Consider the following 288,358-nt stretch of genomic DNA (forward strand, 5'->3'; position numbering starts at 1 on the left):
TTACAAAGTACTTTAATGAAATAAAGACACAGGGTGTTTTAATATTTTATTAGACTCTTAATCCACCTGAAGATCCTCGTTCTGTAAAAAATGAAAAATTTAAAAACAACAATATCCCATACCTTCCGTTGTTCAGGTCACGTCCCACGATGTAATTCCATCTGAAGGGGTTAAATCATTTTACACCCAGGAGCTCTGCTAATGCAGTGCTCTTGGCTGTAAAACCCCGGGGAATGAATGGAAAGCAGGGGAATGTCCTGTAGTTACCTTAAGTCGCGGTGGTGATGCACCCTCTGCTGGATGTCCTCATATGAACTCGAGTGTGGGAAAAATTCCCAGGCTCGAGTTCATATGAGGACATCCAGCAGAGGGCGCATCACCGCGACTCAAGGTAACTACAGGACATTCCCCTGCACTCCATTCATTCCCCGTATTTTTACAACCATGAGCACAGCTGCTTTAGCAGAGCTCCTGGGTGTAAAATGATTTAACCCCTTCAGATGGATTTACATTGTGGGACGTGACCAGAACAACGGAAGGTATGGGATATTGTTGATTTTTTATTTTTCCTTTTTTACAGAACGAGGGTCTTCAGGTGGACTAAGAGTCTAATAAAATATTACAACACCCTTTGTCTTTATTTCATTAACCCCTTTCTGACATCTGACGTACTATCCCGTCGAGGTGGGGTGGGCCCGTATGACCACCGACGGGATAGTACGTCATATGCGATCGGCCGCGCTCACGGGGGAAGCGCGGCCGGGTGTCAGCTGACTATCGCAGCTGACATCCGGCACTATGTGCCAGGAGCGGTCACGGACCGCCCCCGGCACATTGACCCCCGGCACACTGCAATCAAACATGATTGCAGTGTTCCGGCGGTATAGGGAAGCATCGCGCAGGGAGGGGGCTCTGTGCGTGCTTCCCTGAGACCCCTGGAGCAACGCGATGTGATCGCGTTGCTCCGAGGGTCTATTACCTCCTCCTCCCTGCAGCAGGCCCAGATCCAAGATGGCCACAGCATCCGGGTCCTGCAGGGAGGTGGCTTCACTGCGCCTGCTCAGAGCAGGCGCCGGGAAGCCTGGATCTGTGCACTTCAGATCGCCGATCTGACACAGTGCACAGCAAAGTGTCAGATCGGCGATCTTACACTATACCATGATGCGCCCCCCCCCCCCCCCCCCGGGGCAATGTTATAGCTGAAAAAAAAAAAAATATTCACATGTGTAAAAAAAAAAAAAAAAATCCCAAAAAAATCCCCCCCCCAAAAAAATATATTGTTCCTATAAATACATTTCTTTATCTAAATAAAAAACTAACAATAAAACGACTCAACCTATAAAACTGTCCCACTAGTTAACCCCTTCAGTGAACACCGCAAGAAAAAAAAGAAAAAAAAAAATCGAGGCAAAAAACAACGCTTTATTATCATACCGCCAAACAAAAAGTGGAATAACACGCAATCAAAAAGACGGATATAAATAACCATGGTACCGCTGAAAACGTCATCTTGTCCCGCAAAAAACGAGCCGCCATACAGCATCATCAAAGAAAAGATAAAAAAGTTATAGTCCTCATAATAAAAAAAAAAATTTTTTTTTCTCTAAAATAGTTTTTAGCGTATAAAAGCGCCAAAATATAAAAAAATGATATGAATGAGGTATCGCTGTAATCGTACTGACCCGAAGAATAAAACTGCTTTATCCATTTTACCAAACGCGGAACGGTATAAACGCCTCCCCCAAAAGAAATTCATGAATAGCTGGTTTTTGGTCATTCTGCCTCACAAAAATCGGAATAAAAAGCGATCAAAAAATGTCACGTGCCCGAAAATGTTAGCAATAAAAACATCAACTCGTCCCGCAAAAAACAAGACCTCACGTGACTCTGAACCAAAATATGGGAAAATTATAGCTCTCAAAATGTGGTAACGCAAAAAATATTTTTTGCAATAAAAAGCGTCTTTCAGTGTGTGACGGCTGCCAATCATAAAAATCCGCTAAAAAACCCGCTATAAAAGTAAATCAAACCCCCCTTCATCACCCCCTTAGTTAGCGAAAAATTAAAAAATTTAAAAAATGTATTTATTTCTATTTTCCCATTAGAGTTAGGGTTAGGGCTAGGGTTAGGGCTAGGGTTAGAGCAAGGGTTAGGGTTGGGGCTAGGGTTAAGGCTACAGTTAAGGTTGGGGCTAAAGTTAGGGTTTGGATTACATTTACGGTTGGGAATAAAGTTGGGATTAGGCTTAGGGGTGTGTCAGGGTTAGGGGTGTGGTTAGGGTTACCATTGGGATTAGGGTTAGGGATGTGTTTGGATTAGGGTTTCAGTTATAATTGGGGGGTTTCCACTGTTTAGGCACATCAGGGGCTCTCCTAACGCGACATGGCGTCCGATCTCAATTCCAGCCAATTCTGCGTTGAAAAAGTAAAACACTGTTCCTTCCATTCCGAGCTCTCCCGTGCGCCCAAACGGGTTTACCCCAACATATGGGGTATCAACGTACTCAGGACACATTGGACAACAACTTTTGGGGTCCAATTTCTCCTGTTACCCTTGGGAAAATACAAAACTGGGGGCGAAAAAATAATTTTTGTGGAAAAAAAAAGATTTTTTATTTTTACGGCTCTGTGTTATAAACTGTAGTGAAACACTTGGGGGTTCAAAGTTCTCAACACATCTAGATAAGTTCCTTGGGGGGTCTAGTTTCCAAAATGGTGTCACTTGTGGGGGGGTTTTCAATGTTTAGGCACATCAGTGGCTCTCCAAACGCAACATGGCGTCCCATCTCAATTCCAGTCAATTTTGCATTGAAATGTAAAATGGCGCTCCTTCGATTCCGAGCTCTGCCATGCGCCCAAATAGTGGTTTACCCCCACATATGGGGTATCGGCGTACTCAGGACAAATTGTACAACAAGTTTTGGGGTCCTTTTTCTCCTATTACCCTTGGTAAAATAAAACAAATTGGAGCTGAAGTAAATTTTTTGTGAAAAAAAGTTAAATGTTCATTTTTATTTAAACATTCCAAAAATTCCTGTGAAACACCTGAAGGGTTAATAAACTTCTTGAATGTGGTTTTGAGAACCTTGCGGGGTGCAGTTTTTAGAATGGTGTCACACTTGGTTATTTTCTATCATATAGACCCCTCAAAATGACTTCAAATGAGATGTGGTCCCTAAAAAAAAATGGTGTTGTAAAAATGAGAAATTGCTGGTCAACTTTTAACCCTTATAACTCCCTAACAAAAAAAATTTTGGTTCCAAAATTGTGCTGATGTAAAGTAGACATGTGGGAAATGTTACTTATTAAGTATTTTGTGTGACATATCGCTGTGATTTAATTGCATAAAAATTAAAAGTTGGAAAATTGCGAAATTTTCAAACTTTTTGCCAAATTTCAGTTTTTTTTCACAAATAAACGCAGGTAATATCAAAGAAATTTTACCACTATCATGAAGTACAATATGTCACGAGAAAACAATGTCAGAATCATCAGGATCCGTTGAAGCGTTCCAGAGTTATAACCTCAAAGGGACAGTGGTCAGAATTGTAAAAATTGGCCTGGTCATTAAAGGGAACCTATCACCCCGTTTTTTTCGGTATGAGATAAAAATACTGTTAAATATGGCCTGAGCTGTGCATTACAATAGTGTAGTTTGTGGACCCCGATTCCCCACCTATGCTGCCGAAATACGTTACCAAAGTAGTCATTTTCGCCTGTCAATCAGGCTGGTCAGGTCGGATGGGCGTGGCTTCTTCCCCCAGATATTGCGTAGTTTTCCGTTGGTGGCGTAGTGGTGTGCGCATGTCCAAGGTCCCCAATCCTGCACGGGGGGGTGAAAATAGCAGCGATGTCCGTTATTCCATTGGTGGTCGGTGGGCGCGGCCATCTTCCTTTGGCCGCGCGTGCGCAGAAGCGGCGCTCTGCTGGCCGCGGCTTCAGGAAAATGGCCGCGGGATGCCGCGCGTGCGCAGATGGAGATCGCGGCGGCCATTTTCCTGAAGCCGCGGCCAGCAGAGCGCCGCTTCTGCGCACGCGCGGCCAAAGGAAGATGGCCGCGCCCACCGACCACCAATGGAATAACGGACATCGCTGCTATTTTCACCCCCCCGTGCAGGATTGGGGACCTTGGACATGCGCACACCACTACGCCACCAACGGAAAACTACGCAATATCTGGGGGAAGAAGCCACGCCCATCCGACCTGACCAGCCTGATTGACAGGCGAAAATGACTACTTTGGTAACGTATTTCGGCAGCATAGGTGGGGAATCGGGGTCCACAAACTACACTATTGTAATGCACAGCTCAGGCCATATTTAACAGTATTTTTATCTCATACCGAAAAAAACGGGGTGATAGGTTCCCTTTAACGTGCAAACCTCCCTTGGGGGTAAAGGGGTTAAAGTACTTTGTAATAATGTGTGTTTTATTAACCATTTCGTACTATTGGATTAATAATGGATAGGTGTCATAATTGACGCCTCTCCATTATTAATCTGGCTTAATGTCACCTTACAATAGCAAGGTGACATTAACCCTTCATTACCCCATATCCCACCGCTACACGGGAGTGGGAAGAGAGTGGCCAAGTGCCAGAATAGGCGCATCTTCCGGGGGGCCAATAACCATGGTCCCTCTCTAGGCTATTAATATCTGCCCTCAGTCACTGGCTTTACCACTCTGGCGGAGAAAATTGCGCGGGAGCCCACGCCAACTTTTTCTGCAATTTAACCCTTTAATTTAATAGCTAGAGCGCCCAAATTTTGCACATACACACTACTAACAATAATGTGTGGAATATGCCAAAAAAAAGGGATATGAGATGGTTTACTGTATGTAAACCATGTCTCATATCCTGTCGGGTTTGTGAAGGAGATAGCAAAAGCCGGCAATTGAGTTACCGGCTTTTATGATATCCAGCGCTGTATGAAATATAAATATATATATATATATGTGTGTCTCACTGATATATATATATATATACCTATTCCATGTGTAGACATTTATTCTACCTATTCTATTCTGTCAGTGTGATGTTACTGTACACCGCACTGAATTTCCGGCTTTTCTCTATAACACCGGTACGTATTTCTCGCAAGTCACACGCATGGTCCGTGTAATCCGTATTATTCTCGCCCCCATAGACTTTCATTGGCGATTTTTTTTGCGCAATACGGTGACAAACGCAGCATGCTGCGATTTTCTACGGACGTACAAGACCGTATAATAAGGATCAGTAAAATACGGCAGATAGGAGCAGGGCCATAGAAAATCATTGTACCGTATGCAATCCGTATTTTCTGCACCTCTCATACGTCCGTAAAACTCGCTAGTGTGACGCCGGCCTAATAGTTACCTGCACAAACAGATATCCTCCTAAGATAGCCAAATCTGAAAAAAAAACACTCCAACTTCCAAAAATATTAAGCTTTGATATTTGAGTCTTTTGGGTTGATTGAGAACATAGTTGTTGATCAATAATAAAAATAATCCTCTAAAATACAACTTGCCTAACAATTCTGAACAGTGTAAAGAAGCATTTTTGGTGAGCCAATCACCAAATTCATTAGATCGCATGCTCCTTCTAATGAATTAGGCACATCTTATCCCATCATGCTCCTTCATTAAGACTAATATTTATAGCATCTTCATGTATCGGTCACTATTATGTTCCAAGTGTGATGTCTGATGGGTAAGGTGGAACAGTTATGTGATTCTGGACGGAACAGAACTGTCCCTGCCCTCAAACCCAGTGCATTTCTATTATTTTTAGAAAACTTGTAAATCAGTGTTACCGCAGCTGCTCCTCACTGCTCACCCCTCCCGTCTAGGGCAATACATCACACAGCAGTGCAACAGCCAGTCCGAGAAGAGGGGGCATGCCTAAGTGTTGCCTGCTCCTGGCTTTTAGTAGCAGCAAGATAATTAGTTCAACATGTCTTTTCTGATCCCAGGGCACTTCACAACAACATGCCAACTAATCCCACATAATTATATGCAAGAAGACGAAGAGATCACAACTATTAAAACCAATATTTATTGATCAATATTAAAAATAACAAAAAAAAAAGCAAAAAATACCGTAGGGGACACCACCATACAAGGATATCTGTATATATACACTAAATATGATATATTGCAAATACTGGGAAGTAACTCTGCTGCATAACAGATAAATGTGAACCCAATTCCAAAAGGTAATGTCCACAAAAGGGTGGTTATAACATCACATAGTCAAATAATATGGCCAGCATATAAAGCCCGAACAATGCATTACTAACCTATAAACAGGTAATCATAACCAGCACGGTGGCCTCTTTACCCAGGCAACAACGCTGATAAAGGTGTATCTAAGACCAGAAACAACCACCTAAAGTGGACCAGTGTGGAGGCAAAATATCGTACAATGCAGTAGGAGAGTATATTACTTTGTGCTTACCTCACCACGACGCGCGTTTCGCCTCTTGCTTCCGGGGGCGTGCCGATGTGAGGGGCAACCGTGCTTATATAGGAGAGGTGATTGCTCAGCATATCTGTAATACCGACGCATCGCGTGTGGCTCCGCCCCTTCTCCATGACGCGCTTTCCTACTACTCCTACTGGGACCTCTCCTAGAAAAGAGCAATACCGCTTCCAGATCTTGTTATAGATCGCTGAAGTCACCGGATTCCTGCTTGCCTGGAGTGTGGTGATAACCTCTTCTGACAGACCTCTGGATCTTAGCGTCAGGATCCAGGCAGACAGCTGTAGTGGATCTGGATTGCTGTGGAACACCGGACCTTGGCACAGAAGGTCCTGCCTCTACGGCAGGCGAATAGGTCTTTCTGTCGACATTCTGGATAGAAGAGAAAACCAGCTCCTCTTGGGCCAAAACGGAACCACCAGGATTACTGTTGGTCTTTCGTACCGCATCTTCCTGAGTGTTCTCGGGATCAGTGGAAGGGGTGGAAAAGCGTACAGAAGACCTTCTCCCCAATGTTGAGACAGCGCGTCGACTCACTTCTGCTCCCTCTAGAGGATTGAGAGAGAAAAATGCTCTGGCCTTTGCATTTGACCTGGTGGCTAGGAGATCCACTCGAGGCATCCCCCACTGCTGGCACAGACTGCTGAACACTTCTGGATTAAATTCCCATTCTCTGGGATCTACTGTCGTTCTGCTTAAAAAATCTGCTACCTGGTTTTTGGCACCCTCCAGGTGAACTGCTGAGATGGACCTGACTGATTTCTCTGCCCATCTGAAATTCTGGTCTGCCAAGTGCTGTAGAGATGGGTGTCTTGGGCCTCCTTGGTGCCTTAGAAATGCCACCGCTGTCACATTGTCGGACAGAATCCTTACGTGTCTGTCTCTGACTTGAGACTGGGCCTGGTAGAGCACTTTCCAAATTGCATAAAGTTCTCTGAAGTTTGATAACTTGGCCGACACTTCTGGACTCCACTTCCCTTGGTAGTATGTCCTTCCTATGTGCCCGCCCCATACGTACTGGCGTCTGTGGTAACAGTGACACAGGGATAGAGAATCAATGGAGCTCCCACTTTCAGGTTTTCCGGGACGGCCTTCTGTCCCAAGATTTCAGAATCTGCTTCTGTAACCCCCGTGAGTGAAATTGGCTCCATTTCACACAGGGAATCCAGGCCGTCATTAAGCCTAGGACCCTCATTGCTTCCCTTATAGAGGAAGTGCTTTTCCTGAACCGGTATATGTTCGCGATTAAAGTCCTGCCCTCCTTACTGCATCCCACGCGGTCTGACCGTGCTGGAACGCCTCTCCTGAGGCCGGCGCTGCCGCTGGCGTCCCGCTCTCCGGCGCTTGTCGCGATCGGAAGTGACGCGGCCGCTAGACCCGGAGGCTGGAAGCGGCTGCCGCGCTTGAGAGCGGCCACCGCAAATGGTAGCGGCCGCATGCTGAGATCGGCCGTCGTGTTGGAGATGGCCGCCGCATACACCCCCCAGCAGACAGGCGCCCGGACCGAGAGCCCCCAGTATGGAAGAAACTGACCCGACCCCAGGAGCAGTGCTACACTGGGGAGGCTGAGGGACCCCCCATGGCAGGTATCAGCAACAGGTGTCTTGCGGTGGGGAAGGAAAAGGCTGGGCCCACCGATCTCCACCATCTGTACAGCACCATCGGAGGATAAGCTTGCCGTTCCTATTCACAGTGGGACAGGAAAAACACTGGTGGGTGGAGTGGGGAGGGTCCTTTTAACCGCTTGTTGTTCCTGTCCCACTGAGGGTAAAAAGGACGTCCTCCAATGGTGCTGTCCGGTGGTGAACTGGAAAAAATCATTTTGTGATGGAATGAACATTTTTCCATAACCACTTGACAAAAATTTAGCGTCAGAAAAGAGCACCTTATTTAATATATCACAATAGAAACTGTATAAAACTGATGTTTTTCTATGAATTTTTTAATTAAAATAACCTCTTATAGAACTGAACAGGAAGAAAAAAAATTAGGCCTCGTTCACAAGCCACGTGATGTCTTATTTGCAGCACTTTATTAGGGGTTATTCAAGTATATCCACTCGAACTATTGAGGCAAACTGTAAAAACAAAACTATGGATTTCGGCAGTGTTGCTGATAGATTACACTATTGTGTCCAAAGCAGGTCAAATGGAATCTAAAGATTCATCTTGTGGACTCCGCTTACCTCCTTAAAATGAATGGCTATGCCGACGGTAACATGTGAACATTGTTATCAGTTATTCAAACGTAACCGATTGATTACACAGCATACAACATTATAAGGTTGCTCTGTAGATAGGTCATCAATATCAAATTGGTGGGGGGTCGGAAACAGGGATCCCTCATCAACCAGCTGTGATCTGCCCCAGCGATAACCGGATGTAAACAATGTATGAGCTGGAAAAGCACAGCTCTGTATGTACATTGTTTATCAGTCGCTCCCGGGTACTTCACCTTATCTGCCAATCACTTGAATAGTTAATAAGGTGAATTACCTGGGAGTTGTCCATTTAAAAAAAAATAACAGAGCCTGGCTGTTAGGGTACCGTCACACAGTGCCATTTTCATCGCTACGACGGCACGATTCGTGACGTTGCAGCGTCGTATGATTATCGCTCCAGCGTCGTAGACTGCGGTCACACGTTGCAATACACGGCGCTGGAGCGATAATTTCATGACGTATTTGCGATGTAGAAGCCGTTGGTTACTGTGCGCACATCGTATACAACCTGTGTCACACAATGCAATCATGCCGCCACAGCGGGACACTAGACAACGAAAGAAAGTTTCAAACGATCTGCTACGACGTACGATTCTCAGCGGGGTTCCGGATCGCAGTAGCGTGTCAGACACAGCAATATCGTAAATGCATCGCTGGAACGTCACGAATCGTGCCGTTGTAGCGATCAAAATTGCACTGTGTGACGGTACCCTTAGAGTGCTCTGCATTATTTACATCCAACCAATACCAATGGAGATAACAGCTGATCGGTGAAAGTCCAATATGTAGAACCCACACCTATGTGATATTGATGAGGTATCCTACGCATGGGTTATCATGACGTTAGACATGGACCACCCTGTTATCAACCATGTGAATGAGCCCCAAGTTCTAGCTTGTGGAGGAAACTGTGTCAGCAACCTTATAAAAAATGTTTAATATACTCACAGATTAAGGCCTCACTCAGACGTCTGAGTTGTACATACTGCTATTTACATGTCCCTGGTTTTTCACGGACAGTGTGCCATGCAAAACATGGAGACATGACCATTTCTTTCCCAGCAGCATGGATGGAGTTAGAAAAAAATACATAGAGCACAAGAATGGCATTGGTGTTTTGTCAGTATTTAACATTGCAAACGATAAGCAAAGCTTTGTTATTTACATCTTTATCCATCCGTGAAAATCGGTGAAGAGAAGAAACGGACCCATGGACCGTACACTGATGACATCGATACAGGTTTTTTTTTCACAGATGTTTAAGTCCGAAAGGAGAACTGCCACATTTCTATTTTTGACAGTTTTGTACCTCACGTACCTTTTCAAGAAATCCACCCAACTAAATTTCTTAACCACTGTCATTATTTCCCTGCTAATCAGAACCTCATGAATGTAAAGGTGACCTGTATCAGGGGCAAACATACAAATTCTTCTCACAAAATTAGAATATCATCAAAAGATAATGTATTTTGGTTCTTCAATACAAAAAGTGAAACTCATATTATATGGAGTCATTACAGAGCTCTATTTCAAGCTTTTATTTCTGTTAATGTTGATTATGGCTTACATCCAACGAAAACCCCAAAGTCATTCTCATTAAATTAGAATAATTAACAAAAAAACACCTGCAAAGGCTTCCTAAGTGTTTTAAAAAGGACCTTCGTCTGTTTCAGTAGGCTCCACAATCATGGGCAAGACTGCTGACTTGACAGATGTCCAGAAGGCAGTCATTGACACACTCCACAAGGAGGGCAAGCCACAAAAGGTCATTGCAAAAGAAGCTGGTTGTTCACGGAGTGCTGTTTCCAAGAATATTAATGGAAATTTGAGTGGAAGGAAAAAGTGCACAAGCAACTGGGATAATCACAGCCTTGAAAGGATTATTAAGAAAAGGCCATTCAAAAATTTGGGGGAGATTCACAAGGAGTGGACTGCTGTTGGAGTAATTGCTTCAAGAGCCACCACACACAGACGTAGCCAGGACATGGGCTACAAGTATCGCATTCCTTGTGTCAAGCCACTCATGAGTAATAGAAAACGCCACAAGAGTCTTAGGCTACTTTCACACTAGCGTTAACTGCATTACGTTTCAAAACGTCTTTTTTCAGAAAAAACGCATCCAGCAAAACTTTTTGCTGGATGCGTTTTTTTCCCATAGACTTGTATTGGCGACGTATGGCGACGGATTGGCATACGTCGTGTACGTTTTACGACGGATGCGTCGAAATTTGGCGACACGTCGTCTCAAAAAAACGTAGATTGTAACGTTTTTTGTCTCCGCCTAAAAAACGTGTCGCGACGCATCCTGCGGCATACGTCGTTGGCTGCAATGGAAGCCTATGAGCGACGGATGCGTCGGGACACGTCGTACGACGCAATGCAGCGCTGCAATACGTTTTTTTTACACTGAGCATGCTCAGAAGAAGTATTTTGTTGCCAATTGGTCAGACACCCCCAAATCTATATAAACCTGGCCTGGGCCTTGAACCCCACATATGCCAGCAAGACACAGAGAAGCAAAGAAGCCTGCCAGCAAGAGCCAGCCTGCCACAAGACCCCAGCCAAGCACAAGACCCCAGCCAGCCTGTCACAAGACTGCAGCCAGCCTGCCACAAGACTCCAGCCATCCTGCCACAAGACTCCAGCCATCCTGCCACAAGACTCCAGACATCCTGCTACAAGACTCCAGCCACCATAGCCAGTGTGAGTATTGCAATTTTAGTGTGCATCTGTGTGCCTGTGCATTTCTGTGTGTATGAGGTACTACTGACTACAGCAAGAGCTTAAAACCTGAAGAGAACCTGAGGCCTGCCATCGTCCTGCACCAGCCAGTGCCATGCTAGAGTCCAGATCCACCATGATGCCAGCCACTGTGAAGACCTGCTGCTTCAGCCAAAGGATTGTCAGCCTTTTGTATGTGTGTGTGTGTATGCGTCTTCTGATTGGTTTCACCTTTCTGCCTTTGTTGTACATATGTGTATTTGCATAAAGCTATGTGCGTGCATGTGTATGTGTGCATTTTTGGACGGCTGTGTGCTTTTGTACCATGTGCCTGCACCATATTATGCCTTTGCCAATTTTATGCCTGTTCATGTGGGAGGGTATGTGTCCATGTGCAGGATTGCATCAGGATGTGGTCAGGATTTTCCATCAGTATTTGTACGCCAAAACCAGGAGTGGGTGATAAAAGCAAAAGTGTGCCTGTTTTCGTATTATACTTTACCTAATTTTTACACTCCTGGTTTTGGCTTACAAATACTGATGGGAAATCCTGCCCAAATTCTGATGCGATCCTGAATGTGGACACATACCATGCATGTTTTTTGGGTACGTCTTGTTGATGGCATGTGCATTTGTCCATGCTGTATAATTGGTTATTTGCCTTTTTCTGATGTATTGACTGTATAGTGGTCTGTGCAGCATGTGGTTTAAATTTTTTTTTTTTTTTTTTTTTTTTTTTTTTTAAATCTGATGTGTTTTTTAAAAAAGTCTAGCGGTGTGCAGCTTGTGGTTTGAATGTGTGAGTGTGGGGTTTTTCTATTTAATAAAAGTGTTGAATTTTTTTTTATTACAGTTATAACCATTTGCAGTTGAAGTACTTGTATTTAAAATAAAGAGCATGTCAGCTCCTTGTGATTTTTAAAAAAAAAAGTGCAAAAAAAAAATTATAATAAAATGTTTATTAAAAAAATGTCCGTAGTATTATTTCATAAAGGTAAATTTAAAACTGGTGTATGTACCAATGGTTACACATGCAATACAGGGTTGGTTGAGGGCTCATTTTTTTTAATAAAGGTTAACCTGTAAAGTATTTTTTTTTTTTTTTTGGGGGGGGGGAGAGGTTATTTATTTTAAATAAAATGTGTCAAATATATTTTTTCATGGTGTTAACATTAAAAAATTTTGTTTTTTGGGACATGGAAATGAATGGTATAACGTGCAACTTTTTGGGGGGGTTTTGGTGTTCACCTGTATGAACATTTCTGACATCATTTTAGTAGGGTGTTTATCATTGAACATTACCTAGTTCAGGGGGTGGTCTAACTATAGATCCATTATACATATAACAGATAAACCAGGACCGCAGCCGCTGCCCACCAGGACACAGCCGCTGCCCACCAGGACCACAGCTAAAGAGCTAGAAGTAAGTTTTGAAGACCCCAATCTGCTACTTCAATGTGTCGAGCAGATTGCAAGTGTGTCTTTAACTTACAGAACCACCAGGACACAGCCGCTGCCCACCAGGACACAGCCGCTGCCCACCAGGACACAGCCACTGCCCACCAGGACACAGCCGCTGCCCACCAGGACCACAGCTAAAGAGCTAGAAGTAAGTTTTGAAGACCCCAATCTGCTACTTCAATGTGTCGAGCAGATTGCAAGTGTGTCTTTAACTTACAGAACCACCAGGACACAGCCGCTGCCCACCAGGACACAGCCGCTGCCCACCAGGACACAGCCGCTGCCCACCAGGACACAGCCACTGCCCACCAGGACACAGCCGCTGCCCACCAGGACCACAGCTAAAGAGCTAGAAGTAAGTTTTGAAGACCCCAATCTGCTACTTCAATGTGTCGAGCAGATTGCAAGTGTGTCTTTAACTTACAGAACCACCAGGACACAGCCGCTGCCCACCAGGACACAGCCGCTGCCCACCAGGACACAGCCGCTGCCCACCAGGACACAGCCACTGCCCACCAGGACACAGCCGCTGCCCACCAGGACCACAGCTAAAGAGCTAGAAGTAAGTTTTGAAGACCCCAATCTGCTACTTCAATGTGTCGAGCAGATTGCAAGTGTGTCTTTAACTTACAGAACCACCAGGACACAGCCGCTGCCCACCAGGACACAGCCGCTGCCCACCAGGACACAGCCACTGCCCACCAGGACACAGCCGCTGCCCACCAGGACCACAGCTAAAGAGCTAGAAGTTTTGAAGACCCCAATCTGCTACTTCAATGTGTCGAGCAGATTGCAAGTGTGTCTTTAACTTACAGAACCACCAGGACACAGCCGCTGCCCACCAGGACACAGCCGCTGCCCACCAGGACACAGCCGCTGCCCACCAGGACACAGCCACTGCCCACCAGGACACAGCCGCTGCCCACCAGGACCACAGCTAAAGAGCTAGAAGTAAGTTTTGAAGACCCCAATCTGCTACTTCAATGTGTCGAGCAGATTGCAAGTGTGTCTTTAACTTACAGAACCACCAGGACACAGCCGCTGCCCACCAGGACACAGCCGCTGCCCACCAGGACACAGCCGCTGCCCACCAGGACCACAGCTAAAGAGCTAGAAGTAAGTTTTGAAGACCCCAATCTGCTACTTCAATGTGTCGAGCAGATTGCAAGTGTGTCTTTAACTTACAGAACCACCAGGACACAGCCGCTGCCCACCAGGACACAGCCGCTGCCCACCAGGACACAGCCGCTGCCCACCAGGACACAGCCGCTGCCCACCAGGACCACAGCTAAAGAGCTAGAAGTAAGTTTTGAAGACCCCAATCTGCTACTTCAATGTGTCGAGCAGATTGCAAGTGTGTCTTTAACTTACAGAACCACCAGGACACAGCCGCTGCCCACCAGGACACAGCCGCTGCCCACCAGGACACAGCCGCTGCCCACCAGGACACAGCCACTGCCCACCAGGACCACAAAACGATGTCCTCTTCTGACAGCCCTCCTCCACAGCAACAGCGTGTATCGGTAAGTTAACACAAAATTTTTTTTTTTTTTTAAATTTCTTTAAATTAAATTTTTATGGATAACTACATGCATACATTATGTTTCAACAGGAAGCTGAATCAGATGAGGAGCTGTCAGAAGGGGGCGAGACGGGTGGAGAGATGCAAGTGGAGGAGGAACCAAGTGTAAGTAGTGGTGAAACAGTTGCTTCGCACATCACACTGCACCATACACAAAACAGATTACTAAACACCTGCCTACCTTAACTGAGAATTTGTTTCCTTCATTTCAGGCTGCTGCTGCTGCTCCTGCTGCTGCCGCTGAAGGCTCTCCCAGACAGTCCCAGAGTCGGCGGACTCGTCGCCACGGTCGGCCATCAGTGAGTTTTTTTTTTGGGGGGGAGGGGGATTCTATTGGTACTTTAGTATTTCAGTGTACTAATTTGTTTGTTTTCCTTTTTTTTTTTTTTTTGACACAGGCTTCACAGCGTGCTCCCGCAGAAGAGGAGGATGATGATGATGACATTGACATCGATTGTCTCATCGAGGAGGTTCGCGAGCGGGAGCCGCTGTGGAACATGGCTGACCGCAGGCATGCTGATACCGGTGTCACCCGTCGGCTCTGGGACGAAGTGTGTCGCAACCTGTTTCCAAGGCGGGAGAGCCTTCATCCTCAGCAGCAGAGCAAACTAGGTAAGTATTCACTTTCCAGTGATGTTTTGAGCTGACTGTAATGTATTGCATTTACCAATTTTTTGTATTTTCTTTTGATTCTTGTCTTCACAGTTGGAAAGGTTAGGAAGCGGTGGCGGTCACTGAGGGATCGCTTTAAGAGGGAATTCAATGATGAGATGAAGGCCCCGAGTGGCTCTGCAGGAAGGAAGAGGAGCAGATATAAATATGGCCAGGCCCTCTCCTTCCTGAGGCGAACCATGCTAAGCAGAGTGTAAGTATTCTACAGCCCAATTATAACCATGTTAACCTGTCTACTTAGTTTGCTTTCAGTCAGGGCTTTTTCATTCCAATGTATTAATTTCTTTTGTTTTTTCTTTCACAGCACCTTCTCCAGCCACCGGGCGCCTGCATCTTCCTCTGCGCCCTCTGAAGCGATCCCTCCTGAGTCCGCCACTGAGGGCCACGTCGGTAGGCCCCACACCTCTGTCCCCTCCTCTGACCCCTCTGTCCTCTCCTCTGACCCCTCTGTCCCCTCCACTTCATCCGCCCCAAGCAGTGGAGCATTATTGCAGGCTTCATTGCTCGCATCTGATGCTGAACAGTTAGCGTTCCCTTTACCCCACCCCTCTGATCCTGCCACCTCGACACCACCATTAGGTTCGTGGCGGCAGCGCCAGAGGGGTCAGGAAAGGAGCTATGCTCCTGAGTTCTTACACCTGAATGCATCCTTCCAAGGCTCTTTCAAAATTTTGGGAGAGCAAGTGACTGCTGGTTTCAACATGGTGCAATCACGCATCAGTGAAACAAGCCAGGAAACCAGCAGTCGCTTGGATAGGCTGCATTCAGCTGTAAGTCCCGATCCGGCCAACCTTTTTTTCCAATCCATGCTCATGAGCATGGAGAAGCTTTCTTTTGAGCAACAGATGCGGGTAATGAATACCTGCCATAATGCTGCACTGCAGGCCATTAATGAATCGACCCACACACCTCACCGCACCTCCACTCCAATTCCACACCAGGCCCCATTTCCACACCATACCCCCCATTACCAAACCCAGCCCCAATACCCACACCAGCAGCATTACCAAACCCAGCTCCAATCCCCACACCAGCACCATTACCAAACCCCACGCCACTCCCACTACCCTACCCAGTCACAATACCCGACCCAGTCCCCACAACAATCCCGGCCCCTAGACCAAATTACTTCCCCAATGTTTTCCTTACTGAACTTTTCTCTTCCACCTACCCCAACACCACCCCCCTCTGGTCAGCCTCTTGGTTTAACCCCCACTTCCACTGCACCCCAAACAAGTAGGGTTTCCCCACCTATCGACGTGGTCCAACCTTCCGGCACATCCTCCTCTCATATCTCCACCCAACACTTTGAAAATTTGTAAAGTGTGTAAATAAGATTCTAAAAAATGTTCTAATTTTTCTATAAAAATGTTGGAAAATATATATATATTTTTTTTGCAAAACAAAAAAAAAAAAAAAAAAAAAGAGTTAAAATAAAATTCGGATTACAATTCTACTCTTTGTGTGTGTGTGGATTTATTAAGGTAATATAATAAAAAAAGGTTTAATAAAAACAAACACCAGACATGTAAAGGGTATAACATAATGGTTTTACTAGCAAGAAAACCACGCTTTTGGGCCTTTTTTTTGGGGGGGGGGGCAGAAACACTTTTTTTACATAACCAAAACACATGGGAAACAGGTTACACATGGGAAACAGGTTACACAATCATGTCTTGCCACGGGATCCGCCCGACAGGTGAGACAAAATAATCGGCAAACTGGTCCCTCATCCTTGTAACTGAACTTGTAGAGCGAACCGAGCTGCTGCGGTAGTCCCACAAGGTGGTCTCCAACTCTTCATCATCCAAAGAAACGGGCTCCTTTGACAGGACAAAGTTGTGGAGCACCACACAGGCTTTAACTACCTCGTCTATAGTTGTTGTTTTCAGCTTGATAGCCGTCAGCAGAACTCGCCACTTCGCCGTCAATATGCCAAAGGAACACTCCACTACTCTTCGTGCTCTAGTAAGCCGGTAATTAAAGACCCGCTTGGTATGGTTTAAGTTCCGGCTACTGTACGGTTTCAGTAGGTGCAGCGACAGTTGAAAGGCTTCATCACCTACAAAGACATATTCCAGGGCTGGGTCATTTGTTCCTGGCAGTGGTCTGGCTGGCGGGAAATCGTAGCTCTCTCCATAAAGGCAACGACCCATCGGAGAGTTTTTAAACACTTGCGAATCATTGGACCGTCCATACGCTCCAATGTCCACGGCAAGGAACCTGCAGTTGGCGTCTGCAATAGCCATAAGGACGATGGAGAAATACTTCTTATAATTATAATACTCCGATCCTGTTCCTGCCGGTTTCGCAATCCTTATGTGTTTCCCGTCAACTGCACCCACACAATTAGGGAAATTGCAAATTTGCTGAAACTCTTCAGCACTTCGCAACCAGATTTCCGTGGATGGTTGGGGGATATACTCTGGTTGCAAAGTGGTCCAAACAGCCCGACATGTGTCCTTCACTATTCCAGAGATAGTTGAAATGCCCAGCCTGAACTGATAATGGAGCGAAGTCATAGATTCACCCGTAGCTAGGAAACTTTATAAAAAAAAAAAAAAAAAAAATGTTAAAAATTGTTTGTCTGTGCAATTTTTTATAATATGGCACTGTTAATTTTTTTTAAAATGACAGGAGACCCAATAAAACCAGCATGAATCCGGTGTAAAAAAACAGTGGAATGTCCGCCAAGAAAACCCAAATTACATGCTGCAGAAAATAGTGCGCAATATGTCAGCGCAGTATTGTCTGCAGCATGTAATATAACATTCAAAATGACCAATGACAGGAAAAAAGCAGTTGCATGTCATCAAACCCAAAAAACCCAAAAAAAAAAAAACTGCAGAAAATGCAACGCAATATTTCAGCACAGTATTTTCTGCAGTCTGTTATCTAACATTCAATATGAGCAATGACATTTAAATAAAGCAGTTGAATGTCCGCCAAGAAAACACAAACTACATGCTGCAGAAAATAGTGCGCAATATGTCAGCGCAGTATTGTCTGCAGCATGTAATATAACATTCAAAATGACCAATGACAGGAAAAAAGCAGTTGCATGTCATCAAACCCAAAAAAACCAAAAAAAAAAAAAACTGCAGAAAATGCAACGCAATATTTCAGCACAGTATTTTCTGCAGTCTGTTAACATTCAATATCAGCAATGACATTTAAATAAAGCAGTTGAATGTCCGCCAAGAAAACCAAAACTACATGCTGCAGAAAATAGTGCGCAATATGCCAGCGCAGTATTTTCTGCAGCATGTAATATAACATTCAATATCAGCAATGAAATAAAAAAAAGAGGCTTACCGCAGGGTCACCATCAGCCGCTCCGCCGGTGTGATGGCAAGCCTCATCCTTGTATCCTGTCTTCGGATGACATCCTCCAGTTTTGCAAGCAAAAAATCAAAATGTTCAATCCTCATCCGCACGTAGTTGTGGAATTTGTGTGGATTGTGCCGCAACTCCAGGTAGAGAGTGGACTGGACACCCCGGGTCATCCGTAGTTGATTAATCGGATGAATCCACATTCGTCTTCGTCTCCGTTGCTGCAGAAGCATCCTACGCCTTTCCGCTGCCGCCTCCTTCTCCCGCACTATGATATCCAGGCGATTTGTCTCAAAGATAACGTCGGTAACCAAACTAGCAATCCTCCCAAGAACACCTTCCATCGCTGCCACAAAACTAAAACCCACAAAGATGGGCTGTAAATACAGTACTATATAGTTTTTCAAATTTTCCAGTAGCCAATCAAATTTTGGGAGCCTCCCCTTTTAAAAACGGATCCGTCGGAAAAACGGATACAACGGATGGTAAAACGGATACAACGTATGCAACGCATCCAGTATTTTCGACGGAAACGTTTAGCGGATTTGCGACGGATCCGTCGAAATGCTGGATGCGTGGCATACGTTTGTCACCGTTTTTCAATTTTTTGACGCATCCGTTTTTTCGGCAAAAAAACGGATTTGCGACGTAATGCAGTAAACGCTAGTGTGAAACTAGCCTTACCTGGGCCAAGGAGAAAAAGAACTGGACTGTTGCTCAGTGGTCCAAGGTATTGTTTTCAGATGAAAGTAAATTTTGCATTTCATTTGGAAATCAAGGTCCCAGAGTCTGGAGGAAGAGTGGAGAGGCACCCAATCCAAGCTGCTTGAGGTCTAGTCTGAAGTTTCCACAATCAGTGATGGTTTGGGAGCCATGTCATCTGCTGGTGTAGGTCCACTGTGTTTTATCAAGACCAAAGTCAGTACAGCTGTCTACGAATAAATTTTTAGAGCACTTCATGCTTCCCTCTGCTGACAAGCTTTTTGGAGATGGCAATTTCATTCTCCAGCAGGACTTGGCACCTGTCCACACTGCCAAAAGTACCAATACCGGTTTTAAAAACAACAGTATCACTGTGCTTGATTGGCCAGCAAACTCACCTGACCTTGACCACATAGAGAATCTATGGGGTATTGTCAAGAGGAAGATGAGAGACACCAGACCCAACAATGCAGACGAGCTGAAGGTTGCTATCAAAGTAACATGGGCTTCCATAACACCTCAGCAGTGCCATAGGCCGATTGCCTCCATGCCACGCCGCACTAATGCAGTAATTGTTGCAAAAGGAGCCCCGACCAAGTATTGAGTGTATTTACTGTACATACATACATTTCAGTAGTAGGCCAACATTTTGGATTTTAAAATCATTTTTCAAGCTGGTGTTATAAAGTATTCTAATTTGCTGAGATAATGACTTTTGGGTTTTTATTGGCTGTAAGCCATAATCATCAACATTAACAGAAACACTTGAAATAGATCACTCTGTTTGTAATGACTATATAATATACAAGTTTCATTTTCTGCATTGAATACCTGAAATAAATTAACTTTTTGATATTCTAATTTTGTGAAAAGCACCTGAACCATTGGGGCAACCTGTGCAGCCACACAGGGGCTCCAAGAGGTAAATGGCCCCCATTTTGACTTCTAAATCATTAGGAATTGTTCACTATTATGACATATTGGACTGCAAAGGGCCCATACAGTTTTGTTGCACTGGAGCCCTTTTCATTCTATGTCTGACATTCACCTGTACAGTAGAATTGTTTATTCCTTTTTCCTTCCTAGTGTAAAAACTGAGTGGCTAATATAGGTGCCCGGATCATAGTGCATAAAAAGTGGAACAATGGGAGGACTATAATACTGTGTGGGGTAGGGGGATGTGTGGGTATTATACTGAGACAGGTGATCATAGTCAGAGGAGGCATAATACTGAGGGGCTAATATACTGTGTGGGGAATTACACTTGTGGGGGTTGATCATACTGAGTGGAGACATAATATTGAGGAGATATACTGTGTGGGGGCTGTGGGGAATTATACTGAGGGGGGTGTTCATACTGAGTGAAAGCATAATACTGAGGGGCTTTCATGCTGTGTGGGGAATTAACAGAGGGGGGTGATCATACTGAATGGGGGCATAATACTAATGCACCATGATACTGTGTGGAGCAATGACATTGTGTGGGGTTATCATACTGACAGGTGTGGGGCATTTTTGAGAGCATCAAACTCTATAGTGGCAATGAAAGGAGTATTGTGGGTGAGAAAACTAAGGGGCTTCAATAGGGACATAATTTCTATGTCTCTCCTCCCCGTTTATAATGCTGGGAGGCTAGATGAGATACGAGCCTGCCAAATATGGATTTCTTTATCCTTGGGGGGGGGGGGGGGGGATGAGGTAATTAGAACGATTGCTATGTGGCTCAATTAATTTTATGTACATCTTTAACTGTAGCAGATAAAGAAAAAATCAGAAATAGATGCACTCTACAATGAGAAGTGAGCAAATAATATTTAGCAGAAATTTACAAATACTGGTAGCTGACAAAAAGAATGGTTTGGAGGCAGTAGTTTCTGTCAGAGAATTAATGTAAAAATGGTGATATGTCTACACACAATATACAATAAGCACAAATTCCTATACCTGTACACACACACTAATGTAGTTATGAACATATTTTAGAAACTAGAAAAGTCAAGATTAGTTAATACAAACTGGCAAATATTAAAAGAACGTACAAAAGAGTGTTGTGTTTGTTTAAGCTGTAAACATTTTAATAAAGTAATATGCAGAAAACAGTGTAAATCTTTGAGGAAAAAAGCAAAAAACAATGTATATGAGGATTATTCATAAAATAGAATAATGAAACCGATTTGCCTTAGTGAAGTTGTGATTGTTATTGTGTAAATATTGAGTATTCAAAGACTTCTACACCATCAGAATAGAAGAATTTCTCTCTTTGGCTTTTGAAAGTGATAAACTATGACACTTTGGAAAAAAAAGGATTTAAAAAAATAAATAAATAAAATCCTTGCCTACATTATATTGTGGTTAAAACTAACAGACTTCTCCTAATGTATTTGCAGTGTACTTTGTTGTGGAGCATTGTCAGTGTGTATGTTCAATGGATCCATAGGTCTCCAATCACTAAATGCCCTTTTGGCCTGCATCTGGCCTTACACATCGAGGTTACTGTTTCTGTGCAGTTTGGACTAGCGCAGTAGACTGATTTTCAATAGAGAGGCATTCAGTAAAAACCTAGAACTTGCAATATACTTTTAATACGTGAACCTATTGTACATGTAAATGTAGACATCTGGGGTCTCAATAGGGAAATCTTGGATGGGCACTGCAGAACATATTGTGAAAAAAGCCTGTTAATTGCTAAATCTAATATTAATGCAAAAAAAACTATAAAAAAATACAACAAAGAACTGTTAAATAGCACCACATAAAACAAAAAAAAACCCTACCTGGTTTTCCTTTGATATGCAGCTGTAAAATATTCCAATCAGCCATTTCTAAATTACCATGGTCTAGCAGATGACCTGATGAGGACAGGCAGTAGTGACGACGACCACTACAGTGTCCATAGATATTCTCAGACCCTGACAGGCTTTTAAGTCTGATCACAACAGCAAATGTGCTTTGCTACAGTGTAATGCAAGGTACACACAAAAACAAAATGACAACGCTGATTTCATTCATTATTATTTGATTTTAAAGGGGTTATATTGCTTATTTTTCCCTATGCAGCTAAGAACTTACATTCAGGAAGTTGCCAACTAGCTACCTGTGCTGCCCAGCGGTCATGGAGCTCCTGCCAGCGATTCTGTGGCTTCCACAGAGGTCACATTTACAGAGCACTGTGGCAAGCTGGCTGTCAACTGAGCAGAGCGGAAGAGCTGCTCTGTTAGAACGGCACAGCGCAGAACAGGCAGCTAGCTAGCAATTACCTGCCTGTAAGTTCTAGGCCCCAATGAGCAAAAAGTCCCAGATTACCCTTGAAATATCATAATTATGTGAGAATTTCTTTGCACTTGTAATTTGGGCAGTATAATCAGTGCACAGTTAGCTTTATAATGCCACGTGCAAAACTGCTTAATGATTTATAAAAAAAAAAAACTGTCCACAATACACGATGGACAGGCTTCAAAAGTAACATTTAGTAAGAGAACAGAACAGGGTCCTGTCCACATTTTAAGTACATTAGGGCGCTGTCATACTGATGTAATAAAGCCACATTTTGTCTTTTACAGCTTCTAGGCAAACTGTGGTTCTGCTAAACTAAAACTGTGAGCACTACTTGGGTCTAGATGCAGATTACCCTCAGGAGATATGGGGGTAATATCAGCACAAAGTCCATCTCGGCTTGATCATGTCTATGTGAAACTATCTTCATTACATATAGAGAGACAATAAGTCAGACAGATTGAGGGAAAATTACTTTTTTGTGTGTGTTGCTTAAAATAAAAAGTTTGTCAGAAAAAGAACTGGCACTATACAACCACCTTAAAGGGCACCTGTCACCTCGTTTTTTCAGTATGAGATAAAAATACTGTTAAATAGGGCCTGAGCTGTGCATTACAACAGTGTATTTTGTGGACCCCGATTCCCCACCTATGCTGCCAAAATACGTTACCAAAGTAGCCATTTTCGCCTGTCAATCAGGCTGGTCTGGTCAAAAGGGCGTGGTATCTTCCCCCAGATCTTGCTTAGTTTTCCGTTGGTGGCGTAGTGGTTTGCGCATGCCCAAGGTCCCGAATCCACTGCACAGGGGAGTTAAAAGAGCACGATGTGCACTATTTCATTGGTGATCGGTGGGGGCGGCCATCTTCCTTTGGCCACGCGTGCGCAGAAGCGGCGCTCTGCTGGCCGCGGCTTCAGGAAAATGGCCGCGGGATGCCGCGCGTGCGCAGATGGAGATCACGGCGGCCATTTTCCTGAAGCAGAGTTCGCATCTCGGCTTCAGGAAAATGGCCGCCGCGATCACCATCTGCGCACGCGCGGCATCCCGCGGCCATTTTCCTGAAGCCGCGGCCAGCAGAGCGCCGCTTCTGCGCACGCGCGGCCAAAGGAAGATGGCCGCCCCCACCGATCACCAATGAAATAGTGCACATCGTGCTCTTTTAACTCCCCTGTGCAGTGGATTCGGGACCTTGGGCATGCGCACACCACTACGCCACCAACGGAAAACTAAGCAAGATCTGGGGGAAGACACCACGCCCTTTTGACCAGACCAGCCTGATTGACAGGCGAAAACGGCTACTTTGGTAACGTATTTTGGCAGCATAGGTGGGGAATCGGGGTCCACAAAATACACTGTTGTAATGCACAGCTCAGGCCCTATTGAACAGTATTTTTATCTCATACTGAAAAAACGGGGTGACAGGTGCCCTTTAATGAATTTTGGGCTGTGGAATAACAGTACATTTGGCTTTAAAAATAAAGTAACAACGATTTCAGAAAACCTAGGTCAATAAATATGCCTGCATACAGCATGGCCACAGATATTGCACATAAATGATATGATAGCTCACCACGTAGAAATATAACACAAAAATAGTCTTCTTGATCAGATGGAAACATGTTGCTGTGGATAGATTGTTGAATGCCTGAAATTAGCAATATATGGCTCTCTCTTCATCAAAGTGCAAAAGATATACATAAATGGAAACCCCTATTCCGAGGTCACAAGCACTAATGGTGTTCCTTATAATAGAGGTACGTGGTATTTCATATTTGCTCATAGTTCAGTTGTAATAAATATAAGGCGGGTATTTACAGGACTGGCAAGACATTAATACCAATAAGATCTGCCCTTTAGCATGTAGTCGAATCCACGGCCGAAAGAGTCAAGATGCTTCTGTCATTTGAATAGTAGGGATCCAATTCACTCCAAGATCTAAAGCAACAAAAAGAAACAAATGGGCAATCTAGAAACCTGTGAATTAAAATCAATTTATTTGTCGTCTTCTTCTTTGGAGAAGGACTCTTTGAATTAAGTGCTGGAAAACTTTTGAACCATATAAATATTATTCTAATAAGGAAACATAAATCAAGGCTATATTACAGTGAATATACACAGTTTAGCATTTTTTTTTATAATCTGGTAGAGAATAGCCAAACTTTAAACATTCAATGTTTTCTACAGAAAAGCACAACTTCAGTTTCTAAAAAGAAAAAGTTGAGCAACTTTGTAAGTGTATAGCTGCATATGCTATTCGTCTAGCATTGCTTTTGCATTTCAGCCTGTATTACGATCTATAGTTCTGTCTGCAGAGCTAGCTCTATGTGATCACTGCATTATCTGAGCCAGGAATGATAATGATGCCAGCTTATAGTTCTGATTAGCAGAGTTGTGGGACCTACTGTATATACGACTATCAGAACTAGAGAAACGCTGACAATGCAGTGCGTAAAAAGGAGCTCAAGCTTGTAAGTTCTTAAGACATTGTTGTGACATCATCTCTACCCATTAGACAAAACAGGCTTCCATACATTTCGCTATCCGCAGAGTGGAGCTGTAAGGGGTTAAACACTAGGTTAGGCTAAAAAAAGTCATAAGGAGGCCTCCATGTTCTATACCTAAAGAAAAGGTCTATGGAGTCAATTTAGATTTCTGTATCAGAACAACTTGTTAGTGCCAGGTGTTCTAATGCACTGACAACCAAATGGAATAGTAAAGGACAACTGTAATGCATGGAAAAAGTCCACTTAGAGGTGTAGGTTCTGATCCCAGAAATAGCCTCCTCTTTTGTATAGTCTCAAAAAGGTTAATGCAAGCACTGAAAATGAGAAGACACATGTGGTGTGAACCAGCGTGGAGAATACAGACTCATCCAGCTCGAATTTAAAGAGGACCTGTCACTTGCCCATAAAAATGTACATTTTCTTTCTTTTTTTAACATGGTCTACAATTGTTTTATTCCTGTGCAGTCTTCTTTTTGTGTCCTGTATGTTAAACTCACCCTGATAATAGGGAGTAGTGATGGGTGAAGTATGCTCGTTCCCCCAGTTTTCCGAGCATGCTCGGGTGGTGTCCGAGTATTTTGGGCGTGCTTGGAGATTATGTTTGTGTCCCCGCAGCTGCATGATTTGCGGCTGTTAGACAACCTGAATACATGCAGGGATTGCCTGTTTGTTAGGGAATGCTCACATGTATTCAGGCTGTTCTAGTAGCCGCAAATCATGCAGCTGCGGGGACTCAAACAATCTCCGAGCATGCCCAAGATACTCGGAGAACACCCGAGCATGCTCGGAAAACTCGAGTAACAAGTATACTCGCTCATCACTAATAGGGAGCCATCAGAAAGAAGATTTGCATAAAAGGAAGAGGATGACAAACAAACAAAAAAAAAACCACTGCAACTGACCGTGGCATGTAGGCCAGGTAAAAAAATAAAACAATTACGGTAAGTGACAAGTTCTTTTTAAAACATCAGAGTAAGGCTGGTTTCACATTTGCGTGTGCGAAGCGTTTGATCTGCCTACATCCACAAGCATACATATATTTAACATGGTGTACGCATGGACATGCGTTTGCATGCACTCGCCTGCAGATGCGTATGCATGAGTCTTTTCGTGGTGTGTGGCGGGGCTCAGCGCGAATGCATCATGTTGCATTCTTGGAGGCGTCAAAAAGCCATCAAATATGCGCAGGCATGCGCATGAGTGCGTTAAAAAACGCATTACTGTCTATGGGAACGCATGTGTACGCATGTCCTTGTGTAAGCATGTGTTCGATACGCTTGCATACTTCGGACTGAACATGTCCAGGAACTGCTTTGAGACACGCCCTCCTGGAAATATCAAAAACATGCGCATAAAAACGCAGGCAAAAAACACATACAAACGCATGCACCATCAGAGTTATTTTTGCAGTCATGTGTAAGCTGATGAGGATAAAAAAAGCTGCGTAAACATGCGTTTGCAGATGATGCGCTGTGCACATATACGCAAATGTGAACTTAGCCTTAGATATTTTTAAGTTTTGCTACCAGCCAGTATGTTCAATGGAATGAAACAGCAGACTGGAGAAAAGCACAATCCTCCCCATTTTTGTATGGGGCAAGTGTTCCGATAAAAATCATAAACCAGAACAGCTGAATGTCTAGAGTAGAATTCTTCTAACAAATAAAAGGGTTGGTAGGATGTTCTCTCTCGTTTCAGTTTCTACACATCGTATTCTGTAAGTGGACTGTTTATAAAGCACTAGAATTGTCCTTTAAAAACAGGCTGGAATCCATGCAACCAAAGAGAAAGTTACCCCTCCATTGCATACTATATAACAGATCATTTGTGGATGGAAGGTAGAAATGTGGCAGCTGCTCCAGTTCCAAGTAGTGTTTTATACTAGATTTAACCTTATTATGTGGCATGCAATAAAAGAATTTGACCAATATCAGACAGGAAAAAATTGGTATAAATTACTTGAACCCCATCATTAATTATAGCAGGAGATTCCCAACACCAATTCTGCAAAAGCAAGCAGTGCAAATTAAAGATCAAATTGATTCATTCACGTGGCTGAAAAAGCACACATGCCGTTTTGAGCCAAGGTCAGGAATAGTTATAAAGGGAATGGGAAGCAATGTATATAAAGGACAGACTTCTCTTTCTGCTTCCGCTCTTGGCATTGGCTCAAAAATCTATTCCATACTGCACGTATATTTCCAGCCTATACACCCTAAATCAATCAGCCCCCTAGATAATTGAGTCTTAGTCGCACATCACTCTATAAAAGAATGATCCCAGTAAAATCTCAGCCTGTGAAAGCCATGCAGCTATTTGACATTCTTTGCGCTGCTATTTTAGACAGGTGGACCCAAGACTGTAGTGTAAAGACACTATTCAGAAAATAGTTTCCAGTTTTGATGATCCATTTCAATTTAAAGCTACAGTACCCACAAAGTAGTTATGAAACGCCAGTCTGCTTAAGACAAATTTTATACAGAAAGAGCAGCAGGGCCAAATATTTATTATGGAATTGTAGTTACTTTTACTACAAATTCTTTTGTTTAGGTTTGTCTATATCCATATAGTCTTTTTATACCAAGCCCTATTCTGTATATTAGATTAAGGATTACCAATGTACCACTGGGGTGCCTGCAGTGAAGAATCAAGCCAAATTTGAAGTGTTATCACAGGAGAAGGCAAATGAGCTCAGAATAACAACTCTGTGGGAACCATAGTTAAAGATGTGGAAAACTTCATCAGAGAGAATCAGAAGCCACAGGTGAAAGATTGAGATGTTGCAAGCAAATGTAGACAAACCACCAGAAACCGCTTTTCCATTTGGCCAAACAAAACAGCATTTGCGACTTTTTAAAGATGAATTTATTTATGAAAATGGAGATATTGGATAAGAATACTAAAAAATTACACTTTGTTTTTAACATGTTCTTTATAAATATTTCTTCTTGCTGATGCTGAGCTAAACAATCATGTAAAATAAAAATATGCATTTTATAACTTGTCATGTTCTAAATATAAAACAAACAAAAAAAGACATTTGCATATTGCTTATTGGAAACATACAATCGACATAAAATTACATGATAGTGCTGTCTACACACGGGCTGAACATAGAAACTTAAAACTGATGTCACCTACTAACCCCGCTAAAAATGGTCTTCATGTCATTAAAGAAGTATTACCAGCAACATTTTCATCCTCTTAATATATTGCAGCCATCATATTGTATAGCACTGTGTACTTACAATTTCTCATTTTACCTTTCTACCCAGCTAATTCTTCTCTTTTCTATTAGGTCTATGACATCACGTGATTAAAAACAAACTATCTGAATCCTTCAAAGTGCTATGTATAAACAGGAGGTCAAGTTTCTCTTCTCATCAGTCACTGCAAAAGTCCCTGGCGGGGAGGGGAACGATAAATGTAAGGACAAGAGACTTGCTGTTTCTACATAGAGCAAAGAGAATAATTAGCTAGGTAGAAAGGAAAAATGGGCAATTGTAAGTACACAGTGTCATCTAATGTGATGATTGTAATGTATTAAAAGGATAAACGCTTTGGTGGGAGACAGTGCTTCTTTAAGAACCCATCGGGGTTCCACTTGCAAGTGTAGCTTGATTTGTTGCTAAGGGCAACAAGACCATTAACTTGTTCACCATCTCAATAAGGTAAGGGCAGCATTATAGGCTGTGTTCACACAGATTTCAGCAAAAATTGAGCATAAGAGAGGTGAAATCCATAGTCTATGCATGGCAATGGGATTTCCACAACTCTGTTCACAGGACACTAAAAAATTTCCATGCGGAGTTCCGACTGCAGATTTTTTTCTTTGTTTCTCAGAGACTCTTAAGTCAGAAATGCAGAGAATTAACTATTTCAGTGATAACAGGATTAATCCGCAGCAGATCTGAGACAAAAATCCAATGGTCAGCCTCAAAGTTGGGCCATTGTAATACATGTCAGACATTAAGCCGTGTGAACATAGCCTTACTGTATGCATGTGCTGACACCATCCCCGGGGCACATATATTGAGCAAAGTGCATTATATGGCAACACTGACTAAATGAACTATAGTATAGCCCCACAGTAACTTACAATGTGAAGGTCACTTACCGTAAAGGATCTAACCAATATTTTCTTGAATTACAAACATCATATTTAAGCAGTGAATGAGATGTGGACTATACACAAAGAAGGTTGATACACAAAAGACTGTTCATAATATGTCATTCCAGCTACCAATCATATGCTAGTCTATGTATTTTGCGCTTTTTGAACAAATCAAAACAAGATCTTTTCATATTAACAGAAGATATACTGTAAATCTTTGTGTGTATCAATAGCCAAAGCCACGAATGTTCCATTAAGAATCCCAGGAATGAGAAACAAACAGAGATGTTGCCCATTGCAGAAATATGCCAAGGTGCCAGCAAAACAGAAAGAAAAGGTCAGACAATGAAAGACACACAGCACAGATGTCTTATATATAAAAATGTACAGAAGACATCAGAAATTAAATAAGAGTAAGAACAGTCCATCAACTCATGTTGCTCCACCTCGCTATCAACACCTCAGAGCATTGTATTTCTCATTACACCCCCAAGAGAGAGTTCCCTCAGTCATCTAAAGCTGCAGGTTCATCAGTTTCCAGTTTATAGGAGAAGCGTTGGCAGCAAAGGCTATTTAGAGAGGTTCCACACCTGGTGACCCGTGGCACAGTGCATCGCCCCATCACTCCGTCCAGCAGTCTTCTAAAAGACACGCACGCCGTCTCCCCGCCTGTGTAGCAGCACATTGAGTCCAAGCAGCTGATACCTGATCCTGTCTCAGTAAGCTGAGGAGGAGATAGAAATGTGACAGCAGTGGGCCATTACAAGTGTTCTTATACTGGTAGCAGCTAGAGAAACATTTAAGAAATCGTGTGTCTAAGGGAAACAACAAGATGTTCAAAATTCGAGCTTCAGAACACGAACAGGTTAGCATCACATTGGCATAGTTAATACTGACGTAAATGCCTACGAGGAAAATATACTTTTAGATAAGTTTTACATGTTGCAAAGAACACACACAAGGGGAAAATAAAACAAGCATACAATTAGAGCACCAGCAACCATGCTGCCAGGCAAGGGGTCATTCACTAGTCAGCTGAGGGGACAAGGCGCCAAAACCGTTTAAAGATATCATCTTATTTTAGAAAGTCGCGACTAAGCAAATTCACAGGAAATGTCAATGAGTCTGCGGGCTTCACTAGACTAAACGGTCTTAGGGTACCGTCACACAGTGCCATTTTCATCGCTACGACGGCACGATTCGTGACGTTGCAGCGTCGTATAAGTATCGCTCCAGCGTCGTATACTGCGGTCACACGTTGCAATACACGGCGCTGGAGCGATAATTTCATGACGTATTTGCGATGTAGAAGCCGTTGGTTACTGTGCGCACATCGTATACAACCTGTGTCACACAATGCAATCATGCCGCCACAGCGGGACACTAGACGACGAAAGAAAGTTTCAAACGATCTGCTACGACGTACGATTCTCAGCGGGGATCCGGATCGCAGTAGCGTGTCAGACACAGCGATATCGTAAATGCATCGCTGGAACGTCACGAATCGTGCCGTCGTAGCGATCAAAATTTCACTGTGTGACGGTACCCTTAGACATTTTATACAATGCAAAATCCTGATCACCATAAGCCAAGCACCACATGACCTGGGATGTAACCTTGTGTGTTGGCATTTAGTAGGTACACAATATAGAGAACGTTCATACATAAACCTGAACACTTTACAGCAATGAGACCATCCCTTCCTTAGTATCAACAAAACCATATCCAGAAGACATCAAAGTCAAATCTGAGCAAAACTGGGAATATTCATTGATCAGCCAAAGATCATTCCATTAGGCTAAATGTGTTCATGAAAAAAAAAATAATAATTACATAAAACTTCAATTCAACCATTACTGGGAACCTTTTTGAATGAAGACTTCTCATACCTCCTCAGTAAAAAGAATTCCCTTGCTTCATGATTTCACCTTTTTCCCTCCATTTCATAGCCGTTTCTTACATTGTATATATATATTAATGTTCATGTAGAGGTTGTATACACGTATAAAGTCAGACGAATCTGACAGATGATGGAGGGGCAGAGAAGGAGTTGGCATTGTAAATATAAACGTTTGATAATATTATTCTCTGGCAGATTTGCTCTTATCCAACATGCAAGTATATAAAAGCTCAGATGAGCATGTGTGCGTAATGGGTGTTCAGGAGATTAGGAGATATGGCGGTTGTCCATACAAGACTATTATATATGGCCAACTTAAAGGGAATCTGTCAGCAGGTATTTGCTACCCCATCTGAGAGCAACATAATGTAGGAAAAGAGAAGCTGAATCCAACGATGTATCACTTAGATTAGTGGGTGCAGTTATTCTGACAAAGGTTTTTAGATTTAGCAATGCAGCAGAGCTGAGGAAGCTAACCCTGCCCACACCAGGCTCTGTATATAGAATGTTCATAGACAGTGAGGTGCCTATTACAGGAGGGGACATGTCAGACTAGCATGCAGGAGCTGCTGTGTCTCAGCAATGATAAGCTCCTGGTGCTACAACAATCATTGCAAGCAAGAAAACCATGGAGCTTGATAAGAGGCATTACTGAAATTGGAGATTTAAACCCTACCTCATGCGGTCTTCAGATGACGTACCTGCTGACAGATTCCCTTTAAAAGAGTCAACCAGAACTCACATTGTGAGGACATATCCGTAGGATAAGTTGTCTACATAAGACTGGTACCTGCTCCAGCAACGGCCCAAAGTTATGTACAGAGCTGAACACCGTAGTTCCACACATTGATTTGTGGCCGCTGCCAGGTAATGTACTTTATCTCCCAAATACTTGGAAAGGAAATATGGTGCCCCAGCACTCAGTAGTGACCAGTTAATAATGTACAGCACTGCAATATTCAGCTCTGTAAGCTGCTTAATGTACCTGACCTCTGCTGGAGCAGATATCTGCTGATCGGTGGGGCTGCAGGGTGTCGGGCTCCCATCAGTCTCATATTGATGACCTATACTTCCTACCTAACTTCATGAAATGTTAGACAGCTAGTTGTAAGCCAACTTCTGTTGTAAAGCAGCTGTGCTGAAGTAATGATCCGAGGGATAAAAATAATGACATCAATTGATAGTAATTGTGGCTTTATAAGGGACGAGCCAACAATCTGTGCACTGTATATACACATGCTACATAAACGTATCCACAATGTCATCTAACAGGAAACTACACACTCCTTTGTGTACTCTCTAGATGGTAGCTGGAGACTTACTGCAATAACGCGAATGATACTGTACAGGCTGTGGGGTTGGTGACATTTTTAGACAACTTTAGAAAATGTTAGAAAATATCTTAAAACAATCCACAAAACCCCCATAAATAACCAACAGCATACAATACATTTCAGTATTTACAGAGAAAACTGTTAGTCCGTCATGCTGTCTAGATGTTAAAGCACACAATGTGGTTAGGGTGCACAAGTCCACCAATGAATGAATTCACAAATATGGAAACAATGTTCTCTATAATGACTAGATGTGGCTGGAACACAATGTTTCTATCATGACAAATGCATGCCAGCACTGAATCAAGTGCATGTCACACAGGACCACGGGTGGCTAGAGATCACAGTTGGAGTACTACCTAGTCTGCTCAAGTGCTGGTTTGATGCATCAGCTAGCAATTGCCTATTGTCCGACTCTCTGTGCTGGTTTTCAGCAAAGTCAAATGCTGAGCTGACTGAACCCTTATCCTCTTCCATCTAAAGGGACAGAAAAGTAACATTCTGGTAAAATGACTGCTGTAATGCTTTAGATTCTTATTACACAGCTTAAAATGGATACAACAGTGTAAATTAAATCGTTCACTTAAGTACAAACACAAGCAGAGTTCAGTTTCTAACTGGATGACATGTTTAAAAAACAAAGGGAAAAAAAGGGGAAATGGAGAAAGGGTACACACATCCACAGGTAAAAATAAGAGAACACACGAATCTACAACTCAGTAAGGCCTAAATATCAGTGATCGTGTGTGATAGAAAAAGATAAAAGACTACAAATGACATTAACTATTGCCAGATAAGTAAGGTGACATGGAAACAAGACTATGATTGCAGGAGTGCATAGTGTCATCTATTACAAGTAGGACAGAAGTACAACGAACAGTATCCGGAATGTTCATGCATTACACAGAGGACCAAATTACGCCAATGGGCATCTTGTAATGATGAAGTCCCCATGGTGGGGCTGTAGGACAATCAAACATAGGCTACAAAGTGCCCCACAGAAATCACTGGGGTTTTGGCAGCCGGGCATTCTTTGATCAGCATATTTTTAGTGACCCGTCAAATGAAAAGGGATAAGAAGTGGACAACATATTTTAGTTGGATAAGGTGCTTGAAGGAATAAGAAAAGCTCTAAAGCACCACTCGGGCGTTTTTTTGCAGCACTAGAGTGGTGCTTCTAATGTAAAGTCCCTGTACCTAGTCTGATACTAACTCCTGTATCAGCGCTGCTCCTGCCGGTCAGTTTCCTGTCCTGTCCGTTTTGTGATGTTACGGATCGCTCCAGTGTTTGCTGCAGTGAGTCGGAGGTCACAACTCAATGCAGGTCTAATAGAGCCTTGTTCTGGCTCGCAGACTTACACTGAGAGCTTGTAACATAGATTCGGACTTCCGGCCAGTCAAAAGCTGTGGTCACAGGATGGCGCCATGGGACAGAAGAAGCACCGAAAAAAGGTGAAACCAGCGCTGGGCAGTAGGTAGAGACCTTAGTTTAGTAGCAACACCCAGATCTAACAAAAAAAAAAAAAACACTGCTGGAGCGGTGCTTTAAAAGGTTTTTGTCACTTTATCTGACAGCAACATGATGATGTAGGTGTGTCACGTACTGAGCTGCTTGCCGTAGTTTTGATAATTTCCTGATGGTAAAAAAATAATATTGTCTGGCTGTCAAGTCCAAAACAAGTTCTCTGCAGCCTACCCCTGCCCCGATCCCGTTCACGGTCAGGTCTCAACTTATGTACATACTGATGAAAAGACATGTCAGTCACTAAAGTGGATTGATACTTATGGTAAAGAACATGGCTGTCTGAAAAGTGCAAGATTTTTTCCAGGTACCTCCCATTTTTTCTTTTCATATGTTTAGCACAGTGTATGGTTTTAATTATTCTAAATAAATAACTTGAATTTTTTTATCCTTTGGGGCTGAATTTTCTTATTGGTGTTATTTTTGCATTTGCAGTTGGGGATACGGCCATGTTATATCTGTGCACCGTCCATGGAAGTCTCGTAAGCATTTGCTTTTACATTACGATGGCTTTTTTCTTTTTTCCACTAAAGTGGTGCACCTTACTCCAGAAATGTACACCAGGCACATCATTTCTGACGGCGGCGTACGTGGTGTGTCAGACGCACCTGATTCATTATGCTGCGCATGCCACGTCATGAATCAGGACAGTGTATTCCAGTGAACGCTTCACTAAGGCCTCTTCCACACTTCCGTCTTTTCTCTCCCGTTGAAATCCGTCGATTTTTGAAAAAAACAGGATCCTGCTAATTTTTCTGCAGGATCCTGTATTTTCTCATAGACTTGTACTAGCGACGGATTGTGACGGATGGCCATCCGTTTCATCCGTGATGCACTGGATCCGTCGGTAAATTGCTGTCCATCGGGCAGAGAAACCATTCAGAGGAACGTTTTTTTCTGCACGTCGGAAAATCGCTCAGCAACAGGCCCTGCGCTGCCCGTCGTTGGCTATAATGGAAGCCTATGGACGCAGGATCCGTAGCTGACCGTCAAAAACAGGAATCCAGCGACTTATCCAGTTTTTGAATTCTGAGCATGTGTGGAAGGGGAATCAATCAATCTCTCTCTATAATTTTAGACATTCAAATTCAGGCAGCGCCTAATTCGATGCATCTGTCAGGAAACTGGATGCGTTGCAGCCGTTTTTCACTATTTTTAAGACATCCGTTGATACGTCGCATCGATGAATTTTGACGGCCGCCTGCCGACGGAAGTGTGAAAGAAGCCTAAGACTGGCATGCACTACGCCAGTCTTCATGCATCTCTCCCTGAATGTCTGATTCATGCTGCCCATAGTCCGGACAGCAGGAATCAGGTGTTAGGTTCCCTTTAAAGTGAAGAGCACTTTTATTTGTCTGTGATGGAAAACCTTCACTGCAATAGATAATATTGAACTCTGCTCATTTTTATTGCCAATTAATGACCCTATAGTTTTGTAGTGTTTTTGTTTGTATCCAAAACCATTAATAGGGGTGACCACATTAATGTGGATTATTTGACCAGTTTAGAATTTGTAACGGGTGTCAATACGAGCTTAAACATGGGCAGAACATTTCTAGGTCCCTTGGGTACCTCATTAATCCAGCCATTATTATCAGTGAGCATACACTGACAACTAGATCACCGGCAAGGACAGCAAAATAAGCTTTCCGGTGAACAGATTAAACCAAATTATGGGGAATATTGCTAGTCACATTACATTTTTTATTTGATCCCCACTTGAACATAAAGTGCTGCACTAAAGTTGATTTGAAAAAATGCAGAGTAAAAGGTCAGCTAAATATCAAGTAAAGCTTATGCTATTCACAAATATTTAGTGCCTAGCACAGGTTATGGATTTATTCTGGAATAATACACTAACATAAGGGGGAACTTTAAATCCAACATCTCCCTCCTGCAAAACCAGAGCTGTCAATCAAGAGGGGGCAAAGATAAATGCAAATCAAGTAGGTGGGAAGGTGCACTCAACTATTTGGCCATGCCAATCGGGAATCAAGCGCCTGTGACTCCCTTTTTAAGAGGGACTGTCCATACAGCATGATTGTTCAAACCAAGTACCGGCGCTCTGTGCTGCATCACATGGCCAGACATTTAACTACACTTTCCTACCTGCTCGGTTTCTATCTCCACCCTTATTCCTGGGTCTAGCAAGCCAGAGCTGTCAATCATAGAAGAAGGGAGGAAGGTGGAGATAGAGGAAAACCAAGCAGGTGGGAAGGTGCAAGTAAATGATTGGCTCAGCAATGAGGCATCAGGCGCCTGTACTTGGTGTGAACAGTAGTCTTCTGTGCCGACAGAGTCCCTTTAAAGTGATGAAGAACAGAAGCACTCCATTAGCGACTGTGTATATTACGTCTGACTAAAGAAATGCTGCTCAATGATGGGTATTAGGACCTTATAAGAATTGAACACCTTTCTAGTGGCATAAGGTAAATTTAATAGTCTGATACAATTGGAATCTCTAAACTAACAAACTCTCCAAGACCTAAATGCAGCTGTGTACTTTGTCAGAGGGCAGAGAGATTATTTAGACAGAAGGATTTCTTCCAGTCTTACTCTGCATTTCGCTACAACGCCGCGAGTGAAAACCTGTCTGAAAAGAGAGCTCTTATTTTCCAGATGGATTCGTGTTGTCATTTCCATTTTCTAATAGCCAAGTAAATGGCTGTATTGCAGAACATTGTAAACCTCGCAATGGAGCTACTGAGCGCTGCAGAGCAGCATCACTGTGTGCTCACTGTTGTAATACAGAAACATGTATACATGTACAGATGTATACACACGAGCATAAAGCCTGCAACAGTTCACATCCTTTCAGAAAGATAGACATGGACAGAGTGGCCACAGTATCAATCAAGAGGAACATGTGACTTCCTACCCCTGAATCTAATCCTTTTATGCTCACTGCTGAGAAGTGGACAGTTTCAGGAGGATATTATGGTTTTGGCAGCTGAAATCTTAAAGGGAATCTATCAGTTGATTCATGTCACCAAACCATAGAGCGCACAAATCAAAGCTGCCTGCACGGTTCCAGCCAGGCTTGCTCTTCCCTGAAATGTTTCAGAGTTTGAGAGAAAACAGTTTAAAGATCCACCAAGAGAAGCAAAGGGAGAAACGAGACGAGTCCTGTATCCCCCGACCAGTTTCTCCCTGCTCCACTCCTTGTGAATGACAGGTGTCTCACCTGGAGATATGCTGGGAAAAACCAGCCAGTGGTGAATCAGACTCATGTCTTCTCTGGCCGTGGTCCCCGGCCAGAACTTCTAACAATATTTTCTTTTCAGCATTTTAGAGAAAGGCATACCTGGCTGCAGTTGGTAACCAGGCTTTGATTCATGCTGCCCATGGTTTAGGCACCATAAATCCAGTGACCGTGAAAGGAGTTGGCCATCTATAACTGGAGGTAAAACCTCAGAAGGACCCTCAGGCTTGCATTTTCATGTTAAGTTTTGCTAAAAATAAAATAAAAAAATTATTTAAAAGGGATTTTGCCACAAACCAAATTTGCGACAGTGGCATGGTTACCCAGTACAATACAATTATTATTATCAGCATTTCTATGTTCTCATGTAATCTCTACATTTCTGGGTTTCCCAGTAATTGTGAGTGGGATTTTATGTGGCGAGATTCTGCTTTCCTACCAATTTCCAGCTGTGCGTCATGTGGGCAATGACACTACTGCTACAGCACATGAGCAATAACAGCATCATGGCAAAACTAGGAGGAAAACTCCGATTTACTAAGCAAAACTATTACATGGGTCACCAGTAAGCGAGTGCCAGACTTACTCAGTGTAACAATACTTTAAAAAATATAATGCAGCTGAGTAGTCTCAGGCAGGTCTCCGGTGGCTTCTCCACACATTGAGCCTTCTGACTTGTCGGGAGAGACCTGTCCGACAACTGGAGCAGGGCAGAGAGAAGCAGCGGGGACCGCTCTCATATTAGGGGACACAGTCGGCTTTACAACATATGTTTTTTTTCTGACATGCCACAGCTTTTCAGAGTAAGCTTACACAGCTGGAATAGTGAAGCCAAGGTCTCGATTCATGCCGACTGAGGGTCGGGCAGCATGAATCTGATGACAAGTTCCCTTTAAACAGTGACAATTACTAGATCGCCTCTGTACACCAGTACAATAAATTGAAACAAAGCCATAAAGAGCCAACTACAAGGTAGACTTTCAACAGATATATTGTATTAAGTGTTTGAAAAAATAAGCTAAATTAATAGAACCAAAAAGAAACATATATATATAAAACTGGATTTTCAGTCCAGTGGAGACTGTCCTATCAGTGACTGATGGCTATCGTTGAATGTGAATGCAAACTTCTACACTCCCTGACAGAAGTTATGTCGCTTATCCACGTTATGTAAATAAAAGCTTATAACCTGACGTTAAATTCATCCATTGGTTATATAAATTATTATTTTGAAAGCTGAAACCCTCTGAAATGTGGTTTAGGTTAAGAAAATAAATTGGCATCAATGCAGAAATATTGATCAGTTAATGGACACAGAATGGTCAGATTTTGGAAAGACAAAAGTTGTATCGCCTGGTCATATAATGCACCCAATCCTAGTTTATATCCTCACCTGTGCTCAGTAAATGATCGGATAATTAGTGTGTGTGTATAAAAAGAAACCCAGCACCCCAGACCTTCAAATGAACTGCAACTTGAGCTCTGACAACATGCCAAAAATCCACCCTGTGACCAAAGCCTGGATTATCAAGAGGCTGAAGACCAGATACACTGCAGAGGTGGCTGGCACATTTAATGTGTCTCGGCGTCAAGTACAAAGAATTAAAAAAAGATTTTGAAGAGACTGGAGATGTGTTTGACAAGCCCAGGTCCGGCAGACCCCGCAAGACAGCTGCTCAAGAGGAACGTTTGTTGATTAGAAAATCCAAAGCAAGCCCCTCTCCCACTGCAGCAGAGGTCCAACAGGCCTGGTCAGCTCAGTCCCTGTGTCAACTAGAACAGTTTGTAGGATCCGGTCTCGAAATGGGCTCCTTGGTTGAATCAGTGCCCAGAAGCCAGCACTAAACAAAAGGCAAATAAAAAACCGTGTGGCATTTGCAAAATCCCACAGCCTGCTAAACAGATGGACGCTGGAAAAGTGGCAGAAGGTGGATTTCTCTGATGAATCTTCAGTAGAATTACACCACAGCCGCTGCAAATACTGCAGGAGACCTACTGGAGCCCGTATGGATCCAAAATACACCCAGAAACGTTACATTTGGTGGTGGAAAGATCATGGTCTGGAGTTACATTCAGTACGGGGGTGTGCGAAACATGTGGAAGGCAATATCAATAGCCTAAAATATCAAGAAGGATTAGCTACCTCTTATATTCCAAATCATAAAAGGGGTCAAATTGTGCAGCAGGATGGTGCTCCATCTCATACATCCATCTCTACAACCAAGTTCCTGCAGGCAAAAAAGATCAAGGTGCTCAAGGACTGGCCAGCCCAGTCACCAGACATGAACATCATGGAGCATGTTTGAGGTAGGATGAAAGAGGAAGCTTGGAAGACAAAACCAAAGAATCTAGATGAACTCTGGGAGGCATGTAAGACTGAATTCTATGCTATTCCTGATGACTTCATTAATAAATTGTATGAATCATTGTTGAACCGCATGGATGCAGTCTTCAAGCTCATAGAAGTCACACAATATTAAATATGACTGTAATAGCACCACAACTTCATTCACCAATGTTATGCAACATATATTTGTATTTTAAGGTAATTAATTGTTTGAATATCACATTACCTTTCTGTGAGCGACAAAACTTTTGTCTTGCCAAAATCTGACCATTCTGTGTCCATTAACTGATCAATATTTCTGCATTGATGCAATTTATTTTCTTAACCTAAACCACATTTCAGAAGGTTTCAGCTTTCAAAAGAATAATTTATACAACCAATGGATGAATGTAACGTCAGGATATAAGCTTTTATTTACATAACATGGATAAGCGACATAACTTCTGTCAGGGAGTGTACATAGAAAGCTGTCATTCACAGATAGGACCACCCACTGGATCAAAAATCTCAGATAAAGCAGAGGTATAAATGATTAAAACACATGATGTAGTGAATCTTTTCTTCTAAAATGATATATAAACCTGCTCTGCTCCTGCTTCCGTAGTATATTGTGCCTGCAGATTGCTGCATTTTCACGGTGACAGGTTTCTTTTTAAGTGCTTAATAAAAATTAAAAATAGACTAAAAACTAGTTTAAAGGACACCTAACAGGAGATACATGCTGCCCAAATTGGCCAGTGGTTGATACATGCTGCCCACGGTTTGGGCAGCATGTATCACCTGTCAGGTATAGTCCTCTTCCTCTCTGAAGAGACAATTTGCATCATCTCCAATCAAATCCCTGCCGACAGCGCTCAGACAGTCCATGCACTAATTAGCTGCAGAGATCTAAATCTCACTGACTCACACCTGACTGTCCCTACTGATAAGTGACTAGTGTAATTCTAGGAGCTGCACCTTCTCACAGATAAAAGCCGACAGGTATGAGGATGGAGACAGGTTGATGCACCAGAGAACCGTAATTGTAGGTCACTGATCTATCACCGGCAACCATTAGACAAAAGCACTTTGCTGCGACTCTACCCAAAGAATGAAGCATCATGGGAAATCTAAACTGCAATCGGGGAACCATTTCGAAGAGGAACAAGATATGATAACGGCAAAATGGATCATGAAATAACAGGTGTGCACAAGGCACACATAAAAACCTCAACAGGAGGAAAATAAACTCCACTATACTGGAAAAAACACAGAAAAACAGGCAAAGGTGCTTACCTGTCTAGGCCTCAAAACAAATGCACTATCATGGTGCAGAGGGCCCAAGTAAAGATGGTGACCCCGCCTCATCCGCTGCCCCCGTTGTGCGGTGCTTTCACTGCTTGCGTCGGTACGTCACAACGACGCAATTCGTCGTGCGTCGTACGACGCTAGTGTGAAAGTAGCCTTAGTAAAAGCTTGTGCTGCACTACAAAAAATAAAATCGCGAGAGAGTAATGACATCTTGATGGTGTTGGTTCCCATGTATTGTATTGGTGTACAGAGGCATAATAATGACAAGTTCATCCTCACCAAATACTACTTTTTAAAGGGAAATTTAAGGTAATTTAGTCACACATGGTAGATTTCTCACAGAGACACCTAAGTGTGAGAAAACACGGTCAAAGTATTTTTATTGGTTTAAAAAAAAAAAATAAAACAAGCAATATTAAAAAAAAGAAAACTGGTTTCCAAGCACATCGTTCTGCTGTTTGCAGCCTGTAATCATCTAGCATGCTCTATATATAGTAGGAGGTTTAATTGTATGGTTCTCTTTCCACAAGAAGCAGTCAAACCATGCTGAGGGACATAACAAAACAAGAGCACAGTGGGTCTGTTATCAGAGTGTCATGCTAGGGATCGTAATGCACCACACATGCACTCCTATGGCAGGCACCGTGACCTGCTAAAATAAGGGGGGAAAAAAAGCTAAAAGCGCAAAATGAACAGCTGGCAGCTCTGGCTGCTAACATAATCATACCCATGCCTCGCGCCATCTAAGTGCTGGTTAGTTGAGCCTCAACATGCAAAAAAATAAAAAAGTGGATGAGGAGCCTCCCCTCCTACTCTACCTAATTTTGCTCAGCTGATTCCTTGCCCGTGACAGAGGCTGCAGGGCGATGAATTCGTCACTTAACGTAACTCTGTTGGGATACATCTACAGGTGGACAGAAAAGGTATGTAACACAGCACGTCAGTAAGGAAAAAGTCATTCTGAAACATGGAAGAGGAATTGCGTTAAATGGAAAAGTCATCATTACACAGAAAATAACACAAACATACCAGCTCCTGCCTACAGGAAATACAACAGCAAGCTTGTCACTCTGTGATCCAACGCAACCCAATGTACCACATAGAGAAACATAAAAGAAGAGATTCCCAGGTAATCCAGTGCTTCCGATCAGTTGAAACCTTTCTAAACTGTTTCTCTAAGACTTGCAGAAAACGAAAACCAGCCCATGTGTATACATAGAAAAATGACACTTGTACACTTAAAACGTTTATTCGGTTTAATTACCAACACTTATAGGGTCGTTATGAACTAAAATCAATGCGAAATGAACACGTAACAGACTGTGAATACAAATTGGAAACTGATTTCAGGTCATGCTGGACATTCACATTTACAGGCATCGGTATAAGAAGCTTCGCTAGCTAAATGCTGGGGAATAAAACCCAGCAGGATGCAGCTCTACCAAGACAGAGCTCATTGTCTATCACTATCAAGCTGCCCAATTATAGTGCAATTACAATATAAAAATATGGAAGTCAATTTGTAACCGGAGCAAACTCAGGCACTTACAGAAGTATATGGTTAATTTAGCAGTAGCAGCAAATGTGGACACTTAGGCCTTGTTTCCATTTATCCAGTCTCTCTGCTTTTTTTGATTGGTACCTCAGTTGTTGGGCTGGACTTGTCAAAGAGTAGGATCTAAAAATGCTCAGTGTTGCATTGTTTGGGGGGAATGATGTGGAAATGGTTATAATAAAGGCAGACGACAATGGATGCAGTTTTGACATAAGCTGTGATCAGTGGAGGCACAGGAAAACTGATCCTGACGAAACTGATAAGTGGAAACGGGGCCTTACAAATTATTCGACTATATTTATTCCTATGCACAATCTCTACCCATTTTGGTACTGACATTTTTTTGGATAATCTCTGTACACGATATATTATGGATTCAGATCTGCAATAGAAGTGTTAACACTAACATCCATTAATAAAACCTCTCTGAAAAGAAAGTCTGATGGCCATGTACAGCTCTCGATACCTGTGCCTTCTCTGTACTTGTAGGATAAAGGTGTCTAAAGACCACTTTCTTTAGGACGTCAAGAAACAAACAAGCTGTGGTGATGATGATAATGGCAAACCACGCAGACCCACTGGAAAGCAGCTGGACAAATACAAAGTACATGTCTTGGGTGTGTAAAAATGGCCTGCGGAGAGAAAAAAAGGGAACATATTACGGGTTACTATTAAAAGCCTAACTCCATATCCATCCAACAAAAACTGCTGAACTGAAATGTTATGCAAGTTTGTACTGTGATCCGCAATATATAACATGATATATGATAGAAGTTACACTACAGCACATTATTAGGACCCAGAGGAACCCAGAAACACCGAGTGATTGGCTTCTATATAGCAGCGCTTAATCCCCAAGCCATGCTGCTGAGAAGAATGGAGAATAAGGAGAGCCTTCCCATCCTCACTTTCCCAAAAAGGATTCTAGAGTGGAAGAAGGGGGCCAAGAGTGAAACATCATACTCTAAAAGCTGACCGAACCACAAACAAATTGTATATAGGGGCATAACCCTACACAGCACAACCGACCTAGAAATGAACTAAAGAATTATTTGGAATACTCAACTGCTAAAACGTATGGCTAAAATTGAATCGTATACTACGTGAACTGTAGTAATTCTATGCTGTCCCCAAGCCAACATTTAGGCAAAATCTGCCACATGTGATATGGGGGTGAGCATCATGTCATCATGTATGAGTGATAAACTGATTACCAGGAACATGCACAAAAATTGGGAGTCTAGTACAACTACAATTTAATGTAAATTCTTGTTTTAGCCATACTACAATGTATATGCTTGAAAGTCTCGTTATGAAATACTATACCTCTACGAGACATACAGTCTGCAGTGCACAAGTAAAAGTCAGCATTACACAGCGTCCATTCAAGCAATGGTTCGACTGTGTAATTCAGGAGAGGACAGGTTCTCCATTGTGAGACCGTCTTACCAAAACACAAGGGCCCTGAGCAGAGGATCCCAATCTGTAATCTCAATTTCTATACAGGGCATCTAATTAATTTCCCAAGCCAGAAAACTACATCAAGCTTAACCCCTTTACCCCCAAGGGTAGTTTGCAAGTTAATGACCAGGCTAATTTTTACAATTCTGACCACTGTCCCTTTATGAGGTTATAACTCTGGAACGCTTCAACGGATCCTGGTGATTCTGACACTGTTTTCTCGTGACATATTGTACTTCATGATAGTGGTAAAATTTCTTCGATATAACTTGTGTTTATTTGTGAAAAAAATGGAAATTTGGCGAAAATTTTGAAAATGTCGCAATTTTCCAACTTTGAATTTTTATGCCCTTAAATCACAGAGATATGTCACGCAAAAAACTTAATAAGTAACATTTCCCACATGTCTACTTTACATCAGCACAATTTTGGAACCAAAATGTTTTTTTGTTAGGGAGTTATAAGGGTTAAAAGTTGACCAGCAATTTCTCATTTTTACACCACCATTTTTTTTTTTAGGGACCACATCTCATTTGAAGTCATTTTGAGGGGTCTATATGATAGAAAATACCCAAGTGTGACACCATTCTAAAAACTGCACCCCTCAAGGTTCTCAAAACCACATTCAAGAAGTTTATTAACCCTTCAGGTGTTTCACAGGAATTTTTGGAATGTTTAAATAAAAATAAAAATTTAACTTTTTTTCACAAAAAAATTACTTCAGCTCCAATTTGTTTTATTTTACCAAGGGTAACAGGAGAAAATGGACCCCAAAAGTTGTTGTACAATTTGTCCTGAGTATGCTGATACCCCATATGTGGGTGTAAAGCACTGTTTGGGCGCATGGCAGAGCTCGGAAGGAAAGGAGCGCCATTTGACTTTTCAAAGCAAAATTGACAGGAATTGAGATGGGACGCCATGTTGCGTTTGGAGAGCCTCTGATGTGCCTAAACATTGAAACCCCCCACAAGTGACACCATTTTGGAAAGTAAACCCCCTAAGGAACTTATCTAGATGTGTGGTGAGCACTTTGAGCCATTAAGTGATTCACAGGAGTTTATAACGCAGAGCCGTAAAAATAAAAAGTCATATTTTTTCACAAAAATGATCTTTTCGCCCCCCATTTTTTATTTTCCCAAGGGTAAGAGAAGAAATTGGACCCCAAACGTTGTTGTACAATTTGTCCTGAGTACGCTGATACCCCATATGTGGGGGTAAACCACTGTTTGGGCGCATGGCAGAGCTCGGAAGCGAAGGAGCGCCATTTGACTTTTCAATGCAAAATTGACAGGAATTGAGATGGGACGCCATGTTGCGTTTGGAGAGCCACTGATGTGCCTAAACATTGAAACCCCCCCACCACCACACCATTTTGGAAAGTAGACCCCCTAAGGAACTCATCTAGATGTGTTGTGAGAGCTTTGAAACCCCAAGTGTCTCACTACAGTTTATAACGCAGAGCCGTGAAAATAAATTTTTTTTTTTTTTTTCACAAAAATTATTTTTTAGCCCCCAGTTTTGTATTTTTCCAAGGGTAACAGTTGAAATTAGACCCCAAAAGTTGATGTCCAATTTGTCCTGAGTACTTTGATACCCCATATGTGGGGGGGGGGGGGGGGGGGGACCACCGTTTGAGCGCATGGCAGAGCTCGGAAGGGAAGGAACGTCATTTGGAATACAGACTTAGATGGATTGGTCTGCAGGCGTCACATTGCGTTTGCAGAGCCCCTAATGTACCTAAACAGTAGAAACCCCCCACAAGTGACCCCATATTGGAAACTAGACCCCCCAAGGAACTTATCTAGATGTGTTGTGAGAACTTTGAACCCTCCAGTGATTCACTACAGTTTATAACGCAGAGCCGTGAAAATAAAAAATCCTTTCTTTTTTCCACAAAAATTATTTTTTAGCCCCCAGTTTTGTATTTTCCCAAGGGTAACAGGAGAAATTGGACCCCAAAAGTTGTTGTCCAATGTGTCCTGAGTACGCTGATACCCCATATGTTGGGGTAAACCCCTGTTTGGGCGCACGGGAAAGCTCGGAAGGGAAGGAGCAATGTTTTACTTTTTCAACACAGAATTGGCTGGAATTGAGATCGGACGCCATGTCGAGTTTGGAGAGCCCCTGATGTGCCTAAACAGTGGAAACCCCCCAATTATAACTGAAACCCTAATCCAAACACATCCCTAACCCTAATCCCAACGGTAACCCTAACGACACCCCTAGCCCTAATCCCAACCCTATTCTCAACCATAAATGTAATCCAAACCCTAACCCTAACTTTAGCCCCAACCCTAACCCTAGCCCCAAACCTAACTTTAGCCCCAATCCTAACTGTAGCCTTAACCCTAACCCTAATGGGAAAATGGAAATAAATAAATTTTTTTAATTTTTCTGTAACTAAGGGGGTGATGAAGGGGGGTTTGATTTACTTTTATAGCGGGTTTTTTAGCGGATTTTTATGATTGGCAGCCGTCACACACTGAAAGACGCTTTTTATTGCAAAAAATATTTTTTGCGTTACATCATTCTGAGAGCTATAATTTTTCCATATTTTGGTCCACAGAGTCATGTGAGGTCTTGTTTTTACAGGACGAGGTAAACTTTTTGTTGGTAACATTTTCGGACACGTGACATTTTTTGATTGCTTTTTATTCTGATTTTTGTGAGGCAGAATGACCAAAAACCAGCTATTCATGAATTTATTTTGGGGGAGGCGTTTATACCGTTCCGCGTTTGGTAAAATGGATAAAGCAGTTTTATTCTTCGGGTCAGTACGATTACAGCGATATCTCATTTATATAAGTTTTTTATGTTTTGGCGCTTTTATACGATAAAAACTATTTTATAGAAAAAATAATTATTTTGGCATCGCTTTATTCTGAGGACTATAACTTTTTTATTTTTTCTTTGATGAAGCTGTATGGCGGATCGTTTTTTGCGGGACAAGATGATGTTTTCAGCGGTACCATGGTTATTTATATCCGTCTTTTTGATCGCGTGTTATTCCACTTTTTGTTTGGCGGTATGATAATAAAGCGTTTTTTGCCTCGGTTTTTTTTTTTTTTTTTTTTTTACGGTGTTCACTGAAGGGGTTAACTATTGGGACAGTTTTATAGGTCGGGTCGTTACGGACGTGGCGATACTAAATATGTGTACTTTTATTGTTTTTTTATTTAGATAAAGAAATGTATTTATAGGAACAATATATATTGTTTTTTTGGGGGGGATTCTTTTTTTTACACATTGAATATATATATTTTTTTTTACACTATAACATTGCTCCAGGGGGGCATCATGTTATAGTGTAAGATCGCTGATATGACACTTTGCTGTGCACTGTGTCAGATCGGCAATCTGACGTGCACAGCTCCAGGCTTCCCGACACCTGCTCTGAGCAGGCGCTGTGAAGCCACCTCCCGGCAGGACCCGGATGCCGCAGCCATTTTGGATCCGAGCCTGCTGCAGCGAGGAGGAGGTAAGAGACCCTCGGAGCAACGCGATCACATCGCGTTGCTCCGGGGGTCTCAGGGAAGCACGCAGGGAGCCCCCTCCCTGCGCGATGCTTCCCTATACCGCCGGAACACTGCAATCATGTTTGATCGCAGTGTGCCGGGGGTTAATGTGCTGGGGGCGGTCCGTGACCGCTCCTGGCACATAGTGCCGGATGTCAGCTACGATAGTCAGCTGACACCCGGCCGCGCTCCCCCCGTGAGCGCGGCCGATCGCATATGACGTACTATCCCGTCGGTGGTCATACAGGCCCACCTCGACGGGATAGTACGTCTAATGTCAGAAAGGGGTTAAAGCGTCACCGTCGTTTTCATTTCATAAATCAATAGCACACACAAAAATAAGAAACTGTGTAATATATCTTATCAGAGAACTCTGCTTTCTTATCTGCCAGAACGTATCAATTATTATCAAAATTCCCAAAGTCTGTATTCAGTGAGGGCTTTCCCATTACTGAGAGAGGGGATGACACCAGCTACTGATGAGTCTATGTAGAGGAGAGGAGGCGTTAAAGACAGAGCTCACTCTCCTGTCTACCTAGACTCATCAGTAGCTGGTGTCATCTCCTCTCTCAGTAATGGGAAAGTCCTCACTGAATACAGATTTTACCTCAGAATTGAGAATTTTGATAATTGATACATTCTAGCAGAGAAAGGAGCACATTTGTCCAATAAGAAATATCACACAGTGTCTTATTTTCATGTGTGCTATTGATTTATGAAATAAAAATTAAAACAATGGTTACTCTTTGAATAATGTTTTTTCAGTTACCATTGTCACACTTCGGACCATGAAGTGTGCCTTCTATAGGAAACCTGCTACTTACATAATTTTTTTCTAGCAGGATTACTGGATTGTGAAATGTGTAATAATAAATGCCATTTGCAGTTCAACAGAGATGCTGCTCTTACCAGATAATTCCACCATAAAACAGTGAAAAGATGAAATAAAATGCAATGGAACCCCAAGTGACAAAATGATTTATCCAGGTCCAGAACTGGGTTTCTAGGGCCATCTGTAGAGAAACAAAAGCAATCTGTTGGTGTTTCCTCATTAATATTAGGCTTTCACATAACAAGAAGCACAGTTGGAAATTTTCTGTTTTACTTCTGTATTGTTCTTAAAAGGGAACCTGTCATGTCCACAAATGCTATTAACCTAAAAGACATTGGGGTAAAAATGCAGATTATTAGGGTTTAAATGTTGTCTGACCAGCTTACTGAAAAAGTGGCTCGGGGGGGGGAAACTAACTTGGCTCTTCCCAGGAGCCGCTGGTTCTGAGCCAGAGACTGCCGCAGCAGCTTCAGTCACCGCTCACTATCCTACGTGCGGTGGCCATAAACACACCTGGCACTCTGACCACTTGCTCAGTTCTGAGTGAGCTGTCAATTAAAGTGCCAGGATGTCTTTACAGAGACAGCACACAGTATAGTGAGCGGTGACAGTGGCCACTCTGGCACACCTCTATTAGGGCTCCTGGGAGGAATAAAGTTAATTTCCTCCCAGTAGATGCCCTTTCAGAGAGTTGGCCGGCCAACAATGCAACGCCATTAACCAGCTGATTAACCCTATGTCTGCAGGTTAATAGCATTTGGGGGACATGACAGGTTCCCTTTCATTACTTGAAGCAAATCTGTTGCTAGATTTTACAATTCAAACTGTAAACATTATTGAATAGATTTTAGATCTGGTGAGGCTGGTGTACTTGCTCACTGAACAGCATAAAAACAGGATACCTTTATCGTATGAGACTGTATGATTTTAGTGCCAAAAGACATATAAGGGCTCGCTTGTGTGTGGCCAATTTTCATTGGTACTGTTTCGGAGTACAAATATTTATTAAAATTATTGAGAGGCGAGATGCGAAAAAAAAAAAAAAGCAATGCATTAATCTAGTAACATGTGCCTCCATCAGGAGCCATTTTTGCACAAAAGTACTAGTCAGTTTAGGTGGAAACATGCACTAACAAGACAAATTGACAAACCCCTTTAATCTAAGCTGCTAAATGATATGTATGGCTTTTCAACCATTTTTATTGTTCCAATAAGTCTAAAGCTTAAAAAAAAGTGCAAATATTTTGAGAAAAAAAATATATGACTGTGTGTCTATAGCTAACAAATATATTTGTATGTCCTATATGTATCCATGGTCACAGACTACAAAAAAAACATGGATAGTCTGATTAGAATCAATACCAATTTTTTCCCTAGGGATATAGTAAAGCAGTAAGAAAATAATATAAGCAAAAGGGATTTGCAAATTTAATTCATAGAAATGTCTGGAGTACAGATAAAACACATGCAGACTGCAAAAAAAACAAACAACTAATTTGTATATCCTCTGCTTCAGTTTGAAAGTCACTACAAATAAAATGATCTGGTCAATATAGGTGTAAGTAAAGGATCTCAAATGTTGCTCAGCATTTTAAGCATATTTATACTGTGAAATCTGATTCAGTGGGTCTGTCATAGTTGTAAAAAACTGAAGTTTGTGAACTCACCTTCATTGTAACTGTTAAAACCATAACTGTAAACACCAAAGTGCCAAATGTCCAGTTTCCAAACATCTAAACAGGAACATAACATAGTATTACATTAGTATTCATGCGCGTCTATGCAAATAGCAGCTCACTGACCAAATTCTTTTAATGGGAACCTGTCATGTCATTTTTAGCACTTAAACTGTCCCTAGTATGTTTTTAGTGATGCAATGTGCATAACTAACATGATTTTTTCATTAAAAATGGCGCAATAATCATGTACAAAAAGCACTTTATATACTTAGATCATACCTGCTGATTTAGTTATAGGGGGGTGTGCTTCATTTTGTTCAGTCATGGTTATTGCCGACCACGCAATGTGAATGATGTTCACTGGGTTGTGCCGACGTCATTCGAATCCGCCTTGAAATCTTGTGCTTACGCAGTATCAATAGGGGAGCCGCACTTGCGCTGTGATGAGCGGCTCCGGCTGCACACAGTCAGTGAAGCTGTGTACTACAGTCCGTGTGCATGCACGGGAAGCCGCTCGTCACGGCGCATGCACGGCTCCCCGATCAACACTGCGGAAGCGTGGCTCCACGACACACTGCACAAGCGTGGGATTTTAAAGCCGATTCAAGTGAACCCCAGGAACATCATTCAAATTACATGGTCGGTGACATCCGTGACTGAATGAAATGAAGCACACCCCTATGACTAAATGAGCAGGTATGATCTGACTACATAAAGTGCTTTTTGCACATGATTACAGCGCCGTTCTTAATGAAAAAAACGTGTTCGTGATGCACATTGCATCACCACAATACACTGGGGACAGTTTAGATGCTAAAAATGATACAGCAGGTTCCCTTTAATTATTTTAAAAAGTTGTCCACTACTAGGACAACCCTTTCTTGATCTAAATGTTTGGCCCTGATAAAATGAAAAAAGCTGATGCTCTCCTACCATGCCGGCACCTTTCCAGCAGCACCCAATCAGTGCTGGCATCACTGTCCCCGCCTTTGGACAAACTGAACATGAAGAGGCCGTCAGAGATCAGCTGTAGCCCGGATTTCCTCTTCAGGATCAATTCGACTGAAGGCAGGGACAGTGACGGCAGCGCTGATTGGGGGCCAGGCTCACGTGTCACAATAACTGCATGGGAGCCCTGGGGAGAGCGAATGGGGACATCACTGAAACCGCACCGGTACGGGAGGAGAGTAGTTGTTTTTTTTTTTGCTTTAATTGGGACCAAGCGTGGGGTGCGAGAATGAGTTGTCCTAGTAGTGGACATCCCCTTTAAACATAAACAATAAAAAATAAATTTTTGACCAATGTTTAGGGATAAAACAAACAAATCTGAAATTACAATCTAGTTCTCTCACATCGCATGTTACTTTACCTATTGAAATTATTGAAATTGCAACACTAAGAAGAAAACGTAGTAGAATTATGAAAATCACAGGATCAAAACACATGTCAGGGATCTGCCAATGATAAAAAATGGAAGCAAAATTTTCAAAACATCTTGATTTATTCAATATTGATATGAGGATTACACGCAGAAACAACTGCACTTACAAGTCTTGTCTGCTATAAATAAGGTGATTACTGATTGTAGGAGGAAAGTTCCGCCACACTGAATGCACTTGGGCAAATCATTAAGAGCAGATGCTAGCATCTACCTTTGTAATTGCGACCACTGATGTCCCAAATGTGCTTGATGGCAGACAAGTCCGCAGATGCTGCAGGCCATGGTAGCATTTTAGGCCATGCAGGCTGATGACAATATAAAGTGCAACATATGGTCTGGCATTGCGCTGAGTAACGACTTCTGGGACACTTTGGAGAAATCGCTGTAACACTGGTGGTTCCATCACCAAATAGATGTAATGTTGAGCTGTTAGTGTAACTGGCATGAAGACTAATGAGGTCCGGCTACAGTAAATCATGCCACCCCACATCATAAACTCAGGATTAAGAATGGTGTGACGCTGCTCACGTGGTCTCCAAATGGAGACCGGAGTCTGGAATAGAGCAACGAGTCCTGCTTTTGTCTTGGGCACAATGACAACTGCAGATTGGTCTGGAGACCACGTTGGCAACCCCAAGTAGAGTACTCCAAGAGGGAATATCAACTAGTCGTCATTCCAGGTGTTTAATGAGTAACTGGTCCATGTAACTTTGTCAAGGGAAATTTGAGTTATCTACATCACAGTACTTTAAATGTTAGAAATTTATAGAGGATGTCCAGGACTTAAAAAAAAAAAAAAACATGTAGTTGCTAACATAGGCAGCTCCCATCTACCCAATTGGGTGATGCTGATTGACAGCCAGCTCTCCCTGGCCTAATTGGGGGAAGCTGGCTGTCAATCAGCATGACATCAGTAGTCCCGCCTTGTCAACAGGTAGAGAAACCGCTGCTCTGTGGGCAGGGAGTAGCTGAATCTCCGGCAGGAGTGGTCAATGACCAGCTCCGAGGAACAACAGACAGGTAGTTTTTTTTGTTTTAAGTCCAGGATACCCTCTTTATAGAATAATGGTTGTCCACCACCCGATGCTAATAGCATATAATGATCTATAACACCATTACTGCTAAGCTATTCCTCCTACAATGATCCGCTTACCAGTTGCCTGTTAGGCTTCAGTATCTGATGACATGCATAGCATGGAAAGGAGGAAAAAGGAAGAGAAGTAGAGCCAAGAGGTAAAGCATGAGAACAGCATAGAGGTGAACAATTGAGTGGAGGCTTTCTAGTTGATATTGTCACTTTCCAGAAGCGGGACATTCACTCGAGAAGTTATTACATCTTTCTAGCACAAAGTAATATCACAGAATAGCAAATGGCTAATGCTTAAATGTCTACCTCTGTAAACGCTCTTTTGCTAAATTATTATTTTTGCACGATACAACTTTGCAAATAGCCTTGATTAAAAAACCTATTAACGGTTGTCTGTAACTCCCACACAGAGCTGTTCCACGGTAACATACTACAAAAGTCACCATGAGAAGTCTGCCTCGTGTTACTTTCCTCCTCTGCAGGTAAGCCAGGAGCTATGGGGTTAGGGCCTTATACTGTAACAACTGCTGACTGACAATGTGGCATGTCAGTTGGCACGCAATACACTTCCATTTTCATGTGGCGATTATAGTGAATGTGCAAGTTGCATGGAGAGGAGTAGTTTGTCTCCATACAGATAGCATTACAATTGCAGTTTACAAGGTGGAATGGGCTTCTGACAAAATGATAATTTTTATGCCCACATGAAGGATGAGATCAATGAGAAATGAGCTATGATCACTGGAAACAAAGTTCTCATGAAAGTTTGTCCAGCTGATAACTGGTCCATGTAAAATGGCCTTTAGATGCAAAAAAGTAACCTCAACAATAAGTGTGACCAACAATAAGTGCAAAGAGATTTTTTTTTAACAAAAGTAACCTGCACCAGAGAAATAAAACTTGCTTGAAACAACTACATTTGCTTTGAAAAAAAAAAAAGGAAATGGATCAGCAAACTGAATTTCAATAAAAAAATTCTTCTTTATTTCATGCTTTTAAAAAAATTAGTCCATGTAGCATTCGTACACGTTTCTGGCTGTAGCCTTTAGTCATAGAATATAGACATTTACTTTGGTCTGCTGTTTTACGAGAAATAGTACAACACTTCTCTGACGTCTTTGTTTAGGATTGCAACTCGTTCCTCTTCAAGTAAATGGAGCGGAGCTGCAATACTAAACAAAGGAAAGTGGCAGTGTTTCTGGTGGAAAATAAAAGACCATCGTAGCCAATCCTGGACAACTATATATATGTTATGTCCATATATAAAGTATATATATTGCACCAGGAGTGAAAACCATACAAAAAAACCATGATGCACACCCAAAAAAATAGAGAAAACCTTACACTGACTACAGTTAGCGGTACCTCCCATGAGAAGGCAAATCTAATGGTGTAGAAAGCCAGGTGGGATGTACCTAAATTCCGGTATCCACTGTCTTAACATTTTTAATCCTCTAATTTATACAGATGGTAAAGAGGATATCTAACCAGAGTTTTTAATCTATACTAAGAACCTTCTCCAATTCCTGATGCTTCACTGATTCTGGAACAGTTTTTCTTTTTTTTGAGCCCTTCTGTTCCAAAGTTATGCCCCTGTTGATAAAAGATACAAATTGTACCTTCAAACAACTAGGAGTAAACCACAGAACGTCTGTCAAAAGAAGAGAAAATTGACCACAAAGAAGTTCTCTCGGTGTATGTCCAGCTGGCTCAAAGCATAATGTGCATCTTTATTAAACTACAACATTAATAGGTGCTGGATAGCGTTAATTAATACAGCTACAGGTGGGAGCAGCGAGGTACGCCGAACATTACCATTCTTATCTAAATCTCCTGCTCATCAACAGACCACACTGGATCCGGACAAGGGTTGGTCTCTCAAACCAGTATAGATGTTGTGTTCTCAACACCAGTAGGCAAGAAGAAGCACTTCCCAAAATAGGATCACCTAAAATGTGATTGGATGCTTGCCCTATGTAGCGTCATTTTCTATTTTTTAATTCAGAACAAGCTGTAGTAAGTCACCAACATTGAATTTCATCAGCGTATCTAACTGTACATTCCATTAGCTTGTCAAATGTTTATGTTATTAAAAATACTACCTTGCTTTTTGTTCTATCAAAAACCTCTAACGTGTGAGAGCTTACAAATAATGTTTGTTCTTAATCCAGTTATTCAAACACTATTACTACTATTATTACTATAACTATTATTAACTATTCACAATCTAATACATACCTGACCATTTCCAAGGAGAGATGCATCTTTACCCATAAGAAAGTATGACCCAAAAAAGAAAATAAAGGCATGCCCAAAGCCTAGAAAGGTCCAGTAAAGGAACGGTTTAAAACCGAGAAGGGCATTTTTGCTAATGTCTCTGTAGAAACAATGAACATATGCATTATAAATAGATTTAGTACCTTGAAAACACAAAATGTATCACACCAACGATGTCACCATCATCTAATAAACGCTGTACACATTATCAATTAAAATATTATTTCAGTATTGTCTTTTTACCTACTAATGCTCTCCACATGTATCTTACCCATTGGAATGACGACACTGCTCTGTGTTCACTGACTAGCACTTCCTACATTACATGGAGTATCACCTATAGCCAGCTGGTGCTTTTCCTCTTTCATGTTTCGAGTTTTCACTATGGACACTATTTTTTATTCTTTTTTTTTTTACTCTCTGTGTACTTTGGATTTTCTTTGTTAAATAAATTATTTTTTATTTTACTTGTGGGGTTCATGACCTCATGTGTTTGTAGGATTTGGACATCTTTGGGAGTCTTCTACATGTATTTTCATGATTTGTAGAGAGCTATGATTAATTTGTGTTTGGTTAGTCTAAAAAGGTGGACATTTTCAATTAAGATATAAAATGGCATTCTTCTGCCATGTATGTGATGAACACTACACATGCATTGGGCGATGCTTATTCATATAGGCCATTTTTAAATAATGCAGATTTCTCCTTGCTGGTCTTAAAATATGCCAGATTTACTATATTGGTTCATGCGTGATAATCTTGGCCTTTATTTATTAAGAGTGTTCTTTATTATTTAGGTCATAGGTCACCTCCTTCCCTTTGATGTGGGCTCCTGTGCTGAGCCGGCAACTTTTCATGCACGTGACATCTGATTTGATCACAGCTGACTAACAACAGACGGAGAAATACTCTCAGATGTTGTAAATCACCTGCACTATGTAAAACTCATCCAGCACTCCCCTGCAGACAGACAAACAGCAGAAATGCTATATTTGAGAATAGGACAGGCCTTGGGTCCCACAGATCAGTTTTTAAAAATGATGTGTGTATGGATGACAGCACACGGATGGTGAATGGAGCCTTAATTATATAACGAGCACATTTCCATTAAAGGGAACCTGACACTAGGTTTGGCTGATAAGAGATACGGCCATCACCTTTCAGGGCTGATATAGAGCATTCGATAATGCTGTATATAAGCCCCAACCCGCCCTGTAAGAGAAGAAAAATAACTTTTACTATACTCACCTGTGGGTTAGTCTGGTCCGATAGGCGTCGCTGGTCTTGGTCCGGCGCTTCCCTTCTTCTTGCGATGCCGTCCTCCTGCTTGCTTCATGTGGATGACGCGTCTCCTCGGCACCGCGCTCCTGCGCAGTCGTACTTCTCTGCTCCGTCGAGGGCAGAGCAAACTACTGCAGTGCGCAGGAGCCGGGAAAGGTCAAAGAGCCCCTGCACATGCGCACTGCAGTACCATTGCTCTGCCCTCGACAGGGCAGAGAAGTACGCCTGCGCAGGAGCGCTGTGCCGAGGACACTGTGTGGATGATGCAGGGACGCGCCATCCACATGAAGCAAGCAGGAGGACGGGGATCGTAAGAAGATGGGAGGTGCCGGGCCAAGACCAGCGACGCCCAACGGACCGGACCGCTCCGCAGGCGAGTATAATAAAAGTTATTTTTCTTCTCTTACAGGTCTGGTTGGGGGAAGATATACAGCATTATAGAATGCTGTATATCAGCCATGAAAGGTGATGACCGTATCTTATATTGGCCAAACCTAGTGACAGGGTCACTTTAAATAGCCTTTAAACTGTAAAGCATTCTTCAATATGTTTTTATTATTAAGCTACTCACCTATAGAGACCAGGTTTGGTGTGTAACACATGTGGATGCACATGTTGTTCAAACAGACTGTACATCAGAATAGGTAAAGAAGTGAAACAAATATTGTACAAAGTCAGATACACACTGTCATACAGTGTCTGTAAAGGAAACAAGAAATTAGAACTGTGCTAGTAACGTGCATGGATTAGAAAAGGCTACCAAAAAGCGACATCAGATTACATAGTACCTCTCATGTTAAAAAAACTCAGCGTTTTGAAGCTGCCCGGCGCTGAGCGCCCTGATGTTGTGAGAGAAAGAACTTTATTCCTGCAGGCAGCCTTGGGCCTTCAGACAAGGGTCGTCTGAGGCTGCCGGTTCCCAGCAAAGAAGCTCTCAGTGCGAGTGCCGGGCAGCTTCAGAATGCTAGTAACCTGAAGATTAACTTCATACCTGCAGGTTAATAACCGTTAATTGTTTTCCCTTTAAAAGGGAATCTGTCAGTAGGTTCAACTCTTCTAAGAATAAAATGATACAGTACCTTGATATCCATGATCTGATATTTTCTGAAGAAATTAATATTTTTGGTACTCCCTATAAAATCAGTTTCTCGATAGTCTTCATCGGAGGACACAGAGAACCATGGGATGTCGAAAGCTGTCCCTTATATTGTTACCACCAAATTCTCTACTCTTGCTCCAGCCGAAAACTGTTGCCTGAAAAATCTTCCTGCTAAGACTTGCATCTAAAGAAGCAAAGGTGTGGACCCTAAAATAGCTGCTTTACAGAGTTGCAGGACCGATGCATGGCGACAAACCGCCTAGAAAGCCCCCACCACTCTCATAGAGTGCGCTCTAACCATAAAAGGAGGCACCCTGGCCTTCGCCTTATATGCCTGAACGATGGTTGTTATAATCTATCGAGCAATAGTTGCCTTAGAGGTGGCCAGGCCCCTGCAAGGGCAGTGTGGTATGACAAACAAGGAATCAGATCGTTTACATGGAGCGGTGGTTGATAAATAACACTGTACAGCCATGATAACATTTAATTTGTGCCGAGCCTTCTTGATTGGATGAAAAGGTAAAGGACAAAAAAAGAAGGCAAGACAATGTTCTTGTTAAGGTGGAAAGGCTAAAACACCGTGGGGAGGAAGGACAGAACAGGTCACAACACTAACTTATCCTGGTGCAGGATAAGGTAAGGAGCTCGACAAGAAACAGCAGCAAGCACCGATAATCTCCTAATAGAGGTGATAGCTGTAAGGAAAGCTACCTTATAATTATGATGAAGAGCAGAAATATCTCTGAGGGGCTCAAATGTTGGAGACTAAAGAGCCTCAAAGACTAGATTAAGGTCCCACGGATCAAGGCAGATAGCGTGGCCTAGTGTGCACTTCCCCAGAAGAAAGGTCCTAACCGGAGGTCTAGAGGCCACATCTCTCTGAAATAAAACAGCCAAGGTGGACACCTGTCTCTTGAGAGAACTAAGCACCAACCTGGACTCTAACCCCGACTACAAGAAGGAGAGCAGTCCAGGCAGAGAAAAGGAAATTGGCGAATTTGAAGAAGACTCACCCTAGCAAAAGTAGGTCTTTCAAGAGCGGTGATAAATGCGCAGCGAGGAAGGCTTCCGTGCCCAGATCATGGTTTGGACGACCGATTCTGACAAACCCTCTGCTCTAAGAATCGCAGCAGGGAGATCTTTATCAGGCCGAAAGATCTTAAAAGCTCATTTACATATTAGGAAAACATGAATTCCTCTGGAATAAGATATCGGATGACAGATATCAAGGTATCAGCTTATTCAACTTGCTATGACCTTTATGTCCATATAGACGGCTTAGGAAAGTTTATCCTACTAACGAATACCCTTAAATATTAAACTGTAATAATTAGCTGAAAAAGTATTTAGGCTGTGTAATATTTTGTTATAACCTAAGGGAGTGACAACTGAAAATTAGAATAATTTTAACAGGGAACTTACTTGCTGAGAAAATAAACAAAAGAACTGATACAAAAATTGTGGCGTGATAAAACACACATTCTGAAAGAGAAAAAGGACACTGTTAACTGAAAGTAATACAAACTGAATTCAATTAGGAAAAACACATATAGTACCCCAAAAAACACATAGTGCAAATGTTTGAGAAGGTTATTGAGTCAGTGCAGAGAGACCATTTACAGCAATTAACAACGGACCACTGTGACTGGTCCTTTCTCTGCTTGCTAAGGTGCCACCCGCAGCAGTTGGTACAGATACAACTAGAAACACACTGGCAACTCAAGAAGGAATGTTTCAGCAGAAAATAACTGAGTAAATCAGGTTTTTTATGACAAATCTATTTCCTTTTTTTTTTTATTTTAAAAAGAGTAACCGTCATTTTAATTATTTCATAAATCATAAAAACTACACATGAAAATAACAAATATTGTAATAAATCTACTGCTCCTTTCTCCTCCTGCACGGATGGCTCATTTCAGAAATTTGATATTTTTAAATTTTCTTTCACTTGCTTATATAGCGCCAATAATGTCCACAGCACTTTACAGACACCACCACCACCAGGGGAATTTGCATTGTGAGCCACGTCTGTCTTTGGAGTGTGGGAGGAAACCAGAGAACCTGGAGGAAACACATAGATACAAACTCCTTGCTGTTGTTGTCCTTGGTGGGTTTTGAACCCAGGGATCAAGTGCTGCAAAGCTGCAGTGCTAACCACTGAGCCACCGTGCTGCCCCTAATTCACAAAGTAATATCTGTATTGAATGAAGACAGATGCTTACGTTACTGAGAATACAGATGCCAGTTGGTACTAATCAGACTTTACAAACAATTTTATAAGCAGCAATCACCATCTCCTATTTCAATAATGTAAAAATCTGTCTTCACTCAACACATATTTTACCCGTGAATTGTCTCGTCAGAGAAGAATAGGACTCTAGCGTCAAGAATTAGAAGTAACAATCCTACAAGTCAATATCGACCCTTTAACCCCTTCACGACCTTGGGGTTTTCTGCTTTTGTGTTTTTTGCTCCCCTATTTTATTTTTTGGTCAATGTGGCCGTGTGAGGGCTTTTTTTTGCGGGACGAGTTGTACTTTATGAACTACATCATTGGTTTTACCATATCGTGTACTGGAAAACGGGCAAAAAATTCAAAGTGCGGTGAAATTGAAAAAAAAAAAAAAAAAAAGTGCAATTCCACAATTTTTGTTTTTTTAACCATGCTCAATAAATGCTAAAACTGACCTGCCATTATGATTCTCCAGGTCTTTATACGTACACCGATACCAAACATGTATAGGTTCTGTTTTATTTAAGTGGTGAAAAAAAATCCAAGCGCCATTTTTCAAAACTTGTAGCATCTTCATTTTTTGGGATCTGGGGTCGGGCGAGAGCTTATTTTTTGTGTGCTGAGCTGACTGTTTTATCGATACCATTTTGATGTAGATATGATGTTTTGATCGCCCGTTATTGCACTTTATTGCAATGTTGCGGCAGCAAAAAAATATATAATTCTGGCATTTTGATTTTTTCTCTCATTACGCTGTTTACCGATCTGATTAATTCCATTTATATTTTGATAGATCGGGCGTTTATGAAAGCGACGATACCAAATATGTGTATTTTTTATGGTTTTATTTTGAATAGGGCAAATTTTTTTTTTTTTTACTTTTTCACTGGCTTCAATAATCTCTATGGGAGACTAGAATAGGCGATCATCTGAGAGCCTGTGCTACACAGGCCCTGCTATGTGTAGCTAAAATGCTCATAGCAATCCGGCAATAGCCACAGAGGTCTCCTGCAGACCCCGGGTTGTAATGCCAACCCATTGGTGACCTACGGTCTTTTTACACGGGCGCAGTTGGGCGGGCTTCGACACGCTTTCGAGGTGGACAGCAGCATTTAACATGTTAACAGCGCTGGAACCTGCATGGAGTGCGGAGACACGACCTCCTGTGACGTGTATATATAGGTCATAGGTTGTGAAGGGGTCAACGAGCCTTGCATTATGACTTAGGATAAGTTTCCTCATACCGGAAAGTCAGACCTGGCTTGTCACTCTCCACAAGGAGAAACTTTACTCATTAGACCCCTAAACTGAAAATTTTGAAAATGAAATTATCAGTCCTTGTAGAGAAAGAAGCAGATTGCTGTGATAAGTGATATTACAAAGTTGCCTGTTTTCATGTGTACTATTGATGTATGAAATAAAAATTAAAACCACGGTTACTCTTTAATTCAGTGGCTACTAAAAACAAAAATCTTGCAATTTTCACTCTGGCCAATCAGCCCAGTGTTAGAGTGCCAATTCCTGTACTCCTAATGGACATCAACAGAAACAGATGGACTAAGACCTAATTTATTTGTATAGAAATGCTATCTGAACATGTTTTAGGTATGCCAAAAGTTGTAAAGGGCGTTAGCTGGGACAGTGCCCATTGTCAATGTTTGAACCTGTGCTATTTAAACAAGAAAGGTTATAGCCCAAGGCAGGGTAAATATCATATTTTCACAAAGTAGAAATGAAAACCAAAAGAAGAAATTGTGCTGGGAAGCAATTCAATAAAAATAGTATAAGGTAAATCTTTATTAGTTACAATAAATACAGATATTTGGAAAGTGGGTGAGCAAAAAATGTTAAGAAATACCTATTCAAAACATGGTATTCAGAAAATGAAGTGAACAGTACCCGAATACCTAATCATGTTTCACTAATGCTTCATCATCCTTATAACTAATAAAGATTTATACTACTTATATTGAATTGCTCCCCAGCACAAATTCTTCATTGATTTTCCTGTGCTATTTACTATACACAAAAATGTCATAGTAATCCTGCCTTTAAATAAAATTGAGAATCATGAAAAGTGTAAGTTTTTTTTTTTTTTTTAAATATATGGAGACCCGAAGACCCCTTCGCTGCCACATTGGTAATCTCTTATGAGGCACATGTTGAGCTTTAGGCTATGTGAACACGATGCGGATTAGCAGTGCATTTTTCCACGCAGAAACGCTGCAGATCCGCACTGTGAATTACAGTACAATGTAAATCAATGGGAAAAAAAAAAGCTGTGCAGATGGTGCGGAAAAATCAGCGCGGAAACGCTGCGGATTTAAAACAAGTGCATGTCACTTCTTTTGTGCCGATCTACAGCATTTCTGTACCCTTCCATTCTAGAAATCCACAGTGGTAAAAACCGCAGAAAATCCAAATCAATTCCGCATAAAAACCGCACAAAATCCACGGCAAATCTGCACCTGCGGTTTCTGCAAGGAGATGCGGAAAATTCTGCACCCCATTCCGCAATGTGTGCACATAGCCTTAAGGCCATGTTCACACTTTGCGGTTTTTACCGCGGAACCACCGCGATTTTGATGCTGCAGGTCCGCAGCAGTTTCCATAGCGTTTCCATTTACATGTAAACCCTATGGAAACCGCAAACCACTGTGCACATGCTGCGGGAAAAACCGCGCAGAAACGCAGCGATTTAAAACCCGCAGCATGTCACTTCTTTGTGCAGAATCGCTGCGATTCTGCACCCATAGGAATGCATTGAACCGCTTACTTCCCGCATGGGGCTGTGCCCACGTTGCGGGAAGTAAGCGGATAATGTGCGGGTGGTACCCGGGGTGGAGGAGAGGAGACTCTCCTCCAGGCCCTGGGAACCATATTTGGGGTAAAAAAAGAATAAAAATAAAAAATCATGTTATACTCACCTCTCAGCGCTGCACGCGGCCGGCCGGTCAGAGTTTCTGTGCGAACAGGACCTGCGGTGACGTCGCTGGCACATGACTGACGTCACGAAGGGTCCTTCTCGCACATCATCTTTGGAACCGGACCGCCGGGTGCAGCGCCGAGGAGATCCGGACATCAGAGGGTGAGTATAACCAATTTTTATTATTTTTAACATTACTATTGATGCTGCATATTGCTGCATATGCAGCATCAATAGTATAGGCGGAAACCAGCAGCGGAAACCGCGGAACAAACCGCGATAAATCTGCAGGGAGAACCCGCAGAGGTCACCCGCAAAGTGTGAACATGGCCTAAAGGAGTCAAGATTTTCACTATATACTACAATGTGGTATTGCAACAAAGTAAAAGCGATCAGACCGCTGCATGTTCATATCCCTTAAGGTGACTAAAAAAAAAAAAAATAAAGCGCAGAAAATAAAAATGAAATCTAAAAAAATAATAAAAATAAAATAAATAAAATACAAAATATATATGAGTCACCCTTTTTTACCATTTTTTTTTAATTACATAAAAAGGAATAACCATATTTGGTATCGCTGTGTCCTTAAAAGTTTGGTCCATTGAAATATAAATTTAAATGACCCATACAGTAAATGTAGTAAAAACAAAAAAATCTCAACTATAGAATTTAGCTTTTTGGGGCACCACAAATTAAAAAACAAAAAAAACAAGAAGAAGAAGAAGAAGAAGAAGAAGAAGAAATTAAAACCTTGTGTTTACCGCAAAATGATATTAATAAAATAGTCAGCTCTGTTCAAACAAACAAACAAAAAAAGCCCTCGCACAACTCCATTGACGGGAAAATAAATCATTATGGGTCTTGGAAAGTGACTACACAAATCAATCTTTTTTAACTTAAGTTTGCTAGTGTCATAATCGGACTGACCTGAAGAATTATGTATCCAGGTCATTTTTACCTCGCAATGAACACCAGAAAAACAAAACCGCCAAAAACTATGCCAGAGTTGCAGTTTTTTCACCATTTCATCCTACTTAGAATTTTATTCCCTGCTTTTCAGTACATTGTATGGTAAAATGAATGTTGTCTTTGAAAGCTACAAACTTGCCCTGCAAAAAGCTGTCAAATGGCAGAAAAATAAAAAAGTTAAGAAGACTCCTGAAAAAGGGAAAAAAAAAAAATCAAAAGAGCAAAAATGAAAAATCGCCTGGTCGTTAAGAGGTTAAAGGGGATGACAGGGCAAATAGCAAAGTTCCCCAGTGGCTTGAAGTTGTGGAAAAAAAAATTATAAACTGATACTCGCCTAATGGCACCCATCTATATACAGCACAGACGACTCTATGGACGTTTCAACTGGTATGGTCTTTTCCTAGTGATGAGCGAGTGTGCTCGGAGATTATGTTTGTGTCCCCGCAGTTGCATGATTTGCGGCTGTTAGACAACCTGAACACATGCAGGGATTGCCTGTTTGTTAGGGAATCCCCACAGGTATTCAGGCTGTCTAGCAGCTGTGGATCATGCAGCTGCAGGGACACAAACAATCTACGAGCACGCCCAAAATACTTGGAGACCACCCGAGCATGCTCGGAAAATGAAACCTCGAGTAACAAGCATACTCACTCATCACTATCTTTTTACAAACAGGTTGAAACATTGCAGCTGCTATACTTACATGGAGGAATAAAGGATTTCTCTATGAAACTTCTTGATAAGCGCTGTCTCCAGTTGGTTTGGCTGATACTACATTGAGTGGGTTCCTCAGCTTTTCTTTGACTCTGATGCTCTCTGACGCCCAACGTGTGCTGCAGCCATGCTATTAGCAAATATAGAAGGAGATGCCATTGTTCCACCAATAGCAGGACCACTGTGACCTGGGATTGGCTGCAGTGGTCAGTTGACTTTTGGCCTCTGATGTTTTTCTGAGGATGTGCTGCCCAAATCACCTGACCACTGCAGCCAGTCACATATTTTAGCAGTCCTAATGCTGGTGGAAGGGTCAGGTATCCTCTTCCTGTGCACAACAGAGCAGCCTGCACTGGATCCAGGTGGGTACCTATAGGTATCACTTATTTTATAATTTTTTTCTAAGCACATGAGGAACATTTCTCTTTGCAAGAACAATTTCTTTGACATAAAAACCTGATTTAAACAATAGGCAATTTAAAGGGAACCTGACACATTTGTCTCTGTTCGCGTACATCGGACTGCACTTGGACAACATCAGAGTGCAGTCTGATATTTAGGGTGAGTGCGATCAGATTATCGGATGCACTTGCAGCATGCTGTGATTGTCTTCTTATGCTGAATATAAAATATAAAAAAATGGCAGATGTGCACCGCCCCATAATATAACAATGGTCTGAGTGCTATCCTATAAAACATCGGAGAGCACTGAACCTTGTTACACGCTGGTGTGAGCGAGCGCTTACAATGCTTCTTGGTCATCTTACTGAACGTGCGGCTACCAGGAGATAATTACCTTATTTTCCCCCGGGAGCACCTGCTTTCAGTGCTGGGGCATGCATACAGCCGCCACTCGAACCACACTGTATACTCAGTTCATTTTCTCCAGGCTGATGTACTTTCAGTAAAGCAGCCAGGAAGTACTGTAATGCTAGTTACCTGCAGATTAACCTTATATCTACAGATAAATAGTGTTTTTCGAGGTGACAGATTCCATTTAAAAGCATTTATGCTAGCCACATACCCCCAACCACCATAAATGCGGAAATGTGGGCAGGAGTTCAGATTTATCACACCTTTTCTAAAACATGCACATACCTTATAAAAAAAGTACTGTACAAGAGTTGCTATTCTAATGTAGTAATAGTGGCCATGCACCAAAAGGAGCTTTGAGAGGAATTTAAATCTTGCAATTGCATAGTCGCTGTTCCTTACAGCTTGTCTTCCTTCCTTACCCATAATACCTGGGGGAAAAAACAAAACAAAATGAATGACGATTGATCCATTTGTACAGGTAGCATATATATTTGAGCTAACAAAGTATTTCAGGCATCAAATCTGCTAATTGCAAATTCTGAAACTGTAATTATATCATTCCCAATTGAAAAGGACACAAAATTCAGATGGAACTGTACAACACACAAAAGAAATCAAACTCACCTATGCCAACGTGAGCTTCTTGTATCATGCTTACATCATTTGCACCATCACCAACAGCAAGTGTGATGGGCTTCTCAGGAGAGATCTTTAATAACCTTACTACCTAAAATTGGAAAAATATGTGATCAAGAGTGTATACTACAAAGTGCCTTACATCATTTAGGAGAAAACTGAAAAGTTACCTTTGCTTTTTGTAATGGTGCCATTCGACAGCATAGCACTGCAGAACAGTTTTTAGATACTTCCATGAATAGTTTTTCATGTTCCCTGAGCGCAAGAGAAAGGCTAGCGCCATCAACAACTAGCCCGTGTTGAATCACATGATCTTCTTTCAGTCTAAATAAGGGAAGAAAACACATTAGAATGGTCTATGAAAGCTTAAATTGAAATAAAAAAACAAGGTGTAACTGCACTTTCTGTAAATTTTTGACATGTCATAGGGACATGTCAGATGTTTTGATTCACTGGTAGTGGTGGTGCCAAGTCCCCCACTGGTCACTAAAACAGAGGAGCAGAAGTTCTGAGAAGCCTTTTAGAAGAGCAGCGCTTCCCAGCACTTCTGCTCTAAACTAATCCAGTTTACCTATGCGCAGGATTTCTTTATAATTTTAGACAACCAAACGGACAGAGTAACAGTATAAAAAGTGCTGTTTTTTCACTTACCGCCTGTCAAGCTGTCGTAGCTGCTCAGCACATTCATGGTCTGATTTTTGTTGAACAAGTTCTAAAATATTCATAGTTCTGTGAAAATGTCCACAGGATAAGCTGACACTGACGGCTGTCTCATGTTTGTCTCCTGTCAGCACCCACACTTTTATTCCTGCCAACCGCAGGGCCTCAATTGTTTCCTGGACCTTATCCTGGAGCCTAGAAGCAGATTTCAAAGAGAAATTTCACTTGCAAAAAAAGAAAAAAAAGAAAAACCAAGAAAAAAGAAAACCACGTAGAGAAAAGGACTTTTGCTACTTACAGTATATTAACTACTTCTGTTCCTGACCGGTCTATTTTACAATTCTGTGATCACACAACATACTGCATATGCCAAACCTTTCGATCAATAAGAGGGAGGTGCTTGCTATAAGCACATCCTTGATATAATTGCCACATATAAGTGTTCTTACTTGTCTTCAACACCAGTTGCGCCCAGCACCTCCAGGTCTTTTTCAATTAGGTCAAATACATCGCTCAGACGTTCTTCTCTTTGATGTAATGCTGTACGGGCTGAATGAAGATTTTGGTTTATTTCTTGATACTCTTCTGGAGTGAATTTTCTATAGGCCATACACAATGTACGAAGTCCTTTCTAGAACAAGAATGCACAAACCCGATCAGAATAAAAAGTTAAGTTTGTCTGCAAAACACAAAAACATGTAATATTACATATGTCAATGTGCAAAAGTTTTAAGCAGGTGTGGAAAAGGAAAAAAAATGCGGTGAAGTCAAAATGCTTTAAAAAAATGTAAGTGTTAATTTTTTATTTTTTTTTTACAAATGTGTACACTTGTACACAGAGGTCAGCAGTGAGATTGTTTCAAACATCTTGAACACTGTCCGCAGATGATCTGTGGACCCTTCATGTAATCCCAGACAGACTTGATGTTGCGATAAGGGCTCTGAAGATAGTTCTTAACCAGAGACCGGCAAACCCAAACAGTAAAATTCGGGGGTCCGTACCGAACACCTACTGATCTGGACAGACCCCAAACACGGATTTCTCCAGGAAGTCCATGTTACTGTTCGGGTTTGACACCCAGAACATCGGGTGTTTCCCAAGTTGTCATCTGCATGACAGCACGAGAAACAATGGCAGCAAGATTATTACACTGGTCAGAGAGCTGCGGCTCCCAATGCTGTCAGATGATAGCGCGAGCGAGCACAGTGTCAGCCGCCGTCGTCAGGTTCCTGCAGTTGCCGGGCTTTCATGTGTGCCGCTACTAAAGGGAAGGAATATTCATTGCATTCCACGCCTATTGGAGTGGAATGCAGTGAATATTCATTGCCTTAAGTAGCTGACACACTCAAACCGCAGGCAGCTGCAAGAAGCCGGCTGCTGCGGATAACACTGTGCTCGCTATTAAAGAGAAATGAATATTCACTCCTTTCCTCGCCCACGGGCCCACGTGGAATGGAGTGAATATTTATTTATCTTTACCAGCAGGCACAGAAGTTAGCCGCAGCAGCCGGCTCCTGCTTCCTGGGACCCGCTGCTACTCCCCCACCTCCAGATTAGGGACATCTGGACTATAAGACGCACCCCCCCATTTTCCTTCACCTTTTTGAAGGAAAAAAAAATGCGTTTTATAGTACGAAAAATACGGTATGCGTTGAATTCAAAGTCATTTTTAAGCATAAAATAGCATTGGAATTTAACAGTTATCAATTTACATACAAATATAAATGCATAGTAGCAGGAAAGAATAAATGCAAAGTGCCATCTAATATGAAAGCAACTAACCTTTTTTTCACTAGTTTTCATAATATCACCTGCACACACTATTTATTTATTTTTAAGTCAAAGGTTCAATACACAAAATAAAAGAGACATGGACTGGTCTCTTATTAGGGAACAAACTAGTTTGTGTGCTAATGGCCATATTTTATCTAACATAATAAATCATCAGCGAACAATTCTCTCTACCCCATTAACAAAGCTGTTCCAAAGATTTATTCTAGCGCACTTAACAGAACAAAAAAAAAAAACATTTTGCAGAAATAATGTAATTCATAGATTTAACTTGGTGCTATAGGGATGTTTATAATTAGTTGTTCATTCTTACACGAATTAGTACATTGAAAGCAAGAATGAAGAGTCTACTCTGCTCTTGGCTGGGTAGAGATATCAAAAGTATCCAAAAGAAATCTGGTAACCATTTTCCATAATTCTTGCACACCAGAACATTTTCACAATGGAAAATATCTACCGGTGACATTTAGAACAGTAACTATGTGAAGGATTGATCTTAGCTTGTCTCTCAGGTGTATTATATGTAGCTCTAGAGTTATAATTATCATATTGGAATATTCTGTTGATTTTTTTCGTAGTTTTTAGTATATCTTGAATTGATAAAGTGGGTGGTTGTCCTGCATACTGTAAAGTGGCTGTTGGACACCTAGTGGATGGGACAAACATGGAGTAATGCTTTAGCACATATAGGACTAAAAGGGATTAACAGGCCATGACTACTTGAGAGCAGCTGAAGAGTTGGGAGAGATGGCTGCTCACCATACCTGCACCCTTAGGTGTGGTTCACGCTGTAAACTGAGAGCGGTTTGTCTCACACATAGCTGTGTATATGGAGGTGTGCAGATCTCCTGGATTGAGTGCCTTTGCTAAAGGATTAAGAAGCTGGACTCTGTGCACACATTGAGTAAAATTTCTGCACCATTTATGCAGCTCTTGGCAGGAAAACGGCGTTGCAAAAATGCACATTTTTGCCGGATTTCAGTGAAGTCAAAAGCGAAAAATGCAGAGAATTTACTTGCTTCAGATTACTTTCTGCATCAAATCTGAAAGTCAAAAATGCTCAAGGTGTGCATGACACTTCAGGATTCTCATGCACTTTGCTGGCTTCAGGTTCTGTTAAGGCTACGTTCACATTTGCGTTGCGTCGGGCACAGGTTCGGTGACGCATAGCGGCGCATGCGTCCCTATATTTAACATGGGGGCGCATGGACATGCGTTGTCTTGCGTTTTGTGACGCATGCGTCATTTTTGGCGCAAGCGTCAGGGCGCACAGGACGCTGCATGTTGCATTTTTTTTGCGCCGAAAATCAGGCCAAAATTGGACGCATGCGTCACAAAGCGCTGCGTTTTGCATGCGTTTTTGCATGCGTTGTGCGTCGCGTCGCCGACGCTGCACCGCACAACGCAAATGTGAACGTAGCCTAACAAATCCTCAGGGAAAAAAGAAATCAACGTGTGCACACAGCCTAAGCCAGGTGGGCTAACCAGCACTATTGCCTGAACTTGCAGCTTTATGGTTTACTTTATACTGGACAAGAGCTGTATTTGAGCTTCCTGTGATGTGGTTTATGAGGACTGAAATAAATCAGTCAGATTTTGAACAGAAATGTTTCTGTGATACTTCAGATAGCTCCCAAGAGAGTAGCATTGCTACAATATATTAAAAATCTCTACGGGACGTGTGTTTACGTTGAAAATCCACATCAGAATGCCAGTATAAGGCCACTTTGTCCTTTGGGTCAGTACTATTAGAGCAATACCAGATTTGTATAGGTATTTTCATTATTTGGCACTTTCGCACACTAAAAATTAAGATTTTTGGTACTCACTGTAAAATCTCTAGCTCGTAATTTTTGTTGGAAGACGCAGGAACCATGGATTAGTCTGCTGCCACCTGGAGTCTGATACCAACAATACATCTTATTCTTAACATTAAAAGAAGACTCCTCCCCAGCAGACTATGCTAGCACCAGGCCTCCTCAGTAAGTGAGTAAACAGTAGGAAAAGCAAAAACAACTAAAGCATGAAAAGATTAAACCCTTCATGACCCAGCCTATTTTGACCTTAATGACCTGGCCGTTTTTTGCAATTCTGACCAGTGTCCCTTTATGAGGTAATAACTCATGAACGCTTCAACGGATCCTAACTGTTCTGAGATTGTTTTTTCGTGACATATTGGGCTTCATGTTAGTGGTATATTTAGGTCGATAATTTTTGCGTTTATTTGTGAAAAAAATGCACATTTGGCTAAAATTTAGAAAATTTTGAAATTTTCAAATTTTGAATTTTTATTCTGTTAAACAAGAGAGTTATGTGACACAAAATAGTTAATAAATAACATTACCCACATGTCTTACTTTACATCAGCACAATTTTGGAAACCAAATTTTTTTTTGCTAGGAAGTTATAAGGGTTAAAATTTGACCAGCAATTTCTCATTTTTACAACGAAATTTACAAAACCATTTTTTTTAGGGACCACCTCACATTTGAAGTCAGTTTGAGGGGTCTATATGGCCGAAAATACCCAAAAGTGACACCATTTTAAAAACTGCACCCCTCAAGGTGCTCAAAACCACATTCAAGAAGTTTATTAACCCTTCAGGGGCTTCACATCAGCAGAAGCAACATGGAAGGAAAAAATGAACATTTAACTTTTTAGTCACAAAAATGATCTTTTAGCAACAATTCTTTTATTTTGCCAAGGGTAAAAAGAGAAACTGGACCCCAAAAGTTATTGCACAATTTGTCCTGAGTACGCCGATACCCGATATGTGCGAACCACTGTTTGGGCGAACGACAGGGCTCGGAAGGGAAGGAGCGCCATTTGACTTTTTCAATGAAAACTTGGCTCCAATCTTTAGCGGACACCATGTCGCGTTTGGAGAGCCCCTGTGTGCCTAAACATTGGAGCTCCCCCACATGTGACCCCATTTTGGAAACTAGAGCCCCCAAGGAGCTCATCTAGATGCATAGTGAGCACTTTGAACCCCCAGGTGCTTCACAAATTGATCCGTAAAAATGAAAAAGTCTTTTTTTTCGCAAAAAAAAATCTTTTATCCTCAATTTTTTCATTTTCACATGGGCAACAGGATAAAATGGATCCTAAAATGTGTTGGGCAATTGCTCCTGAGTAAACCGATACCTCATATGTAGTCACAAACCACTGTTTGTGCACACGGCAAGGCTCGGAAGGGAAGGAGCGCCATTTTACTTTTGAATGAAAAATTTGCTCCAATCGCTAGCGGACACCATGTCGCGTTTGGAGAGCCCCTGAGTGCCTAAACATTGGAGCTCCCCCACATGTGACCCCATTTTGGAAACTAGACCCCCCAAGGAACTTATCTAGATGCATAGTGAGCACTTTGAACCCCCAGGTGCTTCACAAATTGATCCGTAAAAATGAAAAAGTACTTTTTTTTCACAAAAAATTTCTTTTAGCCTCAATTTGTTCATTTCCACATGGGCAACAGGATAAAATGGATCCTAAAATTTATTGGGCAATTTCTCCTGACTACACTGATACATGTGGGGGTAAACCACTGTTTGGGCACACGGCAGGGCTTGGAAGGGAAGGAGCTCCATTTGACTTTTTGAATGAAAAATTAGCTCCAATCGTTAGCGGACACCATGTCGCGTTTGGAGAGCCCCTGTGTGCCTAAACATTGGAGCTCCCCCACATGTGACCCCATTTTGGAAACTAAACCTCCCATGGAACTAATCTAGATGTGCGGTGACCACTTTAAACCCCCAAGTGCTTCACAGAAGTTTATAACGCAGAGCCATGAAAATAAAAAATCATTTTTCTTTACTCAAAAATTATTTTTTAGCCCGCAATATTTTATTTTCACAAGAGTAACAGGAGAAATTGGACCCCAAAAGTTATTGTCCAGTTTGTCCTGAGTACACTAATACCCCATATGTGGGGGTAAACCACTGCTTGGGCACACGTCGAGGCTCGGAAGGGAAGTAGTGACTTTTGAAATGCAGACTTTGATGGAATGGTCCGCGGGCGTCACGTTGCGTTTGTAGAGCCCCTGATGTACCTAAACAGTAGAAACCCCCCACAAGTGACCCCATTTTGGAAAATAGATCCCCCAAGGAACTTATCTAGATATGTGGTGAGCACTTTGACCCCCAAAGTGCTTCGCAAAAGTTTACAACGCAGAGCTGTGAAAATAAAAAATCATTTTTCTTTCCTCTAAAATTATGTTTTAGCAAGCAATTTTTTAGTTTCACAAGGGTAGCAGGAGAAATTGGACCCCAAAAGTTGTTGTCCAGTTTGTCGTGAGTACACTGATACCCCATATGTGGGGGGGAACCACTGTTTGGGCACACGTCGGGGCTCGGAAGGGAAGTAGTGACGTTTTGGAATGCAGACTTTGATGGAATGGTCTGCGGGCGTCACGTTGCATTTGCAGAGCCCCTAATGTACCTAAACAGTAGAAACACCCCACAAGTGACCCCATTTTGGAAACTAGACCCCCAAGGAACTTATCTAGATGTGTGGTGAGCACTTTGAACCCCCAAGTGCTTCACAGAAGTTTATGACGCAGAGCCGTGAAAATAAAAAAATAATTTTTAATTCCTCTAAAATTATGTTTTAGCAAGCAATTTTTTATTTTTGCAAGGGTAACAGGAGAAATTGGACCCCAATAATTGTTGCCCAGTTTGTCCTGAGTATGCTGTTACCCCATATGTGGGGGTAAACCACTGATTGGGTGCATGTCGGGGCTCGGAAGGGAGGGAGCACCATTTGACTTTTTGAACGCAAGATTGTCTGGAATCAATGGTGGCGCCATGTTGCGTTTGGAGACCCCTGATGTGCCTAAAAAGTGGAAGCCCCTCAATTCTAACTCCAACACTCACCCCAACACACCCCTAACCCTAATCCCAACTCTAGCCATGACCCTAATCACAACCCTAACCCCAACACACCCCTAACCACAACCCTAACCACGACACACCCATAACCCTAATCCCAACCCTAATCCTAACCCTAATCCCAACCCTAACCCCAACACACCCCTAACCCTAACCATAACCCTAACCACAGGCCTAATCTTAACCCTATTTCCAATCCTAGCCCTAATTCCAACCCTAACTCTAATTCCAACCCTAAGGCTATGTGCCCACGCTGCGGATTCGTGTGAGATTTTTCTGCCCCATTTTTGAAAAATCCGCAGGTAAAAAGGCACTGCGTTTTACCTGCGGATTTACCGCGGATTTCCAGTGTTTTTTGTGCGGATTTTAGCTGCGGATTCCTATTGAAGAATAGGTGTAAAACGCTGCGGAATCCGCACAAAGAATTGACATGCTGCGGAAAATACAACACAGCGTTTCCGCGCAGTATTTTCCGCACCATGGGCACAGCGGATTTGGTTATCCATAGGTTTACATGGTACTGTAAACCTGATGGAAAACTGCTACGAATCCGCAGCCAACTCCGCACCGTGTGCACATAGCCTAATTCTAACCCTAACCCTAGTTCTAACCCTAGCCCTAACCCTAGCCCTAACCCTAATGCTAACCCTAGCCCTAACCCTAATCCTAGTGCAGAAAAAAAAAATATATATTTTCTTTATTTTATTATTGTCCCTACCTATGGGGGTGATAGAGGGGGGGGTTCATTTACAATTTTTTTTATTTTGATCACTGTGATAAGTCTATCACAGAGATCAAAATATACCTGGAACGAATCTGCCGGCCGATTCGGCGGGCGCACTGCGCATGCGCCCGCCATTTTGGAAGATGGCGGTGCCCATGGAGAAGACGGACGGACTCCGGGAGGCTCGGTAAGTATGAGGGGGGGGGATCGAAGCATGGGGGGGTGGATCGGAGCACGGGGGGAGCGGGCAGGCGGACGGAGGGGACTACGGGACAGATCGGAGGACTGGGGAGGCGATCGGTGGCTGTGGGGGGGGGGGGGGGGCACATCAGGGTTTCCAGCCATGGCCGATGACATTGCAGCATCGGCCATGGCTGGATTGTAATATTTCACCACTTTTTATAGGTGAAATATTACAAATTGCTCTGATTGGCTGTTGAAAGTGCAACAGCCAATCAGAGCGATCGTAGCCACGAGGGGGTGAAGCCACCCCCCCTGGGCTGAAGCACCACTCCCCCTGTCCCTGCAGATCGGGTGAAATTGGAGTTAACCCTTTCACCCGATCTGCAGGGACGCGATCATTCCATGACGCCACATAGGCGTCACAGGTCGGATTGGCACCGACTTTCATGACGCCTACGTGGCGTCACAGGTTGGGAAGGGGTTAAATACAAAGCATAACCACCCCAAAAGAAAAAAAAAAAACAACTAATATGCATGCCTGAACAACGGTGGATGCAGTGTTCCCCAATGAAGACTACGAGAAAGATTTTAATGGGGAGTACCAAAAATATGTAATTTCTTGGTCGCTTCATTGGGGAATACAAGAACCATGGGTCGTCCTAAAGCTGTCCCTGGGATGGGAATAGCAAACAGATATTATACTGTTACAAAGGGAGTATTTGCTCTTGCTTAGGTTGCTGTCCGCAGCACCTTCCTGCCAAGACTTGCATATGATACAGCAAAAGTATGGACCCCTTAAAACTTAGAAAAGGTATGAACGGATGACCAAGTAACTGCTTTACAAAGTTACAAGATAGATGCCTGGTGACAGATAGCCCAAGAGGCCACCACATCTGAATGGTTGAATGGTGGATATCTGGCCCCTACTCAATATGCTTTGATAATGGGCGATCGAATTCGGCGAGCAATGGTCGCCTTAGAGATGGCTAGGCCTTTGTGAGAACATACCGAAATGACAAACAAGGAATGTTAATGTTGGAATTAAATATCGCTACATAGCTCTGAAGACTTTCAGCTAGTGCTAAGCTCTCCCAGTAGGATGAGAGGGTGAAGGGCAGAAGGAAGGCAAAGACAATGTCATTGTTATAAGGTGGAAAGCCGAGATCACGTTAAGAAGAAAGGATGGAACCCAGTGCAGGATGAAGTAAGGAATGCGATAAAAGAAGGCAGTCAGCTTCAAAACCCACCTGAGGTAAAATCTATAAAGAACAGTCGAGTTTACAGGAGGACAGAACTGCAAGATGTCTCTAATTGGCTTAAAAAGGGTGGGGACTGAAGCGTATCCATACAAGATCGAGATTCCAAGGATCAATGGGTAGCCAATATGGCGGCCTAGCGTGTGCCACTTCCTGGAGAAAAGTCTTGACCTGTGGCTTAGAAGTTGCTAAGGCGGACACCCGACCCATGAGGGAGACAAGTGCCAGTCCTGACTCCGGGCCAGATTACAAAAAGGACAGAAGCGCAGGGAAGGAGAAAGAAATTGGAGCAATGCTGCTGAATTCACACCAATGAAAAGTAGGCTTTCCAAGTGCGATAGTAGATACACAACGAGGAGGGCTTTCGTGCCTTAATCATAGTCTGACCAACAGGCCGCTCTGACCTTTCCCGCAGCGTGAAGACAAGGAGAGGACCGCAACTCCCATCGGACCCGAACAGAACTGGGACCGCCCCTGGGTCAGTAAAATCTAACCTCTTTTGCCTACCTTTCAGGTTACATCGGGGGCTTATCTACAGCATTACAGAATGCTGTAGATAAGCCCCTGATGCTGGTGGGCTTAGCTCATCTTCCATTTTGGGGGTGACCGGTTCCCTTTAATGAGAATATAGTCCAAGTAAGGGATCATTACAATTCCTCCGGTCAAAAGCAGCGCAATAACTGGGGCCAAGACCTTTGTAAAAACCCTGGGCACTGTGGCCTATCCGAAGTGAAGGGCCACAAACTGAAAATGATCTTGGTTGACTGCAAAAGCAGGGAAACCTCTGGTGAGCTAAAAAGATGTGAATATGAACATAAGTAACTTGAAAGTAGAGTAAAAACAAAAACTCCCAGGGTTCCATTGAGGTGATGAGCGAGCAGACTCAATACTGAAAGAGGTTGTCCACTACTAGGACAACCCCTTCTCATACGCCAAGCTTGGCCCTGTTAAATTTAAAAAGTTTATACTCCCCTCCTGTACCGACACCGTTCCCGCAGTGTCGGCACTTGCTCTCCCCGGGGCTCCCGTGCGATTATTGCGACCCGTGACCCCGACGCCCAATCAGCGCTGGTGTCGCTGTCCCCGCCTGTTGAATTGAACATTTATTTACTTTACTCACTTATATAGCGCCATTAAAGGGAACCTGTCACCAGAATTTGGCGGGCCCTTTTTTCGGTCTGATGGGCGGTGTTTTCGGGTCTTTTATTCACCCCTTCCTTTCCCGCTGCCCGCAATATTGTCTTGAAGTTGATTCGCTTTCCTTGCGCACGCGTGTTCTACGGAGGAAAGCAAATCAACTTCAAGACAATATTGCGGCCAGCGGGAAAGGAAGGGGTGAATAAAAGACCCAAAACCACCGCCCATCGGACCGAAAAAAGGGCCCGCCAAATTCAGGTGACAGGTTCCCTTTAATTTCACAGCTCTTTACAAACATTATTGAGACTGCCCCATTGGGGCTCACAATCTAGAATCCCTATCAGTATGTCTTTGAAAATGTGGGAAGAAACCAGAGTACCAGGAAGAAACCCACGCAAATACAGGGAAAATATACAAACTCCTTGCAGATGTTGTCCTTGGTGGGATTTGAACCCAGGACCCCAGTACTGCAAGGCTGCAGTGCTGTCCAGTGTGCTGACCATGAAGACGAAGTCCGGACTGCAGCTTATCTCTGACTTTCTCTTCCTGCTCAATTCCGGTGCTGATTGGGCACCGGGGTCATGTGTCAAAACAACCGAACTGGAGCCCCGGGGAGTGCCAACACCGCAGGAACAGCGCTAGCACGGGAGGCAAATATTAGCTTTTTTATTTTATCAGGGCCAACTGTGGAGTATGATAAGGAGTTGTCCAGGTAGTGCCAACTTCTTGAAGTGGCGCAGGCAAACATTTTAATTTATTAGCCTTAGGTCCAGGACACTATGCCCTGAGCGGTCCTTCTTAGGCAAGACTAAAAGAATAGAGTAGAACCCCTTGAAAAGTTCTAGAGGTAGGGCAGGCACAATGACCCCTGCCTGAAAAAAAGGCAATATGGCTCGGCTAAAACTCGACCATATGGTTAAGCTCCTATGGGGAAAAAATCTGCAAAAATGACCCTGAAAAGGGAGATTAATTGACTGGGTGTACGATGTCCAGACTCTATCTTCTGTTCCATGCAAACATGCCGTAATATGGTGGGTGGGCAAAAGTCAAAAAGAACCTATTGCTCTAGGTACCTGATGACCGACAGCGTCAAGGTACATATTCTTGCCAACACGACGAGATAGGATACAGGCATAATAGTACAAGCTGTACTCATCATCGCTTTGTGGGGTGATGTGGGGTGAGCATCAAAAAAAAAAAAAAGGGAAGGCCAAGACTGGTCTGACACTAATCTTAATTAAGGAGGCCTGATGATAACAAGTGAGGTAAAGTCTGCTGGAGAAGATACAATTTTTTTTTTTTTTTAAAGATGTATTGGTAGTGTCATCCTCTAGGTGCCAGCAGACTAAGCCAATGAAGGGCACGAGAAACAATATTTTACAAAATATATTTTGCACATGATTCGCCATATTCTGAGAGCTGTAACTGTTGTATTTTTCTACCAACAGAACAGTATGAGGGCTATTTTTTGCTAAATGAATTGACATTTCATTGATACCATTTTTTTTCTTTACATAGTACTTTATTGATCACTTTGTATTCCATCGTTTGCATATTAGCACGGTGAAAAGGTACATTAGCATTTTTTGTTATTTTCTTTACGATGTTCAAATAATGTTTACATTTCATAGCTTGATCGTTCTTGGTGCACCAATACCAATTATGTGTATGTTTTGGTTTTGCTTATTTTTGTTTTTTTTTTAAATCCAAAAAGGGGGGAACTTTACAACAAAGCCAAAATATGTTTTTAAAAAATATATAAGTTTATTGAAAACATTAAAATCACATTCTCACGGATCCCCACTCCGTGTAATTCGTCACGTATCCGCTCTCAGCAGGTGACTTGGGGTTGTGCCTGCAAGGGTTGATATATCTCCCCACTCTCAGTCCAGCATTCAACCTCTGTCCTATGCTATAATGGGAGCATAAATCACACACCGACCCAGGCCACACACCACCCGCTCACACGCTGCCACCACTCATCGAACACATGGGCGATGAGTATTAATATTAATAATAATATTGTCTACCACTCATAAGGCTGACACACCTTAGGCTATGGATTCGTTAGAACATTCAAGGTTCAACTTGTTAAAGATTATACTTTAATACAAAAAGGTTCAGTACTTACAGTAAGAAAAAGGTATAAAAATATAATAAAAAGACATACAACTTATGTAAAACAGTATAACAAACAGGAGAAAACTTACAGAAATCATCTAACTTGGTAGTCTGCTTTCTGCTCCCTGAGGGGGGGGTGAATATGGAGTTGGTGGAACACATCAGCTTCTCAGGCTGCACTCACATGTGAACACGATTCTAGGTATACAGGTCTAATTTATAGCTTTGGTCTGGAGGTCAGATTTCTAGACCAACCCCTCAGGTTAATATCACAATTGCTTGTTTTTGACTGGACCATAGCCGCGCTACCAATGAATATATTATTTTCTCTTGAGATACTTTGTGTAAACGTTCTCACAGAAATACTATCAGGAGGTAATTGACATCTCTCTTCCAAGAGCTAGGATGTGTCAAGTGTTACCCTTTCTTTTTGGGCCTAGCTAGACAGAAGTCTGCTTGTCTCAGGAAAATACATATTGACACCTGGGTGAGACATGCAGCCTTCAGGACAGATGCTACTAGTCACATAATACCTATACATAGGTCAGTGCAAATATATACTATATATATATATATATATATATATATATATATATATATATATATATATATATATATATATATATATATATATATATATATATGTACATATACACACACACATACATACATATATATATATATATATATATATATATATATATATATATATATATATATATATATATATACACACACACACACACACATTATATATATATTATATACTAGCTGTACTACCCGGCTTCGCCCGGGTTAATGACTGCTGTTAGCAAAATAGAATGTGTTAACAAAAATTTATTCTGCACACAAAAAACACAAAACAAATAGATAGAAATGTAATTATTAAAAGGCAAAAACTAAGCTAATAGAAGAATTTCACAACATATATTAGCTTTGTTATACTGAGAATGTCTTTGTTGCCTATATTAACCAATCAGAGCTCAGGTTAATTAACTGTAGCAAAATAGAAGCTGAGCTGTGATTGGTTGCTATTGGCAGCCTGATAAATCCCCAGCCAACAGGAAGCCCTCCCCCTGGCAGTATATATTAGCTCACACATACACATAATAGACTGGTCATGTGACTGACAGCTGCCGGATTCCTATATGGTACATTTGTTGCTCTTGTAGTTTGTCTGCTTATTAATCAGATTTTTATTTTTGAAGGACAATACCAGAATTGTGTGTGTTTTAGGGCGAGTTTCATGTGTCAAGTTGTGTGTGTTGAGTTGCGTGTGGCGACATGCGTGTAGCGACTTTTGTGAGATGAGTTTTGTGTGGCGACATGCGTGTAGCAACATTTTGTGTGTCGAGTTGCATGTGACAGGTTAGTGTAGCAAGTTGTGTGCAGCAAGATTTGTGCATGGCGAGTTTTGCGCGTGGCGAGTTTTATGTGTGGTGCGTTTTGAGTATGTGCAAGTTTTGTGTGAGGCAACTTTTGCATGTGGTGCAACTTTTGTACATGTGGCAATTTTTCTGTGTGTGCAAGTTTTGCATGAGGCGAGTTTTCCATGAGGTGAGTTTTGCACGTGTGGTGAGTTTTGCGTGAGCCTAGTTTTGCATATGGCGAGTTTTGCATGTAGCGAGTTTTGCGCGTTGCGAGTTTTGAGTGGTGACTTTTGTGTTTCGACTTTTATGTGGCGAGGTTGGTGTGTGTGTGGAGAAATGTGTGCTGAGGGTCGTATATGTGTTCAAGCACGTGGTAGTGTGTGGCGCATTTTGTGTTTGTGTTCATATCCCCGTGTGTGGTGAGTATCCCATGTCGGGGCCCCACCTTAGCAACTGTACGGTATATACTCTTTGTCGCCATCGCTCTCATTCTTTAAGTCCTCATTGTTCACATTTGGCAGCTGTCAATTTTCCTCCAACACTTTTCCCTTCACTTTTTCCCCATTATGTAGATAGGGGCAAAATTGTTTGGTGAATTGGAACGCGCGGGGTTAAAATTTCACCTCACAACATAGCCTATGACGCTCTCGGGGTCCAGACGTGTGACTGTGCAAAATTTTGTGGCTGTAGCTGCGACGGTGCAGATGCCAATCCCGGACATACACACATACATACATACACACATTCAGCTTTATATATTAGATATACCTGTATGTAATCTCCTGTATATAGTATATACCTGTGTGTCATCTCACCTATATATAGTATATATCTGTGTCATCTCCTCCTGTATATAGTATATACCTGTATGTCATCTCCTCCTATACATAGCATATACCTGTATGTCATCTCCTCCTGTATATACTATATACCTGTATGTCATCTCCTCCTGTATGTAGTATGTACCTGTATGTCATCTCCTCCTCTATATAGTATATACCTGTGTGTCATCTCTCCTGTATATAGTATATATCTGTGTGTCATCTCCTCCTGTATATAGTATATACCTGTGTGTCATCTCCCCTGTAAATAGTATATACCTGTGTGTCATCTCCTCCTGTATATAGTATATAGCTGTATGTCATCTCCTCCTGTATTAGCCCTCGTTCACACGTTATTTGGTCAGTATTTTTACCTCAGTATTTGTAAGCTAAAATGGCAGCCTGATAAATCCCCAGCCAACAGTAAGCCCACCCCCTGGCAGTATATATTAGCTCACACATACACATAATAGACTGGTCATGTGACTGACAGCTGCCGGATTCCTATATGGTACATTTGTTGCTCTTGTAGTTTGTCTGCTTATTAATCAGATTTTTATTTTTGAAGGATAATACCAGACGTGTATGTTTTAGGGCGAGTTTCGTGTGTCAAGTTGTGTGTGTTGAGTTGCGTGTGGCGACATGCATGTAGGGACTTTTGTGAGATGAGTTTTGTGTGGCGACATGCGTGTAGCAACTTTTTGTGTGTCGAGTTGCATGTGACAGGTTAGTGTAGCAAGTTGTGTGCAGCAAGTTTTGCGCATGGCGAGTTTTATGTGTGGTGCCTTTTGAGTATGTGCAAGTTTTGTGTGAGGCAACTTTTGCATGTGTTGCAACTTTTGTGCATGTGGCAATTTTTCTGCGTGTGGCAATTTTTCTGCGTGTGCAAGTTTTGCGTGTGGCGAGTTTTCCATGAGGTGAGTTTTGCACGTGTGGCGAGTTTTGCATGTGGAGAGTTTTGCGCGTGGCGAGTTTTGAGCGGCGACTTTTGTATTTCTACTTTTATGTGGCGAGGTTGGTGTATGTGTGGTGAAATGTGCGCTGAGGGTGGTATATGTGTTCGAGCACGTGGTGGTGTGTGGCGCATTTTGTGTGTGTGTTCATATCCCCGTGGTGGTGTGGTGATTATCCCATGTTGGGGCCCCACCTTAGCAACTGTACAGTATATACTCTTTGGCGCCATCGCTGTCATTCTTTAAGTCCCCCTTGTTCACATCTGGCAGCTGTTAATTTGCCTCCAACACTTTTCCTTTCATTTTTTCCCCATTATGTAGATAGGGGCAAAGTTGTTTTGTGAATTGGAAAGTGCGGGGTTAAAATTTCACCTCACAACATAGCTTTGACGCTCTCAGGGTCCAGACGTGTGACTGTGCAAAATTGTGCGCCTGTAGCTGCGACGCCTCCAACACTTTTCCTTTCACTTTTTCCCCATTATGTAGATAGGGGCAAAATTGTTTGGTGAATTGGAAAGCGCGGGGTTAAAATTTCATCTCACAACATAGCCTATGACGCTCTCGGGGTCCAGACGTGTGACTGTGCAAAATTTTGTGGCTGTAGCTGCGACGGTTCAGATGCCAATCCCGGACACACACACATACACACATTCAGCTTTATATATTAGATTAACAGTCTAAAACTAAACACATGATATAAAGTGTGCTGAATAATGATTATATATATATACTAGCTGTACTACCCGGCTTCGCCCGGGTTAATGACTGCTGTTAGCAAAATAGAATGTGTTAACAAAAATTTATTCTGCACACAAAAACCACAAAACAAATAGATAGAAATGTAATTATTAAAAGGCAAAAACTAAGCAAATAGAAGCATTTCACAACATATATTAGCTTTGTTATACTGAGAATGTCTTTGTTGCCTATATTAACCAATCAGAGCTCAGGTTAATTAACTGTAGCAAAATAGAAGCTGAGCTGTGATTGGTTGCTATTGGCAGCCTGATAAATCCCCAGCCAACAGGAAGCCCTCCCCCCTGGCAGTATATATTAGCTCACACATACACATAATAGACAGGTCATGTGACTGACAGCTGCCGTATTTCCTATATGGTACATTTGTTGCTCTTGTAGTTTGCTTATTAATCAGATTTTTATTTTTGAAGGACAATACCAGACTTGTGTGTGTTTTAGGGCGAGTTTTATGTGTCAAGTTGTGTGTGTTGAGTTGCGTGTGGCGACATGCATGTAGCGACTTTTGTGAGATGAGTTTTGTGTGGCGACATGCGTGTAGCAACATTTTGTGTGTTGAGTTGCATGTGACAGGTTAGTGTAGCAAGTTGTGTGCAGCAAGATTTGTGCATGGCGAGTTTTGCGCGTGGCGAGTTTTATGTGTGGTGCATTTTGAGTATGTGCAAGTTTTGTGTGAGGCAACTTTTGCATGTGGTGCAACTTTTGTACATGTGGCAATTTTTCTGTGTGTGCAAGTTTTGCATGAGGTGAGTTTTCCATGAGGTGAGTTTTGCACGTGTGGCGAGTTTTGCGTGAGCCTAGTTTTGCATATGGCGAGTTTTGCATGTAGCGAGTTTTGAGTGGTGACTTTTGTGTTTCGACTTTTATGTGGCGAGGTTGGTGTGTGTGTGTGGTGAAATGTGTGCTGAGGGTGGTATATGTGTTCAAGCACGTGGTAGTGTGTGGCGCATTTTGTGTTTGTGTTCATATCCCCGTGTGTGGTGAGTATCCCATGTCGGGGCCCCACCTTAGCAACTGTACGGTATATACTCTTTGTCGCCATCGCTCTCATTGTTTAAGTCCTCATTGTTCACATCTGGCAGCTGTCAATTTTCCTCCAACACTTTTCCCTTCACTTTTTCCCCATTATGTAGATAGGAGCAAAATTGTTTGGTGAATTGGAACGCGCGGGGTTAAAATTTCACCTCACAACATAGCCTATGACGCTCTCGGGGTCCAGACGTGTGACTGTGCAAAATTTTGTGGCTGTAGCTGCGACGGTACAGATGCCAATCCCGGACATACACACATACATACATACACACATTCAGCTTTATATATTAGATATACCTGTATGTAATCTCCTGTATATAGTATATACCTGTGTGTCATCTCACCTATATATAGTATATATCTGTGTGTCATCTCCTGTATATAGTATATACCTGTATGTCATCTCCTCCTATACATAGCATATACCTGTGTCATCTCCTCCTGTATATACTATATACCTGTAGGTAATCTGCTCCTGTATATAGTATATACCTGTGTGTCATCTCCTCCTGTATATAGTATATACCTGTATGTCATCTCCTCCTGTATGTAGTATGTACCTGTATGTCATCTCCTCCTCTATATAGTATATACCTGTGTGTCATCTCTCCTGTATATAGTATATATCTGTGTGTCATCTCCTCCTGTATATAGTATATACCTGTGTGTCATCTCCCCTGTAAATAGTATATACCTGTGTGTCATCTCCTGTATATAGTATATAGCTGTATGCCATCTCCTCCTGTATTAGCCCTCGTTCACACGTTATTTGGTCAGTATTTTTACCTCAGTATTTGTAAGCTAAAATGGCAGCCTGATAAATCCCCAGCCAACAGTAAGCCCACCCCCTGGCAGTATATATTAGCTCACACATACACATAATAGACTGGTCATGTGACTGACAGCTGCCGGATTCCTATATGGTACATTTGTTGCTCTTGTAGTTTGTCTGCTTATTAATCAGATTTTTATTTTTGAAGGATACCAGACTTGTGTGTGTTTTAGGGCGAGTTTCGTGTGTCAAGTTGTGTGTGTTGAGTTGCGTGTGGCGACATGCATGTAGGGACTTTTGTGAGATGAGTTTTGTGTGGCGACATGCGTGTAGCAACTTTTTGTGTGTCGAGTTGCATGTGACAGGTTAGTGTAGCAAGTTGTGTGCAGCAAGTTTTGCGCATGGCGAGTTTTGCGCGTGGCGAGTTTTATGTGTGGTGCCTTTTGAGTATGTGCAAGTTTTGTGTGAGGCAACTTTTGCATGTGTTGCAACTTTTGTGCATGTGGCAATTTTTCTGCGTGTGGCAATTTTTCTGCGTGTGCAAGTTTTGCGTGTGGCGAGTTTTGCACGTGTGGCGAGTTTTGCATGTGGAGAGTTTTGCGCGTGGCGAGTTTTGAGCGGCGACTTTTGTGTTTCTACTTTTATGTGGCGAGGTTGGTGTATGTGTGGTGAAATGTGCACTGAGGGTGGTATATGTGTTCGAGCACGTGGTAGTGTGTGGCGCATTTTGTGTGTGTGTTCATATCCCCGTGGTGGTGTGATTATCCCATGTTGGGGCCCCACCTTAGCAACTGTACAGTATATACTCTTTGGTGCCATCGCTGTCATTCTTTAAGTCCCCCTTGTTCACATCTGGCAGCTGTTAATTTGCCTCCAACACTTTTCCTTTCATTTTTTCCCCATTATGTAGATAGGGGCAAAATTGTTTGGTGACTTGGAAAGCGCGGGGTTAAAATTTCACCTCACAATATAGCTTTGACGCTCTCAGGGTCCAGACGTGTGACTGTGCAAAATTTTGTGCCTGTAGCTGCGACGCCTCCAACACTTTTCCTTTCACTTTTTCCCCATTATGTAGATAGGGGCAAAATTGTTTGGTGAATTGGAAAGCGCGGGGTTAAAATTTCACCTCACAACATAGCCTATGACGCTCTCGGGGTCCAGACGTGTGACTGTGCAAAATTTTGTGGCTGTAGCTGCTACGGTTCAGATGCCAATCCCGGACATACATACATACATACATACATACACACACACACACATTCAGCTTTATATATTAGATATATATATATATATATATATATATATATATATATATATATATATATATATATATATATATATATATATATATATATATATATATATATATATATTACACACAGTGGGTACAGAAAGTATTCAGACCCCTTTATATTCTTCACTCTGCTTCATTGCAGCCATTTGGTAAATTAAAAAAAAATTATTTTTTCTCATTAATGTACACTCTGCACCACATTTTGACTGAAAAATAACAGAAATGTAATTTTTGCAAATTTATTAACCCCTTCCCGACCTTTGACGCATACGCTGTGTCATGAAAGTCTGTGCCAATCCGACCTATGACGCAGCGTATGCGTCGTGGAATGATCGCGTCCCTGCAGATCGGGTGAAAGGGTTAACTCCAATCTCCCCGGATCTGCAGAGACAGGGGGAGTGGTGCTTCAGCCCAGGGGGAGTGGCTTCACCCCCCCCCCCCCCGTGGCTACGATCGCTCTGATAGGCTGTTGAAAGTGAAACTGCCAATCAGAGCGATTTGTAATATTTCACCTAAAAAACTGGTGAAATATTACAATCCAGCCATGGCCGATGCTGCAATATCATCGGCCATGGCTGGAAATACTCAAGTGACCCCCCCACACCCACCGATCGCCCCCCCAGTCCTCCGTTATGGGGTCCGGTCCCCTCAGTCCGCCTGCCGGCTCCCCCGTCCGCTCCCTCCTTGTTTGTATTCACCCCCCCTGTGCTCCGATTACCCCCCCTGTGCTCCCATCCACCCCCCCACCACCCCTTCATACTTACCGATCCTCCCGGTGTCCGTACGTCTCCTCGCTGGGCGCCGCCATCTTCCAAAATGGCGGGCGCATGCTCAGTGCGCCCGCCGAATCTGCCAGCCGGCAGATTCCTTACAGGTACATTTTGATCGCTGTGGTAGGTTCTATCACAGCGATCAAAATAAAAAAAATAATAAATAAACCCCCCCCCCCTTTATCACCCCCATAGGGACAATAATAAAATAAAGAAATTTTTTTTTTTTTTTTTCATTTTCCACTAGGGTTAGAACTAGGGTTAGAACTAGGGGTAGGGTTAGGGGTAGGGTTACGGGTAGGGTTAGGGGTAGGGTTAGGGTTATGGCATGTGCACACAGTGCGGATTTGGCTGCGGATCCGCAGCGGATTGCCGCGGATCCGCAGCGGATTGGCCGCGGATCCGCAGCGGATTGGCCGCGGATCCGCAGCGGATTGGCCGCGGATCCGCAGCGGATTGGCCGCGGATCCGCAGCGGATTGGCCGCGGATCCGCAGCGGATTGGCCGCGGATCCGCAGCGGACTAGCCGCTGCGAATTCGTAGCAGTTTTCCATCAGGTTTACAGTACCATGTACACCTATGGAAAACCAAATCCACTGTGCCCATGGTGCGGAAAACCAAATCCACTGTGCCCATGGTGCGGAAAATTCCGTGCAGAAACGCTGCGTTGTATTTTCCGCAGCATGTCAATTCTTTGTGCGGATTCCGCAGCGTTTTACACCTGTTCCTCAATAGGAATCCGCAGGTGAAATCCGCACAAAAAAACACTGGAAATCTGCTGTAAATCTGCAGGTAAAACGCAGAGCCTTTTACCTGCAGATTTTTCAAAAATCGTGCGGAAAAATCTCACACGAATCCGCAACGTGGGCACATAGCCTTAGGGTTAGGGTTGGAATTAGAGTTCGGGTTGGAAATAGGGCTAGGGTTGGAAATAGGGTTAAGATTAGGCTTGTGGTTAGGGTTACGGATAGGGTTAGGGGTGTGTTGGGGTTACAGTTGTGGTTAGGGTTGGGATTAGGGTTAGGGTTGGAATTAGGGTTACGGGTGTGTTGCGGTTAGGGTTGTGGTTAGGGGTGTGTTGGGGATAGGGTTGTGATTAGGGTTATGGCTACAGTTGGGATTAGGATTAGGGGTGTGTTGGGGTTAGTGTTGAAGTTAGAATTGAGGGGTTTCCACTGTTTAGGCACATCAGGGGTCTCCAAACGCAACATGGCGCCACCATTGATTCCAGCCAATCTTGCGTTCAAAAAGTCAAATGGTGCTCCCTCCCTTCCAAGCCCCAACGTGCGCCCAAACAGTGGTTTACCCCCACATTTGGGGTACCAGCGTACTCAGGACAAACTGGGCAACAACTGTTGGGGTCCAATTTCTCCTGTTACCCTTGCAAAAATAAAAAATTACTTGCTAAAACATAATTTTTGAGGAAAGAACAATTATTTTTTATTTTCACGGCTCTGCGTTATAAACTTCTGTGAAGCACTTGGGGGTTGAAAGTGCTCACCACACAACTAGATAAGTTCCTTGGGGGGTCTAGTTTCCAAAATGGGGTCACTTGTGGGGTGTTTCTACTGTTTAGGCATATCAGGGGCTCTGCAAATGCAACGTGACGCCCGCAGACCATTCCATCAAAGTCTGCATTTCAAATGCCACTCCTTCCCTTCCGAGCCCCGGCATATGCCCAAACAGTGGTCTACCCCCACATATGGGGTATCAGCGTACTCACAACAAACTGGGCAACAAATATTGGGGTCCAATTTCTCCTGTTACCCTTGTGAAAATAAAAAATTGCTTGCTAAACCATCTTTTTTGAGGAAAGAAAAATGATTTTTTTATTTTCACGGCTCTGCGTTGTAAACTTCTGTGAAGCACTTGGTGGTTGAACGTGCTCACCACACATCTAGATAAGTTCCTTGGGGGGTCTAGTTTCCAAAATGGGGTCAATTGTGGGGGGTTTCTACTGTTTAGGCATATCAGGGGCTCTGCACACGTAACATGATGCCCGCAGACCATTCCATCAAAGTCTGCATTCCAAAACGTCACTACTTCCCTTCCGAACCCCGACGTGTGCCAAAACAGTGGTTTACCCCCACATATGGGGTATCAGCATACTCAGGAGAAACTGGACAACAACTTTTGGGGTCCAATTTCTCCTGTTACCCTTGGGAAAATAAAAAATTGTGGGCTAAAAAATCATTTTTGAGAAAAGAAAAATTATTTTTTATTTTCATGGCTCTGCATTATAAACTTCTGTGAAGCACTTGGGGGTTCAAAGTGCTCACCACACATCTAGATTAGTTCCTTGGGAGGTCTAGTTTCCAAAATGGGGTCACTTGTGCGGGAGCTCCAATGTTTAGGCACACAGGGGCTCTCCAAACGCGACATGGTGTCCGCTAATGATTGGAGCTAATTTTCCATTCAAAAAGCCAAATGGCGTGCCTTCCCTTCCGAGCCCTGCCGTGCGCCCAAACAGTGGTTTACCCCCACATATGGGGTATCATCGTACTCAGGACAAACTGGACAACAACATTTGGGGTCCAATTTCTCCTATTACCCTTGGGAAAATAAAAAATTCTGGGCTAAAAATCATTTTTGAGGAAAGAAAAATTATTTTTTATTTTCACGGCTCTGCGTTATAAACTTCTGTGAAGCACCTGGGGGTTATAAGTGCTCACTATGCATCTAGATAAGTTCCTTGGGGGGTCTAGTTTCCAAAATGGGGTCACTTGTAGGGGAGCTCCAATGTTTAGGCACACAGGGGCTCTCCAAACGCGACATGGTGTCCGCTAACGATTGGAGCTAATTTTCCATTCAAAAAGTCAAATGGCACGCCTCCCCTTCCGAGCCTTGCCGTGCACCCAAACAGTGGTTTACCCCCACATATGAGGTATCGGCGTACTCAGGAGAAATTGCCCAACAAATTTTAGGATCCATTTTATCCTGTTGCCCATGTGAAAATGAAAGAATTGAGGTTAAAAGAAATTTTGTGTGAAAAAAAAGTACTTTTTCATTTTTGCGGATCAATTTGTGAAGTACCTGGGGGTTTAAAGTGCTCACTATGCCTCTAGATAAGTTCCTTGGGGGGTCTAGTTTCCAAAATGGGGTCACTTGCGGAGGAGCTCCAATGTTTAGGCACACGGGGGCTTTCCAAACGCGACATGGTGTCCGCTAACGATGGAGATAATTTTTCATTCAAAAAGTCAAATGGCGCTCCTTCCCTTCCGAGCCTTACCATGTGCCCAAACAGTGGTTTACCCCCACATGTGAGGTATTGGTGTACTCAGGAGAAATTGTCCAACAAATTTTAGGATCCATTTTATCCTGTTGCCCATGTGAAAATGAAAAAATTGAGGCTAAAATAATTTTTTTGTGAAAAAAAAAGTACTTTTTCATTTTTACGGAACAATTTGTGAAGCACCTGGGGGTTTAAAGTGCTCACTATGCTTCTAGATAAGTTCCTTGGGGGGTCTAGTTTCCAAAATGGGGTCACTTGTGGGGGAGCTCCAATGTTTAGGCACACGGGGGCTCTCCAAACGCGACATGGTGTCCGCTAAAGATTGGAGCCAATTTTTCATTCAAAAAGTCAAATGGCGCTCCTTCCCTTCCGAGCCCTGCCGTGCGCCCAAACAGTGGTTTACCCCCACATATGAGGTATCAGCGTACTCAGGACAAATTGTACAACAACGTACATGGTCCAGTTTCTCCTTTTACCCTTGGGAAAATAAAAAAATTGTTGCTAAAAGATCATTTTTGTGACTAAAAAGTTAAATGTTCATTTTTTACTTCCATGTTGCTTCTGCTGCTGTGAAGCACCTGAAGGGTTAATAAACTTCTTGAATGTGGTTTTGAGCACCTTGAGGGGTGCAGTTTTTAGAATGGTGTCACTTTTGGGTATTTTCAGCCATATAGAACCCTCAAACTGACTTCAAATGTGAGGTGGTCCCTAAAAAAAATGGTTTTGTAAATTTTGTTGTAAAAATGAGAAATCACTGGTCAAATTTTAACCCTTATAACTTCCTAGCAAAAAAAAAATTTGTTTCCAAAATTGTGCTGATGTAAAGTAGACATGTGGGAAATGTTATTTATTAACTATTTTGTGTCACATAACTCTCTGGTTTAACAGAATAAAAATTCAAAATGTGAAAATTGCGAAATTTTCAAAATTTTCGCCAAATTTCCGTTTTTTTTTCACAAATAAACTCAGAAATTATCGACCTAAATTTACCACTAACATGAAGCCCAATATGTCACGAAAAAACAATCTCAGAATCGCTAGGATCCGTTGAAGCGTTCCGGAGTTATTACCTCATAAAGGGACACTGGTCAGAATTGCAAAAACCGGCAAGGTCATTAAGGCCAAAATAGGCTGGGTCATGAAGGGGTTAAAAAAGAAAAACTGAAATATCACAGAGTCATAAGTATTGAGACCCTTTTCTCAGACACTCATATTTAAGTCACATGCTGTCCATTTCCTTGTGATCCTCCTTGAGATGGTTCTACTCCATCATTGGAAGCCAGCTGTGTTAAATTAAACCAATAGGACTTGATTTGGAAAGGTACACACCTGTCTATATAAGGCTGGGTTCACATTGCGTTAGTGCAGTCCGTTCAACGCATGCGTTAAACGGATTGCGTTAACGCAAGATCGCGTTATGCGATAGCGCTAGTGCAGATGCTCTATCTGCGCTAGCAGCGACAGACCCGCGACGCTGCAGACCGCGTCCGAGGGTCCTTGATAGAAGGACGGCACATCGCTAGAGCATGCCTATTATGGCATGCGTTGGCGATGTGCCCGATAATAGGGGTTAATGGCAGCTTTAACGGACTGCGTTACACCGCGTTATGCCGCAATGTAACGCAGTCCGTCTAATGGACTGCCATAACGCAGTGTGACCCCAGCCTATGACCTCACAGCTCACAGTGTATTTCAGACCAAATGAGAATCATCAGGTCAAAGAGACTAGCCAAGGAGCTTTGAGACAGAATTGTGGCAAAGCACAGATCTGGCCAAGGTTACAACAGAATTTCTGCAGTACTCAAGGTTCCTAAGAGCATAGTGGCCTCCATAATCTTTAAATGAAAGAAGTTTGGGAACACTAGAAGTCTTCCTAGACCTGGCTGCACAGCCAAACTGAGCAATCGTGTGAGACGAGACTTGGTGAGAGAGGTAAAGAAGAACCCCAAGATCACTGTGGCTGAGCTACACAGTTGCAGTAGGGAGATGGGAGAAACATCCACAAAGTCAACTATCACTGCAGCTCTCCACCAGTCGGGCCTTTATGGCAGAGTGGCCCGATGGAAGCCTCTCCTCAGTGCAAGACATATGAAAGCCCACAAAGAGTTTGCTATAAAAAAAAAAAAAAAAAAAAAAAAAAAAAACAACACATGAAGGACTCCCAGACTATGAGAAATAAGATTCTCTGGTCTGATGAGACGAATATAGACCTTTTTGGCGATAATTCTAAGCGGTATGTGTGGAGAAAACCTGGCTCTGCTCATCACCTGCCAAATACAATCCCAACAGTGAAACATGGTGGTGGCAGAATCATGCTATGGGGGTGTTTTTCAGATACAGGGACAAGATGACTGGTTGCAATTGAAGGAAACATGAATGCGGCCAAGTACACGGATATACTGGATGAAAACCTCTTCCAGAGAGACCTGAAAATGGCTGTGCACCAACATTCATCATCCAACCTGACGGAACTGGAGAGGATCTGCAAGGAAAAATGGCAGAGGATCCCCAAATCCAGGTGTGAAAAACTTGTGGCATCATTCCCAAGAAGACTCATGGCTGTACTAGCTCAAAAGGGTGCTTCTACTCAGTACTGGGCAAAGGGTCTGAATACTTATGACCATGCGATACTTCAGTTTTTATTTTTTAATACATTTGCAAAAATTTCTACATTTGTTTTTTTTTTCAGTCAAGATAGGATGCAGAATGTACATTAATGAGAACAAAAATGAACTTTTTTGAATTTACCAAATGGCTGCAATGAAACAAAGTGAAAAATTTAAACCGGTGTGAATACTTTCCGTACCCATTGTATACTTGAGGAAAACTGGCAGCACTGCATTTGCCTCTTGCACCTTTCCAAATCTTTCTGCAGTGCTGCCAGTTTTCCACGTGAATATATATATATATATATATATATCCACACTGACACAGCCTGTTAGACCCTGCTTATGGCAGGATCCAACATATCACAGTGCACTGAGGCAATTATGGTCGTAGGGTCTCGACAAGTTTAAGGAGGAGGCCTTCGCCCTCTATTAAACATCTAAATGCTGAAGTTGCGATTGACAGAGGAATCTAGGGGCTTAAACTGCCACAATCGATGCCAAACCCGATTGTGGCTGATGGTCTGCTATAATATAAAGTTAACACCCACTATATTCTTACCTGTCGGGCGGCATTATTTACTAAAATTTCCAGCACCGTCAGGATAAGTAAATAAAGGATTAAGGACCTTAATGACAACCTGTAAAAAGGCATATCAGTGGTTGTTAAGGGTTAAATATCAAATTGTCTAATATACTTGGGCTAGTTCACTTGCAATAGATTAACGGATCTGCAAACCGGAAATGAGCATGCAGCACTAAAAGACATCTTTTAGTGCAGGGCCAAAACTAATTTGCAGTAGCGATGAGCTCTTGCACCGAATCATGAATAGAAGTAGCTGGATGCCATCACTGATACTTTTAGATGTGTGTTATCTAACTGCATCTTTGTGCCAACTAAGGAAGGGATGGGCTAACACCAATTAGTATAAATAGGGGGAGCTGTTGTAGCAGTTAGGTAGCTGGGGAGCTGCTGTGGAAAAGGAGAGCTTTACTCTGATGCATCAGGGGCTTTGTCCCCCCAGTTAGTAAGTGTCTATGCCAGAAAACTGGTATAAATAAATAAATTGAAAAAAATCACTAAATTTTTGTGCAATGCAAAGGTGAGAAAACATTTTGCAACTTTTGGCATTTCCATTCCAGTTTGGGGCAGTTCTGCCAAAATGGTGTAAACTATGAAGCACTCGGAAGGAAGGGGCTGACTGCACCAACTTATCAAATTCTTCAAAAGAGGTCACGATTTGTATTCCAAAAATATTACTCCAGTAACTCACTGGAGTAACAAGTCTGGTGGGGCGCATGGAAGCCAGTGATAAAATGCATTGAATTCATTAAGTGGCGTGCGTTTCTTAATGAATTAGGTGCATCTTATTTCTGCCCCTCATTAGGACTCTGACTTAGAATGTTCACTGCAAGAGAAGAGGGTGACAAAAAGGCGAGCTCAAATCATGAGAAATGGTTCATACAGTTTGCTGGACATTTTTGGACAACCCGTTACAAGTGGTTGAATTATATTTTCAGACAAAAATGTCACATGGAAGTATTAAAGACATGAAAAAAAATATATGTCATAAATAAAACTTACTAAAGCAAATTCATCTACATGCAGTCTCGTTCTATCTATTTCCCCATTTTTGGCATTTGGAAGGATGGCAGACTCCGCTCCTTTGGTGAAAAGTATCTTTTCCCCTGGAAGGAATTAATGACATTTAAACTCATTAAAAAATGCTATTCTTAAAAGCGATAGACACATTTGCACAGATTTGTTCTAATTGTTTGATTATTTCACAAATGCAAATGGTCACAATTCAAATTTTCCTACTATTTTGCTGCTGTGGAGTCTGTGTGACTCCTGCAAATGGCCAGAGGTGCAAGCAGGACACTACACCTGGTTGCTCTTGGCAAGGGCTGAGGTCCTGTTCTCTCTGCCCTATTTCATCCTTCTCTAACTATTAGAGATAGTAGCAAGAGAGAGGACAGAGATTGCATACAACAGAGAAGACTGCATTAAAGGGGTAAAGGACCCAGATCCTGCTGCTGGATAGATCATACAGGCAGTGCAAACAGAAAATGAATCCTCAGCAGAACCTTCAGTAATGGGGGAGAGTAGTGAAGAACACATAAAGCATTAGTGTGAAGGAAAGATCACACAGAGCAAGCATTAGTGTAGAGCAGAGGTCCCCAACCTGTAGCTCGGGAGCCACATGTGGCACGCGGTCCCTTGAATTGTGGCTCGCGGCTGCCTTCCAGCTTGGTGCATTAGCTCCAGATTTAGTATACTGGTATGAGGAGCACATCTCAAAATGGTGAACTTTGTGAGTAGCCCTGCACAGAAGAGCAGATTTGGGTACACTTCTACTGGTCTTGGGGGTTTAGAGATAATTTAAGTATGGTACGCTGGAGACAGGATGATACTGTCGGTCAGAGGAGGTACTTGAAGCTGGATGTGACGGTTGGGAGTGCGTGATGGAAGAATGCTGAATGGGGATGTGGTGGGAACCCCTGGATCTTGGTATACTGCTTTTGGATGATTTGTGTGGAAAAGCATTGGTTATCATTATACCCGTAATGGGGGCTTTGGTTGCCACTACTGTGAGGGGGGGGGGGGGGGGGGGGGGGCAGTAGCTGGATGTGGCTCTCAACCCTCTTGCAGACCTGAATGTGGCTCTCAAGGTCAGAAAGGTTGGGGACCACTGGTGTAGAGGACAGAACTCACACCATGGCACAGGGTAGGTGAAATTATTTTGGAGCCGTAAAAAGGATAAATCAGAATAGTGATGAAGTTGTGCGGATACATGAAGACAACAGCATCCTGTACATGGACCTTACATGTATCATGAAATGTGAGGAACATTGCCCATATGTGTCATATCTGAAGCTAGAAGCAGTTTGAAACTGCATATGAGGGGGCTGAATATGAATGAAGATGGCAGACGAAACACAAAACAAGAAAAAAGAAAAAGAGTAACAACTCTGCATCACTACTAACATTAGTAAAAATCAATTTCCCCATAGCCCTTATGTAAACTTACCAGAAGGACTCTCAACAATGACACTCATCCGGCGCCGATTTGCATCAAACTCCAACACATGAAGAAGCTTGTACCTATTTAAAAAAAAAAAAAAAAAAAGAAGAGAAAAGGTGATTTTTGTTTACTTACCGTAAAATCTTTTTCTCCGAGCCACTCATTGGGGGACACAGGACCATGGGTGTATGCTTGCTGCCACTAGGAGGACACTAAGTAGACAGAAAGATTAACTCCTCCTCTGCAGTATACACCCCTTCACTGGATACAATTTCAACCAGTTCGGTAGTAAAGCAGTAGGAGCATGAACAAAGACAACTATGTCAAAACCAAAGAAGTAACAACAAGCCAAAACAGGCTAACAGGGTGGGTGCTGTGTCCCCCAATGAGTGGCTCGGAGAAAAAGATTTTACGGTAAGTAAACAAAAATCTCCTTTTCTCCTACGCCTCATTGGGGGACACAGGACCATGGGACGTACAAAAGCAGTCCCTGGGTGGGGAGCAATATGCTAATACCCCATGTACCACTGGCTTACGGCTTAAGGAACTGCCGCTCGCAGAATGCGCCTGCCAAGGGCGGCGTCTGCAGAAGAGATAGAATGAATGTGGTAATGCTTGGTAAAAGTGTGCAAACTGGACCACGTCGCAGCCTTGCAGACCTGCTGTGCCGACGCCTGATGCCGAATGGCCCACGAGGCGCCCACCGACCGAGTGGAATGAGCCTTGATCCCAGCTGGGATAGGCACACCTTTGACACGATAGGATTCTTGAATGGCTGACCGAATCCATTTTGCCAGAGTGGCTTTTGAAGCAGGAGAACCCCTCCTGGGCCCCTCTGGAAGTACGAACAGGACGTCTGACGCGCGAAAAGAAGCCGTCCTCGAGACGTACCGACGAAGAGCCCTCACCACATCAAGAGTGTGTAGAGCCTTTTCGATGCGATGGACAGGTGTCGGGCAGAACGAAGGTAGGACAATCTCCTCATTGAGGTGGAAAGAGGAGACGACCTTGGGCAAAAAGGTGGGAGAGGTCCTCAATACCGCCTTGTCCGGATGAAAAATTAGAAAGGGAGGGCGGCAGGAGAGCGCAGCCAACTCCGAGACCCGTCTGATGGACGTGACGGCTACCAGGAAGATTACCTTCCAAGAAAGGAAGGTTAAGGAAACGTCCTGCAGCGGTTCGAAGGGAGCCTCCTGAAGAGCTCCGAGAACTAAGTTGAGATCCCACGGATCCAAGGGTGACTTGTAGGGAGGGGCCACACGGGAGACTCCCTGGAAAAAAGTTTTCACCGGCAACCTATTGGCAATCTTCCGCTGGAAAAGAACTGACAATGCCGAAACCTGACCCTTTAGGGAGCTAAGGGCAAGTCCCGACTCTAGTCCGGACTGAAGAAACTCCAGTATGGAAGGAATAGAAAATACTAGAGGAGACCGTCCCTGTGCCTCGCACCATGAGAAAAAAATTCGCCAGGTACGGTGGTAACTACGCATGGAAACAGGTTTCCTAGCTCTGATCATGGTGGAGGACACCCTGGGAGAGAAACCCGCTTGGCCTAGAATCCAGGACTCAACAGCCAAGCCGTCAAAGACAGGGCCCCTGAGTTCTGGTGGTAAATTGGGCCCTGTGAAAGAAGATCCGCGCGATCCGGGAGACGCCAGGGGACGTCGGTTACCAGCTGAACCATTTCGGCGTACCATGCCCGACGCGGCCAGTCTGGCGCGACGAGAATCACTGGTACCCCCTCTGCCCTGATCTTTTTGATGACCCTCGGTAGTAGGGGAAGAGGAGGAAAAATGTACGGGAGGCGGAATTGGCGCCAAGGCAGGACCAGAGCGTCTACTCCGAGGGCCCGTGGGTCGAGGGACCGAGCAAGGAACTGAGGAACCTTGTTGTTCATCCTGGAAGCCATGAGATCCACATCCGGGGTCCCCCAGCGATGGCAAATCTGCTGGAAGACCTCCGGGTGGAGGGACCACTCTCCGGAGGCGATGCCCTGGCGGCTGAGGAAGTCCGCCGCCCAATTTTCCACACCTGGAATGTGGATCGCCGAAATGGGCGAATGGTTCGACTCCGCCCAATGGAGGATGTGAGACACCTCGAGCATGGCCGTTCTGCTGCGGGTTCCGCCCTGACGGTTGATATATGCCACGGCCGTGGCGTTGTCGGACTGGATTCTGACTGGATGACCTGCCAGAAGTCGGTGAAACTGGTACAATGCTAGCCTGATAGCTCGAATCTCGAGGATATTGATGGCAAGGCGAGACTCTTGAGCGGACCACCGCCCCTGGGCTGTGTGATGGTTGAAGACCGCTCCCCAGCCCATGAGACTGGCATCGGTGGTCACCACCAGCCACCGTACTGGGAGAAAGGACCTTCCCTGAGTTAGGGAGGACTTCAGCGTCCACCATTTGAGGGCCTTCCTGACCCGAGGGGACAGGATGAATCGGCGGTCGAGGGAGGACGGATTGCCGTCCCAAGCCGACAATAGTGCATGCTGCAGGGGACGGAGGTGAAACTGCGCAAAAGGGACCGCTTCCATGGCCGCTACCATCTGCCCGAGAACTCGCATGCTGGCGCGAATGGAGTGGGATACTGGACGAGAAAAACGCTGGGCTCCCTGCTGCAAGGCCAAAACCTTGTCTTGAGGGAGTATGACCAGACCGCGGGAAGTGTCCAGTATCATCCCCAGGAAGGAAATCTGTTGAGCCGGAATTGGAGAAGATTTTTCGAAGTTTATCTTCCATCCCAGACGAGAAAGAGTATCCACCGTGAGAACGACGGACTCTTCGCACGCTGGGTAGGAAGGACCCTTTATCAGTAGGTCGTCCAAGTACGGAATTACCACCACTCCCCTGGAATGAAGAATGGCCATGGCAGCCGCCATGACCTTCGTGAAAACTCTGGGAGCGGTGGCGAGACCGAAGGGCAAGGCCACAAATTGGAAGTGTTCCCCGCAAAAGGCGAAGCGAAGGAACTGCTGATGCGGAGGGAAAATCGGTATGTGCAGGTAGGCATCCTTGATGTCTATGGATGCCAGGAATTCTCCCTTTTCCATAGACGCGACCACAGAACGGAGGGATTCCATCCTGAAGTGTCTGATTTTTATGAATCTGTTTAGTAGCTTCAGGTCTAGGATCGGACGAAGAGATCCGTCCTTCTTTGGGACCACGAACAGATTCGAATAGAAACCCTTGAATCTTTGTTCTAGGGGGACCGGAATGATGACTCCGTCCCTTTGTAGTGCCCGTATTGCCTGGAGAAACGCTGTGGCCTTTGACCTTTGAGGGCAAGATTGGAAGAAGCGTGTAGGGGGGGGGGGAGGAAAATTCTATTTTGTATCCGGTGGACACCAGTTCTCTGACCCACTCGTCGGAAACGACTGAAAGCCAGGTTTGATGGAACAAGAGTAGACGTCCGCCTACTTTGTCGGAGTCCACCGGATGATGCAAGGAGTCATTGGGCGGAGGATCCCTGGGATGCGGATCCCTTAGATCCGGGAGGTTTAGGCCTGGGTCTCCAGTTACGATTAGGTCTGTAAGAGACCTGGGTGCCTCGGCCACCACGTGAACCTCGTCCTGATGCGGGGGTAGAAGATGAGGAAGACCAGTTGGTATTGGGCCGAAAAGGCCGAAATGGAGGTTGCTGCTGGTATCGAAAGGGCCGGGTAGGCTTTTGCTGGGGGAGAAATTTACTTTTCCCTCCGGTAGCATCCGAGATCATTTGGTCCAATTTTTCTCCAAATAACCGACCAGCCTGGTAAGGCAGGGCAGTTAGAGAACGTTTAGAAGCCGAATCTGCACGCCAATCCCTGAGCCACAGGGCTCTCCTGATGGAGATTGCATTGGCGGCTGCCTGTGCAGCGCAATTAGCTGCGTCCATAGAGGCGTTGACTATGAAGTCTCCAGCCTGCACTATCTGGTTAACCAGAATGCTGGCTTCTGGAGGTAAATCACTGGCTTGGATATTAGAGGAAAGAGTCTCAGTCCAAGAGACCATAGCCTTAGCCACCCAGGAGGCGGCGAAGGATGGGAAGAGAGACGCTCCTGTGGCCTCGAAGGCGGAACGGGCCAGATAATCAATCTGACGATCGGAGGGATTCTTAACGGAGGAACCGTCCGAAAGAGACAGGATGGTCTTGGACGCGAGGTGTGACACAGCCGGGTCCACCGAGGGAGACTGTAGCCAGTCTTTGACTAATTCCCGAGAAAAAGGGTATTTGGCCTCTATGAATTTTTGTCCTATGAAGCGTTTATCTGGGCGATCCCTATGTTTTTGTACAACCTCCTTGAAGTGGGGGTGAGTGACAAAAACATTTTTAACCCGTTTAGTTTTTTTGAAAGACACCGCGTGTTCGGGTTCCGATGCGGAGTCCTCGGTCACCTTCAGGGTCTGGTTTACCGCCTCAATGAGAGAGTCGAGAGACTCCTGGGAGGAGGGGGGGTCCTGAACGTAGGAAATGTCGGACTCATATTCAGAGCCATCCGATTTAGGAGAAGGGGACCGGGAAGCAGAGCTTGCGGGTACTGAAGGGCCCGCTAGCTGATGGTCAGGGGATGAAACGTGAACACGTTTTCTAGAGCCCCGGGTGGAAAGTGACCGGGTACGCCCCCTGCTGGTAGACGAATCCATATCGTCGTCTGAATCCTCCGTGGTCCGACCTGGAGGGGGGCCCCGGAGGGAGTCAATTGCCCTGGCTAGGGAAGCCACAGATCGTGACAGAGAGGTTGCCCACTCAGGGGGACTAGGCTCTACCGGGTCGACGGCTGCGGCATCGGCGACGGTACCGGCGTCGGCAGGGGGCGGCTGCACAGAGGGCGAAACGCAATCTGCACACAAAGGGCTAGTGTGGGCTCGGGGCAGGGCCGCATTGCAAGTGGCACATACAGTAAAAAATACTGTGTGCTTCTTGTTACCCTTTTTTGTCTCCTTGGATTGAGACATAGTGCCTTAGGGACAGAGCGGGCAGTTATGCAGAGAAAGGGTTAAGCTTTTTTGAAGCAGCTTACCCACGGTCCTATCTGTGTCCCCAGAGAGATAAGGCGTTCTCTTCTCCTTGGGCTCCGTGCAGGGAGAGAGGAAATATGGCCCCCGAGATTTGGAGGGCGCCTCTCGTCCCAGACGAGAAGCGCTGATGTAGGGGGGCGGAGCTACGGCCAGGGGAGGAGATTCTTCCACTGCGGCCTACTCCGGCTGAAGAAGCCGGGGATTAAATTTCTGGGCCCTGCCGACGATGAGCGGCGGCGGCCGCGACGGAGCGCCGCCTAGCACCACCGACCCCCGGTCGGCGGTGCCTCTCCCTGGGGACCCGGACCGCATCGCTGCCGCTAAGGGGGAGCAGGGGGGAGTCCCCTGAAAGTACTTACAGCCGCCATGTCCCGGTTCTCACAGGTCTGTTGCTTCTGTGAGGAAGTGAACTCGATCCATGCACCCTGGATGGGGATGGAGAGGCCCCTGAATGTATCACGCTGCTGCAGCAGATGGGGGCTGCGGCACAACATCCCCTCCGGACTGCATTCTTCTCCAGAATTACATTGCTGTAATGCAGGGTCCTGGAGGGGGTTGGGGGAAATCGGAACCGAGAGGAACCGTTGCCCTGGCGCAACCCTTTCGTGCGCCATACGTCGCAGGAGAGGAACGGGGAGGTATACTCGCCGTGCTCGCCTGTTGTTGATTCGGGGGAGAGCGGACCTTATGAAAAAAAGGACCCGTCGCCCCCTTCACTCCGTTAAATAAAAAATTAAAAATTTACATAAAATTAAAATTAAAATAAAATTGGGGTCTGGGAAAAAAGACCCAAGTGCCTCCTAAGACACTAAGCAAGAACTGGTTGAAATTGTATCCAGTGAAGGGGTGTATACTGCAGAGGAGGAGTTAATCTTTCTGTCTACTTAGTGTCCTCCTAGTGGCAGCAAGCATACACCCATGGTCCTGTGTCCCCCAATGAGGCGTAGGAGAAATTACCATTTTTATACAAACAGGACAAGAGAATATAACATTTCCTGCTGATCGCTTCATTTGATTTAACTTCTTTTTAAACTGGGTTGATATATGAAAAGGGGGTACACGTTTGCGCTACAATTAACAGATATCCTCAGGAGAAATCCAGGAGTTTCTATAAACTCAAATAAGGGTATGTTCACACCGGGCTTTTTTTGACGCTTTTTTTTATGCTAATTTTTAGCTGTTTTTTTACAGTACCAGCAAAGCCTAAGATTTCAGAAATCTCATGCACACACTGTTTTTTTTGTCATCAAGATTTTTTTCTTTGCTCCTTTTTTTTGGACATAGAGCATGTCACTTTCAGCATTTTTGCAGTGTTTTTCACCCATTGGCTTGAATGGGTGTTGAAAAAACACTGCAAAATCGCAGCAAAGGCGCAGGTATCATTACTTGCAGCTTTTTTCTGCAGAAGAGTCATGGACATTAGCATGGACAAAGACGCAATTTAGCCCAAAGACGAACCAAAAACACACAAAAAAACGCACCAAAACCGCAACAAATCCGCAACAAAAATGCACCTAAGGCTATGTGCACACGTTACGGATTTCCTGCAGATCCGCAGCGGTTTTTGCGGTGCAAGTGATTTACAGTACAATGTAAATCAATGTAAAACAAAACAAAACACTGTGCTAATGGTGCGGAAAATTCCGGGCGGAAACGCTGCGGATTAAAAGAAGGAACTTCTTTTGTGCGGATCTGCAGCATTTTTGTACCCAATCCATTATAGAAATCCACAGGGGTAAAAAACGCAAGAAATCCGCACAAAATCTGCAGCCAATCCACACAAAATCTGCATAAAAACGCAGCAAATCTGCACCTGCGTTTTCTGCCAAGAGATGCAGAATCCGCCCAAAAATTTCCAGAGGCTAATCCACAACGTGTGCACATAGCCTAAACCTGCGTTTTTGCCGCAGTTTCTTTCCTGCCAAGAAATCAGGACAAGAAAGCAGCAAAAAAAAGTGTGAACATGCGGATGGCATAGACAAATCACTAGGATCCCAGTGCCGCAAAGGCTTCATTCAAGGAGTAGGCATTAAAATACGTTTACAGGATATGGAACAAAGTCCAAAGCAATGTTTACATTTTTTCCAGAGTAATACAATTTATAGTTATAGAGAAGATATAATTTAGTTAACACCTACAGTGTTAAAGCAACACAAGACAGCATTACACTAGGCAAGGGGGGAAAGAAAAAGGACCCAAAACAACCATATATACCGTATATACTCTAGTATAAGCTGAGATTTTCAGCCCAAATTTTTGGGCTGAAAGTGCCCCTCTCGGCTTATACTCGAGTCATGATCGGCGGTGGGGTCGGCGGGTGAGGGGGAGAGAGGACTGTCGCATACTCACCTAGTCCCGGCGCTCCTGGCGCTCCCCCTGCCCGTCCCACGGTGGTCTTCGGTGCCGCAGCTCTTCCCCTATTCAGCGGTCACGTGAGACCGCTCATTAAAGTTATGAATATGGACTCCACTCCCATAGGGGTGGAGCCGCATATTCATTCCTCTAATCAGCGGTAACGGTGACCGCTGACGGAGTAAGAGGCTGCGGCACCCGGAGACCAGCTGTCCGGGATAAGGAGCCAGGGACGCCGGGAGCAGGTAAGTATGTCATAGTTACCTGTCCACGTTCCACCCGCCGGGCGCCGCTCCGTCTTCCCGTCCTCTTGCTCTGACTGTTCAGGTCAGAGGGCGCGATGACGTACTAGTGTGCGCGCCGCCCTCTCTGCCTGAACAGTCAGTGCGGAGAGACGCCGAGACGGGACACTGAGGAGCTGCGGGCAGCAAGAGAGATGAGTATGTCATTTTTTTTTTTTATGGCAGCAGCAGAATTATATATTGCACAGCTTTCTATGGAGCATCTATGGGACCATAATGAACGGTGCAGAGCATTATATATGGCACAGCTTTATGTGCAGCATCTATGGGGCCATACTGAATGGTGCAGAGCATTATATATGGCACAGCTTTATGTGGAGCATTTATGGGGCCATAATGAACGGTGCAGAGCATTATATGTGGCACAGCTTTATATGGATCATCTATGGGACCATAATGAACGGTGCAGAGCATTATATATGGCACAGCTTTATGTGGAGCATCTATGGGGCCATAATGAATGGTGCAGAGCATTATATGTGGCACAGCTTTATGTGGAGCATCTATGGGACCATAATGAACGGTGCAGAGCATTATATGTGGCACAGCTTTATGTGGAGCATCTATCGGGCCATAATGAACGGTGCAGAGCATTATATGTGGCACAGCTTTATGTGGAGCATCTATCGGGCCATAATGAACGGTGCAGAGCATTATATGTGGCACAGCTTTATATGGAGCATCTATGGGGCCATAATGAACGGTGCAGAGCATTATATGTGGCACAGCTTTATATGGAGCATCTATGGGGCCATAATGAACGGTATGGAGCATCTATTTTTATTTTTGAAATTCACCGGTAGCTGCTGCATTTTCCACCCTAGGCTTATACTCGAGTCAATAAGTTTTCCCAGTTTTTGTGGCAAAATTAGGGGGGTCGGCTTATACTCGGGTCGGCTTATACTCGAGTATATACGGTAACTAAAATGATAACCCCTTCTCAATCACTATATTCCGCCAAGTAAAACAACAACAGCCTACACTGACATCTGATGCTGACATCATTCCAGCAGTATCGGCTCCAGGTCCCGGGGTTCATCTGACACTGCTCCTAATGAGACGCTCAGTTCTCGCTTACTTTGGACAAAAAGGACATGGGAGGAAGTGATAACTGCCGCTCTCTCACCTCCGCCAGATGTCAGTTTCATAAGTAGGAAAAGAGAGTGATGTGACGGATTAGCAGAGCTCACATGATGTGACAAGACATAAGGTCATGCGAACCCCGGCACTGTTCCAGGGATGTTGCACTGGAGGCAAGTATAGGCTATTATTTTACTTGAGATGTTGTTGTCAGCGTAGTACCTAACCACATTAAATATTTTTCCTCCTATTTATATAAAGTGTTACCTCTCCAGTTTGCCAAGGATTTTGATTTCCATAGTTTCTCCAGTATTACCAAAAAATGCAACACCCATCCTGTGATCAAAAGAAAATTAAGTTATTACCTTGAATAGGAGTTAATCATCATTATCTTATCTAAAGCTCAGTAATTTAAAAAAAAAAAAAAAAAAGTAAGAATTGTCTGTGAAAGTCCCTGAAAATAAACGTATAATAACTTCTTAATGACCGCAAATACGTCTTTTTACTGACCTGCGATATAAGAGAATAGTATCCTCTGACATGTGACAATCCAGCAGCTGTCGGCTGTACACTATAGCTGACAACATGCTGCATCAGCCACGGTCAGTGTTAGCAACGACCATGGCCATTTAACCACTTAGATGCTGCTGTCAAGTGACTACAGCATCTAAATGGTTAACAGAGCGTGGGGCTCCCTCTTCAACCCCATTGGCACCCTGAGATCATGACTGTGTGGTCCTGATGTTTGTCATAGCAGTTCATGGCCAAATAACGGTCTTAAAGTTTGCCGGCTATAGCGATCTGTTCAGAAGTTAGCGACATTTAGGTGGTAAAAATCAACTTTTTCATTCCTGTTATACCACTTTGTATTAATTCCTGAAAATCACCTGAAGGGTTAATAAACTACCTGAAAGCAATTTTGAATACATTGAAGGTGTGTTTTTAAAATGGTATTACATTTGGAGGTTCCCAATATATAGGAGTCACTTCAAAACTGAACAGGTCTCTTAAAAAAGTTTTGCAAATTTCCTTGAAAAAGTAAAAAATGAGTGCCACATTATTAAACCCCCTAAAATGATAATAAAATAAGACAACAACATATAAAAAATGGTGCTGATGTAAAGCAGACATGTGGGAAATGTTATCTTTTAATGTTTTTGTGTGATTTGACCATCTGGATTAACCCCTTCATGACCTTGCCGTTTTTTGCAATTCTGACCAGTGTCCCTTTATGAGGTAATAACTCAGGAACGCTTCAACGGATCCTAGCGATTCTGAGATTGTTTTTTCGTGACATATTGGGCTTCATGTTAGTGGTAAATTAAGGTCGATAATTTCTGAGTTTATTTGTGAAAAAAATGGAAATTTGGCAAAAATTTTGAAAATTTTGCAATTTTCACATTTTGAATTTTTATTCTGTTAAACCAGAGAGTTATGTGACACAAAATAGTTAATAAGTAACATTTCCCACATGTCTACTTTACATCAGCACAATTTTGGAAACAAATTTTTTTTTTGCTAGGAAGTTATAAGGGTTAAAATTTGACCAGTGATTTCTCATTTTTACAACAAAATTTACAAAACCATTTTTTTTAGGGACCACCTCACATTTGAAGTCAGTTTGAGGGTTCTATATGGCTGAAAATACCCAAAAGTGACACCATTCTAAAAACTGCACCCCTCATGGTGCTCAAAACCACATTCAAGAAGTTTATTAACCCTTCAGGTGTTTCACAGCAGCAGAAGCAACATGGAAGTAAAAAATGAACATTTAACTTTTTAGTCAAAAAAATGACCTTTTAGCAACAATTTTTTATTTTCCCAAGGGTAAAAGGAGAAACTGGACCACGAACGTTGTTGTCCAATTTGTCCTGAGTACGCTGGTACCTCATATGTGGGGGTAAACCACTGTTTGGGCGCACGGCAGGGCTCGGAAGGGAAGGAGCGCCATTTGACTTTTTGAATGAAAAATTGGCTCCAATCTTTAGCGGACACCATGTCGCGTTTGGAGAGCCCCCGTGTGCCTAAACATTGGAGCTCCCCCACAAGTGACCACATTTTGGAAACTAGACCCCCCAAGGAACTTATCTAGAAGCACAGTGAGCACTTTAAACCCCCAGGTGCTTCACAAATTGATCCGTAAAAATGAAAAAGTACTTTTTTTTCACAAAAAAATTATTTTAGCCTCAATTTTTTCATTTTCACATGGGCAACAGGATAAAATGGATCCTAAATTTTGTTGGGCAATTTCTCCTGAGTACACCGATACCTCACATGTGGGGGTAAACCACTGTTTGGGCACATGGTAAGGCTCGGAAGGGAAGGAGCGCCATTTGACTTTTTGAATGAAAAATTATCTCCATCGTTAGCGGACACCATGTCGCGTTTGGAAAGCCCCTGTGTGCCTAAACATTGAAGCTCCTCCACAAGTGACCCCATTTTGGAAACTAGACCCCCCAAGGAACTCATCTAGAGGCATAGTGAGCACTTTAAACCCCCAGGTGCTTCACAAATTGATCCGCAAAAATGAAAAAGTACTTTTTTTTCACACAAAATTTCTTTTAGCCTCAATTCTTTCATTTTCACATGGGCAACAGGATAAAATGGATCCTAAAATTTGTGGGGCAATTTCTCCTGAGTATGCCGATACCTCATATGTGGGTGTAAACCACTGTTTGGGTGCACGGCAAGGCTAGGAAGGGGAGGCGTGCCATTTGACTTTTTGAATGGAAAATTAGCTCCAATCATTAGCGGACACCATGTCGCGTTTGGAGAGCCCCTGTGTGCCTAAACATTGGAGCTCCCACACAAGTGACCCCATTTTGGAAACTAGACCTCCCAAGGAACTAATCTAGATGTGTGGTGAGCACTTTGAACCCCCAAGTGCTTCACAGAAGTTTATAACGCAGAGCCATGAAAATAAAAAATAATTTTTCTTTTCTCAAAAATGATTTTTTAGCCCACAATTTTTTATTTTCCCAAGGGTAATAGGAGAAATTGGACCCCAAAAGTTGTTGTCCAGTTTCTCCTGAGTACGATGATACCCCATATGTGGGGGTAAACCACTGTTTTGGCACACGTCGGGGTTCGGAAGGGAAGTAGTGACGTTTTGAAATGCAGACTTTGATGGAATGCTCTGCGGGCGTCAGGTTGCGTTTGCAGAGCCCCTGATGTGCCTAAACAGTAGGAACTCCCCACAATTGACTCCATTTTGGAAACTAGACCCCCAAGGGAACTTATCTAGATGTGTAGTGAGCACTTTGAACCCCCAAGTGCTTCACAGAAGTTTATAACGCAGAGCCGTGAAAATAAAAAATGTGTTTCCTTTCCTCAAAAATATTTTTTTAGCCCAGAATTTTTTATTTTTGCAAGAGTAACAGGAGAAATTGGACCCCAAAAGTTGTTGTCCAGTTTCTCCTGAGTACGCTGATACCCCATATGTGGGGGTAAACCACTGTTTGGGCACATGCCGGGGCTTGGAAGGGAAGTAGTGACGTTTTGGAATGCAGACTTTGATGGAATGGTCTGCGGGCATCATGTTACGTTTGCAGAGCCCCTGATATGCCTAAACAGTAGAAACCCCCCACAAGTGACCCCATTTTGGAAACTAGACCCCCCAAGGAACTTATCTAGATGTGTGGTGAGCACGTTCAACCCCCAAGTGCTTCACAGAAGTTTACAACGCAGAGCCGTGAAAATAAAAAATCATTTTTCTTTCCTCAAAAAAGATGTTTTAGCAAGCAATTTTTTATTTTCACAAGGGTAACAGGAGAATTTGGACCCCAATATTTGTTGCCCAGTTTGTTGTGAGTACGCTGATACCCCATATGTGGGGGTAAACCACTGTTTGGGCACACGTCAGGGCTCGGAAGGGAAGTAGTGACATTTGAAATGCAGACTTTGATGGAATGGTCTGCGGGCGTCACATTGCATTTGCAGAGCCCCTGATGTGCCTAAACAGTAGAAACACCCCACAAGTGACCCCATTTTGGAAACTAGACCCCCGAAGGAACTTATCTAGATGTGTGGTGAGCACTTTCAACCCCCAAGTGCTTCACAGAAGTTTATAACGCAGAGCCGTGAAAATAAAAAATAATTGTTCTTTCCTCAAAAATTATGTTTTAGCAAGTAATTTTTTATTTTTGCAAGGGTAACAGGAGAAATTGGACGCCAACAGTTGTTGCCCAGTTTGTCCTGAGTACGCTGGTACCCCAAATGTGGGGGTAAACCACTGTTTGGGCGCACGTCGGGGCTTGGAAGGGCGGGAGCACCATTTGACTTTTTGAACGCAAGATTGGCTGGAAACAATGGTGGCGCCATGTTGCGTTTGGAGACCCCTGATGTGCCTAAACAGTGGAATCCCCTCAATTCTAACTTCAACACTAACCCCAACACACCCCTAATCCTAATCCCAACTGTAGCCATAACCCTAATCACAACCCTAACCCCAACACACCCCTAACCACAACCCTAAACGCAACACAACCGTAACCCTAATTCCAACCCTAATCCTAACCCTAATCCCAACCATAACCCTAATCCCAACCCTAACCACAACTGTAACCCCAACACACCCCTAACCCTATCCGTAACCCTAACCACAAGCCTAATCTTAACCCTATTTCAAACCCTAGCCCTAATTCCAACCCTAACTCTAATTCCAACCCTAACCCTAAGGCTATGTGCCCACGTTGCGGATTCGTGTGAGATTTTTCCGCACAATTTTTGAAAAATCTGCAGGTAAAAGGCACTGCGTTTTGCCTGCGGATTTACAGCAGATTTCCAGTGTTTTTTGTGCGGATTTCACCTGCGGATTCCTATTGAGGAACAGGTGTAAAACGCTGCGGAATCCGCACAAAGAATTGACATGCTGCGGAAAATACAATGCAGCGTTTCTGCACGGAATTTTCCGCACCATGGGCACAGCGGATTTGGTTTTCCTTAGGTGTACATGGTACTGTAAACCTGATGTAAAACTGCTACGAATTCGCAGCGGCCAATCCGCTGCGGATCCGCGGCCAATCCGCTGCGGATCCGCGGCCGATCCGCTGCGGATCCGCGGCCGATCCGCTGCCGATCTGCTGCGGATCCGCTGCCGATCCGCTGCGGATCCGCGGCCGATCCGCTGCGGATCCGCGGCCGATCCGCTGCGGATCCGCGGCCGATCCGCTGCGGATCCGCGGCCGATTCGCTGCGGATCCGCGGCCGATCCGCTCTGTGTGCACATGCCATAACCCTACCCCTAACCCTAACCCTACCCGTAACCCTAACCCTACCCCTAACCCTACCCATAGTTCTAACCCTAGTTCTAATCCTAACCCTAGTGGAAAAAGAAAAAAAAATATTTTCTTTATATTATTATTGTCCCTACCTATGGGGGTGATAAAGGGGGGGGTTTATTTATTATTTTTTTATTTTGATCGCTGTGGTAGAACCTACCACAGCGATCAAAATGTACCTGTAATGAATCAGCCAGCCGGCAGATTCGGCGGGCGCACTGAGCATGCGCCCGCCATCTTGGAAGATGGCGGCGCCCAGGGAGAAGACGGACCGACTTCGGGAGGCTCGGTAAGTATGAGGGGGTGGTGGGGGGGTGGATCGGAGCACAGGGGGGGGGATCGGAGGACGGGGGAGCGGACAGGAGCACGGGGGAGCGGACAGGAGCACGGGGGAGCGAACAGGAGCACGGGGGAGCGAACAGGGGGACGGAGGGGGGTACCGGACAGAACGGAGGACTGGGGAGGAGATCGGGGGCGGTGGGGGGGGCCAGAACATGATTTCCAGCCATGGCAGATGCTATTGCAGCATCGGCCATGGCTGGATTGCAATATTTCACCATTTTCATAGGTGAAATATTGCAAATTGCTCTGATTGGCTGTTGCACTTTCAACAGCCAATCAGAGCGATCGTAGCCACGTGGGGGCAAAGCCACCCCCCCTAGGCTGAAGTACAACTCCCCCTCTCCCTGCAGATCGGGTAAAATAGGAATTAACCCTTTCACCCGATCTGCAGGGATGCGATCATTCCATGACGCCACATAGGCGTCATGGGTCGGGAAGGGGTTAAAGGGAGAATCAAAGTTTGAAAATTTGTAAAATTTCTGATATTTTTATTACAACAAGTAAAACATAACTTAAATTTATCATTATCATAAAGCATAATGTGTCACGAAAAAACAATCTCAAAATCAATGGATATGTTGGAGCATTCCAGAGTTATTACTACATAAAGTGACATGTCAGATTTTAAAAAATTGGCCCGTCACTAATGGGTTAAATACATACCAAACAGAGCTTGTGTGGCCGCATGGGGAGTGTCTACAGTACTGTGGTATGGGGTTGTAATGTTGGCACATGTGCTTCTCTACTGCGTGACATGTGAAATGGGTTCAAGGGGGTATTCAGATTTATTTCTCCTATTCATAGGAGGGGATTTTCAATTATCACTTGTTAAAGCAAATGTCACTTCATAAAGACTGGACAGATCCTCACCTTCTGGAGGCTTCAACCAAGGCTTTTTCGTCAGGGGAGGATGCATAATATTCCAGTTGTGAGGAGATCCCATTGGAAAATCGGAGCCCATCACCACAACCATCAGGCTGGTCATGACTTATTTGTACCGTGTGGCAGAGGGAAACCGCTTTAAAGAAAAGTTCTTCTTCTATAGTCTAATAAATGGAAATATATTTTGAACATACATTTGTTTTTAGGAGCATAGTTACATAAAAGGCAGCACAATACAGCAGACCGCAAACGGGTGTTCATAAGTGATTGCAGTCTCACAATATCTGGCTGTGGTACAGCCACGCGTTTGGCTGCAGGCACCAGGGAACACACTAGGAATAGGTCTCTGCAGAAACAAGCAAGGAGGGCAGAGCATGGCCAGCCACAGCACTGACCACTTGCATCTCTCATACATAGTGCATCACCGGAGACTATGAACCCGATTCATTAAGAAAAGCATTGTATACACGCCAGTCCTAATGAAGAGGCGTGCATGAGTAGGATGAGCCAAGTTCATTAACTAGGTGCTGTGCGCCTCTGGCAGAGAGGTATTCAATCTCTGGCCGAAGTAATATTTCTAGCCAAAGATGCACTGCTAAAGTGGCATATCTCTTCATATAGTAGACAGGCAGGTGTAGCCATACCCCATCTCGCCTATGCTCCCCCCATTTTCGCAAACCTGTATGATGTTGGTCTGAAAACACCAAGTGTACAAACATTTTTGAACAATTCCTAAGTTGTGCTAAAATGTTACGACTTATTGTGGTGTATGACGCCAAAAACCTAGTGAAAACACCAAAATTAATCGGGGCCTCTGTCTTCAACAGCATTTAAACGCCAAGATACAGGCAGGGCAGAGATCACGAGATGCATTAGGCTTAGAGGATCTATCGCCATCATATATCACAGTATTCAGCACATATAACTAAACATGGAATTAGCTTTGGACATGTAATGACTGAGAATATAGCCATTATTATTTTTATTATTATTATTTATTATTATAGCGCCATTTATTCCATGGCGCTTCACATGTGAAGAGGGGTATACATAATAAAAACAGGTACAATAATCTTGAACAATACAAGTCATAACTGGTACAGGAGGAGAGAGGACCCTGCCCGCGAGGGCTCACCATCTACAAGGGATGAGTGAGCATACAGTAGGTGAGGATAGAGCTGGTCGTGCAGTGGTTTGGTCGATCGGTGGTTACTGCAGGTTGTAGGCTTGTCGGAAGAGGTGGGTCTTCAGGTTCTTTTTGAATGTTTCGATGGTAGATGAGAGTCTGGTATGTTGTGGTAGAGAGTTCCAGAGTAGGGGTGATGCACGAGAGAAATCTTGTATACGATTGTGGGAAGAGGAGATAAGAGGGGAGTAGAGAAGGAGATCTTGTGAGGATCGGAGGTTGCGTGTAGGTAAGTACTGGGAGACGAGGTCACAGAAGTATGGAGGAGACAGGTTGTGGATGGCTTTGTATGTCATGGTTAGGCTTTTGTACTGGAGTCTCTGGGTAATGGGGAGCCAGTGAAGAGATTGACAGAGCGGAGAGGCTGGGGAATAGCGGGGGGACAGGTGGATTAGTCGGGCAGCTGAGTTTAGAATAGATTGGAGGGGTACGAGAGTGCTCGAGGGGAGGCCACAGAGCAGGAGGTTACAGTAGTCGAGGCGGGAGATGATGAGGGCATGGACTAGGGTTTTTGCAGATTCTTGGTTTAGGAATGTACAGATCCGTAAAATATTTTTGAGTTGAAGGCGGCAGGAAGTGGAAAGGGCTTGGATATGCGGTTTGAAGGAGAGATCAGCGTCAAGGATTACCCCGAGACAGCGAGCTTGTGGGACTGGGGAGAGTAGCCATTTTCTGTAATGGATAGGTTCATTGGGGGGGTCGTGTGAGATGGGGGAAAGACAATGAATTCGGTTTTGTCCATGTTAAGTTTTAGAAATCTAGCGGAGAAGAAGGATGAAATAGCGGATAGACATTGAGGGATTCTGGTTAGTAGGGGGGTGATATCTGGTCCAGAGATGTAGATCTGTGTGTCGTCAGCATAGAGATGATACTGAAAACCGTGAGATTCTATGAGCTGTCCCAGGCCAAAAGTGTAAATGAAGAAGAGAAGGGGCCCTAGAACTGAACCTTGCGGGACTCCGACAGGTGGTGGTGTGTGAATGGGAGACGCTGAATGTTCAGTCAGTGAGGTATGAAGAGATCCAGGATAGGGCCAAGTCTGTAATGCCAAGGGATGAGAGGGTATGTAGTAATAGGGAATGGTCCACTGTGTCAAAGGCAGAGGACAGGTCCAGGAGGAGGAGGATACAGTAGTGTCGCTTGCTCTTGGCGGTTAATAGGTCATTGGTGACCTTAGTTAGGGCAGTTTCAGTGGAGTGGTGTGACCGGAAGCCTGATTGTAAGCGGTCGAAAAGGGAGCAGGAAGATAGATGGGAGGACAGTTCAAGATGGACGTGAGGTTCCAGTAGTTTTGAGGCATAGGGGAGAAGTGATATAGGGCGATAGCTAGATACAGAGGATGGGTCAAGAGAGGGCTTTTTGGGGATAGGTGTGATTGAGGCATGTTTAAAGCTTGAGGGGAAAACACCAGTTAAGCCATTATAATTATGAGAAAGCCATCCGCAGCTCATGGGAGAAACCATAATGGGATTGGCACATAATCCTGCTGTGTTCTAATAGGGCCCAGATTAAAGTCTCGCTGACATCAGCAGAGATGTGGCTCACAGTGTAGCTGCCATCAGCAGAGACGTGGCTCACAGTGTCGCTGCCATCAGCAGAGGCGTGGCTCACAGTGTCGCTGCCATCAGCAGAGACGTGGCTCACAGTGTCCCTGCCATCAGCAGAGACGTGGCTCACAGTGTCCCTGCCATCAGCAGAGACGTGGCTCACAGTGTCCCTGCCATCAGCAGAGACGTGGCTCACAGTGTCCCTGCCATCAGCAAAGACGTGGCTCACAGTGTCCCTGCCATCAGCAGAGACGTGGCTCACAGTGTCCCTGCCATCAGCAGAGACGTGGCTCACAGTGTCGCTGACATCAGTAGTGACATTATTAGCCTTGTTATGAGCAGTGTGATGAGCAGTGTCATGGCACACACATTTTTTACTATTGCTGTGTCCATGTGTCTAATGCTTAATAACTCAGTAATGCTTATCAGTTATATCTAAAGCTTGCCATACACATTAGATTGTCGACAACTATTTTTCAGACAAATCGTTTGTCCGGCAGCCATTTCCGTTGATTCTCCCATACTAATGAATGCTCGCACTGCCAAAGGTTCTTTACGAAAGACAGGTCTGGTGATCACTTATCTCCAGGAGACTAGAAGTATGGAAGTCCTAAATCAATAGCCCAGGGCCCTCACACGTTAGTTTTGCAGACATTAGTCCAATGTATATATGAAGCTTAAGCCTACTATGTTCAATACCAGATTGGTAAGCAAGAATACCTGAGCCAATGTTATTTTAGACATTACTAATTGACAAGTGTATCTAAGGCTAGGTTCACAGACATATTATGCTTTATGTGGAGCACTGTGTTGGGGTTGCCATGTAAATCTCTAGAAATCGTGATTTATTTGAAAACCCTCGATGGATGCAGTCACCTTAATGAGACAGTCACTTTGTACTCCAACTGATAAGACTATGCTTTTGTGACCGCCTACAAAAAAAACGGACACTGCCATAAAAGTCAGAAGGTGTACAAAGTGACTTCCTGCCTTTTTGTAGTGATTGCCTATGTTGGGGTTCCATCTAAATAACAATTTTCGGGTATTGTTGGCAATGCGCCAATTACAGTTTGACAGTATTGCACTAACATAAGTATTAACCCCTTCACGCAATCCGTCATACATGTCAGGGGTGTGCTCAGGATCCAACCTACACCATACCTGACAGCAGCAATTAACACAAGAACCGATCAAAGCTGTTAACTCATGCTACCTTTGTCCCTTAATGATGCAAGCCTAACAGGACACTGTTTCTGGCAGACCAGCCCACATGACAAACTTTTGGCAGCCCACAATAGCATCGTATAGGATGTGGGTCTGGTGGAGGAGGGTTGTTGAGGGGTAATTTGGAGTCAATTTCCTCACACAACAGTCTAAATGTCATGGCTGCCGTTGACTGAAGCAAGTAGAGGGTTTAACAGCCAAAGATAGTGCTGGCACCAGCTATGGCTGTTACAGCTGGAGTGGACAGCTAAGCCGTCCATTTGCAGGAACTACTTCCCGGATAAGGAGTACTATTATGTCTTATAACAGGAAGGGGTTAAGTGATTTTGCTACCATACAGAACTCATGGCTGTTTTGACTTTATATTACAGAACAAGAGCTGGCACTGCTTTACAAATTACTTGTAATGATTGTACAATGCATACTTTAATCCACTTTTGCCTTACCAAGCTTGTAGAGGCTCCATCAACATAATCTATGGTCACTCCTTCTGGAACAAGTTTTCCATTGATCTCTTGGTATTTCAGTCCATTTACTGAACATTCTCTAAACTGCATTTCATTTTCGGTCAATGTGCCGGTTTTATCTGTAAATACATATTCTACCTGTGAGAAGAAGAAAATCCTTTACTAACCGTAATTAGCTTTTGTCTTTCTAACAAAATGCAAGTGTAAAATATTTATAACCTAAAAGTTTACAAAAAAATAATTAAGCACTGACACATAAGTATTATGGTGAGTGACAGATACGGGCATCTAAATGGTTTGATGTGTGACTAGTAGAAGCTTTGCATTTTCTCATGTCATGGATTCTGGATTCCTTTGGATCTGGACCTGGCAATGCTTTGCACACTGACATTGTATTGGTAAAGAAGTGTCTTATCGAAAACTAATATAGGCTACTCATAGGCGTTATGGCACTTCTGGCTGCGGTACAGGCATAAGCCTCCAGGTGTACGAGCCGCAGCATGTCAATTATCTCCGCTACGTAATTACACCCTTAGCCATTCATTAGATGTGGTAAATCTGAACACAAAAAATGAACACATGCAAATTTATCTGCACGATTAGAATGAGTTCTGGATGCAGCGAAAATACGCCGTGTGCACACAGCCAAAGGGAACTAACAGTCGCTCTTAAACGCTCCTTACTAGTGATGAGCGAGTATACTCATTACTCGAGATTTCCCGAACACGCTCGGGTGGTCTCCGAGTACTTCAGCATGCTCAGGGATTTAGTTTATGTTGCCGTAGCTGCATGATTTGCGGCTGCTAGACAGCTTGAATACATGTGGAGATTCTCTAACAACCAAGCAACCCCCACATGTATTCAGGCTGGCTAGCAGTAGTAAATCATGAGGCTGTAGGGACAAACTAAATCCCTGAGCAGTCACAAATACTCGGACACCACCCAAGCGTGCTCAGGAAATCTCGAGTAACGAGTACACTCGCTCATCACTACTCCTTACTTTATAAAAATGGACACCATGTAATATTGCATTTTCCCTTTTAGCAGTCGCTGCAGGTCAAATCCCTGGCTTCCCTTCCCTTGGCAAAATCATCTATTCAACAGGTTGCAGGAAATGTCACATTGGCAATCAGTAGATGACCCCTAGGGAGGCATTCTGAAATGGGTTGTCTCCTCTAGATCTTAATTAGCTATATCCCAAGATCAGAAACAATGATGTCAACACTCCTCTTACAAGCAACAAGCAAGACATTTCCATCCAGAGAAAAATGTAATTGAAAACTTTTCATGTAAAAAAGGAGAAAACTAAAATAACATGGCCGCGTGCATATACATATTATATATATATATATATACACACACATATATATACATATATATATATATGTATGTGTGTGTGTCTGTCTGTCTGTCTGTCTGTCTGTCTGTCTGTCTGTCTATCTATCTATCTATGTATGTATGTATGTATATATATATATATATATATATATATATATAGATATATATATATATATATATATATATAGATATATATATATATATATACATACATACACAAACATACACATACATAAAGTACAGACCAAAGGTTTGGACACACCTTCTCATTTAAAGATTTTTCTGTATTTTCATGACTATGAAAATTGTACATTCACACTGAAGGCATCAAAACTATGAATTAACACATGTGGAATTATATACTTCACAAAAAAGTGTGAAACAAATGAAAATATGTCTAATATTCTAGGTTCTTCAAAGTAGCCACCTTTTCCTTTGATGACTGCTTTGCACACTCTTGGCATTCTCTTGATGAGCTTCAAGAGGTAGTCACCGGGAATGGTCTTCCAGCAATCTTGAAGGAGTTCCCAGAGATGCTTAGCACTTGTTGGCCCTTTTGCCTTCACTCTGTGGTTCAGCTCACCCCAAACCATCTCGATTGGGTTCAGGTCTGGTGACTGTGAAGGCCAGGTCATCTGGCGTAGCACCCCATCACTCTCCTTCTTGGTCAAATAGCCCTTACACAGCCAGGAGGTATGTTTGGGGTCATTGTCCTGTTGAAAAATAATTGATGGTCCAACTAAAAGCAAACCGGATTGAATAGCATGCCGCTGCCAGATGCTGTGGTAGCCATGCTGGTTCAGTATGCCTTCAATTTTGAATAAATCCCCAACAGTGTCACCAGCAAAGCACCCCCACACCATCACACCTCCTCCTCCATGCTTCACGGTGGGAACCAGCGATGTAGAGTCCAACCGTTCACCTTTTCTGCGTTGCACAAAGACACGGTGGTTGGAACCAAAGATCTCAAATTTGGACTCATCAGACGAAAGTACAGATTTCCACTGGTCTTATGTCCATTCCTTGTGTCTCTTCTGCTTGTTGCCTGTCCTTAGCAGTGGTTTCCTAGCAGCTATTTTACCATGAAGGCCTGCTGCACAAAGTCTCCTCTTAACAGTTGTTGTAGAGATGTGTCTGCTGCTAGAAGTCTGTGTGGCATTGACCTGGTCTCTAATCTGAGCTGCTGTTAACCTGCGATTTCTGAGGCTGGTGACTCGGATAAACTTATCCTCAGAAGCAGAGGTGACTCTTGGTCTTCCTTTCCTGGGGCGGTCCTCATGTGTGTCAGCGCTTGATGGTTTTTGCCACTGCACTTAGGGACACTTTCAAAAGTTTTCCCAATTTTTCGGACTGACTGACCTTCATTTCTTAAAGTAATGGTGGCCACTCGTTTTTCTTTACTTAGCTGCTTTTTTCTTGCCATAATACAAATTCTTACAGTCTATTCAGTAGGACTATCAGCTGTGTATCGCCGACTTCTGCACAGCACAACTGATGGTCCCAACCCCATTTATAAGGCAATAAATCCCACTTATTAAACCTGACAGGGCACACATGTGAAGTGAAAACCATTCCCGATGACTACCTCTTGAATCTCATCAAGAGAATGCCAAGAGTGTGCAATGCAGTCATCAAAGCAAAAGGTGGCCACTTTGAAGAACCTAGAATATAAGACATATTTTCATTTGTTTCACAGTTTTTTGTTAAGTATATAATTCCACATGTGTTAATTCATAGTTTTCATGCCTTCAGTGTGGCTTTACAATTTTCATAGCCATGAAAATACAGAAAAATCTTTAAATGAGAAGGAGTGTCCAAACTTTTGGTCTGTACTGTACATACACACAACCTTAAACTAATGCTTTGTTGAAGTACCCTTTGAATTTATGACTTTAGGCTTTTTATAGCCACTATACATACTAGTATATTTGTTCTATGAAGTAAAACTTCCTTTAGGTCTAGTCAACAGTAGCTTATTGAGCAACATAAATTCTCTCAGACTGCAAAATATTAACTAGAAAGATGCACGCATGGGACACATAAAAGAGAAAAATGTGGATCTCCCAAACAAAGCCTCAAGGAAAAACAGAATCTCCCGCAATCATCTGCTCCGCATGACAAAATTGCTACAAAGAGCAAGCAGCAAAGTGCAAGTATACACAGTGCGCATATCAATAAATTGGATTTAACTAGAAACAGAGAAAATCGCTTTTTTTTGTACCAAATGACAGAAATATATTATATGCTGCACATACAATCAGCTGATCGTCACCTCAAGACACTGTTTGTGCGCAGGAACCCTTCTTACACAAAACAAGCAGCTCAGGCTAAGGTGTGGCTGACAAATGGAAAGCAATGTGAAAGTCACATCTACAATTCCTGGAGACAAAACAAGGAAGGCTTTTGCATCAGGAGATCTCATTCAGCTAATGGGAACAGTGCCATGACAGATTAATCCTCTGACAGCGCTTTGAGGCTAGAGGGTGGCGAGCTTGAGATATCATCATCTACTTCACAGAAGAGTCAGCGTATTTATAGAGTATGGCTTCACAGATTAAAAATAAAAAAGTGAGAAAAATACAAGCCTTAAACAAAGCATTCAGAAGAAAAAAAACTAAAAAAGAAAGGAAATAAAAGTGGATGTACACGCTATTTAATAGCCGGCAAAACATTACCTGTCCAAGCTCTTCGTTCAGGTCAGATGTATTAACCTGGGCCCTTTGATTGCTTTCTTCGTGATACAGATCAAGGTCCCAACCAATGAAAAATGACCCAAGGAATTTCTGCATCTCCACCGTCACATACAGGGATATAGGGATGATAAAATTATACAGTACTAGAAATGCCAAAAAATCTGAAATGAATTTAAGAATCTAGAAAAAAAAATATCTACGTTAGTGAAGCATTTAATAGCCAATCAGGAAAATAACTCATTATTAAATTATATAAATGAGGGTGGACCAAAAGTAGGTGGACAGAAAATTTATTTTGATTTATATATAAAGTTATATTTACTAACACAAGCATGACATTGACAATTACATTTTATTCTGAACAATAATACAAAAGCCCTTAAATTTTACCAACGCAGGCGCTCAGACTGTTTTCCATCACAATTTGCACAGCTTTGAAGTCTGCCTCTTACGCTTCGACAAACATTTTTGCACAAGTCTCTTTGGGTATTAATTTCTTGAAATGCATCTCTAATGTAATTTTTCAAATCACTGACACTTTTTGGTTTTCGACTATAAACTTTGTCCTTGAGTACTCCCCAAAACAAAAAATCCATTGGGGTCAAATCATGGTGAACGTTCCGGCCAATCAAGTGGGCCTCTTCGGCCAATCCATTTATTAGGAAATGTTTCATCGAGATACTCGCGGACTACTCGTGAATAATGTGGAGGGGCCCCATCTTGTTGGAAATAAAGGTCATTTGAATTCGGCTGTTGCTGTAACTGGGGAACAACTTGATTCATTAGAATTTCGAGATACTTATCTCCTGTGACTGCTCCATCAAGAAAATAAAAATGGTCCAAAAACACCAAAACTTGAAATACCGCCCCAAACATGGACACCAGGCTCATTTAGTTGTTGCTCTAATGTTAAATGCATGTTCTCATTATACCAGTAAATACAATTATGCCTGTTAATATGGCCAGATAATCACCCCACATAATGTTATCTGAAATTACTGGATTTTCTTCAATTTCGTTAAGCATAATCTCACTAAATTGCAGCCGCCTGTCTGGATCATCCTCCAGTAAACTATGAATTAGACGTGGACGATAAGCTTTCCACCCAATAGATTTCAGGATTCGCATGATGGAAGCTCGTGAAATTCCCAATTCTAAAGAGACTCTTCTGGTGGACTTTTTTGGACTCTGAACAAATGTTTCAGCAACAAGTTGTTTGTTATTTTCTGTACAGGCTGTTTTGGGTCGACCAGTTTTTGGAGCATTAAATATTGAGCCAATGGCCTCGAATTTGTCAGGAATGCGGTAAATGGTTTGTCTCTTTGGGGCTTGAGTACCAAATGTTTCAACCCAATTTGCTGTAACTGTTTCAGCATTTGGAGATTTCCATGACGCTTTTAAAATCCATTTTCTTTGATCTGTATTTAAATTATTTGCCATTATGGGTTATATGAATTATCTGAAAAGAAAACAGATTTGGGGGAGATTTATCTGTGAAAACTGGATCTGTGAAACGGACTCAGTTGCCCTTAGCAACCAATCAGATTCCACCTTTCATTGTCCAAAGAGTTTGTGAAGAATGAAAAGAGGAATCTGATTGGCTGCTAAGGGCAACTGAGTCAGTTTCACTTTACATCATGTTTGATAAATCTCCCCCTTCATATCCCTTTTACACATACTGTCCACCTACTTTTGGACCACCCTGTATAATATAAAGGACCTGGGCAGGGTTAGTATTATTGAATTGTATTATTTTATTTGCCAAAAAATTTTAGGAAACCACATTTCTATAATTGAAAAGCTCCTGTAAAGAATCTGTCACCAGGTTTTTGCTATATTATCTGAGAGCAGAGTGATGTAGGGGAAGAAACTCAGATTCTAGAGATGTGTAATTTACTGGGCTGCTTGCTGTAGTTTTTATAAAATGACTTTCATCAGCAACAGATGACTAGAGGACTACTTGGCCTGCTGCCACACATTCCAACCATGTCCCCATGACGGACAGGCAGCTTTCTCTGTACGCTAGGAATAGGCAGAAAGTTGCCAATCAGTGGTGTGTGTGGAGGGGGCTTTACACAGTGCACAGCTTTCAGAGGACTGCTAGATCTGCAGCAGATTAAAGGGAACCTGTCACTCCCAACACTCCCAAAATCAATGGTGAGGTAAGGTCACCGTCATCAGCGGCTTATCTACAGAATTCTGTAGAATGCTCCGGACCGGACCGCGACGCCCATCGGACCCGGACCGCAGCTGGACCGCCCCTGGGTGAGTATAATCTAACCTCTTTTTCTCCTCTTTCAGGTAACATCGGGGGCTTATCTATGGCATTACAGAATGCTGTAGATAAGCCCCTGATGACTGTGAGCTTACCTCACCATCCATTTTGAGGGTGACAGGTTCCCTTTAACAACTAAAACCAGTAAATTGTACGTTGCTGGAATCAGGGACTCTGCCTCTAAATCATGCTGCTCTCAGATGGGGTAGCAAAAAGCTGGTGACAGATTCCCTTTAAATATCTTGAGCTTTTACGATGACCTCTATATACATACACACAATTTATTTGAGTATCACCAGTGCATGCTGGGATCGGGGGAGGAGGGTCTGTCACTACCTCTGCCCCTATCCTTGAAACGAAGCGCCATCAGTGACACTTGTTCATAATGTACGGTAATTAAAACAATGATTTATTGGAACACAACAGAAGATATAGAAGAGTCAATTCATTTAGCTTTTAAAGACTTGCATGCTCATATTCGCTGTTTCAGGGGATCGATCTCCGTAACAGATTCCCTCTAACCCAATAAAGGACCTTGCAATTTTCTATTTATTCCTCCCCTTCATCCAGGAGCCATAGCTTTTTTATTTTTCTGTCAGCATAGCCTTTTGAGAGCTTGTGGGAACAAGTAGAACTTTTGAATGACATAATTCAATTTATTATGTGATGCACTGGAAAGTGGGAAAAAAATTCCAATTGCACTGAAATTGGAAAAAAAAGGGCAATTACACAATTTTCTTTTTTTTCTTTACTATGCTCATTACATGTTAAAACTGATGGGGCAATAAGATTGTCCAGGTCAGTACGATTATGCAGATACCAAAAGATGTAGGGTTTTTTTTGTTTTGTTTTTTTTTTTTTTTTAATTTAAATGCTAAAAAAAAAAAGTTTGGAAATTTGAAACAAAAAAAAATTTTGTGGTATATTTGTGGGTGTGGTTTTTTTTACCTGTTTTGTATAAATTGCTGCATTTTAAAACGCAGCTCTGACAAAGAACACGGCCAGTGTTCGAAATGCGTTGCTGCAATATCCTTATGTCATGTCCATTTTACCAATTTAGTTTTTTTAAAATCCAAGAAGTATCGTTTCTCCTTGCAGAGAGTGACAGGTTAAGCATGTCGAGATGAGGAGACTTAAAGCCGCAATGCTCCTCTGGGAAATATGCAAATTGTCTCTTCAGAGAGGAAGAGGACTAGAACTCTAGTGCCACCTATTGGAAATAGCAATCCTAACAGTCAATGTCGACTCTTTAACGAGCCTTGTCACATGACTTAGGATAATAGCCAAACCAGAATCTCAATTTGCAGACACTGTGTTTAGGGGTACTGCCCCTCGTCAGTGCAAAGCGGAGATCTGGTTTGGCTGAGGGAGAGGCGTCAGACCGGGATCCAAGAGTCGACATTACTGTTAGGATTGCTACTTCCAATAGGTGGCACTAGAATTCTAGTCCTCGTCCTCTCTGAAGAGACAATTTGCATATTTCCCAGAGGAGCATTGCGGCTTTAAGTCTCCTCATCTCGACATGGTTAATATGTCACTCTCCGCAAGGAGAAACGATACTTCTTGGATCCCGGTCTGACGCCTCTCACACAGCCAAACCAGATCTCCACTTTGCACTGATGAAGGGCAGTACCCCTAAACACAGTGTCTGCAAATTGAGATTCTGGTTTGGCTATTATCCCAAGTCATGTGACAAGGCTCGTTAAAGAGTCGACATTGACTGTTAGGATTGCTACTTCCAATAGGTGGCACTAGAGTTCTAGTCCTCTTCCTCTCTGAAGAGACAATTTGAGTTTTTTATTAAAAAAAAAAAAATTGTGCTTGTGGCACCAAATTCCGAGACCCATAACCTTTTAATTTTTCCGAGATATGGGATGTTTACAGATTGGAATAATTTATTTTAGATTTTGCTAGATTGGACTTTTATGAACACATCGATTTCAAATATGCATATATTTTAATTCTTTTTTGATCGTTTTATTTTTAATGGGTCAAAAGGGGGGTGATTTTAACATTTATGGGGGGGAGCGGTTGGTTCAGTGGACTTGAAGTGGAGATCGCTTGTACTATAAATAGCCGTGCATCAGAGAAAATCACAATCTCCTATGAACACCGGATTTCACAGGAGGATCATAATGACTCGCACGGGGTCTTCAGCAGACCCTCAACTATCCTGGCAAGCCACCGACGCTCTGCGATCATGTCACTGGTGCACAGATGGGAGCATGGAATGATGCATCTCCCTGCCTGCACGTTACATGCGGGATTGAGAGCGGGATTTAACAGGTTAACAGCAGAGGGTGGAGCTCCACTTAAATTCTTTTGCTTTCTAATTGGCATGCAGAAAGAATTAGGTTCTCCAAATGCCACCTAGGTTAATCCCTTATTAATCCCACAGATAGTGACAATATAAAAGTCAACTGTCCTATAAACGCACGTTAACATATCACTCAAGCATTTTTATAACTTTTATTTTTTACCTTGCTGCTATTTCGGTCATGTTCTGTTTTTTGGTTGTACGATGGTTCATCCCATTTTTCCTCTGCTTGCCATGCATATTTTAAGATTGTACTGAGAATAGCTTCAAATAGGAGAATCATTAGGTAGACAAGCAAGAAGGTGTTCATGGACCTATGAAAATAAATGGACTGATGAAATATCGATTATAAATCAGAATATCACCCATCTTCTAGCTCTAGTAGGGTCCCACCACTTAAGCAGCAAACAAGGAACTTGGCACTCGTAGTAGATAAAAAGATAAATTATCACTATTTCACCAAAATTGCCTCACAGAACATGCATGAGATTTCAGTCATCTAGAAGACCTTCCTGAGATGCACATAAATTCTGTAAAGAGAGACATCAAAAGTGCTGTGGTATAACGGATCCCCGCAGAATGAGGGCGCCAGTGAAAAGCAGACGCCTTCTACTTTAATTTACTACTTATGCCAAGTTCCTTGTTTGCTGTTGAAACATTAAGACTGACAGCTACTAACAAAGTGCAAAATGTTAACAATAGGGCAATAAAAACTTAAGCCATTCCCACAAAAGGGTATTGTCAGACTGTTGTATTTACTAGCACACATTTTTGTGAAAGTGCACCGTGGGAAAATGCCGGGGAAGAGGATACCGCAGGTAATGTATCAATCTATTCCATCTATCCTATCAATCTACCTATCCTATCAATCTATCTATTCATTCTATATATCTACAGAAGTTTTTTTTTTGGGTGCACTCAACTTTATTGGCATGCACAAAGAGAAAAACACATTAAAAAACGCACCAAAAAACCCACAAAAAACGCAACTAAAACTTTCCTTCCAAGATGATCAGGTTTTGCTGCAGAAAAAAAAAGTAGCAAAAATGCCCTGTGTGAACTTACCCTTATACATCATGGTCTAATTACTGGATAGAATGGTACAAAGAAAAATGGGCTGTACAGTTTCATCATTTTGCTGAAAATGTTTCAGAGCAACACACCAGTGTTTTTTTTTCTACAACGCTGGAGTTGTGTCACTAATGTAAGTTCACTGCCCGGATCTCATACATACTAGCCGTTTTTTGTTACCCGCACCGCTCTGGTCATTCTCTAGCAGTTTGTGACCCGCTGGAGTGATCCGAAAGTCACAACTCAAGTAAGTCAGAACGAATCCTTAATGAGGCAATCAGAACCAAGAGCTTGTGACTTCTGGTCAGTCAGAAGCTGCAGTCACAATATGGCGGGGGGGAACTAGAGTGGCGCCAGGAAGCGCTAAAGACAGCATTTGGTAAGTATAAGACTAGGGTCAGGGAACTTAGATTAGTAGCACCTCTCCAGCACTGCAATAACAAATTATGGAGTGGTGCTTTAATATAACTTGTATTTTATTCGTTCAATCCCATGCTGAATTCACTGGACATTATACAAAAAACCGTGTGCACTACTGGAAAAATTTGGTGCTAAGGATAGGTTCCCACACCTTCATAGACTATGAAAAAGAACCTAGCACTCAACTTGATGCTTAGAAGTGAGTTTTATTGTAGTGGTACTCAAAAAACGTTTCGGTCCTACACATGGACCTTCGTCAGTAACGTACTAGAGAGTAATAGGAGGACCATAGGGTCAAAAAGGCACAAAAGCAGCGTCTTACAAGTGCGTCAGATAGGAGCGGTACTGCGGAGACCGTGACTGCTGGAAAACGTGGACAGACGCGGGCTAGCGGTGGAATCCGCGTCTGTCCACGTTTTCCAGCAGTCACGGTCTCCGCAGTACCGCTCCTATCTGACGCACTTGTAAGACGCTGCTTTTGTGCCTTTTTGACCCTATGGTCCTCCTATTACTCTCTAGTACGTTACTGACGAAGGTCCATGTGTAGGACCGAAACGTTTTTTGAGTACCACTACAATAAAACTCACTTCTAAGCATCAAGTTGAGTGCTAGGTTCTTTTTCAGAATTCACTGGACAGTCCTATGCGCTGATCGACATCTTCACTGTATGACTCTACATGCTGCATGTAGAGCAGACACCACTGTTCAATGTGACAGGCTTCTTTTAGCAAGATACTTTATATACAATAATTATAGTAACGCTATAGCACTGGGCTTGCTCTGGTTTACTGAAAACTAAAATGTCATACTTTTCCACTGCAGATCGCTTCTGTGATTTACTCTTGTAATTCAGAGCCATTTTTGCCTCCATCCCAGTATACACAGCAACTCCTATCAAATAAAAGTAGAATTAAATGTAATTATATAGAAAAGAGAAGTTACTGTGTCAGGGCTATCAACTTAACATTTCATAAATGTTAACTACCAAGTGGTTAATTGGAAAAATATTATTAAAGTAAAAAAAAAAATTATATATATTTTTCTACTCTTGTGGATTAGAAATACCAAATTGACATAATGAAAAATGGTCAGGCGCCAACAACGCCAGAGGAGCTCCCTATTTAATGCGTTTGTCATTCAGAAGGCATTTACATTCTCTTGGTGCTACTGGCTGTAGCAAGAGATTGGCATTTCTAAGTATGTCATGGGCATATACACAACTCAATGACCCTCAGTGTGATGGAGTCATCAAGTATAGGTCTACTGCTGAGCTCGGGCACACATGAATAAGCAATCATCAAGCAGCGAGTGAGGAAGACACACAGGATACTTCAGAGGCAAGGCTTCAAAATAGCAAGAGAGAGTCTTACTGTACAGATAACATTTTCAGATTAACCTCTTCCTAATAGTTGATTTTTGTCTTTGGACATTGTTTTTTTTTATGCTGCTCACTCCAAGAGCTAAAAGTTATTTTTCATTTGTTTGGGTTTTTTTTGTTATTTTTTTTAATACTTTTCAATCTCCACAGGGTAATTGAACACGCAATTGTACAAAACACTGCAATATATAAGTATTCTAAAATAATGTCAAGAACTATGAACTTTGGGTAATAAAGTGATTTTACATTGTGTGACTTTCTCCTTCGGCAGCTTGCAGAATTCAGTGGAGTCATCTTGTGATGACGGACTCTCGGTAAATCTACATACATCATGCCCAAAGCTTCTTCTAACTCTAGGTCTGTATCTTTTCATAAATTTTAGCAAAAGTCTTTCTCTGCCACTCGAAACATTGTATAAGACATCAGACAACCCCATATTATATTTTCATATGAAGTTGATTCTGTATGTGGTACAAAATGGTTTATACATTAAGAAATTGTGTTAGCTCCTCTTCCATCAAACCTCAATATATTTATTAAAAGGGGTAGAGGTAGTACATCTATCTGATTTACATTTGAATGCTTGTCCATGTGCTAGGTAAGTAGAGCCAAAAATAAGGCACAATAAATAAAGCTTAAATATTGTATAACAATGCGGGGATCCACAGAAGCAGCGGGAGCTCTATAGCAAGGTTTAAAGGGAACCTATCACCCCGTTTTTTTCGGTATGAGATAAAAATACTGTTAAATATGGCCTGAGCTGTGCATTACAATAGTGTAGTTTGTGGACCCCGATTCCCCACCTATGCTGCCGAAATACGTTACCAAAGTAGTCATTTTCGCCTGTCAATCAGGCTGGTCAGGTCGGATGGGCGTGGCTTCTTCCCCCAGATATTGCGTAGTTTTCCGTTGGTGGCGTAGTGGTGTGCGCATGTCCAACGTCCCCAATCCTGCACGGGGGGGTGAAAATAGCAGCGATGTCCGTTATTCCATTGGTGGTCGGTGGGCGCGGCCATCTTCCTTTGGCCGCGCGTGCGCAGAAGCGGCGCTCTGCTGGCCGCGGCTTCAGGAAAATGGCCGCCGCGATCTCCATCTGCGCACGCGCGGCATCCCGCGGCCATTTTCCTGAAGCCGCGGCCAGCAGAGCGCCGCTTCTGCGCACGCGCGGCCAAAGGAAGATGGCCGCGCCCACCGACCACCAATGGAATAACGGACATCGCTGCTATTTTCACCCCCCCCGTGCAGGATTGGGGATCTTGGACATGCGCACACCACTACGCCACCAACGGAAAACTACGCAATATCTGGGGGAAGAAGCCACGCCCATCCGACCTGACCAGCCTGATTGACAGGCGAAAATGACTACTTTGGTAACGTATTTCGGCAGCATAGGTGGGGAATCGGGGTCCACAAACTACACTATTGTAATGCACAGCTCAGGCCCTATTTAACAGTATTTTTATCTCATACCGAAAAAAACGGGGTGATAGGTTCCCTTTAAAGCCAAAAGTAAGGGTACCGTCACACAGTACCATTTACATCGCTACGACGGCACGATTCGTGACGTCGCAGCGATCGTATGATTATCGCTCCAGCGTCGTAGACTGCGGTCACACGTTGCAATCACGGCGCTGGAGCGATGCCGAAGTCCCCGGGTAACCAGGGTAAACATCGGGTAACTAAGCGCAGGGCCGCGCTTAGTAACCCGATGTTTACCGTGGTTACCAGCGTAAAAGTAAAAAAAAACAAACCGTACATGCTCACCATCTGATGCCCGTCAGGTCCCTTGCCGTCTGCTTTCCTCTCTGACTGTCTGCCGGCCGGAAAGTGAGAGCAGATCACAGCGGTGACGTCGCCGCTGCACTCTGCTCTCACTGTACGGCCGGATTCAGTCAGAGTAGGAAGCAGACGGCAAGGGACCTGACGGGCATCAGATGGTGAGCATGTACGGTTTTTTTTTTTTTACTTCTACGCTGGTAACCACGGTAAACATCGGGTTACTAAGCGCGGCCCTGCGCTTAGTTACCCGATGTTTACCCTGGTTACCAGCGAACGCATCGCTGGATCGCTGTCACACACAACGATCCAGCGATGTCAGCGGGTGATCAAGCGACGAAAGAAAGTTTGAAACGATCTGCTACGACGTACGATTCTCAGCAGGGTGCCTGATCGCAGTAGCGTGTCAGACACTGCGAGATCGTAACGATATCGCTACAACGTCACAAATCGTGCCGTCGTAGCGATAAAAATGCCACTGTGTGACGGTACCCTAAGGCAAAAAAAAAAAAAAAAGTCAGTGTAAATCAACATAGATCAAGCCCAGCTGGAGATCCGCAGAGTAAAGGGATTGTATCATAAATTAAGGGCAAAACTGTCCCGGTCGGACAGTTTCTGAGGATGAGGCGGATCTGCTCCACCAATGACCGATTTGAGAAACAAGCCCTCGACCTGAAAACTCGCTTTCAAGATAGGGGGTACAGTAACAGGTGTATAAAGAAAGGATACGACAGAGCAAGGAATACTATTCTGTATTTTTTACAGTTTACCCCAGTCCATACATGGATTTCAGGGCGCGCGATCATACCTGGCGTACCCAGATAAATGATGCCTTTCAGGACAGCGTTGGCACGGGTACCAGTGGGTGTAATAAGGATTTAGAGAGCATATATCACTTTAAAGATTTACTTAAAAAGAGAACTCGTATCTGGTGGAATCATGCTTTCCTAGACAAATATATTCAGAAGGAGCCGATTCCCCGTGGATTGCGTATTCAGGTTTTCCCAGCCTTTCCCATACAAGATGACGTCTTTAAAGACAAATGGGAGGAACTGGCAAATACCTGCTCTAAAGGATTTTTAGATCTCCTTAAGAATATGAATCAATGCTCATTAGACTCATTAGAAGTGGAAATTGAAGCCCTCCAGACTGCACTCCAAAAGGATATGACAGGTGACGCTTTGAAAAAAACTTAACGAGGAGGTTGATGCTGAACTGCAGAAATTAGCTAATGAAATTCAAACAACGAAAACAAAAAAATTCAAGAGAGATGTTCAAGATAAAATATCATGTAAAGTATATAGGTGGCGTAATCCGAACGATCGTTCTCGCCAACAACAAAGGAACTACTCGTGGTCCAGATCAAGGTCAGCCTCAACGAAGTCACATTTTTCATATGACAAGGAAATTCCATCTCAAACCCCTCAACCAAACAATTCTCTTCCTCCTGACCTGTCAAATAAGAGGATAATCACACGACAATCTACTAAAAATAAGAACAAAGGCATTGGCGGGGGGTCTGCCGCTGGCGGCACCCGGGGAGGACTTCAGGTACTTAACTTGTCAACACACGTTCTTTCTGACATACAACTGCAGGTTTTGGAAAAGGGTCTGACGTTTTCCCCCACTAACTCCTTTGATTATTTTTCAGCCTTAAGAGATCTTCATTTATTTTCCCGTAAGCTCCTATTAAGAAAACTTCACAACAAAAATCAATCAACCGAACCGTTGGATGACACCGAGAGGGAGGTACTTCACAATCTAGAGAGCCTCCTTGACGAACAGGCCTCTTCGTGTCAAGGTAGGTTTCCACGTGCTATTCTACCCAGATCGACAAGGTTCCCTCCCTTGTCCATTAGCCCAGCTACTGAAATTTTCACTAAACTTGTTGCTGAGGATTTCAAGAAATTGTCTACAAGACGCAGATTTGATAATTTAACAGCTGTACAGCGTCGGGCTATTGCTGAATTACAATCATCTGATGTGGTATTCAAACGGGCGGACAAGGGAGGGAACATTGTCGTCTGGCCTACCACTCTATATGAACGTGAGGCCTTTCACCAATTGAGAAATCCTCTCACATATTCAAAATTATCTTATAACCCTGTTACCTCCTTCTCGTGTGAACTCCAACGTATATTAATTTCTGCCTTAGAAAACGACGTAATTACAAAGTAAGTTCTTGAGAGTTTAACAGTCAGATCACCAAAAATACCTACCTTCTATCTTTTGCCGAAAGTCCACAAGGACGCCCTCAACCCACCCGGACGTCCCATTGTGTCCGGAATAGAGGGTCTCTGTGATCCAATCTGTAAGTTTATTGACTTCTACCTGAAACCATTAGTTGGAGTCCTTACCATCATATATCCGTGACACAACGGACGTCCTGACACGGGTTGACGGCATCCTTGTGGATGATAATGTTCTTCTAGTCACTGCAGATGTTGAGTCCTTGTACACCTGTATTGATCATAAGCACGGTCTGGATGTGGTCCGCCTTTTCCTCGGGACCTCCGACCTGGACGGCCCGATGTGCAACTTGATCATCGAGCTGATGCACTTTGTCCTAACCCACAACTTCTTCGTATTTAAGGACAACTACTATCTACAGAGGCGTGGCACAGCCATGGGCGCAGCCTGTGCGCCTTCGTATGCTAATCTCTTCCTGGGAGCCTGGGAGAGATCTTTATTTGGCGGCGAAGGCGCACAGGCCGCCTCCCATGTGCTGTGCTGGCTACGATTTATAGATGATGTACTGTTGTTGTGGGACGGGACGGTGGATCAGCTCGAGGAATATATGACATCTTTGAACAACAATACACTTAATATTAAATTAAGTTATAAATATAGTTCGGCTACTATTGACTTTCTGTACATCTCTCTACTGATCGATACTAATCGATCGGTTCAGACAGATGTCTACAGAAAGCCAACATCAGTAAACTCTCTTATACATGTCGACTCATCACATAACCCTGCTACTATTCGGGCTGTCCCAGTCGGACAGTTTCTGAGGATGAGGCGGATCTGCTCCACCAATGACCGATTTGAGAAATAAGCCCTCGACCTGAAAACTCGCTTTCAAGATAGAGGGTACAGTAACAGGTGTATAAAGAAAGGATACGACAGAGCAAGGAAGACCCCCGGGGTGATTTGTTATATCCACGTAAAAAGGAAACATTAACCGGCAGTGACTGTCAGAAAATTAGTTTTATCTCTACATTTAACCACGAATGGTATAAAATGAGAGACATTCTAGCCAAACATTGGGCCGTTCTTGGGGCTGAGTCCTCCCTGGGTCCCGCCATTGGCGACTTCCCACTGATGACATCAAGGAGATCTAAAAATTTGAATGATCTCCTCGTTAATAGCCATTATGTACCTAAAATGGCTAATCCTTTTTGTACTAAGGGCCCTATTCCGGGCTGCTTTCCCTGGGGCCACTGTCTTGCCTGCGCAAATGTCCTGCGCTGCTCTTTTTTTCAATCTTCAGATGGGTCACAACAATTTCAGATAAGACAACGAATATCCTGCGGTAGCAGTAATGTTATATACTACGCTACTTGCGGATGTTCTAAAATATATATAGGTTTGACCTCCAGAGAATTACGCATCCGCGTACGTGAGCACGTGCGGGACATTTGCGCGGCCAAGACAGTGGTCGACCCCCTCCAATTAAAAACTATCCCCCGCCACTTTAGGGCATATCACAATTGTGATGCCAAAACGTTGAAAATTAGGGGGATAGACATTATTCATCTAGGTATTAGAGGGGGTAATTACAGGAAAATCCTGGCCCAAAGAGAGGCAAAGTGGATTGTTAAGCTGGATACTGTGGCCCCCATGGGCCTTAATGAGTCTTTGAGCTTTGCTTCATTTCTATGAATAATTAGTCTCTCTTTTCCTGATTTATGCTCATATATTCACCCATTGATGGTTCTTTTGTGTGTGGTTTTATTATTATTGTTTTAACTCTTTCTATGTATTCTCTTTATTTTTAGTTATATTTTTATGTGGTTATTCGTCTCTGTTTTGGACCCTATTATGAACATTCTGCCGTGCAACCCATCACTGAAAAACAAGCGGAGAAATATATTGTGCCATTATTTTATTATATTTATATAGTATACTGTCCTCTCTTTATATCAGAATTTGTATGCCACCTTATTATATTGATAATATGTATGGATTTTATGTGTACCAACATGATTTGATATTCTGGCACATCTTGTAAGTTCAGATACCTCCCCTTTGTTCATATGCGGCCGTGCGCGCTGTTGTCCCCCGCTTCCGGCATTCAGTCGGGTGTCTATCAGCCTCCTGTGTGTGACCTAGGTGAATTTTTCACTGGCGAATGCGCAGTGATGCCTGACGCTCTGTCTGGATGCTAGGACCTGCGGGGACGCACTGCACACGCGCCGACAGCGACGCTTCTCATAGGGTGATCACAACCATGTGATACACCCTGTGACCCATTGTCATGGCAATATAAGGTCCTTCTATTCACCACTTACATCAGACCCCCTGAGGAAGTGTCTGGTATAGACACGAAACGTACGTCTGGGTCACCCGCCATCATTTGGGGCTCATTACCATCTGAGTAGTGTTATGCGCTGGGCTTGGTAAGTTTTGCCCTTAATTTATGATACAGTCCCTTTTCTCTGCGGATCTCCAGCTGGGCTTGATCTATGTTGATTTACCCTGACTTTTTTTTTTTGCCTTACTTTTGCCTTACTTTTGGCTTTAAACCTTGCTATAGAGCTCCCGCTGCTTCTGTGGATCCCAGCATTGTTATACAATATTTGGGCTTTATTTATTGTGCCTTATTTTTGGCTCTACTTACCTATCACATGGACAAGCATTCAAATGTAAATCAGATAGATGTACTACCTCTGAACTCCCATGTGCACCTCACTGCTGTATGTACTTCCGTGTCCTTGTCCTGATTGACAATTTTATTATGTGTTTTTCTTTGATTTTTTGAAATAAATTTTGTACTTTCTTACTTATTTATTGGTTACTCCAGTTTTTCTCCTATTTATATACCTAATATTTAGTTGTATACCCAGTTTTTCAGTACTCCTTCACATCTATGTTGCATAGAGTCAACCAACTTCTGGCACCTGACACCTGTTATTCCAGCCCAGAATGCTTGGATTACATCCCATAATTTTTTGGAATTTGTTGGCTTTGCTTCAGAAACGGCATTTTTAATGTCCCCCCACAAGTGTTCTATGAGATTAAGGAACGGGGATTGGGCTGGCCACTCCATAACCACAATTTTGTTGGACTGGAACCAAGATTTTGCTCGCTTACTGGTGTATTTAGGGTCATTGTCTTGTTGAACGCACATTTCAAAGGCATATCCTCTTCAGCGTAAGGCAACATGACCTCTTCAAGTATTTTAAAATATGCAAACTGGTCCATGATCCCTTGTATGCAATAAATAGATCCGACACCATAGTAAGGGAAACATGCCCATATCATGATTGCACCACCATGCTTCACTGTCTAGACAGAGTGTACTGCGGCCCTTAGACCCAAAAAGAACACTTTTACTTTCATCACTTCACAAAATGTTTCTCCATTTCTCTTTTGGCCAGTTGATGTGTGATTTGGCAAATTGTATCTGCTTCAGTACATGTCTTTATTAACAGTGGGACTTTGCGGGGACTTCTTGCTAAGAGATTAGCGTCACACAGACGTTTTCTGTCACAGTACTCACTTGAGACGGTCTTTGATCATCCTGGAGCTGATCACTGGCTGAGCCTTTGCCATTCTGGCTATTCTTCCATCCATTTGAATGGTAGTCTTCCATTTTCTTCCACGTATCTCTGTTTTTTCTTTACATTTTAAAGCATTGGAGTTCATTTTAGCTGAACCGACTATCATTGTCTGCACTTCTTTATAAGTTTTACCCTTTCCAATCAACTTTTTAATCAAAGTACGCTGTTCTCTGAACAATGTCACAAACTAACCATATTTCTCAGGCTTTCAAGGAGAAATGCATGTACAACATATCCTTGCTGCACCCTTAAATAATGCTCACACATTTCTTCACAGAATGATTGACCTCACTAATTGATCTGCACACTGCTATAATTTTTAACTCCCCCTTTCAATTAATTATTCTAATACACAGATTCAAAAACATGCAGATCATGAATGCGGAGTCTGTTGGTTTTCTTAGAATCTACTGCACCAATTGTTTCACTTGATAATATAATTTATACCAAAAACAGTCATTAATCTGGTTAGTCATATTGGTTGGCTATTATTTTGAACACTACTGTATAGCGCACCCACCGCACACTGTCAGGATTCTCAGTTATTGCTAGTGAGAGCAGGCAGTCTAGAAGTATGAAATCACCTGCCAACTAGATGTGCTCGGCCTCGCTCAATAAAAGTGAATACAAGTGCAAATCGTATACTTGAAGTCACATGATGGCTTGTTCTTGCTTGCAAAACCAGTGAAAGCTTGCAGTGTGCACAGAAGTCTGCAGTCAGAGTAGCTGCAGACTTTCACAAGAACACCAGACAACCCATTTAATGAAAGTCTATGAGAGCTTTGTTCTGCGTCTCAAAGACTTACATTGAAAAGTGATTACCGGTCACACAGAAGATGCTGTAATGAACCAGCTAATGAAACCTATGGTCACTTGATCCAGGAGAAATCAGGCTTGAAAATGACAGAAGGCAGTAATAAGTATAAGTTTTTATGTTATTTATAAGCTGAGATATTAACGAAAATTGGTTTTACGTCAGCCATTTTGTAAAATCCAATATGGCGGTCACGTGGGACTCGGGGCAAATGGAAACATTGTTTTTCGTATTGCTTATACTATAACCTTTCCAAAAATGTATAGTTTTCAGACTCTCCAAAAAATTCCGGCGAAGGCCTAAATCAATACATAGTGAACCGGGCTATAACTGCTAAGCACTTTAATGAACACACTTAACATAGTTTACCAATAGCTAACAAATGGTGAATATAATAAATAAATATATATATATATATATATATATATATATATATATATACACATACACACACACACACACACATACGTGTGCCGTAGTGAGACTTCAAGCATCCATGTAATGTACGCAAAAGACATTTACAAACAGTTTGCACATTTTATTTCCATTTACAACATACCAAAAATTTCCTTTGTGTTTTTCAACCTTGTCCCACGAAGCAAAAGATTTTCAGTACCAAGAGGCCTTTATCGAAAGAAACAAAGTTAGATAAATATGTAACATTTGCTTCCAACAACCAGGAAAACCTGAAAAACCTAGCTAGACAGTCTTTAAGAGAATAAAATGTGGATTACATGTTATAGGTTGTAAGTTAAGTGGAGGCCAAAAGTGTCATGTGAACAGAGCCCAAGTGTAAAGAGTGACATACTGTGCCATTTGTCGGGTAAAATTTCACTGTAAAAATTAAGGAAAAAAAAAAAAGAATATATTTAAAACGTATGCAATTTTTTTCTGAGACCATTAAATACAGATGTATGCTAGCCTGCTGATGAAATCTTATGGACAAAGTCTGCATGTTGCAAGCTTTTCTGGCATACAAGCTGAACGTCAATCACAAGCCCAATTTGAATGTAGTCTTATCCAAAACACAATCAGCGGCTACTATATTTCATTACTGGATAAAACTGGATTACTTAAAATGAATCTCCTAGTGTGTCTGCTTTTATTAAAGGTGTTGTCCCATAAACAAAGTACATTTTAATTATCAGATCTTGGAATAATATAATAACAATTGGAAGTGTGAAACATTTTTTCCTGTGACGAGATGATCTTATAAATGTTCATGGAACAAACATGTATATCTCCATATCATAACAAATCAAGAGCATCTTTTTGCACAACTTAGTTCTGTGCTATCTATTTTTATTTTTTAAATTTACCGGTAGCTGCTGTATTTTCCACCCTAGGCTTATACTCCAGTCATTAAGTTTTCCCAGTTTTTTGTGGCAAAGTTAGGTGTCTCGGCTTATACTCGGGTCAGCTTATACTCGAGTATATACGGTAGTTGTCAAAATGTGATCATCCATAGACGGATACTTTCAGTGCAGATTGGACAGTGTCAGTGTACCGAATTCACCCCAACTGATTCTACTGACAACAGTGCGGATTTTATAATCTGCACCGCATGTCAACTCTTTGTGCAGAATTCACTGCAGATGTATCACTTTAATGCCAAAATATGAGCATCCAATTAGAAGCATAAATGCAGCGTTTCAGTGTGAGCTTTTTCTTGTATGCAGAAATTCTTCTGTGTTTAACAGTTCAACCACATGGATGATTTCATGAAAACTCATGAGGAGAATCATAAAAACGCATTTGCATTTGCACTCTTAAGTGCAGCCATCCAATATTTCTACATGGCATAATTTGCACCAAAAACATAAAAAAAGGAGAAACAAAGCCAAAAAAAACCCCGCAATAATCACAGCAGATTGTTATTGTATTATGAAGACACCTCATGGAAAAAAATTCATATCCACAAGTGAGAGCTTGGCCCTAACTTTTATTTCAATGACATGCCCTATTTTACTCTGCCTTACTGCCCCTAAATATCTACAAGAAAACCTACATCTCCATTTCAGCATCAGCTGAGGTAGCTGCATTTAAAGGGAATCTGTCACCCCCTTGGAGGTACTTAAGCTATTAATACGGGCATACAGATTATAGAATACTTAAAATAGTCATACTACTTGTATGCTTCATATTTGTGGTCTTGTTCCTCAGAAATCATCTTTTAATCCTTTATGTAAAAGCGATCTTCCAGGCTCTGGGGTGTGCGGTGTCTGGAAGAAAACTCCTGCCTCCGGTCTTCAACTGCGAGCCCGTCACCTCCCGTCAGTGTCACAAGACCCTGAGACACCTAGTGGTTGTCCCGTGCCTGCACCCTACAATTGCGATATTCCACCCTTCTATGGGCATTGGCATCTTGTTTCTTCTACGCAGACACACGGATGCTGATGGGAGGCAACAGGCACGCAAATGAAGACGGGAGGCAGGAGTGTTCTTCCCGGCACTGTACACCCCAGAGCCTGGAAGAACACATTAACACAGGATTAAAAGAGGATTTCTGAGAAACAAGACTGCAGACATGAGGCATACAGGTAATGACATTTTAATAGGTTTTCCCAACTGGACAACAATAAAAAAAAAACAAAAAAAACCCACACCACCACAGTTTAGGTAATAAGGAAGCCTAGAGCCTAGGACGACTTCTTTACTCTGCTCAGACTACAGGCTACAAACAAGGCTGAGAATTACAGTTTGGTGTCCAGTGTGAACGGGAAACAAGAAACATGAACCAGAATTACCTTACAATATCCTCTGAATGTTCCTGCACGGTCATTCTTCCAACAAACCTAAGCAAACATTTACATTGCATCAGTACATACTGTAAATATGATTTATTTTAAGTTACATTTTTCACCATTTCTGCAGTAGGTATTTTTAGCCAGATAAAAACGATGTCAGCAAACAGTTATATACCGTAAATTTTACAACTTTCCAAAATATTCCCTGCATCAATTCCCAATGGTATTCAAGATCTCTGCTTGCAGTCATTCACTAGGAACCTTGAGGTTTTACTCTTGGGATAACCACCTGCCCATGACCTTGCGAGGCTCACACAGGTGCAGGGATCGGTACAGGGGAGCTCCCCTAACTGTATAGTAAATGCACTAATTCTTGCACAGGCTGGTCCATCTGACGCCCAGGACAGGTTTTCGTCCCATACAAGCAGAAATCTTGAAATGTGTGAGGAACAGATAAAGAGAAAATAGACTGGATAATTGTATAATTTTTCATTATACAAAAGTTAACAATTATGAAGCTGAAAATCTCTTTAATGAGAAACTAAATATTTACAAATGTTTTATATAGTCTTGGTCTTTAACAGCAGATTGGTGGAAGTCCAGGTCCTGAGACCTCTCTGATCGCTCTAAAAGCCACAGGCCAGCTTCTGTCTGACCGTGCACTCAGGAGTAAGGAGTACGAATTCAATAGAAAAACAAAGCACAGAGACCCCGTCAAAGCTTTTACACCAGGACAGAGCTCGTAATTGGCCCCAAATTGTGCGACTTTTGGCATTTTCTCAGATGGGGAAGGACAGAGGATTTCCCTGACTGGAGTAAGTTTTCTGGCAAGCCACTCATCAATTGCTCCACAGTCATTACCTCTTCATGAATCAGGAGTGCCCGACTCCAACACAACCCCTAATCAACATAGACGAGAAGAATCACCGGCCTTGATGAATCGGTGCCACAGACTTTCTGTTTATTCTGAATACTGAAGTCTGCTGCATTCATATTTTAACTTCCATCTTTTAAATTACATCTTTTTAATTATGAATTTGAATTAGACTGAATTGGACTGGAAGGTAACAGAATACCAAACCACTACAATGTTCCGATTTCTTTTCTCTTTCACCCCCATACTACTTTCCTTCTTACAATCTCCTGCAATCCCTGCACCTTGTAAGGGACTAGTCATTTCTTCCTCCATCCTCCCCAGCCATCTCACCTTCTCCTCAGAACTGTTCCTCCACATACAATCCTTTTTCTCAAGACACACACCGCCGCATCATGTCCTATCCTGCTCCCACCTTCTAATGCTCTGTCTGCTACTCCTCATTGCTGGTGACATATCCCCAAATCCCAGCCCTCCCCAACACACCCCCACACTCATTTCTAACCCCCTGCCACGATCCTCTGCATGTTTTCCCAACCATGATAACCTCATACCCATTCATCCAGCCCCCACTCCCCCGGTCCCCTTACCTGGAGCACTATGGAACTCACGCTCCGTCCGCAACAAACTGCCATTTATCCATGACCTCTTCATCACCAACAAATTCTCCTTCCTCGGCCTCACTGAAACCTGGTTCACTCCCTCTGACTCGGCCTCTCCAGCTGCGCTCTCCTATGGCGGATTCCACCTCTCTCACAGCCCTCGCCCCAGCAACAAACGTGGTGGACGAGTTGGCTTGCTCCTCTCAGAGACCTGCTCCTTCACTCCAATCCCGTTACCACCCTCCGCTACTCTTCCCTCGTTTGAGGTGCACTCTGTCCGCATCTATTCCCCCTACAACCTCCAGCTGGCTGTCATCTACCGCCCCCCAGAACTAGCCATCTCCACCTTTCTCGACCACTTCACCACCTGGCTACTTCATTTCCTCTCTGTTGACATCCCCACTATCATCATGGGTGATTTCAATATCCCCATTGACACTTCCACCTCAGCTGCCTCTAAACTTTTATCACTGACTGCCTCCTTTGGCCTCACTCAATGGTCCTCTGAGGCCACTCACAAAGATGGCCACACTCTGGACCTCATCTTCACCCGCCTCTGCTCCCTTACTAATCTCATTAACACACCCCTCCCCCTGTCTGACCACAACCTACTGACATTCTTTTCCCTCTCCTCTCCTAGTGTGCAACCCCCGCTCCACAAACTCCCTCGCAGAAATCTCAAACATCTCAACTTACAATCACTCTCGGAGTCCCTTCTCCCTCTTACAGACATAGCCTCCCTTCATGACACAGATGATGCTGCCACTTTTTATAACACCACAATAACAGCAACACTCAATTTGGCCGCCCCGCTCATGCATAGCAAAACTCGTACACTCAACAGGCAGCCCTGGCTGACCAGCCTGACCAAAGAATTGAGACGGGCTTCCAGGATCACTGAGCGGACATGGAAGCAATCCCGCTCTGCCAATCACTTCAATGCATACAAGCAGTCCCTCGCCAGCTTCAAGTCCGCGCTCACTGCCGCAAAACAAACTTACTCCTCATCTCTCATATCCTCCCTGTCTCACAACCCTAAACAGCTTTTCAACACTTTCAATTCTCTACTCCTTCCCCCAGCACCTCCTCCCTCCCCCCTCATTTCTGCTGAAGACTTCGCCTCTTTCTTTAAACAGAAGATCAATACGATCAGAGAAAGCTTTGGCCCACAGCGCCCACTGCCCCTCTTAGCAGCTCAACCCTGCTCCTCCAAAACCAGCTTCTCCACCATGACAGAAGATCAGCTCTCCACCCTCCTGTCAAGATCACACATCACCACCTGCAAGCTCGACCCGCTCCCATCCCACCTCATCCCTAACCTTTCCACGGTCTTCATCCCAACCCTAAAACATCTCTTCAACCTCTCACTCACAACAGGTGTCTTCCCCTCATCCTTCAAGCATGCCAAGTTCACACCCATCCTCAAAAAGCCCTCCCTCGACCCATCCTCTGTGTCTAGCTATCGCCCGATATCTCTTCTCCCTTATGCCTCCAAATTGCTGGAGCAACACGTCCATCTTGAACTGTCCTCCCACCTCTCCTCCTGCTCCCTCTTTGATCGGTTACAATCTGGCTTCCGTTCCCATCACTCAACTGAAACTGCCCTAACTAAAGTCACCAATGACCTACTAACTGCCAGGAGCAAGCGACACTACTCTGCCCTCCTTCTCCTGGACCTGTCTTCTGCCTTCGACACTGTGGACCACTCCCTTCCGCTACAAATCCTCAAATCTCTTGGCATCACAGACTTGGCCCTTTCCTGGATCTCTTCATATCTGACAGACCGAACATTCAGTGTCTCCCTCCCCCACACCACCTTCTCACTTCGCCCCTTGTCAGTTGGTGTTCCTCAAGGCTCTGTTCTAGGACCCCTACTCTTCTCCATCTACACTTTCGGCCTGGGACAGCTCGTAGAATCCCACGGTATGCAGTACCATCTCTACGCTGATGACACACAGATCAACCTATCCGGACCTGACCTCACCGCCTTACTTACCAAAATCCCGCACTGTCTGTCTGCTATTTCAGCCTTCTTTTCTGCTCGCTTTCTACAACTGAACATGGACAAAACAGAATTCATCATCTTTCCCCCATCTCACTCTACCCCTCCACCAGACCTATCCATCAATGTCAATGGCTGCTCACTTTCCGCAGTCCCACACGCCCGGTGCCTCGGGGTGATCCTCGACTCTGCCCTCTCTTTCAAGCCACATATCCAAGCCCTTGCCTCCTCCTGCCATCTCAAACTCAAAAATATTTCCCGGATCCGCTCATTCCTTGACCGCGACACCGCAAAAACGCTAGTGCATGCCCTTATCTCCCGCTTCGACTACTGCAACCTCCTACTCTATGGACTCCCCTCTAGCACTCCTGTACCACTCCAATCCATCCTACACTCTGCTGCCAGACTAATCTACCTGTCTCCCCGCTATTCCCCAGCCTCTCCCCTATGTCAAGCCCTTCACTGGCTTCCTATCACCCAGAGACTCCAATTCAAAACCCTCACAATGACATACAAAGCCATCCACAACCTGTCTCCTCCATACATCTGTGACATGGTTTCCCGGTACCTACCTACACGCAATCTCCGATCCACTCAAGACCTCCTTCTCTACTCCCCTCTCATCTCTTCTTCCCACAACCGCATCCAAGACATCTCCCGTGCTTCCCCCATACTCTGGAACTCTCTATCCCAACACATCAGACTCTCGCCTACCATAGAAACCTTCAAAAAGAACCTGAAGACTCACCTCTTCTGACAAGCCTACAGCCTGCAGTGATCCTGAACTTACTGAACTGCCGCACAACCTGCCCTACCCTCTCCTAGTGTTTCATCACCCATCCCCTGCAGACTGTGAGCCCTCGCGGGCAGGGTCCTCACTCCTTATGTACCCGTGTGCCTTGTTTTTTGCTCATGTTTAATGTATTTGTCTATATTTGCACCGTATTCACATGTAAAGCGCCATGGAATAAATGGTGCTATAAAAATGTATAATAATAATAATACCAATTTGCACAGCTATGTGCTTTTCCCTCCTGAGCTGCAAAATTCTGAGGAATATCTTGAGCAATTAGTGGAGATCTCCCTTTCTATACATAATTTGGCAATTAGAGATGAGCGAACTTGTTCGGAAACGTTCGCCAATTAAAATTTGGTATGACTGTTGCACAACCGGATTTGTGTTTGGATTCCCGAGCATTTTCCTCAAAATCGGAAAAATTTGGCCAAAGTTCAGTATATGATCGAGTTTCCACTAATGCTTTGGCTAGGACAGTGATGCTGTATGATGTGGGGAAGGGACAAGTTTGATGGGGAGGGTGTGGGGAGAGGTCAGAGTAGCATTGGACTGTATTTTCTTTTATTTTATTAACTTAATGTGTGGAGATTCCGGCAGCCAATCAGGATGCAGAAACCATCCACAATGTCCAGACACAAGGGCTTCTGTCATTGGCTGCCGAAGTCACATGCCACTCTCCAGAGACAAAGAAGACATGTTTATGCGCCCTTTTGTCAGTGGAACAGTGCAGACAAGCTGCTCCAGCAAACAGTCAGACAGTTCTGATAGATAGGATCCTGTGTGAAATCGACCTTCCAGCATTTAGTTTGTGCTAATAGTGTGGTCCAGACACCAGCCCACATTTCAGAATCTGAATCCATTTTGCTAATAGTTTGGTCCAGACATACTGTCTCAGCAAATAAAAACTGAATATTAATTTAGCGACAGGTGACTGACAGGTCTGGGACGGACTAGAGTTGTGAAATAGCTGGCTGAAAGAGGGAAAAGGTACATCCAACATGAGTGGGGAAAAAGCTAGGTTGTGTTGGAAGGGGGAATAGGCTTGGTGTTCAAGGTGTACGTGGGTTAAGTGGTAATGTTACTGAAAGCTCTACTGAACAAACGTCGTCTATTCCTATCCAAAGATAACGGACAACATAAACAACATCTGTTACTGGACAGGCTACTCTACTCCCTTTCCTTGGCAGCCGCAGAGGGGTATGCCTTGTAGATAAAGGCCAGAAAGGGCATGTGCTCCTCTGGATGGCAGCACGGTGGCGCAGTGGTTAGCACAGCAGCCTTGCAGCGCTGGAGTCCTGGGTTCAAACCCCACCAAGGACAACATCTGCGAAGAGTTTGTATGTTCTCTCCGTGTTTGCGTGGGTTTTCTCCGGTTTCCTCCCACATTCCAAAGACATACTGATAGGAAATTTAGATTGTGAGCCCCAACGGGGACAGTGATGATAATGTGTGCAACCTGTAAAGCGCTGCGGAATATGTTAGCGCTATATAAAAAAAAAGAAAGAAAGAAAGATGGCAAGCGCCGCATCAACTAGCCTCTCCTCCACCTTATCACACACAGTACAATCCTCAGATGTGGCACCCCAATTACACTCATTTCCCCCTGCATCACAACTCTCCAACCGCCCAACTGATTGTGGGAAACCACAGATGGGAGAGTCTGTAGTGCTGTCCACACATACTATTCCATGGGAATCAGATTTGCTCCAAAGATTAATATAATCAAGAAAGGAAAGCAACTGCACCGATGTCTGTAGTGCTGTTCACACATTCTATTCCATGGGAATCAGATTTGCTCCAAAGATTAATATAATCAAGAAAGGAAAGCAACTGCACCGATGCCCCAAGTTTTTTTCAGTTGAATCTGAGCAGAATCCAGACTCTTGTCACCAGACGTTAACCCCCGGGGGTGGAGGCGATCCTGATAAGACTAAGATACCTAAGGCGCACGCAGACTGTACTGCACTGTCAGGGCAGAAAGAGGAGGAGGGTGACTCTTGGGGTGAAGAGTGGGAGAACAGAGAGGATGACGATGAGATTGTAGATCCCCTTGGTGTGAACCCAGAAGCACGCAGCTGAATAGCTCAGCAGAGGAGGTGGAGGAGGAGGAAGACGAGGAGGTTATGTTGAGGCTTGCTGCACAGACACTGAGTGATGCAACCACGACAAGCACTGCATCCTCAGCCACATCTATATTTTTTATTTATGTACTCATATGCAAAGTCTGATGTATTTATTATTTCTTGATATATGATAAACAATCCTTTATCGAGACCTGAACCTAGCATAGATGTGATATGCTTCTGTTCATTTGAATTTTTCTTTCTTTTTCTATGGATTTGTTAATAGACATATGTCGGCTGTGAATAAAGATTCTTTATATCATACGGATATTCTACAGAAGCATCATTTTGAGCGCTGAAGGTCTTACTATAAATTTGTTGCCAGCAGTCACTGGTCTGCAGTTTGCAGAGACGGCAAGGGTTGCCTAGACTGAGACTTTTTTGAGAACGCAAAGGATGACCCACCTCACGTTATCGTTTGCAAAAAAAACCAAAAAACAATCCAGTAGTTGCAAATATTTCAATAATTTGACTAAAACAAGTATGAACCGGCACATGCGCGATCAACATGCGTTAGTTTTGGAATCTTACTGCGCTAAAATGCAGACTAGCAGGCCTCGCCAACCACCGGCCATCCCATTAACCACATCTGCTTCTTTCTCCTCAGTCACCGTGAAAAGTGTTCTCACACAGGTCTCCGGCAGCAGAACCTCCACTTGTTTACCCCCTACAGTCAAAGTGAGTGAAAGCCCATAAGCTGAGAGGACTGCAGTTTTTGTTTCACCAAGCAGATCACATCTTTCTCAATCCACCATAACATCTCCGCCTGCACCTCACTCACAGTCCAGCCGTTTGTCGTGTTCTCCCTACTCCACCCTCTCTCAGCACAGCAGCCAGCCCTCGGTCCCGTAGTTGTGGTCACGTAAAACAATGCTTCCTCCTACACATGCCAAAGCGAAGAGCTTGAACTCCATCTCCAAGCTGTTGGCCACGGAAATTATGACTTTCCATCTGGTGGATACAGACAGTTTCCGAAAGTTGATAGCCGGTGTAGTCCCCCAGTCGTCATTAGTTCTCTTAAGAAAGCGGTGCCTGCGCTACACCAGCGAAACAACATTACCCGTTCCTTGTAAAAATGTATGCCTCAGGGGTGCATTTCACCACTGCCACCTGGACGCGCAAACATGGCCAGGGGAATTACATTTTGCTGACTGGAGAATGGTGACTGTGGGGGCAGGCAGGAAAGGGGCTGCTCCACAAATCTTGGAATCCGCAAAGCTTGCAAGACAAACCTCTGTATGTTCCTCCACCGCTTCTGCCTCATCCACATCCTATAGGGCCTCCACCGGCCCCATCAACCTCTCCGTTAATGAGACATGCATTCCAACAGTGCAGAGACAACTCCCCCCACAGCACTGCGCAACCAGGGAACACCACAATCAGGCAGTGATTAATCCCTTAGCGACTGCCGATACACCTTTTAACGGTCCGATTTCCTATTTATTTCCCTCTCCTCTGATATGATCTAGCACATCAGAGGAGAGATAAATGGGGTCCCTGAGCCCCCCCAGTAGCTCCGATGTCCCCCAGTCGCTCCGGCTGTGTCCCCCGGCCCTCTGCGCCTTCTTCCGGGAAGGAAATGGCGGGCGCATGGGCAGTGCGCCTGCCGAGGTCTGCCAGCTGGCACCCGGCAACAATAGATTTTTCTTATTGGTTCTTTTTAATCACTGTGATAGACCCTATCACATACAGTCATGGCTAAAAGTATTCACACCCCTGCAATTCTGTCAGATAATACTCAGTTTCTTCCTGAAAATGATTGCAAACACAAATTCTTTGGTATTATTATCTTCATTTAATTTGTCTTAAATGAAAAAACACAAAAGAGAATGAAGCAAAAAGCAAATCATAGATCATTTCACACAAAACTCCAAAAATGGGCCAGACAAAAGTATTGGCACCCTCAGCCTAATACTTGGTTGCACAACCTTTAGCCAAAATAACTGCGACCGACCGCTTCCGGTAACCATCAATGAGTTTCTTACAATGCTCTGCTGGAATTTTAGACCATTCTTCTTTGGCAAACTGCTCCAGGTCCCTGATATTTGAAGGGTGCCTTCTCCAAATTGCCATTTTTAGATCTCTTCACAGGTTTTCTATGGGATTCAGGTCTGGACACATTGCTGGCCACCTTAGAAGTCTCCAGTGCTTTCTCTCAAACCATTTTCTAGTGCTTTTTGAAGTGTGTTTTGGGTCATTGTCCTGCTGGAAGACCCATGACCTCTGAGGGAGACCCAGCTTTCTCACACTGGGCCCTACATTATGCTGCAAAATTTGTTGGTAGTCTTCAGACTTCATAATGCCATGCACACGGTCAAGCAGTCCAGTGCCAGAGGCAGCAAAGCAACCCCAAAACATCAGGGAACCTCCGCCATGTTTGACTGTAGGGACCGTGTTCTTTTCTTTGAATGCCTCATTTTTTCTCCTGTAAACTCTATGTTGATGCCTTTGCCCAAAAAGCTCTACTTTTGTCTCATCTGACCAGAGAACATTCTTCCAAAACGTTTTAGGCTTTTTCAGGTAAGTTTTGGCAAACTCCAGCCTGGCTTTTTTATGTCTCGGGGTAAGAAGTGGGGTCTTCCTGGGTCTCCTACCATACAGTCCCTTTTCATTCAGACGCTGACGGATAGCACGGGTTGACACTGTTGTACCCTCGGACTGCAGGGCAGCTTGAACTTGTTTGGATGTTAGTCGAGGTTCTTTATCCAACATCCGCACAATCTTGCGTTGAAATCTCGTGTCAATTTTTCTTTTCCGTCCACATCTAGGGAGGTTAGCCACAGTGCCATGGGCTTTAAACTTCTTGATGACACTGTGCTCGGTAGACACAGGAACATTCAGGTCTTTGGAGATGGACTTGTAGCCTTGAGATTGCTCATGCTTCCTCACAATTTGGTTTCTCAAGTCCTTAGACAGTTCTTTGGTCTTCTTTCTTTTCTCCATGCTCAATGTGGCACATACAAGGACACAGGACAGAGGTTGAGTCAACTTTAATCCATGTCAACTGGCTGCAAGTGTGATTAAGTTATTGCCAACACCTGTTAGGTGCCACAGGTAAGTTACAGGTGCTGTTAATTACACTAATTAGAGAAGCATCACATGATTTTTCGAACAGTGCCATTACTTTTGTCCACCCCCTTTTTTATGTTTGGTGTGGAATTATATCCAATTTGGCTTTAGGACAATTATTTTTGTGTTTTTTTCATTTAAGACAAATTAAATGAAGATAATAATACCAAAGAATTTGTGTTTGCAATCATTTTCAGGAAGAAACTGAGTATTATCTGACAGAATTGCAGGGGTGTGAATACTTTTGGCCATGACTGTATATACTGCTGTACTTGCGTTTTTCCTTTTCTCAGCATTTCTTTCACCATTTGCCTTTCTCTTTGGATACAATAGCAGAGTAGACTGCTGTTATCTGCTGTTTCTGCAGATTTATCCCAGTGGTTTAATCCCTTTAGATGCCGCAGTCAGTACTCTACCGACCACCTACATGCTTTTACATAGTGTGGCAGCTCACCCTGTATGTCCATCGGCTCATCCTGCAAGGATTGCAAATTATTTAAGTGATCAAATGATTAAATTGGTCAAGTCCCCTATTGAGACTAAAAATGGTCATCTTCCCTGAAGAAAATGGCAGACGCATCAGTAGGAGATTTTTCCTACTGGTTCATTTTGATCACTGTGATAAACCCTATCACAGTGATCAAAATATAAAAAAATAGTAAATCAAACCGCCTTTATCAACCCCTTAGATAAAAATAAAAAAATAAATATTTATTTCTATTTTTCCCGTTAGGGTTGGGGCTAAGGTTAGAGTTAGGCTATGTGCACACGTTAAGGAAAGTGTGCAGAATTTTCCTGAGCAAATCCGGACTACTTTCGCAGGAAATCCACATGCTTTATTTTCGTGGTTTTTTTGTGCAGATTTTTCAAGTTTTTTTCCGGAGCTTCCCAATGCAATTATATAGCGGGAAATCCACGAAAAATCCCCAAAATTAATTAACATGCTGCGTTTTTTCCGCGATGCGTTTTTATCACGGAAAAAAACGCAACATGTGCACAAAAATTGCAGAATGCATTAAAAATGATAGGATGCTTAATGCAAGCGTTTTTTAAGCGTTTTTGCAGCGGAAATCCGCCGAAGAAACACAAAAAATTTGCAACGTGTGCACATAGCCTTAAGGTTGGAGCTAGGGTTAGAGCTAGAGTTGGGGCTAGAGTTAGAGCTAGGGTTGGGACTAAGGTTGTGGTGTTGGGGTTAAGGTTGTTGTGTATGGTTGGGGGTGTGTTGGGGTTAGGGCTGTGTTAGGGTTCGAGTTAGAATGGGGGGTTTCCACTGTTCAGGAACATCAGGGGGGTCTCCAAACGCGACATGGTGCCCGCAATTGATTCCACACAATTTTGCGTTCAAAAAGTCAAAAGGTGCTCCCTCCCTTCTGAGCCCTGCCATGCACCGAAACCGAGGCTTTCCCCCACATACGGGGTATCGGCATACTCAGGAGAAAATGAGCAACAAATTTTGTGGTCCATTTTCTCCTGATACCCTTGTGAAAATTAAAAAAAAAGTTCGGTTTTAAAGTAAATTTTTTGTGAAAAAAGTAAAACGTTTATTTTTTCCTTCCATATTTCTTTGGTTCTCGTGAAACACCTGAAGGGTTAATAAACATCTTGAATGTGGTTTTGCGCATCTTGAGGGGTTCAGTTTTTAGAATGTTGTAACTTTTGGGTATTTTCTGTTATATTGACCCCCCAAACTCGCTTCAACTGTGAGGTAGTCCCTAAAAAGAATTGTTTTGTAAATTTTGTTGGAAAAATTAGAAATTGGTGGTCAACTTTTAACCTTTACAACGTCCTAATAAAAAAAAATATTTATGTTTCCAAAATTGTGCTTATGTAAAGCAAACATGTGGGAAATGTTATTTATTATCTTTTTGTGAGATATGACTCTTTGATTTAAAGGCACAAAAATTAAAAGTTGCCGTGCTGACGCTTTTATTGATACCATTTTGGTGCAGATACGATCTTTTGATTGCCCGTTATTGCATTTTAATGCAATGTCGCGGCGACCAAAAAAAATTAATTCTGGCGTTTTGATTTTTTTCCAGCTACGCCGTTTAGCGACCAGGTTAATCCTCATTTTTATTGATCGATCAGGCGATTCTGAACGTGACGATACCAAATATGTGTATTTTTATTTTTTTTATTGTTTTATTTTGAATGTGGTGAAAGGGGGGGTGATTTAAACTTTTATGTTTTATTTTTTTTTTATATTTTTATAAACTTTTTTTTTTCTTACTTGTGGCATGGTTCAATAGTCTCCATGGAAGACTAGAAGCTGCCATAACCCGATTGGCTCTGCTACATACAGACCATGATCAGATTGCCTGTATGTAGCAGAAACAGGGGTCACTGATGGGCAGATTTCCGGCCCAATGGCCGGAAGAGCACGTTAAATGCAGCTGTCAGAGTTTGACAGTGGCATTTAAGGGATTAATAGCCACGGGTGGATCGTAATTTCACCCGCGGCTGTACTGGGCACATGTCAGCTGTTCAAAATAGCTGACATGTGCCGGGAAAGATGTGGGCTCACCGCCGGAGCCCACATCAAAGGGGAAAACACGACATGCACAGTATACTGTATGTACAGCGCATGTCGTGAAGGGGTTAAGTATTGTAAAATGCTGCTGGTCAAAGTACACATTCTGAAAAGTTTTGCTAATAATTACACACAAGTACAAATAAAAATAGAAGAAAAAAAAAGCCCACATGACATTTTAAATGTCTAAAAAACATAATACTCATAACTTCAGGGCTTAAGAAAATGTCCTGTAAATGAGCCAATTTAAATTCATTGACTTTGACCTTCTGAAATGTTTTACCTGTATAGATCTGCTTCAGGCTGCTGACACTCTATCACAGCTTTTAACGTGTCCAGCTCAGCAACAGACTGTAAAACTGCAGTTTCCGGTATAGCCAAATGTGTCTGAAAAATCGGCATAAGAGCATAGAAGCAGATAAAACTTCAGGTTAAGGATTTCATTTGTAAAGTTGTTCTATCAAAGTGTCAGCAACTAATTACAACATGTTTTACATTTTTATAGAGTAGCTTGGAAAGATACCCATGTCAGAAAAGGACTTATTGCTGAAATCAGATTTTTGTGATATATGCATGTTTAACCCCTTACCGACATTGCCATACATGGATGCTGCAAGTCCATAGCAGGTGTATAAAGTGGGCTCACGGGGTGAACATACCCCACATCTGGTAGGTAATGGCTGTGTGTTACAGCCAGGACCTGCCTCTGCGAGCAGAGATGCTTTTTTTTTTTATCCTCCAGGATTGGTAAAATCTATATTCAAGAGAAGAGGAGCGTTGCTACTGATAATATTCTATGTGGATAGAATGGGAAGAAGAAGTGAGGAGCCAGAGACAGAGCTCCTCCTTGCTCCTATCCCTCCGTCGACATAGAATCTTATCAATAGCAACGGTCATCTCCTCTCTCAGTAATGTAATGTCTTTACTGAATACAGATTTTACCAATAAATTGAAAATTTTGAAAATAATCAATCCTGGAGGAGAAAAAAGGCATATTACAAAGGTATTATTTTCACATGTATCACTGATTTCTGAAATAAAACTTATAATGTTGGTTACACTTGTAACTTACAAATGCGTTTGCAATACTTCTATGAAGCCCAGCTCTGGGAAGACAGAGGGGCCTTCAGAAGACCCCCACATGAAGGTCCACAGGTACCAAGGCAACTGATCTGTACCCCACAGTTCCATCATGTGCGGTGACGATGGATGTCAGACGTGAGAGCTGAAATGTTGAAGCCTATTAGATGCTGAAGTCACGCTTGACAACAGCATTTATGAGATTAAAGATGCAATGCCAACATGGAAAATAAAATACAACCTGCAAAATCATTGACTACTTTTAGCCCCATAGCTCTGTTCACACCTATTATTTCTGATGTTCTGTTCAGACGTAGAAATATATCCATGAAAATATCAGTGCTGAATCTCTGATTTGACTCATACCATCGGCGCCTGAAAACCCCCACTGCTCCTTTGAGTTTATCATAGGGCCCGGCATTTTACCATACAATACAGCATAGCTTATTTTTAAGGAATTGTCTAACGCTGACTCCACTGCTGATGCTCTTGTACACATATACTGATTTTGTACACGAGGAAGCCTGCATCTATGCTACTGCCAGGTGATAACACTTTCTGTCCCATCAGCTTTTGAAGAGTACACTTTTCTATATATGTGTTAGGCTACTTTCACACTAGCGTCGGTACGGGGCCGTCGCCATGCGTCGGCCCGACGTACCGACGCATGCTGTGAAATAAAAGCACAAAGGGGGGCAGCGGATGCAGTTTTTCAAAGCATCCGCTGCCCATTGTAATGTCCGGGGAGGAGGGGGCGCGGTCGGAAATGGCGGACACGATGCACAAAAAAACGTTGCATGTAACTTTTTTTGTGTCGACAGTCCGCCAAAACAAGGATGCGACGTGTGGCCATACGTCGCAATGCAAGCCTATGGAGAAAAAACGCATCCTGCGGGCAACTTTGCAGGATGCGGTTTTTTCTCCAAAACGACGCATTGCCACGTACAGCAAGAGACGCTAGTGTGAAAGTAGCCTAACAAATCATTGTAGAAACATACAAAGATAACAACAACTCACCTTGAGATTTGTCTCTCCATCCAGACTGGCAGTGGTTACATGACAGGAGCCATCAACCCTATCTGAGGATAACAGTACAAGATCAGCAGGAAAGGTTTCATCTTTGGCTACACGGACAATGTCACCAACCTTATAAAAAAAAAAAAAAAGTCAGAAGAGAGAGTTTTATTATCTACAAGTCTATCTCTTTATACAGATAAAAGATAGATGTAAACAATGCCCGTACATACCCTGATGTTTTTGGACCTAGTCTTAACAAGGCCGCCGCTTCTGACAACGTAAACTGGAGCTCCATTGACTTCATTGTCTGCTTTGTGCCGCAGCCAGTCCTCATAGCCCTGGAAGCCCAGCAGAATCGTCAGCTAACAAGAAGTTTCTCACTACAAGCTATTATGCATCACATAAGACTTTCTCCTGTGGTTTCAGAGATGAGTAATAGAGGGAATTATCAACATGACAAAATACAAATGATATTAGAAGGCTTGTTAACCAGAAAATCGTCCAACTATTTTGTGTGATCTAAAATATAAAGGAAAAAAAACACGCTGCTGGCGGCATGCTTCACCCCTTCACAATATCCTGCGGCAGGTAAAAGCCTTCACGATATTGTTAACCTGTTAAATGTAGTGTCAAATTGGCACAGATCTGCATGAGAATCTGCCCCAGAGATTATTTTAAATAAACGGGGCGTCATCAGTGTAAGACAAATAACTAACACAGAAGAGGAGAACTGAACCTTGTCTTCTTGCAAACACATTTTTTGCTGCTCTCTGAACTCTGCTGTTTTGTCACCATACTACAAACCTGTCTGCCTGTGAGATGGAGCTGAAGCGGAGAGGAACCTGCAGAGGTGTCAGTAAGGCTGGGTTCACATTGCGTTGGTGCAGTCCGTTCAACGCATGCGTTAAACGGACTGCAGCAACGCTAGTGCCTCTTAAAGACCGCGTTATGCAATCGGGATAAAGCAGATGCTCCACCTACACTATCGGTGACAGACGCGGAAACGCTGCAGCCCGCATCCGAGGGTCCGTCACAGAATGTCAGCACATCGCTAAGGCATGCCGATTATGACATACGTTAGCGATGTGCTACATAATGGCAGTCAATGGGTGCGCTGACGCATCCGTTACATAGCGTTAGTGCTGCTGTGTAACGGATGCCGTCAGAGCATTGCCACTGACACAATGTGAACCCTGCCTATAGTTACACAAAGCTCGGCAGTGAGATCAGGAGAGCAGAGACCGGCCATGACACATCACACTGGTAATGCCCCTTTCATATAAAATAATCTCTGCAGGTAGAGTCTAATGTGAGTAGCTGCTCTTTGGCTGGTAAATAATATTCTGTGTTTGATAAAGTTCAGGCTCTTTCCAGGGACTGAACGTTTTGGCAGATTTAAGCAGTGTATACTTTGCTGTCCACTGGGATGCAATAGTGATCTGCTAATATTGAATGTATGTCAAAAATCGCTGGACCAATTTTCCTGCAGTACTCTATGTGCCAGCGACGAGTCAAAATTATGTTGGATCTAAGCGCAAAACTACTTGAGATCCTCTTCCGCAGAAGACAGATAATCTAATCTTGTCGTGGTCACTCTGCTAATACCAAACCAACTTGGTAATACGTATTTTAGAAAAGTCTTGGGTTTGCTGATCTGCAATTGTATAAGAGGCTGTTAACACGTCCACCTCTACTGATGAGAGCTAAACGATTTCCAATAGATTGTTCAGTGCGCATAGGCTGCCATTGCTCTCGGCAGCACGAGTCCACAGGACGTAAACATTGATCAGCAGCACAAAATATCATTTCACCTAACGAACAAGCGTTTTGCCATTTCATCAGGCAACTGGCAGTCTGTTTACACTGCAATATTATCGATAATTTTACAGTGTATAAATTAACCTTTAGTTTCATCAACTTTTGCAATAGGATCTTTAAGGTTGAAGGTTGAATACTAGAATGGTGGTTACTACATACGGTATATTCTTTGGAAAAATACTGAACTGTCGGTGCACCTGGATAGTAATGTGACAAAGGAAAATAGGTGCAGAACAAACATTAACGTGTACTTCCACTTAAGCTCCAGATTCAGCATCAGGTATTGGGTGAAGCTACTGTACACTAAATTTACCGAGGCGTCATATCAAAGAAGGCAGTGCAAACTTTGTTCATGGAAGTGAAATGGAACAAACATGGGAATATAGATTTACCTGTTTGATGGCTGTTACTGTTATGACAAAAAATAGGGGAAGGCCACTTGTTACTGGGCTTGTTGGAGTATCAATCATAAGCTGAAAAAAACAAACCAAAATTGTGACCTGCATTGCAATTTATCTTTCTATTAACTTACATCTATGCAGAGACCTAACTTCTTAAAGCTGTAGGCCAACTCATGAGGCTGCACCACTGGAAAAAAAATAATGACCGTTCCCTTGCATTGTCAGGCAGGTCACAACAGCTGCCATCCCCCTTCTACATGGACCCAGCCTGTGAGCTGACAACTTGGACTAGGACCATGGAAGACGGAATTATTTGGGAACTACAGCCAGAGGTTTAAAGTGGGTTTAAGGGAACAGAACACGGATAGCCACTCACTAGCATAGGACCTGCAGCTGCTTGAAGGGACCATAATCATGTTAGGAGTCCCTGACATTATGTACATTGTATTGTAAGATCACAGGGTCACAGAGATAAATGTCTTACCTGGACCAGAAATATGATGAGAAAATAGAAATTGGCTATTCTTCTGAATTGTTCAAATAAGTTTTTAGGAATGAAGTTCAACACTGTGTACTACAAAGAGAAAATACATGAAAATACATTCAATATGCAGAAATAACACAATAGCAAAAGTTGCATATATATATATATATTGTAAGGCAGTGACCGGTGTCATATGCGAGGGTCGCTATGTATCCCCCAGGATGTGCTTAGAAGCATATTAGGTCCGCTGGAGTGCCCTGTGCTCACAGCAGGTTTGCCTGTGAGACACAGGGAAGAATAAAAGTGAGAGTGAGCTGGATCAAGTTATTTGACCCAAAAATTATTCAGGAAAACCCGGTATGGGCTTTTATTTTTTAAACGGACTGCAGGAAGGTAGTGGGGCCGGTCCGTTTCCTCCAGCCCAGATCTTATAGTGGCCCATGGCCATAGAATCTGGAGGAAAGTAAAAAAAACCCTGCAAGAGAGTTTGGGTGTGTCAGTATTGGTCTGGGAGTCAGACCTAGCAGGAGACCTATGAGGAGCTCTTTCCGTGTGGAGCAACACGGGCCAGGCAGAGCCTGAAAAGCCTGACACCCCAGCGTACACGGTGGTGTAATACGTTCACTGCAACGGATTGTGGATTGTCGTTACTTTTCCCGGCTGCATACCAAATGACTTGTTTGCTTATTTTTCGGTTTGTGAGTATGCTATGAAATAAACAAGACTTTATTTGAACTTTATATAGGTCACTGCCTACTCACTGCACAGCAAGGACATCGCTGCATCACATTTTGTGGAGAATGCGGGCAGTGTGAATTAAGGCAAACCCCAACACCATTTGCATGTCTGTTATTAAGCCTGCTATATTACAATTCAGGCCTACAGACAAAATGGAGGAGATCCTGAGGCAGCTGGTCCTCACACAGCAACAACAGCAACAAACTAATAACCTGTTGCTGCAGCAAATTACAGCCCTGCGTGAGGCACCTCCAGCACCGACCCCGGAACGTCGCGATGCCCGAGACAAGGTCCGCTCCGCTTTGAGGAAATGGAGTCCGGAAGATGACGTGGAAGCTTTCCTCACCGTCTATGAGCGCACGGCAGAGCGGGAGAATCTGCCAGCAGCACAGTGGGCTGAAGTTGTGGCTCCGTTCCTGAGGGGTGATGCGCTAAAGGCCTACTTTGACCTCAGTCGGGAGGATGCCCAGGACTATTCCAAGCTAAAAGGTGAGATCCTTGCCCGACTGGGGGTTAATACTTATGTGAGAGCTCAACGGGTGTTTTCTTGGACTTTTGTGGAAGCCCAGCCTGCCCGGTCTCAGATTTTTGACTTACTGCAGCTTGTGAAACGGTGGCTCCAACCTGAGACTTTAACCACAAGTCAGATAGTGGAGAGGGTGGTGGTCGACCGACTGGTGAGGGCTCTGCCAGCAGCCATACAGCGTTGGGTGGGTCAAGGGGACCCGGGTACCCTAGACCAGGTTGTAGGTCTGATAGAACGTTATAAGGCCACCCAGGACTTTATACGGGACACTGCTCCGCTTCGGCTGTCACGTAAGGCTCCGCCAGCTCAGGAGTCTGAGAAAAGTCCACGACCCTCCACTGGGACAAAGCCGGACCGAGTCCGTGCTGAGGGGTTGTCTCGGAAAGAGAGTGACCACAGACCTGTGTCCCCTAAACTGGCCCCAAGGTTACCTCGTGCCACAGTCATTACGTGTTGGCGATGCCAAGAACCTGGACATGTGGTTGCTAATTGCCCCCTAACAACAGAACCCATGGACTGCGGGTATACCCGTCGGGTGTCTATGTATGCCCAGCCAGTCTGCATTGCCACTACAGACCCTGCCGGTACCGAACCTTAGCTGTGTAGAGTACTCGTTAACGGGTACCAGACGGATGCTCTCTTGGACTCAGGGAGCTTGGTGACCCTGGTACATGGGTCCCTGGTTGCTGGGGACAGTCCTAATGGACGAAAGGTGGGGGTAGTGTGCATACATGGGGACCTCCGAGAGTACCCGACTGCGGAGGTCACTTTCTCCACCCCATGTGGAGAGATAAAACATGTGGTGGGCGTGGTAAAGACTCTTCCGTATGGGACTGTGATCGGTAGAGACTTGCCCCTGTTCTGGTCCCTCTGGGAGAACAGAGTTAACCCTCTCAGGGTAAAAAGCATTCCAGGTGCAGAACCTGAAGATCCCGAGTCAGGGATACCTGCCATAGGGGTCGCCACCATAGGGACAGTGTGTAATCCCGATAGGTTTCCCCTAGAGGTATTGGCAGGAGAGGTGGCGGAGAATCCACCAATTCCTGAGCTGGAGGTGTCACCTGGTAAGTTCGGGACTGCCCAGCTCCAGGATCCCACTCTGACCCGGGCAAGAGAAAGAGTAATCGAGGTGAATGGGGTGGCACAACAACCTGGTGCAGAAAAGGAGTTTCCCCGGATGATGATCAACCAGGAGTTACTGTACAGGGTTGATAAAATCCGGGATGAGGTGGTGGAACAACTGGTAGTGCCCCAACCCTATCGTCGGGTGGTGCTCGACATGGCTCACACTCACATGTTGGGGGGGCACTTGGGGGCCAAAAAGACATTAGAGCGCATATTACAGAGGTTTTTTTGGCCTGGTGTCTGCGCTGAGGTTACAAAGTACTGTGACACATGTCCTGAGTGTCAACTAACCTCACCCACCACGAACTACCGGAGCCCATTAGTGCCTCTGCCTATCATCGAAGTACCTTTTGAGCGGATAGCGATGGATCTGGTAGGACCCATAGTAAAATCCGCCCGGGGCCACCAGCACATATTAGTAGTCGTAGACTACGCTACCCGGTATCCAGAGGCGATACCGCTCCGGCACACTTCGGCTAAACTAATAGCCCGTGAACTGTTTACCATGTTTTGTCGCCTTGGGCTTCCCAAGGAGATCCTTACAGATCAGGGAACCCCTTTTATGTCTAAAGTGACTAGGGAGCTATGTAAATTGCTCCAAATTAAACAGTTACGTACGTCAGTGTACCATCCACAAACCGATGGGTTGGTCGAGAGGTTTAATAAGACCCTCAAAGCCATGCTCAAAAAGGTGGTCGCCAAGGATGGGAAGGATTGGGATATGTTATTGCCATATTTAATGTTCGCCATACGCGAAGTACCGCAGGCGTCCTTGGGGTTCTCCCCATTTGAGCTATTGTATGGCAGACACCCGAGGGGACTGCTGGATGTAGCCAAAGAGACGTGGGAACAGGAGCCCACTCCACATAAAAGTGTTATCGAGTATGTGGCAAGTATGCAGGATCGGATTGCAGTCGTGCAACCCATAGTAAAGGAGCATCTGTTGGATGCCCAGGCCACTCAGAGCCATACATAAAATAAAAGGGCCACGGTCAGGACCTTTAAAGAAGGAGACCGGGTGTTGGTACTAGTACCCACCCCAGAGAGTAAACTCATGGCCAAGTGGCAAGGGCCTTATGAGGTTCGGGGGAAGGTGGGGGAAGTGAATTACAAAGTGTACCAACCCGGGAAAAGAAAACCCGAGCAGCTGTACCATGTAAACCTGCTAAAGGCCTGGAAGGACCAAGAATGTTTGGTCACAGAAGCAACTACGGTCATACAATCGGAGGTCCCTCTGGCACTGGCCAAGGACACAGCCAGGTGTGAGGTAAGAGTCAATGATGCCCTCACAAAACAGCAGCGGCGGGAGGCTCGAGCTTTGGTACAGCAGAATATGGATGTATTCTCAGAGCTGACGGGGCGAACCTCAGTGATTCAGCATGACATTGTCACTGAGCCCTGGGTAAAGGTGCGAATGAAACCATACCGAGTGCCAGAAGCCCGAAGGCAAGCCATCGCAGCCGAGGTAAAGCAAATGCTTCAGTTGGGAGTCATTGAGGAGTCCCGAAGTGAGTGGGCTAGCCCCATTGTACTAATACCAAAGCCTGATGGGTCATTACGCTTCTGTAATGACTTTAGGAAGTTAAATGAAGTGTCAAAATTTGACCTGTATCCCATGCCACGGGTGGACGAGCTAATTGAGAGACTGGGGAAGGCCCAGTACTTCACCACGCTGGATCTCACGAAAGGTTACTGGCAGGTTTCCCTTAACAGAGTCAGCGAAAGAAAAGACTGCTTTTATAACCCCAGAGGGTCTCTTTCAATACGTTGTCTTACCTTTTGGGTTACATGGGGCTCCGGCCACATTCCAGAGGCTGATGGACATTGTGTTAGCGCCACATAGAGATTACGCGTCGGCCTATTTGGATGACATAGTCATCTTAAGTACCGACTGGGATACCCACCTGTCCCAGGTACAAGCAGTGCTGGAGTCTCTTAGAGTCGCAGGGTTAACAGCAAACCCAAAGAAATGCGCCATAGGTCTCAGGGAAGCCCGGTACTTAGGGTACGTGATCGGCCGAGGGGTTATCAAACCTCAAGTGAACAAAATTGAGGCCATTCAAAACTGGCCCAAGCCCTTAAGTACCAAACAAGTGAGGGCATTCCTTGGCATCATTGGGTATTACCGTCAATTTATACCCAATTTTGCTGGTAAATCGGCTTCCCTAACGGACCTGTTAAAAGGGAAGAAAACGGTGATGGTCAAGTGGAATCCTCAAGCAGAGGAAGCTTTCCAGTCTCTGAAGTCGGCGTTGTGTGGACAGCCGGTCCTCCTCAGCCCCGACCAATAAAACCTTTATTGTGCAAACCGATGCCTCAGAGGTAGGCTTAAGAGCGGTGCTGTCGCAAGAGGTGAACGGGGATGAGCATCCAGTCACCTATTTAAGCAGGAAACTGACCCCGGCAGAGAAAAATTATAGCGTAGTGGAGAAGGAGTGCTTGGCGATTAAATGGGCCTTGGAGTCCCTACGCTACTATTTGCTCGGGCGTCAGTTTCGGTTGGTAACGGACCATTCACCCCTTGTCTGGATGAGAAATGCAAAAGAGAGGAATGCCCGAGTCACCAGAGGTTTCTTGTCCCTACAAAACTTCAGCTTCTCTGTGGAACATCGGGCGGGGAAAGGGAAATGCGGATGCCCTATCACGGGCACCATGTATGCTGACGAATGTTCAACCCCACAAGTCTGAACAGAGGGGGGGTATGTAAGGCAGTGACCGGTGTCATATGCGAGGGTCGCTATGTATCCCCCAGGATGTGCTTAGAAGCATATTAGGTCCGCTGGAGTGCCCTGTGCTCACAGCAGGTTTGCCTGTGAGAGACAGGGAAGAATAAAAGTGAGTGTGAACTGGATCAAGTTATTTGACCCAAAAATTATTCAGGAAAACTCGGTATGGGCTTTTATTTTTGAAACGGACTGCAGGAAGGTAGTGGGACCGGTCCGTTTCCTCCAGCCCAGATCTTATAGTGGCCCATGGCCATAGAATCTGGAGGAAAGAAAAAAAAACCCTGCAAGAGAGTTTGGGTGTGTCAGTATTGGTCTGGGAGTCAGACCTAGCAGGAGACCTATGAGGAGCTCTTTCCGTGTGGAGCAACACGGGCCAGGCAGAGCCTGAAAAGCCTGACACCCCAGCGTACACGGTGGTGTAATACGTTCACTGCAACGGATTGTGGACTGTCGTTACTTTTCCCGGCTGCATACCAAAATGACTTGTTTGCTTATTTTTCGGTTTGTGAGTATGCTATGAAATAAACAAGACTTTATTTGAACTTTATATGGGTCACTGCCTACTCACTGCACAGCAAGGACATCGCTGCATCACAATATATATATATATATATATATATATATATATATATATATATATATATATATATATATATATAAATATATATATAATTGTTATAAAGTTATAGTAGTTATAAAGTTTCACTTATAGCTGTACCTAATCCTTCTTCTTAACCACTTCCGGAACACCCAGAGATTTCTAAAATGTCACTATATAGTTGAGCAGCTGCATGTGATCATGCAGGGCTGTGGCGTCGGTGTCCATTTTGATGGAGTCAGAATAAAATGAACAGTACGGTATATATTTTCGGACTGTAAGACGCACCGGACAATAAGACGCACAGGTAGAAAATAGGGAAAAATATATTTGAAGCCAAAAATGTGGTAAAATATTTAACAACATAAATAACATACTATTATATGTGTTGTTATTATATATACGGTAATAGTATGTTATGTTGGAAGCTACGGGTAGAAGATGGTGCTGCGGGACCAGTGTGGTGTCTGTAAAGCACTATATGAAGACGCTGGAGGGTGAGTATAAGAATGGGGGCACAGGGATTATATTTAAAGCACCACTCCAGCACTGAAAAATAACACTGGAGTGCTGCTTTAAGAACCCATGGGAGAACTATAACTCCCAGCATGTCCTGTAGATGCTATGGCATGCTGGGAGTTATAGTTCACCACAGAAGTGGTAGAGAGCTTTTTATGTTCTGTAATCACTAACCTTTTAACCCTAGAACGCATACCTGGGGCCTCGCAGGCCTGCCAGGTTACTTGTTTTCTATTTTCTGTAAAAGAACTTTAGTTAGAATTTTGAAAATCTAGGTAATCCTCAGGTATATAGTTGTTAGTAATTTCCAGTTATTCATATATTTTTACGTTACAGACATTTCGGTATAACAACCTTTTTTTGGGACTACCCCATATTCACGCACCTGGGGCCTTTTAGGCCTGTACTAGGTTTACATGTGATACTCAGTCTTTTTGTCTGTATTGTTGCTGGGCAAGAACTTTTATGACTCTGCTATTGCTGGGAAGAGTGTGGATTCTGCATTCCCTTTTTTCCAATATCCTTGATGTGTCAGCCCTCAATAGCTACATTGTTTATTGTCAAACTAATCCAGAATTCCATGCCAACAGGAAAGACAAGAGATGTCTATTTTTGACAGAACTTTGTTATGAACTTTTGAAGCCTACTATGATGGAGAGAAGCAGCATGATATGCTTATCAAGGCAAATTACGGAGGCAATGATCCGATGTGGAATACGCTTTCTGGAACATCCAGAGCAAAGAGAAAAAAAAAAGAAAGCGCTGCTATATTTGTCCAGCAAAGAAGGAAAGAAAATCAGAGCGTTTCTGTTCTACTTGCGGACAAAATTCATGCAAGGAACAATCAGACGAAAAAATAATATGCGAGAATTGTCGGGGGAATATGTAAAGTTACAAATAAATATTCCTGCACCAAGTTTGCTACAACCAAAAAATGTTTTCATAAAAAAATTGCATATAGAATGCCTATATTTGGCGTTTACTTACTTTTTTGTTGTTTTATGCACATAATTATGTTTTGAAATATACACATCTTAGGCTGTGTTCCCAGTAGCGCTGGGGTTCGCCAGAAGGGGATCCATAATGGATCTGACCTCCTGGTAACTCCAGCTAAGGCTGCCAGAATAGCGGGATTCTGCCAGCCTTAGCTGGGGTCACCAGGAGGTCAGATCCATTACGGATCCCCTCCTGGCGGACCCCAGAGCTAGTTGGAATGCATCCTTACCTTGCAATTGTAAAATAAATTTTGAAAAGTATTTTTATTTGAGTTATTCAGTGTTATTTGCACACAGGCCTAAAAGGCCCCAGGTGCGTGAATATGGGGTAGTCCCAAAAAAAGGTTGTTATACCGAAATGCCTATAACATAAAAATATATGAACAACTGGAAATTACTAACAACTATATACCTGAGGAATACCTAGAGTTTCAAAATTCTAACTAAAGTAATTTTACAGAAAATACAAAACAAGTAACCTGGCAGGCCTGCGAGGCCCCAGGTATGCGTCCGCCAGCCTTAGCTGGGGTCACCAGGAGGTCAGATCCATTACGGAATCCCGTCCTGGCGGACCCCTGCGCTAGTGGGAATGCATCCTTACTTGGCAATAAACTTTGAAAAGTATTTTTATTTGAGTTATTCCATGATAATTGTAAACAGGCCTAAAAGGCCCCAGGTGCATGAATGTGTAGATTCCTATGGGTATGCGCTCTAGGGTTAATTACCGTAATTCTTTCTTGTACAGGCTGTGCTCAGTGCAGGTCCTGCAGCCAGCCATGACCGCACAGTGCCCTCCCTCTTATGACCTCACCACAGATCATGTAAGACGAAGCTGCACTGTTTGTAGTGAGGTGTCTGCAGGACCTGTGATGACATCATGAAGAGGCAGGGCTTTGTGCGGTCATGCCCGTCCTCTTCATGACCTCAGCACAGGTCCTCCACAGAGCATTCAGCACTACATCAGCGCTGTCAGGCATGCGGGCATCCCTTCCTCCTGTGCCACCGTGCTCCTGCACCCTCCTCCACCGGACACAGATCTCCCCAGCTGCTGCAGTCATCCGGCGCTGGGGAAACCATGTGGGTCCGTAGTTTTTGTGAAGGAATATTCATTTGCTGCTCCCTGCTCGGCAATGACAGGTGGGCAGGGAAGTGGCTAATGAAGTATTTAAGTATTTGGACCACATGGTTTCCCCAGCGCCGGATTCCTGCAGTGGCGATGTTTTCCTGCCTCCTGCGATCCCACATGCTACATTCCAACCATAAGACGCACCCCATACTTTACTCCCACATTTGAAGGAAAAAAGTGCGTCTAATAAAAGTGAAAAATACGGTAATGAATTGGGAAGTAGTTCAATGCAGAATGTGCTGTAAATGTTGTCATAATCTGGGAAAGTTATGAAATGTCATGTAAATGTCTGTTCTGCTCCTGATCTGGGGATCTCGACTTTTAATTGAGATGAATCTGTGCTGCACTTTATGCACATGATCAGTAGTGACCAGTGCTGGGGGAGTCGGAGTCAGGGAAATGGAGGAGTCAGAAGTTTGGCTTACCACCTCCACAGCCCTGCGTGCAGCTGCGAGACAGTGTAGCCGTCTGTCCCCATAAGGAAGGCATAGATCCTTTATTACGGTCTCTGCCTTCCATATCGCTGTATACACAGCACTGAACTAGCACTGGATACAGATAAATAGGAAGCGCCACTAGCGCAGCCTCGTAAGGACTGGTGCAGGGTGGGAGCAGGAGCTGCTAGGTCCCAGTCCTAATATACCAGTCCCAGTTATAGGGAAATCAAATTATAAAGAAAATAGTACTCAAACACTGTAATGCACTAAAAGGCTTTTTATAACTTTATGGGAGTCCAAAATATAAAATAAATGTAAAATAAAAAGCAGATAAAAAATAAAATAAAGCCACATCCAATCCAAATCACTGTCAAAAACAAAACATTGTGTCCAATATACAAAATTAATTTGTACAGAAAGGGAAAAGAGTTTTAAATGCACAGTATTTCTGTGGCCTTGAACTAATGATTTAGCATTTTTTCAGACCAATAAACAATTAGTAGCTTGTCCTTTTCTTCAAGCTAGTATAAGCAGAATCATTTTCTGCAAAAATGATGTAGATTGTAAAGCCTTAACAAAAAAGGCATACATCTTAAAACCCATCACTAGATTCATGTGTCCTGATCTTCAAGCTGGGAATCTGTGAATTTGAGAGAAGTTTTACTTGGAAACCGAGCAGCATTTCAGAGAAAACTGTTTAAAAAGCTGGTCTGGGGTGTCACAGATAGAAACCCGACTAGTCCGTCGTGATAGAGACCCGACTAGTCCGTCGTAGCCCCCTTACGGCTTTCTCCATGCCTCGCGACAGTTGGTAGGTCTCCGGTATATGTAACATAGAGAGCGGTTAGTCAATCGGAGTGGGACATGGAGATGCCGGATGGGGGCTGAGCCAGACTAGTCAGGTATCTGCCTATAATCCCAGGCTGGCTTTTCAAACGATGTTTTCTCTGAAATGCTGGGTTTGTTTCAGAGTAAAACATATCTGGTTACAATTGCGCAGCTAGTGTAACTAATGTCACCCATGGTTCAGGCAGCATGAATCTAGTGACAGGTTTCCTTTAAACATCAGCTTCTTTGTTTTAGCCACACAGACCCCCCTTTTTAATTTGCCTCCACTTGTACTCCGTGCTACCTACAGAGAAAGCAAGTAAAGCACATTAAAGGGAGCCTGTCACGGCATTCCCTGTGGCTTCGCTTATACTCCATGTGCCACCCTGCAACGCTCCGCTGTTGCAGTTAAAACAGATTTTAAAACAGGTAAAGTAACAAGATGACTAGTAACCGAGGCGAGCCCCACCAAGCTCTCCCTGCCAGGCTATGCATGACTGACAGGTCTCTCCCTATGCACACACACATATAGGGACACTCCATAGTTGCTGCACTCTTCTATGTATGACATTTATGCAAGCAATTTGATAAAGGCCAAGTAACTACAGTTGTGGCCAAAAGTATTGACACCCCTGCAATTCTGTCAGATAATACTCAGTTTCTTCCTGAAAATGATTGCAAACACAAATTCTTTGCTATTATTATCCTTATTTAATTTGTCTTAAATGAAAAAACACAAAAAGAATTGTCCTAAAGCCAAATTGGATATAATTCCACACCAAACATAAAAAAGGGGGTGGACAAAAGTATTGGCAATGTTCGAAAAATCATGTGATGCTTCTCTAATTTGTGTAATTAACAGCACCTGTAACTTACCTGTGGCACCTAACAGGTGTTGGCAATAACTAAAATCACACTTGCAGCCAGTTGACATGGATTAAAGTTGACTCAACCTCTGTCCTGTGTGTACCACATTGAGCATGGAGAAAAGAAAGAAGACCAAAGAACTGTCTGAGGACTTGAGAAACCAAATTGTGAGGAAGCATGAGCAATCTCAAGGCTACAAGTCCATCTCCAAAGACCTGAATGTTCCTGTGTCTACCGTGCGCAGTCATCAAGAAGTTTAAAGCCCATGGCACTGTGGCTAACCTCCCTAGATGTGGACGGAAAAGAAAAATTGACAAGAGATTTCAACGCAAGATTGTGCGCATGTTAGATAAAGAACCTCGACTAACATCCAAACAAGTTCAAGCTGCCCTGCAGTCCGAGGGTACAACAGTGTCAACCCTTACTATCCGTCGGCATCTGAATGAAAAGGGACTGCATGGTAGGAGACCCAGGAAGACCCCACTTCTTACCCCGAGACATAAAAAAGCCAGGCTGGAGTTTGCCAAAACTTACCTGAAAAAGCCTAAAACGTTTTGGAAGAATGTTCTCTGGTCAGATGAGATAAAAGTAGAGCTTTTTGGGCAAAGGCATCAACATAGAGTTTACAGGAGAAAAAAAAGAGGCATTCAAAGAAAAGAACACGGTCCCTACAGTCAAACATGGCGGAGGTTCCCTGATGTTTTGGGGTTGCTTTGCTGCCTCTGGCACTGGACTGCTTGACCGTGTGCATGGCATTATGAAGTCTGAAGACTACCAACAAATTTTGCAACATAATGTAGGGCCCAGTGTGAGAAAGCTGGGTCTCCCTCAGAGGTCATGGGTCTTCCAGCAGGACAATGACCCAAAACACTTCAAAAAGCACTAGAAAATGGTTTGAGAGAAAGCACTGGAGACTTCTAAGGTGGCCAGCAATAAGTCCAGACCTGAATCCCATAGAACACCCGTGGAGAGATCTAAAAATGGCAGTTTGGAGAAGGCACCCTTCAAATATCAGGGACCTGGAGCAGTTTGCCAAAGAAGATTGGTCTAAAATTCCAGCAGAGCATTGTAAAAAACTCATTGATGGTTACCGGAAGCGGTTGGTCGCAGTTATTTTGGCTAAAAGTTGTGCAACCAAGTATTAGGCTGAGGGTTTTGTCTGGCCCATTTTTGGAGTTTTGTGTGAAATGATCAATGTTTTGGTTTTTGCTTCATTCTCTTTTGTGTTTTTTCATTTAAGACAAATTAAATGAAGATAATAATACCAAAGAATTTGTGATTGCAATCATTTTCAGGAAGAACTGCGTATTATCTGACAGAATTGCAGGGGTGTCAATACTTTTGACCACAACTGTATGGGGGAGAGAGCAGCATTGGTCATAACTGCTCTGGACGACAAGCCAACAATGGTAGGTGAGCTGCAGTGTAGAACTGGACACGGGAAAGTAAGAAGAAAAATTGTAGGACAAACATCAGTAACTAACCCAAGGTTGGTTTGATCCGTTATAATATCCTAGTGACTGCAATTAATCTGGAACACTTGCTGTTAGTTCTATGGAGAGGTTAGTTCTCCATAGAAGTCCATGCTAAGTTAGCGTCACACGTCCAAGTTTCAATTGTTTGTGCATGGACCATAATTTTCAGATTAGCTATAGGTCTCCTGACCCAATCGTAACCGATTCATATAAGCCTACAAAGCTGATGAGTTTGGGTCAGGAGGACCACAGCCAGTGTGGAAAACTGGCCTAAACAGAATTTCAGCTGGGTGTGAGGAAGGGTAAGATTCCAGATGCTGAATGTGATAGGGGACCAAAAAAATACATTAGGTTTGTTTTTTCTCCAAAGGGCGATTTGGATATTTATACTATTCTTCGTGGGTGGTACAAATCAGGCGCCAACTCCTCCCACAATGTAAATCCTGACACTGGCACTGACGCTGCCACTGGTATCAGGGTTTAATCTTTCACAGCACGTACCTCAGTGTTCAGTAGAAAATGCTACGCGTACGCGCTCTCAGAGCAGAAGAAATTAAAAGGTTGACGAACGTCAAAACACATTTGATAGCCCAAGCACTGCGGTTTCCGGTAATCTGCCAGGGAAAGGTCATCGAGAGCCGTAAATATCCCACGCGGGCTTGAGGTTCCCCATAGCTGGTGTAGCAGAATACATTTTCCACCAGTCATGTCTCCTCCACTCAGGGCAGACATAAAGGTAGGGTTTGCCTCTTGGTACTACTGACAGTGTGCTACATTCTAGTATATAATGTTACTGAAATAAACACAGCACAGTATATGGCCACTTTTACCACAGAGACTATGAAACCACAGCAACAGGTAGGCCTAAAAATAGATAATGATGGCCTGCACTGAACCTTCACACACTGACAACTCATCATTCCTTTACCTAAGCTACACAGATTTTTCTTAAGTCTCACGTCTAGGAGATTAACATACAATCTGTGCACAGGCTTACATCATGCACTCAGCACTGGCACACAGGGCAGTGGGCACCAGTCTATAATGGAAAACTTACCTTAGAGGAAATGATTCTGTTGTCTGCAAATTTTTGAGGAACGTAATGGCCATGTTGAGGGAATCTATTGGCCACATAAACCGTTCGGGTTTCGCTATGATTTGGTGGGTCACATCCCTGGGGAAAAGCATAGTAAAAGTTACTTAACCGAGAGAGAAAGCCACAGATAGCTCAGTAGTAAGTGTCAGCTTTGTGACCAACAGCCCCAAATGCAATGCAGAATAGACAATTACACAAGAGAGGATGCTCATAAACTGGAAATATACACGCTTCTTACACAAGCAGGTGAAATACTGAGGGATGATGCAAGCAGGTTGCAGAGGTGGATTACAGAACAGAGGAAATGGCAAGAGCAAAGGCAGTGTTCTTCTACATAAAGATATAGTGAATAATGAAGTCAGAGAGCGGCTGGCTCTGATACAAAGCATACCCAATATCCAAAACCCTGGAAAGACTAGCACGAGATGTGTCCTTCTGAATGTCATTCCCCAAACAGGAGGCCTCAGCATTGAGCAGTCAGATTTCTGTGCTACCTTTTGCTTATTTACCTGCCACATTGCTGCAGCCATGTGACATTTTTAAAGGCGAATCCCTACATAACAGTGATACGACGCACTCTGTTTTCTTTTTACAATATGCCAATGAAACGGAGCACCAGGATAACCCAGGAAAAAGTGCAGTTACACTGTATGATTATGGTTCCTATGCACGCTCATCCATGATAATCTGGCAGTGCAAACTGGCTGCCGAGCTCCCGATGAAAGAGCCAAACTTGTTCTTTGGGCTTGCCAAAAAGAAAATCATTCCGGATTGTCAGCAGCATATCATCCAGTATAAACAGGTCAAGAAAACCAGCAGGCTATAGCACCCTCATCGATCTATTACTGATAGGTCAGTGCGCCTCTGAAGTGCGGTCTGCCTGTGTAAACGGGATATTAAACAGAAGCCCACCAACAAACATGTGGCCAATCAACGATGCGCATCAGCAGCTGTAAATGCAGCTCAAAGGGAACCTGTCACCAGAAAAACACTAACCCCATATCTGCAGGTTAATAGCATTACTAACCAGCTCGGTGCCCGCATGTAGCCGAACACTGCCAGGAGAAAATGATCTCTATTCTCCCCAGCAGCATTCTGGTTTCAGTCACGGCTTTGAGTATACAGAGCAGCGGTTATAACTGGGCCTCCGGCACTGACTGACAGCCGACACTAATGCCGAGTCCATGCTGGTCAGCTGCCGCTAATGGGCTGACTGAAAGCAGAAGCACCAGGCAAGTTAGTAAGGCTATTATCTGAAAAAAAAACACCATTAACCTGGAAATATGGGGTTTATCCGCAGGTTAATAGTGGTTTTTTTGGTTCCCTTTAAGAATCCGGATTTATGAACCAAATAAAAACAAAATTGTATAATTGCAGCCAGTTTTCAAAGTAAATTGCAAAAAAAGGCAAAAAATTGTACAAAAACTTCCAAGGAATAAAGCATTGCTTTAAAAGAAAAATTCAGCTTCTGGACCATGTATGGAAAAAGTTTAAAAAAACCTGTGTGTGGTAAACCAGGGAAGAGCGAGTGGATTGTGACTGTTAGGGGATGGAGTGATTCTTAAAATCTCATTCACATGGTGCATTTTATTTTCATTTTTTTTGGACCTGTGGAACGATTTATTAAAAAAAAATAAAAAAAGACTGGGGCATGTTAATGTTATTCGCCATTTTTACTGCAGGCTTTCTTCATTGTAGACAATATAAGTTAGCAGAAGAAAAACAAAACATATAAACCCCCTTAAAAACGAGTTATTTCTACTACAGTTATTCATGCAGGTAGAAACCCAGACTAGCTCTAAATGCATAACGGACAGCTCATTCTCATCTTTACTATTTCTGGGTTTTTTAAATTTGTTTATAAAAACTGAAGCAGGTACACTGTCTGAACTTAATTTATCCAGTGAATCTTAGTAATGGACCAGTGTAAAATGGATGGAAATCTGAACAGATTACCATGGATTTTAATGGCAGAGTCCGATTTACATTGACGAACATGGTCTGATCATACCACATCTCCTGGGCAGTGGCGGATGCAAAAGAGTATACAGACCGGACAGGAGGGATCACAGCCGATTCTTTCTTTGAAACATTGTGTAACAGGCAGTGAAATGTTTTAACTTACAAAAAGAATCAGCTGTGATCCCCTCCTGTCCTGTCTGTATACTTTTTTGCTTCCTCCCCTGCCCAGGAGCTGCGATATGATCAGACCATGTTCCTGCACGGTCAGACACCGCCATTACACAGTACATAGCAGGGGCCCATGTGTAAAACACATATCCAATTGTGGAAATTATTATTACTCAAAGATCTATCGATTAAAATGTACTTGATCATGGGTAAACTCCTTTTATTTCCAGGAAGGGGTGGAGAGGGAAGCATTTTGGAAGTTCAATTCTAAAAGCCTCAATAGTCATGAAAGCATAAACCTAACAACAGATAAATGTCAATCCTTATTTAGTAGAAACCACAGAGCCGGATTCACTTAGCCATGCTGTCAGTCATGCCTAGCCCACATTCATCCCTGCATACAGGCTACCAACAATGCCTCCTGCTGCTATCATGTTCTTGGCTTGCAATGCAGGTCATGGCAAATTTGTAAAGTCATCAATTTCACTATTTTTCCCACACACACTAGATTAGCAGAAATGTAAGCTCAATGAGCTTGATATTACAGAGGATTTAAGGGGAATCTCTCAGCAGGAGGCATCACTGGGCAGGGAATAGAGCTGGAGTGACAGAGGATTTAGATCTACAAATAGTTCTGCAGCCTCATTAGTCTATCGATTCAAACACTGATTTCTCACTAATGGACTGGACGGGTCATGTAAAGTTATTACTGGACTTGTCATTGAAAGAAATACACAGTCAAATAGTTTGTTGGGTGAAATCCTGCTGACAGATTCCCTTGACAATGTAAGAAACCGTTACATAACTGACAGTTCATTACAGCCCACAGCTTGTGCAAATAGGAACAGAACCCAAGTATTGGCTGTGCAATACTTTGCTGGCTGGCTTGTAACATCTCCAGTTGAGGCAGGGTATTGCGTGGAAATGCTCTTTTACAGTATTTCAAGCAGAGAATGATGACTAAACACAGATCTGAATAATACAATTAACAAATATATTCAATGACATGCTTTCTGCTGACAAAATATTGATGCACTATCTGCAGCGACTAGAACACCATTTGACATGTCCAAACTTCAATTTTAGGTGCTCTGAAAGCAAACAAATAAAATATGGTAACTCACATTTGCCATTATGCTTACATGGGTTGCCCTGTTAAAACATGTTATCCCCTAAGTGATAACTCGCTCATCTGCACTGATCTGCAGATCTGGAATTTTTGATCACCGACCAGGAGCTTTTATTCCTGTTACAATATGGAGCAGCAGGTCGAATACCCGTCCACTGCTCCATTCATTCATTTTCCGGGCTGCCGGAAAAAAATACAAGCACAGCGCTCAGCAGCCACATAGGGAATGAATGGAAGGGGGAACACGGACACTGCCGCTCTATTAACAGGTGGTTTCCGGCTCTGCAGTGCGACGCAGGTTTTAGCAGCTGACCACTCACCGATTAACATATCTCCTATCCTGGGGATTGCTGATAAAGGGGTTGTTAAGTTTAAACAATGTTAATTTTTCAGATGTGACCTGCCATTTGCAGCCCTGGCTACTGCTCAGCTGTACTACACACTATGAGAAGACCACTGGTCAATGAATGCTGCTGTTACACACCACTAGACATTGGTGAACTACTATGACCTGTTCCAATTGCTTTTTTCCTTTAAATGAAACATAGTTTGGCGTTCAACAGGTTACAAATCTAGTAAGGTCCAAGGAATCTCCAAACATAGGGAAAAACTAAAAAAAAATCCTTGAAATCCTCCGGTCCCATGGAACCATCTTGTGACTACAACTTCTAATGGCTGGAAATCAGAAGTAATGGTCACACGCTCCCAATGCAAGTCTATGGGAGCCAGAACGAAGCTCTCATAGACTTGCAATGAAGTGTGACCTCTGCGTCACCCAGCAAACTCTGGAGCAATCCAGCAGGACACAAACTGTGGAGACTGAAGAGAGAAACGACAAGTATGACAGTACGTGCAGACCTTAGGTTGTAAGCACCACTTTAGTGGTAAAATAAGAAAAAACAATGCTGGCGTGGTGCTTTAAAGGGCTTTTACATGTTACTCCACACATTTATAGATCAGTAGCTTAGCTAAGATAGATGGCTCAAGCTGCAGAGCTCAGTAATTTGCTGCAGAAGTGATGTGAGCGGTCGATACAACGTCACCAATGTAGTCAAAACAAAGACTGGGCAACCGCAGAGAGACGGTGCTGGACCTGAGGAGGGCGAACACCTGCTCTGTTTGTTATGCTGAGTAAATAAACATTTTGGATGTCCAGTTTTCTTTAAAAAGAAAAAAAAAAATGGGGAAAAAGTTTCCACGTGGGGTGAAATGGTGGGAAAAACCTGCAGTTCCACCATTTTTGTTATTACTTCATTAAGGTGAGAATGACCGGGGAAAGGTTTCCCAAGCTTGTACATTTACGGTGATTTTTTTTTTTTTTTTTTTTTAGTTAAAGGGAACCTGTCTACCCCAAAATCGATGGTGAGGTAAGCTCACCGTCATCAGGGGCTTATCTACAGCATTCTGGAATGCTGTAGATAAGCCCCCGATGTTACCTGATAGAGGAGAAAAAGACGTTAGATTATACTCACCCAGGGGCGGTCCGGGTCCGATGGGAGGCTCCGGACCGGACCTGAGACACCCATCGGACCCGGACCGCAGCTGGACCGCCCCTGGGAGAGTATAATCTAACCTCTTTTTCTCCTCTTTTACGTAACATCTGGGGCTTATCTACAGCATTACAGAATGCTGTAGAGAAGCCCCTGATGACGGTGAGCTTACCTCACCATCGATTTTGGGGGTGACAGGTTCCCTTTAAAAAAAAAAAAAATGTAAAGCTCAACTTCAGCATTTTTTTATTGCTGCGAGTTGTGCCACTAATGCAAGTTCCCTGCACTTTGTCTTATACTTACCAGACGCCCAGTCTTCATCTGCTCGGCAATCAAAAATCAGGCCAAGACAAGGCTCTCATAGACTTGTATTGAGAGCTTGTAGCCATTTACCTCTGGCTTCCGATCAGTCAGAAGTTGCGGTCACAAGATTTGCGGCTTGGGACCACAGCGGCACTAGGAAGAGAAGATGGCAGGTGGCAAGTATAATACTAAGTGCATGGACCTTACGTTAGTAGCACCATTCACGTGGTGAAAGGCCTAGTGACCAGTGTGAAAATTGTAAGATTACGGATGTTTGACATAGCAATAGGATATAAAATAATTTTTTGATACAAATTCTTAACTTAACATCAAAATTGGAGTTAAACAAAAAGCCGTTTTCTGATGACCCATTCCCTTTAAAGGGCTTGACCACTACTCTGACAACCCCTAAGTTTTTCCTTTCCAGTAAAAAGGAACCACCTAAACTCACCTTTGGTGCCAGTGTCATTCCAGCGGTGTTGGCACTGGCTCTCCCAGGGATTGCGTGACATTCTTATGTCATGCGATCCTTATGTCATGCGATGAGGCCAATCAGGTCTGGCCTCACTCTGCTCTCCTATGGACACTGTTTACATCTGGAGAAAGCGAGAGCAGACGTAGCTCTCACTTCCTTTGGATGTCTGATTTGTCAAAAGGTAAGGAGAGTGAAGCTGGTTTTGACTGGCAGCAGGGCTACAACATCACACAATCCCCAGGCGAGCCAATGCCAACACCGCAGGAACCAGGACTGTGCAGTCAAAGTGAGTCAGTGTCCATTTTGCTGGAGTCAGAGTCGGTATAAAATGGACCAACTCCTAGAATACAATTATATAATAAATTGGGTACATCAGCGCAATGCACAATATGATACAATTTTTTTCATAAGAATCTGGGAAAGTTCTGAAATGTCCTATAAATGTCTGTTCTGTTCCAGATCTAATCTTTTAGTTAAGATGAATCTGTGCTGCACTTTATGTACAGGCTCAGTATTGAGGCATGGAGCCGGAGTCAGGGAAATTGAGGAGCTGGAGGATTGGATTACGGACTCCACAAACCTGGCCTGGAATGGCACCGGCAATGAGTATAATATTTTGTTATTTTATAAAAGGTGAACACAGTGATTAGGAAAAGGTTGACCGAGTAGTGGACAACCCCTATAAAAAAAAAAAAAAAAAAAAAAAAAGCCTTTTTTCCCCATCAATTCTAATAGGGCAGAACTACATGCACTTTAACACACGTAATGAGCAATGCAAGAGGGAGACACTTTTTTTCGTTAGTGATTTGTCATTTTGTTTTCTTCATTGATTCTAAAAATAACGCAGAGAAAAATAGGTCTAGACATAACGACAAAATTAATTTACAGAAATTGGCATTATGTTGTAAACAAAATAGATTTCATGAATCAAAGCAAAAGTGACAGCTATAAAAAGACAATTTATCTTCCCAGCGAAGCTGACCAATTTACACAAAAGTAGTCTCATTACAACGAACTAGTCTACAGGTTGTATTTTAGGCTTCTACTCTCAAACACAATGCAAAAAAGTGTTAGGCAACAATTTGCTAGTTAGGGTATGTGCACACGTTGTGGATTTCCTGCGGATCCGCAGCGGTTTTTGCGGTGCTGAAACGCTGCAGATCCGCCAGTGATTTACAGTACAATGTAAATCAATGGAAAAAAAAAATGCTGTGCTAATGGTGCGGAAAACTCCGTGAGGAAACGCTGCGGATTAAAAGAAGTAGCATGTCACTTCTTTTTTTGCGGATCTGCAGGGTTTTTGTACCCATTCCACTATAGAAATCCGCAGGGGTACAAAACGCAGTAAATCTGCAAAAAAATCTGCAGTAAATCCGCAGCAAATCCGCACAAAAAACGTGTCAAATCCGCACCTGCTTTTTCTGCGTGTCAAATCCGCACCTGCTTTTTCTGCCAAGAGATGCAGAATCTGCACCAAAAATTCCTAAGCCTAATCCGCAACATGTGCACATAGCCTAAAGAGAACCTGTCAGCAGGATCAACCCTCCTTAGCCATCTATATGGGCATGTAGGTAATAGGAAGCTGAATAAAATGATGCTAATAAATTCCCATTAAACACTGAGAAAATTGAAGGGTTTGGAGGAGGGAATATAATGCATATATATAGTAATTTCATTTGTAGGCACGTGTAGAAAAAGCCGACACTGCTGGTAGAGAATGTCGTGCTTGAGGAAAGGACAAATAGTCATAGGGTATGTGGACACGTTGCGGATTTGCCTGTGGAACTTTCTGCGCAGATTCTGCATCTCTTGGCAGAAAACACAATTAAAAATCTGCGCGTTTTTATGCGAATTTTCATGCGTTTTTGTAAGCCAAATAAAGATATATTATTTAACAAAAAAAATTGTGATGTCATTTCTTGTTCAACCTCTTCATTTACATACTCCATTGAAGAATAATGTTTACACCCACAGATAGATGATTGATAGATCTATAGATAGACAGATCTGTAGTTAGATATACATAGAGATAGATAATACCAAGCCCAATGTTTAGTAATAAACATAATAAAATGGTACATAAAGAGTTAAATAAACACAGACACACACAAAATCTGCATTAGGCCGGGATCACACTTGTGAGAAACTCGCATGAGTATCGCACCTCAATACCCAGCACTGCCGCCGGCACTCGGACCGGAGCTTTCAGCTGCATAGAAATACATGCAGCCGCACACTCCGCTCCCAAGTGCCGGTGGCAGTGTCGGGTATTGAAGTGCGAGACTCGTGCGAGTTTCTCACAAGTGTGACCACGGCCTTAAACGCAATATCTAATTAAAAAAAAAAAAAAATGAAAAAAAAATGTTGTGGGCTCCAGATGTGACAGCTCTCCACGGGAAATCGTTGTGGGACACTCGTCATTAAATGGATTACATCGGAACAGGGATTATACTGTTGGTTTATTTTTTACAGGCGATCGAGGGCGTCTGGGATTAGCTGTATGGCGAGTATGTTTACTGTATATGAGAGTATGTGTTTTTTTTTTGTTTTTTTACACAGTAGCCAGATGAGGGGACTACTAATGTCCCATCATCGGCTAGCTGTCACTGTAGCAGGCATAGCCGGATGGGACTAGTAGTCCCATGAGACGATGCCTGCCTACATACAGCACTGCACACACACATACACACATCTCCGCACACACACAGTCTCCGCCCCCACACACTCTTCCTCCTCCCGATCTGCAGAGTTTCTCGCACGCAACCCCGCAGCAAAACCGCAGATCTTTTTAAACCTGCGGGTTTGCTGCGGAATTGCCTGACTCAATGGTAGTCAGTGGGTGCAGAAACGCTGCAGAGCTGCAAAAAGAATTGACATGCTGCGGAAAATAAAACGCTGCAAATCCGTGCGGATTTTTCCGCAGCATCTGCACACCAATTGACTAACATTGCTTGTGCACTACATTGCAGATTTGATGCAATTCCGTGCGTCCAAAAACGCTGCGCAAACGCATCAAAATCCGCAACGTGTGCACATACCCTTATAACAATACTGTGAAAGCCTAAATAATGAGGACGAAGCCACCTCAGGAAAACGGCCGCCGCTATTTTCCTGAAGCGGCTACACTGGGGAAAACTCGGAGGGTCTGCTAGTGTCTAAATGACACTGTGGTCAGTGCACTTCTTTTAATGGCTTTGCGACTCTCAAAACCTGAAGCAGTTAATTAATAGGTTAAAAAAAAAAATGAACATATATACTGCAAGTTGTTCTGACATTGCAGTTCATATGTTCAGTCTTTTAATGTTTTAGAGATTTTTCAGGAAAGTTTTGAAGCTGACCCTCCTGGCCAAGAAGATGTGTGCACATTCCTTTATGGTATGTTTACATGAGTTTTACTTCAGGAGTTTTTAGAGAAAAAATTCTCCAAAACTACAAAGAATTCAAAAACCACAAGTTTTGGTTAGAGTCTCCTCTTAAAAAACTGAGAAAAATGTGCACATTCCCTTATAGATTCAGCCAGCCTTAACCCATTAGTGACCACTAATACGTCTTTTTACTGACCTGAGATATGAGAAAATTGCCGACCCATACAGTTGACAATCCAGCAGCTGTCGGCTGTACATTATAGCTGACAACTTTTTGCATCAGCCACTATCTGTGTTGGCACCGACCATTGCTGTTTAACCCCTTAAATGCTGCTGTCAATTGTGACTATGGTATCTAAATGGTGAAGACAGTGCGGGGGCTCCCTCTTTAACCCCATCGGCACCTTGAGATCTTGATCGTGTGGTCCTGATGTTTGCCATGGCAATTCATGGCCAAATATCTGTCTTCGAGTCTGCCGACTATAGAAGTCTGTTCAGAAGTTATAAAAATTTAAGTAGTAAAAATACATTTTTTCATTCCTGTAATGCCATTTTGCATTAATTCCTGAAAAGTACCTGAAGGGTTAATGAAGTACCTTAAAGCAATTTTTAATACATTGAGGGGCGCTGTTTTTAAAACGGTATCACATTTGGGGGTTTCCAATATGTTGGACCCCCAAAGTCAGTTCAAAACGAAACAGATTTCTAAAAATATCAGTTTTGTAAATTTCCTTGAAAAAAAAAAAAAAAGGAAAAATTACTAGTGATGAGCAAGTATACTCGTTGCTCGGGTTTTCCCAAGCACGCTCAGGTGACCTCCGAGTATTTTTTAGTGCTCGGAGATTTAGTTTTCATCGTGACAGCTGAATGATTTACAGCTACTAGCCAGCTTGATAACATGTGGGGATTCCCTAGCAACCAGGCAACCCCCACATGTACAGTTATATGAAAAAGTTTGGGCACCCCTATTAATCTTAAGCTTAATGTTTTATAAAAATTGGTTTGTTTTTTTGCAACAGCTATTTCAGTTTCATATATCTAATAACTGTTGGACACAGTAATGTTTCTGCCTTGAAAAGAGGTTTATTGCACTAACAGAAAATGTGCAATCTGCATTCAAACAAAATTTGACAGGTGCATAAGTATGGGCACCTCACCAGAAAAGTGACATTAATATTTAGTAGATCCTCCTTTTGCAAAAATAACAGCCTATAGTCGCTTCCTGTAGCTAAAATTTTAATGAGTTCCTGGATCCTGGATGAAGGTATTTTTGACCATTCCTCTTTACAAAACAATTCCAGTTCAGTTAAGTTTGATGGTCGCCGAGCATGGACGGCCCTCTTCAAATGATCCCACAGATGTTCAATGATATTCAGGTCTGGGGACTGGGATGGCCATTCCAGAACAGTGTAATTGTTCCTCTGCATGAATGCCTGAGTAGATTTGGAGCGGTGTTTTGGATCATTGTCTTGCTGAAAGATCCATCCCCTGCGTAACTTCAACTTTGTCACTGATTCATGAACATTATTGTCAAGAATCTGCTGATACTGAGAGGAATTCATGCGTCCCTCAACTTTAACAAGATTCCCAGTGCTGGCATTGGCCACACAGCCCCAAAGCATGATGGAACCTCCAACAAATTTTACTGTGAGTAGCAAGTGTTTTTCTTGGAATGCTGTGTTTTTTTGCGGCCATGCATAACGCCTTTTTGTATGACCAAACAACTCAATCTTGGTTTCATCAGTCCACAGGACCTTCTTCCAAAAAGAAATTGGCTTCTCCAAATGTGCTTTTGCATACCTCAGCCGACTGTTTGTGGCGTGCTTGCAGAAACGGCTTCTTTCACATCACTCTCCCATACAGCTTCTCCTTGTGCAAAGCGCGTTGTATAGTTGACCGATGCACAGTGACACCATCTGCAGCAAGTTGATGCTGCAGCTCTCTGTAGGTGGTCTGAGGATTGTCCTTGACTGATCTCACCATTCTTCTTCTCTGCCTTTCTGATGTTTTTCTTGGCCGGCCACTTCTGGCCTTAACAAGAACTGTACCTGTGTTCTTCCATTTCCTTACTATGTTCCTCACAGTGGAACTATGTAGGTTAAATCTCTGAGACAGCTTTTTGTATCCTTCCCCTGAACAACTATGTTGAATAATCTTTGTTTTCAGATCATTTGACAGTTGTTTTGAGGAGCCCATGATGCCACTCTTCAGAGGAGATTCAAACAGGAGAACAACTTGCAAGTGGCCACTTTAAGTAGCTTTTCTCATGATTGCATACACCTGGCTATGAAGTTCAAAGCTCAATGAGGTTACAAAACCAAAAAAAGTGCTTTAGTAAGTCAGTAAAAAGTAGGTAGGGGAGTATTTAAAACAAGAAAATGATAAGGGTGCACATACTTATGCACCTGTCAAATTTTGTTTGAATGCAGATTGAACATTTTCTGTTAGTACAATAAACCTCATTTCAAGGCAGAAACATTACTGTGTCCAACAGTTATTAGATATATGAAACTGAAATAGCTGTTGCAAAAAAAACAATTTTTATAAAACATTAAGCTTAAGATTAATAGGGGTGCCCAAACTTTTTCATATAACTGTACTCAGCCTGGCTAATAGCTGTATATCATTCAGCTGCCACGATGAAAACTAAATCTCCGAGCCCTAAAAATTACTCGGAGGACACCTGAGCAACGAGTACACTCGCTCATCACCAAAAATGACTGCTACATTATTAAACTTTCTAAAATGCTAACAAAACAAAGCAACATTTTGCAAATGGTGCTGATGTAAAGCAGAAATGATGGAAATGTTATTAAGGTTTCTGTGTGGTATGACTATCTGGATTAAAGGGATAATCAGTCTAAGTTTGAAAATTGCTATTTTAAAAAAAAAAAGTCATATTTCTGAAATTTTTATAAATTTATGCAAAACATATCAATCTGAATTCACCATTATCATAAAGTATAATGTGTCATGAAAAAAAGCTGTCAAAATTAATGGGATTTGTTGAAGCATTTCAGAGTTATTACTACATAATGTGACACTGGTCAGATTAAAAAAAAAAATAGCCTAGTCACTAAGGGGTTAAACCTTTTAACTGTCAGCACAGAGTTGAAGAAGTACTGTAAGTGCAAAGAGCCGCAGGTACTGAGCGCTCAAGCTAAAAAAAAACAAAAAAAAACGGCTTTAACAGAACCAACTCAGAAGTGTTTAATTTGCTATAATAGAAAAGGAGAATTAAGCCAATTTACCCACCAAAACTTTGAGACCTATGGTCCATTAAATATTTCCCCTCAAAGAGCAGACTAGGGGCCTGGAGCTGACCTACTTAATAGTACATTCAACTGTGTGCCACTACAAGGGACCAAAATAATAAAACCTCATAAAACAATGACAGGAACATGATGCTACATATATTTTTAGCTTACCAGTTGTGTAAAAATGAAACCAGCCATAATAAAGATCTCCCAAGAATAGTAGACATTTCTGATGCAAAACGAAACCTGAGAGATCTGGTCATGAATTTTGCAAGTGAACCACAGCTAGCGACACATCACACGAACTGTACGGTACAAACTCACTGCCCGTAAACACACAGGTTTTAAGAACCCTTCTGAATTCAGGGGGGCATCCCATAAATCAATTTCCTAAAAGCCTGTTAAAAGTCGTGCCGTTCACCACATGGCATAAATATTTTTATATTTTAATAGAAAAATTGTGCATGCAGTGATACCAAGTAAGATATTCTTTTAGATTTCACCATTTAGATATTGGGAAAACGTGTGAGGGGGGTGTGGTGGTAAGAAAACGACTGGCGTGTGATTTTGTGTGCCACTTTGAAATGGAAATTGCTGTGATTACGAAACGATTATGATTATATAATAATAAATGTATAATATTTAATTTAGTTGCAGAACATTTCTCAGTATTTCTTACTGTAGCACTGTTGGAGTTTTTTTAATTCCAGCAGTAGCAGCATCTTTTTCTTTGAGAGCTGCAGGAATGACCTGTGTTGTCTGCAGTCGTATCCACTTGCTCTTTTGGCTCCAACAAGCCTACGCCATATGCACTCAGTCATCATCTCATTGTCATTTATTACACTGCTATTTGGAGGTATTAAAGCTAGTCTGCTGAACGTACATGTGGGGAAACACTAAATATGCTTATTAAAAGTATCCATCTCCCCATTCTTACTAGATTATGAACACAATGTACAAATAGCAATTACAAGATAAAATTGCATCAGTCATCTGACATGATTACCACAAGCCAGAAGCTACAGCACTGTAAATAAACAGATATCCAAAAGCCACATCACAAGGAGCCATGTGTAGTGAGAGCACCTTGGGGCGGACTTACCATTCCTGACAGACAGCTTGAACTTACACCAGACAATATACGGATGCACCAAATTTACATGTTCATTTAATTTACTATGCATTAAAGAGAATTGATTTGCAGAACCACGGCCAAATCCGTATTCTATGGCTGCCTGCCGATAGCCCAGCAAACTACCTCCTACCATTTGTACAGCTGACTTGACACAAAGTGCATAATGATGAAATGATGGTGACATGCCAGGAACCAGGGATGCCTGTGCGACTGCACCGGAGCCCGGAGGTGGAGGGGGGCCCCTGCAGGGTGGCTAATAATGGCTAATCATGTGCCGCGGGCAAGGAGAGATTCCTGCAGCTCCGCTGCCTACAAGAGAGAATAGCAGCGGAGCTGCAGCGATCTGTCCTGCTTCCTGCCCGTGCTTCCTCTCACACAGACAGCAGCACCGCTGGATGACGTCATCATTCAGCGGCCGGCTGTGCTAGAGAGAGGAAGGCGACGGTGATGCTGCGGCAAAGAGTGCAGAGAGGTGCTGTGTGTGTACATGTGTTGTGTGTGTGTGTGCGCATGTGCAGCGCCCCAGAGTCCTGGTCGTTGCAGTAATGTCGCTCTGCCGCTAAGGGGAGTGATGTTACGTCTGACTGCACTAAAGGAGTTCACCTGATCAGGTAACACACACACTACACTTCACACTCCGGCCACCAGGGGGGGTGGTTCTATCTAGTAGGCCACTCCTCACACTCTGGTAAAACTGGGGGTTGGACAGGAAGACAGAGAGAAGTAACTGGGAAGAGCTAGAGAGAGGACCTGTCAGGGATGGGATCCTGACAGATGCCTAAGAAAGGACAAGAAGCGAGGTTTATTGTGCTGAGTGAGAAAGGCAGGAATACAGCAAAGAGGCAATAGGACCAGAAGGAGTTGTGCTGTAAGACCGAGGCAACATCCTTCTGAGGCGCAAACAGTCGGTGGCCGGAACGCCGAGAAAGAGACTTTAAGTATTACTTCAAACCACGGCAGGGCAGCCAATTATAGGTTGGCTGCCTCACTTAAACACCTAAGCAGACAACGGAGGCAGCTGTGGGAGAGGGGCGACTCTAGAGTCCCGGAAGAACTCCAGGCCTACCCCGTCATACGGGTGCGTCCTAGCCATATCATCTGGGGGACGGAGAGAACGAAGATCAGAGACAGACAGAATAAGTTGTGAGGACTATCCCGGGGTGCTCAGCAGGGAAGGACTACAACACACAGGCGCTAGAAGGTAGACACTGATTCCCACCTGTTAAAGGGGACTCCTGATGTGCCTTTGGACCGGCCGGTCTCAGACGGCCCGGTTAACAGTGCCCTGGATTGGACACCTCGAGACCTTCAGTAAAGAGGTAAAGAGACTGCAACCTGGTGTCCTCGTTATTTACCGTGACCAGCACTACACCACACCATAACGACATCCCATACCACCACCTTCATTATACGCCTATCAGCAGGGTCACGGACCGGGTCTAGCCACCGTGACAACTCCAGAACAGAGACCCGGTACCGGGTACCCCTCGGCCCTGCGGCAGTGGGGGCGCTACAACTTGGCGTCACGAACAGGATCTACTTAAGCCTGAAGAATCAGGTCATGTGTGCCTTGGAACTGTGATTTGTTGTGCTTGGCCTGTGACTTATTGCAAAGACTGTGCATTACTATTGCCGCCAAGAGTTCCCGCCACAATTCGCCATCGCCGCGCACAGAGGGAGGAGCCTTCGTTTCGTGGGCGGAACTGGTCAAAAGAAGCGCGGAACGAGAAAACGCGGCAAAGCGCCAACCCCGGAAGAGGAACCCCGACCTCCAGCAGGTTAGTGGGAGGAAGGGACAGCCATGTCCGAGTCGGGAGGAGCGGAGGCGGCGGTCGCAGCCGTGGACACGGGGGCAGCTCCGGTCCCCGCAGCGGACGTAGCCGCGGCCCTAATACCACCACCAAGTGCCGCAGAACCTGCTGCCCCATCAGCCAGTCGGACACTGCCGCTACCACGAAGGCCATAATGCCCTTCTCTATGCCGTACCTGCCCGGAGCGGCCTGGCTCCCACGATACTCCGGGGAGTCGCATACGTTCACTGACTTTAAAGAAGGGATCTGCAGCCTGCTTGAGTTCTATCCCCTGACAGAGCCTCAGAAGGTTCATATGATAATCGGCCAACTCTTTGGGGCGGCTTTGAGAGAAGTGAAGTCCTGGCCCGCCGCGGATAAAGGAACTGCACAGCAGGTTTTTGCAAAGCTTAAAGCCACCTTCGATACCCGTACTGCTACAGAAATTAAATTGACTTTCTATGGATGCAAACAGAGACCGCAGGATAGCTTACGGGACTATGCCCTAAATCTCCAGGAGCCGCTGCGGGCCATTAAGCAGAGTGACCCCGGCAGCATGCAAGATGAGGATAAACTCCTGAAGGAGCGGTTCATTGAGGGGCTCCTGTGCAGTCACCAAAGGGGCCAATTACACTTCCTGGCCATGCAGAATCCGGACTTGACTTTTGCGCAATTCAAGGATAAAGCTATCCAGGCGCTGCAGGAGCGGCAACCCAGCCGCGCAATACCACCCAGGCGTCCCGCTCTCACATACCACCAGGAGGTGGCGTCAGATGCCCCAGTCGCCGCCGAGGCCGACGCCCAGAGCCTAGAGGACGACTCCCCTGCGGGACTCCGCCTCCAGATGCAGGAGCTGACCAAGAGCGTTGCTGCCCTGGCCCGGACGGTGCAGTCCCTACAGGAGGCCCCCAAGGAGAAGATCCAGCTGACCCCCAGACCAGAGGATGTCCCTTGGATACGACGGAGGAGGACTCCGCCGACCAGAGGCCGGGACAACGATCGCTTCCATCAGGACGGACGACCCATCTGCCGCCGCTGTCATCAGGTGGGCCACCTTGCAAGGTACTGTCCTTTAAACGAGCAACCCCTGGGGCAAAGGGCCAACCCCCAGGAGTAGGACGATCAGGCCCGCAACATTGGAGAGCCAAATACGTTGGAGGGCGACCAGTTCTCCCTGTAGTGGTTGACGGTATTCCCATGAACGCTTTGCTGGACACTGGTTCTCAGGTGACGACTATGCCTTACGTACTTTATAAACGGTATTGGGAGGACACCGATATTACTCGTGGCCCCGATGACGATTTCACCATAATAGCCAGTAATGGTCAGCCATTGCCACAAGTGAGGTATAAAGAGGCCACCATCAAGGTGGGGCGGGTGGAATTGAAAGCCCAGGGGATTGTAATTGTTGATATTGACCGCCGAGAATGTAATCCCATGATGACTATCGGTACTAATGTTATAGAAAATTGTCTTGCAGAAGTTATTGTTCTGTTGCAACAGGTAGCAGAAACCGCTGGCCACAGTGAACAACGCGCCCTGCAAAAAGAAATCAGAGCTCTGATGCAAAGACAGCAGGTAGAGCTGACTGGTGGTGAGATTGGTCGTGTCACTGTGAGTGATTCAAACCCCATCGCGATACCCCCCAGGAGTGAGATGTTAATATGGTGTCAGGCAGCCATAGGCCTCAGGGGAAAGGACTACCAGGCCCTGGTAGAACCCGTCTATTCAGACAATAGACCTACGCTCCTAACAGCCAGGGGGGTGGTCGACGTCCGCCAGGGGAGGGTGCCAGTACGTGTCCTTAATTGCGGGGAGGAAGAGGTCCATCTCACCAAGTATGCCACGCTCGCCAAACTGTTCACCGTCAATAATAGTGTGATACAAACACCTGGACCCTTGGCCCCATCAAATCTGGTGGGGGACAACGGTTCTGCAGGGCCCTCGAAAGATTGGTGTCGGGAATTGCATGTGGGCACTGACTCCACCCCATCCCATCAGAAACAGGGGGCCTACAGGGTGGTTCACGAGTACGAGCGGGTATTTAGCAAACACCCCTTAGATTTTGGACAGGTGAAAGGGATCCAACACCATATCCCCACGGGTGATCACCGGCCCATAAAAGAGATACCGCCCTGTACCCCCAGCTCATTACCAGTGCGCTAAGGACATGTTGCGAGAAATGAAGGAGGCTGGGGTGGTGAGAGACAGTTGTAGCCCCTGGACAGCTCCGTTAGTCCTTGTTAAAAAGAAAGATGGCACAATGAGGATGTGCGTTGATTACAGGCAGTTGAATCGCATTACACATAAGGACGCATACCCACTGCCCAGGATAGAGGAGTCTCTGGCTGCCCTAAAGTCTGCTAACTATTTCTCTACCTTAGATCTCACCAGTGGGTATTGGCAGGTTCCCGTGGCGGAGGCGGACAAAGAAAAGACGGCCTTCACGACACCGATGGGTCTCTGCGAGTTCAACTACATGCCCTTCGGATTGTGCAATGCCCCGGGGACGTTCCAGAGAATGATGGAGTGCTGTCTGGGGCACAAGAACTTTGAGACCGTACTGCTGTATTTGGATGATGTCATTGTCTTCTCTAAGACCTACGAAGACCATCTGAAACACCTGGCTGAGGTGTTTGAAGCCCTGTCCAACTTTGGCTTAAAGGTGAAACCGTCCAAATGTCATCTGCTGAAACCCAAAGTGCAGTACCTGGGCCATGTGGTGAGTGCTGAAGGAGTGGCCCCAGACCCCGACAAGGTCACGGTGATCCAAGACTGGCCGAAGCCCAGCAACCTCCACGAAGTCCGGCAGTTCCTCGGGCTGGTAGGCTATTACCGGAGGTTCATTAAGGACTTCACTAAGAAGGCAGCGCCCTTGCAAGACCTGTTGGTGGGTCAATCAAAGAAGACCAAGGGGAAGAACACCCCATTTGATTGGAACGAGGGGCTGGAAGGATCCTTCACTTGCTTGAAGTCGGCACTGACGGGAGAAGAGGTACTGGCCTACCCTGAATACGACCAACCGTTTGTGCTGTACACGGACGCCAGCAATGTAGGATTGGGAGCCGTGCTGTCCCAGGTCCAGAAAGGCAAGGAAAGGGTAATCGCTTACGCCAGCAGGAAACTTCGCCCCATAGAAAGGAACCCTGACAACTACAGCTCCTTTAAGCTGGAATTCCTTGCCATCGTCTGGGCAGTGACAGAGAGGTTCAAACACTACCTGGCCTCAGCGAAATTCACCGTCTTCATGGATAACAATCCGCTAACGCATCTGGATACCGCCAAACTTGGGGCCTTGGAACAGCGGTGGATGGCCCGGCTGTCCAACTACGACTTCACCATCAAGTACCGGGCAGGACGCAAGAATGCAAATGCCGATGCCTTGTCTCGAATGCCAAATTTGCCAGAAACGGGGGAAGACCCGGAGGCACTTGAAGAGGTGGAGCTGCCTGCATTCCATCGCCCCAAAGCCACTCAGAACTCCCATCATGTGAGGAACAGGCACAAGAACCAACCGGATGCCACGCTGAATCTCCTGCCCCATCACGGATGGGCAGAAATTCAGGATGGTGACCCCGCGGTCCGTCGGGTGAAAGAGCTCTTGACGCAGGCAGGGCTGCATCCCGTCCCAGATGATCTACAGGAGACCCAACAGCTGTGGAAGGGGAGAAGCAAACTGTTTATCCATGATGGCAAGCTGTGCCGGAGAAGCATCGACCCACGTACTCACGAATTGGTATGGCAGATAATGGTGCCAAGGCGAGATGCGCCCATGGTTCTAGGAGCCTACCACGATGGAGCCGGACACTTCGGGTGGATGAAGCTGGAGAGGCTACTCCGAGGGAGGTTCTATTGGATTGGCATGAAGAGAGCCATTGAGAAGTGGTGTCGAGAGTGCGGCCCATGTAGCCTATGCAGGAGGGACCGTGACAGCCAGCGGGCTCCCTTGCAGCCTATCATCACCAGGCGGCCGCTCGAACTGGTCGCGCTGGATCATGTGAAGCTGACACCTAGCCGGTCAGGCTATATTTACGCTCTTACCATCGTAGATCACTACTCCAGATTTTTGGTGGTTGTGCCTGTCAAAGATCTAACGGCCAGGACTGCCGCCAAGGCCTTCCAGCAGTACTTTTGTAGGCCCCATGGCTACCCGGAGAAGGTACTGACCGATCAGGGACCAGCATTCGAAGCAGAAGTGTTCCAAGAGTTCTGCCAACTGTACGGGTGTAAGAAGATCAGAACCACACCGTACCATCCTCAAACCAATGGGATGTGCGAAAAGATGAACCAAGTGGTGATCGACTTATTGAAGACCTTGCCCGTAGAGGAACGGAACCTGTGGCCGACAAAGTTGCCTGAATTGGTGGATATATACAATCACATCCCAGTAAATTCTACCAACTGCACTCCAGCGTACCTGATGCGAGGAAGGTCTAGCCAGTTACCCGTTGATCTGGACATGGGGGTCCTAGTCCCCGAAGATACCTCGCCGGATGCAGATTGGGATGCAGAAAGGCAGCGAAGGTACCGCAAAGTACAGGAGTGCGTGGAAAGAAGTCTCGCCCAGGCTAGGCAGAAACAAGAAAGGGACTACAACCAGCACGCTCCTACGATTCCCCTGTCACCTGGTGAGCAAGTACTCAAACGAAAGATGAGACTACACAAGCTCGATGACCAATGGGAAGCGGAACTATATACCATCCTGCCATCCGATTTCGACAACACGAAGGTCTGTCTCATCAGCAAGGACAGAGGGGAGACCTCGACGGTGATATCCAGGGACCACCTTAAAGCCTGCCCTGATAAGCTGAGAGCGAAGGAAATGGATCCAGGAACCTCCCCACCTGTAGAAAAGGAGAAGATGATCCACACTGTCCTTGGTGACTTTCCCCAGTCCTGGACTCAGATAAATCAGGCCATCGTGGTACCTGTTCTAACGTTCCCCCAGCCGGACCCACCAGAAACAATGGTGGCACCAGATCATCCGGCCCCGCAGCCTCAACAAGCCCTACCTGAAGATGATGTGCCGACCGTTGAAATGGCAAATCCTCCCTCTGCTATCGACGAGCCTGCCGTACCCACTGTTGGAAGCAGCAGCCCTGAGAGCTCTAGCCTGCCAGTGCTACCCAGACTCACTAGAAGTGTAGCCAGAAGACAGTGCACTACACCAGCTGTAGCAAGCATAGCGGGCCCTGTTAGGTCAATAGCGACCCCTGCGCTGCGAAGGTCCACACGCAGCACTCAGAATCAAACTCCCCTCCGCTACAAAACTTGGAGGTATTAATGAGGGCTGCTATTTAGTTGAAAATGTTTGTGTGCATACCTTCTGTTACAGGTTTTAAAAATGGACAACGGAGTAATGGACAGTGAATTACTCCAAAAATTTCTAAAAGGGGACCCCTTTGTTTACCCGAGGTCCCCGCTGTTTCAACCACTGAACTGAGAGTCATAAACTGTGCATGACCTAACTTCCGCAACGTTCAAGAAGTCCTCACCTCCCATAAAGGGAAGCACCGTTATGTTTAATTGTTTATGATATTTCAAATTGTTGTGTGTTTCCTGTTAACATGTATTGTTGTTCTTGTTTTCCCAGTCCGGGAGTACTGGATTTAACTGGGGGGAGTGCAGCGCCCCAGAGTCCTGGTCGTTGCAGTAATGTCGCTCTGCCGCTAAGGGGAGTGATGTTACGTCTGACTGCACTAAAGGAGTTCACCTGATCAGGTAACACTCACACTACACTTCACACTCCGGCCACCAGGGGGGGTGGTTCTATCTAGTAGGCCACTCCTCACACTCTGGTAAAACTGGGGGTTGGACAGGAAGACAGAGAGAAGTAACTGGGAAGAGCTAGAGAGAGGACCTGTCAGGGATGGGATCCTGACAGATGCCTAAGAAAGGACAAGAAGCGAGGTTTATTGTGCTGAGTGAGAAAGGCAGGAATACAGCAAAGAGGCAATAGGACCAGAAGGAGTTGTGCTGTAAGACCGAGGCAACATCCTTCTGAGGCGCAAACAGTCGGTGGCCGGAACGCCGAGAAAGAGACTTTAAGTATTACTTCAAACCACGGCAGGGCAGCCAATTATAGGTTGGCTGCCTCACTTAAACACCTAAGCAGACAACGGAGGCAGCTGTGGGAGAGGGGCGACTCTAGAGTCCCGGAAGAACTCCAGGCCTACCCCGTCATACGGGTGCGTCCTAGCCATATCATCTGGGGGACGGAGAGAACGAAGATCAGAGACAGACAGAATAAGTTGTGAGGACTATCCCGGGGTGCTCAGCAGGGAAGGACTACAACACACAAGCGCTAGAAGGTAGACACTGATTCCCACCTGTTAAAGGGGACTCCTGATGTGCCTTTGGACCGGCCGGTCTCAGACGCCCTGGATTGGACACCTCGAGACCTTCAGTAAAGAGGTAAAGAGACTGCAACCTGGTGTCCTCGTTATTTACCGTGACCAGCACTACACCACACCATAACGACATCCCATACCACCACCTTCATTGTACGCCCCTCAGCAGGGTCACAGACCGGGTCTAGCCACCGTGACAACTCCAGAACAGAGACCCGGTACCGGGTACCCCTCGGCCCTGCGGCAGTGGGGGCGCTACACATGCGCAGCGCTGCGGGGGAATGTGCAGAGGTGAATGGTGCTTTGTGTGTGTAGGGGGAGGAGAGTGCAATGATGGGGCTGATGGGGAGAAGGCAATGATGGGGTGATGACAATGATGGGGTGATGGAGAGGGCAATGATGGGGGTGGAGGAAATGAAGGAGGTGGTGGAATGGGAAATGATGGGGTGGTGGGGAGAAGGCAATGATGGGGTGGTGGAGAGGGCAATGATGGGGTGGTAGGGGAGAAAGCAATTATGAGGTGGTGGGGAGAATGCAATGATGGTGGTGGTGGAAAGAACTGACAATAATGGTGGTGGAAAGGGCAATAATGGGGGTGGGGGGAGGAGGAAATGATGGAGATGGTGGAATAGGCAATGATGGGAGTGGTGGGGGAAAAGACAATGATGGGGTGGTGGGGGAGGAAATGATGGAGGTGGTGGAGAGGGCAATGATGGGGTGGTAGGGGAGAAAGCAATGATGGAGGTGGTGGGGAGAATGCAATGATGTTGGTGGTGGAAAGAACAATGACAATAATGGTGGTGGTGGTGGAAAGGGCAATAATGGGGGTGGGGGAGGAGGAAACGATGGAGATGGTGGAATAGGCAATGATGGGAGTGGTGGGGAAAAGACAATGATGGGGGTGGTGGGGGAGAGGAAATGATGGAGGTGGTGGAATGGGCAATGATATGGGGTGGTGGGGGAGAAAGCAATGATGGAGGTGGTAAATACGGCAATGATGGGGTGGGAGAGAGGACAATAATGGGATGCGAGGGTAGGAAGACAATGAGGGGTGTGGGGGATTGGGATGGGAGGAAGGGGGACGTATAATGGACTTAGGAACAGGGGGAGGTGGAGGAAGACAATATTATATCCTATGTCTAACAGTCCCTTAGTATAGAGTTTATGTACTTATTATGTATAACACAGTCCCTTAGTATATTAGTGTACTCACTTATTATGTATAGCTCTGTCCTTAGTTACCTAGTTTCCTATTTTATTATGTATAACATCGTCCTTTATTAAGGAACATCATCTAGTTATATATGGTACCATCCCTTATTATATAGCTTCCTCTGCTGTTATGTTATATACAGTGCACACTGTCTCTTACATAGTGTATGCTTGCTAATTTTGTCATTCACAGCGCCCTCTTTTACTACATAGTCCGCTCTCTTTTTAGATATAAAATGACTGCTGATAGAGCAGCCGTTGACCAGACGACCAGTCGTTCAGCTCCTCCATTATAAAAATATATATATATATATATATATATACACATACATACATACACTCACCGGCCACTTTATTAGGTACACCTGTCCAACTTCTTGTTAACACTTAATTTCTAATCAGCCAATCACATGGCGGCAACTCAGTGCATTTAGGCATGTAGACATGGTCAAGACAATCTCCTGCAGTTCAAACCGAGCATTAGTATGGGGAAGAAAGGTGATTTGAGTGCCTTTGAACGTGGCATGGTTGTTGGTGCCAGAAGGGCTGGTCTGAGTATTTCAGAAACTGCTGATCTACTGGGATTTTCACGCACAACCATCTCTAGGGTTTACAGAGAATGGTCCGAAAAAGAAAAAAAATCCAGTGAGCGGCAGTTCTGTGGGTGGAAATGCCTTGTTGATGCCAGAGGTCAGAGGAGAATGGGCAGACTGGTTCGAGCTGATAGAAAGGCAACAGTGACTCAAATCGCCACCCGTTACAACCAAGGTAGGCCTAAGAGCATCTCTGAACGCACAGTGCGTCGAACTTTGAGGCAGATGGGCTACAGCAGCAGAAGACCACACCGGGTACCACTCCTTTCAGCTAAGAACAGGAAACTGAGGCTACAATTTGTACAAGCTCATCGAAATTGGACAGTAGAAGATTGGAAAAACGTTGCTTGGTCTGATGAGTCTCGATTTCTGCTGCGACATTCGGATGGTAGGGTCAGAATTTGGCGTAAACAACATGAAAGCATGGATCCATCCTGCCTTGTATGGAGCATCTTTGGGATGTGCAGCCGACAAATCTGCGGCAACTGTGTGATGCCATCATGTCAATATGGACCAAAATCTCTGAGGAATGCTTCCAGCACCTTGTTGAATCTATGCCACGAAGAATTGAGGCAGTTCTGAAGGCAAAAGGGGGTCCAACCCGTTACTAGCATGGTGTACCTAATAAAGTGGCCGGTGAGTGTGTGTGTGTGTGTATATATATAATATATATATATATATATATATATATATATATATATATATATATATATATATATATATATATATATATATATATATATATATATATATATATATATATATATATATATATATATATATATATATATATCTCATACACACAAGCACACACACACACTTTGTCGCCATAAATGGAGGGGGGCCCAGACGTTTCTTGGGGGCTCCAAGCTACCAGTCCGCCCCTCCCGCAGAATACCAGCGCGGTAGCTGGACCAGGATCCGGCTAACTAACTTGCTCATTTCTATTTTGCACCAATACTTTTTGCCCTAAGATGTCACATTTTAAAGGGAACCTGTCACCAGATTTGGCCGATACAAGTTACGGCCACCGCCTTTCAGGGCTTATCTACAGCATTCTATAATACTGTAGATAAGCATCTGATCTGACCTGCAAAAGAAGAAAAATAAGTATTATACTCAATTGCAGGGCAGTCTGGTCAAATGGGTGTTGCTGGTCTTGGTCCGGAGCCTCCCATCTTCTTGCGATGCCGCCCTCCTGTTTGCTTCATGGCTCCTCGGCATCAAGCTCCTCTGCAGCACTTTACAGAAAAGTACATCTACGCATGAGCGCGATGCCGGGGAGCCATGAAGCAAGCAGGAGGGCGGCATCGCAAGAAGATGAGAGGCGCCGGACCAAGACCAGCGACACCCATCAGACCAGACCAACCTGCAGGTGAGCAAAATAAAGCTTAATTTTTTTTATCTTTCAGGTCGAACAGGGGGCTTATCTATAGTATTATAGAATGCTGTAGATAAGCCCTGAAAAAGTGATGACCGTAACGCGTATCTGCCAAACCTGGTGACAGGTTCGCTTTAAGCAAAGACCCTTTGCTGTCAAGTCCCTTCTTTTTAGATTGAGTCATTTCCACTTGTTGAGCGAGTTGCAAAAAGTGTCAAAAGCATATCACCAGATTTTAGGTGCAAATTGAGACAGAAATCTGGTACACTGATCTACGCAAGTCTGCCACATATATTCACCCAAGAAACCCAGCAGAGATCAAAGTCGATCAACACGCAGACATTAAATCTGACTTCACACTTGCAATCTATAGTACCCCTTCCTAATAGCCTCCATTATGCTGCCAGTACATCTGTCAGATCAGTGTCCTGTTACCTCCTCTCTTTCCCCCACCTCCAAATCCACCCCTGCAGAGGAATTGAGCACTTTAGAAACTATGAACTATGCTACTCTGCCTTTCTTTTAGTGTAGGATGGATCCACGGTAATGATTGATTCAATACTCTGGAAAATATACCGTATATACTTGAGTACAAGCCGAGAATTTCAGCCCATTTTTTAGGCTGAAATTGCTCCTCTCGGCTTATACTCGATTCATACCCAGGGGTCGGCAGGGGAGGGGGAGCGGCAGCTGTCTAATAATAATCACCTGCTCCTGGCGCAGTCCCTGCACGTCCCTGGTTCTCCGAGTGCCGGCAGCTTCTTCCTGTAGTGAGCGGTCACATGGTACCGCTCATTACAGTAATGAATATGGACCCGACTCCACTCCCATAGGGGTGGAGCCGCATATTCATTACTGTAATGAGTAATACCATGTGACCGCTCAACACAGGAAGAAGCTGCCAGAGAACCAGGGACTGCATCGCACCAGGAGCAGGTGAGTATAACGCAGTGTGCGATATTCACCTGTTCCCAGTACCACCGACGGCCGCCGCTGCATCTTCCCCATCCTCTGCACGGACGCTCAGGTCAGAGGGCACGGTGACGCGATTAGTGTGCGCGCCATCCTCTGCCTGAACCGTCAGTGCAGAGGATGCGGAAGACACAGCGGCGGCCGTCGGTGGAACACGGACCGGTGAATATAGCAAGTTCCGGGGGCCTGAGAGGTGAGTATGTCATTTTTTATTTATTTTTTTATCGCAGCAACAGCATATGGGGCAAATGTCTGTATGGAGCATCTTATGGGGCCATGTGCAGCGTTATATGGGGCAAATATCTGTATGGGGCCATGTGCAGCATTATATGGGGCTAATATCTGTATGGGGCATCTTATGGGGCCATGTGCAGCATTATATGGGACAAATGTGTCTATGGAGCATCTTATGAGGCCATAATCAGCATTTGTGGAGCATTATATGGGGCAAATGTCTGGAGCATCTTATGGGGCCATAATCAACATTTGTGCAGCATTATATGGGGCATATTTTAATATGGAGCATCTTATGGGGCCCATCATGAACTGTATGGAGCATTATATGGGGCTCCTGACTCAATATGGATATTCAAAAACACAACCTACTGATGTCTCAATTAATTTTACTTTTATTGGTACCTATTTTTATTTTTGACATTTACCAGTAGCTGCTGCATTTTCCACCCTAGGCTTATACTCGAGTCATTAAGTTTTCCCAGTTTTTTTGTGGCAAAATTAGGGGTCTCGGCTTATACTGAGGTAGGCTTATACTCGAGTATATACGGTACTTCAGTATTTAAGGCTAAATCTGATGCCCCCAGTCCACCTACTTACTAATCATGCACCACATCTCCAGGAATCATTCCTAATGTCTGACGTGGACTACAAAATATCTCCAACGCTTTCCAAGGAAAAAAAAAAAAAATAATGCAATGATCTTAATTTTTTTTTTTTTTTTTTTTAAATCTTTCAGCATTCCCCAGTCAATAATATAGCAACACGTTTATCATGAAATATAGTATGATCTGGTGTAATGCGTCAGTGTTATGTACTCCCTTACAGTAAACTAAAATAAAAAAAGGTTAATATTACATATTTTCACATGTAGAATTTATTTCTCATGTGGCTAAACTTTTGAGCCTACCCAGGGAGGAATTATGTCAAAGAAAAAAAAGTCTCCTTCCGGCCACCATGACCCAAGATAAAGGCTGATAAATTGAATTTTAACAGTGAGCATTGTGCACAGCATGTGCCATTAGCAGTACAGTTCACTGTAATAAAGAATGATTAGGTAATGTTCTAACAAACACACAGGCAGCGCATGTCCTACAAATAAGAGATCAGTCGCATTCAGGGAATCTGGTACTGATATTCAACAATGAAGTTAATTCGGGATGAGAAGACAGTAAAGTGCACTCACTTGCGCCACATCTGTATGTAGAAAGAAGCCATGTATGTCTTAATTCTCTGAAAGGAATAAGTATTAGTTCCCGTGCTCTGGGGAACACGCTCTCTGTGGTTAAGCAAACGTTAAAGATACGTCCTACACAAAATAACACCCAAGATATAAAACTGCTTCACACACAGCATTTACACACATTTGTTGATATTTTAATGTAATTTTTCACTACAAAATGCTGCCACCGAATGTTAAGGCTATGTGCACACGTCAGGATTTCTGGCAGAAATTTTCCTGACAAAAACCGGACATTTCTGCCAGAAATCCGCATGCGTTTTTTTCGCGATTTTACCGCGTTTTTGATGCGGGTTTTTTTGCGTTTTTTTTTCCCCAATGCATAGAATAGCGGGAAAAACGCGAAAAAAAAAACCACAAAATGAACATGCTGCTTTTTTTACCTCGATGCGTTTTTTTCGTGGAAAAAAACGCATCATGTGCACAAAAATTGCAGAATGCATTCTAAATTATAGGATGCATAATGCATGCCTTTTTAATGAGTTTTTATAGCGTTTTTAACGCGAAAAAATGCAAAAAAACCTGAACGTGTGCACATACCCTAAAGTTACACCTGTTTTTGTGGTGTGCGCAGCGTATCCATTCATACTGTAAAAAAATGTTGCATTTACATAGAATACACTGCGCAACCAATTTCAGGGAAGTTCCTGTCCCCTGAGAAGATTTTATTGTATCTTATAGATTTTGATATGCTGAACACGAATATGTGCACCAAAAGGTTTTTAACCCCATCATGACTGGAGATTTTTTCGATTTTTCGCTCCACTTCTTTCCAGAGCCATAACTTTTTTTTCCCGTCAATATGACCGTGTGAGAGCTTATTTTCTGCGGGACGAGCTGATGTTCTTAGGCTACGTTCACATTTGCGTTGTGCGCCGCAGCGTCAGCGCCGCAGCGCACAACGCAAACAAAAACGCGGCAAAACGCACGCTAAAACGCTGCGTTTTGCGCCGCATGCGTCGTTTTGGGCCGAAAGTTGGCCGCAAAAAAAATGCAACTTGATGCGTTTCTTGCGTCCAACGCTTGCGGCCATGCGGCGCAAAACGCAGCACAACGCATGTCCATGCGCCCCCATGTTAAATATAGGGGCGCATGACGCATGCGGCGCCGCTGCGGCGCCCGACGCTGCGGCGCTGACCGCAAATGTGAACGTAGCCTTAATGATACTTTTGTTCAGATACGTTCTTTTGACTGCCCGTTATTGCATTTTAACGCAATGTCGCGGCGACCAAAAAATCGTAATTCTGGCATTTTGATTTTTTTATCTCTACGCCGTTTAGCGATCATGTTAATTCATTTTTTTTATTGATAGATCGGGCGATTCTGAACACAGCGATACCAAATATGTGAAGGTTTGATTTTTTTAATGGTTTTATTTTGATTGGGGCGAAAGGGGGGTGATTTGAACTTTTATGGGTTTTTTTTATATTTTTAAACACTTTTTCACTTTTGTCATGCTTCTAGAAGCTGCCATAGCACGATCGCCTCTGCTACATAGAGGTGATGCTCTGATCACCTCTATGCAGCAGAATTATAGGCTTGCTATACAAGGTGGCGCTCATAGCAATCTGCCATCAACAACCATAAAGGAGACCTCTGGTTGTGATGGAAATGATCACGTGACGGGGATCATCGATGTGTGTATTTCTGGACCGGCGTCCGGTACACCACATTATGGGTGTCAGGTCAGAGCATTTCCACATGAAAAGTTTCCTGGAAAGTGGATTGGTCGTCCTGGGCCAGTTGAATGGCCACCAGGGTCTCCTGATCTGACCCCATTAGACTTTTATCTTTGGGGTCATCTGAAAGCAATTGTCTATGCTGTGAAGATACTGAGATGTGCAGCATCTGAAACAACGGATACTGGAAGCCTGTGCTAGCATTTCTTCTGCGATGTTGCTAGCAGTGTGTCAAGAGTGGGAGAAGAGGGCTGCATTGAAAATCCAACACAATGGGCAGCACTTTGAACACATTTTAGAAGTGGTCATAAACTTGTAAATAACTCATGAAAGAATAATGGTACGTCAAAACCAAGCACACCATTTTTTCTTGTGAAATTCTCAATAAGTTTGATGTGCCACATGACCCTCTTCCCATTGAAAAAAATAAAGTTGGATCCAAAATGGCCGTCTTCAAAATGGCCACTATGGTCACCACCCATCTTGAAAAGTTTTCCCCCTCCCATATACTAGTGTGCCATAAACAGGAAGTTGATATCATCAACCATTCCCATTTTATTTAGGTGTATCCATATAAATGGCCCACCCTGTAGATAGATATATCTATAGATACATGGATAATACCAAGCCTGATGTTTAGTAATAAGCATAACAAAATGGTACATAAAGAGTTAAATAAGGACACACAAAATGGTCACACTTGCGAGAAACTCGCACGAGTCTCTCGCATCAATACCCGGCACTGCCGCCGGCACTAGGGACCAGAGCGTTCAGCTACATAGAAATACATGAAGCACACTCCGGTCCGAGTGCAGGCGGCAGTGCCGGGTATTGAGGTGCGAGACTTGTGCGAGTTTCTCACAAGTGTGATCCTGGCCTTAAACGCAGTATGTTTATAAAGAAAATTGAGAAAAAAAATGGAGTGGCCTCCCGTGCAATTTTCTATGCCAGAGAGGGAAAGCCAGCGACTGGGGGCAAAAGTTTATAGCCAGGGAAGGGGTTAATATCCATGGATCTTCCTAGGCTATGAATATCAGCCCGCAGCTGTATATTTAGCCTTTACTCGCTATTAAAATAGGGGGACCCCTATACTTAATAGCCAGAAAAGGCTATGCAGACAGCTGCGGGCTGATATTCATAGCTTAGGAAGGGGACGTGGATATTGCCCCCTCCCCTGGCTACAGGGCCGGACTGGCCATCTGGCAATTCTGGCAAATGCCAGAAGGGCCTTTGTGATCATGGGCTGTCTTGTCTGCTACATTAACAGAATCGGTGTTCTCAAGACACCCATACTGTTAAGAGTTGTGATGGAGCACAAAGTCGCTGACTCCATCACTTACCCCAGCAGGCCACAGGTATCATTAGAAATATTGGTGTTGTAGACAATCTTTCTTTCCTCCATCCAGAGTAATATTAATAATATATTTCATCTGGTGCTTGGGGACAAGGACAACATGGGCCTGTGTGATTTCAAATGCCAGGTCTGAATTTCAGCCCCAGTCCGTACCTGCCTGGCTACAAATACCAGCACACAGCCGCCCCAGAAATGGCACATCTCTAAGATGCGCCAATTCTGGCACTTAGCCTCTCTTCCCACTGCCCTGTAGCGGTGACATATGGGGTTATAGTTGGGGTTTGATGCCACCTTTGAATTGTAAGGTGACATCAAGCAGGCTTAGTAATGGAGAGGCATCAATAAGATACCTATCCATTACTAATCCTATAGTTGTGAAAGGGTTAAATAAACAGCTAGAAAAAAAGTATTTTAATTAAATAAAACACAACACAGTTTTGCCATGTTTACTATCCTGCCAATCCATGCGACGCCCTCGATGATCTGCAAAAAAAGAAAAAAATAATAAACCAACACAAATACTCCCAGTCCAATTAATAACGAGTGTCCCATGATGATCTCACCTACAGAGCAGTCACATCAGGAGATGTAACTGCTCTATAGGTGTCTCGCGACGCACAGGAGACAATAGCTCCTGCAGTGCATCACTGAAGAGGTTACCTGAGTTCAGGCTCTCACGTCACGGAAACGCTGTGTGAAAATTTTCCCATGCAGCGGGTGCTGCAAGTGACAGCGACCTCTGACGGTGGAGTGATACAGTGCAGAGGATTACCTCCTGTCACTGTATCACCGGAGCCCCTGGAGATGTGACAGTTCTTAACAGGAGATCGTCGTGGGACACTCGTTATTAAATAGATTACATCGGAGCAGGGAGTATACTGTTGTGTGGTTTTTTATTTTATTTTTTTTTACGGGTGATCGAGGGCTTCGGGGCTAGGTGATTGGTATGTGTTTACTGTATGTCTCTGTGTGTATGTGTTTTGTTTTTTTACACTTCAACACAGTAGCCGGATGATGGGACTACTACTGTCCCTTCATTGGGCTAGCTGTCACTGTAGCAGGCATAGCCGGATGGGACTAGTAGTCACACACACACAGGGTCGGACTGGCCTGGTGAGGTTTCGAGGATATCTCTGGCAGCAAGAGGAAAAGGGGGAGAAAAAGAAAAAAAAAACAGTGCGTTTTTTAGGGTGCGGGCCCTTTAAAAGCAGAGAGAATGTGCAGGGGCTCGCGCACGCAGCACTCATTACCTGAACCGCGGCGTGCGTCTCGATCCTATTTGTCAAGTATGCGGCCGTCGTCACTGGCGTGTGACGTGTCATGCCCCGCCTATCAGCCGCCGGCCTCTGGTAGGTCGGCGGCCATTTTACTATGTGTGCGCCGACCTGCAGAGCGGAGGAGGACGCCAGGCACTAGAAGGTGGAATCATTTGTGTGTGTCTGGCTCTCTCTAGCTGGCTGGCTGTCTCTCTCTGGCCGTCTCTGTCTCCATGAAGCCAGGATAAAGATATGGGGGCAGGAAAAAAGGACCAGGATGAATATAAGGGGGAGGCATGATTAATATATGGGGAGCAGGAAAAAAGGACCAGGATGGATATATGAAGGGCAAGAAAAAAAGGACCAGGATGGATATATGGGGAGCAGGAAAAAAGGACCAGGATGGATATATACGGAGCAGGAAAAAAGGACCAGGATGGATATAAGGGGGGCGGCTGGATGGATATATGGGGGGGCAGGAAAAAAGGACCAGGATGGATATAAGGGGAGGCAGCAGGATGGGTATATGGGGAGCGGGAAAAAAAGGACCAGGATGGATACATATGAGGGACCAGGATGGATACGTATGGGGCGCCAGGATGGATACATATGGGAAGGCAGGATGCATATATATATGGGGGCCAGGATGCAGATATATGGGTGACCAGGATGGATATATGGTAGAGCCAGAATGCATATATATGGGGGCACCAGGATCGATATATAGGGAGCCAGGGTGGATTTATCGGGGGGCAGGACAAGAGAATAGGATGCATATATATGGGGGGCCAGGATGCAAATATATGGGGGAGCCAGGATGCATATATATGGGGGAGCCAGGATGGATATATATGGGGGAGCCAGGATGGATATCCACTGTGTGCAGAATTATTAGGCAAGTTGTATTTTAGAGGATTATTTTTATTATTGATCAACAACTATGTTCTCAATTAACCCAAAAGACTCAAATACCAAAGCTTAATATTTTTGGAAGTTGGAGTGGTATTTTTTTTTTAGATTTGGCTATCTTAGGAGGATATCTGTTTGTGCAGGTAATTATTACTGTGCAGAATTATTAGGCAACTTAATAAAAATCAAATATATTCCCATCTCACTTGTTTATTTTCACCAGGTAAACCAATATAACTGCACAAAATTTAGAAATAAACATTTCTGGCATGCAAAAACAAACCCCCAAAAAATTAGTGACCAATAAAGCCACCTTTCTTTATGATGACACTCAACAGCCTTCCATCCATAGATTCTGTCAGTTGCTTTATCTGTTTACGATCAACATTGCGTGCAGCAGCCACCACAGCCTCCCAGACACTGTTCCGAGAGGTGTACTGTATTCCCTCCCCGTAGATCTCACATTTTATGAGGGACCTCAGGTTTTCTATGGGGTTCAGATCAGGTGAACAAGAAGGCCATGTCATTATTTTTTCTTCTTTGAGACCTTTACTGACCAGCCACGCTGTGGAGTAGTTGGAGGCATGTGATGGAGCATTGTCCTGCATGAAAATCAAGTTTTTCTTGAACGATACCGACTTCTTCCTGTACCACTGCTTGAAGAAGTTGTCTTCCAGAAACTGGCAGTAGGTCTGGGAGTTGAGCTTCACTCCATCCTCAACCTGAAAAGGTCCCACAAGTTCATCTTTGATGCTACCAGCTCATACCAGTACCCCACCTCCACCTTGCTGACATCTGAGTTGGAGTGGAGCTCTCTGCCCTTTACTGATCCAGCCTCTGGCCCAACCATCTGGCCCATCAAGAGTCAATCATTTCATCAGTCCATAAAACCTTTGAAAATTCAGTCTTAAGATATTTCTTGGCCCAGTCTTGACGTTATCTTATGTTTCTTGTTCAAAGGTGGTCGTTTTTCAGCCTTCCTTACCTTGGCCATGTCCCTGAGTATCGCACACCTTGTGCTTTTTGTTACTCCAGTAACGTTGCAGCTCTGAAATATGGCAAAGCTAGTGGCAAATGGCATCTTGGCAGCTTCACGCTTGATTTTCCTCAATTCAAGGGCAGTTATTTTGCGCCTTTTTTGCCCAACACGCTTCTTGCGACCCTGTTGGCTATTTGCCATGAAACGCTTGATTGTTCGGTGATCACGCTTCAAAAGTTTGGCAATTTCAAGACTGCTGCATCCCTCTGCAAGACATCTCACAATTTTGGACTTTTCAGAGCCCGTCAAATCTATCTTCTGACCCATTTTGCCAAAGTAAAGGAAGTTGCCTAATAATTAAGCACACCTTATATAGGGTTTTGATGTCATTAGACAACACCCCTCCTCATTACAGAGATGCACATCACCTGATTTACTTAATTGGTAGTTGACTCTCAAGCCTGAACAGCTTGGAGTAGGACAACATGCATAAAAAGTATCATGTGATCAAAATACAACTTGCCTAATAATTATCCACACAGTGTATATGGGGGAGCCAGGATGGATATATATATGGAGCAGCCAGGATGGTTATATATGGGGGAGCCAGAATGCATATATATCGGGGGTCAGGATGGCTATATGGGGGAGCCAGGATGCATATATAAGTGGGATCAGGATGGATATATGGGGGGCGCCAGGATGGATTTATGGGGGAGCCAGGATGGATTTATGGGGGGGGATGCCCAGACAATGGACCACGATGGATATATGGGGGTCCAGGAGAGATATATTGGGGGGCAGAACAAGGGACATATGGGGGCCCATATGGATAGCTGGCGGGCAGGATGGATATCTGGGGGCCAGGCTGGGCGAGATTATTAAATAAAGGGGTCCAGGATGAGGGACTTAATTACTGTTTGGGGGCCAGAATGAGAAACAGGCTATATTAGGTTATGGTGACAAGTGGGGAGCATAATTTCTTTAGGGTCCAATTAGGGACATTATTACTGCAGTAATATAATGTACTTTTTAGGAAACTGTTTTCCATGGAGGGAACAAAAGGGGTCCTTTTACTGTGCAGGGCAGCACTACGTCGCTTTTTCTTCATTGACGTAGTGTAGAAGTCAGGAAAAAAGTGGGGAAAGTGCTCTGGAAGCGATCAGCTATTGATGACTGTGTGTTATTTTTTGCAGACATAAGTCCTGGCTGGAAGAAGTGATGGCAGTCTGTGCTGGTTGAAAAAATGTGAAGAAGAAGGACTTCAAATAGAGATGTCACCGGTGAGTCAGTGTATTACATGTACATGCACACTCTACACTGTGTACAGAGCTCCTGTGTATAATGTCACTTGTGATCACTGTATTACCTGTACACTATACACAAAGCTCCTGTGTATAATGTCACTGGTGGTCACTGTATTACCTGTACACTGATACTATATACAAAGCTCCTGTGTATAATGTCACTGGTGGTCACTGTTACCTACACACTGACACTATATACAGAGCTCCTGTGTATAATATCATTGTGATCCCTGTATTACGTGTACACTGACACTATATACAGAGTTTCTGTGTATAATGTCACTGGTGGACACTTACCTATACACTGACGCTATATACAGAGCTCCTGTGTATATTGTCACTGGTGATCCCTGTATTACCTGTACACCGATACTATATATTACCTGTACACCGATACTATATACAGAGCTTCTGTGTATAATGTCACTGGAGGTCACTGTATTACCTGTACACTATATACAGAGCTCCTGTGTATAATGTCACTGGTGGTCACTGTTACCTATACACCGACACTATATACAGAGCTTCTGTGTCTAATATCACTGGTGGTCACTTACCTATACACAGACACTATATACACTGTGTTCCAAATTATTATGCAAATAATATTTCCTCATATTTTCTCTAAATTACCTATCTGAATTGCAGTCATTGTTATTTTCCAGTCATCTACTATTCTAGTATAATTGCAATGTTTTGGAACAAACTGCCTATGAAAACAGTATATTTTTTTTTAAATAAACACTCAAAATGCATGTTCCAAATTATTATGCACAGCAGAGTTTTCAACCTTTTTTTTTTATTTTGAACAAAAAAATGGTCAATTGTGAAGTTATAAGCATTATCGGCTTATTACAAAATGAAATCAAACAGTTTTCAAGTGAAAACTTTATTCTAGGTGATGTTACATTTGCACATAGGACCCCTTGTTCGAAAGAAGCTTCTGAACTCTCTCGTCCATTGAATTTGTCAGTTTTTGGATGGTTTCTGCTTCAATTGTTTTGCATGTGGACAGAATACCCTCCCAGAGCTGTTGCTTAGATGTGAACTGCCTCCCGCCATCATAGACACTCCTTTTGATGATGCTCCAGAGGTTCTCAATGGGGTTGAGGTCAGGGGAAGATGGTGGCCACACCATAAGTTTGTCCTCTTTTATGCCCATAGCAGCCAGAGATGCAGATGTGTTTTTTGCAGCATGAGACGGTGCATTATCATGCATGAAAATGATCTTGCTGCGGAAAGCACGGTTCTTCCTCTTGAACCATGGCAGGAAGTGTTGTTTTAGAAACTCCACATAGATTATGGAGTTCATCTTTACCCCTTCAGGGATCATAAAGGGGCCGACAATCTCTCTCCCCATGATTCTAGCACAAAACATTACTCCACCTCCTCCTTGTTGGCGCCTTAGCCGTGTTTTCATGGGGTGTCCATCAACCAGCCATCCTCCACTCCATCCATCTGGACCATCGAGCGTTGCACGGCACTCATCGGTGAACAAAACAGTTTGGAAGTCAGTCTTCATGTATCGTTTGGCCCACTGGAGCCGTTTCTGCTTGTGTGCAGTGGATAGAGGTGGTCGACAGGATGGCTTACGCACAGCTGCAAACCTCTGAAGGACCCTGCATCTTGTTGTTCTGGGGACGTTGGAGGCACCAGCAGCTTCAAAAACTTGTCTGCTGCTATGACAAGGTATTTTTGCAGCTGCTCTTTTAACCTTACGCAATTGCCTGTTGGAAAGAGTCCTCAATTTTTCCTTATCAGCACGCACACGTGTGTGCTGAGAATCAGCTACATACTTCTTGATTGTGCGATGATCACGATGAAGTGTCTTGGCAATGTTGATTGTAGTCATGCCTTGACCTAAATACTCCACAATTTGTTGCTTCTCAGCAGCCGACACATCCTTTTTCTTTCCCATTTTGGCAAAAAATGTAGGCTGCTTAATAATGTGGAACAGCCTTCTTAAGTAGTCTTGCCTTTATTTGGACACACCTGCCAAACTAATTTGCACAGATATCTGCAATTGCTTTCAGTGATATTAAGAGCCCTGACACACATCACCATCAATGAGTTTCAATGACAAACAAAAAAATTCTAACCTTATCATTCCTAAACTCTTTGTGCATAATAATTTGGAAAACAGTATACAGAGCTTCTGTGTATAACATCACTGGTGGTCACTTACCTATAAACGGACACTATATACAGAGCTTCTGTGTATAATGTCACTGGTGATCCCTGTATTACCTTTACACTGACAGTATATACAGAGCACTTGTGTATGTCACTAGTGATCACTGTATTACCTGTACACCGACACTATATACAGAGCTTCTGTGTATAATGTCACTGGTGGTCACTGTATTACCTGTACACTATATACAGAGCTCCTGTGTATAATGTCACTGGTGGTCATTGTTACCTATACACCGACACTATATACAGAGCTTCTGTGTATAATGTTACTGGTGATCCCTGTATTACCTGTACACTGACAGTATATACAGAGCACTTGTGTATGTCACTAGTGATCACTGTATTACCTGTACACTGACTGTATAAACAGAGCTCCTGTGTATAATGTCCCAGTGACCACTGTATTACCTGTACACTGACAGTATATATAGAACTCTTGTGTATAATATCACTGGTGGTAATAAGAGTGTTGTTAGTATTTTGGTTTGTATTCATGATCAGTAGTGTAGTATTCAATCACTAGGTGGTGGTAAATTGTGGTCTGGTCACGGTATGGCAGTATTTATAGTAACATAGTAACAGTTATTAAGGTTGAAGGAAGACTTTAAGGGTATGTGCACACGTTGCGGATTTCTTGCAGAAAATTCCTGAAGAAAACCGGAAATTTTCTGCAAGAAATCCGCATTTTTTTTTTTGCGTTTTTTTTCCGTTTTTTTCGCGTTTTTTTAGCATTCTGCAAGCGTAATTAGCTTGCAGAATGCTAAAGTTTTCCAAGCGATCTGTAGCATCGCTTGGAAAACTGACTGACAGGTTGGTCACACTTGTCAAACATAGCGTTTGACAAGTGTGACCAACTTTTTACTATAGATGCAGCTTATGCAGCATCTATAGTAAAAGATAGAATGTTAAAAATAATAAAAAAAATAAAAAAATGCTTATACTCACCCAGACATCTCATCAGCGGCGTCCGTTCCTCTTTCTCTAGCTGGCGTGTGCGCACAGGACCTTCCGTGACGTCACGGTCCGGTCACGTGAGCGGTCACATGACCGCTCACGACCAATCACAGGACAGTGACGTCATTCGGCGAGGTCCTTCAGCGCACACCAGCTACAGGAACCAGCCAGCGTGCAGCACAGAGGCGGGAACACAGCGCCGGACATCGAGGGTGAGTATAGGACTGTTTTTTATTTTATTTCTTATTTTTTTACCAATTATATGGTGCCCAGTGCGTGGAGGAGAGTTTCCTCTCCTCCACCCTGGGTACCAACCGCACATAATCTGCTTACTTCCCGCATCGTGGGCACAGCCCCGTGCGGGAAGTAAGCAGATCAATGGACCCCTAGGTGTGCGGAATCCCCGCAATTCCGCATTTTTAATGAACATGTTGCTTTTTTTTCCGCTATGCGATTTTTTCGCGGAAAAAATCGCAACATTTGCACAAAAAATGCGGAATACCTTGTAAATAATAGGAGGCATATGTTAGCGTTTTTTTCGCGTTTTTATCACGTTTTTATAGCGAAAAAAACGCTAACAATCCTGAACGTGTGCACATGGCCTAAGTCCATCTAGTTCAACCCATAGCCTAACCTAACATGCCCTAACATGTTGATCCAGAGGAAGGAAAAAAAACCATGTGGCAAACAGTAAGCTCCACATGGGGAAAAAAATTCCTTCCCGACTCCACATACGGCAATCAGACTAGCTCCCTGGATCAACGCCCTATCAAGGAATCTAGCATATATAACCTGTAATATTATACTTTTCAAGAAAGGTATCCAGTCCCCTCTGAAATTTTAGTAATGAATCACTCATTACAACATCATACAGCAGAGTTTCATAGTCTCACTTCTCTTACAGTAAACGATCCACGACTGTTATTATGCTTAATCCTTCATTCCTCCAGAAGTAGAGGATGCCCCCCTTGTCTCTGTCGCAGGTCTATCTTTAAAAAGATCATCAGAAAGGTCTTTGTACTGTCCCCTCATATATTTATACATTAAAGGGAACCTGTCACCACGTTTTTGGAAGATGGGATAAAAATAGCGTTAAATAGGGGCAGAGGTGGGCGTTACATTAGAGTGTTTGTTATGCGTTTATTACCCACCTAAGTTGCCGAAATACCTTTGCAAAGTCTCCGTTTTCGCCTGTCAATCAGGCTGGTCTGGTCAGATGGCCGTTGTCTTCCCCCAGATTTTGCGTAGTTTTCCGTTGGTGGCGTAGTGGTGTGCGCATGCCCAAGGTCCCGAATCCTCTGCCAGGGGATTTCAAAGAGCGCGGTGTCCGTTATTGCATTGGTGATCGGTGGGCGCGGCCATCTTCCTTTGGCCGCGCGTGCGCAGAAGCGGCGCTCTGCTGGCCGCGGCATCAGGAAAATGGCCGCGGGATGCCGCGCGTGCGCAGATGGATATCGCGGCGGCCATTTTCCTGAAGCCGCGGCCAGCAGAGCGCCGCGGCAAGCAGAGCGCCGCTTCTGCGCACGCGCGGCCAAAGGAAGATGGCCGCGCCCACCGATCACCAATGCAATAAGGGACACCGCGCTCTTTGAAATCCCCTGGCAGAGGATTCGGGACCTTGGGCATGCGCACACCACTACGCCACCAACGGAAAACTACGCAAAATCTGGGGGAAGACAACGCCCATCTGACCAGACTAGCCTGATTGACAGGCGAAAACGGAGACTTTGCAAAGGTATTTCGGCAACTTAGGTGGGTAATAAACGCATAACAAACACACTAATGTAATGCCCACCTCTGCCCCTATTTAACGCTATTTTTATCCCATCTTCCAAAAACATGGTGACAGGTTCCCTTTAAAATAAGATCACCCCTTAGCCTTCGTTTTTCCAAACTAAATAGCCTCAAGTGTAAATAACCTATCTTGGTATTGCAGACCCCCCAGTCCACTAATAACCTTGGTCACTCTTCTCTGCACCTGCTCTAGTTCAGCTATGTCTTTCTTATACACCGGAGACCAGAACTGTACACAGTATTCTAAGTGTGGTCGCACTAGTGACTTGTGTAGAGGTAAAGATTTACCTCATTTAATGCATCCCATTATTTTATTTGCCTTTGCAGCAGCTGCCTGACACTGGCCACTAAATGTGAGTTTATCATCCACCCATACACCCAGGTCTTTTTCTTTGACGGTTTTGCCCAGCGTTTTAGAGCTAAGCACATAGTTATACATCTTATTACTTCTACCCAAGTGCATGACCTTACATTTATCCCCATTAAAGCTCATTTGCCATTTATCAGCCCAAGCTACTAGTTTACATAAATCATCCTGTAATATAAAATTGTCCTCCTCTGTATTGATTACCCTGCAGAGTTTAGTGTCATCTGCAAATATTGAAATTCCGCTTTGCATGCCCCCTACAAGGTCATTAACCCCTTCCCGACCCATGACGCCACGTAGGCGTCATGAAAACCCGTGCCAATCCGACCCATGACGCCTATGTGGCGTCATGGAATGATCGCGTCGCTGCAGAGCGGGTGAAAGGGTTAACTCCGATTTCACCCGTTCTGCAGGGACAGGGGGAGTGGTACTTCAGCCCAGGGGGGGTGGCTTCACCCCCCCGTGGCTACGATCGCTCTGATTGGCTGTTGAAAGTGAAACTGCCAATCAGAGCGATTTGTAATATTTCACCTAAAAAACTGGTGAAATATTACAATCCAGCCATGGCCGATGCTGCAATATCATCGGCCATGGCTGGAAAACCTGAAGTGACCCCCCCCCCCACCCCACCGATCGCCCCCCCAGTGCTCCGTTATGGGGTCCGGTCCCCTCCGTCCTGTGCTCCGCTCCCCCGTCCTCCTGCCCGCTCCCCCCCTGCTCCTATGTCACCCCCCCGTGCTCCGACGCGCCCCCCGTGCCCCGATCTCCCCCCCCCTTATACTTACCGAGGCTCCCGGTGCCCGTCCGCCTCCTCCATGGGCGCCGCCATCTTCCAAAATGGCGGGCGCATGCTCAGTGCGCCCGCCGAATCTGCCGGCCGGCAGATTCATTACAAAGTACATTTTGATCGCTGTGGTAGGTTCTATCACAGCGATCAAAATAAAAAAAATAATAAATAACCCCCCCCCCCCCCTTTATCACCCCCATATGTAGGGACAATAATAAAATAAAGAAAATATTTTTTTTTCTTTTTCCACTAGGGTTAGGGTTAGAACTAGGGTTAGAAATAGGGGTAGGGTTAGGGTTAGGGGTAGGGTTACGGGTAGGGTTAGGGTTATGGCATGTGCACACAGTGCGGATTTGGCTGTGGATCTGCAGCGGATTGGCCGCGGATCCGCAGCGGATTGGCCGCGGATCCGCAGCGGATTGGCCGCGGATCCGCAGCGGATTGGCCGCGGATCTGCAGCGGATTGGCCGCGGATCTGCAGCGGATTGGCCGCGGATCCGCAGCGGATTGGCCGTTGCGAATTCGTAGCAGTTTTCCATCAGGTTTACAGTACCATGTACACCTATGGAAAACCAAATCCGCTGTGCCCATGGTGCGGAAAATTCCGTGCAGAAACGCTGCGTTGTATTTTCCGCAGCATGTCAATTCTTTGTGCGGATTCCGCAGCGTTTTACACCTGTTCCTCAATAGGAATCCACAGGTGAAATCCGCACAAAAAAACACTGGAAATCTGCTGTAAATCCGCAGGTAAAACGCAGTGCCTTTTACCTGCAGATTTTTCAAAAATCGTGCGGAAAAATCTCACACGAATCCGCAACGTGGGCACATAGCCTTAGGGTTAGGGTTGGAATTAGAGTTAGGGTTGGAATTAGGGCTAGGGTTGGAAATAGGGTTAAGATTAGGCTTGTGGTTAGGGTTACGGATAGGGTTAGGGGTGCGTTGGGGTTACAGTTGTGGTTAGGGTTGGGATTAGGGTTGGGATTAGGGTTAGGATTAGGGTTGGAATTAGGGTTACGGGTGTGTTGCGGTTAGGGTTGTGGTTAGCGGTGTGTTGGGGTTAGGGTTGTGATTAGGGTTATGGCTACAGTTGGGATTAGGATTAGGGGTGTGTTGGGGTTAGTGTTGAAGTTAGAATTGAGGGGTTTCCACTGTTTAGGCACATCAGGGGTCTCCAAACGCAACATGGCGCCACCATTGATTCCAGCCAATCTTGCGTTCAAAAAGTCAAATGGTGCTCCCTCCCTTCCAAGCCCCGACGTGCGCCCAAACAGTGGTTTACCCCCACATTTGGGGTACCAGCGTACTCAGGACAAACTGGGCAACAACTGTTGGGGTCCAATTTCTCCTGTTACCCTTGCAAAAATAAAAAATTACTTGCTAAAACATAATTTTTGAGGAAAGAACAATTATTTTTTATTTTCACGGCTCTGCGTTATAAACTTCTGTGAAGCACTTGGGGGTTGAAAGTGGTCACCACACATCTAGATAAGTTCCTTCGGGGGTCTAGTTTCCAAAATGGGGTCACTTGTGGGGGGTTTCTACTGTTTAGGCATATCAGGGGCTCTGCAAACGTAACATGATGCCCGCAGACCATTCCATCAAAGTCTGCATTCCAAAACGTCACTACTTCCCTTCCGAGCCCCGGCATGTGCCCAAACAGTGGTTTACCCCCATATATGGGGTATCAGCGTACTCAGGAGAAACTGGACAACAACTTTTCGGTCCAATTTCTCCTGTTACTCTTGCAAAAATAGAAAATTCTGGGCTAAAAAAATATTTTTGAGGAAAGGAAACACATTTATTATTTTCACGGCTCTGAGTTATAAACTTCTGTGAAGCACTTGGGGGTTCAAAGTGCTCACCACACATCTAGATAAGTTCCCTTGGGGGTCTAGTTTCCAAAATGGAGTCACTTGTGGGGAGTTCCTACTGTTTAGACACATCAGGGGCTCTGCAAACGCAACCTGACGCCCGCAGAGCATTCCATCAAAGTCTGCATTTCAAAACGTCACTACTTCCCTTCCGAACCCCGACGTGTGCCAAAACAGTGGTTTACCCCCACATATGGGGTATCAGCGTACTCAGGAGAAACTGGACAACAACTTTTGTGGTCCAATTTCTCCTGTTACCCTTGGGAAAATAAAAAATTGTGGGCTAAACAATCATTTTTGAGAAAAGAAAAATTATTTTTTATTTTCACGGCTCTGCGTTATAAACTTCTGTGAAGCACCTGGGGGGTTATAAGTGCTCACTATGCATCTAGATAAGTTCCTTGGGAGGTCTAGTTTCCAAAATGGGGTCACTTGTGTGGGAGCTCCAATGTTTAGGCACACAGGGGCTCTCCAAACGCGACATGGTGTCCGCTAATGATTGGAGCTAATTTTCCATTCAAAAAGCCAAATGGCGTGCCTTCCCTTCCGAGCCCTGCCGTGCGCCCAAACAGTGGTTTACCCCCACATATGGGGTATCATCGTACTCAGGACAAACTGGACAACAACATTTGGGGTCCAATTTCTCCTATTACCCTTGGGAAAATAAAAAATTCTGGGCTAAAAATCATTTTTGAGGAAAGAAAAATTATTTTTTATTTTCACGGCTCTGCGTTATAAACTTCTGTCAAGCACCTGGGGGGTTATAAGTGCTCACTATGCATCTAGATAAGTTCCTTGGGGGGTCTAGTTTCCAAAATGGGGTCACTTGTAGGGGAGCTCCAATGTTTAGGCACACAGGGGCTCTCCAAACGCGACATGGTGTCCGCTAACGATTGGAGCTAATTTTCCATTCAAAAAGTCAAATGGCACGCCTCCCCTTCCGAGCCTTGCCGTGCACCCAAACAGTGGTTTACCCCCACATATGAGGTATCGGCGTACTCAGGAGAAATTGCCCAACAAATTTTAGGATCCATTTTATCCTGTTGCCCATGTGAAAATGAAAGAATTGAGGCTAAAAGAAATTTTGTGTGAAAAAAGAGTCCTTTTTCATTTTTGCGGATCAATTTGTGAAGCACCTGGGGGTTTAAAGTGCTCACTATGCCTCTAGATAAGTTCCTTGGGGGGTCTAGTTTCCAAAATGGGGTCACTTGTGGAGGAGCTCCAATGTTTAGGCACACAGGGGCATTCCAAAAGCGACATGGTGTCCGCTAACGATGGAGATAATTTTTCATTCAAAAAGTCAAATGGCGCTCCTTCCCTTCCGAGCCCTGCCGTGCGCCCAAACAGTGGTTTACCCCCACATATGAGGTATCAACGTACTCAGGACAAATTGGACAACAACGTCCGTGGTCCAGTTTCTCCTTTTACCCTTGGGAAAATAAAAAAATTGTTGCTAAAAGATCATTTTTGTGACTAAAAAGTTAAATGTTCATTTTTTACTTCCATGTTGCTTCTGCTGCTGTGAAACACCTGAAGGGTTAATAAACTTCTTGAATGTGGTTTTGAGCACCTTGAGGGGTGCAGTTTTTAGAATGGTGTCACTTTTGGGTATTTTCAGCCATATAGAACCCTCAAAATGACTTCAAATGTGAGGTGGTCCCTAAAAAAAATGGTTTTGTAAATTTTGTTGTAAAAATGAGAAATCACTGGTCAAATTTTAACCCTTATAACTTCCTAGGAAAAAAAAAATTTGTTTCCAAAATTGTGCTGATGTAAAGTAGACATGTGGGAAACGTTATTTATTAACTATTTTGTGTCACATAACTCTCTGGTTTAACAGAATAAAAATTCAAAATGTGAAAATTGCGACATTTTCAAAATTTTCGCCAAATTTCCGTTTTTTTCACAAATAAACTCAGAAATTATCGACCTTAATTTACCACTAACATGAAGCCCAATATGTCACGAAAAAACAATCTCAGAATCGCTAGGATCCGTTGAAGCGTTCCTGAGTTATTACCTCATAAAGGGACACTGGTCAGAATTGCAAAAAACGGCAAGGTCATTAAGGCCAAAATAGGCTGGGTCATGAAGGGGTTAATATGTTAAAAAGAAGAGGGCCCAATACTGACCCCTGTGGTACCCCACTGCTAACCGAGACCCAGTCCGAGTGTGCTCCAATAATAACCACCCTTTATAACCCTATATGTGGTATTATTCGGTCACTATGTGGTGGAATGTGTAGTCTAGTTATGGTGTGGCGGTACTTCTCCTTGTATGTGGTATTATTTGGTGCCTATATGCTGGTAATGTGGTGTTATTCTATGTGATCTGTTCATGGTGTCGTGGTATTTCTTCCTGTATGTGGTATTATTGGTATAGTGGATTGTGTTGTGTATGGCGGTCATCTGTTCTCTCTGATATTAATTATGAGAAGATTCTTTATTTCCATTAGAGATGAGATACTTGGATCACAGCATCAGAGATGCACTTACAGGGGTTCTCCTGTGAAAAAAGTGATCACCTCTCCACAGGATTAGTGATAACGTATTGACTGGTGGTGGGGTCTGACTGCTGGGACCCAGTCGGCAGAATGTGGAACTTTTTATCCCCATTAGACTGGAGCAGTATGTCCGACTTGACCACTGATCCATTCATTCACTCTGTGGCTGCGATCGCTGCTCTTGTTATTTTCTGGAAGCCCCCAAAGAGAACGAATGGATCTGCGGTCAGACATCTGATCTGCTGCTGCTTTTTAAAATGGGGATAAGTGTCATGGATAAAACTTCCCCATTCTTCCGATTGGTGTATTTCTAATGGTCGGACCTAAGCGATCACCTATCCTGTGGAGTCCATGGTGATCACTTGCTTTAACCATAGAACTTTTAATGTAAAATACCGTAATTATACATCCCAGTTATGGTGGCGCACAGTAGATATGCAGGAGCCCCTTGTGTTTTACAGTCGATGCTCCACTATAATGGGGATAACGACTTACAGATATTTGCATATAGCTGTAGGATGGGCCCCTAGAGTCCATTCCCCTGGTGGGACCCAGACGCCCCAGTCCAAACCTGCACAAAGACACGCACATCTTCTCCACCCACACACTCTTCCCCCTCCCGATCTGCGGCATTTCTCGCAGGCACATCTGCAGCAAATCCACAGATCTTTTTTTAAACCTGCAGTTTTACTGCGGATTGGCCTGACACAATGGAAGTCAATGGGTGCAGAAACACTGCAGATCCGCAAAAAGAATTGACATGCTGCAGAAAATAAAACGCTACATCAGTTTTTTTGCTTTTAGTATAAAAATATGAGGTTTCAGAACAACATGGTGTGAAACAGGCTTTACGAAAGTACTGATAGTTGAAAAGATATATTTAAATGTGCTCAAAATAATAATTAAAAAAATCCAGACCATTCTAGAACATATTTACCAATTACCCTAAAATACACCGCTCCCAGTTATTTGTAAAGCCACAATATGACAATCACGTTTTATAACACAGTTTTGGAAACAGGTGGGGGGGTAGCAGAAAAGTGTGGGAATAGTAGAATCTTCCTTATTTTTTTTTATTTTAGGTCACAAGAAATTATCACAAAAACTATTATCACAACAAGAAAGGGTTATTCTGAAGTGAATATTGTAAATATAAGCAACTTTGCTATTTACTTCTAATGAATAAATCCTCTCTGTTCTCCAAAACTTTATCTAATTTTATATATAATTTACTGCTCGTTGCCCAAGTTACTGGCTACCTCTGCAGTTTATCAGCAGCTGCAGGTTTCCTAGGCAAGAAACTCAGCACTTACAAGATCTTACTACGCAACTTGCAAGCATTGCTCTGAAGCTGGTGGACTTGATGGACCCGGCCAGCTTCATTGCCCCTGCTGTCCGCCTGATGCTGCAGAGTCAAAACTGTCTCTTCTTGCAGCATGGACGTTCTATCTGTAAAAACACGGACAGAATACATGTCACTCACAGCGGTCTGATTGAGGCCTAAGAATAATAATTTTGTATTGACTCAAAATTTCTAAAAAATTTGTCATATGAACAGCAAAGTGGATTTTGCATTTAAATAAATAGGAAAAGGATTGAAATAGTATCTGAACTCTATGTGAAGCTAGCCTTTTAGGGTGCTGCCATGGATTCTATTGCAGAAATACAAAAACCAAATAGAAAAAAAGCAGCATTGAGTCCGGATAGATATATATAACAAACTTTATTAATAATTATTCCAAGCTTAAAAATGACAGAGGGAAATGATCCCCGTGCTGTACTCAGCACGCACCTACATGAACAGGGGATAGGTGCCTATAGTATACATATATCCACATTGTAACCGAAACAGGTATCACAGAAAATCAAAGTGACTGTGCATTAAATAGGATTCAAGAAACCTGCATTGGACACACAGGTCCATAAGATTGTCTAACAAGCACATTTCACACTGAATATAAAGTACTATACATACCAGGTAATGTGGAGAGCAATCATGGCGTGGACTGGCACTTCACCCCTGCTACAAAAGACCGGCACATCGCTAGCGCGTGCCGAAAATGACACGCGCTAGCAATGCGCTTAAACACTGCTGGCAATGGGAGCGCTAACGGACGCGGTGCACGGCGTTAATTTCGCCGTGCAACGCTGTCCGTTAGCGCTCACCCATTAACGCAATGGGAACCTAGCCTTAGTAAAGTCGCCGTTTTCGGCTGTCAATCACGCAGGTCTGGTCAAAAGGGCATGGTGAAATTGCTGTTTGTCCCCCACCTCTTGCTTTTCTTCCCGGCGTTGGCGTAGTGGTTGGCGCATGCGCAACAGCCGAATGCACTGCGCAGCGGCAGAAAAAGAGCGCGATCTTCGCTATTCAGAGGTTTATCGGTGGGGGCGGCCATCTTTCTGAGGCCGCGCGTGCGCAGATGGAGTGCTCTGCTTCCCGGGGCTTCAGGAAAATGGCCGCAGGATGCAGCGCTTGCGCAGATGGCATGGCGCCAAGCATCTCGGCTTCAGGAAAATGGCCGCCGCGATATCCATCTGCGCACACGCGGCATCCCGCGGCCATTTTCCTGAAGCCGCGGCCAGCAGAGCGCCGCTTCTGCGCACGCGCGGCCAAAGGAAGATGGCCGCGCCCACCGATCACCAATGAAATAACGAACATCGCGCTCTTTTCAATCCCCTGGCAGAGGATTCTGGACTTGGGCATGCGCACACCACTACGCCACCAACGGAAAACTAAGCAAAATCTGGGGTAGACACCACGCCCTTTTGACCAGACCAGCCTGATTGACAGGCGAAAACGACTACTTTGGTAACGTATTTTGGCAGCATAGGTGGGGAATCGGGGTCCACAAACTACACTATTGTAATGCACAGCTCAGGCCCTATTTAACAGTATTTTTATCTCATACGGGAAAAACGGGGTGACAGGTTCCCTTTAAGGCTACAAGTCCATCTCCAAAGACCTGAATGTTCCTGTGTCTACCGTGCACAGTGTCATCAAGAAGTTTAAAGCCCATGGCACTGTGGCTAACCTCCCTAGATGTGGACGGAAAAGAAAAATTGACAAGAGATTTCAACGCAAGATTGTGGGGATGTTGGATAAAGAACCTCGACTAACATCCAAACAAGTTCAAGCTGCCCTGCAGTCCGAGGGTACAGCAGTGTCAACCATACTATCCGTCGGCGTCTGAATGAAAAGGGACTGCATGGTAGGAGACCCAGGAAGACCCCACTTCTTACCCCGAGACATAAAAAAGCCCGGCTGGAGTTTGCCAAAACTTACCTGAAAAAGCCTAAAACGTTTTGGAAGAATGTTCTCTGGTCAGATGAGACAAAAATAGAGCTTTTGGGGCAAAGGCATCAACATAAGAGTTTACAGGAGAAAAAAAAGAGGCATTCAAAGAAAAGAACACGGGTCCCTACAGTCAAACATGGCGGAAGTTCCCTGATGTTTTGGGGTTGCTTTGCTGCCTCTGGCACTGGACTGCTTGACCGTGTGCATGGCATTATGGAGTCTGAAGACTACCAACAAATTTTGCAGCATAATGTAGGGCCCAGCGTGAGAAAGCTGGGTCTCCCTCAGAGGTCATGAGTCTTCCAGCAGGACAATGACCCAAAACACACTTCAAAAAGCACTAGAAAATGGTTTGAGAGAAAGCACTGGAGACTTCTAAGGTGGCCAGCAATGAGTCCAGACCTGAATCCCATAGAACACCTGTGGAGAGATCTAAAAATGGCAGTTTGGAGAAGGCACCCTTCAAATATCAGGGACCTGGAGCAGTTTGCCAAAGAAGAATGGTCTAAAATTCCAGCAGAGCATTGTAAGAAACTCATTGATGGTTACCGGAAGCGGTTGGTCGCAGTTATTTTGGCTAAAGGTTGTGCAACCAAGTATTAGGCTGAGGGTGCCAATACTTTTGTCTGGCCCATTTTTGGAGTTTTGTGTGAAATGATCTATGATTTGCTTTTTGCTTCATTCTCTTTTGTGTTTTTTCATTTAAGACAAATTAAATGAAGATAATAATACCAAAGAATTTGTGATTGCAATCATTTTCAGGAAGAAACGGAGTATTATCTGACAAAATTTGCAGGGGTGTCAATACTTTTGGCCACAACTGTATATGTGCCGTGTATAGCGGTAGTATACATAAGTGCCGTGTATAGCGGTAGTATACATAAGTGCCGTGTATAGCGGTAGTATACATAAGTGCCGTGTATAGCGGTAGTATACATAAGTGCCGTGTATAGCGGTAGTATACATAAGTGCCGTGTATAGCGGTAGTATACATAAGTGCCGTGTATAGCGGTAGTATACATAAGTGCCGTGTATAGCGGTAGTATACATAAGTGCCGTGTATAGCGGTAGTATACAAGTGCAGTGTATAGCGGTAGTATACAAGTGCAGTGTATAGCGGTAGTATACAAGTGCAGTGTATAGCGGTAGTATACAGTATATACGCAGTGTCCAGTACACAGCGGGTCTTCCGACCACCAGGACTCCTCTCCCTCAGGCTCCTCTCCCTCAGGCTCCTCTCCCTCAGGCTCCTCTCCCTCAGGCTCCTCTCCCTCAGGCTCCTCTCCCTCAGGCTCCTCTCCCTCAGGCTCCTCTCCCTCAGGCTCCTCTCCCTCAGGCTCCTCTCCCTCAGGCTCCTCTCCCTCAGACCCCTCTCCCTCAGGCTCCTCTCCCTCAGGCTCCTCTCCCTCAGACCCCTCTCCCTCAGGCTCCTCTCCCTCAGACCCCTCTCCCTCAGACCCCTCTCCCTCAGGCTCCTCTCCCTCAGGCTCCTCTCCCTCAGGCTCCTCTCCCTCAGCCTGTGCCGTGTGACAGGGATGAGTTCACACTCACTACACGGAGTGCCGCACACAAAGTTGTGTAAGTGGCCATGGTGAGGCTTTCCTGCTCCGCCATTGTGCGCCCCTCTCACCTCGTCCCCCGCAGCACAACTATCCGTCCACGGACAACAAAGTTCTTGTCAGAGACTGAGATTGAGGCCTACACCGATCCCCGCTGTGTCCTGCAGAGCTGCCCGAGATCCCCGCGCCCAGAGTGACGGGACAGGATGGGAGGCTACGTACCAATTGCTGCCAGACCCAGCGCGGAAGAAAACAGTCCCGCCAGGAATCCATGCCAGCGGCGCCAGTATCACCGCGCCAGCATGGCCATCCGGGAAAAGACGTGGAGTTCGAATCGGCGGCGACTCCCCCGCTGTGAGACCGGCCCGTCAGTCGCGCTCCCTCCGCGGTGCGCGTTCACAACAGCAGCAAAGACGCCGGGAACGCGCACAGGAGGGTGAAGCTGAGGAGGATCCCGCCCACTGGCTACAACGTCACCAACCGGGCGTCATGTGAGACGGACGGAGCCCGGAGTTGTGCGGTGACCTGAGGGAACGAAGTGTCCATACTGCGCCGTCACCTCACCGGCCGCGCTCCTGCCTTCCTTCCCGCTGTGAGCTTCTCCTCCTGCTTCTCAGGATTTTACTGTACAGAATGACTCTGAAATAAAGGCTGTGCTGTCCGTGCCCATGATGAGGGGAGAATCGGTAACTTCTGCGTGTGGTTCTTCACCGCAAACACCACTGCCCGCACTACGACAGAAGGGAGACACAACCGGGGACTCTGTGGAAGCGCAACGTCACAGTGTTCAGTTATAGGAGCAGCTGGTGATGGTGACCCTGTTCTTTGAAGCTACTGAGCTGGTTGTTACATCCAGAACTGTCACTTAAGCTTTTCGGTTGTGCTGCAGTCCTGTGGGCCCGCTGTTGGCGGTTGTACTACAGTCCTGTGGGCACGCTGTTGGCGGTTGTACTACAGTCCTGTGGGCCCGCTGTTGGCGGTTGTACTACAGTCCTGTGGGCCCGCTGTTGGTGGTTGTACTACAGTCCTGTGGGCCCGCTGTTGGTGGTTGTACTACAGTCCTGTGGCCCGCTGTTGGCGGTTGTACTACAGTCCTGTGGGCCGCTGTTGGCGGTTGTACTACAGTCCTGTGGCCCGCTGTTGGCGGTTGTACTACAGTCCTGTGGGCCCGCTGTTGGCGGTTGTACTACAGTCCTGTGGGCCCGCTGTTGGCGGTTGTACTACAGTCCTGTGGGCCCGCTGTTGGTGGTTGTACTACAGTCCTGTGGCCCGCTGTTGGCGGTTGTGCTGCAGTCCTGTGGGCCCGCTGTTGGCGGTTGTACTACAGTCCTGTGGGCACGCTGTTGGTGGTTGTACTACAGTCCTGTGGGCCCGCTGTTGGCGGTTGTACTACAGTCCTGTGGGCCCGCTGTTGGCGGTTGTACTACAGTCCTGTGGGCCCGCTGTTGGTGGTTGTACTACAGTCCTGTGGGCCCGCTGTTGGCGGTTGTACTACAGTCCTGTGGGCCCGCTGTTGGCGGTTGTACTACAGTCCTGTGGGCCCGCTGTTGGCGGTTGTACTACAGTCCTGTGGGCCCGCTGTTGGTGGTTGTACTACAGTCCTGTGGGCCGCTGTTGGCGGTTGTACTACAGTCCTGTGGGCCGCTGTTGGCGGTTGTACTACAGTCCTGTGGGCCCGCTGTTGGTGGTTGTACTACAGTCCTGTGGGCCCGCTGTTGGTGGTTGTACTACAGTCCTGTGGGCCCGCTGTTGGCGGTTGTACTACAGTCCTGTGGGCCCGCTGTTGGTGGTTGTACTACAGTCCTGTGGGCCCGCTGTTGGCGGTTGTACTACAGTCCTGTGGGCCGCTGTTGGCGGTTGTGCTGCAGTCCTGTGGGCCCGCTGTTGGCGGTTGTACTACAGTCCTGTGGGCCGCTGTTGGCGGTTGTACTGCAGTCCTGTGGGCCCGCTGTTGGCGGTTGTGCTGCAGTCCTGTGGGCCCGCTGTTGGCGGTTGTGCTGCAGTCCTGTGGGCCCGCTGTTGGCGGTTGTGCTGCAGTCCTGTGGGCCCGCTGTTGGCGGTTGTGCTGCAGTCCTGTGGGCCCGCTGTTGGCGGTTGTGCTGCAGTCCGGTGGGCCCGCTGTTGGCGGTTGTGCTGCAGTCCTGTGGGCCCGCTGTTGGCGGTTGTGCTGCAGTCCTGTGGGCCCGCTGTTGGCGGTTGTGCTGCAGTCCTGTGGGCCCGCTGTTGGCGGTTGTGCTGCAGTCCGGTGGGCACGCTGTTGGCGGTTGTACTACAGTCCTGTGGGCCCGCTGTTGGCGGTTGTACTACAGTCCTGTGGGCCCGCTGTTGGCGGTTGTACTACAGGCCTGTGGGCCGCTGTTGGCGGTTGTGCTGCAGTCCTGTGGGCCCGCTGTTGGCGGTTGTGCTGCAGTCTTGTGGGCCCGCTGTTGGCGATTCTGGTAGGCCACATTGTCCTCATCCCAAGTGTTTGCAAGGCAGGCTGTAGTCACGGTATGTTACTTTAGGTTGTAAGTGTCCCTGTAGTTGCCCAGTGTCAATCATTTAGTTCAGGGTGTTCTCCAGTTCCATCTCACAGGTAGACATTACAGGTGATCCTAATTGATTATGGTGTGCAGAGCATCCACGTCTCTGCAGTCTACTATTTCAGAAGTCCAGAGCAGGACTACTGATCTCATTTCATTAATCTACTGACTGGTGTACTTGATGACTAGCAGCGTGGACCATCTAACTGTTTGTTTCTGACCAAAAGCATAATCACAGCCTCGTTTTGTACTCCGGACCTTCCTAAGATGAAATATGTTGTATTACGCTCTGGAGTTCTGCTCCTGTAGCCTATGACCCTTCAAACAAAAGGGAAAATGATTATAGAAGAAAAGTTGAACACTACTATGAATCCTGTGTTTGTGGGAACAGTAAAATACCCTAAGACCAATCGCATGTGCGGTTGCTTTTTATCTAAGAGAGGTTTTTTTTGTCTAAGACCAGTGCAATGAATAAAGTATGGTATCTAAACATCATCCAAGAGCAACTTCTCCCAACATTACAGGAGCAATTTGATTATTATTTTTATTTATTTCATGGCGCTTTAGACATGTGAGAAGATTAAAAACAAGTACAGTAATCTTAAAGGGAACCTGTCACCCCCAAAATCGAAGGTGAGCTAAGCCCACCAGCATCAGGGGCTTATCTACAGCATTCTGTAATGCTGTAGATAAGCCACCGATGTATGCTTAAAGATGAGAAAAAGAGGTTAGATTATAAGATTTACTCACCCAGGGGCGGTCCCAGGGCGTCGGGAAAGGTCAGAGAGGCCCGGCGGCTGCGCACTGCAGTACTTTGCTCTGCCCTCAACAGGGCAGACAAAGTACGCCTGCGCCAGAGCCGCAGCGTGACTACAAGAAGAGGACGTCATCGTAAGAAGATGGGAGGCCCCAAACCGTGACGCCCACCGTACCAGGACCGCAGCGGGACTGCCCCTGGGTGAGTATAATCTAACCTCTTTTTCTCATCTTTCAGGATACATCGGGGCTTATCTATAGCATTACAGAATGCTGTAGATAAGCCCCTGATGCTGGTGGGCTTAGCTCTCCTTCGATTTTGGGGGTGACAGGTTCCCTTTAATGCTTAATTTCATGTCACAAGGCTAAATGGTTATCTAACTGGCCTGGTAAATACAATTTTGAAATTTTCCAGATGTTAATCCCATTGAGAACCTGTGAACAATCCTCAGAATGAAATAATTTTTAAAAATTGGCTTGGAGTCCCCTATATTTGTTAACCAGCCAGAGTAAAGGAGACAACTGGGACTATTTCAGGCTGGTAAGGATCCAATATCCATCAACCTTACCAGCTTGATAATACAAGGCCACAGGAGTCTGCTTACCTTGTATGGTTACCAAAATGGTGGGATCCCCTCCCCAAAAAGTGTGGGGTCCCCCTATTTTTGGTAACCATGCAAGGAAAAAGCAGACAGCTGCGGCCTGGTATTCTCAGGCTGGCGAGGCCCATGGATTTTTGCCCTCACCAGCCTAAAATAGCAGCCGCCCCACAATTGGCACATCCAAAGATGCGCCAATTGTGGCACTTAACCCAGGCTCTTCCCACTTGCACTGTAGCGGTGGCAAGTGGGGTAATATTTGTGGGGTTGATGTCACCTGTTTATTGTGATATTGTCTATAAGACACCTATCCATTTCTAATTCTATAGCTATATGGTCAATAAAGACACGGCCAGAATAAAATCCTTTAATAATCTTAACCCCTTAAGCCCCGAGGGTGGTTTGCACGTTAATGACCGGGCCAATTTTTACAATTCTGACCACTGTCCCTTTATGAGGTTATAACTCTGGAACGCTTCAACGGATCTTGGCGATTCTGACATTGTTTTCTCGTGACATATTGTACTTCATGTTAGTGGTAAAATTTCTTCGATATAACTTGCGTTTATTTGTGAAAAAAACGAATATTTGGTGAAAATTTTGAAAATTTCGCAATTTTCCAACTTTGAATTTTTATGCCCTTAAATCACAGACATATGTCACACAAAATACTTAATAAATAACATTTCCCACATGTCTACTTTACATCAGCACAATTTTGGAACCAAAATTTTTTTTTGTGACGGAGTTATAAGGGTTAAAAGTTGACCAGCAATTTCTCATTTTTACAACACCATTTTTTTTTAGGGACCACATCTCATTTGAAGTCATTTTGACGGGTCTATATGATAGAAAATACCCAAGTGTGACACCATTCTAAAAACTGCACCCCTCAAGGTACTCAAAACCACTTTCAAGAAGTTTATTAACCCTTCAGGTGTTTCACAGGAATTTTTGGAATGTTTAAATAAAAATGAACATTTAACTTTTTTTCACACAAAATTTATTTCAGCTCCAATTTGTTTTATTTTACCAAGGGTAACAGGAGAAAATAGACCCCAAAAGTTGTTGTACAATTTGTCCTGAGTACGCTGATACCCCATATGTGGGGGTAAACCACAGTTTGGGCGCATGGCAGAGCTTGGAAGCAAAGGAGTGCCATTTGACTTTTCAATGCAAAATTGACTGGAATTGAGATGGGACGCCATGTTGCATTTAGAGAGCCCTTGATGTGCCTAAACATTGAAACCCCTAACAAGTGACACCATTTTGGAAAGTAGACCCCCTAAGGAACTTATCTAGATGTGTGGTGAGCACTTTGACCCAACAAGTGCTTTACAGAAGTTTATAATGCAGAGCCGTAAAAATAAAAAATCATATTTTTTCACAAAAATGATCTTTTCACCCCCAATTTTTTATTTTCCCAAGGGTAAGAGAAGAAATTGGACCCCAAAAATTGTTGTGCAATTTGTCCTGAGTACACTGATACCCCATATGTGGGTGTAAACCATTGTTTGGGCGCAGGGCAGAGCTCAGAAGGGAAGGAGCGCCATTTGACTTTTCAATGCAAAATTGACTGGAATTGAGATGGGACGCCATGTTGCGTTTGGAGAGCCCCTAATGTGCCTAAACATTTAAACCCCCCACGAGTGACACCATTTTGGAAAGTAGACCCCTTAAGGAACTTATCTAGATGTGTGTTGAGCACTTTGACCCAACAAGTGCTTCACAGAAGTTTATAATGCAGAGCCGTAAAAATAAAAAATCATATTTTTTCACAAAAATGATCTTTTCACCCCCATTTTTTTATTTCCCCAAGGGTAAGAGAAGAAATTAGACCACAAAAGTTGTTGTGCAATTTGTCCTGAGTACGACGATACCCCATATGTGGGTGTAAACCATTGTTTGGGCGCATAGCAGAGCTCAGAAGGGAAGAAGCGCTATTTTACTTTTCAATGCAAAATTGACTGGAATTAAGATGGGATGCCATGTTGCGTTTGGAGAGCCCCTGATGTGCCTAAACATTAAACCCCCCCACAAGTGACACCATTTTGGAAAGTAGACCCCCTAAGGAACTTATCTAGATGTGTTTTGAGAGCTTTGAACCCCCAAGTGTTTCACTACAGTTTATAACGCAGAGCCGTGAAAATAAAAATTATTTTTTTTTTTCACAAAAATGATTTTTTAGCCCCCAGGTTTGTATTTTCACAAGGGTATCAGGATAAATTGGACCCCAAAAGTTGTTGTCCAATTTGTCTGGAGTACGCTGATACCCCATTTGTGGGGAGGGACCACTGTTTGGGCGCATGACAGAGCTCGGAAGGGAAGGAGCGCCATTTGGAATGCAGACTTAAATGGATTGGTCTGCAGGCGTCACGTTGCATTTGCAGAGCCCCTGATGTACCCAAACAGTACAAACCCCCCACAAGTGACCCCATATTGGAAACTAGACCCCCCAAGGAACTTATCTAGATGTGTTGTGAGAACTTTGAACCCCCAAGTGTTTCACTACAGTTTATAACGCAGAGCCGTGAAAATAATTTTATTTTTTTTTTTCACAAAAATGAAATTTAGCCCCCAGTTTTGTATTTTCACAAGGGTATCAGGATAAATTGGACCCTAAAAGTTGTTGTCCAATTTGTCCTGAGTACGCTGATACCCCCTATGTGGGGGGGAACCACTGTTTGGGCGCATGACAGAGCTCGGAAGGGAAGGAGCGCCATTTGGAATTCAGACTTAAATGGATTGGTCTGCAGGCGTCACGTTGCATTTGCAGAGCCCCTGATGTACCCAAACAGTACAAACCCCCCACAAGTGACCCCATATTGGAAACTAGACCCCCCAAGGAACTTATCTAGATGTGTTGTGAGAACTTTGAACCCCCAAGTGTTTCACTACAGTTTATAACGCAGAGCCGTGAAAATAAAAATTATTTTTCTTTTTCACAAAAATGATTTTTTAGCCCCCAGTTTTGTATTTTCACAAGGGTATCAGGATAAATTGGACCCTAAAAGTTGTTGTCCAATTTGTCCTGAGTACGCTGATACCCCCTATGTGGGGGGGAACCACTGTTTGGGCGCATGACAGAGCTCGGAAGGGAAGGAGCGCCATTTGGAATGCAGACTTAAATGGATTGGTCTGCAGGCGTCACGTTGCATTTGCAGAGCCCCTGATGTACCCAAACAGTACAAACCCCCCACAAGTGACCCCATATTGGAAACTAGACCTCCCAAGGAACTTATCTAGATGTGTTGTGAGAACTTTGAACCCCCAAGTGTTTCACTACAGTTTACAACGCAGAGCCGTGAAAATAAAACATATTTTTTTTCCCACAAAAATGATTTTTAGCCCCCCAAATTTTTATTTTCCCAAGGATAACAAGAGAACTTGGACCCCAGAAGTTGTTGTTCAATTTGTCCCTAGTACGCTGATACCCCATATGTTGGGGTAAACCCCTTTTTGGACGCACGGGAGAGCTCGGAAGGGAAGGAGCACTGTTTTACTTTTTCAACGCAGAATTGGCTGGAATTGAGATTGGACGCCATGTCGCGTTTGGAGAGCCCCTGATGTGCCTGAACAGTGGAAACTCCCCAATTCTACCTGAAACCCTAACCGTTTACTGAACATTTTCTGACAGTCATAAGTGCCACGTATATAAGTGCCACGTATATAAGTGCCACGTATATAAGTGCCACGTATATAAGTGCCACGTATATAAGTGCCACGTATTTAAGTGCCACGTATTTAAGTGCCACGTATTTAAGTGCCACGTATTTAAGTGCCACGTATTTAAGTGCCACGTATTTAAGTGCCACAATATTTCAGTGCCACAATATTTCAGTGCCACGTATTTCAGTGCCACGTATTTCAGTGCCACGTATTTCAGTGCCACGTATTTCAGGCACTGAAAAATACGTGGCACGTAAATACGTGGCACTTAAATACGTGGCACTTAAATACGTGGCACTTAAATACGTGGCACTTAAATACATGGCACTTAAATACGTGGCACTTATATACGTGGCCACTGAAATATCGTGGCACTTATATACGTATATAAACGTATATTTCAGTGCCACGTATTTCAGTGCCACGTATTTCAGTGCCACGTATTTCAGGCACTGAAAAATACGTGGCACGTAAATACTTCAGTGCCACGATATTTCAGTGCCACGATATTTCAGTGCCACGATATTTCAGTGCCACGTATTTCAGTGCCACGTATTTCAGGCACTGAAAAATACGTGGCACTGAAATACGTGGCACTGAAATACGTGGCACTGAAATACGTGGCACTTAAATACGTGGCACTTAAATACGTGGCACTTATATACGTGGCACTTATATACGTGGCCACTGAAATATCGTGGCACTTATATACGTATATAAACGTATATTTCAGTGCCACGTATTTCAGTGCCACGTATTTCAGTGCCACGTATTTCAGGCACTGAAAAATACGTGGCACATAAATACTTCAGTGCCACGATATTTCAGTGCCACGATATCTCAGTGCCACGATATTTCAGTGCCACGTATTTCAGTGCCACGTATTTCAGGCACTGAAAAATACGTGGCACTGAAATACGTGGCACTGAAATACGTGGCACTGAAATACGTGGCACTGAAATACGTGGCACTGAAATACGTGGCACTTAAATACGTGGCACTTATATACGTGGCACTTATATACGTGGCCACTGAAATATCGTGGCACTTATATACGTATATACGTATATAAACGTATATTTCAGTGCCACGTATTTCAGGCACTGAAAAATACGTGGCACTGAAAAATACGTGGCACGTAAATACGTGGCACGTAAATACGTGGCACGTAAATACGTGGCACGTAAATACGTGGCACTGAAATACGTGGCACTTAAATACGTGGCACTTAAATACGTGGCACTTAAATACGTGGCACTTTTATACGTGGCCACTGAAATATCGTGGCACTTATATACGTATATACGTATATAAACGTATATTTCAGTGCCACGTATTTCAGTGCCACGTATTTCAGGTTAGGGGTAGGGTTAGGGTTTTTTGTTTTTTTCTTGTTTTCTTGTGTTTTTCTATAAAAACGCATGCGTTTTACCGCGTTTACATGCATTTTTTCACACATGTGGTTTTTTTAAAAAACGCATGCAGATAAAAACGCAAGTGTGAAACCAGACTAAAAGACGCTTTTTATAGCAAAAAAGTTTTTGCGTCTCCACATTTTGAGACCTATAATTTTTCCACATTTTGGTCCACAGAGTCATGTGAGGTCTTGTTTTTTGCGGGACGAGTTGACGTTTTTATTGGTAACATTTTCGGACACGTGACCATTTTTTATCACTTTTTATTCCGATTTTTGTGAGGCAGAATAACCAAAAACCAGCTATTCATGAATTTCTTTTGGGGGAGGCGTTTATACCGTTCCGCGTTTGGTAAAATTGATAAAGCAGTTTTATTCTTCGGGTCAGTACGATTACAGCGATATCTCATTTATATCATTTTTTTATGTTTTGACGCTTTTATACGATAAAAACTATTTTATAGAAAAAATAATTATTTTGGCATCGCTTTATTCTGAGGACTATAACTTTTTTATTTTTTTGCTGATGATGCTGCATGGCGGCTCGTTTTTTGCGGGACAAGATGACGTTTTCAGCGGTAACATGGTTATTTATATCCGTCTTTTTGATCGCGTGTTATTCCACTTTTTGTTCGGCGGTATGGTAATAAAGCGTTGTTTTTTGCCTCGTTTTTTTTTTTTTTTTCTTACGGTGTTTACTGAAGGGGTTAACTAGTGGGCCAGTTTTATAGGTTGGGTCGTTACGGACGCGGCGATACTAAATATGTGTACTTTTTATTGTTTTTGTTTGTTTTTTTTAGATAAAGAAATGTATTTATGGGAATAATATTTTTTTTTTTATTATTATTTATTTAGGAATTATTTTTTTTTTTTTTTACACATGTGGAAATTTTTTTTTTTACTTTTTTACTTTGTCCCAGGGGGGGACATCACAGATCGCAGATCTGATAGTGTGCACAGCACTCTATCAGATCCGTGATCATACTTTCATCGGAGCAGGCTGCAGCTTTCATCTGCAGCCTGCTCCGACCCGGAAGTGCTCCCTGCAGGACCCGGATACAGCCCCTCGGCCATTTTGGATCCGGGGCCTGCAGGGAGAAGACGTTCGGTACGAGGTGAGTACATCACCTTGTACCGATCGTCTCAGGGAAGCCCGCAGGGAGCCCCCTCCCTGCGCGATGCTTCCCTGTACCGCCGGTACACCGCGATCATGTTTGATCGCGGTGTGCCGGGGGTTAATGTGCCGGGGGCGGTCCGTGACCGCTCCTGGCACATAGTGCCGGATGTCAGCTGCGATATGCAGCCGACACCCGGCCGCGATCGGCCGCGCTCCCCCCGTGAGCGCGGCCGATCGCGTATGACGTACTATACTGTCACCGGGAATTAAGGCCCACCCCACCTCGACGGTATAGTACGTCATATGGGATTAAGGGGTTAATTAACCATACTTACTGCATCGCCTAATCCCCAAAGTCCTCAATCTCCTGCAAAAAAAATAATAAACTTACACAAATATTCCCTGTCCGAGTGTCCCATGACGAGTCAAGCTCTGCTACATCTGGATGCCTTTGGCTAACTGTGGCATTATGCCACCATCCAGCCTGACATCCAGACACAGCAGAGCTTGTAGTGCACTGCAGTTCTCACGATCAGCTGACAGTGAGAACTTTGCTAGTGACCGGAGATAATCCCAGCGGTCACGTGCACGGCAGTTCTCGTGGTCAGCTGATATCATCGCGAGAACTGCAGTGGACGCAAACTTTCGGCTGAAACAAGGTAAGACATTATTTAAATTAGTACACGTGCGTAGTAAGCTGTGTTTCTGCACTTACTACGCATGTGACTTTACAGATGATGCAGTTTTACCGCATCTAATGATAATCTATGAGAAATTTATGCTGCGGAGATTGAGCGTCTCCACAACATAAATAGACATGCTTCAGGCCAGAAAGACATACTCCATGTCCATTTACACAGGGAGCCGCGGCCATCTTTTAACGCATAGTGGAAATCCCCTCCACTATGCTGTAACATCTGGATGCTGCAGGTGTGACTCTGCGGCTGTACGCAGCTTCAAACCCACAGCGTTTACTGATCGTGGAAACATACCCTAAGGGTATGATTTCATGGTCAGGAATAGCTCAGAATTTGACGCAGGTAAAATCTGCATCTGAAGTCACTGGCAGGTCACCTGCGTTTTTGATGCGTTTTTTACATTCGTTTTTTCATTGCATGCATTTTTTTTTTTGTCACTTGAAATAAAGCTAATTGAAAGTTGGCTTCTGGGAAGGAAAAAAAGTAATTTCCTTTTTGCAGATATATTGGGGTATGTTCACACGGTCAGTAAATGCTGCGGGTTGGATGCTGCATGTGTCTGCAGCTTCCAAACCACAGCGTCCAGCTGTTGCAGCATTGTGGATTGGATTTCAAGAAATCCCATGCCCACTATGCGTGCACCGATGCCTGCGGCTCACCCGCAGAGACGGACATGCGGCGCGTCTTTCCAGACTGCAGCATGTCAATTTATGTAGTGAAGGCGCTCCGTCTCCGCTGTGTAAATGACCCATACACTTTTATTAGATGTGGTAAAGCGGCATTATCTTCCTAGTCACATGCGCATTAAGTGCGGTAACGCAGCTTACTACGCATGTGTACTAATTTACATAACGGTGAATCTTGTGACACAGCCGGACGTACATGACACAGGAAGTGGTGGAAAGCACAGAGAGAGGTCCCCTCCTTTTTTATAAAATTTTAAAAAAACAATAGTTTGGGGTCCCCTATATACAGTTATATGAAAAAGTTTGGGCACCCCTATTAATCTTAAGCTTAATGTTTTATAAAAATAGTTTTTTTTGCAACAGCTATTTCAGTTTCATATATCTAATAACTGTTGGACACAGTAATGTTTGTGCCTTGGAATGAGATTTATTGTACTAACAGAAAATGTGCAATCTGCATTCAAAGAAAATTTGACAGGTGCATAAGTATGGGCACCCTTATCATTTTCTTGTTTTAAATACTCCTACCTACTTTTTACTGACTTACTAAAGCACTTTTTTTTTTGTTTTGCAACCTCATTGAGCTTTGAACTTCATAGCCAGGTGTATGCAATCATGAGAAAAGCTACTTAAAGTGGCCACTTGCAAGTTGTTCTCCTGTTTGAATCTCCTCTGAAGAGTGGCATCATGGGCTCCTCAAAACAACTGTCAAATGATCTGAAAACAAAGATTATTCAACATAGTTGTTCAGGGGAAGGATACAAAAAGCTGTCTCAGAGATTTAACCTGTCAATTTCCACTGTGAGGAACATAGTAAGGAAATGGAAGAACACAGGTACAGTTCTTGTTAAGGCCAGAAGTGGCAGGCCAAGAAACATCAGAAAGGCAGAGAAGAAGAATGGTGAGATCAGTCAAGGACAATCCTCAGACCACCTCCAGAGAGCTGCAGCATCAACTTGCTGCAGATGGTGTCACTGTGCATCGGTCAACTATACAACGCACTTTGCACAAGGAGAAGCTGTATGGGAGAGTGATGCGAAAGAAGCCGTTTCTGCAAGCACGCCACAAACAGAGTCTGCTGAGGTATGCAAAAGCACATTTGGAGAAGCCAATTTCTTTTTGGAAGAAGGTCCTGTGGACTGATGAAACCAAGATTGAGTTGTTTGATCATACAAAAAGGCATTATGCATGGCGGCAAAAAAAACACAGCATTCCAAGAAAAACACTTGCTAGCCACAGTAAAATTTGGTGGAGGTTCCATCATGCTTTGGGGCTGTGTGGCCAATGCCGGCACTGGGAATCTTGTTAAAGTTGAGGGACGCATGGATTCCTCTCAGTATCAGCAGATTCTTAACAATAATGTTCATGAATCAGTGACAAAGTTGAAGTTACGCAGGGGATGGATCTTTCAGCAAGACAATGATCCAAAACACCGCTCCAAATCTACTCAGGCATTCATGCAGAGGAACAATTAGGCTATGTTCACACGATCCTTTTTTTGATCCTTTTTTTTTCAGGTCCTTTTTCCATGCAGGGTACAGTCCAATGTTACTCTGTGGAAAACAAAAACCGCTGTGCCCACTATCCTTTTTTTCTCAGGCAAATCCGCGTGGATTTGCCTGCAGAAAAAAAGAAGTACCATGTCACTTCTTTCTGCGGATTCAGCTCCTGTTTTCAACAGGCACCAATAGGAAAGTGCTGTTGAAAACCCGCAGAGGAATCTGCAGAAGAAACTGCAGGAAAATCAGCAGTGCAGTTTTGCACTGCGGGTTTTCCAAATCAGGACCTGAAAAAAAAAGGATCAAAAAAAGGATCGTGTGAACATGGCCTTACACTGTTCTGGAATGGCCATCCCAGTCCCCAGATCTGAATATCATTGAACATCTGTGGGATCATTTGAAGAGGGCTGTCCATGCTCGGCAACCATCAAACTTAACTGAACTGGAATTGTTTTGTAAAGAGGAATGGTCAAAAATACCTTCATCCAGGATCCGGGAACTCATTAAAAGCTACAGGAAGCGACTAGAGGCTGTTATTTTTGCAAAAGGAGGATCTACTAAATATTAATGTCACTTTTCTGGTGAGGTGCCCAGACTTACGCACCTGTCAAATTTTGTTTGAATGCAGATTGCACATTTTCTGTTAGTACAATAAACCTCATTTCAAGGCAGAAACATTACTGTGTCCAACAGTTACTAGATATATGAAACTGAAATAGCTGTTGCAAAAAAAACTATTTTTATAAAACATTAAGCTTAAGATTAATAGGGGTGCCCAAACTTTTTCATATAACTGTATGTTAACCAGCCAGAGTAAAGCAGACTACTGGGACTGGTATTTCAGGCTTGTAAGGATCCAATATCCATGAACCTCACCAGCCTGATAATACCAGGCCGCAGAAGTCTGCTATTCTTGGATGGTGAGCAAAAATAGTGGGATCCCCTCCCAAAAAACAGGTGTGGGGTCCCCCTATTTTTGTTAAATAGCCAAGGAAAAAGCAGACAGCTGTGGCCTGGTATTCTCAGGCTAGCGAGATGCGCCAATTATGGCACTTTACTCGGCTCTTCCCACTTGACCTGTAGCGTTGGCAAGTGGGATAATATTTGTGGGGTTGATGTCACCTATGTATTGTCCGGTGACATCAAGCCCACGGATTAGTATTGGAGAGGCATCTATAAGACACCTATCCATTACTAATCCTTTAGTTATATGGTAAATAAAAACACTGCCAGAATGAAGTCCTTTAATAATCTTAATTAGCCATACTTACTGCATCGCCTAATCCTGGACGCCCTCGATCTCCTGCAAATAAAATAATAAACCAACACGACGAGTCCAGCTCTGGCCACCATCCAGCCTGACATCCAGACACAGCAGAGCTTGTAGATGACCACCGGAGATAACTCGGTCTCCAGCGGTCACCTGCACTGCAGTTCCCACGATCAGCTCATCAGCTGACCGTGAGAACTTTGCTAGTGACCGGAGATTATTTTTAACCCCTTTCTGCCATCAGACATACTATTCTGTCCATGTGACCTGGGCCCTAATTCCCATGGACGGAATAGTACGTCATGCCCTTTAATGTGACACTGCAACTTAAGTGGCGGTAATCGCATTAAAATTCTAACGCCATCTTACCTGGAGGAAGATGGTGTCGGCATCCCAGAGCCTGTCTCCGAACACCCGGCCTCCCGATCGCTGTGATTGGCTGTTCAATTCTGAACAGCCAATCGCAGCCTTTCTCATTGGCTGAAACAGTGAGGTCCCAGGCTAGGATCGAGGACTGATGTTCAAAAACCCCTCGGATTGGCATGATCAACGATCACATCGATCGTGTCAATCACAGGGCACAGCCACGGTGTTACCGCTCTGTGCCCTGCCGGTACCGGCCTAGAATCGGTGCTGTGAGAGCACCGATCCTAGGCCGGTGCCTAGGACAGGACAGGCATGGCCCGCAGCTGCTGATTGGCGTGATCGATGTGATCGTCGATCACGTCAATCACAGGGTACAGCCGCGCTGTGACCTGCCTAGGATTGGAGCTGTGAGCTCTGATCCTAGGCAAGTGCCTAGCAACAGCGGCATCACCAGGGCCACCTCTGATTGGTGGGATCGATGTGATCATCGATCCCACAAATGACAGGTTACAGCACCGGTATGACCGCTCTGCAGGAATCCCCACACTAGCTTGAGGGTTCCTGCAAAGCGGTCACACTGCTGGATCTCCCTCTGTGCTGGGACTTGTGGTGCAACAGTAGCCTGTGATAGCACAATTCCTGCTGAAGACAGAAGAGAGACTACAACCGTAAGTGTTGATCCCCAACCTCTCTTCATCCACCCCAATCCCCCCATCCCTTTCCCCCTCTTTTTACCAACCTCCACTCCCCCTTTGCATCGCCTCCTTGCACACATTAGCAGCCGCCGAGCGTTGATTGGTGACGCAGTTCACCGATCAACACTCGTGCTCCCTTTTCTTTCTCACCCCCCTGTGCGCACATCCAGCAGCCGCCGAACTTTGATAAGTGACGCAGTTCACTTATCAGAGCTCGTGCCTGCTGTTTTCCATTTTTTTCACACCCCCGTGCGCACATCCAGCATCCGCTGATCTTAAATAAGTGACGCAGTTCACTTATCAGACCTCGTGCCTGTTTTCCGATTTTTTTCACCCCTCTTGCGCCACACCCCAGTGCGGACATACCGCAGCTGCCGATCTTTGATAATTGACGCAGTTCACTCATTAGAGCTTGTGCCTGCTGTTTTCCTTTTTTTTTTCACACCCTCGTACGCACATCCAGCAGCTGCCGATCTTTGATAAGTGACGCAGATCACTTATCAGAGCTAGGGCCTGCTGTTTTAGACATTTCTTTTCACAGATATTTTTTTCTCCCTATTAGCTTTTTTCTTTTAGCTTTTTCTTTTCAGACAAGTTTGCACCAATCATTATCCCCCCCCCACACACACACACACTCACATATAGTTATAAATAAAATACACACAAAGTACCATATTCAAACAAAAAATGTCCCTCCTGTCACGTTTGTCCCAACAGCGCTATTCAGTGGAGGAGGCACATGCTTTCCTTGCCTCTGACACTGATAGCGAGGGAGAGGATCCCACTTTTCTTTACTTTTCAGATTCTCCATCCTCTTCCTCTTCCTCATCTTCCTCCTCTGGTCTTGCAGAACTGCCACGCAGACCTCCCAGGACAGAAGATGAGGCAACACCCACTCCTGAAGATAAACCAGCACACCCCTCTTCGGACCCTGTATGGTACTCGCCCTCCCCCCGAAAATTACGAGCCACTGATTCCTGATTTTGTGGCAAAATCAGGAATCAATTTTGACACCACCGGCCTCTCAGAAATAGACTTTTTCAGAGTCTTTTTCTCCTGAGGACTTTATTAATCTCATGGTGGAGCAAACTAATTTGTACGATTGTCAATTTTTGGCACACAACCCTGGTTCATCATATTCCAACTGGTCTCCTGTAGATGCATTTGTAATTATGCAGTTTTGGGGCCTGGTCCTTCATATGGGGCTACTGAAGAAGCCAGAACATCGGCAATATTGAAGTGTTGATCTTTTATACAACACTCCAGTGTTCCGAATAGTCATGGCCCGGACGCATTTTGAGGCCATCCACAAATTCCTGCATTATACCGATAATGCACAGTGTCCCGCACGAGATGACCCCAACTTTGACCGTCTGTTCAAAGTTCAGCCGGTCATCGAACACTTCAACAAAAAGTTTGGTAAAGTGTACGTGCCCAAAAGGGACATCTATGTGGGTGAGTCCTTGGTTCATTTTAAGGGAAGGCTCAGATTCTATCAGTACCTGCCCAGCAAGAAGCCCAGGTACGGAATCAAACTCTATAAGCTGTGTGAGAGTACCTCAGGGTATACCTACAGCTTTAGAGTATACGAAGGGAAGGACACCAGGATTGAACCCCCTGAGTGTCTCCCTGTCCTGGGAGTGAGTGGGAAAATTGTTTGGGATTTGGTGCACCCACTGATGGATAAAGGTTATCACCTCTCCACTGATAACGTTTATTCCAGCATCCCACTCCAAATCCCTCTCTGGGTGAGGTACCGCAGCCTGCAGTACTGTCCGTAAAAATCAGAGGCCTCCCAAAAACGCTACTTGGGCAGATGCTCAGTAAAGGTGACAGCAGAGCCCAATGTAGCGACCACCTGGTGGTGGTCAAGGACAAGAGGGATGTCCTTCTCTTGACCACCATACACGGTGATGGCAGCGCCCTCAGCACTGTACGGGGTACCTCTACACAGGTCAGCAGACTGGACTGTGTACTGGGGTACAACAAAAACATGGGGGACGTTGATCTCTCATCAACTCCAACCATACAGTGCTTTGAGAAAGGCCAAGGTGTGGTACAAAAAGCTGGCCGTGCACATCGTACAGATGGTACTGCTCAACGCTTTCCTGCTGTCACGATGTGCAGGCCACATCGATACGTCGTACCTTCAGTTCCAGGAGGTAGTGGCTAAGGCCCTGATATTTGGCACGAGGGAAGGAGCGGGCCCCAGTACTCCCGGAACTGAAGGTGCTTGTATCGTACCAGGTCAGCATTTCCCGGGGAAGGTCCCACAAACTGGGAAAAAAAGGTAAGGCGCAAAAAAGGTGCCGAGTGTGTTACAAAAGAGGAATACGCAAGGACACCATTTATCAATGCGACACCTGCCCCGGAAAACCTGGCCTGTGTATGAAAAATTGCTTCAAATTGTACCATGCACTCCATGCATTACTAATTAGATTTACAGGAAACAGTAGATTACTTTATTTTTACGCCAAGGCATTATAAACTTTAGTGAAACACTTGGGGGTTCAAAGTGCTCACCACATATCTAGATAAGTTCCTTAGGCAGTCTGGTTTCCAAAATGGGGTCACTTGTGGGGAGTTTCCACCGTTTAGGCACATCAGGGGCTCGCCAAATGCGACATGGTGTCCAATCTCAATTCCAGACAATTTTAGTTTGAAAAAGTCAAACGGCGCTCCTTCCCTTACAAGCTCTGCCGTGCGCCCAAACAGTGGTTCCCCTCCACATATTGGGTATCAGTGTACTCAGGACAAATTGGACAACAACGTTTGGGGTCCATTTTCTCCTTTTACCCTTGGGAAAATAAAAAGATTGTTGTTTTTCCTTCCACGTTGCTTCTGCTCCTGTGAAACACCTGAAGGGTTAATAAACTTCTTGAATGTGGTTTTGAGTACCTCGAGGAGTGCAGTTTTTAGAATGGTGTCACTTTTGGGTATTTTCTGCCATATAGACCCCTCAAAGTGACTTCAATGTGAGGTCCCTAAAAAAAATGGTTTTGTAAATTTTGTTGTAAAAATGAGAAATCACTGGTTAACTTTTAACCCTTAACTTCCTAACGAAAAAAATTGTTCCAAAATTGTGCTGATATAAAGTAGACATGTGGGAAATGTTATTTCATAACTATTTTGTGTGACATATTTCACGCTTTTAAGGCCATAAAAATTCAGAGTTTTAAAATTTTTGCCAAATTTCCCTTTTTTTACACAAATAAACGCAAGTTATATCGAAGAAATTTTACCACTAACGTGAAGTACAATATGTCACGAGAAAACAAACTCACAATCGCCAAGATCCGTTGAAGCGTTCCGGAGTTATTACTTCATAAAGAACAGTGGTCAGAATTGTATAAATTGGCCCGGTCATTAATGTGCAAACAACCCTCGTGTAAATGGGTTAAAAATGAAAGCAAGGTAGTAGATAAATGTTATGCATCTTTTTGCAAGATGTACTTCATGTAAGCAAATCTAACCTTCAGAAATGGATCTGACTCTCAAAAGGTACTAGTTATCCTGATTGATCAGTATATGTACACTGCGTCGCTAATGCAAGTCAATGGAGAAAAAACGCATCCTGCAAGCACTTTTGCAGGATGCGTTTTTTCTACAAAACGACGCATAGCGACGTGCAGTGCACGACGCTAGTGTGAAAGTAGCTTACGACACAGTGTGAAAAAAAAATGCTGCCCTGGGCACACGTGACGTCATTGGTTACAGGCTCTTCCTTAGGCAAAAAAAGCGTGGCTTAATCTTACACATTTCTGAGGTGTCGTCTTCATTACATGTGTGCCCAAGGTGGCAGGTTTTTTTCACACGGTGTCTTAGCAAGTGTGTGCGGCCGGAACGCTGCCGACATTGTTGTTCATCTAAATTCCAAGCACAGGAAGAATGATCCCGTGTACCAGCTCTACTGACCGCGAGCAAGTAAAGGAGACTTTGCATGCTATCGGTGCAGGGGGAAAGCCACCTAATAAGGTAGACTATTATGTGACAGCTACCATATGTGTACATATTCTAATCAATCAGATATAGCTAGTACCTTTTGAGTATCAGATCCATTTCTCACTGTTAGGCTATGTGCACACGTTCAGGATTTCTTGCAGAAATTTCCTGTGCAAAACTGAACATTTTCTGCAAGAAATCCGCATGCTTTTTTACCGCGTTTTGGTGCGTTTTTTTTGCTGATTTTTCCGGAGGTTCCCAATGCAATAATATAGTGGGAAATCCGTTTTTTACCGCGATGCGTTTTTTTTGTGGAAAAAAACGCATCATGTGCACAAAAATTGCGGAATGCATTCTAAATGATGGGATGCATAATGTATGCGTTTTTATAGAGTTTTTATAGCGAAAAAACGCGAAAAATCTGCAACGTGTGCACACAGCCTAACGCTATGGTCTATCAGTATTTTGTCAGAATATTACTCGTGTATAAGTATATACATGTACTGTCGTATACACTCGTGTATAAGTTAACCCGAGTATAAGCCGAGGCACCTCATTTTACCACAAAAAACTGGGAAAACTTATTGACTCGAGTATAAGCCGCTTATGCATTGTTCCCTCATCCCTATCTTTGTATGCATTGTCTCCTCATCCCTATTCTTGTATGCATGGCTCCCTCATCCCCATCCTGGTATGTATGGCTCCCTCATCCCCATCCTGGTATGACTGGCTCCCTCATCCCTATCCTGGTATGCATGGCTCCCTCATCCCTATTCTGGTATGCATGGCTCCCTCATCCCTATTCTGGTATGCATGGCCTCCTCATCCCTTTCCTGGTATGCATGGCTCCCTCATCCTTATCCTGGTATGCATGGATCCCTCATCCCTATCCTGGTATGCATGGCTCCCTTATCCCAATTCTGGTATGCATGGCTCTCTCATCCCTATTCTGGTATGCATGGCCTCCTCATTCCTATCCTGGTATGCATGGCTCCCTCATCCCTATCCTGGTATGCATGGCTCCCTCATCCCTATCCTGGTATGCATGGCCCCCTCATTCATATCCTGGTATGCATGGATCCCTCATCCCTATCCTGGTATGCATGCCCCCCTCATCCCTATGGTGGTATGCATGGCTCCCTCATCCCTATTCTGGTATGCAAGGCCTCCTCATCCCTTTCCTGGTATGCATGGCCCCCTCATCCCTACCCTGGTATGCATGACTCCCTCATCCCTATCCTGGTATAGATGGCTCCCTCATCCCTATGGTGGTATGCATGGCTCCCTCATCCCTATCCTGGTATGGATGGCTCCCTCATCCCTATGGTGGTATGCATGACTCCCTCATCCCTATCCTGGTATGCATGGCTCCCCCATCCCTATCCTGGTATGCATGGCTCCCTTATCCCTATTCTGGTATGCATGGCTCCCTCATCCCTATCCTGGTATGCATGGCTCCTCATCCCTATCCTGGTATGCATGGTTTCCTCTTCCCTATCCTGGTATGCATGGCTCCTCATCCCTATCCTGGTATGCATGGCCTCCTCATCCCTATCCTGGTATGCATGGCTCCCTCATCCCTATCATGGTATGGATGGCTCCCTCGTCCCTATTCTGGTATGCATGGCCCCCTTATCCCTATCCTGGTATGCACGGCCCCCTCATCCCTATGGTGGTATGCATGGCTCCCTCATCTCTATTCTGGTATGCATGTCTCCTTCATCCCTACCCTGGTATGCATGGCTCCCTCATCCCTATCCTGGTATGCATGGCCCCCTCATCCCTTTGCTGGTATGCATGGCCGCCTCATCCCTATGGTGGTATGCATGGCCTCCTCATCCCTATCCTGGTATGCATGGCTCCTCATCCCTATCCTGGTATGCATGGCTCCCCCATCCCTATCCTGGTATGCATGGCTCCCCCATCCTTATCCTGGTATGCATGGCCCTCTCATCCCTATCCTGGTATGCATGGCCTCATCCCTATCCTGGTATGCATGGCTCCCTCATCCCTATCCTGATATGCATGGCCCCCTTATCCATCTATATATATAATTGTCTAAGGGTTTTTCCGTCTGTCTGTCTGTCTGTCCTGGAAATCCCGCGTCTCTGATTGGTCGAGGCCGCCAGGCCTCGACCAATCAGAGACAGGCACAGCATGGCGACGATGATGTCATAATGGAAATCCCACGTCTCTGATTGACCAATCAGCGACGGGCACAGTATCGACATAGATGTCATAATGGTTGCCATGGCGACGATGATGTCATAAAGGTTGCCTCGACCAATCAGCGACGGGCACAGTCTGCCGCGAATTCTGGAATCATCATTGTCCATATACTACGGGGACATGATGCATATTCTAGAATACCCGATGCGTTAGAATCGGGCCACAATCTAGTATCTTGATATGCATGGCCCCCTCATCCCTATCCGGGTATGTATGGCTCCCTCATCCCTATCCTGATATGCATGGCCCCCTCATCCCTATCCTGGTATGCATGGCTCCCTCATCCCTATTCTGGTATGCATGGCCCCCTCATCCCTATCCTGGTATGCATAGCCCCCTCATCCCTATGGTGGTATGCATGGCTCCCTCATCCCTATTCTGGTATGCATGGCTCCTTCATCCCTATCCTGGTATGCATGGCTCCCTCATCCCTATCCTGGTATGCATGGCCCCCTCATCCCTATCCTGGTATGCATGGCCCCCTCATCCCTATGGTGGTATGCATAGCTCCCTCATCCCTATTCTGGTATGCATGGCTCCCTCATCCCTATCCTGATATGCATGGCCCCCTCATCCCTATCCTGGTATGCATGGCTCCCTCATCCCTATTCTGGTATGCATGGCCCCCTCATCCCTATTCTGGTATGCATGGCTCCCTCATCCCTATCCTGGTATGCATAGCCCCCTCATCCCTATGGTGGTATGCATGGCTCCCTCATCCCTATTCTGGTATGCATGGCCCCCTCATCCCTATCCTGGTATGCATGGCCCCCTCATCCCTATGGTGGTATGCATAGCTCCCTCATCCCTATTCTGGTATGCATGACTCCCTCATCCCTATCCTGATATGCATGGCCCCCTCATCCCTATCCTGGTATGCATGGCTCCCTCATCCCTATTCTGGTATGCATGGCCCCCTCATCCCTATTCTGGTATGCATGGCTCCCTCATCCCTATCCTGGTATGCATGGCTCCCTCATCCCTATGGTGGTATGCATGGCTTCCTCATCCCTATTCTGGTATGCATGGCCCCCTCATCCCTATCCTGGCATGCATGGCTCCCTCATCCCTATTCTGGTATGCATGGCCCCCTCATCCCTATCCTGGTATGCATGGCCCCCTCATCCCTATGGTGGTATGCATGACTCCCTCATCCCTATCCTGGTATAGATGGCTCCCTCATCCCTATCCTGGTATGCATGGCCCCCTCATCCCTATGGTGGTATGCATGGCTCCCTCATCCCTATCCTGGTATGGATGGCTCCCTCATCCCTATGGTGGTATGCATGACTCCCTCATCCCTATCCTGGTATGCATGGTTTCCTCTTCCCTATCCTGGTATGCATGGCTCCTCATCCCTATCCTGGTATGCATGGCCTCCTAATCCCTATCCTGGTATGCATGGCTCCCTCATCCCTATCATGGTATGGATGGCTCCCCCATCCTTATCCTGGTGTGCATGGCCCTCTCATCCCTATCCTGATATGCATGGCCCCCTCATCCCTATCCTGGTATGCATGGCCTCATCCCTATCCTGGTATGCATGGCTCCCTCATCCCTATCCTGATATGCATGGCCCCCTTATCCATATCTTGATATGCATGGCCCCCTCATCCCTATCCGGGTATGCATGGCTCCCTCATCCCTATTCTGGTATGCATGGCTCCTTCATCCCTATCCTGGTATGCATGGCTCCCTCATCCCTATCCTGGTATGCATGGCCCCCTCATCCCTATCCTGGTATGCATGGCCCCCTCATCCCTATGGTGGTATGCATAGCTCCCTCATCCCTATTCTGGTATGCATGGCTCCCTCATCCCTATCCTGATATGCATGGCCCCCTCATCCCTATCCTGGTATGCATGGCTCCCTCATCCCTATTCTGGTATGCATGGCCCCCTCATCCCTATTCTGGTATGCATGGCTCCCTCATCCCTATCCTGGTATGCATGGCTCCCTCATCCCTATGGTGGTATGCATGGCTTCCTCATCCCTATTCTGGTATGCATGGCCCCCTCATCCCTATCCTGGCATGCATGGCTCCCTCATCCCTATTCTGGTATGCATGGCCCCCTCATCCCTATCCTGTTATGCATGGCCCCCTCATCCCTATGGTGGTATGCATGACTCCCTCATCCCTATCCTGGTATAGATGGCTCCCTCATCCCTATGGTGGTATGCATGGCTCCCTCATCCCTATCCTGGTATGGATGGCTCCCTCATCCCTATGGTGGTATGCATGACTCTCTCATCCCTATTCTGGTATGCATGGCTCCCTCATTCCTATCCTGGTATGCATGGCTCCCTCATCCTTATCCTGGTATGTATGGCTCCCTCATCCCTACCCTGGTATGCATGGCCCCCTCATCCCTATCCTGGCATGCATGGCTCCCTCATCCCTATTCTGGTATGCATGGCCCCCTCATCCCTATCCTGTTATGCATGGCCCCCTCATCCCTATGGTGGTATGCATGACTCCCTCATCCCTATCCTGGTATAGATGGCTCCCTCATCCCTATGGTGGTATGCATGGCTCCCTCATCCCTATCCTGGTATGGATGGCTCCCTCATCCCTATGGTGGTATGCATGACTCCCTCATCCCTATTCTGGTATGCATGGCTCCCTCATTCCTATCCTGGTATGCATGGCTCCCTCATCCTTATCCTGGTATGTATGGCTCCCTCATCCCTACCCTGGTATGCATGGCATCCTCATCACTATCCTGGTATGCATGGCCCCCTCATCCCTACCCTGGTATGCATGGCCCCCTCATCCCTACCCTGGTATGCATGGCTCCCTCATCCTTATCCTGGTATGTATGGCTCCCTCATCCCTATCCTGGTATGCATGGCCCCCTCATCCCTATCCTGATATGCATGGCCCCCCTCATCCCTATCCTGGTATGCATGGCCCCCTCATCCCTACCCTGGTATGCATGGCCCCCTCATCCCTACCCTGGTATGCATGGCTCCCTCATCCCTATCCTGGTATGTATGGCTCCCTCATCCCTATCCTTGTATACATGGCTCCCTCATCCCTATCCTGGTATGCATGGCTCCCTCATCCCTATCCTGGTATGTATGGCTCCCTCATCCCTATCCTTGTATGCATGGCTCCCTCATCCCTATCCTGGTATGCATGCCTCCCTCATCCCTATCCTGGTATGCATGCCTCCCTCATCCCTATCCTTGTATGCATGGTTCCCTCATCCCTATCCTGGTATGCATGGCCCCCTCTTCCCTATCCTGATATGCATGGCTCCCTCATCCCTATCCCTGAATGCATGGCCCCCATGAGAAAAGCATTTAAAAAAGCCTCCTACTTGCCTTCCCTGCACAACTTCACAGCATCCTGTTCCGGCTTCCAGCAGCTCCTGCGGCCGAGCAATCATGTGTCCCCGCTCATTATGGTAATGAATATTCACCTCTCTCCACTCACCGGGGACATGTGATCGCTCGGCCGCAGGAGCTGCTGGAAGCCAGAACAGGATGCTGCGAGGACTTTTACCATAGAGACTAAAGTAATATGTTGGAACATGACAAAATGTGCCCCATTCGTTATTTGTGATTTGGATCACTTTTTTTTTGTCCTGTGGTATTCGCTGACATTTATTGTGTGTGATTTTCTTTGAAATGGCGCATGCAGTCCATGAATAAAAATTGTTCTTTACTTTTGTCTTGAACCATTTTTTGCATCTTTTCAAGCACCAAAAGTCATAAGTCCTTTAAAAATGCACCAAGTTGAAAACTTCAAAAACCTTATTCCACGAGGAACTGGAATGAGATGCACCACAAAAAAATTGCAAGACTTGGTAAAAGTGGCAGTTCATTAATCTGTTCAAAACACTTAGAACTGAAACGTGTTCCAGAAAACTGGAGAAATGGCAGATGAATCTGGACCAACAAGTCAGTTACTTCATTAGTTCCATACAGCAACTTAGTTCAGGAATATGTTTTTCTGTAAGACGTTGTGGGGTACTGCTCAGATCAAGCCCCTTATATGAACATGCCCAGACCTAATACTCTACTGAAAATCTCATAATGACACAATCTATTATGAAATGCACCTGATTACCAAATACATGTGCTAATTACTTGGGACAGCATTTTATTACAACATGTCCATATGTAAATACACAAGGCCTGCCAATGAAATTAGACAAACCACCAGAATGTATAGTTCAAAATTAAACAGCCTTTATTAATACAATGATAAAAACCCAATATTGGTATAACACCAATCAAAATGTAAAAATGCCTCCGATCATAATGAACAGGGCTCAAGCAAACCCCCACATAATGCCTAATGACATAACACACAATTGATAAATGTTATAATGGCAATGGAAAATTATTTATATATATATCAAGGAGATAGATCTATGACATGAAACATATAGCAATCATTAGACAAAATATGCTCAGACTTGATGTATTATTACTCTTGTAGCTTGTACTGCAGTTCAAAGTAAAAGTGGCTACAACCAATTAATGATGAAATACTAATGTAGCTACTACGGTTAATCTCCTGATAAAATTTACCAGAGTGGAGGCTGCATGAGACCTGCTGAATCCCCAACGCGCGTTTCAAACGAATTCTTCCGGGGGGGTGTGGTAAGGAGGGAAAAGGGAGTCTATTTAAATACAAGCCAGCCAATCCTAAGCGCGCATATAAGCGCTATAGTTAGCACCCACTTTGACCTCACAAGCCCACGTGGGGCCGTTGCCAAGTTACACATCAACGCTGTCCTGAGAGTGCGCAATATCGGAAGTGCCCATTCATATAAGGGATGCCGCAGAAAGAGCCGTAATAAAATATGTATTTAATTTCTATAGTGAAGGACTACATCCCAGTATTAGGCTGATGAGGCGCTAAATAATATATAAAGATATAAAATCAGAGCGACGTATGCGCTGTGTTACAGGGATCCGCCCCCCGACGGCTCTTTATTACGGCTCTTTCTGCGGCATCCCTTATATGAATGGGCACTTCCGATATTGCGCACTCTCAGGACAGCGTTGATGTGTAACTTGGCAACGGCCCCACGTGTTTACAGTTTGAAACCATAAAATGTTGAAAAATTATGTCATTCTTGAGTATATCACTCAGGCAGAGCACAGGGGCCCCAGGCAGCATATGGGGCCCCAGGCAGAGCACAGTGGTCCCAGGCAGAGCACAGGGGCCCCAGGCAGCCTATGGGGCCCCAGGCAGAGCACAGTGGCCCCAGGCAGAGCACAGGGGCCCCAAGCAGCATATGGGGCCCCAGGCAGAGCACAGGGGCCCCAGGCAGCATATGGGGCCCCAGGCAGAGCACAGTGGCCCCAGGCAGAGCCCAGGGGCCCCAGGCAGAACATGGGGCCCCAGGCAGAGCACAGGGGCCCCAGGCAGCATATGGGGCCCCAGGCAGTGCACAGGGGCCCCAGGCAGCATATGGGGCCCCAGGCAGAGCACAGCGATATTTTGGACCACTGTGCGGTGTTTCAGACCCCCTGTGTGATGTCTGGGGCCCTGTTCTTAAGTATATTAAAGATTAAAGTAACGTATATTAAAGTATATTATAGATCAAATTTGACACGTTTATGAGCACCATTGAGTGATATACTCAAGAATGACATAATTTTTCAACATTTTATGGTTTCAAACTGTAAACACTCAGAGTTTTTTTTACTTCAACCAGAAAACCTTAACGGTTCATAAAAAACTTGACTGTTCAGGATATGATAAAAGTCATAGTATTCTGAATCTTTAACTTATAAAGATACCTTTACATGGGGTGATTATTGGTTCCAGAGAGGCTTTCGGCCGATAATCGTACACATGGCTGGTGACAGGACAATACAATATAAACGTTCAAAGGTAAACACTGATAACATTAAAATCTAATATATAATTGCCTAGAATACTACTTCCGGCAATTTGTGCCAACTTCCGTGGCTTTGTCCGGAGATAATGTCCGGAGATAAGTGACGTCACCAGCGTCCTACACCCGCTCAGGGTGGACAAAGATATATGCCTTCGTGGTGCGCGGCACTTTTCTGATTGGTTGCCGCCTGCTGCGAGCGACCAATCAGAAATGTGCCGTACTGTCAAGAATTGTCAAGAGCTGGTGAGTGCAGCCATTTTTTGTTCTTTCTTACTATTATTTATTAATTGTATTATTCTTACATTTGAATAAATAAAGTATATATGGATTCTAGACTCCCGATTCTTTAGAATCGGGCTGCCATCTAGTATATAAATAATTTTCCATTGCCATTATAACATTTATCAATTGTGTGTTATGTCATTAGGCATTATGTGGGGGTTTGCTTGAGCCCTGTTCATTATGATCGGAGGCATTTTTACATTTTGATTGGTGTTATACCAATATTGGGTTTTTATCATTGTATTAATAAAGGCTGTTTAATTTTGAACTATACATTCTGGTGGTTTGTCTAATTTCATTGGCAGGCCTTGTGTATTTATGTTATCTTGAATGTGTTCGTATGTATTTTGGGGACTAATATGCATATAACATGTCCATATGTTAGCGTGCCTGGTTGCTGCATACCCTAGCGATTAGGCTCAATTCACAATATGTTTGTGGCATGTGGTTTTCATAAATTTCAATAATATTCTTTTTATTTGGAGGATTTTTTTTAACAATTTTTGCAGAGGGGAGTTAGCATAAATTTCAATACAATCCCCCAAATTCAGTGCAGATGTGTATGTTCGTATACGTTTGGCCAGTGTACACCGAGACCCACAGTCTGCAAGCTACTGCCCACTTCACAATAAAAAACCCTCACAATAAATGCATACTGCATAATTATAATACATGATATGCTCCTTTTAAATTGTATTTCTAGCTTAGGTTTTGTCTGTTTAATGGCCAGTGTCAACATGCTCCTACACATTGCATGAATACCAACTTATAACCTAGTTCATTTCTTTCAGTTTTACACTGCTTTAGAAATCAGAGATACCCTCCCTGCTCCATGCTGGTCAGGTTGTGCTAGACTTGGGGGCATATGCCCCATGGGCCAGTCCTCTAGTAACTGTTTAGGGTCCTTAGATCCCTAGCTGCTTTAGCAGCTTGTGGTAAAATTGGTAATGCAGCTTTATTCCTGTGGTCAGTACGATTACAGCGATACCCAATTTCTATAGTTTTATATGTTTTGGCGCTTTTACGCAATAAAAACTATTTTATATAAAAAAATAATTATTTTTGCATCGCTTTATTCTGAGAGCTATAACTTTTTTATTTTTCTGCTGATGAAGCTGTATGACGGCTTTTTTTTGGGGGGGGGACAAGATTATGTTTTCAGTAGTATCATTTGTGTTTACATTTGTCTTTTTGATTGTGTTTTATTGTACTTTTTGTTTGGCGGTATGATAAAGCATTGTTTTTTGCCACGTGTTTTATTTATTTTTTTATCGTGTTCTCTGAAGGGATTAACTAGTGGGATAGTTTTATAGAGCGGGTTGTTACGGATGCGACGATACCAATTATGTGTACTTTTGTTGTTTATTTTCTATTTACTTAAATGTATTTATTGGAAAAATGCTTGATTCTTTTTTTCTCTGGGTATTTTTAATAACATTTTTACACTTTTTTACTATATATATATATATCTAATATATAAAGCTGAAAGTGTGTGTGTGTGTGTGTGTATGTGTGTGTGTATGTCCGGGATTGGCATCTGCACCGTCGCAGCTACAGCCACAAAATTTTGCACAGTCACATGTCTGGACCCCGAGAGCGTTATAGGCTATGTTGTGAGGCGAAATTTTAACCCCGCGCATTCCAATTCACAAAACAATTTTGCCCCTATCTACATAAGGCCTGTCCCACACGTCCAGATAATTCCGGTACCGGAAAAATCGGTACCGGAGTTATCCGTGTCCGTTTGTCCGTGTGCTCACGTGGCACATCAGTGTGGCACACGTGCAGCAGCCGTGTGCCGACTGGGTACCACACGGACCGTGCACGAGACAGCGCTAGAGATAAGCTCTGTCCCCTGCATCTGGTGCTGAAGTCGGAATTCATTCCTTCCCCCCAGCAGCGTTCGCTGGAGAGAAGGAATGAAAAATCTTAGTTTTTTTTATTTTTTGTGTGTTTAAAATAAAGATCCCGGTCTCCGCCCGCCTCCCACCCCCTGTGCGCCCGCCCGCTGGAAATCAAATACTCACCCGGCTCCCTTGATGCTTCCTCTCAGTGCCGCAGCTTCTTCCTGTTTGAGCGGTCACGTGGTACCGCTCATTAAAGTGATGAATATGTGGCTCCACCCCTATGGGAGGTGGAGCCGCATATTCATCACTGTAATATTTTGCTACAGTTAATTAATCCGAGCTCTGATTGGTTAATATAGGCAACAAAGGACATTCTCAGTATAAGGCTGGAGTCACACTGCCGTATTTCTCCTGCGAGAATCGCATCGTAAAACTTGTACTGGCTGACGGCTCTCCTGATCTGAGCTTGACAGCTGCATAGTAATCCATCATGCTGTCATGCTCGGGTCAGGAGAGGTGCTGGCCAGTCCGTGCAGTGCGATGCGATTACCGCATGAGAAATACGGCAGTGTGACTCCAGCCTAACAAAGCTTGTTTGAGGTCAGTTAGGGTGTGTTGGTGGAAAGGCTGATGTCAGTCACATTACCTCTATGTGAGAGGATATAGAAACTGCCAGTTACAGACTATTTTTGCCACAATAATGCCTCATAAGAAAAGGAATTCCATGGCAAGAATGTCAGCTGATGCAAAAAGAAAAGCTGCATTGCGGGCCAATGAAAAATGTGAAAACTGAGAAACAAGGCTGACACACATGAGAACAGCAGCTGCTTCCTCAAGAGCCAATGAACTTTCTGAACAGAGGGAAGCGAGGCTTGCAGACATGAAAACAAGATGAAATATATGTTGTGAAATGCTTCTATTAGCTTAGTTTTTGCCTTTTAATAATTACATTTCTATCTATTTGTTTTGTGTTTCTTTTTGTGCAGAATAAATCTTTGTTAACACATTCTATTTTGCTAACAGCAGTTATTACCCAGGGGAAGCTGGGTAGTACAGCTAGTATATATATATATATATATATATATATATATATATATATATAATATTTTTTTTACATTGTCCTGTATGGTGTCAGATGGCTGATCTGATACTCTGCACTGCCTCCTTCCCTGCACAGGACCCCGCGACCATCTTGCAGCTGGGGATTTCCATGGAAACCATTAGGACAACGCGATCGCATCGCTTTGTCCTAATGGAAGAGCGTAGGAAACTCATTCCCTGCACGATGTTCATCTATGCTGCTGTCACTACTGACAGAGGCATCAGATGGGTTAAATGCCCGCGATCGGTGCTAGTACCGTTGCTGGTGCCAGCTCTGTGGCGGGGCGATCATGCTGCGTACATGTACTGCTGTTTACGGGAACGCAGCTCCCGCAGAGCAGTACATGTACGCCGCATGTCAGGAAGGGGTACCATGGAGGTCAGGATATGGAATGATACTCAAAATCAAAATGGAAAATAACATTACAGGCTGATCCAACTTCAGTGGAAATGCCTCAAGACAAAGAAATTATGCTCAATAGTGTGTGTGGCCTCCACGTGCCTGTATGACCTCCCTACAACGCCTGGGCATGCTCCTGATGTGGCGGCGGCGGCAATGAAAAAATGAGAAAGTGACCAAAACAATAGGGTTTCTTTGAAAACAAAGAAATGGTCTGTGGTCACCCCCCACAGAATGACTCTTTTATAGGGGTTGTCTTGCTAATTGTCATTTCTACCTGTTGTCTGTTCCATTTGCACAACAGCAGGAGAAATTGATTCACAATCGGTGTTTCATCATAAGTGGACAGGTTGATTTCACTGAAGTGTGATTGACTTGGAGTTACATTATGTTGTTTAAGTGTTCCCTTTATTTTTTTGAGCAGTGTATATTTACAAATTTATAGAAACAAATATAAATAAGCATAAACAAAGTAAATTTCAGTAAAGCCATTGGAAAAATAAAAATACATTAAAAAATGAACAAAACAAAGCAAACAACAGAAAACTCAAAATTGCAAATACACAAACTACATGGGAATAAGCAACAGCTGGATTGTATAGTATATGCAGAGGCTGAGAGGAGCAATGTTCTTGCAGAATGGGGCTGAGATCAGTGATATGCTGCAACTTTATTGTATGTACTTTATAGGTGATATAAAGTGATATTTTTGATCCAGTCCCTGGGTGGTGTGGCCCCAGCCACCATATACATGGGAGATTTTGTGGCTCCTGTCACCTACTTGAATGTGCAGAAATGCAGAGACACAACATCCTGACACCATAGTGGGAGGAGTGAAGGGAGCCAATACAAGGCAAATATTTGCCGGCATGCCCCTGATCCTGGTAGGAAAGCTAGTGATACACCTGTGAAGTAGTGAGCAACTACAAGTGCTATGACAGGGAGCCATAAAATACTTTTGGGGAGAGGCGACAAATAACTGATAATTCAGGCAAGTTTATTGCTTGAGCTAAGCCACGACTGAAGCAGCATTACCATGTCCTCATTCAGAGATGTGGATTCATACTGTTAAAGGGAACCTGTCACCTCAAATTGGTGGGATATTTAAATGAGTTTTTACTCTTCATTTCTCCACCCCATCCATCCCTGTTGTCCGCAATATGTTAGTGAATTAGAGTATGTGAGCACCATAGTTGGCGCGTGTGCAATGCAATCTTCGGTGGCGCGTGCGCAATGCAATCTTCGGTGGCGCACGCGCAGTATGCTTTGCCCATCTGCGGGCAAAGCCGAAAAGCATTACTGCGCATGCATCCGTGCACTATGTCCCGCAACACAGCAAAATACTTCCGGGACATAGTGCGTGGGCGCATGCTGTGTGCCGGGCAGACTGCAGCTGCTGAGACCGGAGCCAGGAGCAGCGCGGGGCACGAGGAGAGGTGAGGATTATATGGGGTTATTTTTAATATATCAATGAGTGATAACTGGATTGTGGGGCTATTGGGGGGCGCTACATTACATTCTATGGGGGGCTGTATTACATTCTATGGGGGGTTGTATTTTATTCTATGGGGGGCTTTATTACTTTCTATGAGGGCTGTATTACATTCTATGGGGACCATATTACATTCTATGGTGGGCTATATTACATTCTATGGGGGGTTGTATTATATTCTATGGGGGGCTGTATTACATTCTATGAGGGAGGATTGCATCATATTCTTTTATGGTGCTACATTATATTCTATGGGGAGGTAGGCTGTATTATATTTTATATTAAATGTATTCTATATATTGAATTTATTATATTCTATGAGCGGTGATTGGATCATACTCTTGAGGGGGCTACATTATATTCTATGGGGAGTGTTATGATCCCTAGTGGCTGAGGATCACAAATAGATCAGCAAGTGATTAAACTAAGGACGAGCTCTAGAGAGATGGTAACTGGACTGATCGCAAATCTGAACCTATCCAAAACAACTAGAGGTAGCCGGTGAACGTGCCTAAAAAATTCCTAGACGTCTCGAGCCTCGCTTGCCTCCAGAGAAATAATCCCCAAAGATATAGAAGCCCCCAACAAATATTAACGGTGAAGTAAGAAGAAGGCACATACATAGGGATGAAATCAGATTCAGCAAAAGAGGCCCACTAGTACTAGAAAGCAGAAAATAGAGCAGGGGTCTATGCGATCAATAAAAAACCCTTACAAAATATCCATCCTGAGATTTCAAGAACCCACACACCAACTAACGGTGTGTGGGGAGAAACTCAGCCCACTAGAGCAACCAGCAAGCGAGGGAATTACATTTTAGCAAGCTGGAACAGAAAACATGATAAACACTGCTGATCAAAAAATGAGCAAACAAAACTTAGCTTATCCTGGATGGACAGGGAGCAAGGTAGTCAGAAGGAATCTGAGTAGCACTGATTACATCGACAGCCGGCAACAAGTGGAAGTAAAACAGAGCTAAATAGGAACCTCCCAGAGGATAACGAACCAGCTGATAGCCAGAGACCAGCAGGATAACAGGCAAAGCCACCAGGGGGAGCCCAAAGCAAAAGTCACACCATACCACCAGTGACCACAAGAGGGAGCCTGAACACAGAGTTCACAACAGTACCCCCCCCTTGAGGAGGGGTCACCAAACCCTCATGAAAACCACCAGGGCGATCAGGATGAGCCACATGGAAGGCACAAACCAAATCGGCTGCATGAACATCAGAGGCGACAACCCAAGAATTATCCTCCTGACCATAGCCCTTCCATTTAACCAAATACTGGAGCCTCCGTCTAGAAATACGAGAATCCAAGATCTTCTCCACCACGTATTCCAATTCTCCCTCAACCAGCATCGGGGCAGGAGGCTCAACCGGAGGAACCACAGGCACCACATACCTCCGCAACAACGAGCGATGGAACACATTATGAAAAGCAAATGATGCTGGGAGGTCCAGACGAAATGACACAGGGCCAAGGACTTCCAGAATCTTATAAGGACTGATAAACCGAGGCTTGAACTTAGGAGAGGAGACCTTCATAGGAACGAAGCGAGAAGACAACCACACCAAGTCCCCAACGCAAAGTCGGGGACCCACACAGCGACGGCGGTTGGCAAAGAGCTGAGCCTTCTCTTGAGACAGCTTCAAATTGTCCACCACATGATTCCAAATCTGATACAACCTATCAACCACAACATCCACTCCAGGACAGTCAGAAGGCTCCACCTGACCCGAGGAAAAATGAGGATGAAACCCTGAATTACAAAAGAAAGGAGAAACCAAAGTAGCAGAACTAGCCCGATTATTAAGGGCAAACTCGGCCAACGGCAAAAAAGTAACCCAGTCGTCCTGATCAGCAGAAACAAAACATCTTAAATAAGTCTCCAAGGTCTGATTAGTTTGCTCGGTTTGGCCATTCGTCTGAGGATGGAAGGCCGACGAAAAAGACAAATCAATGCCCAATTTAGCACAAAAGGTCCGCCAAAATCTAGACACAAACTGGGATCCTCTGTCAGAAACAATGTTCTCAGGAATCCCGTGCAAACGAACCACATTTTGAAAAAACAGTGGAACCAACTCGGAGGAGGAAGGCAACTTAGGCAAGGGCACCAAATGGACCATCTTAGAAAAACGATCACACACCACCCAGATGACAGACATTCTCTGAGAGACAAGGAGATCTGAAATAAAATCCATGGAAATGTGCATCCAAGGCCTCTTCGGGACAGGCAAAGGTAACAGCAAACCACTGGCTCGAGAACAGCAAGGCTTAGCCCGAGCACAAATTCCACAAGACTGCACAAAGGAACGCACATCCCGCGACAAGGAAGGCCACCAAAAAGACCTGGCCACCAAGTCTCTGGTACCAAATATTCCAGGATGGCCCGCCAACACCGAAGAATGAACCTCGGAGATGACTCTGTTGGTCCATCTATCCGGGACAAACAGTCTCTCCGGTGGACAGCGATCAGGTCTATCTGCCTGAAACTCTTGCAGCACACGTCGCAAATCTGGGGAGATGGCAGACAAAATCACCCCTTCTCTAAGAATACCAGCCGGCTCTGAATCTCCAGGAGAGTCAGGCACAAAACTCCTAGAAAGAGCATCAGCCTTCACATTCTTCGAACCAGGCAGGTACGAAACCACGAAATCAAAACGAGAGAAAAACAACGACCAACGAGCCTGTCTGGGATTCAGCCGCTTGGCCGACTCGAGATAAATCAAATTCTTGTGATCAGTCAAGACCACCACACGATGCTTAGCTCCCTCGAGCCAATGTCGCCACTCCTCAAATGCCCACTTCATAGCCAACAACTCACGATTACCGACATCAAAATTCCGCTCGGCAGGCGAAAACTTTCTTGAAAAGAAAGCACATGGCTTCATCACAGAGTCATCGGAGCTTCTCTGCGACAAAACAGCCCCCGCTCCAATCTCGGAAGCATCAACCTCCACCTGGAAGGGAAGTGAGACATCTGGCTGACATAAGACCGGAGCCGAAGAAAACCGGCGCTTCAGCTCCCGAAAGGCCTCCACAGCCGCAGAGGACCAATTAGTCACATCAGAACCTTTCTTGATCAAATCCGTCAAAGGCTTAACAACACCAGAAAAATTAGCTATGAAGCGATGGTAAAAATTAGCAAAACCCAAGAACTTCTGAAGACTCTTAACCGATGTAGGCTGCGTCCAGTCATGAATAGCCTGAACCTTAACTGGGTCCATCTCAATAGTAGAAGGAGAAAAAATGAAACCCAAAAAAGAAATCTTCTGGACTCCAAAAATACATTTTGAGCCCTTCACAAATAAAGCATTGTCACGCAGGACCTGAAAGACCATCCTGACCTGCTTAACATGAGACTCCCAATCATCCGAAAAAAACAGAATATCATCCAGATACACAATCATAAACTTATCCAGATATTCACGGAAGATGTCGTGCATAAAGGACTGAAAGACTGAAGGAGCATTAGAAAGTCCAAAAGGCATCACCAGGTACTCAAAATGGCCTTCAGGCGTATTAAATGCAGTTTTCCATTCATCACCCTGTTTTATATGCACAAGGTTATACGCACCACGAAGATCTATCTTGGTGAACCAACTAGACCCCCTAATGCGAGCAAACAAATCAGTTAACAATGGCAAAGGATACTGAAATTTGACCGTGATTTTATTCAAAAGGCGATAATCAATACAAGGTCTCAGGGAACCATCCTTCTTAGCCACAAAAAAGAATCCCGCACCAAGAGGGGAAGAGGACGGGCGAATATGTCCCTTCTCCAAAGACTCCTTTATATAACTCCGCATGGCAGCATGCTCCGGCACAGATAAATTGAAAAGTCGTCCCTTAGGAAACTTACTACCAGGAATCAAATTTATAGCACAATCACAGTCCCTATGAGGAGGTAGAGAATTGAGTTTGGGCTCCTCAAATACATCCTGGTAGTCTGACAAAAACGTAGGGACTTCAGAAGGAGTGGACGAAGCAATTGACACCACAGGAGCGTCACCATGAATTCCCTGACAACCCCAACTTGACACAGACATAGCTTTCCAATCCAGGACTGGATTATGAGTCTGCAACCATGGTAGACCCAACACGACAACATCATGCAAATTATGCAATACAAGAAAGCGAATCACCTCCTGATGAACAGGAGTCATGCACATGGTCACTTGTGTCCAGTACTGAGGTCTATTCGTAGCCAATGGCGTAGAGTCAATTCCCCTTAGTGGAATAGGGAATTTTAAAGGCTCCAAATCAAAACCACAGCGCCTGGCAAATGACCAATCCATCAGACTCAGGGCAGCACCTGAATCTACAAAGGCATTAACCGGGTAAGATGACAGGGAACAAATCAGGGTAACAGACAAAATGAACTTAGGCTGTAAAGTACCAATGGTGACAGATTTATCAACCTTTTTTTTGCGCTTAGAGCATGCTGAGATAACATGAGCTGAGTCACCACAGTAAAAGCACAACCCATTTTGCCGTCTATAATTTTGCCGTTCACTTCTGGTCAGAATTCTGTGACATTGCATAGATTCAGGTGTCTGTTCAGAAGACACCGCCAAATGGTGCACAGGTTTGCGCTCCCGCAACCGCCAATCAATCTGAATGGCCAGAGTCATTGACTCATTCAGACCTGCAGGCGTAGGGAACCCCACCATGACATTCTTAATGGCTTCAGAAAGACCTTCTCTGAAATTTGCAGCCAGGGCACACTCATTCCACTGAGTAAGCACCGACCATTTCCGAAATTTCTGGCAGTACACCTCTGCTTCATCTTGCCCCTGCGAGAGGGCCAATAACGCTTTTTCAGCCTGGTTCTCAAGATTAGGTTCCTCATAGAGCAATCCAAGGGCCAGAAAAAACGCATCCACACTGAGCAATGCAGGATCCCCTGGCGCGAATGCGAAGGCCCAATCTTGAGGGTCACCACGCAAAAAGGAAATAATAATCCTAACTTGCTGAACGGCATCACCAGAGGAACGAGGTTTCAAAGAAAGAAACAACTTACAATTGTTCTTAAAATTTAGGAACCTAGATCTATCTCCAGAAAACAACTCCGGAATAGGTATCCTAGGCTCAGACATAGGACTGTGAACAACAAAATCCTGAATACTCTGAACTCTAGCAGCAAGATGATCCAGACTGGAAGCCAAGCTCTGGACATCCATGTCAGCAGCTGAACTCAGAGCCACACCAAGATTAAGAGGAGGAGAGAAGCTAGCACAGCAGCTAGACACACGGCAACAACAAGGAAAAAAAAAAAAGATTCTCAAGGCTTCTTTTCTTCTGCTTCTGCCATGCGATTAACACTTTGCGGGCCGGCTGTACTGTTATGATCCCTAGTGGCTGAGGATCACAAATAGATCAGCAAGTGATTAAACTAAGGACGAGCTCTAGGGAGATGGTAACTGGACTGATCGCAAATCTGAACCTATCCAAAACAACTAGAGGTAGCCGGTGAACGTGCCTAAAAAATTCCTAGACGTCTCGAGCGAGCCTGAGGAACTAGCTACCCCTAAAGAGAAAGAAAGACCTCGCTTGCCTCCAGAGAAATAATCCCCAAAGATATAGAAGCCCCCAACAAATATTAACGGTGAAGTAAGAAGAAGGCACATACATAGGGATGAAATCAGATTCAGCAAAAGAGGCCCACTAGTACTAGAAAGCAGAAAATAGAGCAGGGGTCTATGCGATCAATAAAAAACCCTTACAAAATATCCATCCTGAGATTTCAAGAACCCACACACCAACTAACGGTGTGTGGGGAGAAACTCAGCCCACTAGAGCAACCAGCAAGCGAGGGAATTACATTTTAGCAAGCTGGAACAGAAAACATGATAAACACTGCTGATCAAAAAATGAGCAAACAAAACTTAGCTTATCCTGGATGGACAGGGAGCAAGGTAGTCAGAAGGAATCTGAGTAGCACTGATTACATCGACAGCCGGCAACAAGTGGAAGTAAAACAGAGCTATATAGGAACCTCCCAGAGGATAACGAACCAGCTGATAGCCAGAGACCAGCAGGATAACAGGCAAAGCCACCAGGGGGAGCCCAAAGCAAAAGTCACACCATACCACCAGTGACCACAAGAGGGAGCCTGAACACAGAGTTCACAACAGGGGAGCTGCATTATACTACATGAGGAGGGCTGCATTGTATTCTATGGAGGGGCTACATTATATTCTATGGGAGGCTGCATTATGCTCTATGAGGGGACTACCATATATTATATATGCAGGGGCTGCATTATACTATATGAGGGGGCTGCATTATATTCTCTGGAGGTTACATTATACTCGGGGCTACAATATATTCTGTGGGGTGGCTGCATTATATTCTGGGGTGGCATCATTATATTATATGTGGGCTGCATTATACTGTATCAAGGACTATGGGGAATACCTTATACTATATGAAGAACTATGGGGTGCATTATACTATGGAAAGTGAATTGTACTACATGGATGACTATGGCAGTGCATTATACTATATGGAGCACTATGAAGAGTGTATTATACTATATGGAGGACTGAGCAGTGTATTTTAATATATGGAGGACTATGAGGAGTATATTATACTATATGGAGGACTGAGCAGGGTATTTTAATATATGGAGGACTATGAGGAGTGTATTATACTATATGGAGGACTGAGGAGTGTATTATACTATATGGAGGACTGAGGAGTGTATTATACTATATGGAGGACTGAGGTGCAGATTATAATATATGGAGGACTATGGGGTGTATTATACTAAACAAGCAAAATGCTGCCTATTCATCGAGTGATTGCATTGTTTATGTGGGAACAGAAATCCTTGTTCTGTGCTGCTGATAACATGATACTGTATGGGGCAGATTGATCTAATTGTGATTGCTCTGTTCCCTTCATTCTTTCTCAGTTGGTGTAAAGAGGCCAGGAAACAAGTGAACGACTTCAGTATTGTCAATCTCACTCGTTTAGCGGCCTGAGATCAGCGCATGTAAATACAGCAGAAATGCTTCGCAGGGAGACCAGGCAAGGATGATGACAGTTGTAGTTAGCACCCGGTGCCTGGGAAAAGCGCTAACTCTACTGCTTTTCCCAGCCGCTAAAGCATTAAATTCTGGTATGTGTAATGATTTTTAGGGTTGCGTAATGTCAGCTGCCATCAATCCCTGGTGTAAGTAATGGAGAGGTGTCTATCAGACACCCCCACTACTAGCCCAGACCTGGCAGGACCCAGCGACTCTGAAGAGCGGTGACGGTAGCGCACCGTGACATCCCCCTTGTGACCCAAAGGACGCGGTACCGAGTACCCCACTGCCCTACGGGGGCGATCCAGTAACAATACCGCTCTTCACAGTCGCCGAGCTCAGCGCAAGACCCAGAGTCACCTGGTCTCATGCTGCGCAGCGGGACCAAAAGTGTCTGTAGGCAAAGTTTATGGAGCATCAGAATGAGGTTCCATAGCCTTTGGTCATCTCAATCCCTTCATTATCTTCGAGATCCAGTTATGTAAGTAAAGTAGTGGCTTTTCTTGGTACTGCAACTAAAAGCAATACATAGGACTGAGCTGTAATGCTGGATACAGCTGTGATTATATGTTATATAGTCGTGTTACACTCCCCTCACTTCTTGTAACCTACAAGTGTACAAAGATATTATACAGTCACCATGTGACAAGTGGGCCTGTGTAACTTCAAATGCCAGGGCTGAATTTTAGTCCCAGTCTGGCCCTGCTCATCAGTAAATAAGACTATTTGAAAATTAGTCTTCATGTATGTCTGGGCCCACTGCAACCATTTCTGCTTGTGAACACTGTTTAGGGGTGGCCGAATAGTAGGCTTATGAACCAAAACAAGTCTTTGAAGGATCCTACACCTTGAGCTCCGAGGGACTCCAGAGGCACCAGCAGCTTCAAATATCTAAACTACAGAAAATGCACCTCCGCACTGCTGTAGAAGGCTGACCCCAAAAATCGCCAAACACCAAACCACAACCTTTTTGTGCTGTACTGTGGCCAAAAGAATCCTCTATTTTACCAATGGGGTGCTGCGTCCAGAAAAAAAAAATGCAATGTCCATGGAAACAAAAAAAGAAAATATGGAGCGCACTTACCCAGGTAAATCAGTCACCACTTTATTAGGACATCATACAAAACATCAGGGAGGGATGTGAACAAATACGGACAACGGCCGTTTCGTGCGTCAAGGCACTTCAACGGGACCCGTTGAAGTGCCTTGACGCACGAAACGGCCGTTGTCCGTATTTGTTCACATCCCTCCCTGCTGTGTTTTGTATGATGTCCTAATAAAGTGGTGACTGATTTACCTGGGTAAGTGCGCTCCATATTTTCTTTTTTTGTTTCCAAGCTTCAAATATCTGTTTGCTGGTTTGTAATGGTTTTTTAGCAGCTGCTCTCTTAATCCGATGAACTTGCCTGGCAGAAACCTTCCTCATTATGCCTTTATTAGCACGAACACGTCTGTGCTCAAATTCAGCCACAAATCTCTTAACAATACAATGATCATGCTTAAGTTTTCGGGAAATATCTAATGTTTTCATCCCTTGACCAAGGCATTGCACTATTTGATGCTTTTCGGCAGCAGAGAGATCCTTTTTCTTTCCCATGTTACTTGAAAACTGTGACCTGCTTAATAATGTGGAACATCATTTTTAAGTAGTTTTCCTTTAATTAGAATCACCTGGAAAACTAATTATCACATGTGTTTAAGATTGATTTCAGTGATCTATTGAGCCCTGAGACACAATACCATCCATGAGTTTATTTGAAAAACAAAACAATTAAATCGTTATGACACTTAAATCCAATTTGCATAATAATTTGGAACACAGTGTAGAATCCCTATCAGTATGTCTTTGGAATGTGGGAGGAAACTGGAGAACCCGGAGGAAACCCACGCAAACATGAGGAGAACATACAGATGTTGTCTTTGGTGGGATTTGAACCCAGGACCTCAGCGCTGCAATGCTAACTGAGCCACCGTGCTTCCCCAATTGAGAAGCATTGAATAAAGACTATTCCACACACAATGACGCTGATTCATAAAAGTGTTTTCATGCAAAATCTGACGTAAAACATCACAGGGGGGTACAGAAGACACAAGAGTTCCTGAGCCGATTCTTCTGGTGACCAACTTGCCTGAAGGATACCAAGGACTATGTTCTCTCTTGCGAGGTATGTGCCCGTTACAAGACTCCTCATGTGGCACCTACGGGTCTTCTACAACCATTACCTGTTCCGTCCCGCCCTTGGGGGTCTATATCAATGGACTTTATTGTGGAGCTGCCTACATCGGGGGGCATGAATACAATCATGGTGGTAGTTGATCGCCTGACTAAAGCTGCTCATTTTGTTCCATGCACCGGCCTCCCCTCAGCTGAAGATACAGTGAACTTGGTTATACAGAATGTCTTTCGGTTGCATGGGGTTCCGGATGAGATCATCTCTGACCATGGAGTACAGTTCACTTCACGATTCTGGAAGGGGTTTTGCTCTGCACTCAATATTAATGTCTGTCTCTCTTCCGCTTACCATCCCCAGACAAATGGTCAGACTGAGCGTACCAACCAGACGCTGGAACAATATCTAAGATACTATGTCAGCCATCTCCAGGATGATTGGTTGGAGTTGCTGCCGTTAGCTGAATTTTCATATAATAATTCTCAGAGCGCCTCCACTAAATTTACACCTTTCTTTGCCAATCTGGGTTATCATCCGTGTATTTTACCTAGGTCTCCAATTTATTCTCCAGTTCCGGTAGTGGAGGAAAGGCTGACTGTGATGAGACAAAATCTGGAGGTTCTGAAGGAATCCCTGACCACAGCTCAAGAACGTTATAAGAGATCGGCTGATAGATTCCGTAAACCTGCACCCATGTTCAAGGTAGGAGATTCCGTGTGGTTAGCAACTAAGAATCTGAAGTTAAACGTTCCTTCACAAAAACTTGGACAGAAATTCATTGGCCCTTTCAAGATCAACGGTATTGTGAGCTCTGTGGCCTGCCGCCTGAAGCTGCCTAGGACTATGAAGGTACACCCAGTTTTTCATGTATCTTTACTAAAGCCTGTATCTCCTAATACCTTCCAGGGACGTGTTGTGCCACCTCCGCAGCCTGTGGTGATTGATGGGCAAGAACAATTTGTGGTGGAGGAAATTGTTGATTCCAGGATTTGCAGGAATCGGCTCCAATATCTGATAAGATGGCAGGGATATCCCCCTGAGGAAGACTCTTGGGAACCTGTGGAAAACATCAATGCCCAACAGAAGATTTCTCGTTTTCATCAGAGATTCCCTGAGAAACCAGGTCCAGAATCGTCCTGAGGCCGCTTCTAAGGAGGGAGTAATGTCAGGACATTTTTTACCTTTTGTGCATTACTACCCTTTTCCAAGATGGCGTCGTTGGTCTCATGTGCACTGTGTCTTCCTGCTATAAAACTCCACCCCAGCCTTCAGTCTGTGCTAGAGTATTCTGCCTTGCATCCAGCTCCTGACCTCTGATTACTCCCTGGCTATATACCTGCTCCTGTGAACCTGTGTGGTGATCCTGCTACTCTGCTCTGAGTTCCTGCTGCATACACCAGTTTTTCAGTAATCCTCCTTCATCTGCTGCTCGTGTTTACTTCCATCTGCATTTGCTGGACATGTAAGCTGTTTCTGCTCTGCAAAAACCTGAGACTATTAACCGGGCCTCCCTGGTTGAGCTAAGATATGATTTGAACTGCCTTATAAGCTTATCTATCTGTGTTTGGACTAAGACAAGGATTTATTCGTGTCAAGTATCCTCAAGAATAACTGTGCTTCATAGACTTTCTGCTTGATTGCATTTTCCTCTGAAGTTTCCTATAGACTGCTAAGCTGCGTTTGATATTTACACCAAGTGTTGTGGACTTGAGTTTCTCTCTGCACCTGTTTGAATCACCGTGTGATAATATAGACTTTACCACTTATAAATCTGTGTCCTGTAGTTGTCTTGTTCCACGCAAAGAGTCTCCTGAGTTATCCCCTATAATTATTACAATTCCAGAGTACCTGAATGACTTTGAGGATGTGTTCTCTGAAAAAGAGGCTGAGGTTTTACCACCACACTGCCCGTTTGATTGTACTATTGACCTTGTTCCTAATGCTAAATTGCCCAAGGCTTGTTTGTACAACCTCTCTGCTCCAGAGCGAGCTGGCATGAAAGACTGTTGAGGGAGGATCTAAATTGATCCTTCACGGTTGACTCAGTAATTTCCAAATTAATCTACAGGGCGTTGCCGGCAACTGAAAATGACCAGACGGAGACGTGTGCCTCTGTATGGGGGATCGAGCAGATCTCTGGCCCTCGTTTTATTGTGTATTGCTTTTCATAATCATAGAAATTATACTTCAACCAATCAGCATAAGAACACGCTCACAGTTCTTAACCTATAAGAATGTTTAACCCATGAAAATACAGAAAAACCGGAAACTACAGATATGGTCGGGTCTTCTTGGCATAGAAGAAGCATACCAACAGATGGATAGCGATACACCCCCGAGTCCCTTACCTGGCTCGAGTCAGAGCATTCAAGGTCTTTATTGCAATTATGAACCATAGCCTAGTTGAATAACAGGCTTGTGAACAACAAGATAAAATTATTTCATGGCAGCTATAACCTTTTACCTAATTAAATAACAGAATTTATCTTTAAGCAACAAGAAAATGGAGTCAAAAAGCACAAAATGGAGAATCTTTCTTAATTTGTCCCTTCACATTCCCCCCTAGATAAATTTTGTTAATTAATGTCCAGCTACAAAGGTACTATCCCAAGCTATAAGCTCGAGGGGTACTGGTCTTCACATGACTGGTGCCATGTTACCATCCATGGTTGTTACGGCGTACCCGTCCCCCCTGTATACTAGAATTTACGAATAACAATTATTGATAACAGTAGTGGGGATATTTTGAAGATAGCCTTGCACTTGGCTTCAACATCTTCATCAGGTAACTTTGTGAAATCGGTGTAGAGAAGAGCAGGAGTGGCAACACTTTTGGTATCATCATTAGTTGTCTTAGTGCAGAATTTCCTAATACAGAAATACACCAAAGAACAAGTTTTAGTATTACATACATAACAAGGATAAAGGCAACAGTATATAACAAACTTTGAAAGATTTCAGCTATCCAGCCCCCAGGTCCCTCAAACCAATTGGCTGGATTAAGAAAGGAGAAGGTGTCTGCCCACCAACTGTCCTTATTACGGTCATTGTCTTTATTATAATGATCTCTGAGTCTTTGAATATCCTCTAACTTTAACTTCATAGTGCTATTGGGATCTGTATAATGACAGCATGCGGGTCCAATAACCAGACACGTACCACCCTGTGCTGCTGCTAAGTAATCCAGTACTATAGTATATTGATTAGTGACTATGATAAGTTGGTTTTGGACAGCAACAGTAGTATTAAGTATATCCAATATATCCCAAATTTGATCATCTACTCTGTGGCCCTAACCAATTTATCCCACATTTGTGTAATCATAGGGTAAATGTAAACAGAACTGACAATTTTATTGGCTATACCCATCTGTACTACACGTGGTCTCCCCAAAGGGAAAAACCAAAACATTATGTCCCCTTATTTGCTATTAGCCTGTTTAACCAGCGTGCATCGCGATGCATAGATCCACGTCGGTCTTCCTTCCAGCTTTACTGACATAGGAGTAATGAGGAGGACTTGGTAGGGACCGTCATACAAGGGTTCTAGTCCGTGTTTTCTGACATGGCTTTTCACGACCACAAAACCACCAGACTTTAAGTTGTGACAAGTGTCGGTTTCTGCTTAATCTGGAAGGGAAGAAAAAAACTAAAACATGGGTGTTAGCAAGATTTTTACTAAGCTGAATAACATATTGAACAGCACGGTCAGTTTCCTCTGATAACTACTGAGGCTGGAAATTTGCAAATGAGGGCCTAGCACCAAACAATATATCATATGGGGACAGGCCATGTTTTGCCTTAGGGGTAGTACGAATATGGTACAGTACAATGGGTAGGAGCTCTGGCCATGGAGCCGTAGTCTCCTGCATCATTTTGGTCAATTGTCCCCTCAGTGTTCCGTTCAGCCTCTCAACTTTCCCACTAGTTTGTGGATAGTACGGAGTATGGAGGGCTACAGTAGATCCAAGCATTGTCAGAACCTCCTGATACACATGAGAAGAAAAGGCCGGGCCTTGGTCACTTTCGACGACTTTTGGAACACTATATCTGCATATGACTTCCATCACCAGTTTCTTCGCTGTGGTTTTTGCAGTAATTTTGGTAACCGGGAATGCTTCAGGCCAACTGGAGAACATGTCGACAACCACCAGACAATATTCATACCTTCCAGACTTAGGCAATGTGATGTGGTCCACTTGGAGCCTTTGGAAAGGATAGTCGGGCTTAGCAAGATGCTTCGGGGGTACACGTTGAAGTTGACCGGGATTGCAGGTCTGACAGATATTACATGGACGGTTGAGTGCTGTCAGGACAGTAGAAATACCTGGAGCCCAGTAGAATTTTTGTACCAGGGCAAGGGCCTGGCTTTTCTTTTACGCGATATGTGGGCCCATGTGCCGACATGGCAATAGCAGGGTACATCCGCTTAGGGAGACACACAAGTTGGTCCTTTTTCCAGAGACCATTGTCCATACATTGCTCCATCAGCCTTCCACTGCTTCACTTCTTCCTTTTGGGGACATTCTCTGCATCGTCATTAAGCGGTCTCGCGGGGTCCGACAGAAAACCTCAGTCTGTCGTGGATCATCAGGTTCCTGTAGAGTCAGTGTTTCTTGTAACTGTTTATGCTGAGAGCGTGTGGTCACCATAGCTGGTATGGTCTGTTCAACGGGTAGGAGAGCAGCAGCTTTTGCTTGCATATCCACAAAGGCTATGTCAAAAGAATTTTGTATATACTTGAGTATATACCGGTACGCGCTGGGTAGTGGCAAAAGTAAGAGAAAACACGAGCACAGACTTCCACAAATAGAATACTGGCAATATAGCCCAGGAGAACTGTAACAATTAAGGTGTATTAGAATCCGTTATCCCTACCTTTGCTGGTAAGTTCGCATGGACAAGAGGGGGGTTTGTCTTGAACTGTGGGGGCAATCATATATATTGCCCCCACAGTTCAAGACAAACCCCACTCAGTTCAACTCACTCTTTCTCACACTAGATTAAAAGGTTTTTTTCCTTGCGGAAAGTGCAAGGTATGTAAACAGGTGCTCACTAAAAAGGGCACATGTATTATAAGAGGGGAAAAATCAATACTGATTCAAGATTTCATTACATGTTCAACCACAGGGGTAATCTATACTATTGAGTGCCCCTGTGGAAAACTATATGTGGGGAGGACCAAACGATCACTAAAAGTTAGGATTGGTGAACATATCTGCAATATCAAAAAGAAGTTTATGGGACACCCACTTTCCCAACATTTTATAGATCACCATAGTGCACAAACAGAGCAAATGAAGATACAAGGCATAGCTACGGTACAACAACATTGGAGAGGGGGGGACTACATTAAAGCTATGTCCAGATTGGAAACTAAATGGATTTTCACTCTTGATACCATTATACCAAGAGGTCTTAACGCTGGAGTGGAACTGTTCGGTTTTCAGTAATCAACTAATAAGGGGTCAGGCTATATAAGGATCGCCAGTACGGGGCACGGATTAACCCTGAGAAAGGAGGAAGTTTCCTCCGAAACGCGTTGGTTTTTGATCCTTCTCGCACCCCGTACTCACTTCGGCTTCTGTTAAGCGGTCACGTGACAACTTACGTCACACAGGTCCTGCGCACTATCCGGATCACCGCTTACACCACACGCGGCGCCGGTAACGCTGGACCCCCGCTCTTCACAGAAGGTTAGTTCCAGGTGGCTGCTACCGGCCGGGGCAGCCACAAGCTTGGACACACGTACTACCACCTGGATCCAATAGGAGAAGAACACACACATCGCTTCAGCCTCCTCATTTGGTGAACTTTTATCATTACAGTCCTCTTGTCCATGCGAACTTACCAGCAAAGGTAGGGATAACGGATTCTAATACACCTTAATTGTTACAGTTCTCCTGGGCTATATTGCCAGTATTCTATTTGTGGAAGTGTGTGCTCGTGTTTTCTCTTACTTTTGCCACTACCCAGTGCGTACCGGTATATACTCAAGTATATACAAAATTCTTTTGACATAGCATTTTCTTACAGGCTGTCTGTGGAAGCCTGTTGGTGTCGCTGCGGGTAGCTGGTTTTGTGACACTTTTGCGCCACCATATCCTATATTTTTATATCCACAAAGGCGTTACCAACAGTGTGTGGACTTTTCCTTGGACCGTGCGCCTTAATTTTGATAATGGCCACCTGGGCAGGTAATTTGATTGAGTCCATGAGGGTTTTAACAGCTTCAGCATTCTTCACTGGAGTCCCAGCGGTGGTAATAAACCCTCGATTGGCCCATAGGGCTCCGAAATCATGAGCAATACAAAATGCATACTGTGAGTCCGTGTATATATTAGCCCGCCTGTCTTTGGCCAGAACACATGCCGTAGACAGAGCCTGAAGTTCTACTTCTTGTGCTGACAGTGAGGGAGGGAGTGCAGCTCCGTTCACTACAGTATCTTCCGTAGTAACAGCGTATCCGGTGTGGAATCTGCAAAATCATCAGCACATCTTAAACCGTCTTCCAGGGCATTGTAGAGAGGTTGCATTATGCGGGATGCGTCCGATATCCACTGACGACAATAAGTACATAGTCCAAGAAAACACTGGAGTTCAGTCTCATCTTTTGGTAAAGGAAGGGAGCTGACAGCTATTTTTCTTTCTTTTGTGAGGTGTCTGACACCCTGAAGGAGACAGTGACCCAAAAATATCACTTGACCAAGGCAGAACTGAAGTTTCGAGGCCGAAACCCGACACTTCAGATCTGCCAGATACTTGAGGAGGCTAACAGTGGCAGCAATGGCTTCCTGCTCTGTTGTCGTCCCTGATAAATAAATGCTAACAGAAACTGGCAATTTGGGTGTAATTGAATGCTGAAGAAGGCATTGGCAAGGTCGATGACTGTGAACCAAGCAGGATCCTGAGGTATTTGGGACAAAAGAGTATGTGGATTAAGCACCACCGGAGTTTCTAGAACAGTAACTGCATTAACTGCCGGAACACAGGTGGTTGGCCGGGTGGGGTCTTTTTCTTAACGGGAAACAAGGGCGTGTTACATGGGGAAACACAGGGTACTAGGGGACCATTATCGAGTAACGTTTGTATTTGCCCCTTGAGGCCCCGCTCCTGATCATGTTTCAAAGGGTACTGATGGACTTTAGGAAAAGGGGCACCAGGTTTGAGAAACACTTTTACTGGTTCTACAGGCATTATTGGGGGTGGATCTGGGCCTATCAGGGCCATCATAACCGTGGGAAGGGTGTGTAGGATACAGATCTCATTGTGTTCATCTGCATAGGGGTTATATAATGTAAGTACCATCTGACCATCATCTTGGAATTGTATTCTGGAGCGGAACTGTGATAATAAATCTGCCCCCAGTAAATTTACCGGACATATAGGAGAGATTACGAACTGAGCCGTGACTTCAGGGAAGGGTCCCAATGGGATGGGTTTTGTAAGAGTATATTTATTGGGTCTGCCATCTACTCCAATTAAAACAAGCTCTTGATTTGAGAATTGACATGGCGGGGCTGGGGAGCGAGATTCTCACACATAGGGTTAAAAGGGATATTGGAGTTTGGGACTGGATTTGTGTACGGTGGGAGGGCTGGAGCTGGAGTCTGTTACATGGGCCACTGATAAGGAACGGAGCTGCGTCCTTGTAGCTTGTAGCTGCGGTGGGGGCTAGGGTTGGAGCAGAAATCGCTGCGGCTACTGATTTAACCTTTAATTTCCCTGCTGATGCAGAGCGGGCTAAGTTCTTTTGAAAACTCTTTACTATTTTTCAATGCATCATCCAGAGTGGAAGTCTCAATATCAGGTCTAACTGACATTATTGCCTCTTTCAATTCAGATTTAAGGCCGGACATTAAAGCTGCCACAAAAATGTGTGAATGGGCTTTATTTTACAATGAAAATCCCAGATCTTTAAATACTACCATGAGACGCCCATAGAACTTCTCGGCAGTCCAGAATATACTGGTGCATTGGGGTTAAGGGGCATAGGGCTTACAGTCGGGAGTAGAGGCTTAATTTCCTGGGGAGGGACCATATTATCTAGCAGGAAGACCCCCTGTCCCAAATTTTTGATTGCTTGCTTTCCCGACACATTAATCTCAGTCACTTTCTCAGTTCCGTCTTGCACCACAAAACATCCAGTTTTTTGTCATAGTAATAAACAACTTTCCTTTTTCAGTGTAATTCACTTCCTCTGTTGACCCTCAATTTGCTATATATCAACAACTCAACTTGAAGCAGGTGAATCTTTTACCAATCTTTCAATTACACTGATAATCAAACAATCTCTTACAAGTTTCCTTCTAAAACTAGGTACCATAGTTCACTTTCAACTTCCAACTTACAATATTTCTTTCTACTTCAATACAATATTGTACTATCGTTTAAACACAAATCTTCCAGCACGACAGAAAATATAGAGAAACTTAGAACGCAGCTACGTGCCCCCTCCATATGAGAGACACAGCAGAGATAAGAAAATCACAGCATTCCTCAACACAGAGAAAGCAATAACGCAGCTGTTTGACCCCTCCCATCAGGTATCTTAGAGATAACGCACAGAAACGGAATACAGCAGTTCTCAGACTTAATTAATTTCTACAAAACCTTCATCACACAATTCATATGCCAGACCACCTTAGAAAAACCCATGATTGAGAATATTGTTCCTGCATTCCTGACAGATTTATTTCCCTGTCTTTGGGCTAACAATATCAGATTCATCACACAAATTCAAAGTCTTCTTTTCCTTCCATGGAAACTGATTCTCCTTTAGAGCTAAATATCCTTACTTTAGTTGTGCACAATACCGAGCGGCCTTATGGTTTTGTTCCACTGGGTCTCTCTGTCCCCCGCTGGGACAACCCAAAAACGCAGTACTCAGTGAAAGGAGGAGGGCGTCTTAGACTTTCCCTCTGGACATATATAAATATATATAATTCCTGAGTTACGCATCCTACCCAATCTTCGATCACCTCACCACTAGTGTTGAGCATTCCGATACCGCAAGTATCGGGTATCGGCCGATACTTGCGGGTATCGGAATTCCGATACCGAGATCCGATACTTTTGTGGTATCGGGTATCGGTATCGAAACAACATTAATGTAAAAATGTGTAAAAGAGAGAATTAAAATAAAAAATATTGCTATACTCACCTCTCCGACGCAGCCTGCACCTTACCGAGGGAAGCGGCAGCGTTCTTTGTTTAAAATTCGCGCTTTTCTTTCCTTACGTGAAGTCCCGGCTTGTGATTGGTCGCGTGCCGCCCATGTGGCGGCGACGCAACCAATCACAGCAAGCCGTGACGTAATTTCAGGTCATTCAGTATTTTAAAATTACGCTCCGGCTTTGTGATTGGTTGCGTCGCAGTCACATGGGCGACGCAACCAATCACAAGCCGTGACGTCACGGGAGGCTGGACACGCGCGCATTTTAAAATGCCCGCGAGTCCAGCCTCCCGTGACGTCCCGGCTTGTGATTGGTTGCGGCGCGGTCAACCAATCACAAGCCGGGAGGCTGGACACGCGCGCATTTTAAAATGCCCGCGAGTCCAGCCTCCCGTGACGTCCCGGCTTGTGATTGGTTGCGGCGCGGTCAACCAATCACAAGCCGGGAGGCTGGACACGCGCGCATTTTAAAATGCCCGCGAGTCCAGCCTCCCGTGACGTCCCGGCTTGTGATTGGTTGACCGCGCCGCAACCAATCACAAGCCGGGACGTCACGGGAGGCTGGACTCGCGGGCATTTTACTTTACTTTTACTTTACTTTCAAGTATCGGACGGTATCGCTCAACACTACTCACCACGCCTGATTCTAACTGATCAGGAATTCAGGATATTTTGACTATAAAGAGAATTACATCACTGGTCAATCCGGGGTGTCCGTCCCTTATGAGGTATGGTTCGAGCACTGGGCTCCCAACGGAACTACACCTCTATATGATTCCACCTAAAAAATCACCCCACCATCAGGGACAAACCTCAGATCCTCTTTGCAGCAACAAACACTGGAAAACCACACCAAACGGTCAGTCTGGACAGTATAACTGCCAACTTACCGTGGTTGTTGTGGGGGATGATCAGTCCCAATTTTCCAGTGCCTGTGTCCGGTCTGAGGGTCCTTTGTCTTGTTGTCCTCCAGGGGGCAGAGGCGTAGCTGTTTGGGGCCCCACGTTGGGCGCCAACTGTTGAGGGAGGATCTAAATTGATCCTTCACGGTTGACTCAGTGATTTCCAAATTAATCTACAGGGCATTGCCGGCAAGTGAAAATGACCAGACGGAGACGTGTGCCTCTGTATGTGGGATCGAGCAGATCTCTGGCCCCCGTTTTATTGTGTATCGCTTTTCATAATCATAGAAATTATACTTCAACTAATCAGCATAAGAACACGCTCACAGTTCTTAACCTATAAGAATGCTTAACCCATAAAAATACAGAAAAACCGGAAACTACAGATATGGTCGGGTCTTCTTGGCATAGAAAAAGCATACCAACAGATGGATAGCGATACACCCCCGAGTCCCTTCCCTGGCTCGAGTGAGAGCATTCAAGGTCTTTATACCAATTATGAACCATAGCCTAGTTGAATAACAGGCTTGTGAACAACAAGATAAAATTATTTCATGGCAGCTATAACCTTTTACCTAATTAAATAACAGAATTTATCTTTAAGCAACAAGAAAATGGAGTCGAAAAGCACAAAATGGAGAATCTTTCTTAATTTCTCCCTTCACAAGAGTACATCTCCGAGAGTCTCCATAAAGGGCACATTCGCCCCTCGGTTTCACCCGAGGCAGCTGGGTTCTTTTGTGTTAAAGAAAAAGGATGGTAGATTACACCCATGCCTAGAGTTAAATAAGGTTACTGTGAAGAATAATTACCCCCTCCCACTTATTCCTGATTTATACAACCAATTTTCTAGGGCTAGATGGTTTTCCAAGTTGGACCTCCGGGGGGCATATAACCTTATCCGGGTACAGGAAGGGGATGAGTGGAAAACTGCTTTTCTCACTTCTGAGAGGCTGTTTGAGAATTTGGTTATGCCCTTCGGTCTGACTAATGCACCAGCAGTTTTCCAGAATTTTATTAACCATGTTTTCTCTGACTTTATTGGGTTCTTTATGATGGTTTATCTGGACGATATCCTAATTTAATCAGTTGATAAACAGGCTCACATGGGTCTCCTTCATGCAGTTTTTCAGAGGCTCCAGGGAAACTCTCTCTTTGCTAGACTGGAGAAGTGTTCATTTTTTGTTCAGGAACTGTCCTTTCTGGGTTTCATCTTGTCTGCTGGAGGTTTTCGTATGGACCCTAGAAAGGTTCAGGCCATTGTGGATTGGGTACAACTTGAAAGGTCTTCATCGTTTCTTAGGGTTTGCTAATTATGATCCGAAATTCATAAGGGGGTTCTCTCAGATGGTCAAACCCCTCACTGATCTTACTCAAAAAGGGGCTGATTTCAAGAATTGTTCAGCTTCAGCTATAGCGGCGTTCTCTTAGTTAAAAAAGTGTTTCATGTCCGCCCATGTATTGATCCAACTGGATCCGTCTGAACCATTTATTATTGAGATGGACGCCTCTGAAGTGGAGGTGGGGGCGGTATTGTCTCAGGGACCCACCACTTTAACCAATTTAAGACCCTGTGCTTTCTTCTCAAAGAAGTTCTCTCCAGCAGAAAGGAATTATGATCTCGGTAACCGGGAGCTACTAGCCATTAAACTGGCTTTCGAAGAATGGAGGCATTTTTTTGAGGGAGCGGTCCATTCAATCACTGTAGTTATGGATCACAAGAATCTGGCTTACATTGAGTCTGCCAAAAGGCTGACGCCTATGCAGGCGAGATGGTCACTTTTTTTTGCGAGATGGTCACTTTTTTTCACGATTCCAGTTCTCTATCACCTTTAGGCCGGGTTCCAAAAATATCAAGGCGGATGCCTTATCTCATAGTTTGGACCCAATATCACCCTCCTTCCTCCATTCTTCAACATGGTGTAGTAGTGGCTGGGGTTTCTTCAGCATTACAGCAGGTGATTCGTGAGGCTCAGTCTCTTGTTCCTCCATCGAGGCCTATTTAGTAAGCTTTTTGTGCCTGTGCAATTTCGTCTCAGGGTGCACCGGGAGTTCCACAACTCGGCCCTGAGTGGGCATCCTGGAATCTCGGCCACCCGGCGAGCCATTGCTTGGTTCTTTTGGTGGTCCCCGTTGGCCTTGGATGTTGTGAGATTTGTGTCTGCTTGTGAGGTATGTGCTCGAGCTAAAAACTCCCATAACTGGCCGGCCGGTGAATTGGTGCCATTGCCAATTCCAGATAGACCATGGACTTATCTATCCATGGATTTTATCACCGATCTTCCTCCTTCCGATGGTAATACTGTCATTTGAGTGGTTGTGGACAGATTTAGTAAGCAGGTGCATTTTGTGCCTTTCACAGGTTTGCCCAATGCTGAAATATTATCTAAATTGTTTGTCAAACATGTGGTGCGGTTGCATGGTGTGCCTTGGAGTGTGGTTTCGGATAGGGGTGTACAGTTTGTATCCAAGTTTTGGAGGGCTTTTTGTAAAAAGTTGGGCATTTGTTTGACGTTTTTGTCCGCTTACCATCAGGAGACTAATGGTCAGACTGAGAGGACCAATCAGTCTCTGGAACATATTGTGCAATGTCTGAACACAGCTTGGCAGAATGATTGGTGTTCTTCTTTGCCTTTGGCTGAATTTGCTTTTAACTACCGTATTAATCAGTCCACGGGTACCTCCCCTTTATTATGGAATTATGGTTTTCACCCTCATTTTGGGAAATTTTCCCGACCGGATTCGGGATGTCCTGGGGCGGATTTGGCGATCCAGCAGTTGGGGGAGGTGTGGAGGGAGGTCCAGAGGAACATTGGGGAGGCTCAGGGCAAATATATATTTTTTGCTGGCAAAAAAGGATCTGTGGGGCTTGTATTCAGGGTTGGGGATAAGGTGTGGTTGTCTACCAGGAATATAAGACTTAAGTTTCCTTCTGCTAAGTTGGGGCTTAAGTTAATTGGCCCTTATGAGATTATGGACGTGGTCAATCCTGTGGCTTTCCGTTTGCGCCTTCCTCCATCTCTACGGATCCCCAACATGTTCCATAAATCTCTTTTGAAGCCGTTGGGGGGTCTCCATTAGGGGGGTCTTTGTCTCCCTCGCCACCTCTCTCGGTGGATGGTCAGACTGATTATGAGGTGGAACGTGTTGTAGATTCTTGCATGGTCCGCCGTTCACTTCAATATCTGGTTCATTGAAGGGGTTACGGTCCTGAGGACTGGTCGTGGGTTCCGGTGTGGTCGGTCCATGTGGATTGGTTGGTTCGGGCCTTTCATACTCGGTATCCTGGGAAACCTGGGGGTCTGGTGGCCCCCGTTGAGAGGAGGATACTGTCATGATCCAGGTCGAGGTTTGCATTCTACTTTTCTTTCCCTGGCCTGGTCATGTGGGGGTTAACCTTCTCTGCCTCTCTCTGGTGTATGGGTGGCTATTTCTCAGCGCGGCCGCCGGTAACTCGTGTCAGTGATAGTTACGGTCCTTGGACTGAGCAGCTTACCTAATTCACCCTCAGTGTTCTTTGCTCCCTGAGCTCCTGTGTTCGTATTCTCTTTGTTCCCTATCCCCAACTTAGTGTTTACTCTGCAGTGTATGACCCGGCTTGATTTCTGACCTGCCCTTCTGCCTTCCCTTTCTGTGTTCTCCAATACTGACTAGCTATGACCTTTTTTCGGCTTGCTTCTGACTGTGCTCTCGTCTCACCACTCGGATACCGTGCTCCTGACTGGCTCTGACCTTTTGGCTTGCTTCTGACTCTGCTCCAGTCTTTCGCTCTGGTACCTCTCTCCCAGCTATTACCGACTTGGCAAGATCGACTACTCTACTGACTCTTTTCAGGGCTTGCACTTCGGCTCCACAGGTCTTCGCTTATGGTGAGCTCCTGCTTCCCTCACTCCATCACCCTCTGGTGGTTGGTCCTGGTGCTGCATCCCTAGTGTCACAACAACAACACTGTTGTTACTGGCCGGCGACAGTGTCTCTGGCACTGTGACATTCTCGACCTTGGCTTCAGGATGGGCCCCTAGGCACGTTGCTTCTACCTGATCCCTGTTCCACCACGGTTTCAGCAGGTTGATGTGGTACATTTGGTACTACTTCCTTCTCCCTGGTTGGTGGACCTTATCGTTGACATCACTTGACTTCTCGACCACCTCGTATGGCCCTTGCCATTTGGCCAGGAAATTGCTTTCCATGGTGGGGATCAACATGAGCACCTGGTCCCCAGGGCTAAACTGTCTCAGCCTTGCAGCCCGGTTGTAGACCCTCGCCTGGACTTCTTGTGCTTGAAGGAGACTTTCCTTCACAATCAGCATCATCCTTGTGATTCGGTCCTGCATTTGGGCCACATGCTCAATGACACTTCGGTGGGGTGTAACTTCTGCTTCCCAAGTCTCCATGGAAAAAACATCTAGAAATCCCCGGGGGTGCTATCCATATAGCAGCTAGAATGGTGAGAACTCTGTAGAGGCCTGTGGGACTTTCCTGACAGAGAACAGTAGGTATGGTAGGAGACAATCCCAATGTCGGCCATCCTTCTCTATGACCCTCTTCAGCATGGACCTCAAGGTCTTATTGACACTCTCCACCAGGCTGTCTGTCTGCGGATGGTACACCAACGTCCTAAATTGGGTAATTTGGAGTGCCTTACACAACTCCCTCATTTTCTTGGAAATAAACGGTGTCTGTTGTGTATCCGCTTTTTGGGCTCCCCTGGTGGTTGCTGGTGGTACTGGTGACTTGTTTGCACTTTGCTGCTTCTGTTCACCTGCTTCCATCAGTGTTTGGGAGTTTCCTATTTAGCCTTGCTCTCCAGTCATTTCCTTGCCGGTCATCATTGTAACCAGAGTCTTTCGGTTGCATGTTCCTGCTACTAGTCTGCTGATCAGCTAAGTGGACTTATTGTCCTTATCGTTTTTGTATTTTTGTCCAGTGTACAGTTTTGTCATTTTCTGTTGCTGGAAGCTCTCGTGGTCTGATATTGCCACTCCTGTGTGATGAGTTGACACAGGAGTCTTAAAGTAATTTCAGGATGGTTTTTTTGAAAGGGTTTTCAGTTGACCGTGAAGTCCTCTTTTGTATCCTTCTGCTATCTAGTAAGTGGACCTCTCTTTGCTAAATCTACTTTCATACTGTGTATGTCTTTTCCCCTGAAATCACCGTTAATATATGTGGGGGCTGCTATCATCTTTGGGGAATTTCACTAGAGGTAAGCCAGGTCTGTTTCTTCCTCTACCAGGCGTAGTTAGTCCTCCGGCTGGCGCGTGGCATTTAGGAAGCCGTAGGTATGCTCCCTGGCTACTATTAGTTGTGTGGTAGATTTAGCTCACGGTCAACTCGAGTTTCCATCACCCGAGAGCTCGTTCGTTATTTATATGTTTCTTACGTTCCCTTGCCATTGGGAACCATGACAGTATGACCGGCCCGTGTTAAACTTATTGGCAGAAGAAAGGAGAGAAAAAAGAAGTCTGTAAATTTTTTTTTTTTTTCTTTTTCCCTATGCTTGCTCCATAGTTGGATCAGTTGTATTTCAGCTCTAATTACAGCCTTTGCCTTTCTCTCCTTATAATCCTTGAATGGCTCTGAGCTCACCTGTTTAAAGATGGATCCCCAGAGTTTGGCTGCAGGTTTAAATAATCTTGCTACGAAGGTTCAAAATTTACAAGATTTTGTTATGCATACTCCTATTTCTGAACCTAAAATCCCTACACCAGAGGTGTTTTCCGGAGATAGATCTCGGTTTCTGAATTTCAAATATAATTGTAAATTATTCCTTTCTCTCAGACCTCACTCCTCAGGAGATCCTGTTCAGCAGGTTAAGATTGTAATTTCTTTGCTGCGAGGTGACCCTCAAAATTGGGCATTTTCATTGGCACCAGGGGATCCTGCGTTGCTCAATGTGGATGCGTTTTTCCTGGCTTTAGGGTTGCTTTATGAGGAACCTAATTTAGAGATTCAAGCTGAAAAAGCTTTGATAGCCCTATCTCAAGGGCAAGATGAAGCTGAGATATACTGCCAAAAATTTCGTAAATGGTCTGTGCTTACTCAGTGGAATGAGTGCGCCTTAGCGGCAAATTTCAGAGAGGGCCTTTCTGATGCCGTTAAAGATGTTATGGTCGGGTTCCCTGCGCCTACGGGTCTGAATGAGTCCATGACAATGGCAATTCAGATTGATCGGCGTTTGCGGGAGCGCAAACCCGTGCACCATTTGGCGGTATCTTCTGAAGAGACGCCAGAGAAAATGCAATGTGACAGAATTATGTCCAGAAGCGAGCGGCAGAATTATAGGCGTAAAAATGGGTTATGCTTCTATTGTGGTGATTCTGCTCATGTTATATCGGCATGCTCTAAACGTACTAGGAAGGTTGACAAGTCTATTTCAATTGGCACTTTACAGTCCAAATTTATTTTGTCTGTAACCTTGATTTGTTCATTATCAGTTATTACCGTGGATGCCTATGTGGACTCTGGCGCCGCTCTGAGTCTTATGGACTGGTCCTTTGCCAGGCGCTGTGGGTTTGATTTAGAGCCTCTGGAAGTCCCTATACCTCTGAAGGGTATTGATTCTACACCTTTGGCTTGTAATAAACCACAGTTCTGGACGCAAGTGACTATGCGTATGACTCCAGACCATCAGGAGGTGATTCGCTTCCTTGTGTTGTACAATTTACATGATGTTTTGGTGCTTGGATTACCATGGTTACAGTCTCATAACCCAGTCCTTGACTGGAAAGCTATGTCTGTGTTAAGCTGGGGATGTCGGGGGGCTCATGGGGACACTCCTTTGGTGTCCATTTCGTCATCTATTCCATCTGAGATTCCGGCATTTTTGTCTGATTATCGTGATATTTTTGAAGAGCCTAAAATTGGTTCACTCCCTCCTCACAGGGATTGTGATTGCGCCATAGATCTGATTCCTGGCAGTAAATTTCCAAAGGGTCGTTTGTTTAACCTATCTGTACCTGAACATGCTGCTATGCGCGAGTATATTAAGGAGTCCCTGGAAAAGGGACATATTCGTCCTTCTTCATCACCTTTAGGAGCCGGTTTTTTCTTTGTCTCTAAAAAGGATGGCTCTCTGAGGCCTTGTATTGATTATCGACTCCTGAATAAAATTACAGTCAAATATCAGTATCCGTTGCCTTTGCTGACTGATTTGTTTGCTCGCATAAGGGGGGCTAAATGGTTCTCTAAGATTGATCTTCGTGGGGCGTATAATTTGGTGCGAATTAAGCAGGGGGATGAGTGGAAAACCGCATTTAATACGCCTGAGGGCCATTTTGAGTATTTGGTAATGCCTTTCGGCCTTTCTAATGCACCTTCTGTCTTTCAGTCCTTGATGCATGATATTTTCCGGGAATGTTTGGATAAATTTATGATTGTGTACTTGGATGATATTTTGATTTTTTCTGATGACTGGGAGTCTCATGTTCAGCAGGTCAGGAGAGTTTTTCAGGTTTTGCGGGAGAATTCTTTGTGTGTAAAGGGTTCAAAGTGTGTTTTTGGGGTTCAAAAAATTTCCTTTTTGGGGTACATTTTTTCCCCTTCTTCTATTGAGATGGACCCTGTCAAGGTTCGGGCTATTTACGACTGGACGCAGCCTACTTCTCTGAAGAGTCTTCAGAAATTCTTGGGCTTTGCTAATTTTTATCGTCGATTTATAGCTGGTTTTTCTGGCGTTGCTAAACCTCTGACGGATTTGACTAAAAAGGGTGCTGATGTTGCCAATTGGTCCCCTGCTGCTGTGGAGGCCTTTCGGGAGCTTAAACGCCGCTTTTTGTCTGCCCCTGTGTTGCGCCAGCCTGATGTTTCTCTTCCCTTTCAGGTTGAGGTTGATGCTTCCGAGATCGGAGCGGGGGCGGTTTTGTCGCAGAAAAGTTCCGACTGCTCAGTGATGAGACCTTGTGCGTTCTTTTCGCGAAAATTTTCGGCCGCCGAGCGAAACTATGATGTGGGTAATCGGGAGCTTTTGGCCATGAAGTGGGCATTTGAGGAGTGGCGTCATTGGCTTGAGGGTGCCAGACATCAGGTGGTAGTTTTGACTGATCACAAGAATTTAATTTATTTGGAGTCTGCCAGGCGCCTGAATCCTAGACAGGCACGTTGGTCGTTGTTCTTTTCCCGGTTTGATTTTGTGGTCTCGTACTTACCGGGTTCTAGGAATGTGAAGGCAGATGCTCTTTCTAGGAGTTTTGAGCCTGACTCTCCTGGGAATTCTGAACCTGCTGGTGTCCTTAAGGATGGGGTGGTTTTGTCTGCTGTCTCTCCAGATCTGCGACGTGCTTTGCAAGAATTTCAGGCGGATAGACCTGATCGTTGTCCGTCTGGTAGACTGTTTGTTCCTGACGATTGGACCACTAGAGTCATCTCGGAAGTTCATTCTTCTACTCTGGCAGGTCATCCGGGAATTTTTGGCACCAGAGATTTGGTGGCTAGATCCTTCTGGTGGCCTTCCCTGTCTCGAGATGTGCGTGTTTTTGTGCAGTCTTGCGATGTGTGTGCTCGGGCCAAGCCTTGTTGTTCTAGGGCTAGTGGGTTGTTGTTGCCCTTGCCTATTCCTAAGAGGCCTTGGACGCACATCTCTATGGACTTTATCTCGGATCTCCCTGTTTCTCAGAAGATGTCTGTCATCTGGGTGGTGTGTGACCGTTTTTCTAAAATGGTTCATTTGGTGCCATTGCCTAAGTTGCCTTCCTCATCTGAGTTGGTCCCTCTGTTTTTTCAAAATGTGGTTCGCTTGCATGGTATTCCGGAAAACATCGTTTCTGACAGGGGTACCCAGTTCGTGTCTAGATTTTGGCGGGCAGTCTGTGCCAGGTTGGGCATTGATTTGTCCTTTTCGTCTGCATTCCATCCTCAGACCAATGGCCAGACGGAGCGAACTAATCAAACTTTGGAGACTTATTTGAGGTGTTTTGTGTCTGCGGATCAGGATGATTGGGTTGCCTTTCTGCCGTTGGCGGAGTTTGCTCTTAATAATCGGGCTAGTTCTGCCACTTTGGTTTCTCCTTTCTTTTGCAATTCAGGGTTTCATCCGCGTTTTTCATCTGGTCAGGTTGAATCTTCGGATTGTCCTGGAGTGGATGCGGTAGTGGATCGGTTGCATCGGATTTGGGGACAAGTGGTGGATAATTTGGAATTGTCCCAGGAGAGGACTCAGCACAGTTTGCTAACCGTCGTCGTCGTGTTGGTCCCCACCTTCGCGTTGAGGACTTGGTGTGGTTGCCTTCCCGTTTTGTCCCTATGAGGGTTTCTTCTCCCAAATTTAAGCCTCGGTTCATCGGTCCTTATAGGATTTTGGAGATTCTTAACCCTGTTTCCTTTCGTTTGGACCTCCCGGCATCTTTCGCTATCCATAATGTGTTCCATCGGTCGTTGTTGCGGAGATATGAGGTACCGGTGGTTCCTTCTACTGAACCTCCTGCTCCTGTGCTGGTGGAGGGTGAATTGGAGTACGTCGTAGAGAAGATCTTGGACTCCCGTATTTCCAGACGGAGACTTCAATATCTGGTTAAATGGAAAGGCTATGGTCAGGAAGATAATTCTTGGGTAACTGCCTCTGATGTTCATGCCTCGGATTTGGTTTGTGCCTTTCATAGGGCTCATCCAGATCACCCTGGCGGTTCTTGTGAGGGTTCGGTGCCCCCTCCTTAAGGGGAGGGTACTTGTTATGACCCCAATGGCGAGGGTCTCAGAGATATCAGCAAGTCTGCGAAGTACAAAAATCCAGCTCATAGGGCAGTGGTAACTGGGTTGACCATATATCTACTCCTAACGCCAACACTAGAAGTAGCCGGGGAACATGCCTACGTTGGTCGCTAGATGTCTCGCGCCAGCCGGAGGACTAACTACCCCTAGAAGAGGAAAACAAAGACCTCTCTTGCCTCCAGAGAATAGACCCCAAAAGTAGGATACAAGCCCCCCACAAATAATAACGGTGAGGTAAGAGGAAATGACAAACACAGAGATGAACTAGGTTTAGCAAAGAGAGGCCCGCTTACTAATAGCAGAATGTAGTAAGATAACTTATATGGTCAACAAAAACCCTAACAAAATTCCACACTGGAGATTCAAGAACCCCCGAACCGTCTAACGGCCCGGGGGGAGAACTCCAGCCTCCCTAGAGCTTCCAGCAAGGAAAGGATACAGATAATGAACAAGCTGGACAAAAATGCAAACAAAAACAAATAGCAAAAAGCAAGAAAGCGGACTTAGCTTAATCACGCAGGAACCAGGATCAGTAGACAAGAGCACTACAGATTAGCTCTGATATCAACGTTGCCAGGCATTGAACTGAAGGTCCAGGGAGCTTATATAGCAACACCCCTGACCTAACGACCCAGGTGAGCATACAAGGGATGATAGACATACCCAGAGTAAAATCACTAGTAGCCACTAGAGGGAGCCAAAAGGTAAATTCACAACAGTACCCCCCCCCTTAGTGAGGGGTCACCGAACCCTCACCAAGACCACCAGGGCGATCAGGATGAGCGGCGTGAAAGGCACGAACTAAATCGGCCGCATGCACATCAGAGGCGACCACCCAGGAATTATCCTCCTGACCATAGCCCTTCCACTTGACCAGGTACTGAAGCCTCCGCCTGGAGAGACGAGAATCTAAGATCTTCTCCACCACGTACTCCAACTCGCCCTCAACCAACACCGGAGCAGGAGGCTCAGCAGAAGGAACCACAGGCACAACGTACCGCCGCAACAAGGACCTATGAAATACGTTGTGAATGGCAAACGACACCGGAAGATCCAGGCGAAAGGACACAGGATTAAGGATCTCCAATATCCTGTAAGGACCAATGAATCGAGGCTTAAATTTGGGAGAGGAGACCTTCATAGGAACAAATCGAGAAGACAGCCATACCAAATCCCCAACACGAAGTCGGGGACCCACACCGCGGCGGCGGTTGGCAAAACGCTGAGCCTTCTCCTGTGACAACTTCAAGTTGTCCACCACATGATTCCAGATTCGCTGCAACCTATCCACCACAGAATCCACTCCAGGACAGTCAGAAGGCTCCACATGTCCCGAGGAAAAACGAGGATGGAAACCGGAGTTGCAGAAAAATGGCGAAACCAAGGTGGCAGAACTAGCCCGATTATTAAGGGCAAATTCAGCCAACGGCAAGAAGGTCACCCAATCATCCTGATCAGAAGAGACAAAACACCTCAAATACGCCTCCAGAGTCTGATTAGTTCGTTCCGTTTGTCCGTTAGTCTGTGGATGAAAAGCGGAGGAAAACGACAAATCAATGCCCATCCTACCACAAAAGGATCGCCAGAACCTGGAAACAAACTGGGATCCTCTGTCCGACACAATATTCTCAGGAATGCCGTGCAAACGAACCACGTTCTGGAAGAACACAGGAACCAGATCAGAAGAGGAAGGCAGCTTAGGCAAAGGAACCAGATGGACCATCTTGGAGAAACGATCACATATCACCCAGATGACAGACATGCCCTTAGACACCGGAAGATCCGAAATGAAATCCATAGAGATGTGTGTCCAAGGTCTCTTCGGGACAGGCAAGGGCAAGAGCAACCCGCTGGCACGAGAACAGCAAGGCTTAGCTCGAGCACAAGTACCACAGGACTGAACAAATGACCGCACATCCCTTGACAAGGAAGGCCACCAAAAGGACCTGGCCACCAGATCTCTGGTGCCAAAAATTCCCGGGTGCCCTGCCAACACTGAGGAATGAACCTCGGAAATGACTCTGCTGGTCCATTTAGCAGGCACAAACAATCTGTCAGGTGGACAAGAGTCAGGCCTACCAGCCTGAAATCTCTGCAACACACGTCGCAGATCTGGAGAAATAGCTGACAAGATAACTCCTTCCTTAAGAATACCCTCAGGTTCAGCGACTCCAGGAGCATCAGGCACAAAGCTCCTAGACAGAGCATCGGCCTTCACATTCTTAGAACCTGGTAAATACGAGACCACAAAGTCAAAACGGGAGAAAAACAATGACCAGCGGGCCTGTCTAGGATTCAGGCGTTTAGCAGACTCGAGATACATCAAATTTTTGTGATCAGTCAAGACCACCACACGATGCTTAGCACCCTCGAGCCAATGACGCCACTCCTCAAATGCCCACTTCATGGCCAACAACTCCCAATTGCCCACATCATAATTTCGCTCTGCCGGCGAAAACTTCCTAGAGAAAAAGGCACAAGGTCTCATAGTAGAGCAACCAGGGCCTCTCTGCGACAAAACGGCCCCTGCCCCAATCTCCGAAGCATCCACCTCAACCTGAAAGGGAAGTGAGACGTCAGGCTGGCACAAAACAGGCGCCGAAGTAAACCGGCGTTTCAACTCCTGGAAAGCCTCCACGGCAGCAGGAGCCCAGTTAGCTACATCAGAGCCTTTCTTGGTCATATCCGTCAGCGGTTTAACAACGCTAGAGAAATTTGTGATAAAACGACGGTAGAAGTTAGCAAAACCCAAGAACTTCTGAAGACTCTTAACTGACGAGGGTTGAGTCCAATCATGAATAGCTCGGACCTTGACTGGATCCATCTCCACAGCAGAAGGGGAAAAAATGAACCCCAAAAAGGGAACCTTCTGTACACCAAAGAGACACTTTGAGCCTTTTACAAACAAAGAATTTTCACGCAGAATCTCAAAAACCATCCTGACCTGCTCCACATGCGAGTCCCAATCATCAGAAAAAACCAGAATATCATCCAGATAAACAATCAAAAATTTATCCAGATACTTCCGGAAAATGTCATGCATGAAGGACTGAAAAACTGAAGGTGCATTAGAGAGCCCAAATGGCATCACCAAGTACTCAAAATGACCTTCGGGCGTATTGAATGCGGTTTTCCATTCATCGCCCTGCCTAATGCGCACAAGGTTGTACGCACCACGAAGGTCTATCTTGGTGAACCACTTGGCACCTTTAATCCGGGCAAACAAATCTGACAACAGCGGCAAAGGATACTGAAATTTGACAGTGATCTTATTTAAAAGCCGATAGTCAATACAAGGCCTCAAAGATCCGTCCTTTTTGGCCACAAAAAAGAATCCCGCACCAAGAGGGGAAGAAGAAGGACGGATATGCCCCTTCTCAAGAGACTCCTTGATATATGAACGCATCGCGGTATGTTCAGGTACCGACAGATTAAACAGTCTCCCCTTAGGAAACTTACTGCCAGGAATCAAATCTATTGCACAGTCACATTCCCTATGAGGAGGCAGTGCACTGGACTTAGACTCGCTGAAGACATCCTGATAATCAGACAAATACGCCGGAACTTCCGAAGGCGTAGAAGATGCAATAGACAAGGGCAGGGAATCTCCGTGAATTCCATGGCAGCCCCAGCTTGACACTGACATAGCCTTCCAGTCCAAGACTGGATTATGGGTCTGTAACCATGGCAAACCCAAAACAACCAAATCATGCATTTTATGTAGAACAAGAAAACGTATTACCTCCCGATGTTCGGGAGTCATGCACATGGTAACCTGTGTCCAAAACTGCGGTTTATTTTTTGCCAATGGCGTAGAGTCAATACCCCTAAGAGGGATAGGATTTTCCAATGGCTCAAGCACAAATCCGCAGCGCTTGGCAAATGACAGATCCATAAGGCTCAGGGCAGCACCTGAGTCCACAAACGCCATGACAGGATACGATGACAGTGAGCAAATCAAAGTTACAGATAGAATAAATTTAGGTTGCAAATTACCAATGGCGACCGGACTAACAACCTTAGTAAGACGTTTAGAGCATGCTGAGATAACATGTGTAGAATCACCACAGTAGTAACACAAGCCATTCTGGCGTCTATGAATTTTCCGCTCATTTCTAGTCAGGATTCTATCACATTGCATTAAATCAGGTGCCTGTTCAGACAACACCATGAGAGGATTTGCGGTTTTGCGCTCCCGCAACCGCCGGTCGATTTGAATAGCCAGGGCCATAGAATCATTCAGACCTGTGGGAATGGGAAAACCCACCATCACATTCTTAATGGCTTCAGAAAGGCCATTTCTAAAATTTGCAGCCAATGCACACTCGTTCCACTGGGTCAGCACGGACCATTTCCGAAATTTTTGGCAATACACTTCGGCCTCGTCCTGGCCCTGAGACATCGCCAGCAAGGCTTTTTCTGCCTGAATCTCAAGATTGGGTTCCTCATAAAGCAAACCGAGCGCCAGAAAAAACGCATCAATGTCAGCCAATGCCGGATCTCCTGGCGCCAGCGAGAAGGCCCAATCCTGAGGGTCGCCCCGTAAAAAAGAAATAACAATTTTTACTTGCTGAGCGGAGTCTCCAGATGAACAGGGTCTCAGGGACAAAAACAATTTACAATTATTCCTGAAATTTCTAAATTTAAATCGGTCTCCGGAAAATGGTTCAGGAATCGGTATCTTAGGTTCTGACATAGGATTTCTGATAACATAATCTTGTATGCCCTGCACACGAGCAGCAAGCTGGTCCACACTTGTAATCAAGGTCTGGACATTCATGTCTGCAGCAAACACAAGCCACTCAGAGTTAAAGGGGAAAAGAAAAAAAAAACGAGAGAGAGAAAAAAAAACTCAGAACTTTCTTTCTTATAATCCCGCTTCTGCAATGCATTTAACATTTAATAAGGGCCTGGCAAACTGTTATGACCCCAATGGCGAGGGTCTCAGAGATATCAGCAAGTCTGCGAAGTACAAAAATCCAGCTCATAGGGCAGTGGTAACTGGGTTGACCATATATCTACTCCTAACGCCAACACTAGAAGTAGCCGGGGAACATGCCTACGTTGGTCGCTAGATGTCTCGCGCCAGCCGGAGGACTAACTACCCCTAGAAGAGGAAAACAAAGACCTCTCTTGCCTCCAGAGAATAGACCCCAAAAGTAGGATACAAGCCCCCCACAAATAATAACGGTGAGGTAAGAGGAAATGACAAACACAGAGATGAACTAGGTTTAGCAAAGAGAGGCCCGCTTACTAATAGCAGAATGTAGTAAGATAACTTATATGGTCAACAAAAACCCTAACAAAATTCCACACTGGAGATTCAAGAACCCCCGAACCGTCTAACGGCCCGGGGGGAGAACTCCAGCCTCCCTAGAGCTTCCAGCAAGGAAAGGATACAGATAATGAACAAGCTGGACAAAAATGCAAACAAAAACAAATAGCAAAAAGCAAGAAAGCGGACTTAGCTTAATCACGCAGGAACCAGGATCAGTAGACAAGAGCACTACAGATTAGCTCTGATATCAACGTTGCCAGGCATTGAACTGAAGGTCCAGGGAGCTTATATAGCAACACCCCTGACCTAACGACCCAGGTGAGCATACAAGGGATGATAGACATACCCAGAGTAAAATCACTAGTAGCCACTAGAGGGAGCCAAAAGGTAAATTCACAACAGTACCCCCCCCCTTAGTGAGGGGTCACCGAACCCTCACCAAGACCACCAGGGCGATCAGGATGAGCGGCGTGAAAGGCACGAACTAAATCGGCCGCATGCACATCAGAGGCGACCACCCAGGAATTATCCTCCTGACCATAGCCCTTCCACTTGACCAGGTACTGAAGCCTCCGCCTGGAGAGACGAGAATCTAAGATCTTCTCCACCACGTACTCCAACTCGCCCTCAACCAACACCGGAGCAGGAGGCTCAGCAGAAGGAACCACAGGCACAACGTACCGCCGCAACAAGGACCTATGAAATACGTTGTGAATGGCAAACGACACCGGAAGATCCAGGCGAAAGGACACAGGATTAAGGATCTCCAATATCCTGTAAGGACCAATGAATCGAGGCTTAAATTTGGGAGAGGAGACCTTCATAGGAACAAATCGAGAAAACAGCCATACCAAATCCCCAACACGAAGTCGGGGACCCACACCGCGGCGGCGGTTGGCAAAACGCTGAGCCTTCTCCTGTGACAACTTCAAGTTGTCCACCACATGATTCCAGATTCGCTGCAACCTATCCACCACAGAATCCACTCCAGGACAGTCAGAAGGCTCCACATGTCCCGAGGAAAAACGAGGATGGAAACCGGAGTTGCAGAAAAATGGCGAAACCAAGGTGGCAGAACTAGCCCGATTATTAAGGGCAAATTCAGCCAACGGCAAGAAGGTCACCCAATCATCCTGATCAGAAGAGACAAAACACCTCAAATACGCCTCCAGAGTCTGATTAGTTCGTTCCGTTTGTCCGTTAGTCTGTGGATGAAAAGCGGAGGAAAACGACAAATCAATGCCCATCCTACCACAAAAGGATCGCCAGAACCTGGAAACAAACTGGGATCCTCTGTCCGACACAATATTCTCAGGAATGCCGTGCAAACGAACCACGTTCTGGAAGAACACAGGAACCAGATCAGAAGAGGAAGGCAGCTTAGGCAAAGGAACCAGATGGACCATCTTGGAGAAACGATCACATATCACCCAGATGACAGACATGCCCTTAGACACCGGAAGATCCGAAATGAAATCCATAGAGATGTGTGTCCAAGGTCTCTTCGGGACAGGCAAGGGCAAGAGCAACCCGCTGGCACGAGAACAGCAAGGCTTAGCTCGAGCACAAGTACCACAGGACTGAACAAATGACCGCACATCCCTTGACAAGGAAGGCCACCAAAAGGACCTGGCCACCAGATCTCTGGTGCCAAAAATTCCCGGGTGCCCTGCCAACACTGAGGAATGAACCTCGGAAATGACTCTGCTGGTCCATTTAGCAGGCACAAACAATCTGTCAGGTGGACAAGAGTCAGGCCTACCAGCCTGAAATCTCTGCAACACACGTCGCAGATCTGGAGAAATAGCTGACAAGATAACTCCTTCCTTAAGAATACCCTCAGGTTCAGCGACTCCAGGAGCATCAGGCACAAAGCTCCTAGACAGAGCATCGGCCTTCACATTCTTAGAACCTGGTAAATACGAGACCACAAAGTCAAAACGGGAGAAAAACAATGACCAGCGGGCCTGTCTAGGATTCAGGCGTTTAGCAGACTCGAGATACATCAAATTTTTGTGATCAGTCAAGACCACCACACGATGCTTAGCACCCTCGAGCCAATGACGCCACTCCTCAAATGCCCACTTCATGGCCAACAACTCCCAATTGCCCACATCATAATTTCGCTCTGCCGGCGAAAACTTCCTAGAGAAAAAGGCACAAGGTCTCATAGTAGAGCAACCAGGGCCTCTCTGCGACAAAACGGCCCCTGCCCCAATCTCCGAAGCATCCACCTCAACCTGAAAGGGAAGTGAGACGTCAGGCTGGCACAAAACAGGCGCCGAAGTAAACCGGCGTTTCAACTCCTGGAAAGCCTCCACGGCAGCAGGAGCCCAGTTAGCTACATCAGAGCCTTTCTTGGTCATATCCGTCAGCGGTTTAACAACGCTAGAGAAATTTGTGATAAAACGACGGTAGAAGTTAGCAAAACCCAAGAACTTCTGAAGACTCTTAACTGACGAGGGTTAACATTTAATAAGGGCCTGGCAAACTGTTATGACCCCAATGGCGAGGGTCTCAGAGATATCAGCAAGTCTGCGAAGTACAAAAATCCAGCTCATAGGGCAGTGGTAACTGGGTTGACCATATATCTACTCCTAACGCCAACACTAGAAGTAGCCGGGGAACATGCCTACGTTGGTCGCTAGATGTCTCGCGCCAGCCGGAGGACTAACTACCCCTAGAAGAGGAAAACAAAGACCTCTCTTGCCTCCAGAGAATAGACCCCAAAAGTAGGATACAAGCCCCCCACAAATAATAACGGTGAGGTAAGAGGAAATGACAAACACAGAGATGAACTAGGTTTAGCAAAGAGAGGCCCGCTTACTAATAGCAGAATGTAGTAAGATAACTTATATGGTCAACAAAAACCCTAACAAAATTCCACACTGGAGATTCAAGAACCCCCGAACCGTCTAACGGCCCGGGGGGAGAACTCCAGCCTCCCTAGAGCTTCCAGCAAGGAAAGGATACAGATAATGAACAAGCTGGACAAAAATGCAAACAAAAACAAATAGCAAAAAGCAAGAAAGCGGACTTAGCTTAATCACGCAGGAACCAGGATCAGTAGACAAGAGCACTACAGATTAGCTCTGATATCAACGTTGCCAGGCATTGAACTGAAGGTCCAGGGAGCTTATATAGCAACACCCCTGACCTAACGACCCAGGTGAGCATACAAGGGATGATAGACATACCCAGAGTAAAATCACTAGTAGCCACTAGAGGGAGCCAAAAGGTAAATTCACAACAGGTACTGTTGTGTATCCGCTTTTTGGGCTCCCCTGGTGGTTGCTGGTGGTACTGGTGACTTGTTTGCACTTTGCTGCTTCTGTTCACCTGCTTCCATCAGTGTTTGGGAGTTTCCTATTTAGCCTTGCTCTCCAGTCATTTCCTTGCCGGTCATCATTGTAACCAGAGTCTTTCGGTTGCATGTTCCTGCTACTAGTCTGCTGATCAGCTAAGTGGACTTATTGTCCTTATCGTTTTTGTATTTTTGTCCAGTGTACAGTTTTGTCATTTTCTGTTGCTGGAAGCTCTTGTGGTCTGATATTGCCACTCCTGTGTGATGAGTTGACACAGGAGTCTTAAAGTAATTTCAGGATGGTTTTTTTGAAAGGGTTTTCAGTTGACCGTGAAGTCCTCTTTTGTATCCTTCTGCTATCTAGTAAGTGGACCTCTCTTTGCTAAATCTACTTTCATACTGTGTATGTCTTTTCCCCTGAAATCACCGTTAATATATGTGGGGGCTGCTATCATCTTTGGGGAATTTCACTAGAGGTAAGCCAGGTCTGTTTCTTCCTCTACCAGGCGTAGTTAGTCCTCCGGCTGGCGCGTGGCATTTAGGAAGCCGTAGGAATGCTCTCTGGCTACTATTAGTTGTGTGGTAGATTTAGCTCACAGTCAACTCGAGTTTCCATCACCCGAGAGCTCGTTCGTTATTTATATGTTTCTTACGTTCCCTTGCCATTGGGAACCATGACAGGTGTCCCCTGGTCCATCAGGATCTACTTCGGCAGGCCCTAGGCTACAGTCATCTCTTCAGAGGACAAGAGACAATGGGCAGCTATATGTCCAGGACCACGACATCTCCAGCAAAGCAATTCTTTACCCGTGGCCTTTGACAACCCCTCAGTGACCCTTTGGGATCTAGGACTTCCCCAGTGGTGGCATTACTACCCCTCTTTTTGGGCTCAGGTTCTTGCTGGTACCCCAGTATGAGGATGTACCACCCCCTGCCTGTCTTAGGGACCTCTCGGCCACCTGGAACCATTCCATTAGTCCCACCAGTTCATCTGCATTACGGGGATATCCCTGGGTAACCCAGGTCTGCAGTGGCCTAGAAAGAGAGTGCAGAAATCTGTCCATGAAAACGCTCTCGACCATCTGGGCTGGAGTGGAGGATTCCGGCTGCAGCCATTTTTTGCACCAGATGTAGTAGGTCAAACATTTGGGATCGAGGTGGTTTGTCCCCACAATAGGCCCAGTGGTGAACCCTTTGTGCTCTGACTTACATAGTCCCTCCTGCACAAAATTTCAGTTTTTAGTTTGGCATACTCCTGCACATCCTGCAGGGCCAAATCATAATAGGCCTTCTGGGGCTCACCTGTCAAATAGGAGGCCAACACTTCCGCCCACTGCTCTGGTGGTAGCTTCTCAAGCTCCACCACCCAATTGAACACCGTCAAAAAGGCATCCCACATCACCCGGGGTCATTTTTTGCATGGCTCATCTTACCGTCTTCCGGACGTACGTGTCGTCACCTGGACTTGGGGGAGGGGCTGTCGGCCTTCCACGAACCGCCTCAGCTAGTAAGTCAATCTGCTGCTGGTGTTGATGCTGCTGCATTTGTTGTATAAGCAACTTACTGGTCTCTTGTTGCGCCATCTATTGCTGCTGTAATTGCTGCTGATGTTGTAGCTGCAGTTGCTGCTGTGCTTGTAGCAGATGTTTGAGCAGGTCCTCAATTTTGCTTGACATCTATGCTGGCTCGTGACCATCACACGTGTTCGCTGGGAAACTACACACACCTCTAACACCACCTGTGGTAGAGCGGCTCACTCAGCTCGACACAGGGGTATAACTGGAACACTGT

At 44.4% G+C, this 288,358-nt stretch overlaps 2 protein-coding genes across 8 annotated transcripts; one reads left to right on the forward strand and one right to left on the reverse strand.

The window, feature by feature from the left end:
* Positions 1-14,305: 14,305 nt before the first annotated feature.
* LOC143808123 (uncharacterized) lies at positions 14,306-16,512 on the forward strand. The gene is made up of 6 exons (XM_077290433.1): positions 14,306-14,391; positions 14,481-14,555; positions 14,663-14,749; positions 14,849-15,062; positions 15,156-15,315; positions 15,427-16,512. The coding sequence occupies exons 1-6, from the start codon at positions 14,347-14,349 to the stop codon at positions 16,442-16,444; spliced, it is 1,599 nt and encodes a 532-aa protein (XP_077146548.1). The 5' UTR covers positions 14,306-14,346; the 3' UTR covers positions 16,445-16,512.
* A 7,618-nt stretch (positions 16,513-24,130) lies between these two features.
* Positions 24,131-216,977, reverse strand: ATP11B (ATPase phospholipid transporting 11B (putative)). 7 transcript variants are annotated; one of them, XM_077290436.1, is made up of 31 exons: positions 216,774-216,977; positions 166,647-166,763; positions 153,630-153,719; positions 153,137-153,217; positions 151,157-151,264; positions 150,927-151,055; positions 149,113-149,216; positions 136,831-136,878; positions 134,643-134,707; positions 125,139-125,220; positions 123,002-123,152; positions 118,229-118,426; positions 114,195-114,353; positions 109,780-109,955; positions 103,556-103,624; positions 94,557-94,630; positions 93,110-93,213; positions 66,272-66,453; positions 65,814-66,017; positions 65,333-65,486; positions 65,151-65,253; positions 64,809-64,954; positions 58,291-58,350; positions 56,341-56,468; positions 54,450-54,588; positions 49,672-49,737; positions 48,082-48,185; positions 42,663-42,828; positions 41,460-41,545; positions 29,637-29,770; positions 24,226-24,363 (listed from the first exon to the last, which is right to left on the reverse strand). In XM_077290436.1, exons 1-30 carry the CDS (start codon positions 216,822-216,824, stop codon positions 29,668-29,670), a joined length of 3,447 nt encoding a protein of 1,148 aa, XP_077146551.1. In that variant the 5' UTR covers positions 216,825-216,977; the 3' UTR covers positions 24,226-24,363; positions 29,637-29,667. The 7 variants fall into 7 exon arrangements, with proteins under 7 accessions (XP_077146550.1, XP_077146554.1, XP_077146551.1 ...); XM_077290437.1 differs by lacking the exon at positions 24,226-24,363 and adding an exon at positions 32,640-32,757 and having other exon boundaries at positions 29,648-29,770; XM_077290435.1 differs by lacking the exon at positions 41,460-41,545 and having other exon boundaries at positions 24,131-24,363.
* Positions 216,978-288,358: the final 71,381 nt, after the last annotated feature.

Source organism: Ranitomeya variabilis, chromosome 2 (assembly GCF_051348905.1).
Source record: "Ranitomeya variabilis isolate aRanVar5 chromosome 2, aRanVar5.hap1, whole genome shotgun sequence".
Classification (NCBI taxonomy): domain Eukaryota; kingdom Metazoa; phylum Chordata; class Amphibia; order Anura; family Dendrobatidae; genus Ranitomeya; species Ranitomeya variabilis.

What these genes read in the sequence shown, in the direction of transcription:
- ATP11B (XM_077290434.1), bottom strand. Translation starts at nt 216,824, where the DNA reads ATGGATTCCTGGCGGGACTGTTTTCTTCCGCGCTGGGTCTGGCAGCAA. An exon ending in CATTCAGAGGATATTGTAAG is followed by an intron (nt 134,708 to 136,830) that starts GTAATTCTGGTT and finishes CTTTCGATAAAG; the next exon opens with GCCTCTTGGTACTGAAAATC. An exon ending in ATGTAGATGAATTTGCTTTA is followed by an intron (nt 66,454 to 93,109) that starts GTAAGTTTTATT and finishes TTCTTGTTCTAG; the next exon opens with AAAGGACTTCGTACATTGTG.
- LOC143808123 (XM_077290433.1), top strand. Translation starts at nt 14,347, where the DNA reads ATGTCCTCTTCTGACAGCCCTCCTCCACAGCAACAGCGTGTATCG. An exon ending in TCAGCAGCAGAGCAAACTAG is followed by an intron (nt 15,063 to 15,155) that starts GTAAGTATTCAC and finishes TTGTCTTCACAG; the next exon opens with TTGGAAAGGTTAGGAAGCGG. An exon ending in CGAACCATGCTAAGCAGAGT is followed by an intron (nt 15,316 to 15,426) that starts GTAAGTATTCTA and finishes TTTCTTTCACAG; the next exon opens with CACCTTCTCCAGCCACCGGG.